We start from the raw sequence: 243,793 nt of genomic DNA, 5'->3' as shown, positions 1-243,793 counted from the left end.
ATCTTAATGCGCAAAGCCTATATAAAAAGCTGGATGAATTGAGATTCATATCTGAGGGTTCTGATATAGATGTTATATGTATTTCCGAAACCTGGTTTTCTTCATGTCACAAAAATGATTTGGTGCAACTAAATGGATATCAACTGTTCAGGGCTGATAGACGTGGTCATGGTGGCGGTGTTGCTATATATGTTAAAAGTAGTTTATCCTGTAAACTTTGCTGCAGTGCTAGTCCAAGTGATCTTGTCGAATATGTGTTCGTAGACGTGTTCTCTGTAAATAATGAAAGGCTTCTTATCGGCTGTGCATACAGACCTAATCGTGGAGTTGACTTCTCTGGCTTTATTGAATTTCTCGAGCCTCTACTTATAAGCTATGATAATATAATCATCGCTGGGGATTTCAACTCCAACCTTCTCGTCGACTCAACTCTAAAGCTAAGTATGGAGTCTCTTGGACTTTTTCCCACCAATTTAACTTCACCTACACACTTTACTGACTCAAATTCTTCTTTGCTGGATTTATTTTTTGTGAATGATCCCCTGAAATTGCTCCACTACGATCAATTGTCGGCATCTTGCTTTTCAAAACACGATCTAATATTTCTTAGTTACAACTTCCAAACGTCACACATACAATGTTCCTTTACATATCGTGATTTTAGAAGCATAGATTACAGTTCCCTTAATGCAGCGGTGGAGTCGGTTGAGTGGAGCTTGATTCGTACACTGACATCGGTCGATGATCAGGCATCATTCCTACAGAACCATATCATTAGGCTTTTCGACAACTATGTGCCAGTGAAACTCAAAGCTGCTACACACAATAATACCCCTTGGTTTAGTGCCAATCTAAAACACTTAATTCACCAGCGTAACCTTGCTTACTCACGATGGAAAAGATACAAAACCCTGGAGGCTCACAACTGCTTCAAAACAGCTAGGATCGCTGCAAACAAAGCCATTAGGTCAGCTAAGCAGAAATTTTATAATAACAAGTTTAGTGCTGCTTTGAGTTCGAAGGAAACCTGGAAGTCGATTAAACATATTGGTATCGGAAAATCCAAATGTGATATCTCTGTCCTCCCTGATGTAGACATTAATGAGATAAATATAAATTTTGTAAATCTGCCAATCTCAACTGACAATATATGTGCTGATAATCATTCTATTCGCGCTAATGTTGATTTTGGTCCTCTTGAGTTTGCTAGTGTCGATGAGTGTGATGTCGTTCAAGCCATTCTTTCAGTAAAGTCTAATGCTATGGGGTTCGATGGTATATGTCCGAAATTTTTAAAAATAATTCTTCCTAAAATCCTTCCTCACTTAACCTACTTGGTTAACTCTGTGCTGACGTCCTGTGTATTTCCCAAATGTTGGAAAGTTGCTAAGGTAATCCCAATCCCCAAGCAAAACAAGGAGTATAGACCTATAGCTATTCTGCCTTTCCTTTCCAAGGTCGTCGAACGAATTTTTCACTGCCAGATAAATACTTATGTGCAGAATAATAACCTTCTCACAGATTCCCAGTCTGGATTCAGGTCAAATCGTAGCTGTAAAACGGCGCTCCTATCGGTGATAGAGGATATTCGAGAACAAGTTGACAAAAATTTTACTGCTTTCCTGACTCTTCTCGACCATTCAAAAGCGTTTGACTCGGTCGACCACACCGTTCTCTGCAAGAAGCTGGACAACCTATTTAATTTCTCCAACTCTGCAACAGCCCTAATCAGATCGTATTTGGCCGACCGAACTCAGGCAGTAAGTGTTGGTAGCAGAAAGTCTGACTTCGTCAGTGTTTTAAGAGGAGTCCCACAAGGCTCAATCCTTGGTCCCCTGTTATTTGTTTTGTATATAAACGATTTGCCTGGTATTCTCAAGTATTGTAATATTCACATTTATGCTGACGACGTACAATTGTATATGTGCTGTCCTAGTGATCGTACCAGTTCATGTATTAATAACTTAAATTACGATTTGTGTCAAATTGGTACGTGGGCTTCTATGAACGGCTTATGTCTTAACCCTAAGAAGTCGAAATGTATAGTCATTCATAGAAGGTCACTAGATAAAAGTGGAATGGAAAATTTAATTTTAGACAACACTATTATAGAATACGTTGACACGGCAAAAAATCTAGGTATAGTTTTTAACAAAACCCTGACATGGAAAGATCACATCTTCCGCACAGTGGGAAAAGTGTATGGGATGCTTCGTACACTCTGGCTTACACAATATTTTACTCCGTTACATATTCGTCTACTAATAGCAAAAGCGTACTTAATACCTACGCTCCTTTATGGTTGTGAGGTTTACTCCAATTGTGACTATGTATGTAAGAGGAAACTTAATGTTGTGTATAACAACATTGCTAGATACGTCTATGGGTTGAAAAGACTTGACCACGTCTCTCAACATGCTTACAGGTTGCTAAACATTTCTTTCGATAACCTTATTAAACTTAAAACGCTCACTACGCTACATAAATTAATATATATGAAGGAACCTGACTATCTGTATTGGAGGCTAAATTTTCTCCAGTCGTCTAGATCTGTTCTCCTTACCCACTTCAGACATCGTATGCTAATATCTGATCGCCAGTTCTTCATTAATTCCATACGTCTTTGGAACTCGCTCCCTTCTAGACTTAGGCTTATAAGCAATGCTCTGCTCTTCAATAAAGAATTAACAAGTTTCTATAATAACCTAGACAATTAAAATACTGATTCCTTCTAAGCAAATGTACTCTATCATTCCTTTATTTATCTATTTACTATTTATTAAATATATTATTTGTTGTAACCTTTTCTTAGCCATAGTCATTAGCTTTAAGTTTCAAGATTAGATTGTTCCTATTTTATGCCTTTTACCGACTAGCACTGTAAAATAATTTTTGTCAAATTGTTGTGCTGGGATGAATTGCCTAATAAATACAAATACAAATACAAAATACAAATACAAAATTGCTGCGCATAATAGTACTATACGAATAATAAGGAAAGGAATTCGAATAAATGAAAGCGAATAAACGAATAAAAAATTCGAATAAATATTATTCGGATTATTTGAAATTAATAAATTCATTCGTTTATTCGAATAACGTTTATTCGATTATAATTCGAAAATAATCCCACCACTAGCTGCTACATATCCTACTTGCATGCCAACCTATTAAAACCGCACTGCGTTTTTTTAGCGCGCCCAAACAACCGGCATGTTTTGCCCTAACCCAAAAAAGCAAGCGTTGCGACAGTTTAACAATCCAACATAATATAAACGCACGCAAGTCATTTTCTGTCAAAAATGTCTCATGCACATACAACTTGTATGAGAGCAACCCAAATTGAATTTGCTGCGTGAAAACCTCACTCGATTTCCAATTTTTGTTCTGCGTGACATTTAGATTTGACGTTTGCACACATGATGCCGTTCCATCACTAGTCTATGCAGCAGATATCAAACTTATTATCATTCACAATTCCCTTAAGTTTAACCAATTGGCAAAGAATTTTTCATATATTTCATAAATTAGCTAATTGAATGCAAATAAACTTAACAAAATGAGTGATAGTGAGAATGAAATCATACGAGACATGCTTGAATGCGCCACCAAAGTTGATAAGTTAAAGGCCGAAAAAGTAGAAGCAAAGGATAAAAGAGGCGATGTTAAACTAGATGAGACGACTTTGTCAATGAAATGCAAAAATAAACCAACCACCCATAATGATGTCAATGAAATACCCATGCAAAACGTTATATTTGGTGATAAGAAAGGATTATTTAAAAATATGGAAGCAGCCGTGGGTAAGTTAAAGAAAGAGGGCGAAAGTGATGACGGTGAGGGCAAAGAAAGCCGTAAGCGTAAACCAGCTTGGGAGGATGAAGCCGACAATCATATCACTTTGGGCGATGTTAAAAAACTTCTGCCAAAACATTTGCGAAAAGATAAATCGTACAAAGATTATGTAGCAACGCGTTTTATACGCACATTGCCACAACCCAGTTGGGCATCATTGGAAAACAAGAAAAAAGAAGGCGACAGTGAAGATGAAGCACTTTTACAGACAGTGGGTTTTGTAGCAAAACCAAAGATCAATACTCTACCACAAAATCATATACAAATAAAACGTTTGAAAGATTTAAATCGCGCTACATACGCTGAAGGTTCTATAACAAGCATACAATTTATACCAAATAGCACAGCAACACTTGTAGCAGGCACAACGGGTGTTGCAACAATTTATAGCATTGATGGGTTTAAAAATGAAAAATTGCACAGTGTGAGATTTGAAAAATTTCCAATTTATTGCGCACGTTTGAAACCGTGTGGCACGAAGGTAAGAAAGTCTTATATGAGTTGGTTTTCGAAAAATCGCTTAGTTGGATGGCTAGTGTTTGCTTATAAGTTATTTAATGATGTTTTCACTGGCCGTGTTGTTGTTGTTGTTGCTGGCCGTGATCGCTGTTGATTTCAATTTCTAAAACCATAAACCAAAAATAATTTTTTAGTACCTTCCCTCGATAGATTGCCTTTCTCGATTCCTATAAATAAGTACTGGTTTCAAGTACAAGGCGGTATCGATATGATACGCTTGAGTTCAATATCGTCCTAACGCGGCTGCGATTCTACTGCGCACCGTTCCATAATTTAGGTTAGGTTAGGTTGAACTGGCCGTCCATGAGGACCTCACAAAGACTGATTGAGTCCGTAGTGTTACCAGAAGTTTGTTTTAACGACCAAACTGAAAAACCCTATCAAAAACCAGGACCTATGTTATAAAATAACTCCGTCCTCTTGGCAAATACTGGAAGCTTCCTAGGACTTAAGCCACTTGCTGCTTCTAGATCTGACAGCTGTATCACTCCTAATAGCTGGAGTCTTAGCCTGGCAAGTGCAGGGCACGAGCACAGAACGTGCTCGATCGTTTCCTCCTCCACTTCATACATCTGCTATCACTGACCAAGCCTAATTTAAAGGCATGTGACGCCAGAAGGCAGTGTCCAGTCAGAATACCCGTCATGAGTCTACAGTCCTCTCTCTAATGATAGAAACAACTGTGTTAGTCTAAGATTGTAAGACCTACACATAATCTTCGACACTTTACAGCGAGAACCCACGCCTTTCCCGCTTGGTCGATCATGTGCACCTCTCGCCTTCGCTTAATCTCGCCCAATCTAATTGGGACGTCTACGGAGCAAGCTTCAAGAGATGCGCCCTTTTTAGTTAGTTCGTCCGCTTTTTCATTCCCATATGCCTTGGGACCCAATATAGATGTATGCTTCTCCCTCTCCCGATTCCCTCCAGAGACTGCTTACACTCTAACACGCATTTAGATGCTGCGTTATGCGAGATTGTTGCCGTAATAATTCCATAATTTGCTTCAAGAAATCTCTTCCTCAGCAGTTGGAAAATGTATTAAATTTATGCTGAGATGAGCTGCTTTTGATACGAAATCCGTTATAGGGCTTTATTCAATAAATCTCGTAAAACATTTAAACTGAGCTTTGTAATTTTGGTACCTTAAAGTAAAAATGTATTCGTCATCAACTAATTGAACTTTATTTATTGCCCCGTATATTAAATTTGTGAAGCATATAATTATTATTATTTTTTATAGGCCATTTTTGGTTCTTCACAGCCCCAATATTACATATACGATTTGTTGTCTGCAAAGGAAATGCGCTATAGACTCCCACACGATATTACAGGTTTACCGAATTTTAAGGTGTCGCCATGCGGACGTTATTTTGCCTCAGCTGGACATTTTGGCAATGTGCATTTATTTGATGCTACATCGCAGGAACTTATACACACATTCAATCAGCAAGAAAATGCAGCATCCGTTTGCTTTACCGCTGACTCAAAAAATCTTATATGCAGTGCGCATTCTTCGAAGATTTATATTTTTTCACTGATCAAACAGCGTTTGGTGCATAGTTTCATCGATGATGGGTGTTTGAATGGCCGTGCAATGGATTTGTCACTGAATCAACGTCTGCTTGCAACTGGAAGTGCAGAAGGTGTAGTTAATGTTTATGATTTTCAGAAAGTACAATTGTCACCGACGCCAAAACCTGAAAAAACATTCTTAAATTTGCGTACAGCCATTACAGATGTGAAATTTAATCAAACAGCCGAAGTATTGGCAATGTGTTCGGCTGAAATACCGTCAGCGGTGAAATTGGCGCACTTTCCCAGCGCAACGGTGTTTTGTAATTTCCCCCTACCTGGTAGTGATATTGGTAAAATACGTGTGGCAGAATTTTCACCCAATGGCGGTTACCTAGCTTTAGGTAGTACACATAAAGCTGTTAAGTTGTTAAGACTTAAGCATTATAAATATTACTAATGTACTATTTGTTTTTATGAAAGAAAATTAAATAACAGTGAAACACATGTTTTTGATTTATAAAAATGTATGTATTTTAACAAATAATGAAAAGGAAATTTAAAATTTTCCACTATGTTACATCAATTAATTATAGTAAGCCGAACGAAAGGAACGCTCCGATTCTCGCTTAAATGATTCATGCATTTTTGTTATATCATCAAGTTTATTTGAAATGTTTGTTGTAGACGATTCAATCCATTGCAGCGAACTCATATGCGCATTTAATATTTTACCGATTTGTATTATTGGATCTGTGCTATCTTGTCCCTTGTTTGCCTCATTCAAATTATCGATGATTTCCTTGAGATCTTCAGACATTTGTTTCAACTGTGTATCCAAATTCTCAACTAATAAATACGTTTGACTGCGTTCTACATCAACTTGCGGTAATTTGAGGAATTCTTTCTGTAACGGTACAATGCTCTCCTCCAACTCTTTGTGCTGTGTTGCTATAAATTCCAATTCTTGTTCCAATGTTTGCTGGTCGGACTTGACTTTTTGTACGGCATCATTGAGTTCGAGAATTTTATGATTATTGCTAATTAAAATCTTATCCCAAGCATTTATTTGTGTCGCTTGATCTGCGAAAACCTTCTCTTGTTCTTCCAGTTCCAATGTCCATTTGTTTATATGTTCTTCCAATTGGTTATATGATAAGTGTGAAGCATTCGCCACAGAGGCGGAATCTGTAGTCTTTGTTGCTGTGCTGAGATTTGCGAAACCCCCACCACCAATGGCGGTGGTTGGTGCAGTTGATGCGCTACTTGTGCCGCCAAGTGTTGGCAGAGTAGACGCTGTTGTTTTTGTTGTGCCTAAAGAGAAGGTTGGTGCTGGTGCTGTAGCAGCCGTTGTAGCGGTATTGGGCACAGATGATTTAGATGTCCCACCAGCGCTGGCAGTTGGGGATGCGCCAAAACTAAAGCCTGTTGATGCAGTTGTTGCAACCGGAGCGGTGGGTGCAGTAGCACCGAAACCGAAACCTGTTGAAGCTGTCGTAGTAGCAACAGTAGCAGTAGCTGTAACGGTTGGTGCAACTGTTGCAGAGCTGGAGGTTGTTGCACCAAATGAAAATCCAGTAGTAGGGGTTGCGGATGTAGCAGTAGTTGCTGCTGTTGCGTTACCTGTGGTTGCAGCTGCTGCACCTAAGAAACCACCGCCAGCACCAAATCCTCCAATAGCCGGTGGTGCTGCCATTGACGGTGCCGTAGTATTTGGTGCACCGAATGTTAATGGTTTTGCTGTGCCTGCGTCACCACCACCTGTTGCGCCGAAGGAGAAAGATGCTGGCTTTGCTGACCCAGCAGCTGCTGTCCCTAGTCCAAACGAGAAGCCAGTGCTCGTTGCAGTAGTTGTTGTTGGCGGTTGGAAACTCATTGAAACTGTCGCTCACGGTTTGCTTTCTTTGTGAATGTAAGAATAATAATAAATGTACGTTATCACAACAAATTTTCAGCAGAATTTCACAAATATGAAAGACGGTAACAAAATTATGGCCATAAAAGAGGGAATTTTCAAGAATTTGTAAATTTTGACAGGTAAACTCATTAGCACAGGGTGATCGGGAATAGCAGAAAATTTTTGGTGAAATGTTTTGGCATGGCAGCACCAGTTTTAACAGAGCTCTTGTATTTACATAGGCAATATAACAGAGCTCTTGTATTTACATAGCCAATAATGTTAAAGTTCCTCGCTGTGTGGCAGCACTGCGTTTTCGAACTGTCAAAGGAAAAAATAAATATAAAAATAAAATATAAAAATTCGCAGACGAGCGTTTCTGGCCGATTTAAAGATTTACGCCAGAACAAATACGTCTTCATTGCTGTGTTTATACTCAGTTGAGCAGAGCTCACAGAGTGTATTAACTTTGATTGATTAACGGTTGGTTGTACAGGTATAAAGGAATAAAATCATCAGTATCGAAAAAAAAAATTGATTAGCCATGTCCGTCCGTCCGTCCGTTCGCCTGCCCGTTAACACGATTACTTGAGTAAATTTTGAGGTATCTTGATGAAATTTGGTATGTAGGTTCCTGGGCACTCATCTCAGATCGGTATTTAAAATGAACGATATCGGACTATAACCAAGCCCACTTTTTCGATATCGAAAATTTCGAAAAACCGAAAAAGTGCGATAATTCATTAACAAAGACGGATAAAGCGATGAAACTTGGTAGGCGATTTGAACTTATGACGCAGAATAGAACATTAGTAAAATTTTGGACAATGGGCGTGGCACCGCCCACTTTTAAAAGAAGGTAATTTAAAAGTTTTGCAAGCTGTAATTTGGCAGTCGTTGAAGATATCATGATGAAATTTGGTAGGAACGTTACTCATATTACTATATGTATGCTTAATAAAAATTAGCAAAATCGGAGAACGACCACGCCCACTTTTCAAAAAAATTTGTTTAAAGCCAAATTTCAACAAAAAAATTTAAAATCTTTACAGTACATAAGTAAATTGTGTCAACATTCTGCTCCAGTAATGATATGTTGCAATAAAATACTAAAATAAAAGAAAATTTCAAAATGGGCGTGGCTCCGCCCTTTTTCATTTAATTTGTCTAGGATACTTTCAATACCATAAGTCGAACAAAAATTTACCAATCTTTGTGAAATTTGGTAGGGGCTTAGATTCTAGGACGATAACGGTTTTATGTGAAAAAGGGCGAAATCGGTTGAAGCCACGCCCAGTTTTTATACACAGTCGACCGTCTGTCCTTCCGTTCGGCCGTTAACGCGATAACTTGAGCAAAAATCGATATATCTTTATTAAACTCAGTTAACGTATTTATCTGAACTCTGTATTGGTGTAAAGAATGGCCGAAATCCGACTATCACCACGCCCACTTTTTCGATATCGAAAGTTACGAAAAATGAAAAAAATGCCATAATTCTATACCAAATAAAAAAATGGATGAAACATGGTAATTGGATTAGTTGACGACGCAAAATATAACTTTAGAAAAAAACTTTGCAAAATGGGTGTGACACCTACCATATTAAGTAGAAGAAAATGAAAAAGTTCTGCAGGGCGAAATCAAAAGCCCTTGACAGGAATACTGTTTGCGGTATTACATATATAAACAAAATAGCGGTACCCGACAGATGGTGTTCTGGGTCATCCTGGTCCACATATTGGTAAATATCTCGAAAACGCCTTCACATATACAACTACCACCACGCTTTTTTAAAATACTCATTAACAGCTTTCATTTGATACCCATATCGTTCAAACAAATTCTAGAGTCACCCCTGGTCCACCTCTATGGCGATGTCTCGCCGAGTATGCTGAGTATGTAATGTTCGGTTACACCCGAACTTAGCCTTCCTTACTTGTTTTACTTTTTTCAACGCAACGACAAAGACTTGGTTTCCTCGGGAAATGGTGTCGTTATATTACGACCGTTAAAGAAAGGCCGCTATACTCACCGTTATCAGCGGCACTGTTTTTCTGTAAAGCTGCAATAGCTTATCCAGCAGGTTCCATCAATAATATATAGATTTTTTCACTTATTTTTCGTGTTTTTTGCTTATGTTTTTTTTTTTTATTTTTAAAAAGATTTTCAAATATAAGTTTGAAGTCTGAATTTTTGTCTGTTTTTGAAATATTTGGCAAAATATTCACAGCTTTGAGTATAGAGGTGGGAAAAAACGTTGATGAACGAGTTTGTACCGTCATGACGGCCGTAAATCCAATCTCTTTGGTTTCATAAATTATTCACAGCTCTACAGTGCACCCTATTATAGCGGTTTTTTTTTACACGCGTATACGTTTACGTTTCCGCGTAAAAAAACGCTTATCCTCGCTTAGATAATGCTTAGGAAAACCATCTAGCGGCATTGGTTAAACATGGTTGTATGTCTGTGTATAACATATAGCTGAATCACTTGCGTTGATTTGTGGATACACACAGATATGTGGATACACATAGATAATGCTTAGGAGAACCATCTAGCGGCATTGGTTAAACATGGTTGTATGTCTGTGTATAACATATAGCTGAATCACTTGCGTTGATTTGTGGATACACACAATTTTTAGAGGTGCAACATAGAATTAGTGTTGAGGTGAAACATAAGCTATCGTCCGGTGGCAAAATCCTGAGCCAGATAAATAATTTTGCATGTAAATGCAACAACAACGATTTGAGCCAGATAAATCCAGATAGAAGTCTGGTTCAATTTGTGAGCCAGATAATTTGTTAATTACTTCTTTTTAGGCTGGCAACATGGCCTTTAATATACCTACTTCTTCAAAAATAGATGTCGCTGCATAGCCTTTCGCCGTATGAGTTAAATGAAAAACAGCGGCGACATCTGCCTATCACATTTCACGTGTGCGAAAATTTCACGCCATCTGCTTCTCAAGTCTCTCAATGATCCAGAGCATTTCCGTGAGAATTGAGCGTGAGCCGGAGCTGTAAAACTCACTGAAAGACGGCAATAGACACATATTTCAGGAACATCTGTGTATAATGTGTATTAAAAATTAGTAGTACTAATTTTATGCGCAGTAATTTCAGAGGTCTATTAAGAGTTTGACGCTTAGCAGTCCATATAAAGTTTAAGCGTAAACGTATACGCTTAAGAAAAAACGGCTAATTATTATTAAGTAATTTCCGCTGATTCGTTATTTGTTTAGTCAGGTAACCTTAATTTGGACAGCTGATATTTGTGCTATGATTCTGCCTTTGTTAGAAAGAGATAGCTACTGATTTGACTACGAAAAGTTTGAAAATGAAAACTGCGAAATGACGGTGCTGCCACGCCGAAGTCTAGAACTGGAGTAAAACCCAATTCAATACATTTGAAGTAATTTTCGCAATGCCCAGAAAATCAATAAATTTTCTTGTATGATAATGAAACATTCTGATCTGATAACGCATTTTTAGTTTCAAATGCATTTAAATATATTAAATGATTTGAAAAATTGAATTGGCATAAAATATTTGATCTGTCCACGCTGGTCAACTGTCAATTGCTGTCATCTTTCTATGTTGCGCCACTAGGTGTGTATTTGTCGTCTCGTCTCGTCTGCTGCTGTTCGGTTCGGTTCAATTTGACGAGCAAAGTGAAAATTTTTATATTTTTTAATAATTAAAAAATTTGAATAATTTTCCTTAAAACCTTCAATTTGTTGAATGAAGGTGACTACGAGCTACAAATATTAGTATTTTCTATAAAGTTGACGTTTGATTTTGCTTGTGGGCTCGGGCAAACTGTCAATTGCTCTAAAGTAGAAACATAAAACAACAAAAAGCTAGAAGCAGAAGGCAGTCGAGCGAAAGAAAAACCAATAATTATTCGAAATTGGAATAATTTTAACTATAGGAATAGAATAGAAGTGTAAATATAAAATATATGTGGAGCGGTGCTAATTGGAAGTGAAGTTATAATTCCTACATAAAATACGATAATAAAAGAGTTCTGAAAACTTTTAACGGTTCCAAGGTAAAGTGTTGTAGTCATCAAAATGTCTGCTGATCGTGAGATTCCAGCAGAGGATAGCATCAAAGTAGTCTGTCGTTTTCGTCCGCTCAATGACAGCGAAGAAAAGGCCGGTTCTAAATTCATCGTCAAGTTCCCCAACACCGCTGAAGAAAATTGCATTTCTATTGCAGTAAGTAGGATATTTATTGTTTATTGCTTTATAATAACCATGCTTCTAACTACCCAAGCTCAAAATTAATGTTCGCGCATCACAAATATTTGAACTTTTGTTTGCAATAAACTTGTACATAGGCACCACTCCCCCACTTAGAAGGTGACGTCATTTTTGCCTGTACTTATCCATTCCCAATAGTTATACAGAAAAGTCGACAAACGCAAACATCTGAAGATGGGTTTGTTATTTAGGTATTGCCACCCCTTATAGTGAAATTTCATAACAATGGATTGGACTCGTTTGCCTTAATAATTATTTCCTATCTATTGGTTTCCAAGAAATTACGAACGGGTATGAGGAGCAGTAAAAAATGTAAATATGGCATATGCCCAATTTTGCTGAAGGTAGTGCATAACTGTTGACAATAAGTCATTATTTATGTGTGAACATTTCGTCAATGTCATTCTTAAGAAGGCTCATCTACGTCTTGTAGTAGGGCAGGATTGAAAACATGTTCCTTCCAACCTCCCATTGAGATGGCTCCAAGACTCGCCCGTTGGGACCACCAGTTCCCGTGTTGATCGGAATCTCATGCATTCCGACAACCCGAATTATTGAAATCCTATTATTATTAAAATATACTTATAATTTGTAATAATCTAACATTTAAGCTTAAAACGCCGTAATAATAAATAACAGCACTCTCTCTGGTTCCATTTCGTCGACGGAATATTTTTTACAGGTAAATTTAAGGCATATTGATGGCAGCTTACATATGAATGATTTGCAGTTGAACACCGCATCAAAATAATACAAATGATGGATGAAATGCCATTATGGATGCACTTGACCAACATTAGGTGTTTCTAACTGTAGTGAGTTATGGGTAAGAAGATATAAATGTTGAATAATCTTCGATGAAAGCGATCTCATACCTACTACCGCCCTAGAAAAGCGAAAATTTGACTGTTGTTCTTATATTAACGATAAGGTTTTGAGGACTGTTAACGATATTGATGGGCTTTTGCCGGATATAGATCCGGTATGTTCCGGTAACAAAGCACCATAAAGGTACTAGTTCGACCATATCGGGAACGTTTAATATGACCACATTAAACCTTCTAGCCCATACCGCCCCTCCACCCCCCAGTGCCATGAGGAACTTGGTGTCGCCAGAGCCTCGCCTGCTAAACATGTGTATGATATGTACATTCATATTTGGGTTGCGAAAGCTTTGAAGCAATAAAACTTGTATTGCGCTTATCAACCCCTCGAATCCTCGAAAATCCGACTCTGCAGCACTTTCGACTGTAACTCATTTATCCTGGTGCTGTAGAAGATAATTCTAGCAGCAGATCTAATACGAAATTGTACAAATCATGTTAAGAGCCTGCAAATGCTGGCGAATGCAAATCATATTGATATTGGAAGAATGTAAACGAAAGTTAGAATGTGATATAGATGAAATTATGAAATGGCTTAAAATGAATAGGCTCAAATTAAATGAACAGAAAACAAAAGTAATGGTGATAAATACAATTAGCGAAATAAATTTAGAGATAAATAATACTAGTATTGAGCAAGTAACCAATATGAAATACTTAGGTGTAATAATAGACAATGAGCTCAAATTTAACAATCACGTGGACTATTTGTGTAAAAAAGCTGCAAAAAAGATTTACTTCTTTAGAAGAATACGAAATAAATTAGACACTTTAACAGCAATAAAAATATACAATACAATCATAAAGCCACATTTTGAATACTGTTCCACAATTCTGTACACATCTTGTAACCAATCACAAATAGGAAGGATACAGAAATTACAAAACAAATGTATGAGATCAATAATAAAATGCCACAAATACACCCCAATAAGTCACATGCTTGAAACATTGAAATGGCTAAATATTGAGCAAAAACTGATGCTCAATACACTAATAATGATTTTTAAAATTAAACAGAACAGGGCGCCGATGTATTTAACAAGTTGCATTCAGTATGTTAGAGATACACACCAATATGCTGTGCGGAATGCGAATGACTTTCGACTAGGATTACAGCGGACTACTGCAGCCCAAAACACATTATTATATAAGGGCCTTAACATATTTAACTCGTTACCTGATTATATCAAACGAGAGAATAATATTATGAATTTTAAACGGCTATGTATAGATCTTATTCGAGGCTAAAATACTTTTTATTACTTTTTACTTTTTATTACTTAATATATATATATATCATACACGTCTGTGAATTGAAAATGAATTTGTGATATTTAAAATTTATTGTGAAATCAAAAAATATGTAAACATATTAATAATAAATATCAATCTATCTATCTATCTATCTATTATTGGCCTTTACAAATGCACCGTCTGGATTGACTAACGAGGTATAACATAGAGTTCCTAAATCCTGGGCTGACATTATTTTCAATGTTAATGCTGGGTCCGAAAAAGACCGAGCTCGTCACAATTACATATCTTCGTTGGAGAAGCATGCTAGTTTGCATTCGCCTGCACAAATTTATTTACAGGTACCTAACCTAACACTCTTCGCACGATATTTTCTAACCGAAAAGTTTTTCGCTTTTTCATAGGAGAAATACTCTCAGAGCAGGTTCGCTAACCCCTACTAACCCCAGCGGGTCAGGGGGGGGGGGTCAGAATATACCCGCGGTAGGTATACCTGTCGTAAGAGGCGACTAAAATACCAGATTCAAGGGGCTGTGTAGCGCAACCCTGCAGGTTGCCAGCGCAACATATAGCTTCTCCAAACCCAATTGTCAACCTCACCTATCCGCGGCGAATCCTGTTTCACTAACAGACGAGGCTCTGGCGACCCTAAGCTCCTTATGGAACTTGGGGTTGGGGAGGGAGGGGATGGCCTGAAGGTTTAATGTGGCCACATAAATCGTTCCCGAGATGGTCGGGCCAGCACCTTAATGGTGCTGTGGTACCGGAGCGTACCGGATCTGTATCCGGCAAAGGACCATCACATCGATAACACTCCCCAAAGCCTTCGGGGAGCAACCTTATCGCTACAACAACAACAACAACAACAACAACAACAGGTTTTAAATTTTTGGGATTTGTGCTTACCTACACCACTGAATACGCTTCATTTAACTTGCTGTGCACTTATGTATGTACAAATTTGAGCTACTACCAAACATTAAATTGAATTTTGGGTTTCCTCAAAACGAAACGGCGATCCATACCTGACTACTGAATTCGCCTTGGTACATACCTAGTATGTGAAAACGAAAACAAAACAAATTATAAATTAATTTCTTTATATCATATTACACTAATCGCTGCAACTCGTCGATGATAGACAGACTTTTCGGCTTTTATTTTTCTTTCATATGTTTTAAAGTTTGCACGTCGACTATTCACTCAGTGATGAGTATTACAAGGACCGGGTCTAACGTCCCCCAGCGGGTTAGAGGGCTTAGAATAATCCCGCGCAAGGCATGCCTGTAGTAAGAGGTGACTAAAATACCAAATTGATTCAAGGGGTTGTTGTTGTTGTTTTAGCAGTGCTTGTATGAAGCCAAAAAACACAAGCAGGTCCTCAGTGAGCTCCACAAACAGGCGTCGGACCTTTATGCCAGGAATTGCCCGGTGAATCCAGTACTCAAAGAACAGTACCCAAAACGAGGAAAGAGGAACGCATACTCCCCAGGGAAACGCGAGTCACTCTAGCTCAACTTCGTTCTGGATACTGTAACAGGCTAAACTCTTACCTATCCAGAATCAACCCCGACATACAAAATGTATGCCCCGCTTGTAATGTGTCCCCACATGACACCAACCATCTCTTTAATTGTAATGTGCAACCAACGCCTCTAACACCGCTTTCATTATGGTCCACCCCTGTTGAAACAGCAAGTTTCCTTGGACTCCCGTTAGAGGATATTGATGACAATTTGTGATCGGTCGCACCTCTTAGTTGGGGCGAAGCACTGCTACAACAATCAAGGGGCGGTGTAGCATAACCCTCTCAAGGGTTATCAGCCCAATTATATCTTCTCCAACGCAATTATCAACCTCACCTCCGTGGCGAATCATGAACAGCCGAGGTACTGGCGACCCCGAACTCCTCATGGATCTAGGGGGTGGGAGGGCGGTATGGCCTAGAAGGTCGCATGTGGTCATAACAAATCGTTCCCGAGATGGTCGGGCTTGGTACTGGAACGTACCAGATCTGCTCCGGCAAAGGACTATCAACTCGATAACACTCCCGAAGGCCGGGGAGTGTCCTTATCGCTACAACAATAGCAAACCACAAAAGATAGTGTTTTTGGGATACCTATCAATTTTTTCTGCCGACGTTCTGAAAACTAATTACTAATTAATTCCTGACCACTTGTTCTTTTTAAACCATATTTTTAGGAATGAAGTCTCTGTAAGCTCTGGGTTCGAATATCGGGAATTTTGGAATAAAGGCACATTGTTCAAACCCTTTATTCGTTTTTTTTCTTCTTTTGGAGCCTCTCACAGGCTGCTTCTATTCGACATTAGATTCCTTATACGCTTTATCAGTGTATAACCCATTTAGACAATACTTCTTTGTTTCGATTGAACGTGGTTTTTGGCGGTTAGGAACCATATATTCTAATAAGGCTGGAATGCATCATTTGTTTCCCGATTCCGTTTTATATCACTGCTTGTTGTAAAAAAAAAGTTAAAATTTATACATTAACTAAGGATGACTAAAACAAGCCGAATAAGGGAAAAGCGCAATCAAACAAAAGAAAGAAAATTCAAGATAAGAAGTAAAGGCGACCAAAACAAATTACACCACGCATAATACTGGACATATTTACCGTTTTTGTTGTGCCACTCTATTGTATAGAACGTCGTGTTAAACGTCAACGCTCCAGCAACTCACCCTCATACCATTTATCGGTGCTCATCGCACCAACTCACCCACCAGTGTATACGACGCGCGTGAGTCATGTTCATGCTTTGCGGAGCGACGATGACAATGGAGATAGCGATGACTGAATGCGGAATTTTCATACTTACATGTGTTGTAGTTAAGGTCGAGTGGTATGGGGAGGCATGATATGGTGGCAGCACATGCTACTGGACAACTCAGGCAGCAAATGTTGCATCGTATGAGTGCAGTACAAAAAAGAGCTTATACATGCAAATATTTACATAAGTATGTACATATGAGGCAACTTATTAATGTATGAACATATGTATATTTTTGTTCATTCCATCATTTATTGAAGTACCTTTTAAGAGCGCTAACGTCAATTTTCTTTCTTGTGAAGTACTTTTGCAATTCTAAATTAGAATTTATTTGAATAATTTTTTTAACCCCTATTGGCGTGTTTGCTGCAATATGAATGAGCTCCAGATGAGTTGAATTGAAGCGCGAAAAATGCTATCATATGCACATACATATCTACGGCAGTCGTGTACTTGCTAGAAATATACGCCGCCGCCGCCGATTAGGATCGTTTTTCGCACGCCGCCGCTGAATGTCAAAAATATCGGCGCGGCGGCGGCGGCGGCGTCCGGTGCGTTACTATGCTTTTTATTGTTGTTGTTGTTGTTGTAGCAGTGCTTCGCCCCACCTAACAGCCGCGACCGATCACAAATTGTCATCAATATCCTGTTGTTGTTGTTGTTGTTGTTGTAGCGATAAGGTTGCTTCCCGAAGGCTTTGGGGAGTGTTATCGATGTGATGGTCCTTTGCCGGATACAGATCCGGTACGCTCCGGTACCACAGCACCATTAAGGTGCTGGCCCGACTATCTCGGGAACGATTTATGTGGCCACATTAAACCTTCAGGCCATCCCCTCCCTCCCCAACCCAAAGTTCCATAAGGAGCTTAGGGTCGCCAGAGCCTCGTCTGTTAGTGAAACAGGATTCGCCGCGGATAGGTGAGGTTGACAATTGGGTTTGGAGAAGCTATATGTTGCGCTGGCAACCTGCAGGGTTGCGCTACACAGCACCTTGAATCTGGTATTTTAGTCGCCTCTTACGACAGGCATACCTACCGCGGGTATATTCTGACCCCCCCTAACCCGCTGGGGGATCATCAATATCCTCTAACGGGAGTCCAAGGAAACTTTCTGTTTCAACAGGGGTGGGCCATAATGAAAGGGGTGTTAGAGGCGTTGGTTCCACATTACAATTAAAGAGATGGTTGGTGTCATGTGGGGACACATTGCAAGCAGGGCATACATTTTGTATGTCGGGGTTGATTCTGGATAGGTAAGAGTTTAACCTGTTACAGTATCCAGAACGAAGTTGAGCAAGAGTGACACGCGTTTCCCTGGGGAGTATGCGTTCCTCTTCTGCGAGTTCTGGATATTTTTCTTCAAGTACTGGATTCACCGGGCAATTCCCGACATAAAGGTCCGACTCCTGTCTATGGAGTTCACCAAGGACCTGCTTGTGTTTTTCCGCTTCATACGGCTGGGTTCTCAGGTGCCGTATTTCCTCAAAATGCTTACGGAGATGACTCCTTAGGCCCCTAGGCGGTGCTGGTTCGTCAATCAGATGTCTGTTGGGATGCCCAGGTTTCTGGGTATTCAACAGAAACTGTTTGGTCAGCATCCCATTTCTCTCCCTGATGGGGAGTATTCTCGCCTCATTATGCAGATGGTGTTCTGGGGACATAAGAAGACAGCCCGTGGCGATTCTGAGAGCAGTATTTTGGCAGGCCTGTAGTTTCTTCCAGTGGGTGGTTTTTAGGCTTGGCGAGCATATGGGTGACGCGTAGCACGTAAACGGCTGACCAATTGCTTTGTATGTAGTAATGAGGTACTGCCAGCAAGGGATTTGAGGATTTTATTACGGCTCTGGATTTTCGGAACAACTGCGGCTGCGTGCTCACCAAAATGTAGATCCTGATCAAAAGTCACACCCAAGATTTTGGGGTGTAGGACAGTCGGTAGCGTAGTGCCATCGAAGTGTATGTTCAAAATGGTCGACATTTGGGACGTCCATGTTGTAAATAAGGTCGATTTAGATGGTGATAATGTCAGGTTTCGCGAGGCGAAAAAACTGGAGAGATCAGGTCTTGCAGTAACGTGCCATGGTTGACCGTATCAAAAGCTTAGGTCTAGCGCTACGAGTACTGTTCTATGGTGGGGGTTTTGATTTAAACCGCAATTTATCTGGGTGCTGATGGCATTTAGCGCGGTGGTGGTGCTATGGAGTTTTCTGAAGCCATGCTGATGACAGGCTAGCTGCAAATTTGCTTGGAAGTAGGGGAGCAAAATGGCTTCAAGCGTCTTTGCTACTGACGATAGGAGAGATATCGGACGATACGACTCTCCTATGTTAGCTGGTTTCCCAGGCTTTAGTAGCGGGACCACCTTGTCCATTTTCCATTTTTCGGGTATGACAAAGGTGGAAAGAGACAGGTTGAAGACATGCGCTAAGTATTTGAAACCCTCTTTCCCTAGGCTTTTAAGCATCGGCATGGCTATGTCGTCTGGGCCCACTGCTTTGGGTGGTTTAGCGTGACCAATGACATCTTCAACCTCTCTGGCGGTGATGGTAATTGGTGACGCGCTGAATTTATGTTTATGTGCGTGTCTGTTAGCCCTCCGCCTATCTTTGTCGACCGTAGATTGCATTACATATTGACGGCAGAAAGCGCTCGCGCATTTTTTCGAATCCGACAGCACTTTATCGCCGAAGGCGATGGAAACTTTGTCATTGTGCTTAGACGGATTCGATAGGGACTTTACGGTGGACCAAAGTTTACCTACACCGGCCGAGAGGTTACAACCTCTTAGGTGCTCCTCCCATTTCGCCCGTACCTATATTATGCAACAAGGCGAATGTGAAGTGCTGTGTTATATTTTGGTATTTTCCTCTTGTAAGTGTTAAAAATCGTTAAAAATGCGAGGTAGAGACTCAATAAGCGAATTTGTGTTCTAGTAATCACAAATAAAGTGAACAAAACTCCATAATTAACTATTTTATATTGAAAATAAATTTTTTCACATTTATACAAACTATAAACATAGATCATATACACGGATAAATAAACGGCAATAATGGGTGTGTGTGCAAAATGCAATTCCACAATAAGAGGGGAAAGTGGAATAGCATGTGAAGGAGTGTGTGGGAAAGTGTACCATGAAAGCCTACAATGCTCAGGAGTAGATAAATATAGCGCAAAAATTATTGGCGAAAAAAACAACATGATACGATTTATGTGTGACGAATGTATAACATACATACAAAACGTCGACCTGGTGCTACAAGATATGCAGATGAGTGTAAAAAAAAATAAAAAGGTTCTTTCCGCAGAGCGAATAAATATCGGGTGGGATAGATGTAAAGTCTTCGATGCTATTAGTGTACTAATGTGCTACAAATGCAAAGGATTTAATCATAAATCAGCCGACTGTAAAAACGAAGAAGCTTGCCACAAATGCCACGGAAAACACAACGATAAAACATGTGAAGAAAATCCAATTAACAAGTGTCTAAATTGCATAAAAGCGAACACAAACTTAAACCTAGCCTTAGACATAAATCATGATACATTTGACAGGAACTGTCACTGCTACAATAATAAACTAGAGATAAAAAAACAAAAATTAGGATATTAGCAACTAAATGAAGATGCAGAAAGCTCACAAAAAATATATAATGACAAATTCAAGAAACCCAAAAATAAACTAAAATGTATATATCTTAACACAAATAGTATCACAGCTAACAAAAATGAAGTTGAAATAATGATCGAGGAAGAAAATCCAGATATTGTACTTTGTGCAGAAACACATACTACGTAGGATGTATATGACTCGGAACTGGAGATTGCTGGGTTCAATCATATTAGATGCGACTCGCATAGTCGTCACACCGGTGGTGTCTTAACCTATATTCATAAGAAAATTGATTTCAAAGTTATATTCAATAGGAGCATAGGTAATAATATATGGTGTATTGTGTTTGAAACAATACGATGTATAACTAAGTGGAGGGTTTGTGCGTTATATCACTCACCAAACACCAGTGATGCCGAATTCATAAGACATATTAATGAGATGATGGATGATTGCTTTTCTGAAAGCGGCAACAATATCGTTATTGGCGACTTTAATATAAATGTCAATACACACACAACATACTCGAGACAGCTAATTAGGACATTCGAATCACTAGCAATGTATCAATTAATTAATTTTAATACAAGAATAACAGAAACAACGCAAACGAGAATAGATCTACTCTTTAGTAACAAAGCTGAAGTTGAAGTATCGAATTTGGATTCGCATAAAATATCGGATCATGAAACTATTTCATTCAAACTACCAATTCAAAAGAAGTACCAAATGAGAATCTTTGAAAACCGCGTGTGTTGGAATAACTATGCAAAAGACCACTTAGTAAATCTCCTTAGAACTTACAACTTAGCTGAACTAAACAACTGCGAAGTGAGCCTAAAGGTCCAAAGAATAAACAACATCCTTAATGACGTAATGGCCACTTTAACATATAAAAAGCGAGTTCAAGTTAAATTGATTAATAAATGGTACGACCATGAACTAACAGAGTTGAATAAGCTGAAGTATGAACAATTTAAAATAGCAGAGAGAACCAATATTTGGGATAACTATATTACAATAAAACGATATTACAAAAAAGCAGTTAAAATAAAAAAGAAAACATTTATGGAAAACAAAATCTCAAGAAATACTAATAACCAAAAGTTAATGTGGAAATGTCTAAAAGACGCCATAAATTTGAGTAGTGAGGTAGCACAAATTCAAAAAATTTCTATAAATGGTGCTCTTATTGAAGATGACTATGAAATAGCAACTGAATTAAACCGTTACTTTAATGAGAGCATAATCGGAATCAGAGATAGCATTGAAATCTTCGAAGCAGGTGGAAATCAAATGGAGATAAGCAGAAGCGTGTTTAAATTGAAGGAAATAGATGTTGAAGAAATTATGAGAGTTACAACGAAATTAAAAAACAAGTACGGAGGAAAAAAATTAGTAACGGAAGGTGTATTAAAAGACAGCATGGAGTACTTAGGATATACCTACACATGTGTAATTAATGAAAGTTTCCAATTTGGTGTATTTCCAGACTGCTGGAAGACCTCAGTAATTGTACCTGTGGAAAAAGTAAAGGGAACAATTAAACCAGAGGAGATACGACCCATAAATACCTTACCTAGCGATGAGAAAATAATAGAAACTGTAGTTAAGAACCAATTGCTGGATTACTTAAATAAAAACGAAATTATTATAAAGGAGCAGTCGGGGTTTAGATCAAAACACTCGTGTGAAACTGCACTTAACCTGGTAATTGCAGAATGGAAAGAAAGTAGAACGAAGAAACAATTTACAATTTCAGTTTTCCTCGACCTAAAAAGAGCTTTCGAAACAGTAGACAGAGATATTCTTATAAGAAAACTGTATAAAATTGGCATAAGAAACATAGCGCTTAACTGGTTCAAAAGTTACCTTAGTGGAAGAAAACAGAAAACTGTAATAAGAAATAAGATTTCCCCCGAAGTGGACATTGAAATAGGATTGCCACAGGGATCGGTGCTTGCAGCAATTCTTTTTATAATTTACATAAATGATATCAAAAACTGTATCAAATACTGCAAAATAAGATTATTCGCTGATGATGCACTTTTGACTATAAGCGGTAACACAATTGATGAGGCAGCCTCAAAAATACAATCGGACCTACAGGCAATATATAAGTGGTTGTGCCAAAATATGCTTAAAATAAACATAGAAAAGACAAAATGGATGATAATGGGGTCTAGAGTGACTCAAGATGATGTATCGCTAAAAATAGCAAATACCCCTATAGAAAGAGTAACCCGAATAAAATACCTGGGAATAATTATAGATGACAAATTAAAATTTGATGAACATCTTAAATACATCGAAGGGAAAATTTCCAAAAAATAGGGTTCATGTTTCGTTCATGCAGGCATATTAGTATGCAATACAAAATAATGGTCTATAGATCCATTATCGAGCCGCATTTTATTTACTGTCCTACAATCCTATTCGCATTAGCTGATTCGCAAAAATCCAGGCTACAAATTAAACAAAACAAAGTTATGCGTTTCATATTAAGAAAACGGTATGATACCCCAATTAAGGATTTACTAGACAGCTTAAACTGGCTTAGTGTAAAACAGAACATCACTTACTACACATTGAAGTTTATACACAACATAAAGTTGGGAAACTTGCCGAATTACCTAAGTGAACGTGTCAGACTAAACAGAGAGGTCCATAGCTATCAAACAAGACACAATAACAACTTTTACTTGCCGGTAGTGAGATCTGAATTCGATAAAAAAAGTATATACTACGAAGGAATTAGAGAATATAATGATCTGCCAATTGATATTAAAAACTGTAATAATACCAAAAAATTCAGAAAGTTATTATACAGCTACTGTAAAGCGCTACCTGTAAAGTAGTTAAATTTATTTAGTAAATATTTTATAGATTATTATATAGTTGAAGTCAAAGAAATTCAATGAATTGAAACAAATATGTAAACATTAAAAATACTTTGTACCTTATTAAATTATATAGATCTTCAAGATCGTAAATAAATAAATAAATAAATAAATAAAAAAATAAAATACTTGTGCTCATCCACAAGCAATCTGATGCGTTGTTTTATATCCCTTATTTGAGGGTCGCCTGGGTCGAGCTGTCTTATAAGGTCACGTTCTCTAGCTAAATTTGCGGCCTCCGCCGGGAAGTGGGGCCGAATTTCGAGAATTCTCCCGGCGGGAATGAAACGTGCCGAGGCGGATTCAATGACCTTGCGGAAAGTACGCTCCCTTGGCGGGCATCAGTCGGGATAGGGAGGGCAGCAAAGAGGTTGTCTGTAAAAGATTTGTATTCGTCTCACTTTCCTTTTTTAAAGTTTATGAAAATGCGTTTTTCTGTAACGATGAAGTCGGCGGTACGCTCGAACGAAATAAGTATAGGCCAGTTGACGCAGTTTACGAGTTCTGCGCTCACGATTGAGATATCCGGCGAACTGTGACAGCTTCCTACCATACGCGTAGGGGCGTCTCCGTTTATTGTGCAGAACGTCGTTTCTTCTATTTGATCCGCCAACATCTCACCCCTACTGTCCGCCCGCAAGTTTGAATGCCATAGATCGTGACGGGCATTAAAGTCGCCTAAGATAACGCGATTGTTGCCAGTGAGTAAGGCGGTAATATTAGGGCGGTATCCACTGGGGCAACAGGTGGCAGGAGGGATGTACATAGATGTTGATGATTTCTAGGTTTGCATCGCCTGACCGGACAGATAGGCCTTGACGTTCTAAGACATTGTCCCTGCGGTCGATGCCAGGATCAAATATATGATATTGCACAGAGTGGTGTATGATAAACGCGAGGCCGCCTCCATTTCCGCTCATGCGATCTTTTCTGTGGACATTGCTGTTGTGGCCCTGGGACTGGGCGTCCTTGGGCAAGCATTGGGGTTTGCGACCTGGCAACATGGCGCAATGAAACCCGTCGGGAGGTTACCGTCGCGGAGACCAGAACATCTAGGAAAGTGGCACCGCCCAAGGCAGGAGCTGCATTGGGCGGATGTCGCAAACATATATATTCTGTGCTGGCAAACGGTGCAAACGGGGTTAGGGACTAAGAGTCTGTTTCCCTGACCTACACGATTGCTGCCGGAAAAGAGGGGTGTAGTGCCACAGAAAATGTATTAAAATAAATTGTAGATGGCAACCCTCTTTAGAAATGTGCAAGATGCAACCATACATCAGATGCACTTGGCATCACTAAAATTGTTAGAATCGAGCAATTTGGAGAGTTTCTGATTGGTTGAAACTGCCGTTGTTCGACGCCATGATTTTATTTTTGACGCCATCATTAATTTCGTTGCTAAGCAACGTAAAGAAAAACTGCCGACCTACAGAGTTGCGTTAGCGGCAGTTTTTCAGTTTTTAGTATACCGGCACACGCATCAGACGCGAACTTAAAAATTAGAAAAAATTAGTGTTGGGAACTATCGAATGAATTCCACTATCGATAGTTAGTTACTGAATGATTTTAACTATCGAACGAATTTTTTCATTCATTCATTCATTCATTTGATTTGTTCTTTAGCTTGCCAGAAGCCAAAAGAACAATTTCTGGATTGTTTTAGTTACCCCTCGGGGTAGCTAAAGAACAAACCTATATAAGACAAAAAACGTCCTGTTCCAATGAAACGTGATCCAGATACGGCTAGAGATTTAACATGCAAATGCGACAACAATGTGAATCATATGGATCAATTTGTTGTTGCATTTGTATGTTAAATTTCTATACGTATCTGGATCACGCTACATTGGAACGTAACAAAAACGTTAAATATGACTAAAATGGTGTAAATTTTGCTTCAAGTAAATAATGAAAATATTCAATTTAAATGCCTTTGTTAAATGTTATGCAAAGCGCATGAATGATATGCAAATGACCTTGGTTCGCAACCCACTGAGTTTTTTGGTCTCCCCCAAACCTGTGGGGAGATTTTATGCCTCTACAACAACAACAACAGGAAAGAAGGTTACTTAAAATGGATTTTTATCTGTATTATTCAAATCTGTTTCAGAATCATTATTGATTGCCTTAACTTATACATAAGCTACTGTTTTTTTGTTTTTTTTTTTCAAAATTCAGGTCACGTTTAATTAATATAAAAATTGCACATTAAATTTCACTTATAAAAGAAACATAAAATAAATATTTCAAGCACTTAAATACTAAAAGTCGCTATAGTTGTTCTAGCTAAAATCGGATAGTGCATGAGGGCTATATTAAATTTTCGCCGCAGAGATGGCAACTGATTGTGTTATTAAACCCCTAAAAAAATTTATTGTAAAGTAAATAATACAAGTATGTACATCGAGTTGACATGAAAAATACCTTCAATGTTTAAATTGCTGTTCAAAAATATTATCATATCTAGTTTATCTCCTTTAAGTCGGTTTCTCCTGTCGTTAATTATTTGCCCTGCTTTCGAGAAAACTCGTTCTGACGGAACCGAGGTTGCGGGTATACATAAATATTTTTTCGAAAGCATATGTATATAGTTCCGGAAATGTTGACTGGCTACGATTCCAATAGTCTTCTAGATTATTTGAGCGATCAACAAAATTTTGCCTTAGATATTGCTCCAACTGAATATTTGCATTGACATTGGGCGCGTTTTGACAAATTGTTTTTGCTTCAGCAACTCTTTCATCGAGAAGGTCCCAGAGAGATACTTCGCTTTTATCGACCGATACTTCTCTTGGGGTGTTGGTAGAAACACTTGTGTTTTGTTGCCGTATTAGGGAAGTTACTTCTTCCACTAGCCATTTTGTTGTATTATTTGCATTAATTTCATTACCGAACGCAATTTTTTAAACCTTGGATCTAGGAATGTTGATTTGGCGCACATTTTGTCAGACTCCAACTGCCCTAATCGTCTCCAAACTACCTCTAACAATCTGCTCTTCAAACTTTCTGCCTCTACAGTTTTCATTTTGCGATTTCGTACTGCGTATTGAAGACCTCTGATTAGGGGCACTACCAGTGGCATCGTGGGATAATTTTCTCCTAACAATTCGGTTGTCATGGCCTCTACGGGCTTGAAAAGATTAGTGTAGTCCAACAATGTTTCCCATTCTGATGAATTGGGGAAATCAGGAGCATTTGGTAAAGAAGTTATTATGGCAGAGAGTGGTTCTTTTACCAAGCATATGCGCTCCATCATTATATGGGTGGAATTCCACCGGGTAGGGACATCTTGTTTTAACCTCAGTTCAGTACGCCCATTTGCTTTTGCATATTTTTTAATTTTCCGCTTGAGAACTATGGTTAAAGTAAGTGACTATGGCACGACACTTGGTTATGAGCACAGTAACTTGTGGAACAGCTTTGATGGCATCAATTACACATAAATTTAATGTGTGCGCTACACACGGGTGGTGGTGCTTCTGTAGCATTTCAATTATAGCCTTTTTAATATTAGCCCCGTTATCACTTACTACAGTAACTATTTTGTCAAAAATGGACCACTCATCAAATATTAACTTCAATTCTGTAGCTATATCTTGGGAGGTATGATTTCCTAGCATTTCCTTTGTTGATAAAACTGCAGAAATCATTTTGTTATCCCGAACGAAATAACTAGTAACTGACAAAAAAGATTTTTGACTATCAGAAGTCCACATATCAGTTGTAATTGAAATATGTGTTACAATGTTCAGCAAGTCATGCAGTTTCTTTCTTACTTCATTGTATTTAAAAGGTAGCATTGTATTTGATAAAACTTTTCTGTTTGGCAAGGAATATAATGGCTGAAGATTTTTTGTATATTCTACAAATCCTACATTGTCAACGATGGAAAGCGGCTGCAAGTCTTTTGTAATCATCTTTAAAAGAGATTCATCAATATTATTTTTTTCTTGCTCTGAGAGCTCAGAACGTGTTCTGGTAACAAATAATTTTGTTTGAACAGTCTTTCTCAAACATCCGCTATTGGAAATGTCGTCGGTAGGTACTGTTAACGAACTGCGCGCTGCACTCCCTGCAGTAGTTGACGAAAGAGAAGAGGAACTACGTTCCTCTTCTGAAATTACTGGCGTTATTTCTCCTGAAGTTAGGTTCCTATGTTCTGAGGAAGACGGATGCTTACGGCCTAGATGGTCATTTAAATTTGATGTGTTGCCAGAAAATTTAAAAATTTTGTTGCGTATATGGCATTTAACTTCATTGCCATTTTTGGTAAAAAACTTTCAAACGGAAGATCTCTTTAATTCAGGCCGCATTATAAATATCTACACAAATTAAATCGTTAAAATCACTTCCTCAGTTAAAAATATTTAATAATTACCACGCTTAAAACGTTTGTCGATTAGGTTGACGTATGCTAAATTTATTTTAATATCTTTTTAACACTGATATATGCACAGCAAAAATTTAAATAGAACGAACGATTCGAAGAAATAGTAATGAGCGAATCCTTCATACCAAATACTAGTAGTTCGATAAAATAGTAATGAACGAATCATTCATGCCTAAAACTAGTAATTCGAAAAAATAGTAATGAACGAATCATTCATACCTAAAACTAGTAACTCGAAAAAATAGTAGTGAACGAATCATTCATACCTAAAACTAGTAATTTAGTAATTCGAAAAAATAGTAATGAACGAATTTCAAATGACTATCGAATGAATGAAAATTAGTGAACTATCGAATAACTCGATAGTTTTCATTCGATAATTCCCAACACTAGAAAAAATAAAAAGTTACAAGTTGTAGTGGAAAGATAATTAAAAGAACAGTCGACAGAGAGCATAAAATACATAAATAACTAAAAGTTTGTTTTAAATAAAGTTGTACACAAAAGAACATAAAATACATAAATAACTAAAAGTTTATTTTAAATAAAGTTGTACACAAAGGAAACTAGTTTATAATGAAAAGGGTTTACTGATAGAACTAAATTGCGAATAAAAGGAAAAAACTAAGTGTTAAAAATTAAAACGATTTCATTTATTTAACAAAAGGAGAAGAAACTAAAAGACAATACAAGTTTAGCGTGCAAGTTTTGTGTGCACAGTATATATATATATAAGAGTGTCCAAGATGGACACTTTACATGGCGACCGTGGGCCGAAGCCCTGTAAAAACGGCGTGTGGCCGAAAGGAGGCAGCCTCCCAATATGCGTGGGTGTCCTAATTGAGAAAAAAAAGGAAGCCCAGCACAAAATTAAAAAAAAAAAATAATGAAAAAATGAAAAATTTACAAAAAAAATTACAAAAAATATAAAAGTTAAAAACCTATCTACAAAAAAAAAAACAAAAAAAAAAAATCTACAAAAAAAATTTTAAAAACATCAAAAATCTTCAAAAAAAACTACAAAAATTTAAAAAAAGACATGTACAAAAAAAATAGAAAAAAAATTAAAAATTCTTACAAAAAAAATATAAAACATTAAAAACTATTACAAAAAATATAAAAATTCGGAAAAATCTACAAAAAAAAATACAAATTTTCCAAAAACACTACAAAAAAAAAAAAAAAAACTAAAAAAAAATTATATTTAAAATCTAAAAAAAAAAAATTTAAAAACATTTAAAAATCTACAAAAAAAAAATACAGAAGTTTAAAAAAAAACATTTACACAAAATATATATAACTTAAAACCATTACAAAAGTTTAAAAATTTGGAAAATCTACAAAAAATACAAAAATTTCAAAAACCTTTTCAACAAATTAATATTTAAAATCATTACATTCCAAACCCATATTAAACGGAGAAAATTTACAAAAATTTAAAATCATTAAAAACCAAAAAAAAAAAATATATATAAAAATTAACAAAAAACCTACAAAATGAAATCAACAGAATTATTGTAGTGGTGGTGGATTTTTTTTTTGGCCGTGGCTAGTCGACGAAAAAGAGTGAAAACTTTTAAGAAACATATAACAAAATATTTAATTAAAGACAGAAGTAATAAGAAAATGCAAACGGTAATAATATAACAATTTAAAGGGCAGCAGAAATAACACAAAAACGGAAAAAAAGGAGAAAAACTGTAAAAACTAAAATTTTGAACTGTATAATAAATGCTAAACTGTACCAAAACTTTTGTGAAACGGCACTAGCCACGCCACTTGTAACGGCACTAGCCACGCCACCACCATAACGGAGCAACTTTGAGGACAAAGAGTGAAGCCATCAATCAGCGGCAGAGCAGCGAGCGCATCAGCAGAACTTCGAGCGCAGCAGCACAGCGACAAGCAGCGGCACAGTAAGCGGTACTCGGTATGGCGCACAGTGTGCGAAAATAACTGTCATTTATATAATAAATAATTTTCATACTTTCATATAACCTTTTTTTTCAATTTTCGACATCCAATACATTATTAAAATGTAAATACATTTCATATTATCCAACTTTTAGAAATTACTTATCTATATATAAAAAAAAAAAAATTTATAAATATATATATTTTTGCATTATATTCGAAAATTTTCTTTCATATATTGGTATATGCGTAAAACCGGTTAAAAACCAATAATTACAATTTTTCTTTAACGCGGTGCGTCCGTGTAAAAGTATGAAATACATTTTTTTAATCCCGGTGCGTCCGAGGACATTTATATTACAATTTTGAAAAGATGCGGTGCGCCCGTATCTATAAAAATAAAAACAAATCAAATTTGATAAAAGCGGTGCGTCCGTTTCAACCCTTATATAAAATTATTTGCCATTCTCCAATTTTTGCATTTAAATAATAAAAATTCAATTAAATATCTTAATTTTACCATACATTTCAAATTCGGAATTCCAACTTTCTGCAATAAGTATTCGCTAACCAACTGTATTATAAAATCTAAAAGCTTTCAAAAATACATACTTTCACAAATTCCTTATATTTTCATAAATTTCCTTTAAAAGTACTTTCATAATTTCCTTTTGAGCTCAACTTAAATCAGTTCTACAATCAAAATTCAGGTTTTCGTTAAATTATCGGATAATTCTTTCAGCTTTACCCTATCAAAACCCACTTGTCTTGCAATTCTGCATAACTTCTCTAATCAAGCATAACCCATTCTCGAATAATCCTCTCATTCAAATTTAACTTCCTTTATATTCAATTCGTATTCAATCTTCATAAACAAACACCACATATCTTGCAAAAAAAAAAAATTTTTTTAATATTTTGTCCATTCGTTTCAACACGTATGGACCTAAGAAGCGGAAAGGTTATTTCTAAAAATTCCAATCCAGATTCAAGTCCCGAAAATTCAGAGCAAAATTTAGATTCCAAAAACTTAGAGCAAGATATAGATTCCAATAACTCAGATTCTGATTCATCTTCGAGTTCATCGTCAACTAATACCTTAACAAGTGAACATAATTATAAATTATCCCTGAGTGCAGACTTTTTAGGATTTGCTGATCAGCCTGTAATTCCAAATTCTAGTTTTTCTATTATAACTCCGATTCTTAACGTTACAACCATGGCCACAATCGAGGAGAAAAAATCGTTTATTAGTACTTGTGCCTCGATTATGCGAGACAACTACAGTGGAGACCCGTTAGTACTTGGCTCATTTATAAATAAAGTTGAATTAATGGAAGTATTCTCTAACGAAAATTTAACTCCTACTTTTATTGCATTTTTAAAATCCAAGCTCGAAGGCAAAGCTCGCGAAGCACTACCAACGCATATAGAATCAGTCAGCCAAATTAAAGAAGCGCTATGTAGTGAAATTAGGCCAGACAAATCGAAAGTTGTCGCGGGAAAAATTGCAGCCTTAAGAGTAACCAATAAAAAATTTTCAGAATTTTCAAAGCAGGTAGAAGAGCTTTCTGACTCGTTAGAGCGCTGTCTAATCATTGAAGGTATAACAAAGGCAAAAGCCCATGAGATGGCGGTTGAACAAATCATTAGCGTTTGTAGATTAAATAGTAGGTCAGATATGGTGAAATCAATCCTTGCGTCAACAACCTTCAAAGATTCAAGGACGTAGTAGCGAAAATGATTATAGAGCGAGAACAGGAAGTTAAAGAACGGCAAGTGTTAGCGTTTCGGTCACATCCGATAAGATATAGTAATTTCCGTGGATATTCTAGAGGTAACAGTAATTTCAGATATAACAACAATAGTAATTTTCGATTTAACGGTAATGCAAATAGGCAACACACTAATACAAATTTCCGAAATAACAATTATAACAGAGGCAATAATCACAATTATAACAGAGGCAATAATCGCAATTATAATAGAGGCAATAGCAATTCCAACAATAACAACAATAATCGGTCCGGAAATAACAGAAATTCCAGTAATCAGGGTTCAAATTCTAGAAATTCAGCCAATGTTCGTTCTTTAAATGCCGAAGCCCCTCAGGCGCGAACACTGAGGGAGCAGGAGCAATTCGATTAAATACTTCTCAATCAATATATTGTCTAAATTTAAATTTATCCGACTTCGTCGAAGTCGCTTGTAGCGATTCTCATAAAATATGTTCCTTTCTAGTAGATTCACAGGCAGACATTTCACTAATAAAAATTTCCAGTTTGGCAAACGATGTAGAAGTAGACAATAGTAACGTAATAAATATAACAGGCGTAACAACAGACACGGTAACAACACTAGGAACAATTAATACAAGTATAATCGCATCAAATACATTTTTTCCTGATTTATGTTTGAAATATTCTGATATTTTTGCATTAAAAACCGACTTAATGACGCTTAATAATTTCTACGAACAAAAACTTAGATTAACTGACAAAACCCCTGTCTATATTAAAAATTACCGTTTGCCACACACAACGCGAAGAAATAAATAAACAAGTCGAAAACCTACTACAGAATGATTTAATCGAACCTAGTTTTGCAAATTATAACAGTCATTTAATTTTGGTACCGAAAAAAGATCCAACAGGCAAAAAGTCGTATCGTATGTGCGTAGATTTCAGAGCAGTCAATAAAAAGCTTATAGCCGACAAATTTCCACTAGCACGCGTTGATGACATACTCGACAATCTTGGCAGAGCCAAATACTTTTCAACTTTAGACCTTTTTTCGGGTTTTCACCAAATACCCCTTCACCCTAAATCTAGAGATGTAACTTCTTTCAGTACAGATCGAGGAGCTTTTCGTTGGAAAGTTTTACCTTTCGGGTTAAATATAGCACCAAACTCTTTTTCTCGTATGATGTCAATAGCATTTCAAGGCATTTCGCCAAATCAGGCTTTTATGTATATTGGCAACGTTATCGTCATTGGTTGTAGTGAGACACACCACCTTAAAAATTTAGAAAAAGTTTTCGAAACCTGTAGAAAGTTTAATTTAAAGCTGAATCCAAACAAGTGCAATTTCCTTCGTTCAGAAGTAACTTTTCTAGGCCATAAATGTACGTCCAAAGGTTTGCTGCCAGACGATTCAAAAATAGACGCTTTTAAAAGGTATACTAAGCCAAAAGACAAAAATGCGGTTAGGCGATTTGTCGCATTTGCGAATTATTACAGGCGATTTATACCGAATTTTGCGTCACTGGCAGCGCCTTTAAATCGTTTAAATAGGAAAAAAGTTGAATTTGTTTGGGACGAAGCGTGCGAAAACGCTTTCGAAAAACTAAAATTAGCATTAATGTCTCCTCAACTACTACAATACCCTGACTTCACAAAAGAATTTATAATTACAGTAGGTGCTTCTAAGAGTGGGTGTGGTGCTATATTAAGCCAAAAGCATGGTGATAACGATTTACCAATTTGTTTCGCGTCAAAATCTTTTAGTAAAGCAGAACAGAAAAAAGCAATTATCGAATTAGAACTCCTAGCAATACATTTCGCTATAAAGCATTTTCGTCCATATGTTTACGGTACAAACTTCACAGTAAAATCCGATCATAGACCACTAGTTTATCTTTTTAACATGAAAGACCCTTCGTCTAAACTTTCTAGAATTCGATTAGAACTGTCAGAATATAAATTTACAATTGAATATATAAAAAGAAAATCTAACGTTGTGGCTGATGCTCTTTCACGCATTAGTATAAACGAAATAAAAGAATCTACAATGCATGTTTTAGCAGTCCAAACGCGATCACAAACCAAACAAAAGGAATTACAAAATAAAGACGATAATTTTAATGATACTTTTTGCGAAACGCCTAAAGTACAAGTTTATGACAAATTTTCATACAATTTTTCAAAAAAGATACCGCGAATAAAGTCGACTATACAATTTAATAAGAATAATGAGATCTCCAATATACAAATTTATGCGCATTTAAAACATAAAAAACTAAATTTACTTAATTTTGTGAATGCTAACGGAAAAACAAATTTAGATGAGTTATTTTCGAGGCTTGAAAAAGCAGCCGGCAGTCACAATATTAAGCAGTTAGAATGGCCAAAAAATGATATATTTTTCAAAGAATTTTCAATTACAAATTTTAAAATCAGCGGTAATAAAATTTTAAAATCATTGCAAATAATACTAACAGACCCTGTAGAAACTGTAACAGAAACAGAGCAAAAACAAAAACTTATGACAATTTATCATGAGGACCCTTTGTTAGGCGGTCATTGCGGTACAAAACGATTATATTCCAAATTAAGAACAAAATACTATTGGAAAAAATATGACAAGAGACATTGCAAAATTTGTCAAAAATTGCAATAAATGCCTTTTAAATAAAGCAAAACCCAAAACAAAGGAAAATCTTGTTTTGACTCCAACCCCCTGCAAACCCTTTGACATAATAATTGTCGATACAATAGGTCCACTTCCGGAATCCAAATATGGTAACAAGTTCGCTGTTACGATGATTTGTGACTTTTCTAAATACCTGGTAGCAGTAGCTGTACCAGATAAATCAGCAAAAACTATTGCTTGCGCTATTTTTGAAACCTTTATATTAACATATAGTACAATGAAAGCTATTAGATCCGATTTAGGAACGGAATATAAAAACGACTTATTCTCTGAATTGACAAAACTTTTAAAGATTGATCATGATTTCTCAACAGCTTACCACCACGAAACTGTTGATGCTGTTGAAAGAAATCATAGAGTCTTTAACGAATACTTGCGTGCATATATAAACGAAACGCATTCAGATTGGAATACATATTTAAAATACTTAACATTTTTACACAATACTACAAGTAGTTCGGTTTTTGATAATAACTTTACTCCGTTTGAATTAATATTTGGCAGAAAAACTACAATGCCACATTAATTGCAAAAAGAGCAAATTGATTCGATCTATAACGTAGAAAATTACGCAAAAGAGCTTAAGTTTAGAATGCAAACATCGCATAAAATGGCAAAAAATTTGATTAATAAGCATAAGATTAGAAATAAATATTTATACGATAAAACGGCTAAGCCTTTAGAAATTAAAACTAATGATAGAGTTTTAGTAGAAACAGAACCTAGGAATAAACATAAAAATATATATCAAGGTCCCTACATAGTAAAGAATATTGATGGGCCAAATGTAACTATATGTGAGATAAGTAAAGAAAACGAAAAAATTGTACACAAAAATCGAGTACAAAAAATTACTTAATCTAATAGTCTATTAATAATCATATAAATATATCTTAAAAACCGCCAATGAAGGCTAAAAAATGTAACAAATAAATATACATTTAATTAGGTAGATTTTACAATAAGAAAAAAAAAAACCAGGTTTACTTCAAACATTAAATTCAATATTTTAAACTAACTTTTATATATTTCACTTTATTCAAAATATTCTTTTCATTTTTAATCATCTTTTTAGAAGTAGCACTGCGATGAACGAATGAGTCCCGGGTTAGAGCACCCTAATGCTAGCAAACTCCTTCGTTCATAACATTACAACAACATATTAAAGCCTAAAGAAGAATGTGGCAAGATTAATTATTAATCTTACCAAATTCTTCTTTTCTAAAGGGGGAAGATGTAGTGCCACAGTAAAATGTATTAAAATAAATTGTAGATGGCAACCCTCTTTAGAAATGTGCAAGATGCAACCATACATCAGATGCACTTGGCATCACTAAAATTGCTAGAGTCGAACAATTTGGAGAGTTTCTGATTGGTTGAAACTGCCGTTGTTCGACGCCATGATTTTATTTTTAACGCCATCATTAATTTCGTTGCTAAGCAACGTAAAGAAAAACTGCCGAGCTACAGAGTTGCGTTAGCGGCAGTTTCTCAGTTTTTAGTATACCGGCACACGCATCAGACGCGAACTTAAAAATTAGAAAAAATAAAAAGTTACAAGTTGTAGTGGAAAGATAATTAAAAGAACAGTCGACAGAGAACATAAAATACATAAATAACTAAAAGTTTAAATAAAGTTGTACACAAAAGAACATAAAATACATAAATAACTAAAAGTTTGTTTTAAATAAAGTTGTACACAAAGGAAACTAGTTTATAATTAAAAGGGTTTACTGATAGAACTAAATTGCGAATAAAAGGAAAAAACTAAGTGTTAAAAATTAAAAGTTTAGCGTAAGTGCGGTGTGTGTGTGTGCACAGTATATATATATATATAAGAGTGTCCAAAATGGGCACTTTACAGGGGGGGAGAAGACGGGGGCAGGGGCTGATGCTCAGCATTGCTACCGACTCTGCTACGAAGATAGTAGTTATGAGTGGTAGCAGCTGTTTGAGTTGTTGGCGCCGCGGGGCACAAGCAGCAGCGGGTACTAGTTGTGGCTTGCTGAGCAGCTGGGCTGCTGGAAGGTAGTGGGGGGGGGGGGGGGGGGCGCTAAGGCGTAGACTACGGGACGCCCTTGGACGTGAACAGCAAGGAGCCACAAAAAATTGATAAAAGTTACGTGGACGTCGGGTTTTGGATCAAGGCCAGAACAACCTGTCCGATGCAACCATCCCTTACACGAGACACACTGAACAGAGTATGACCGTCCTAAAAAGATTCTTTCCCGGCAGATGCAGCAAAACCATTTCTCAGTACCGGGGTCGGGAGACGGACCCGGATTGGATTCGATACCTTCCCGGAGCAAGAGAATATGGAACAGTCCCACTGCAAGGAGCTGCTGGGAGGATGACAATTTGTGGGAGGGACGCAACAAATTAAATGGGGTTACACTGAAATGACAGTCCTTGGTCGGGAAAAATCCCGAGTCGCTTCGGTACATAGAACCGACTGCCTTGGGAAGCGCAGTTTCTACTCGTTTAAGACTGTTTAGGCCATTTATTGTTCATGTCGAAAATTGGTCGGATATGGTCGAAAGTGGTATCAACGGATGCGCATCACTGCTAGTTATAATAATTATTATTATTATTTATTTATTACGGCCAGAAGCCTAATTCGTAAATTAGAATATATTACAGTTTTTTATCTTATAGCTAAGGTTTTACAATATCATATAATTTTGTTTTAAATACTGTTATTTGGTTGCAGCTTTTTATATCCATAGGCAGATCATTGTAACTTTTCAGACCTTTGTATAAAATGTTCTGTTGATTTTTTTTAATTTGACTAATTTTTTGTATGAGCTATTTATATTTTTATATTCATCCCACTCTCCAGTTTGTAACGCACGCGTGTACATATTGTATTTGTATTTATTCATTTGTGCCAATTCTCTGTCATACCACTTATTCATTAACTTGACATGCACTTCTTTCTCGTAGGTTAAACTTTCCATAGCCTGAATCATTATATTATTAATTAATTCAACTTTTACATCAATTGATGAGTTTATAGTAAAGTTGAAGTTAAATGATCTAAGGATGCTTATTGTTGTTGTTGTAGCGATTAGGTTACTCCCCGAAGGCTTTGGGGAGTGTTATCGATGTGATGGTCCTGTGTCGGATACAGATCCGATACGCTCCGGTAACACAGCACCATTAAGGTGCTGGCCCGACCATCTCGAGAACGATTTATATGGCCACATTGAACCTTCAGGCCATCCCTCCCTCCCCACCCCCAAGTTCCATGAGGAGCTTGGGGTCGCCAGAGCCTCGTCTGTTAGTGAAACGGGATTCGCCGCTCGAAGGTGAGGATGACAATTGGGTTGGAGAAGCTATATGTTGCGCTACACAACCCCTTGAACCCCCCTTATTAATATATCATTATTATATTTGTCCCAACCTGTGATTTTCTTGGTCAGTCTCATTTTGTATACTTTGGACGTTTTAATATTAAATTTTATAGTTTCATGATCAGATATTTTGTATTCCTGCAAATTATTACAGTGAATTTCATCCGAGTTTGAAAATAATAAATAAATTTTCGATTCACTTGTATCTGTGATACGCGTATTAAATTCTATTTTTTGGCTCATACCCATCACAGCAAATATCTCATTTAATTTAGTACTATATGTTTAAATGCAGTTCATGTTAATATTAAAATCACCGACTACTATATTATGGTTACTTTTTTCATATTTATCAATTAGAATTTCATTTAGGTATTCTACAAAAGCTGCATCGCTAGTGCTTGGCGAGTGGTACAGAACTCCAATCTGCCAGCTTTTATCAACCTTTTTCAGTTTTATTACAATGCACCATACGTTTACATTTGTGTTATCATTATAAATTACTTTAACATCAATTGTACTATGTATATAAACTAACACACCTCCTGTGTGCCTGCTATGGGAATCACATCTTATCATTTTATAGGTTGCTATTAAAATTCATTGTTCACAATATCTTTGGTAGTACATGTTTTAGAGCACAGTATGATGCCTGGTCTATGAACTTCCGCCAACACTTCCAACTCTGATTTGTTAGCTACTAGGCTATTTATGTTTAAATAGATGCAGTTAAAGTCATTATTGATGTTCTTTGTGGATCTTTTTTGGTACCTTGATACCCTAAGTTGCATAACATTAGCATGGTCCAGGTGAGCCAGTGGTCGGATTGTTAGTTGCTAATACCCTAGCCTTTGTTTTTTTATATTTAAGTGTTTTAAGTAGACAGGGCAATGTCTGCTATTGCACGCGCGATTGGTATCAAGCCCTAGGTTTAATTTTTCATTAGCTCTAATACAATTTATGCACATGTTTTTAGGTTGTTCCTTGCACTCCACAGGTTTATGTTTACCCAAGAATTTGCTACAAACATCTTCATTTTTGCATTCACTAGCTTTGTGGTTGTATCCTTTACATTTAAAACACATTGTTATATCAACACCGTCGTATATTTTGCACCTTTCCCATTCTATGTTCAGTTTATCTAATTTTAACGCTTCAGTAAATATTTCCACATCCACCTCAACTATTGCATCATAATAATTTTTGTGACTAATTTTAACATTATATTGCTTAATAATTTTTACTTCACCCTGTTCAAAGCATTTATTTTGTTTTCGTAGACATTCAGTTAATTCATCACAATTCTTTTCAAATTGCATACCTGTTATAAATAGTCTTGGGTTTATATTCACGAGGTATCTTTATCTCATATTCATTACTAATTTCTTTGTCCATTATTTCTTTTATTTTGTCTCTTTCATTTTCATCAACGCTATCGATCACCATAATACCATTATTATCAGCTTGAATGTCTGTTATCTTTAGTTCCTTAGGATTAATTTTATTGTTTAGATCTTTCTTGGTTTTTTGACACGTTTGTTTTACTTTCGGTTTAACAATAATAGGAGTACGTTTCTTTAATTCAGGCACTGTAGTATCTTTGCTTTTGTTTTCACCTTTTTTATACTCAGCGTTCTTTGAACACAGAGTATATTAACTTTGATTGGATAACGGTTGGTTGTACAGGTATAAAGGAATCGAGATAGATATAGACTTCCATATATCAAAATTATCAGTATCGAAAAAAACATTTGATTGGGCCATGTCCGTCCGCCCGTTGACACGATAACTTGAGTAAATATTGAGATATCTTCACCAAATTTGGTACACTAGCTTATCTGGACCCAGAATAGATTGGTATTGAAAATGAGCGAAATCGGATGATAACCACGCCCACTTTTTATATATATAAAATTTTGGAAAATACAAAAACCTGATAATTTAGTAAATAATACACCTAGCATGGTGAAATTTGACATGTGGACCGATAATTGAGACTTGATAAAAATTTGGAAAAATTGTTCAAAATGGGCGTGGCACCGCCCACTTATGATAAAATCAATTTTACAAATATTATTAATCATAAATCAAAAATCGTTAAACCTATCGTAACAAAATTCGGCAGAGAGGTTGCCTTTACTATAAGGAATGATTTGTGGAAAAATTAACGAAAGCGGTTAAGGACCACGCCCACTTTTATATAAAATATTTTAAAAAGGGTCGTTGAAGAATAAAATAAGCTATATCTTTGCAAAAAAGAGCTTTATATCAATGGTATCTCATTTCCCAAGTGGACTTATAACAATAAATAGGAAAAACTTCAAATTAAAAAAAAATGGGCGTGCCACCGCCCCTTTATGACTAAGCAATTTTCTATGTTTCGGGAGCCATAACTCGAAGAAAAATTCACGGATCGTAATAAAATTGGGTACACAAATTTTCCCTATGTCAGGAAATATTTCTAGGAAAAATGGACGAGATCGGTTAAAGACCACGCCCACTTTTATATAAAAGATTTTTGAAAGGGTCGTAGACGAAAATAATAACCTATATCATAGCGAATAAGAGCTTTGTGTCAATAGAATTTTACTTTCTAAATTGAATTATAACATTAAATTGGAAAACACTAAAATTTTTGAAAATGGGTGTGGCACCGCCCATTTTATGATTAAGCAATTTTTTGTTTCGGGAGCCATAACTCGAAGAAAAATTTACATATCGTAATGAAATTGTGTACACATATTTTCCTTATAGCAGACGATATTTCTAGTAAAAATGGACGGGATCGGTTAAAGGCCACGGCAACTTAGATATAAAACAAGTTTAAAATGGTCGTAGACTAGAATACTAAGCTATAACTTAACAAAAAATAGTTTTGAATCAATGATATTTCACTTATCAAGTTTTATTGTAAGAGGAAATGGGGAGACATTTTTAAACTGGCGGTGCCACGTGTTATGTAGAAAAGTAATTTATCTGAAATGAAATGTACAATTGAAGCTCACGCTGAGTATATAATGTTCAGTTACACCCGAACTTAGACACCTTTACTTGTTATTATTTTTCATTACTTCTGCGTATGACAGCCCTTTTTCGTTATTATTACTACTAATTTTCTTTATTTCGTTACATACCTTTTCATTGTCTTTACCAATTATTTCAGTTTTTAATATGAATTTGGAGCTTTTAGGCCGATTTAATTAAACAAAACAAGTTTATTTTTTTATTTCCGACGCGTTTCGACACATTTTCGTGTCTTCCTCAGGGAATCTATTTATTAAATACGAAAAACATATATTACAAATACAATAATTGGTATTAATGTTCAATATTAAATCACTTACATTGTTTAAACCAGTGGTTTTTGTCACATTTCTTTCAAAATATAAGTACACATATTAATAAAAAACAAATAAGAACAATAATTAAAAATCACACCGACATTTGCTACATTAAAATACCGTCTATTAACATTAAAAACAATATTGCACTTGTCACCTCCAGACATTCTTTGTTATTGACGTCGCATAGGCACAATTAATATTATCAACGTCCTCTTTAAAGTTAATCGTTGTTGGTAGTTTTTGTTGTATGCGCAGTCCCTCTAGTGTCATCCTTCTACGCGTTCTGTTTTCCACATCCAGTATTGTTGCGTTGTCGAAATCAGCTGTGTGTTTCTTTTCCGTAAGGTGTTGGGCCAGTGCTGTGTTGCTTTTGTTGTTTTTTGCATCTAGTTTATGTTCCTTTATTCTCGTTCCTAGTGATCTTTTTGTTGTGCCGATATAAACTTTGTTACATTTCTCTCCTTCGTTACCATGACATCGAATTTCGTAAACTACGTTATGTAGTTGCTCCTTTTCAATTTTGTCCTTTGTTTTTGTATATATGCTTTTTAATGTATGATTTGGTTTGTGTGCATAGCTTGTGTTACTGCTTGGTATGATTTTGTGTAATGTTTTGTTGTCTGTTAGGTGTGGTATGTATGTAACGCTAATGTATGTTTTTTTTGGTATTTTCGCTATTTGCTGTGTTCAGATTCTTGTGTTTGTTTTTGTTTATTGCTGTTTGTATTAAATTTTCTATTGTATTGACTGGATAACAATTTTTGCGTAATATGTTTATCACTTTCTCTCTGTTGTGACTTACGAACTCCTGGTCGCTCAAGGTGTAAATTTTCGATATAAAATTGATATGGTGTTCTTCTTTTGCGTCCATGGGTGGTTGGAATGATAGTTAATTAGTCTTGATGATGCTATGGATTTTGTGTACCAGTTAGTTGTTAGTTTGTTATTGGATTTGTATATTTCTATGTTCAGTTTTATTTTTCACTTCTTCTATCATTTCATATAAGCTTTTTATCTCACCATTTTTTTTTTCAAAAAGCTTTTGCGATCTTTCCATTGTTGCTACTCTTTGAGTATATCGACCCTCTACAGCTTCCATCAAAGCTTTTATTTCATTTTGGCTTTTCTTCATCACCTCTTCAAACTCATATTTATACTCATTTAATATTGTATTGTTTTTCTTCACACTCATTAATAAGAAACTAATTGCGAAATTTAACTCTTTCTAACTGTTCAAAAGTTATTTAAAAAAACAGGCGTTTTCGATGTCAGCATAACACGGACTTTGCATCACCCAATTCACCAAGTTATTAAAACAAAACACTAAAAGAAACGTTATATAATAAATTTATATGATAACTTTGCATATTTTTTCCAAAAAATAATGAACAATGAATTCAAATAAAATTACCCAAGGCGTTTCAAATTGTTTTCAAATTGTCCTCAAGTTGTTAAAAAAAGCAAAAAAAGTGCCGATTTTTAAAAAAAATTTATATTGCGATTGGCTGAAAGAATAAGCCAAATCAGTGATGCAAAATCCTTTAGTAGGTTCTAAGGGCATAAACACTCCTTTGAAATGATTTGTACCCCATACTTAAGTTGAGGATATGAAAATCATTTGGGCTTACATTCAAAAATCTGTTGTTTATTTGCGAAACTATACAATAGCGTCTGAAATGTTAATTTTAAGTTTCACACTTCATCCGTAAACACCCAAGTCTCCCGGTTTGACATAAAGTTGGCGGCCCTATCCAAAACTAGTGCCTTGGAGTGAATCACATTAATTATAGCCTATCAACCAAGTTTAAATATCACCTACACGTCACGGCTCTTTTTACAAATGTGAATACGTAGGCACATATATTTACCAGGTCAGGCTTTGTCCTTCGCAAGAACACTCATAGTGGTGAAGCAAAAGCTTTCCCAAGACAGTCGAACTAATGACCGTGTGTGCTACTACCCTAGCGTAGTGGACAGTCGAATAAGTCTGAAAACTGAAGCTACGCGGTCATCCATATTGAGCTCTTATACCATTGGGCCGGAAAACAGCAGTAAACATCTTTCAACTTAAAATCAGCCGACTTTCATTCTATAATATCGTTTTGATTTAACGAAGACTATTGAAATCAATGATGTGAACACAAACGTCTGCAAACTCTGGTCTACATTTAAAAAATTTTATCCAGGGTCCTTATACAATTTTAATTATGTAGATGGTCCGATGATTATACGATTTTCACCCATTACCCAATGACGGCATCCTTGGCTGAATTCCCCAACGTTTCAATTTATTTCTCTGGTCTAGCTCAGCAGCATAGCGCGAAAAAAGCATCCGTTGGAAAGTTTTCGGCGCTACACCTAGAACTTCTAGGAAAGTGACGTCGACGTACATATGAGTTAGAAGTCGCAGTCCTATAGCTTCTGTGCTTGCATATGGTGTGAGGGTCAGGAGGCGTGGTAGCGACTGGTGGTTGGGATTGCTACTGTTCGGAAATTGTAGCTCTAAAAAACTGGATACGCTCTGTTCCACGATGGTCATGAGTATTAATAGACCATTAATAGCAACCGTAAGTCGCCTTTGTGCGTGACCGCCAAGGAGCCACAAATGATTAAAAGAAATTGTGTTCGCGGCGATTATTAGGAGTTAAGCCTAGGTGAAACTACGCTTTGCACGGGATATGCAGACAAAATAGTGGCTATTTTATGTATCTATATTTCTTTTCAGCAGACGCAGCAGTACCAATTCCAAAGACCGGACCGGAACGAGGGACAATCCCTCCGCAAGGAGCTACTCCTGAAAATTTTTGAACAGTCTGCGAGATCTTGGGGCAAAAACCTCGGATCTTTCCTAAATGGCCAACACGTTGATTTCTTTAAATACATACAAACAAAACCTTTCCTAAATACTATTTTTTTAAATCGAAAAATCAAGCTTTTAAAGTAAGAACACCGGCGTACGCCGGCGCGCCGCCCACGCCGCCGCCGCCGATAAAGTGATCGGCGTAAACCTCTAGTACTTGCCTTTAATGAATGAGCAATTTTGGTATTTTTTTGTTTTTTATGGCGTTGAAAAAATGACGAAGCTGTTTCAACTTTTTATACTCAGTTGAGCAGAGCTCACAGAGTATATTAAGTTTGATTGGATAACGGTTGTTTGTATAGGTATAAAGGAATAGAGATAGATATAGACTTCCATATAGCAAAATCATCAGGATCGAAAAAAAATTTGATTGAGCCATGTCCGTCCGTCCGTTAACACGATAACTTCAGTAAAATTTGAGGTATCTTGATGAAATTTGGTATGTAGGTTCCTGAGCACTCATCTCATATCTTTAAAATGATATTTAAAATGAACGATATCGGACTATAACCACGCCCACTTTTTCGATATCGAAAATTTCGAAAAACCGAAAAAGTGCGATAATTCATTACCAAAGACAGATAAAGCAATGAAACTTGGTAGGTGGGTCGAACTTATGACGCAGAATAGAAGATTAGTAAAATTTTGGACAATGGGCGTGGCACCGCCCACTTTTAAAAGAAGGTAATTTAAAACTTTTGCAAGTTGTAATTTGGCAGGCGTTGAAGATATCATGATGAAATTTGGCAGGAGCGTTACTCTTATTACTATATGTACGCTTAATAAAAATTAGCAAAATCGGAGAAGACCACGCCCACTTAAAAAAAAATTTTTTTTTAAAGTAAAATTTTAACAAAAAATTTAATATCTTTACAATATATAAGCAAATTATGTCAAAATTCAACTGTAGTAATGATATGGTGCAACAAAATACAAAAATAAAAGAAAATTTCAAAATGGGCGTGGCTCCGCCCTTTTTCATTTAATTTGTCTAGGATACTTCTAATGTCATAAGTCGAACAAAAAATTACCAATCCTTTTGAAATTTGGTAGGGGCATAGATTTTATGACGTTAACTGTTTTCTATGAAAATGGTCGAAGCCACGCCCAGTTTTTATACACAGTCGTCCGTCTGTCCTCGCATGGCCCTTAACACGACAACTTGAGCAAAAATCGACATATCTTTGACATATCTTTACTGAACTTAGTTCACGTACTTATCTGAACGCACTTTATCTTGGTATAAAAAATGAACGAAATCCGCCTATGACCACGCCCACTTTTTCGATATCGAAAATTATGAAAAATGAAAAAAATGCCATAATTCTATACCAAATACGAAAAAAGAGATGAAACATGGTAATTGGATTGGTTTATTGACGCGAAATATAACTTTAGAAAAAAATTGGTAAAATGGTTGTGACACCTACCATATTATGCAGAAGAAAATGAAAAAGTTCTGTAGGGCGAAATAAAAAACCCTTGAAATCTTGGCAGGTATTACATATACAAATAAATTAGCGGTATCCAAAAGAGGATGTTCTGGGTCACCCTGGTCCACATTTTGGTCGATATCTGGAAAACGCCTTCACATATACACCTACCACCACTCCCTTTTAAAACTCTCATTAATACCTTTAATTTGATACCAATATCGTACAAACACATTCTAGAGTCACCCCTGGTCCACCTTTATGGCGATATCTTGAAAAGGCGTCCACCTATACAACTAAGCCCCAAGCCCTTTTAAAATACTCATTAACACCTTTCATTTGATACCCATATCGTACAAACATATTCTAGAGTCATCCCTGGTCCACCTTTATGGCGATATTATCGAAAAAGCGACCACCTATAGAACGAAGGCCCACTCCCTTTTAAAAATACTCATTAACACCTTTCATTTGATACCCATATCGTACAAACAAAGTCTAGAGTTACCTCTGGTCCACCTTTATTGCTATACCTCGAAAAGGCGTCCACCTATAGAACTAAGGCCCACTCCCTTTTAAAATACTCATTAACACCTTTCGTTTGATACCCATATTATTCAAACGCATTCTAGAGTCACCCCTGTTCCACCTTTATGGCGATATCTCGAAAAGGCGACCACCTATACAACTACCACCACTCGCTTTTAAAACCCTCATTAGTACCTTTCTTTTGATACCCATATTGTACAAACGCATTCTAGAGTCACCCCTGGTCCACCTTTGTGGCGATATCTCGAAACGGCGTCCACCTATGGAACTAAGGATCACTCCGTTTAAAATACTCATTAACACCTTTCTTTTGATACCCATATTGTATAAACAAATTCTAGGGTCACCCCTGGTCCAACTTTATGGCGATATCTCGAAACGGCGTCCACCTATGGAACTAAGGATCACTCCGTTTAAAATACTCATTAACACCTTTCTTTTGATACCCATATTGTATAAACAAATTCTAGGGTCACCCCTGGTCCACCTTTATGGCGATATCTCGAAACGGCGTCCACCTATGGAACTAAGGATTACTCCCTTTTAAAATACTCATTAACACCTTTCTTTTGATACCCATATCGTGCAAACAAATTCTAGAGTCAACCCTGATCCACCTTTATGGCGATATCTCGAAACGGCGTCCACCTATGGAACTAAGGATTACTCCCTTTTAAAATACTCATTAACACCTTTCTTTTGATACCCATATCGTGCAAACAAATTCTAGAGTCAACCCTGATCCACCTTTATGGTGATATTCCTAAATGGCGTCCACCTATAGAACTATGGCCCACTCCCTCATAAAGTACTCTTTAATACCTTTCATTTGATACACATGTCATACAAACACATTCCAAGATTACCCTCGGTTCATTTTCCTACATGGTTATTTTCCCTTATGTTGTCACCATAGCTCTCAACTGAGTATGTAATGTTCGGTTACACCCGAACTTAACCTTCTTTACTTGTTGTTTTTTGTTATGCATGGAAATCAAAATTTGGCAGGAAATTATACTGTTAACAGTATAAATACCGTAATATTTTATTGTTCGGGTATTTTTGATTTAAATAACAAATTTTGAAGCTATTTATGAGGCATTTGAATGAAAACTTGGCTTACAGAAGAAATAAAATAAAATATGCAAGGACACTTACAGTTTCGATAGGGTTAAACCAAAGTGACATATGTAGGTGCTATTCTTCTTCTTATTGTAGTGATAAAAACATTACCCGAAGATGTTGATAAATACTACCGATTATGATCGCCCTTTGCCGGATATTGATTCCGTACGTCCCAGAAATCAGCACCATTAAAGGAACGATTTTATATGACTACATCGAACCTTCTAGGTCTGTGGATTTTAGGTGCCCCTTTCGACAGGCACGTCTACCGCGAACTCCGAACGGCATTTGCAGGCAATTGAATTTTCGCTGATCTCTAGCTTAAGTTTAAGTTAGAGCTCTATGAAGTTGGCACCTACATACGCGAGTAATTAAAAAAACCAAATGTCATTCGTTTGTCCATCGTTTGTCCTGGAAAATTTTCGTTTGCCCACCTTTTGTTAAAATGTTATAACAAAAATATATTTTTTTTTTCGAAGAACCGCACATTTTTTTCGCTTTATACTAGGTTCAAACACACACCAAATTGGCAATTTATACTGTTTGGGCAATTTATTACGCGATTTGTCATATAATAAATTGTAATAATAAATTGCCAATTTAAAAAAAATTGCGTAATAAATTGTTTCAACCTGGAAATGCAACATTGTAAAGTGTGTTTATTGAGTATATTTAAACGTCACTTACGCATGGATGAGCTATATGGTTGGCTCATTTCATCAGCTGATTTTATGTCTTTCATTTCACTGGAGTAGGGACTGTCAAAAGAAGATGGCAAAATCAAAACGAAAACAAAGCACTGAACACATTTTCTTACAACACACAAAAATATCAAAGTTTTATGTTTTCATTCCATTCCATTCGCCTAATTTCAACACGCACTTTTTGACATTCTGAACAAAGGTATGTTGTTGCTGTAGAGATGAGCCAACCGGCTATCAAATTACTATTGTGTAAGCTAAATTGAGTTGTATGAACACCACTCAATTTAAATTGAAATTGCTTCAATTTATTTTTCTGTTTGAACATAGTATTATTGTGCTAAATCGTGTGTCCGTCGTTTGTCCATGTTTGTCCAGGAAAAAATTTCGTTTGTCCACCTTTTGTTAAAAAGTTATAACAAAAATATTTTATTTCGAAAATAAAGCGAAAAAAAAATATTTTGGGTTTTTCGAAAAAAAAAATTTTTGTTATAACTTTTTAACAAAAGGTGGATAAACGAAAATTTTTCCTGGAAAAACGTGGACAAACGATGGAAAACGGATGACATTTGGTTTTTTTAATTACTCACAAATGGAGATGCCAACCTCACACAGGATTTTTTTTTGAAATAACTTTTTAACAAAAGGTGGACAAAAGAAAATTTTTCCTGGACAAACGGTGGACAAAAGAATGAGATATGGTTTTTTTAATTACTCGCGCATGTAGGTGCCAACTTCACACTTTAAGCTAGCCCAACCCTCAATATTTTTTAAAAAACAAGAGTAAAAAATTTAACTAACCCGTATTAAATTACCATTAAATATTGTGCAATTTAGTACGGTTTCGATTTTTCATTGGGCCTGGAAGGGTTGGGCTAGCTTATTAAGAGACCTAACAAAATATGATCTATACAACTGATAAGAGGGTCAATATTCCCTAGAACAGTGAAACTTGGTGCGTTGATTACTAATCATATATATATTTGAGATTGTTCTGATTTTTCAGATATTTTGAGTTTTCAAAATTTGATCCGATTATTGTTCAGATCCATACATGAAAGTTATGAGGCCTTCGGCACAGGGAATCTGGTCCTTATTTGATTAAATTATTGTTCTTTGAACTCTATGCATTGTTTTAGGTTATTCTGCAAACCATTTTCGGCTCTTTTAAATAGTTTGTGAATCACATGGAAAATTTTTTGAGTTCTTTTGAAACCCTTGATTATAAAGGTGCCCTGGGTTTTCTTCTCGACCCGTGTGTTACTACTATAGACATATCTATGTATACATACACATAATAAAAGTAAAACACTTTCTTAATTGCTTTGTACAAATCTCTGCGTCTCTTTGTTCGCTGTGTTTCAAATTACCTCTTCCATACGATTTATTGAGCTGTAAAGTGTGTTAAACAGAATGCGGTCTGACCGATCAGCCGCCTTTCATGTTGGCGCACAGTTGCGCAGCTGTTTGCTTAGGTGTTTCAGTTAGTTAGTTTAATGGATTTTTGTACAAAATAAATGAATACAAGCGTATTGAGTGTGTTTACTTCTTTCACCGCTTGGGGATATGTTTGAACAAATATGGGCTAGCCAAACTAACCAACCATGAATATTATGAAAATGTTATACATAATGGTACTTCATATGCTTCCACAAAGAAGCAATTGCCAATTATGAAAATGGTAATTAACTCCAACGTCCATTGCAAGCCGACTCAAATTGTAAATACAAACATTCATCGCTTACTAACTCAACCTACGGTTTTAATTGTGTAATTTTGCTTTGCTTTCCTCTCCTAATACTAGGGTTGTTATTTCAGTTCTGCAATCTTACAATGCGGCAAGTATTGATAATACAAAAGTGCATTCTCCATAAAGGTCAATATACTCTTGGATGTTTTATAAACTATCCACTCTGTATTTAGTTACCTCAAATCTAATCGGATCTGTTTATAAAATAATTTATTATATAAATTGCTCAGAATTATATTTCATACTTCTAGCTCATTTGTTGTCATTACGCTTTACAACGTTTTTTGCCGAAATAAATTTCAAATCGCACTGTGTGAAAGTCTCCACTTTTTAAAAGAACTCAAGTTTTTCTTTGAATATATCATAGTCATTGTTTTAAAACCACAAGGGTGTTAATTTTGACATTGGTTCTTTGTGAACATCTAACAAAATTTCAATCCATTACCTGCTAAATTGAGAGATAAATGGCAGTTAACCCCAAGTACATGGTTTGCCTTAAATTGAAAGATTGCGCTCCACCTTTATAGTTTTAAATTCCAAAATTCTTTTACAAAAGCTATTGTTAAAGTTTTTTAGTCAAAATTCAACAAGACTATGTATTAAAGGAAAAATTGCCTTCTATTTTTTGGTCCATTTATATAAAGGTAGTCCATAAAACTTTTTATCATCTTTTTATTTTAAATTTTTTAGTACTGCCTACAAAAAGGCAATTGCAACTTTGATTAGTAATTTAAGTAATTCCTAAGTGAAAATTCTTATCTTTATTTATTTGTTGAAAATAGCAAGATTTAAGAGAATTAGTGGAATTTTAGCTGACAACACTGGCGAAAGCAACAGAATTCCACCTCGCATCATAACAAGAGAATTCCACCTCGTTTGTCAGCTACTTAATTTGCACAGCTGAAAATCGTGGTGAAAGTCGCATACGCCTGAAAGTCTAAAAGATTCGTGGTGAAAGTATGCAAGGGCGTGCATTGAGTTGGGCGTTCAACGAAGTGGAATTCTACAACGCCTGCAACAGTCAGGAGGCTAGCCATGAAGGAATGGCCTAATCTTCTAAATAGTTCGACTTGTGCGTTACGTAGCTCAAATTTTTTGATCAAATCAAGTCTCTAGATATCCAGGAAGTTATTTGAAAATCGATTGCACGATTCCCAATTTAGAACTGGTTTTCTCAATGTCCATGCGCCACCTAGCGGAATTTTTTTGATAAAATATTGCATTGTCACCGGGTTCAGACTTACGGCCCAAGTTTCATGTCTCTAGCTCATCGGGAAGTTACTCGAAAATCGATCGCAAGATTCCCCCCGTTTTTAAAGGATTTGCAGTTATCTTGACTAGCGCACCACCTAGCGGAACTTTGTTTTCTATAAGTTGTATTGTCACCAGGCCTCTAACTAAGTACCAAGTTTCAAGTCTCTAGGTAACGGGAAAGTTAGTTAAAAAAGGATTGAAAGATTCCTAAATTAAAATTTGTTTTCTTACTATCTCTATCCGCGTGCCACCTAGCGATTTTTTTATCAAATGTTGCATTGTCACCGGGTTCTGACCCACGGCCCAAGTTTCAAGTCTCTCAAGAAAGTTACTCAAAAATCGATCGCAAGATTTCCCTCGTTTTTCGGGGATTTGTAGTTATCTCACTTAGTGCGCCGCCTAGTGGAATTTTGTTTTCTGTAAATTGTATTGTCACCGGGTCCCGAACTATGTGCTAAGTTACAAGTCTCTAGGTAACCGCGAAGTTAGTTAAAAACGGATTGAAATATTCCTAAATTAAAATTAATTTTCCTAATATCTCGATCCATGCACCACATGCAGTTTTTTGATAAAATATTGCATTGGTACCGGGTTCTGACTTACGGCTCAAGTTTCATATCTCCAGCTCACCGGGAAGTTACGCAAAAATCGATTGCAAGATTCCCTGCGTTTTTTCAGGGATTTTCGTTTATCTCGATTCGTCTGCCACTTGGCGGCATTTTGTTTTCCACGAATTGTAAACTATGTGCTAGGTTTCAAGTCTCTGAATCACCGAGAAGTTAGTTAAAAGTCGATCAACGGGAAGTTACCGAAAAAGACTTTTCCGTGGGTCAAAAATTCGTATGGAAATGAGGGTCAAACATGAAAGCGACCTAATATAAAGGAAAAAAAAAAGTTCTTTTGGAACCATTGAGCACATAATTCTGTACATATCCCGTTTCGATTATGTCCCCTGCGGCTATAACCTCGTGCCCCCTTGCAGGGGCAAACTGTAGCTTATCTAGGAGTACATATATAGCGCAAAATTCGCACTTTAAAATTTTTTGCTTGGTCTAGTGATTATGAGTGGGGGCGGGGGCGGGGTGCTCTTACTGGATGTCCAGTTGGACCCCCATTTCGAGATTAAAAACAATACTTAAATTTTGAGCACAAAATTTTTCATTTTGGGAACAAATTAGCACATAATTCCTGGCGTATAAAATTTCGAATCGATTGTGGGGGTAGTCTAGCTTGACGGATCTGGCCTAGCTTGCTAAAGCGTCGCTCTTCTTCTGTTTGGAAAATCCCAAGTGTGGAGGTTCGAGTCGCGGTACATATTGAAATCAGTTTTTACTTATTTTTTGGTTTTTTAAATTTTTGTCTTAGCTAATTTTAAATTTTAGGAATAAATAATTATCTGTGCTTTTTTTTGAGAAAATAATTTTCATACTTTGCGGTAAAATTTAGATTTGTGACCTTGCCCGACCTAGCTCACAAATTAGTGACCGCTTATGTGAGTCTGCTGACACGAGACAGCTTACAAAATTGCAAATTGTCTCAAAACAGGCTTTCACCCCAATATTTCTCTAATCTCTCTAGAAACGGCTTACTGAATTCAGCAGTTAATATATATTTTTCTTTTGTACTTCTGTTTGTGGCTGAACTGCTAAACGCCTGGACCCATTTTAAGGAAATTGTCTGTGTGTGTGCATGGGGATTGGGTTGATTTTTATCCTTCTGAGAAGTGAACCAGGGGCGACGAACCCATTAAAAAATCGTATATATGGTGCGATTTGCTTGAAATGTAGAGGGTTCCCTTTCGACAAGCTTAATATTCGGGAGAGTGGACCAGGATGGTGCAATTTGTTTGAAACTTATTGTTTGTGCAGCATTTCGAATATGTTAAACAAATTTTAAAAATTATATATGCGTTAGTTTCGTAAAGTTTCGTAGATGGTTTGTAAGTGGGTTCCAGGGTGATCCCCGAATGTGTTTTTACAATATGGGTATCGAATAGGATACGTTAATTGGGGTTTTAACAAGGGTGGTGATTAAGAAGAGCAAAATAGAAAGGTAGAATTATACAAAAAGCCGTGAGGTAGAAGTGGTAAATGGTGACGGGGAGAAAGAGAAGGGTGAGCGGAAGAAAAATAGAGAGAAAGTGAGGGAGAGAAGAGAAAGTTGGACAAAATGGAATTTGATTGAAAACCATACAAAGGTAAAGAAATGTTTATGGAAGTTGTACGATTTTGTATAAAAGAAAACCGCTATTAACTAGATTTGAACAAGATTCACCTCTAAAACCCTGTTTATTGACCAAATATGTGGACGACCTATTTGCCATTGTCAATATTAATGCTGTGGAAGACATGCTTAAAACCTTAAATAGTTATGTAAGATCCATCAAATTTACATGCGAGGTGGAGAAAGATGGACAATTGCCATTTCTGGACACTTTAGTTATAAGAAAGTAAAACCAGCTCTCTTTTGATTGGTACAAGAAGCCCAAGGCGTCAGGCAGACTCATTAACTTCTACTCGAAACATAATAAATCGACGATAATCAACACAGCAAGAAACTTTATACGACGGGTTCTCTCCATCAGTGACGAAATATACCACAACAAAAATATAGAAATTATTAAAAAGATTCCTACATACAATTGCTTTCCGATATATTTAATAAATGGCTATATCCGAGATTTCTTTGCAAAAGCCAACATCAGAAAAACAATGAACGATAACAATAAAATATACAAAACCTCCACTTATATTTCCGGACTATCAAATAGAATAAAATATTCGAATATATATGACCATGAGCGAGTGCAATTGACATTTACATACAATAATACAATGCAAACAATTTTTAGTAATACCAGGGACAAAATAGAAAAATATGAGAAATCTGACGTAATATACAAGATTCCATGCAACGGTGACGGGTCCTTCGTATGCAATAAAGTATATGTGGGCACTACAAAATCTAAACAAGGACAAGTATTTCCGCGCATAAATCTAACATAAAAAACAGCGGCCAGCCTAATGACAACAAAACGGCTTTAACTCAACATTGCAGAGCCACCGGTCATTCTCCAAATTTAGAAAACGTAGCTATACTCCAAACAGAGAGAGGATATACAAAGAAATTTACATTAGAGATGCTGCATATCATTAATACTCTAAGAGATCAACGCATGAATTTTAAAGCGGATACAGAGAAGTGCGCCTCTGCCTACAGGAATTTAATAAGCAGCAATAACATTGGTCCGTGAGAGTTTGTCCGTTTCTACATTTCATCATGTTTGGCGTCGCCTACTTATAAATTAACGTTTTGTTGTTTGTGTAATATTTTGTTTACATTACTGTTTTTTAGTTCCTTAAACACTCTTCCTTTGTACTTATGTATATTTTTATACTCAGTTGAGCAGAGCTCACAGAGTATATTAACTTTGATTGGATAACCGTTGGTTGTACAGGTATAAAGGAATCAAGATAGATATAGACTTCCATATATCAAAATTATCAGGATCGAAAAAAATTTGATTGAGCCATGTCCGTCCGTTAACACGATAACTTGAGTAAATTTTGAGGTATCTTGATGAAATCTGGTATGTAGATTCCTGAGCACTCATCTCAGATCGCTATTTAAAATGAACAATAGCGGACTATAACCACGCCCACTTTTTCGATATCGAAAATTTCGAAAAACCGAAAAAGTGCGATAATTCATTACCAAAGATGGATAAAGCAAGAAACTTGGTAGGTGAGTTGAACTTATGACGCAGAATAGAAAATTAGTAAAACTTTGGACAATGGGCGTGGCACCGCCCACTTTTAAAAGAAGGTACTTTAAAACTTTTGCAATCTGTAATTTGACAGTCGTTGAAGATATCATGATGAAATTTGGCAGGAACGTTACTCCTATTACTATATGTATGCTTAATAAAAATTAACAAAATCGGAGAACGACCACGCCCACTTAAAAAAAAAAATTTTTTTAAAGTCAAATTTTAACAAAAAATTTAATATCTTCACCGTATATAAGTAAATTAGTTATGTCAACATTCAACTCCAGTAATGATATGGTGCATCAAAATACAAAAGTTAAAGAAAATTTCAAAATGGGCGTGCCTCCGCCCTTTTTCATTTAATTTGTCTAGGATACTTTTAATGCCATAAGTCGAAGAAAAATTTACCAATCCTTGTGAAATTTGGTAGGGGCTTATTATTATTATAATTTATGTGAAAAAGGGCGAAATCAGTTGAAGCACGCCCAGTTTTTATATACAGTCGACCGTCTATCCTTCCGCTCGGCCGTAGCAAAAATCGATATATCTTTACTAAACTCAGTTCACGTACTTATCTGAACTCACTTTGTATTGGTATTAAAAATGGCCGAAATCCAACTATGACCACGCCCACTTTTTCGATATCGAAAATGACCAAAAAACGAAAAAAATGCCATAATTCTATACCAAATACGAAAAAAGGGATGAAACATGGTACTTGGATTGGTTTATTGACGCAAAATATAACTTTAGAAAAAAACTTTGTAAAATGGGTGTGACACCTACCATATTAAGTAGAATGAAATGAAAAAGTTCTGCAGAGCGAAATAAAAAACCCTTGAAATCTTGGCAGGAATACTGTTCGTGGTATTATATATGTAAATAAATTACCGGTATCCAACAGATGATGTTCTGGGTCACCCTGGTCCACATTTTGGTCGATATCTGGAAAACGCCTTCACAAATACAACTACCACTACTCCCTTTTAAAAGCCTCATTAATACCTTTAATTTGATACCCATATAGTGCAAACACATTCTATAGTCACCCCTGGTCCACCTTTATGGCGATATCTCGAAAAGGCGTCCACCTATAGAACTAAGCGCCACGCCCTTTCAAAATACTCATTAACACCTTTCATTTGATACCCATATCGTACAAACATATTCTAGAGTCACCCTGGTCCACCTTTATGGCGATATTTCGAAAAGGCGACCACCTATAGAACTAAGGTCCACTCCCTTTTAAAATACTCATTAACACCTTTCGTTTGATACCCATATTGTACAAACGCATTCCAGAGTCACCCCTGGTCCACCTTTATGCCGATATCTCGAAAAGGCGACCACCTATACAACTACCACCAATCCCTTTTAAAACCCTCATTAATACCTTTGATTTGATACCCTTATCGTACAAGCACATTCTAGAGTCACCCCTGGTCCACCTTTATGGCGATATCTCGAAAAGGCATCCACCTATAGAACTAAGCCCCACGCCTTTTTAAAATACTCATTAACGCCTTTCGTTTGATACACATATTGTACAAACGCATTCTAGAGTCACCCCTGGTCCACCTTTATGCCGATATCTAGAAAAGGCGACCACCTATACAACTACCACCACTCCCTTTTAAAACCCTCATTAATACCTTTAATTTGATACCCATATCGTACAAACACATTCTAGAGTCACCCCTGGTCCACCTTTATGGCGATATCTCGAAAAGGCGTCCACCTATAGAACTAAACCCCACGCTCTTTTGAAATACTCATTAACACCTTTCGTTTGATACCCATATTGTACAAACGCATTCTAGAGTCACCCCTGGTCCACCCTTATGGAGATATCTCGAAAATGCGTCCACCTATAGAACTAAGGACCACTCCCTTTTAAAATGTTCATTAACCCCTTTCATTTGATACCCATATCTTACAAACAAATTCTAGGGTTACCCCTGGTCCACCTTTATGGCGATATCTCGAAACGGCGTGCACCTATGGAACTAAGGATCACTCCCTTTTAAAATACTCATTAACAAATTCTAGAATCAACCCTGATCCATCTTTATGGCGATATCCCTAAATGGCGTCCACCTATAGAACTATGGCCCACTCCCTCATAAAATACTCTTTAATACCTTTCATTTGATCTGGCCTAGAGCTTGACTATTATTTAAATATTAACCATGAAGGTCGATAAAACAACAACAACGATTTTAAGATAAATATAAAAAAATGGCAAAAAACCCCTTATCTGAACGATCGGTTGTATGGATATATATTATATATACCTCCGATCGAAATGATTTTTACAGGAAATCTTTTATGATATATTAGAATACATATCACCAAGTTTAACGTTTTTATATTTGAAATTAAGGGAGAAATTGCCAAAGATCTTTCTATCTGAACGATCGGTTGTATGGGATATATACTACATATAGCTCCGATCAAAGTGATTTTTTCAGAAAATCTTCTGTGATATATTAAAATATATATCACCGAGTTTCACGTTTATACTTTCTAAATTGCGGCAGGAATGACCAAAATAGTCTTATCTGAACGATCGCTTGTATGGGAGATATATGATATAGTGGTCCGATCCTACCGGATCCGACAAATGTCTAATATAATACAAAAATACATCCTTGTGCCAAATTTCATTGAAATATCTCAACATTTGAGGGACTAGTTTGTGTTCAAACAGACGGACGGACAGACAGACATGGCTATATCAACTCAGTTCGTCGCCCTGATCAATTCGGTATACTTAATGGTGAGTCTATCTTCTATATTTCTCAACGTTACAAACCAAAGTTAATATATCATTTCATGTTCATGAAAGGTATAAAAAGGGAAGAAGCATACAAATTCTTTTTAAAGCTGATCTCTTCTGTTCTGTTTATTTTTACATAAAACATTGTTCTTTAAATACAATTGAATTGTTAATTACTTAAATTTATTAATTAAATAGACTGCTATTGAAACAAGTCTTCCCTCATTTTCTCGCCAACAATTATTTTCTGGACGGTCTCGGTACTTTTTTCAGGATCGTATATTGGCATATCGTGCCGACGGTGACGCGGTTATAGGCTAGTTTTACGAATATGTGAAAGATGAACAGACGTTTGAATCCATACCAAATTAACGTTGTGTTGTTGCTCAGAATTTAGTGCACTGCTCCCAACTATGGTTTTGTGGCAGTATACAATAGACCATATTAGCAGTTTAGAAAAGGATACAACTTACATTTAAGTGTACCCTATTGTACTTTTTTGCATTTATTCATTAAAAATTGGGCCATTTTACACATATGTATAACCGAACAATTACAAGCATAAACACCTTGAATTTCTTATATTAGAGCAAATTGGTTTGTTTAACTAATTAAAAATTTCCACTATAATTATAAATTAAATAGACTTATTAGGCTCCTAGTACCTGGGCGACCGAGCTTTGCTCGGCAATCTTCGAGTATGCCGCATAACATACTTTGTTCTACATGTCATCAGTAATCAAACACTACTTTTTTATATGTACATATATTATATATTTTTACTTACCAATATTTGATTTCCTTAAAAATATATTTCGAAAACATATCAAACACTAACTAATATGCGGCCACCGTGGTGTGATGGTAGCGTGCTCCGCGTATCACACCGTATGCCCTGGGTTCAACTCCCGGGCAAAGCAACATCAAAATTTTAGAAATAAGATTTTTCAATTAGAAGAAAATTTTTCTAAGCGGGGTCGCCCCTCGGCAGTGTCTGGCAAGCGCTCCGATTGTATTTCTGCCATGAAAAGCTCTCAGTAAAAACTCATCTGCCTTGCAGATGCCGTTCGGAGTCGGCATAAAACATGTAGGTCCCGTCCGGCCAATTTGTAGGGAAAAATCAAGAGGAGCACGACGCAAATTGGAAGAGAAGCTCGGCCTTAGATCTCTTCGGAGGTTATCGCGCCTTACATTTATTTTTTTTTTTTATCAAACACTAACCGCAAAATGAACTGGAATGAAAAATTTGAAATGGGTAATTCCAGCCTAAGTATAAGGGATTCTTATGACATTTAGTGAAATCGAGAACTAAGATATTTAGGTCGAGTATCTTCATGCGCCGAATTATTAATTTCAAACATTTTATTTAGTTATACACTATGAAAGTCTCACAATTTTATTACATTCCAAAAACTTGCAAATTTCACGAATGACAACTATCAGTTAGTTTAATTAAATGTCAACTTACTTCCCTAAGCGCCATTTGTTGGTAAGTAGTTAAATGGTTAGATGTCGTTTTGCTATGGTGAGAAATCTTTCTAATAGTAATCTGTGAGAAAATGCAATTATTCATTTCATATTTGGTAAAAATATGCATTTAAATATACTTTGCTAGAAATTGCCACGGTGCCTTGATATTGCAGTTCAATTTTATTAGCGTGTGTGCAATTAAGAAAATTAAGTCGAATCATGTGTAGGATTTTTTACTAAGATTTTTAACTTTAATGTTCTCCTTTAAAGCTTTAATAGAATATGAGTAAGTAGAGTACTATTTCATCCAACTACCCCAACCCTAAATGGCAACCCTACTCAAAAATGTCCCTATTGTAATGCGGAGTGAAATGCCTTTCGTTTGATACCCGTATCGGCATATCTCATTCAATTTTTTTTAATTTAGAATAGGTGGCAACCCTAAATCGCAACCCTACTCAAAAATTTCCCTATTGTAATGCGGAGTGAAATACCTTTCGTTTGATACCCATATCGGCATATTTCATGCAATTTTTTTTAATTTCGAATAGGTGCAACCCTAAATGGCAACCCTACTCAAAAATGTCCCTATTGTATTGCGGAGTGAAATACCTTTCGTTTGATACCCATATCGTGATATCTCATGCAATTTTTTTTAATTTCGAATAGGTGACAACCTTAAATGGCAACCCTACTCAAAAATGTCCCTATTGTAGTGCGGAGTGAAATACCTTTCGTTTGATACCCATATCGGCATATCTCATGCATTTTTTTTTTTATTTCGAAAGGTGACAACCTAAATGGCAGCCCTACTCAAAAATGTCCCTATTGTAATGCGGAGTGAAATACCTTTCGTTTGATACCCATATCGGGATATCTCATGCAATTTTTTTTAATTTCGAATAGGTGACAACCCTAAATGGTAACCCTACTCAAAAATGTCCCTATTGTAATGCGGAGTGAAATACCTTTCGTTTGATACCCATATCGGGATATCTCATGCAACTTTTTTTAATTTCGAATAGGTGACAACCCTAAATGGCAACCCTACTCAAAAATGTCCCTATTGTAATGCGGAGTGAAATACCTTTCGTTTGATACCCATATCGGCATATCTCATGCAATTTTTTTTTAAATTTCGAATAGGTGGCAACCCTACTCAAAAATGTCCCTATTGTAATGCGGAGTGAAATACCTTTCGTTTGATACCCATATCGGCATATCTCATGCATTTTTTTTTAAATTTCGAATAGGTGACAACCTTGTGAAACATTCTGAGTGTCAACACCTAGGTAGAAAGTTTTAGAAGGTGATACATTATCTCTGTGCCAAATTTCATTTAAATCGTTGAGCCGTTCCCGAGATCGTTCAGCTATACAAACATACAAATATACAAATACTAGCAGACCAGGCAGATGTTGTTCTGCCCTAAATTTGGTCTATCTGCATACATTTAAATAAGCTTTTTCCGTCTAACTCTGCCCTACCTCTCTACACTTTTTTCTAATCTTTTCATTCGCTCCTCCCTCCGTCTTTTTCGCTTCATCTATCTCCATCTTCGTCTCATTCTATCTCTTTCTCAGTCTCCTTCTCTCTTTTCTCTTCTCTCAATTTTTCTCATTCTCCTTCATCTCTTATTGCCAGTCCCAGAGGGTGGTATGTTTTTTGTTCCAGTCCCATTCCGTGTCTCAGTCCCAGTCCCACTCCGAGTCTCAGTCTCAGTCCCAGTCCTAGTCCTAATCCCAGTCCCAGTCCGTCTCTGGTATACTTCCCGGAAAAAAGCATCGTAAATACTAATATAGGCAAATTTATATACGAAATTTCAGGCAAATCGAATAGGACATATGTAAATAGGTATGTGGGTGTTATTAATTCTTGTCTTTATTTCGGCTTCGCATGCATATTTATCAGTTTAGCCAGTTGATGCGACTAAATCGAATATCACAATGAACTTTAGAGCTCTCAGCAACAGCTTTTGTTTTGATATCCGTAATACACACACATTCTAGGGGTATCCGGGTCCATGTTTTGGCCTATATCTCGAGACCGTAGTCACCCATCGGTGTAAAGCGGTGTACTAAAGCATACATCAACAGCTTCAATTTGATACCCATAATATAATAAAATAATTAAAAAAAGTTTTTAAGTTAAACGGTTTTATTGAAAACAATACTTACATGAAAAAATAATAATACTAAAAGCTAGACAATAATTAGATAGGTCCTATTTACTAGTCATCACACACCCCATCAATCTAGGGCGTTGTTCAGACAATTAAATAAAAGCGTTGAGCGAGAGAAATTTCTAATAATGTGAGGCGTAGCATAACCTGATTAAGGTTCAGTTGGTCTTATATATGACTATCAATAGAAATTTGACGCGTCCAACGCTTTTATTTATTTGTCTGACCAACGCCCCAGATTGAAGAGGAGTGTGATGACTAGTACCTAGGACCTTCCTAATTATTTTCTAGCTTTTCGTATTATTATTATTTCATGTAAGTATTGTTTTCATTAAAACCGTTTAACTTAAAAATTTTTTTAAAATATTCTATTTTCAAGTTTTTAGTCTTTATTTAATTGCCTATTATTTCTCATTATATTTAGTTCATTTAGTGACTCATTATTACAAGGATTCTTTCCTGACAATTTGTTACAACCTAAGTCCTCAATACATAATCCTTCCAAAGCCTTTACTCGACTCTGCGCCACGTATGCTTGTCCCTCCTCCAACTCCAAAATATTTTGATGTCACTTCTACTGGACTGTATGCAATATTTGTTCCAAATATGAGCCAAATCGTACCACAAATGCGAATTTTGCGAATATCTCGATCCTTGCGCCACCTAGCGGCGATTTTTTTCTTATTATGGCATTGTCATCGGGTTCTGAACTATATTCCAAGTTTCAAGTTTGTAGCTTATCGGGAAGTTACTTAAATTTCAATTACAAGATTCGTTCACAACGGCCGTGCGGCCGTGCATGCGGCCTGCCTGTCAACTCAAGCTAAATAAAACCGTTTAAAAACACATTATAGGTGTATCCGGGTCCATGTTTTGGCCTATATCTCGAGACCGTAGTCACCCAGCGGTGTAAAGCGGTGTACTAAAGCATACACCAACGGCTTCAATTTGATACCCATAATGTAAAAACACTTTCTAGGTGTATCCGGGTCCACGTTTTGGCCTACATCACCCAGTGGCATAAAACTTACTCTGTACTAAAGCACACATCTACAGCTTCAATTTGATACCCATAATGTTAAAACACATCCTAGTGTTACCCTGATCCACGTTTTGGGCTATATCTCGAGACCCTAGCCTCCCAGTTGTATGAAAATTATCCTGTACTATAGCACTCATCAACAGTTTTCATTTGATATCCATATTGTATAAACACATTCTAGGGGTACCGGGGTCCACGTTTTGATCCAAGACCCTAGGCACGTAGCGAAAAAAAGGTAGACGTTGGCCGATTCTCAGACCTACCCAATATGCTCACAAAATTTCATGAGAATCGGTTCAGCCGTTTCGGAGGAGTTAAGCCTCTAACACCGTGACACAAGAATTTTATATATTAGACTAGCAGACCTGTCAGACGTTGTTCTGTCCTAAATTTGGTCTATCTGCATACATTTTAATAAGCTTTTTCCGTCTGGCCCTGCCCTCCCCCCTCTTCACTTTTTCTTAATCCTTTTATTCTCTCCTCCCTCCGTCTTTTTCGCTTCATCTATCTTTATCTTCGTCTTACTCTATCTCTTTGTCAGTCTCCTTCCCTCTTTTCTCTTCTCTGAAGTTTTTCCCATTCTTCTTCATCCCTTATTGCCAATCCCAGAGGGTGGTATGTATCTTGTTCCAGTCCCATTCCGAGTTCCATTCCCGCTCCGAGTCTCAGTCCTAGTCCTAATACCAATCCCAGCTCATCTCTGGTCTACTTCCCGGAAAAAAAGGATCGTAAATACTAATATAGGCACATTTATATATCAAATTTCAGGCAAATCGAATAGGACGTATGTAAATAGGTATGTGGGTATTATTAATTCATGTATTTATTTCGGCTTCGTATGCATATTTATCAGTTTTGCCAGGTTGATGCGACTAAATCGAATATCACAATGAAAATTACTTTAAAGCTCTCAGCAACAGCTTTCATTTGATATCCATATTACAGACACATTCTAGGGTTATCCGGGTTCAGGTTTTGGCCTATATTTCGAGACCCCAGTCACCCAGGGGTATAAAGATTACTCTGTACTAAAGCACACATCAACAGCTTCAATTTGATACCCATAATGTAAAACCACATCCTAGTGTTACCCTGGTCCACGTTTTGGCCTATATTTCGAGACCATAGTCACCAATAGGTATGAAAACTTCCCTGTACTAAAGCTCTCATCAACAGCTTTCATTTGTTATCCATATTCTATAAACACATTCTAGGAGCACCCGCGTCCACGTTTTGGCCTATATCTCGATCCCCTAGTTACCCAGGGGTATAAAGATTACTCTGTACTAAAGCACACTTCAGCAGCTTCAATTTGATACCCATAATGTAAAAACACATCCTAGTGTTAGCCTGATCCACGTTTTGGCCTATATCTCGAGACCCTAGTCACAAATACATAGGTATGAAAATTATCATGTACTAAAGCACTCATCAACAACTTTCATTTGTTATCCATGTTGTATTACCACTTTCTAGGGGTACCCGGGTCCACGTTTTGGCCTCAATCTCGAGACCCTAGTCACCAATAGGTATGAAAACTACCCTGTACTAAAGCACTCATCAACAACTTTCATTTGTTATCCATGTTGTATTACCACTTTCTAGGGGTACCCGGGTCCACGTTTTGGCCTCAATCTCGAGACCCTAGTCACCAATAGGTATGAAAACTACCCTGTACTAAAGCACTCATCAACAGCTTTCATTTGTTATCCATATTCTATAAACACATTCTAGGGGTACCCGCGTCCACGTTTTGGACTATATCTCGAGACCCTAGTCACCCACGGTTACGAAAAATACCCCGTATCAAAGTACTCGTAAACAGCTTCCATTTGATACCCATATTGGACAAACATATCCCAGGATTACCTAAGTCCACGTTTTGATCTCAAGACCCTAGCCAGAACGGGATAAAAAGTATCCTATGTCTGTCTCCTGGTTCTAAGCTACCCCTCCACTAATTTTCAGCCAAATCTGTTCATCCGTTCTTGAGTTATAAATAGTGTAACTAACACCACTTTCTTTTATATATATACATCACATTAGAAACTTCAAAAATAAAGGCATTTCTCCACTATTTAATGGATGTTATTATACATATAAACCTTCCTCTTCAATCACTATATCTACTAAAAAAAAGCGCATCAAAATCCGTTGCGTAGTTTTAAAGGTTTGAGCATTCAAAGGGACATAGGGACAGAAAAATCGACTGTGTTTTATACTACGTAGTGCTAGTGATACATGCAAAAATACCAAAAAAATAAACTTTTGTTTAAGAATTTTAAGGAAATGTTCAATATTTTTAACGAAAGAGTATTTTTCAAGAGATGTATGCATTCTTAACCATTTATTATTATTTGTGTATGTACATACATATGTATGTGAAGCTGATATGAAAATACATAGTACATACCTATAAACCTACGGCCGAAGTTAAATAACGCAGCGAATGCTATGTGTATATACGTATGTGTCGCATTATGTCTCACTCAAAAGTAATTTGCTCGCATAGTTGACACCGAACAATCACACACACGAATTTTTTGGTAAAAATGTTACTTTTGTTTAAACCATTTGGCTGATATAAGAAAGGAATCAAGTATTTTTTTGATGCAGAACGAAGGTAAATATTTCAAAGTTTTACTGAAAAGTAGAATTTTTCAAATCCATCCTTCCGTTTATGAGTTATAGCTGTGTAAACAAAAATTTTATGATTTTTTACTACATTTTGGCAATTTGCCACACCCCTATAATATATACCTTCAAATTGTATTAACTGTACCATCTAACGTAGCTAAGCTTTCAAATGCAAAAAACCGTTTTAAAATGGGAGCATTCTGTGTGAAGTTATGTGCATACATGGCATTTAGCGACTTTATTTTATAAGATTTAAGATATAGATATAGATACAAGAATTGCTCGTTTAAAGTTATAAGATAATGAAGAATGTATACGGAAATGTCAATATAAACGCTTAATAAGCTTTTTGTATCGAAAATTTCCACAAGCTATAATGGATCGAAGCGGCCGCCATGGTGTTATAGTAGCATGGTCCGCCTACCACACCGAGGGTCTTGGGTTCAACTCCCGGGCAGAGTAACAATCAAAAATTAAGAAAAAAGTTGTTTCAATTAGAAAGTGAAAACTCGTCTGCCGTGCAGATAACGTACGGAGTCGGCTTAAAAACATGTAGGTCTCGTCCCGCCAATTTGTAGGAAAAATTGAAAGAAGCACGGCCCAAATTGGAAGATAAGCTCGGCCTAAAATCTCTTCGGAGGTTATCGCGCCCTACATTTATTTATTTATTTAAAATGTACCGAGTGCAACCAACAAGATTATTGTATAGCTTTAATAAATTTTTTTTTTGTTACTTAGAATTCCTGAAATTTTGACTGGAAAATATTTGCTTTTTAATCACATGACTCAATTATATAGGTATAAATAGCGGCCACAAAATTAATCTCGATGTATTTTATTCTTAAAACGTGGTGCAAAAGTTCTAAAACTACAATGAATTCACGCAGTAATTTCGCGATCCTGTGTGTCGCTCTTAGGTGCCTTGTGTCCTATACGAATGCGCAATTTCGCGTTATAAATGGCGAAACTATTGAAATAGAGCGAAGCCCACATTCAGTAGCAATATTTCGTAATTCCGGTCATATTTGCTCTGGTTCCATAGTCACTATGTACTCGGTGGTTACAGCTGCACATTGCGTATTTGAAATACCAAAAAACGAATTCTTCGTTCTAGCTGGTGTAACCGATATACGTAAATTCAGCGAATCAAGTGGGCAACGACGCGATGTGCAGGATATTAAATATGATCCTGGTTATAATCCAGCCTCAACATATATGGATATAGCTGTAGTTAAAGTGAATCGATTTCAAGAGACTGTGACAGTAAAATCTATAAACCGTCGCCATTCCAAGTTAGTACCGGGCATGGCAATGCGATTTAGTGGATGGGGTTCGGTAACTGCAACTGTTACGGGTCCTAGTCCTCTTCTGCTATATACTCAAATGCGTATAATAGAAAAGTGTGAATGCCAAAATTATTATGCGAAGCTACAGCCACCAATGATTTTAGCAAACACAATCATTTGTGCTGTAAGTACTAGTGTAAGTGCTGACAGTTTTGGGGATTCTGGTGCAGGGGCCGTTTGGAATAACCTGCTTTATGCGGTGGTAAAAGGTGGTTGTAAGACACCCGGGACTCCGAGTTTATTTACAGACATAACAAATACACAAGTTCGAAAATTTTTAGACTTAAATATACAATGACGAGTGTTATTATAAATTGACTGTTGACTGGAATATCATCCTTACTCGACAGAACACCGAATTTCGAAACATTTCGTTATAGGTCGTTTTCGAAACATCAGTTGAGATATGGTGAAATTCCACAGGCACAGTCGAAATGGCCATGTTTTTAATTTTATCATGTACAAATATGTAAATTGTTATGATTGCGAATAAATAAAATAATAATAAAATAATGTTTGATTGTATGCAATGAAAGTGGTACCCATTTAAATGCCTTAAGTTGTGAGACGAAACTTTGATCACGCCTCTAAAGTTCCCTCGTGTATGAATAGATTATGAGATAAAACGAAAATTGCGGAATAATTACTTTCAGGCCCTGACAAATTCCGTGTAAAACATGTGATCCAACCAACTCCATGGAAGTCAACGTAATCGGTTACTGAAGTCATAGCAAAGCCTTAGTTGGTTTTCCGCCATACCCACAATCTATAAATTTTTGCGTTAGCGAATTTATTCACATGTTGGAGATTATATTTTTAGTATTGAAATTTTTTACTATTTTATGAAGTTATAAAATTTTTTAGGTTAAGGCACCAATAACCGATGCCAGTATACATAAGTAAGAATAATGTGTAAATGTAAAAATGTGTTTACGAATTGGGCGTTATGAATATGGCAATTTTTTAGGGCTTTAAAGAGCTGGTATTTTTCCAAAATAAGATTTTACTTTGGCAAAAGGTGTCTCTGGATGTCGCATTGATGGAACTGTTTTGAAAAGCGGAGCTACTATTTATTTATTTATTTACTAGAAGAACCGGCAGACGTTGTCCTGCCCTAAATTTGCGCTATCTGCATACATTTTAATAAGCTGTTTCCGTCTGACTCTGCCCTCCCCCCTCTTCACTTTTTCCTAATCCTTTTATTCAATCCTCCCTCCGTCTTTTTCGCTTCATCTATCTCAATCTTCGTCCCATTCTATCTCTTTCTCAATCTCCTCTATTTTCTCTTCTCTCAATTTCTTCTCATTCTTCTGCATCCCTTATTGCCTGTCCCAGAGGGTGGTATGTATTTTATTCCAGTACCAGTCCCAGTCCCACTCCGAGCCTCAGTCCCCGTCCTAGTCCTAATCCCAGTGCCAGTCCGTCTCTGGATAATATGTTACTCTGTACTAAAGCACTCATCAACAGCTTTCATTTGATATCCATATTGCATAACACTGTCTAGGCATTCACTGGCCCACGTTTTGGCCTATATCTCGAGACCTTAGTCACCCAGGGGTATGAAAATTACCCTCTACTAAAGCACACATCAACAGATTTCATTTGTTATCCATATTTTATAAACACGTTTCGGCCTATATCTCGAGACCCTGTACGTCGATCGCAACCAAACCTATGTAGTAACCACCGCGTGAGGTTTACGCAACTTGTGTGAAAGTTTGAGCAAAATCGACCGACGCATCTCTTCAAATACCGGCGACCAACTAACACACTTTTTAGCCTTTCTTTTTATATATTTGATAGTTAGTTGATTTTGAAATCCCAAATCGGTTTAGCCATTCTTGAGTTATGATTTTTTTTTAGAAAAAATTCAAAATTTGAAAAAAAAAATCATAACTCAAGAATGGCTAAACCAATTTGGGATTTCAAAATCAACTATCCATCATCTCTCCTTCCAAGTCAAGAGTGGTAAAGAAATTATCCGCGTATATAGTACGGCCAGAATCTAAATATTTTTCCAAAAGATCCTGCACTACGTTCTGCCCTTGGTTTATCTCCCGTTGTTGGTTTGGCAGTTTTCCAGAATATATCATTCCCTTCACAGGATAATACCTCTGTGAGTCGCATAACCACCATACTTTCAAATCATACTTAGCTGGCTTTGACGGAATATATTGTGCGAAGCGGGTGCGGCCTCTGTAAGGGAACAACTGCTCATCAACTGTTAGTGTTTCATGAGGAGTGTAAGCTGCTGCCAAGTTATGTTGCATCATTTGCTAAATATCGTCAATAGCCGCAGTTTTGCTGTTGATGACTCGCTGTTGTTGAGTATTTCCATTGTCGAATCGAATAAATTGCTTTATACATATGAAGCGATCGTACGACAACGCAGCTTTGTATATTGGGCAACGCGTCGCGCCCCATAATTCCATAGCTGGTTCATGGTTTGATCTTGTGAGTCCAGCATACAAAAGAATAGCTACAAAGGCGTCAAACTCCTTCACTGTCACTGGCTTCCACTCCTTTTTCTTCGTGGGATTCGTCAAATTCCATGCAGCTGTAACCTCCCTGCCTTTACGATTTGTTTCACGTAGCACTAAGTGTATTATTTCTTGTGTCATGATTGAACGCATTATTGTATAGGGGTCGTGTATATTTCCTGTTGGTCCTGGTTTCTTTCTTGTGAAGTCGACCACGTTATGATTACGAGTGCGTGATGTTGGTGGTGCTTTTTTACTCCATTGGGTGCCATCTTTACCAATATAGTAACTTTCATTCGTTTCCTGTCCATCATTTTCTTCCTCTTCATCATCGTCGTCATCAGTATCTTCATTTAGCTCGACGTATCCTTCAGTTTCGGCATCTGACTCTTCAGCAGGTTGGTATGTGCGATCTTCATCATCCTCAACTTCATAATTATCAATTGCAGCAATATCAATTTCTTCATCCATAAAATCAGCAAATCTACTATCAACTGCACGCCTTTCGAATTTATAAAATATGCCACTTATCTACGGCAAATTCGTGTGCACGAATTATTTTTCTAGCTGGCCTCTAAGGTGGTTTGCTGAGGGTGGCACGCTAACTTCACGTGAAGTTGGCGTGCCACCCTGTATATTCTAAAACATGGCCGCGGCAAATTTTTTTGTTGCACGGATAATTCACGGCAAATTTACGGCAAATTCACGTGCAAGAATTATTTTCCTAACTGGTGTCTGAGGTGGTTTTCGAAAAGTGGCACGCTAACTTCACATGAAGTTGGCGGTGCACCGTAAAAAAAAGTTAAATTTTATTTTTTCGAAATTATATAATATGCCACTTACCTACGGCAAATTTACGGCAAATTCGTGTGCAAGAATTATTTTCCTAGCTGGTCTCTAAGGTGGTTTTCTGAGGGTGGCACGCTAACTTCACGTGAAGTTGGCGTGCCACCCTGTATTTTCTAAAATATGACCACGGCAAATTTTTTTGTTTCACGGATAAATTACGGCAAATTCACGGCAATTTTCCCAATAGGTAATTTTTTTCCACGTAAAAGTTGTCTTGCCAACTTCAGAGAGGTAGAAACATCAGACTTTTTTAATTTTCAAAAAGATTTTTAAATCATCAGCATACATGAGATGACGACATTGCTTGAAAAAGCACTTACGTCATTGAAAAACATAATGAAAAAGAGTAGACCAAGGATGCTTCCCTAAGGCACGCCCGGTGTAGCCACATAAGGTGCTGACTGCACACCGTCAATAACGACGAAATTGACTCTATTGGATAAGTATGAACTTATCCATTGTAGAAATGAGGAATGAAATCCCCATCTTTCTAGCTTACCAAATAGTACGCAGTGCGATACTCTGTCAAAAGCTTTGGTTAAATCAGTATAAATACAATCAACGTGACAGCCATCCGTGAATGATGAAATGCAATAATTTGAAAATACAGTGAGATTAGACTCTATGGAACGTCCAGGAACAAAACCATGTTGACAAGAACTTAGATAACGATTAACCATGAATGATATTTTAGCCATAACAATTTTCTCAAACAATTTAAAACTTTGAAACTTCATTTTATTGCCACTCTTATGAATTGGTTGAATGTACGAAATTTCCCATTCATCCAAAAAACTGCCAGACTTTAGTGATAAATTAAATAAACTATTAAAAAACAAGTAAGGAAGGCTAAGTTCGGGTGTAACCGAACATTACATACTCAGCTGAGAGCTTTGGAGACAAAATAAGGGAAAATCACCATTTAGCAAAATGAACCTAGGGTGACCCTGGAATGTGTTTGTATGACATGTGTATCAAATGAAAAGTGTTAATGAGTATTTTAAAAGGGAGTGGGCCTTAGTTCTATAGGTGGACGCCTTTTCGAGATATCGAAATAAGGGTGGACCAGGGGTGACTCTAGAATGTGTTTGTATGATATGGGTATCAAATTAAAAGATTAATGAGGGTTTTAAAAGGCCCTCATTGTATATGTGAAGCCCTTAGTTGTATATGTGAAGGCGTTTTCGAGGCATCGACCAAAATGTGGACCAGGGTGACCGAGAACATCTTCTGTCGGGTACCGCTAATTTATTTATATATGTCATACCACGAAGAGTATTTCTACCAAGATTCCAAGGGCTTTTGATTTCGCCCTGCAAAACTTTTTCATTTTCTTCTACTTAATATGGTAGGTGTCACACCCATTTTACCAAGTTTTTTCTAAAGTTATATTTTGCGTCAATAAACCAATCCAATTACCGTGTTTCATCTCTTTTTTCATATTTGGTACAGAATTATGGCATTTTTTTCATTTTTCGTAATTTTCGATGTCGGAAAAGTGGGCGTGGTCATAGTCGGATTTCGGCCATATTTTATACCAAGATAAAGTGACTTCAGATAAGTACGTGAACTAAGTTTAGTTAAGAATAATCTTTTTTTGCGCAAGTTATCGTGTTAACGGCCGAGCGGAAGGACAGACGGTCGACTGTGTATAAAAACTAGGCGTGGCTTCAACCGATTTCGCCCATTTTCACAGAAAACAGTTATCATCATAGAATCTATGCACCTACCAAATTTCACAAGGATTGGTAAATTTTTGTTCGACTTATGGCCTTAAAAGTATTCTAAACGAATTAAATGAAAAAGGGCGGAGCCACGCCCATTTGGAAATTTTGTTTTATTTTTGTATTTTGTTCACCATATCATTACTGGAGTTGAATGTTGACATAATTTACTTATATACTGTAAAGATTTTAAATTTTTTGTTGAAATTTGGCTTTAAACAAATTTTTTTTGAAAGCGGGCGTGTTCGTCATCCGATTTTGCTAATTTTTATTTAGCATACATATAGTAATAGGAGTAACGTGCCTGCCAAACTTCATCATGATATCTTCAACGACTGCGAAATTACAGCTTGCAAAACTTTTAAATTACCTTCTTTTAAAAGTGGGCGGTGCCACGCCCATTGTCCAAAAGTTTACTAATTTTCTATTTTGCGTCAAGTTTTATCGCTTTGTCCGTCTTTGGTAATGAAATCGCACTTTTTCGAAATTTTCGAAGAAGTGGGCGTTGTTGTAGTCCGATTTCGTTCATTTTAAATATCTGAGATGAGCGCCCAGGAACCTACATACCAAATTTCATCAAGATACCTCAAAATTTACTCAAGTTATCGAGTTTACAGACGGACGGACGGACATGGCTAAATGAATTTCTTTTTTCACCCAGATCATTTTGATATATAGAAGTCTATATCTATCTCGATTAGTTTATGCCGTTACGGATACCGTTATGCGAACAAAGTTAATATTCTCTGTGAGCTCTGCTCAGCTGAGTATAAGAAAAAATACTTGGTGCGTGTTTTCTCCGAGGGGATGTAAGGCGTAACTTCGCTTCCAATTTACGTTGTGCTTCTTTTTAGTTTTTCCAATGAAATTTTTCATATAGATGCGTTTAACACAAGCTTATGCATTCCAGTAACATCGCCACAATCAACCAATATGTTGTGTTTTAAATATGAAGGAACTTCAGACTTGGCAATTGAAGTTTATTTCGCCTTGCCCATTCATATACAAAATCGCGAAGCACTGTTAAAAACATTCTCCCTATACAACAAAAATACTTTATAACATATTTTGTGTCGTATTCGTTTGTTATATTGCAGTTTTTAATTGCGAAAAATGTTAGAAAAGTTACCAAAGAGTGGGAAAAGTAATTTCACTTGCAAAGTGTGCCAGCACCGTTAGCCAAAGCAAATGCCAAATTCTGGTTGTTGTTGTTATTGTAGCGATAAAGAGGCCTTGGGGAGTGTTATCGATGTTGATGGTCCTTTGCCGGATGCAGATCCGGTACGTTCCGGTAACAAGCACAATGAAGATACAGCCCGACCATCTCGGGAAACGATTTGTTATGACCACATGCGACCTTCTAGGCCATTCCGCCCTCCCACCCCCTAGATCATTGAGGAGTTCGGGGCCGCCAGAGCCTCGGCAGTTAATAAAATAGGATTCTGCACAGATAGGTGAGGTTGACAATTGAGTTTGGAGAAGCTATATATTTACTAAAATATGAGAGGGGACGTAATAGCCTCGCGGCAGTCGGCCTAGAACCAGAAGATGCTGATCCGATCGAACCGGATTCATTTATTCTAAATTACAATCGATACTGCAACATTCCTCTTATCTTAGTGGCCTGATTTTTAGCGCAAAACAACAACAGTGAGTTAAAATTGTTTGTAACTATATTTAGAAAGCCATTGTTTTAACGATGTTTTTACCTAAATAAGGTGTAATACGACAGTTTTGGTGTTCTTGATGCAGGAATTGCAAAAATATTTCTAGAAAGTCTTCAGAAGCGCTGCACAGGCTAAAATCCTTGTTGGATATGTCGTGAAAACGAATAGTTTGTGAAGAGGGAGAAGGTCCCTAGGGACCTTTTTGCCTTTTCAAACTGAAATTACTCCTACTTCGGCCACTAAAGATACCCAAATGATGAATCTCTGTAATTAAATCCAGTAAAGGCCCATCGATATTATGTGAAAAAGTACTAAAACTACCATATTTTACTCCTGAAAAATGTAAATAACAACACTTTTTCGGGGACAACATTGGTGAAAATTTTTCAGATAGCCGAATGACAGAACAAAGAAGAATTTAGAGCGAGACAATCATTGTGAATTCATACAAGTGAAAAATCTTTCTATTCCTCCATTGCCATACGTACCTGTCAAATAATTGCTGACAGGGAGAACGGTTGTCGCGAATGGCCAGAGAATGGAAGAAAGGTTTGCTTTTTGCTCGCGGTTATTAAATTGAAGTGCCATGAATTGCCCATTTGTGTTTCAAATCAGCTTTCTTTATTGATTTCAAGGAAAGGCACAATATTCTAATTTTATACTACTAGCAATAAACCAGTTCTTAGAATTTTTTGTTTTTATCATCATCCCTAATGTCTTTGAGTTCAGATAGACGTACGAAAGAGTATAAAAGAAGTTGTACTTTCGTAAAACAAATCAGTCAAAGTTTAGACAGCGAAGAGTAAAATCGTGTGTGATAGAAAGAAAAATATAAATATTGCAGATGCAAGTAATTTGGACGTTGCTGAAATTGTTGTACGCCGTAGTAGACGTTACCAGCAAATGACTGCGGATGAAAGGCCTGCAGTTGATAGTAGATTTGCTGATTTTATGGATGAAGAAATTGATATTGCTGCAATTGATAATTATGAAGTTGAGAATGATGAAGATCGCACATACCAACCTGCTGAAGAGTCAGATGCCGAAACTGAAGGATACGTCGAGCTAAATGATGATACTGATGACGACGATGATGAAGAGGAAGAAAATGATGGACAGGAAACGAATGAAAGTTACTATATTGGTAAAGATGGCACCCAATGGAGTAAAAAAGCACCACCAACATCACGCACTCGTAATCATAACGTTGTCGACTTCACAAGAAAGAAACCAGGACCAACAGGAAATATACACGACCCCTATACAATAATGCGTTCAATCATGATACAAGAAATAATACACTTAGTGCTACGTGAAACAAATCGTAAAGGCAGGGAGGTTACAGCTGCATGGAATTTGGCGAATCCCACGAAGAAAAAGGAGTGGAAGCCAGTGACAGTGAAGGAGTTTGACGCCTTTGTAGCTATTCTTTTGTATGCTGGACTCACAAGATCAAACCATGAACCAGCTATGGAATTATGGGGCGCGACGCGTTGCCCAATATACAAAGCTGCGTTGTCGTACGATCGCTTCATATATATAAAGCAATTTATTCGATTCGACAATGGAAATACTCAACAACAGCGAGTCATCAACAGCAAAACTGCGGCTATTGACGATATTTAGCAAATGATGCAACATAACTTGGCAGCAGCTTACACTCCTCATGAAACACTAACAGTTGATGAGCAGTTGTTCCCTTACAGAGGCCGCACCCGCTTCGCACAATATATTCCGTCAAAGCCAGCTAAATATGATTTGAAATTATGGTGGTTATGCGACTCACAGAGGTATTATCCTGTGAAGGGAATGATATATTCTGGAAAACTGCCAAACCAACAACGGGAGATAAACCAAGGGCAGAACGTAGTGCAGGATCTTTTGGAAAAATATTTAGATTCTGGCCGTACTATATACGCGGATAATTTCTTTACCACTCTTGACTTGGAGCGTATTTTGATGAGGAGGAAGACCGCATATGTTGGTACAGTGCGCTACAATAAAACATTCATTCCACAGGAGTTCAAGAAGAACCCAAATCGTACCATCAATAGTACATTATTTGGGTTCTACGAAGGGGATATAGCGTTATGCTCATACGTGCCGAAAAAAATAAAGTGGTGAACGTGATCTCCACAATGCACTACACCTGCCGCGTTGACGAGCAAACCGAGAATCGGAAGCCCTATGCCATATTAGATTACAACGCCAACAAATACGGCGTTGATACCATGGATCAAATGCTAGGCACTTACAGCTGCAAAAGAGCAACACAACAATGGCCGTTGGCCATGTTTTATAATATGCTGGACGTCGCTGCATTGGTTGCTTTTACGATTTACAACGAAATGAAGCCTATAAAAAGGAGTGACAGGCGGCGGTCGTTCTTGTTACTGCTAACGAAATAATTGGCCACACCAAATATCGAAGAACGTGCCCTGACCAACCATATAACCTCATATCCAAGGATACGCAATGCAATGGAAGCATTCGATGTCAGGGTAAGAAAAACATCTTCAAATTCAAGAATAGAATATATATTTATTTGTTTTTTATTTTTCTTTTCATTTCAGGTATTACCAAGACCGATGGAAGGCAGTGCACCGTCGTTTGCGGCTAGGTCAAGTAGACCGTCATGTCGCCTTTGCCGTTCTGAGTACGGGCGGGAGCGGAAAACGCGGGCATACTGCTTCGGCTGCGGCAACGCTGTTTGCGGAGAACATAGCACACTTTTACATCGCTGCAACACTTGCGCACGGGGCGGGGGACAAGAAGTACACGCTCAGCAACAATAATTTTTAAACTTTTTTATAATAATCTTAAGAAAATTCAAGCAAAACAGAAAATTTAAAAATTGAAAAAATTATTTTTGTATGTAGAATTTAGTTATAAACAATAAAAAAAAAAAAAAAAAAATCAAAAAAAAATTGTTTATATGAAAAAAACATGATTTACAAAAAAAGGTCTGTAGGGACCTTTTCACACGCCCGTGAAGTTCAGAACTGTCACTCATCGGAGGGTTAACAAAGACATGTTTAAATATTTTGGAACAAATTTTACATACATATATAATGGAAACATCAACAATATGAACGTAATAGTTTAGCACGGCCTTACTTATGGAAGCCAACAACAAAGATACCCAAATGATGAATCTCTGTAATTAAATCAAGTAAAGGCCCATCGATATTATGTGAAAAAGTACTAAAACTACCATATTTTACTCCTGAAAAATGCAAAAAACATCACTTTTTCGGGGACAACATTGGTGAAAACTTTTCAGATAGCCGAATGACAGAACAAAGAAGAATTTAGAGCGAGACAATCATTGTGAATTCATACAAGTCAAAAATCTTTCTATTCCTCCATTGCCATACCTACCTGTCAAATAATTGCTGACAGGGAGAACGGTTGTCGCGAATGGCCAGAGAATGGAAGAAAGGTTTGTTTTTTGCTCGCGGTTATTAAATTGAAGTGCCTTGAATTGCCCATTTGTGTTTCAAATCAGCTTTTCTTTTAAATGTGTCTACAGAAAATCAGACTACTTATTATTATTTATTTCTAAAATCTAGCTAATAGATTTTAATGTGAGCAGCCAGGTAAGCGAACATTTTAAAATATGTAAATAATGTAATGTACCAGTCGTCTACAAAAATGTTTGAGAAAGACTATTGAGCAAATGATTTAAGTAATCAAACAGCGATTAAACAGGTGATCGAGGCTGTTTACTATTGCGAACGTTTTTATCAAACATTCGCCACATGTATGAATTCACAATGGAGACAATTGACGGCTTACTTCACCTGGTTATTCCACCATGGATATCAACATGACAACTATAAGTTGAATAATAACTAGAGAATGATGGATATAAACTTGAGAACTATATATTTCTCTTTTTTCGATTTTTGTTGGGCAGTACTCAGAATCGGGCCATAAGTACTTGATATGTAATTTCATATTTATAGAAGCTATAAAAAATATTCTGTTCCAGATGAGCTTAGGCTACCTCACTTGTTATTTATCATTAACACTTCGCTTAAATTTACATCTCGGAATCTGCTTCCTCATGTCACCTCTTTATTTGTTTTTCAGAATATAGAAGCATACAAATTTATGGAAACTATGTACACATCGTCACCTACGTGGTAAAAGCTGCTCACCAGAAAATTGAAAATTTTTCTTCCGCGTTCTACCATCTACCCGGTGTAAACAAAATGCTCAGCACCCTGGAAAAATGTGTAATAAGAGAATTAACTTAGTCTAGCTTCTGATATCTAAATATCATCCGCGAGTCATTATCGGCGAAAATAAACTAGTACCTTTTTATTATTTGAAAGGCCGGTGATAAAAATGTATTTATTTTAAAAGTAAATAAAAGCAAGTGCGGTAAAAAACAAGTAAGGGTGTCTAAGTTCGGGTGTAACCGAATATTATATACTCAGCGTGAGCTTCAATTGTACATTTCATTTCAGAAAAATTACTTTTCTACATAACACGTGGCAACGCCCGTTTAAAAAGAATGTCTCCCCATTTCCTCTTACAATAAAACTTGATAAGTGAAATATCATTGATTCAAACTATTTTTTGCTTAGTTATAGCTTATTTTCGTCTACGACCTTTTTAAAAATCTTTATATTAAAGTGGGCGTGGTCTTTAACTGATCTCGTCCATTTTTTCTAAAAATATTTCCTGCTATAGGGAAAATTTGTGTACCCAATTTTATTACGATCCGTTAATTTTTCTTCGAGTTATGGCTCCCGAAACATTGAAAATTGCTTAGTCATATAAGGGGCGGTGCCACGCCCATTTTTTAAAATTTGAAGTTTTTCGTATTTACTGTTATAAATCCACTTGGGAAATGAAATACCCTTGATATAAAGCTCTTTTTGCAAAGATATAGCTTATTTTATTCGTCCACGACCCTTTAAAAAATCGTTTATATAAAAGTGGGCGTGGTCCTTAACCGATTTCTTAAATTTTTCTTCCAAGCATTCCTTATAGTAAAGGCAACTTCTCTGCCGAATTTTGTTACAATAGGTTTAACGATTTTTGATTTATGATAAATAATATTTGTAAAATTGATTTTATCACAAGTGGGCGCGCTACTCCCATTTAAAATTTTTTTTTCAAATTTTTATCAAGAGTCTCAATATCAGTCCACATGTCAAATTTCACCATTCTAGGGGTATTATTTACTAAATAATCAGGTTTTTTGTATTTTCCAAAATGTTATATATATAAAAAGTGGGCGTGGTTATCACCCGATTTCGCTCATTTTTAATACCAATCTATTCTGGGTCCAGATAAGCTCGTGCACCAAATTTGGTGAAGATATCTCAATATTTACTCAAGTTATCGTGCTAACGGACGGACGGACATGGCTCAATCAAACTTTTTTTCGATACCGATGAGTTTGATATATGGAAGTCTATATCTATCTCGATTCCTTTATACCTGTACAATCAACCGTTATCCAATCAGAGTTAATATACTCTGTGTGCAAGGCACGCTGAGTATAATAAAAACGACAGTAATAACGGGACTTGTCTATTTTTCTCTTAAAACAAGGACATATCGCTTCACACAATGAAACGCGGACTAAACGTTTTTTTTTCATTAGAAGAAGACAATTAAAAGTGGAAACATCATGCTATCTTAGCTGAATAGCTGAATAGTTAATATGGATCTATATTTCATCTTTGCCCATGCGTAAACTTAGCGGGACATCGAAAAAAATTTAAAGGAAATGGAACTGTTTCGTATATTCTTGGATTATTTTTGGACTGTTTCGGCACTGTTTCTTGAACATTTCGGGTAGAATTATTTCGACACTATTTCCGGACCGTTTCGGAACAATTTCATTTTGGAACTATTTTAGGTATCATTTCGGAAGAATTCAGAATCATTTCGAAACTGTTTTGGGAGAATTTTTGGGACAGTTTAAACATCCTTTCGGACACACTTGCGGATTATTTTTGGAATAATTTTGAGACTATTTCCGAACAATGTCAGGACGGTTATGGGATCACTTGGGACTTATTTCTAGATTATTTCAGAACAAATTTGGAACAGTATAAGGATCACTTTGGGATTGTTTGTGGACAAATTTCGAGATAATTCCGGGATTGTTTTCGGACGCATCCCGCCCGTACTTGTACAAATTAAGGGAGTTTTCCTTACTTGTATATTTTGATTGAGGTAGGACCTGTTAATTAAATACTGAAAATAAAAATGAACAATTCATTACAATAGTACAAAAATATACTATACAGTTCCATCCCCTCCAAATTTTATCGAAGTTCGTAAATTTTTACGCATGTGCAATCTTAGCTCCACATTCGTTGATATGCAAGCGCATCCCTCCGCCCCTGTCCTTTGTAAACAAAAATGTTTCGTCGTTGTGACATCTTCAGTGTATTTTTTGGTATTTTCTATACATATATATGTATATTTTTTTTTTTTAATTTTTACACGGTCCAATTGTTCAGTACAAGTTCAACTCAGTTTGTCAGTTAAACTACGCTTAAACTTCTTCTGCAGTTTCTCAGTCTACTCTAACTGAAGTTTAAGCTGAGCTTAAGCGGCCGATCTGGCAGAGTTAAACTCCAGTTAACCTATCAGTTATTTGCGTTTTTCGAAATGGCATCGAATATACCCAACAAGCATTTGGGCTTGAGTACCATTAGAGCTCATATTGATAACTAGCATACTTCTAAACTCACAAGATTTGTTTCGAAACAGTGGCTCATCTCGAGAATCATACCGTACTCAGCAAAAGGGCGAAGTTTTTATAAAGCAAAAAATGCTATAACTTAAGTTGAAAAAATTTAATTAACAACATATGGTTCTCTAACTGGACTCAAATGTAAGATTCCATATTGCAGTATTTTCCGAAAATAAAATGAAATATATATAATTTAAAAAATAAATAAATGTGACGGTTTATGAATAATTAAATAATGATGTTGGATATCACCTCCGGAATTTTTTTCCCCTGTTTGTTGGGAAAACAAACTCCGAATCTACAAATTATCTAGATAATAAAAATACCAATATTGCCGCAGAAGAAAGCCTACCCCAAAGGCGGCTTTAAACAGTGACGGAAAAACTGCTCTGGAGTTTAAATTTGACTAGAATTTAAGCAAACTTAGTTTAGTTTAAGCTTAGATTAACCAACTACTGAAAAACCGAGCCTAAGAACTTTATTTATATACAAAAATCCACTGTCTTTCCATTAGTTAGCAGCATTTACCGCGGTGGCGACGATATATACAGAGTCTTTCATGAATGATTTTTAAAAATAGATTACTTGACGTTTTATCTACATATACATTTGCTTGTCTTTCTTTCTTGTTATATTTCTTTGAACGCACAGGTTTTTGTTATTCTTAGGAGTTTTCTTAACAACAACATAAATACTTGACACCGATTTTCTGTCAAACGCCAAAGGCATAAGTGCAAGTTATTTCCCGATCTTAGGGAAACTCATTAAGTGTGAAACGTGCAGCTTTTGCCGTTTTCCATTATTTGTTTTATTTAAAAATGCTCAATGGGGCTTTATTTTGAATAGGGTTATGGCGTATTTTTAAATTGAATAGGTGCGTTTGGTTATGTTAAATTCATGTGGTGAGCAAACTTGCTGAGATTGGTTTCTAAAGCTGGTTATTTACTTTTTTGGCTTGTTTCTTTCTATTGGGTTGGCGCGATACTTTGAACTTTGTATAAGATGATATATATAAACTTACATGCATATATTCATTTATGGATCTGCAATCTAATCTATATTGTAACGAATTTACTGCAAATCCTCTTATTTGCAACCCTCTGCTAAGTTCGTAACGCTAAACTGTTGAATAAATAACTCCAATATGTAATAATGCAAAATGGCCTTTATTCAAGTACTTCACAATAACACTTGTACTTTGCAACGAATAGCTTACTTAATAACCAAACTGATTGACAGCTCAAATGAAACTCTACTATTCAAAATAATACTGCTATAGCTCGCTAGATAGCGCTTAATCCAAATCTCAAATCAAACTGAATTACTTCTTACTCGCCTGCCCCGCTTTTATAGTTTACGCTGCATACTTCTAGGCTCTTCCATTTCCAGAACTTACCAACTATATTCGTGTGTGTATAGTTCTCATATAGTTCCTACTTGTTTACAATTGCCTATTTTTTAGCGCTTCTCAGATGTACATATGTGAGTTTGTAGTTTACAGTCTCCCGCACACATATAAGCATATAAGTAAATTCATCTGTGTGTGACATCTCATCTCTCGCTGCCTTGTATGTAAATGTTGCTCGTCGGAATGTGTACATATGTGTAGACGCAATTATTGATTCGTTTATGTAGATACATAATGATTGAATTATTGATGTGAATTCACGTCACTGCTTAGCATCGGCCTGGAGATGGCAGCACTCCTTAGTTTTGCTAATATTCGTAACAATATATTCTACCCAAACGAAATATATTTTGCATATTGTTTCTATAAAGATATGAATGATTCAGTATTTGAACTAAACACACACAATACCAGCTACGCACACTTACATATTTTTATTCACATACATATTTCTATTTAAATGTGCAATCATATTTATAACAATTAAATCAGCAATATAATAATGCGAAATTGCAAAGTGCAAAACGGGGCATAATTCCACTGCTACATACCGCGAAATGCATATTTGAAAAATATTGCATTAACTTAATTGCTAAAACTCAATTGTATGTAAACATGTAAATAATATTCTCTGAGTTTGATAAACGTAACATAAATTGCCAAGTTTCCTAAGATGGGTGAAAAACACCCAAAACAACCCCCGAACCAACTTCATGAATGACTCTCTCATTGGTCTAAAAAATTTTCGAAGTAAGTACATACATATTATGACAGACTAAAGAAAACTATACAATCTAAAGGAATTTATTTAATAATTTGGGAACAATTCAAACAACGTGACATCAGGACGGACAAGGCGACAGCTGTATCGATTATACGTTGTAAATCTCTTCAAAGCTTCTCCCGGGAGTGGGAGTCGAACCCGCACTCCTACGATAGTTGAGATGGTTATAAACGCATTCAGCTACGTCATGCCTTAGTTGTTGTAAAGTTTTTCCCAATTACCTTCTTTTTGCATATTTTAATCTTTTACACATTGCATACTTCGTATGCAATTATGTGTTAAAGCTATGCTTTGTACGGCGGTTTTCAAAGAAACTTTGGTTTTGTTGCTGTTTTTGTTCTATTTATAGAACTACAACGAATTAACCAATTTTGTCTGTTTGTATGATTTAATAATCGGGGATTGCCCGTATTGCTTTTTTTTTTAAATGTATGAAAACATTTATTTGAAGCAATTTTTTAATTTTTATAATTTATTTAATAATTTGGGAAAAATTCAAACAACGTGACATCAGGACGGACAAGGCGACAGCTGTTTCGATTATACCTTGTAAATCTCTTCAAAGCTTTTTCTCCCGGGAGTGGGAGTCGAACCCGCACTCCTACGATAGTTGAAAGTTGATAGTTGTAAAAGATTAAAATATGCAAAAGGAAGGTAATTGGGAAAAACTTTACAACAACTAAGGCATGACGTAGCTGAATGCGTTTATAACCATCTCAACTATTGTAGGAGTGCGGCTTCGACTCCCACTCCCGGGAAAAAAGGCTTTGAAGAGATTTACAAGGTATAATCGAAACAGCTGTCGCCTTGTCCGTCCTGATGTCACGTTGTTTGAATTTTTCCCAAATTATTAAATAAATTATAAAAATTAAAAAATTGCTTCAAATAAATGTTTTCATACATTTAAAAAAAAAGCAATACGGGCAATCCCCGATTATTAAATCATAATGTAAAGAAATGTTTTCCTTCGTTGGCGGAAAAATGGTTTAAATTTATATTAGTGGAATTTTCTGCACTCTTGCTTGCTTGTTTTATGCCCCTATTACCGTTTACAATTCTCTAACAACTTTTTGTGGCATTACCGTTTACAACGTTGTGTTGGTGTAGTTGTCAGTGACGTCAAAATCTTACAACTGATTACTAGTAGTTGCCTCATACAATTTTGCAGTTGTTTTGAAAATATGTAACGTTTTAGAAGACGGTTCACCACCTAATTTTTAACAAAAATTTTCAAAATTGGTATTAAAAAACACGTTTCGACCTCCGATTTAAGAAACCGAAAACAAAAATTAAAAATTTTATTTATATCATATCATTTCGGTTCAAATTTTCATGTGGTTGTTGTGTTTTGCCAGATTTTTTCTACACACTAATGCAGAAAGGCTTTGGACCTACCCAGGGTTATTTTGACAAATCGCGGCCAAAGGTCGCCAACGCAGAAAGATGGTCTGTGCAAAAAAAAACTGTGGATCGGGCCTCATATTTCAGAGCCTCTCGGGCCATTTTGCGGGTTTATGTAAATGGTTTTCGGCAGAAATAAAATTTTTAATTTCCGCTTTCGAATCCTAAAAACGGAGATCGAAACGCGTATTTCGATACCACCTTTGATAAGAGTTAGATGATGCACGGGCTCATAAAACGTTACCAAAAAAAAAAAATTTGAAGCCGGTAGTTAAACCTCTTTTAATCAAACAATAATCAACAATTTTGTACACATTTATAGAAAACCCGTTTAAACGAAGGATTACCTTGAATAACTTTTTGACTTTATGGAGCGCCACTCCGAAGTTGGACGGGGCTGACCGCAGTTCGGATGCAGCCGTGACTCCCATTGATACTAATCACTACTCCTGGGAATCCTGTTTTACAGTAAAATAAAATTTTTGCTATTTGGGTTTTATTTCACTTCGCACTAATATGCTCCTCAATAATATCTAAAACCAGTCCAACACGAAAATCATTTCCACAGAATTTTTGATAGCTGCCATCATAAAGGAATCTGAGTGTGGCGCATAATTTTAAAATAGGGGTACAGCCTTCCCTCGAAAGCGTTTGTGGAAATGGTCCTTAATTTTGTTTAGTAAGGAGCAAAATGCTTCCATTCAAATCTGCAAAATAACTTCATTTGAAGGTCATCATTTGTCACTTAAACAATTTCTTACTTGGTGCTAGGTAGTTCCAAGGGATTGGAATGATCACGCGAATGTTTTGCGTATTCGCGACATGTCAATCACGAACATTTTTGCCATTATAAAATAGATTTCATATAATATCCGTTTTGCTTTTAATAACAAAATCACTTTTGCAAATGCTAAAATGTCCGCCACAAATTGATCAGCTGTTCATTTATCTGTCAAATCATCACTTTCTGAAGTTGGCAACTCAATTCAACTTCAACTGAAATAAGTTGTAATTCGTAATACCAAACAGGAGTTGAGTTGTCTGCAAGTTGAGTTGTTTTAATTACAACCCAACTAAGTTGAGTTGTACACCATAAAGGGGCGTTAGTTAGGTTCAGTTATCGGTGAGAAAGTGACACGATATATTTTTATAATAATGATCTAATTTTAAAAGAAACTGCTCATTCATTATTTTGTATATCGTTCAATTATATCAATTATCTACAAACATTATTGTACAATTATCTACAAACATTATTGTATCTACAAACATTATTGTTACAATTTTAGAAAAAACTTCTATTGAATTTGTAAACTATGCGAAGCAATTTAGAAAACGTTCTTGAAAAAATCCGAAAATTCGGTTAATTTTTACGCAAATTTCGAAGTTTTTTTAAGTTTCTTAGTCTAATAAAGTTGAGTGTAACAAAGTACAAGTTATAGGTCCGTCAAAACTCTCCCTCTCCACCTTTTCCCGTACTTCTTTTCCGCTCAATCTATCCCTATCTATCTATCTTCTTCCAACTATCCCTTTCTTAGTATCTTTCTCCTTCCCTCTCTTCTCTTCTCTCTACTTCTTCGTAATCTTTTCCATCCCTTATGCCCAGTCCCAGTTCCAGTTTCAGTCCCAATGCTAATCCTAGTCCTAGTCCGAGGCCCATTCCTGCTCCCAATCTCTGTCCCAGTTCCAGTCCCAGACGGTCCCTAGTCCATTTCTCGAAAAAAGGGTAAATACTACGCTAGGTAAAAGGGCGACCTATATACCAAATTTCAGGCAAATCGAACTGTGAATAGAATTTTTTCGTATCGACCGGTCTATCGTCCAGGCCCTTTCAACGCCATGAATAGTAGTGCAGCAACTTTATCTTCAGCACTCCAGTTGTTCACTGCTGCGGTCTTCTCAAACTGAATCTTAAACACCTGGAAAGGAACAGAACCGTCAAAGGATGGTGTTTTTACCTTTGCATTGCTTGCTGAAACAGCTGGGCGATTTAGTTCTAACTGCTCCATACGACCTTTTAAATCATCTACTTCTGCCTGAAATTGAGCCATTTTTGCATCCTGCGCTTCCAGTTTTGATGATACCTGTTCCAAAATTTCTGCCGACATTTCAGATATACGTGCCTCTTGCGCTTCCAATTGAGATGCCATATATGTCTTTTGGTCTTCCAGTTGAGATGACACTTGCGACGTCATTTCTGAAATACGTGCCTCCTGTGATTCCAGTTGGGATGCCATATATGTCTTCTGTTCTTCGAGCTGTGTTTCCATCTTGGATGTTATTCGTTTCTCTTGGGATTCCATCTGTGATGACATATACGTTTTCTGTTCTTCTAGTTGAGATGACATTGTCGATGTTTGAGCAGATGTTGCAGCCAAAATCATGTTCAAGTCTGTGCTCGTAACTGTCTGCGATGTTTCGGTTTTCTCTTCAATTTTTGTTGTCTCCTCGCCATCAAGATGAAAGACATACTCTTCCACATCAATTCCTCCTGCTTTCATTGCCTCTGGTAGCCGTGCCTGAAGTTCGAGTTTAACGCCGCTTGTATTCAATCCACGGCTCTCCAACTCCTTTAGTTGCTGGATATTCAATTCACTGAACTTTGCCATGTCCTTGTTGTCTTCTGGATTTTATTCAACAATTTCTCTTCTGACACCAATTGTGACGAATTTACTTGCAAATCCTCTTATTTGCCCTTTTGCTAAGTTCGTATCGCTAAACTGTTGCATAAATAACTCCAATATTGAATAATGGAAAAATGGCCTTTATTAAAGCACTTCACAATAACACTTATACTTTGCAATTAGCTTGCTTAACAACCAAACTGATTGATAGTTCAAATGAAACTCTACTATTGCCCGCCAGATTGCGTGCTTAATCAATAACTGCTTGATAGTTCAACTCAAACTGAATCCCAGCGCCTCTACATTTGCTGCCTTTTATACTCTCTGATTTCAACGTTCGCATCTTCTAGGCGCTTCCATTTCCAGAATATTCTAGTCCATCAGCTCTCAAACTTCTCAGCTGTAACTACAATTGCACGATTTTATAGCTTCTCTCATTGCAAACTTTCAGGAGTATCTCAGATATATGCATGTGTTTGTGCATTGACTCTCCGCTGCTCGTATACATGGTACATATGTGTAGACGCAATTATTGTTTCGTTTATGTAGATACATAATAATTGAATTATTGATGTGAATTCACGTCACTGCTTAGCATCGGCCTAGAGAATGCAGCACCCCTTAGTTTTGCTAATATTCGTAACAATATTATGACAGAGGTCTTAAACTAAAGAAATGTTTTCCTTCGTTGGCGGAAAAATGGTTTTAATTTATATTAGTGGAATTTTCTGCACTCTTGCTTGCTTGTTATACCTTTCATGAAAATGAAATGGTATATTAATTTCGTCACGAAACCCAAAATTGTAAGTCCTTAAAGGAAAATAGATAGACCCACCATTAAGTATACCGAAATAATCAGAATGAAGAGCTGAGTTGATTTAGCCATGTCCGTCTGTCTGTCTGTCCGTCTGTCTGTTTGTATGCAAACTAGTCCCTCAATTTTTGAGATATCTTGATAAAATTTGGTGAGCAGGTGTATTTGAGTGTCCGATTAGACATATATCGGAACCGGCCGAATCGGACCACTATAGCATATATCCTCCATACAACCGATTTTTCAGAAAAAGAGGATTTTTGTAATATCTTACTCAATTTAACAGATTGAAGCTTCAAACTTCACCATATACTTTCGTATATTGCACATATTGTTGCTTGAAAAAATTGATGAAATCGGTCGTATATGTAGTATATATCCCCCACAACCGATTGTTGAGATAAGAAACTTTTCGTAATTACTGCCCTATTTTAAGAGCTAGAGGCTTCAAATTTCAACGAATGCTTACGTATATAGCATATATTGTTGTCTGAAAAAATCATACAGATCGGTGGTATATATAGTATATATATGGTGGTATTAGTATATATATATATAGTATATATATATATTTTCGCAATTTTAGCCCCATTTTAACAGCTAGAAGCTTCAAATTTCACCGAACGCTTACGTATATGACATATATTGTTGTCTGAAAAAATCATAGAGATCGGTTGTATATATAGTATATATCTTATACAACCGATTGTTCAGATAAGAAACTTTTCGCAATTTCTACCCCATTTTAACAGCTATAAGCTTCAAATTTCACCGATTGCTTACGTATATAGTATATATTGTTGTGTCAAAAAATCAGAGATCGGTGATATATATAATATATATATGACGGTATATATAGTATATATATATTTTTTTTTTGCGATTTCGGCCCCATTTTAGCAGCTAGAAGCTTCAAATTTCACCAAATACTTACGTGTATAGCATATATTGATGTCTGAAAAAATCATTGAGATCGGGTGTATACATAGTATATATCTCATACAACCGATTGTTCAGATAAGAAACTTTGCGCAATTTCTGCCCCGTTTTAACAGCTAGAAGCTTCACATTTTACCAAACGCTTACGTATATAGCATATATTGTTGTCTGAAAAAATCATAGAGATCGGCGGGACATATATTATATACCCCATATAAACTGTATTTTCTTGCCCCTTTTTTACGGCTAGAAGCTTCAAAATTCAAAACATTTCATCAAATAGTTACGTTTACGTCATATATTGTTGAAATACGTGATTCGTAGTTATAGTTTTTACACGCAGACCACAAAAAACTTGAAACTTGAATCCTCACACAAAGTACCTACCTATTTTTTATTTTATATTTATCTTAAAAATCGTTTAGGTATGTAGATCTGTTCACTAGATATTTCTTATCTTATACATCCGATTATTCGGAGATTACGAACGGGATAAAATTATTGTTCAGCCCCATTCATGAAAGGTATGAAGTCTTCGGCATAGCCGAAGACAGTTCCGTCCTTACTTGTTTTAGTTAGGTTCAGCTATCGGTGAGAAAGTGACACGATATATTTTTATAATAATGATCTAATTTTAAAAGAAACTGCTCATTCATTATTTTGTATATCGTTCAATTATATCAATTATCTACAAACATTATTGTACATACCTACAGCAGTGAACAAGGAAATAGCAGTGGCAATTGATCTCAAAACTTTTTACAATTTAAGAAAAAACTTCTATTGAATTTGTAAACTGTGCGAAACAATTTAGAAAACGTTCTTGAAAAAATCCGAAAATTCGGTTAATTTTTACGCAAATTTCGAACTTTTTTTAAGTTTCTGAATTTGTGTGAGTAAGCAATTTCTTAGTCTAATAAATTTGAGTGTAACAAAGTACAAGTTATAGGTCCGTCAAAACTCACCCTCTCCACCTTTTCTCATACTTCTTTTCCGCTCAATCTATCCCTATCTCTCTATCTTCGTCTAACTATCTCTTTCTCAGCATCTTTCCCATTCCCTCTCTTCTCTCTACTTCTTCGTATACTTTTCCATCCCTTATGCCCAGTCCAAGTTCCAGTTTCAGTCCCAATGCTAATCCTAGTCCTAGTCCAAGGCCCATTCCTGCTCCCAATCTCTGTCCCAGTTCCAGTCCCAGACGGTCTCTAGTCCATTTCTCGAAAAAAGGGTAAATACTACGCTAGGTAAACGGGCGACCTATATACCAAATTTCAGACAAATCGAACTGTGAATAGAATTTGTTCGTATCGACCGGTCTATCGTCCACTTCCTGCAATTTGATTAAAACCGCCAAAGTGCTTTCGGAGTCTATAAGCTGTATACAAACATACATCCTTTTTTTATAAACATGAAACTATGCGCTCTTCGTAAGGTATGTAGGTCATACATACCGAAAAAAACAGGAAACTCCAAATAAAAGTTCTAGTTTTCACAAAATTTTCTCGAATTTTCGAATTTTTATACCCACATACTTGTACACAGGGTATTATAACTTTGATTGGATAAAGGTCCAATTACTGATACTTAGCATAGACTTGACTTGACTTGGCGTACACTTGGTAACTTAGCCACGATTATACTCCACTTAGCGCACACAATCTGGCATCATAATCAATAAATGTCAATTTGTATGACAAAATGTCAAAATGAAATTGAAACAAACAAAAGGCATCTCAAAATGTAAACGTCACTTAGAACTTACATAGAAAATCAAAATTCAACAGACTTCTAAGTCAAGTGTTGCTAAGTTTTGAGTAATCAGTAACATGCAATGTTCATTTAACAGAATTGTAAGTGACAGTTCTCAAGTCAAGTCAAGTCTATGCTAAGTATCAGTAATGGGCCCTTAACGGTTGGTTGTACAGGTATAGTTGGTTGTACAGGAATCGCGATAGATATAGACTTCCATGTATCAAAATCATCAGTGCCAATTCATGATAGCCTCTGTATCCATTTTGCTTCTTTTGTAAGAAAATGAGTTCAGAATAGAACCTTATAACACTATTAACCAAACAAAGCAAACAGCAACAGCGTTTCAAGTTTGCACACAGATTGATTGATTGGATAACGGTTGGTTGTACAGGTATAAAGGAATTGAGATAGATCCCAGCCAGCATTTTTTGAAAATCTTGATCAAAAAATGTTTAAATATCATACCCCAAGATGATTAAAAACGTTCAAATTGAAAAGCATTTTCTGTTCGAAAATTAACGTATCGTCGGGAGAGAAATGACCATAAACGTGATTATTCTTGAATAATCATTTATGATTCCTATTTCGAAACGCTTTTTATACATATTTGATATCATTGTAAAATTGAGCTTTAATAGTTTTAGAGTAATATTTGACTGTTTTTCACAGTCATTTTCTGATCATATTCGTGAATATATTTCAATCGTTTTGGTTAAGATTTTTGAATCATTTTTGAATGCGATTTTGATGCATTTATTCTTCAAATATCATTCAAAATAGGACACTACATAATAATCTTATTTCATCAGGGGAATAAAGCATGCGAAAGTGAGCTATTCGAACCATAGCTAACTCGCAAACAAACTTGACCGATATACAACTGCGACTACAACATCCAACATCAGCATTATCGTCTGCATCTTAAAATACGAATACGATACGGGATGTTGAAGCCGTATCCAGGTATGTCAAGATAGTTTCACTTACCTGGGGTTCAAATAGCTCACAACCTATGTATTGTCCAATCATTATATATTTTCTGGGAAGCTGAGGGGGAGAAATGGTTGTTGAAATCTTCCTTCACGAGCAGCATTACATTATTTTTGTCTTGAAGAATATCTTTTGCATATATAATAAAATTTGTATATATTTTTTCTTAGTTTCATGATTGAAAAAATATTTGTATGTGAAAAAATAAAATTTTTAATGAAAAATAAAATGTCAACAAGTATAAAATTCATTATTCAGTCAACAAATATATTCATAAAAGATTCAGAAAGCTGAATGAAAAAATGATTATAATAAAAGTAAACACATTTGATTCAAATATGATTCCAAAATGTGATTGAAAAACTACTTATATTCAGTTTTTGATCATCAAAGGTAAGCATATTTGATTATTGTTTTTGTTGGTTTTTATGAAATATTAAAATTTAGTCATTAAAGGATTTCAAAAATGATTCCAAAAAGTGATCGGAAAATGCTTTTTAGTTTTTCATCATCAAAAGTATTCATATTTGATTATTTCTTTTGTTCAATTGTATGATAACTCATTATTTAGTCAGAAAGAGTAATCAAATTGTATGGATATGTAGGGAAATTCAAAATTGAATCACCTAAATCCTGAGTGGGATATAGACTTCCATATATCAAAATCATCAGTATCGAAAAAAAATTTGATTGAGCCATGTCCGTCTGTCCGCCCGTCCGTCTGTTAGCACGATAACTTGAGTAAATATTGAGATATCTTCACCAAATTTGGTATACTAGCTTATCTGGACCCAGTATTGAAAATGAGTGAAATCGGATGATAACCACGCCCACTTTTTATACATATAAAATTTTGAATTGTTTTTTATTTTACCCTAGAATGTTGAAATTTAAAATGTGGACTGATATTGAGACTCTTGATAAAAATTTTTTTTAAATGGGCGTGGCACCGCCCACTTGTGATAAAATCAATTTTACAAATATTATTAATCATAAATCCAAAACCGTTAAACCTATCGTACAAAAATTCGGCAGAGCGGTTGCCTTTACCATAAGGAATACTTTGAAGAGAAATTAACAAAATCGGTTAAGGACCACACCCACTTTTATATAAAAGATTTTTAAAAGGGTCGTCGACGAATAAAATAAGCTATATCTTTGCAAAAAAGAGCTTTATGTCAATGGTATTTCATTTCCCAAGTGGATTTATAACAATAAATAGGAAAAACTTTAAATTAAAAAAAAAAATGGGCGTTGTACCTCCAATTTTATGACTAAGCAATTTTCTTTGTTCGGGAGCCATAACTCAAGAAAAATTAACGGATCGTAATAAAATTGTGTACACACATTTTCCCTATAGCAGGAACTATTTCTAGGAAAAATGGACGGGATCGGTTAAAGACCACGCCAAATTAGATATAGAACAAGTTTGAAAGGGTCGTAGACTAGAAACGGGCGGGGCCACGTGTTATGTAAAAATGTAATTTATCTGAAATGAAATGTACAATTGAAGCTCACGCTGAGTATGTAATGTTCGGTTTCACCCGAACTTAGACTTTCTTACTTGTTTTATGTTTTTAAGATTGGTTTACATTGTTCTTAAATTATCGAGAATACGAAAAAGAAGAATTTAATTGACGAAATTTTATTTTTAAATACAAACAAATGCTGCGTTGTGTCTTATTCCAAAAAGACAACTGCGACATATTTAACTACAAACTAAATCCTAATTCTCTTAATCGTTGTCAAGAGATTAAAGATTTTGGTGTCATTTTTGACTCTAAACTCTCTTTTTCCAGTCGTATTGACTTCATTGTTGCAAAGTCCTTTGCAATGGTTGGGTTCATTAGACGAAACACCAGTGACTTTAAGGACCCTATGACGTTGAAAGCACTTTATATCTCCTTGGTTAAAAGTCGCCTTGAATATTGTTCAATAATCCTTTTTATGAATCTAGCTTCCATAAAATTGAGAGAGGTCAAAAAGTACGAAAATTGCGGATGCTTCACTGGTCAGACGGCCTCCCATCGTATACCAGCAGGCGCAAATTGCTTGGTATTCAGGCTTTGCACAACAGAAGAACTTTTATCTCACTCAAGCTTGCTTACAATGTAATAAATTTTAGCACGTCTTGCTCTGATTTATCTAATTTGTTGATTCCATATACTCCACTGCGTGATCTTTGGCATAATAGATTATTTATCGAAATAACTCATAAAACGAATTATGCTATCGTTACGAATATTAGCAAAACTAATGGGTGCTGCTATCTCTAAGCCGATGCTAAGCAGTGACGTGAATTCACACCAATAATTCAATCATTATGTATCTACATAAACGAAACAATAATTGCGTCTACACATATGTACCATGTACGTATACGAGCAGCGGAGAATCAGTGCACAAACACATGCATATATCTGATATACTCCTGAAAGTATGCAATGAGAGAAGCTATAAAATCGTGCAATTGTAGTTACAGCTGAGAAGTTTGAGAGCTGATGGCAACTAGTAGATTCTGGAAGCGCCTAGAAGATGCGAACGTTGAAATCAGAGAGTATAAAAGGCAGCAAATGTAGAGGCGCTGGAATTCAGTTTGATTTGAGCTATCAAACAGTTTCGATTAAGACACTATCTAGCGAGCCATAGCAGCATTATTTTGAAAGGCACTATCATTTGAGCTATAAATCAGTTTGGTTATTAAGCCAGCTAGTTGCAAAGTATAAGTGTTATTGTGAAGTACTTTAATAAAGGCCATTTTTCCATTATTCAATATTGGAGTTATTTATTCAACAGTTTAGTGATTCGAACTAAGCAGAAGGGCAAATAAGAGGATTTGCAAGTAAATTCGTTACACTATGAATAAACCTATAACTAGGACTATACATCTAGCAAATCGATTCAGTAATGTTCTTTATTTTAATAACAGCTTATATAAGTTTAAGCTTGAATTGTTTTCTATTTTTAACTAGTCTGTAAGAAAGCATGTACTTTTAAACTGAATGAATTAAATAAATAAATTAAATTAAATAAATAAAATTAAATTAAAAAAAAAAATTTATGATAAAATTTACACCCAGCTGAAAGGGTTGCCAATGGGATCACCGACCTCACCAGTGATTGCAGATATCGTGTTGGAAGAGTTGTTGGAGAATACAATGAAAAAGTTAACAAGAGTACCAAGATTAGTCACGAAGTACGTGGACGACCTATTCGCCATAATAAATGAAGATGAGGTACAAAACACACTTGACGCATTAAATTCCTATAACAAACATATAAAGTTCACAACGGAACTCGAAGACGACGGAAAATTGCCATATCTTGACTCAATTATTATTCGACGAGGCAACCAATTGAAGATAAAGTGGTATAAGAAACCCACATCTACAGGACGAATCATTAACTTTCATTCGAAACACCCAAAGACGATGATAATAAATACAGCAATGGGCTGTATACGACGTATGCTAAATATATCAGATGACGCTTACCACGAAGAGATCAAAGAAGAAGCAAAAGTATTATTAAAAAGTCAAGATTTTCCTGAAAATATTACAAATACCCTAATTAAAAGATATTCATCACAAGCTAGTCAACGGGAATCACAAAAACTTGAAATTTTCAAGTCATTATGTTATGTACCAAATTTATCAGAGCGCTTATTAAACTCGAATTGTTATAATAAAGAAAAAGTTAGAATAGCGCACAAGCCAATTAACACATTAAAAAATTTATTCAACAGAACAAAATCTAAGGTACCTCAGGCGGATAGAAGCAATGTGATATATAAAATACCATGTAATGGAAATGACATGGAATCATGCAATAATATATATGTGGGCACAACCAAAGCTAATTAAAAACTCGACTAGCCCAACATAAATCAGATTTTAAACATTGCCACGAAGCAACTCACCAAAAAACAGCACTTATGACACACTGTACGACGAAAAACCACTCTCCGAACTTTAACCAAACAACAATACTTCAGGAAGAGAAACAATATAATAAGAGATTGACTTTAGAAGTACTTCATATTTTAAACACACCGACTAACATACGAATGAATTACAAAACGGACATTGATAACTGCGCGAGCTACTACAAACTCTTGATAAACAATATGCGGACAGTGACTAGCTCCACGTTAAACAGCGAAGACGTGTAAAATAATGTATGTAGAGAAATGTTCATGTTTGTTCAATTTTTTATGTTAATTGTATTTTTATTTTATGTTTCTGTAATTTGTTTATAGTTCAAAGCCCTGAAGACCGTGTGTAACCGAAATATATTGGTAAACTAAAGAAAAAACAATTTTTGGTGTTTTAATACTTAAAATTGGACCTAAAGCCGGTTAAACAAATACCTTGTTAACAGAAAAAGGTCGCCAAAGGATTTCATTAAATTAAATAAATTAAATTTAATTTAATTTTAAAAACTGACACTGCTATTTTCGTGATCGCTGCTGCAATTTTTTGTGTGAAGATACATATGTACATAGATGAGTCAAATCACAATAAGTTGAACTAACTTTTCAATAACATATTTACCAAACAAACAAATGCCAAAAAAATACTGTAACCGCCTTGGTGTGGTGGTAGCGTTACACCGATTATCCTGGGTTCACGCCCGGGCAAAGCAACATCAAAATTTTAGAAACCAGGATTTTCAATTATAAGAACATTTTTATAAGCGGGGTCGCCCCTCGGCAGTGTTTGGCAAGCACTCCGAGTGTATTTCTGCATTGAAAAGCTCTCAGTGAAAACTCATCTGCCTTGCAGATGCCATTCGGAGTCGACATAAAACAAGTAGGTCCCGTCCCGCCAATTTGTAGAAAAAATTAAAAGGAGCACGACGCAAATTGGAAGAGAAGCTCGGCCTAAAATCTCTTCGGTTATCGCGCCTTACATTAATTTTTATTTATTTAAACTTTCTTTTTATTATCATTAATTGATATTGATGCCAGTTTCATATTTGTTTCTAAAAATCACATCTAGTACATATGTATAAGGTATATTTTTAGCTTTGTTGAACTCTACGCTTTTAGTGCCTAAATAATTTTGACCTAGAGTTATCATAAATTCTCCGTTATCGAGCAATTACTGTGATCAAAATTGCAATAAAGTTTTATTGTACCACTGCTCCACTTACAATCTGGATTCCAACACATTATGCCTGTACTTACATTATACATATATGCAAGAAATACACCACACCACTTCCAAACATTACGCTTGCACCTCCACTTACTCATCACCGTACCGTAATTAGAATTGTTTACTAAGTAGTATATAACTGACAATCTTTAGATTTGACATAAAAGATATACTTAACAGAAATATCAAACAGTGATTATTATGATCTTAACAGAAATATTTTGTTGATTAAACATTGTTTAATGTAAATTTCACAATTTCATTTCATTGTTCATTCTGCGTAGCTAGTTTGAAATATTTCCATAACATGCATTCTGCTTCTCCGTATTAACTTACCTCAATACTGATTTGTCTGCCTTAATCGCAGACAATTGATATGTTATTATACTCAGTTGAGCAGAGCTCACAGAGTATATTAACTTTGATTGGATAACGGTTGGTTGTACAGGTATAAAGGAATCGAGATAGATATAGACTTCCATATATCAAAATCACCAGGATCGAAAAAAAATTTGATTGAGCCATGTCCGTCCGTCCGTCCGTCCGTCTGTCCGTTAACACGATAACTTGAGTAAATTTTGAGGTATCTTGATGAAATTTGGTATGTAGGTTCCTGAGTAGTCATCTCAGATCGCTATTTAAAATGAACAATATCGGACTATAACTACGCCCACTTTTTCGATATCGAAAATTTCGAAAAACCGAAAAAGTGCGATTACTCATTACCAAAGACGAACAAAGCGATGAAACTTGGTAGGTGAGTGGAACTTATGACACAGAATAGAAAATTAGTAAAATTTTGGACAATGGGCGTGGCACCGCCCACTTTTAAAAGAAGGTAATTTAAAAGTTTTACAAGCTGTAATTTGGCAGTCGTTGAAGATATCATAATGAAATTTGGCAGGAACGTTACTCCTATTACTATATGTATGCTTAATAAAAATTAGCAAAATCGGAGAACGACCACGCCCACTTTTAAAAAAAAATTTTTTTTTAAGTCAAATTTCACATTCAACATTCAACTCCAGTATTGATATGGTGAAACAAAATGCAAAAATAAAAGAAAAGTTTCAAAATGGGCGTGGCTCCGACCTTTTTCATTTAATTTGTCTAGGATAATTTTAATGCCATAAGTCGAACAAAAATTTACCAATCCATGTGAAATTTGATAGGGGCTTAAATTCTGGGACGATAACTTATTTCTGTGAAAAAGGGCGAAATCAGTTGAAGCCACGCCCAGTTTTTATACACAGTCGACCGTTTGTCCCTCCGCTCGGTCGTTAACACGATAACTTGAGCAAAAATCGATATATCTTTACTAAACTCAGTTCACGTACTTACCTGAACTCACTTTGTATTGATACAAAAAATGGCCGAAATCGGACTATGACCACGCCCACTTTTTCGATATCGAAAATTACGAAAAACGAAAAACTGCCATAATTCTATACCAAATACGAAAAAAGGGATGAAACATGGTATTTGGATTAGTTTATTGACGCAAAATATAACTTTAGAAAAAAACTTTGTAAAATGGATGTGACACCTACCATATTAAGTAGAAGAAAATGAAAAAGTTCTGCAGGGCGAAATAAAAAACCCTTGAAATCTTGGCAGGAATACTGTTCGTGGTATTATATATATAAAAAAATTAGCGGTATCCAACAGATTATGTTCTGGGTTACCCTGGTCCACATTTCGGTCGATATCTGGAAAACGCCTTCACATATACAACTACCACCACTCCCTTTTAAAAGCCTCATTAATACCTTTAATTTGATACCCATATCGTACAAACACATTCTAGAGTCACCCCTGGTTCACCTTTATGGCGATATCTCGAAAAGGCGTCCACCTATAGAACTAAGCGCCACGCCCTTTCAAAATACTCATTAACACCTTTCATTTGATACCCATATCGTACAAACATATTCTAGAGTCACCCCTGGTCCACCTTTATGGCGATATTTCGAAAAAGCGACCACCTATAGAACTAAGGTCCACTCCCTTTTAAAATACTCATTAACACCTTTCGTTTGATACCCATATTGTACAAACGCATTCTAAAGTCACCCCTGGTTCACCTTTATGGCGATATCTCGAAAAGGCGACCACCTATACAACTACCACCACTCCCTTTTAAAACCTTCATTAATACCTTTAATTTGATACCCATATCGTACAAACAAATTCTAGGGTCACCCCTGGTCCACCTTTATGACGATATCTCGAAACGGCGTCCACCTATGGAAATAAGGATCACTCCCTTTTAAAATACTCATTAACTTTCAGTTGATACCCATATCGTACAAACAAATTCTAGAGTCAACCCTGATCCACCTTTATGGCGATATCCCTAAATGGCGTCCACCTATATAACTATGGCCCACTCCCTCTTAAAATACTCTTTAATACCTTTCATTTGATACACATGTCATACAAACACATTCCAGGGTTACCCTCGATTCATTTTCTTACATGGTTATTTTCCCTTATGTTGCCACCATAGCTCTCAACTGAGTATGTAATGCTAGGTTTCACCCGAACTTAACCTTCCTTACTTGTTTTTATTTATCTCTGACGAAATTTCCATTTGGAAAACGGCCAAATACCGAATGCGTTTTAAGTTTTCCCATGCAGAAAAATGTTTATTACATATTTATCCATTATCAGTACATATAAAAGTGCCCAAAGCTCAACAAAAAAAAAAAAAAACAAAAAAAAAAAAATGCAAACATTTTCCACTTATACGATAATCCCTTTGTAAAGCCCCACCAGGAAAAGAAGAACTACGAACTAATTAAGAGTTGATTTCCAATAAACCAACGTACACTACCGTACCGTTTTCCATTTGATAGAAGCTAACTACTTTTGTCTGGAAATGACGTACTTATCAACTAACAAATACCCAACAAATTTTTGTCGAAATATAAGATATTATATGTAAATGTTATACCAAAAAAAAAATATTCCCATCTGAAAAGTTTCACATTCAACTGAAAGCCAACAACATCCAATAAGTATACCGAAAAAATCAGGATGACGAGCTGAGTTGATTTAGCCATGTCCATGTGTCTGTCTGTCCGTCTGTTTGAACGTAAACAAGTTCCTCAATGTTTAAAATATCTTGATGAAATTTGGCGAGTGGCTACATTTGGGTGTCCTATTAGACCGCTGTCCGACCGATTCGGACCACTATAGCATATATCCCTCATACAACCTATTTTTCAGAAAATAGTTTTTTTTTGTCATATGTCCCTCAATTCATCAGATAGATGCTTAAAATTTCATCAGGGGCTTCCGTATATACCACGTATTGTTGTCCATAAGGAGGTGCCTATATGCCGCCATTTCTGAATTTGGTTTCCCCGCAAAACTTATACGGTTGGGCTAAATGACGTTGAGCAACACCATCAGCTCAGTCAGAATTGGGAAGGACCTCTCCGAGCTGTTTGAAACTAAACGAGGTTTCAGACAGGGTGACCCCCTATCGTGCGATTTCTTTAATTTGATGCTGGAAAAAATTATACTAGCTGCAGAACTTAACCGCACTGGAACAATATACTATAAAAGCGTGCAATTACTGGCATATGCTGATGACATTGATATCATCGGCCTAAACACCCGCGCTGTTAGTTCTGCTTACTCCAAACTGGAAAAAGAAGCCGTAAAGATGGGTTTGATGGTGAATGAGGACAAAACGATGTACCTGCTGTCATCGAGCAAAGAAACAGCGCATATGCGCCTCGGCAACCATGCTACTGTTGGCAGCCATAATTTGGAAATAGTAAAAGACTTCGTTTATTTGGGAACCAGCATCAACACTAGCAACAACATCAGCACTGAAATCCAGCGAAGAATCAATCTTGCCAATAAATGCTACTTTGGACTAGGTAGGCAATTGAAAAGTAAAGTCCTCTCTCGGCGAACGAAAATCATACTCTACAAGTCACTTATCGTACCCGTCCTGCTATATGGGACAGAAGCATGGACCATGACAACAGCAGATGAAGCGGCTTTGGGAGTGTTCGAGAGAAAAGTTCTTGGAAAGATTTTTGGACCTCTACGCGTTGGTGATGGTGAGTACCGTTTCGTATACAATCGTGGGAAAACGAAACCCTTTACAGACTTGTTGGCAGTGTTGCCGTGAGCCTAGAAAGAAATGTATCAGTTTACAAATAAAAAAAGGTACCAATCGCATAAACAACGACTAATTTTACCAGTTTTATTATAAACATAACTGCTTTCATTTATAAATTTCAAATTATGGAGGAATTTTCAAATTTCTTCAGCTCACATACATATATCGTTAAATCCACACTGCAAAAATTGTTGGAGCATGTGTTGCATGTGTGTTTAATTTACGGCGACCATTTTTCTATTTTTAAAACTTGCTTTATTTTTGATTTGAATCATGAAGGAACTTTTAAAATTACAACTGGAAATTCAGATCGAGTTGTGAATCACAAAAGCGACATTACATATTTGTGGCCAGTGCAAGCGAAGCCGCCGGTAAAGGCTAGTTTATCCTAAAATGCTTAATAATTTGAACATAATAAGGTCGGTGGCAGCTCTATTTTCTCTCTTTATCAATCTTATGTTTGTTTGTATATTATTCTCTTCCTGTGTTCTTCGCTCCACATACCTGCACTTGATCGTCCCTCACCTAGCACTTAAATGTGCAAAGCGTGCACGAGCCGTTTTGCCCATGCTGGCCTAGATTATCTGTTGTAGATTTATTGTAGATTGGGGCATGTGTAAACGTCGTCTTAGAGTTATTTCAGTTCGTCTTTTTTATACTCAGCTGAGCAGAGCTCACAGAGTATATTAACTTTGTTCACATAACGGTAATCCGTAACGGCATAAAGTAATCGAGATAGATATAGACTTCTATATATCAAAATGATCTGGGTGAAAAAGAAATTCATTTAGCCATTTCCGTCCGTCCGTCCGTCTGTAAACACGATAACTTGAGTAAATTTTGAGGTATCTTGATGAAATTTTGTATGTAGGTTCCTAGGCGCTCATCTCAGATCGCTATTTAAAATGAACGAAATCGGACTACAATCACGCCCACTTTTTCGATATCGAAAATTTCGAAAAACCGAAAAAGTGCGATAATTCATTACCAAAGACGGATAAAGCGATGAAACTTGGTAGGTGCGTTGACCTTATGACGCAAAATAGAAAATTAGAAAAATTTTGGACAATGGGCGTGAAGAAGGTAATTTAAAAGTTTTGCAAGCTGTAATTTGGCAGTCGTTGAAGATATCATGATGAAATTTGGTAGGCACGTTACTCCTATTACTATATGTGTGCTAAATAAAAATTAGCTAAATCGGATGACAAACACGCTCACTTAAAAAAAAATTTTTTTTAAAGTCAAATTTTAACAAAAAATTTAATATCTTTACAGTGTAAAAGTAAATTATGTCAACATTCGACTGCAGTAATGATATGGTGCAACAAAATACAAAGATAAAAGAAAATTTCAAAATGGGCGTAACTCCGCCCTTTTTCATTTAATTCGTCTAGAATACTTTTAATGCCATAAGTCGAACAAAAATTTACCAATCCTCGTGAAATTTGGTAGGGACATAGATTCTATGACGATAACTGTTTTCTGTAAAAATGGGCGAAATCGTTTGAAGCCACGCCCAGTTTTTATACACAGTCGACCGTCTGTCCTTCCGCTCGGCCGTTAACATGATAACTTGCGCAAAAACGATATATCTTAACTAAACTTAGTTCACGTACTTATCTGAAGTCACTTTATCTTGGTATAAAATATGGCCGAAATCCGACTATGACCACGCCCACTTTTCCGATATCGAAAATTACGAAAAATGAAAAAAATGCCATAATTCTATACCAAATACGAAAAAAGGGATGATACATGGTAATTGGATTGGTTTATTGACGCAAAATATAACTTTAGAAAAAACTTTGTAAAATGGGTGTGACACCTACCATATTAAGTAGAAGAAAATGAAAAAGTTCTGCAGGGCGAAATCAAAAGCCCTTGGAATCTTGGCAGGAATACTGTTCGTGGTATGACATATATAAATAAATTAGCGGTACCCGACAGAAGATGTTCTGGGTCACCCTGGTCCACATTTTAGTCGATATCTGGAAAACGTCTTCACATATACAACTAAGAGATACTCCCTTTTAAAACCCTCATTAACACCTTTCATTTGATACAAACACTTTCTAGAGTTACCCCTGGTCCACCTTTATCGCGATATCCCGAAATGGCGTCCACCTATAGAACTATGGCCCACTCCCTTTTAAAATACTCTTTAATACCTTCCATTTTATACCCATATGATACATTCCAGAGTTACCCTAGGTTCATTTTGCTAAATGGTGATTTTCCCTTATTTTGTCTCCAAAGCTCTCAGCTGAGTATGTAATGTTCTATTACACCCGAACTTAGCCTTCCTTACTTGTTTTTTTTAATTTCTCAATTACAGTGGTTGCCATGGTAACGCTGCATGACTATGGAACCAGTTAATATCACACTTTTTGGAGTTAATTAGAAGTGACTGCCTTTCCGCCATCCCGTATAATATTCAATTATTGGTAAGCTGTGTTTAGCGATTGAAATTTCTTTTCCGCAGGGGGATTTGTAGATTAAGTAGATTAACAAAGGTTTTTAAAAAAATAATTTAAACTACATTTTACTTAGGAGATATACAAAGATTTAGATATCGTTCCTACCCTCAATCCATTTTTTTAATTCCATGCACTCATTTACATACATGTATATTCAAGTACTTGTTAAGAAGTAGGCCATCAGGATGCATACGTTTGCTCCAAAAAAAAAAAAAAAAAACACAATCTACTTTGTGATAAACAAGAAACCATAGTACCATGTGCACATCGGAATTTGATGAAGCTTTTCGTTATCCCTTTTTATTGCACACATTCATGTTTTTACATTTGAATTCTCATCTGTATTGCAAAGTTTAATATGAAATATTTGAATCAAGTTAAAGACTTCTGCTGTAGAATTAAGAACTCATCTGTAGCACTTAAACCTACAGCAAAGGTCCTCGCAGCCTTCAGCCTGCTTTTTTAGGGGGCTGCAAAATGAGTAGGGAAGTGAATATGGAAAGCCTTGACTGGCTGAATAGTAATGAGTGATTGTCGCCGCAAACTATATCATGAGAGGCAAATCCGACGACACTACAAAGGGTTGTGCTAACTCTCGTCTTGTGGAAACTACTGAGTTACAAAAATAGTTCGGTGAAGAAAAATCTAAAAAAATTAGCGAAATGGTTGAGAAAATTTTGTGCAAATCATATTTACGTTAATGCATTATTTAATTGGCCCTTGATTTTAAAACACCAAAAGGATTCAAGTCATCCTCACCTGTTTATAACTTAAAATCATCTTCATCCATTCGTATCTGTCGCCAATAGGAAATACTAAGGATACTTAAATCGCTTTCCACTTGTTTCTTCCACAACTGCTGTGGGTTTTATTTCGTACTTGATGTTTTCGTAAAGCTGATAATGATGACCTTCGCATATCTTAGTCGGTACTCGCCTCCTCCAAGGCGTAGAGGTTCTTAAATATTTCGAAAAACTATTCTCTAGAATACTTCGCGCCTTTTGCGATGACAGCACCGATCGCCAAGCTCCAAACAGCACTCAAAAAACTTCGAATATTATGTTTTCCTTATTACATTTGAATGGCGATGGTGTAAGAATATATACCTATGTACGAATATCAGGGTCATTGCAGTCGTAGACCCGATTGAAATGGAAACGATCTCATATGTAGCTTTGATCTTCTTGTTTTTGTATTTTATGGACCGTTGGAAGCCTTGATTTTGAAGTAACGGCTACCTTTTTTTGCGAGAGGGCTGGTGCACTATAATTGCTGCCGTCGAGCAACCGTGTGTCCATAGACTAAAAAAACACAGTTTTGAAACCGTCGCCCACCCCGGTACCACTTTCGCATTACTTCAGGGTGGCGTTCCATATTTCTCATTTTTTAAGAGTCTACTGTTGTCTCTGCCTCCAGGTTCCTGCAATTTGTTCACTGCAGTCCAGCATTCCTTCCTGTTGCGTATTTGTTATACTACTTTCTCATGTAGGTTCCTCCCCAAAAACTTTATGCATGGTGAGTCTTTCCTCGTGAAAACGGGGGCACATCACGTGTTTTGCGTTTTCTAACTCCGTGGTACACCTTGGGTAAAGAGGATCTTCCTCTATCCTACGCTTCCATAAATACTCTTTGAAAATTAGTATCTGCGTGAAATGGTAGCTCAGTTCGCCGTGATCCCGCTTGTTCCATTGAGCTACGTCCCAAACTAACGTGAAGATCCAACACCCTTTACTCGAGGCCTCCCACCGTTCTTGCCAGTTAGCTATTTTTTGTGCGCGTCTTCAGATGGTCGCTCGATATTAGTGCTATACAGATTGGCCATTTCGCTTGCCAGTAAGTCCACTGAGATTTTCCGGGTTAGGACCAAGATCGCGTCGTCGCACACCGTCCAATAAGCACTTGCTATTCTTATAGCTGCAAGTCGGTACGCTGCTAATATATCTTTTTGATGGGTCCGTTTAGATCCGTACTACACTGGTGCTGCGTATAGTATTATCTAGCTGGATACTGACGGGTAGCTTCGCTCGGACCACCAGTGCTAGGCATTATTCGCATAAGTGCTCCATTAACTTTGGTAATTTTCTGTCCCACCGCTCTGATGTGCTCTTTGAAAGTTAACTTAGAGTCAACGTGCACTCTTAAGTATTTTAGAGAATCATTTGACCTGATTTCATGATCCCAACAGTTAAGACTCGCCGACCGTTTGGAGCTTACTAATACCACTTCTGGAACGGTTACCTAGAAAAATTCAAGAGCAAATAAGCCTAACACAATGACTTTCCAAATTTAGTTATGTTGAAAAAATTCTTGGACCGTGCTTATAAGAAACTTATGTTTAAGATTTCTTTTTACGGCATGGTGTTTTCCAAGAAAATGTTTTATTGTAACCGTAAAATCCCTTAATTCGGGGAGTCTACCCTTTGCTGGATATGAATTGTGTACGTACCAGTATGAGCACCCTAGGATACTATTTGGCCCATCGTGGGGGGAACGATTTTTGACCCCTAGAATCTCCGGATCCAGGCTTAACCCCCTGTGGCTTGATATGAAGTCTAAACAAATACAAAATGCAAATACTTAAAAACCCGTTATTGCAACATTAACATATTTTTTTTTTTAACTTTATTACAAAAGTAACAAAAACAATTTATGTACATCAATGTTTTATACCATTCTCTTTCTTCTATCTTCTACAGGGCAAAGTATACTTGTTCGATAAAGTCTTCAAACCAAATGCATCCCAAGAAAAAGTGTACAATGAGGCAGCCAAATCCATTGTTACAGATGTGTTGGCCGGTTACAACGGTACGATATTCGCTTATGGACAGACATCTTCTGGTAAAACACATACCATGGAAGGTGTTATCGGTGATTCCGGTAAACAAGGTATCATACCGCGCATCGTCAACGATATCTTCAATCACATTTACACAATGGAGATGAATCTCGAATTTCACATTAAGGTCTCATACTATGAAATCTATATGGATAAGATACGTGATTTGCTCGATGTGTCGAAAGTGAATCTAAGTGTGCACGAAGATAAGAATCGTGTGCCGTATGTAAAAGGCGCCACTGAGCGCTTCGTTTCGTCGCCCGAAGATGTGTTCGAAGTAATTGAGGAGGGAAAATCCAATCGGCACATTGCTGTGACAAGTAAGTGCAAATTTTGAATATTTTGTGTTTTCAATTGAAGTTTTTGTTGTGATTTGCTAATGCTTAAACGCAATATATTCAAATTTTATTGTGGGTGTGAGATGAAAGGTATTTGGAAAAAGTTTTAGCTCGGTCATAATTCTGTTGTACTTTTCACACTTTCCAACATTAAAATAAATAACAAATGTTAGTGAAGTGGAATGCAAAATGCTTTTTAGAATTTCAAAATGAGATGAGAAGAATTTGCGAGTATAACAACTGAAACATAATCTTAGCAAGCTTTGTCACCTAAGGGTGCATAAATGTTGGAGCCTCGATTCTAGCATAGATGCTCCATAGAGTTATGTAGTCAGCGAACGAACTATTTTAACGAAATAGTTTACTGGATGTTTAATGGTGATCAATGTCGTTTGATGTTCTCCGTGCTCCGATGATAGGAAATTCAGTAATTCCCTGATTTAGTTTGAATTGCCTATCTTTCGGAGGTGTGTACACATGTTTACCTTTGTGAATGATGTGAACAACCTAGTTTTCTTTGTGAACTAAACATTTTGTCCAATCATTTAACTGAACGAAATCGGCCAATTCTAATGATCAGTGGAGCTGTGAGTCAAGCTGCTATTCAAGTGAAGAGTATTTTTGATAGTGCGATGTTGGCATGAATTTTATCGCGATACTCGAGCTTCCCAACCTTAGGTCTAATTTTTTACCAGAATGCCCTTCACCACTCGGGATGGATAGGTAAAAACCTTAACATATATTTTTGGGTTCGGTTGCCATCAATAAATTAAAATCATTTTAATATTCTAGTTCAGTACAATATTAAAAGTTTAGCGAAGCCTTTCGCAAAATACTTTCCCCCTTAAGGCCCCCTTTTGGGCTATTTGAAAATTTAATTTGCAATATGGAAAAGTAAAATATTCGTCGCTATAGGGCGCTTTCCTACTATTTTTCGCATTTTATCGCGTCATTTTGTGGAAAATCGACGAATTTGTTGCAAAAATCGACTTATGTTTTACTTTTCCATATTGCAAAATAAATTTGTAAATAGCCCAAAATATTTTCTAACAAAAATAATAATAAAAATTGTGTTGTTAGTGTAGAAGTGAGAAAAACTGAATTAAGCATGAAAACAAATACCAGCAGGATGGCCTAGTGGTTAAAGGCTACTGCAGTTTCACCATGTGAATCACGGTTCGAATCCCGGTAAAACCTTTGATAACATTACAAAATTGCCTGATGATGATTACGTTGGCGGTTTTCGAAATGGGTCCATCGCAATATGCCAGTAAATGTTTCTTTCTTTTCAGTTTCTCTTAGAAAAATATAATAATTGAAATTCAATTATTATAAGCCGGTGTTAAGCTCATGAATTCTTAAATATAAGTATAAACTGAACACACCATTAAACAAACATACTTAGATAAAAATACATTCTAACAAAATTAGGGAGGCTCGAAATTCATTTCAGACCTATGGCCCCATGGACAATATTACTCAGTATGACCCATAGATTCGGAAACTGGATTTGCACCTGAAGTTTTTTCCCATACAATTTGACCCGCCCTAATGTACATTGCTCCGAGGAGATTTAGATGAACCTTTTTCTAAAATTTTCGATATGCTATCTTGGAAGGAGCTACAGATTTTCCAAAAGTGCGTCCCCTTTTACTGATACCAAAAATGGACCATCTCCACCTAGCATATTCCAGACAAGTACGGAGAAACTTCATAGCAAGCTATCGTCCCAGGTAAAATGTGTACGAAATGTGAATCCCTTTTATGATCTTAAGTTCAAACCTATGCAGCGGTGTTATTATATTTAACTTCAAGTTAGACTCCCATGACGGATGGCGCGCTGACGGAGCCCAAGTTGATCACTTATACATAAAATAACTAGCAGACCTGGCAGACATCGATTTGCCCTGCCTTTGGCTTATCTGCATGACTTTGAGGAGGTTTTTCTCTCTTACTCTCCCTTCCCTGTCTCTTCCGCGATCCGCATCTACCTTTTTTTCTTCTTTTTTTTTACTCCGGACTCTCTTTTTCTTTCTCTCTGCGTCTCTCTCCCTGTTTTTTTTTAATTTCCTCTCTATCTCTGTCTGCTTTTTCTATGCAGCCCCTTATTTTGCTCGCTATATATTAGAGTAGGGGAGTTACAAAAAATTGCTCCATAAACTCAATTTTTGCGCATAAGGCGGTCCTCCTTCCAGATTGTGGAAAAATAATTACCTCATAATCTAGCCAGGAATGTATGAGAATGCGACTGTATTCTAAACGTTATTTTCTAGAACTGGTCTTTCTCTGGTCCACTTCACGAAAAAAAACTTAACCGGAGCACTTTTGTGACTTTTAACAAAATCAGCTAAGTGTAGTCGGCGGATATAGTCTCAGTATGCTAGGTCAAATCGGCAGAGCTCTTATATATATGAGTTCGAGAGCGCTTTTCTCTCTAATTTAGTAGTCATCTCAATATTGGCGTGAATGCAAATATGGAATGAGTTCAAAGCAAGCTTTTGTAAAGTTCGGTAGTAACTCTAGGCTTCCTTCGAGAGAAACTAGAACCACATGACAACTTTTTCCCATCTGCGTAGTAAGCATTAGTGGGAGATTACTATTGTACTACTGTAAAGAAATTACAGTTATCTGAACTTCTGACCTAGGTAAAATTTTGCAAACATCCACATTTCTAAATGTTTTATAATAACTGAATGTTCCAATATATGTCCTTCTTCCATTCAGACATGAACGAGCATTCATCACGTTCACATTCAGTATTCTTAATCAACGTGAAACAAGAGAACTTGGAAAATCAAAAGAAGCTTTCAGGCAAACTTTATCTTGTTGATTTGGCTGGTTCCGAAAAAGTATCCAAAACTGGCGCTGAAGGTACTGTACTTGATGAAGCCAAAAACATCAACAAATCCCTGTCCGCCTTGGGTAATGTGATCTCCGCACTGGCAGACGGTAATAAAACGCACATACCGTATCGTGATTCAAAGTTGACTCGTATCTTGCAAGAATCTTTGGGTGGTAATGCACGCACCACAATTGTGATTTGTTGCTCGCCAGCTAGTTTTAATGAGGCTGAAACGAAATCGACTCTAGAGTTTGGTCGACGAGCCAAGACCGTCAAGAATGTGGTATGTGTCAATGAAGAGTTGACCGCTGAAGAATGGAAGCGACGATACGAAAAGGAGAAAGAGAAATGTGCACGTTACAAGGGTAAACTGGAAAGTTTAGAATTGGAGTTGGCACGTTGGCGTGCTGGTGAAACGGTTAATGCCGAGGAGCAAGTCAATGTCGACGATGTTATGGAAGCGAGTACACCCAACTTGGAAGCAGAGACACCGGCACCTGCTGCTGGTCCAGTGCCTGCTACACCTGCTGCCGGCCTGATGGTGGGCTCAATTAGCGGCGATGAGCGTGCACGTTTGGAAGCCGAACGCGAACGTCTTTATCAACAACTAGATGAGAAAGATGAAGAGATTAATCAGCAAAGCCAGTATGTAGAGAACTTGAAAGATCAAATTTTGGAACAAGAAGAACTGATTGCGAATGCGCGTCGTGAGTATGAGGCGCTACAATCGGAGATGGCACGCATACAACAAGAGAACGAATCCGCTAAGGAAGAAGTAAAAGAGGTGCTACAAGCGCTCGAAGAATTGGCTGTTAACTATGATCAGAAATCGCAAGAAATCGATACCAAAAACAAGGATATCGATTCACTCAATGAGGAATTGCAACAAAAGCAAACATTACTTAGTACGACTACATCGGAGTTGCAACAGCTAAAGGATATGTCATCACATCAAAAGAAGCGTATCAATGAAATGTTGACCAATCTTTTGCGCGATCTTGCTGAAGTGGGACAAGCGTTGGCTACAAGTGACTCTGGCGTCGATATGAAGATGAACACTGTCACCGGTACTGGCGATGCAACCAAAGTAGAGGAAGATTTCACCATGGCGCGCCTTTACATAAGTAAAATGAAGACAGAAGCGAAGAATATGGCACAACGTTGTGTCAATATGGAAACGCAGCAAGTCGACTCTAACAAAAAATTGTCTGAATATGAAAAGGACTTAGGCGAATACCGCCTATTGATCTCGCAACATGAGGCACGTATGAAATCTTTACAGGAATCAATGCGTGAGGCGGAAAATAAGAAGCGCACACTTGAGGAACAAATTGATTCGTTGCGTGAGGAATGCGCCAAATTGAAGGCAGCCGAGCATGTTTCTGCTGTGAATGCTGAAGAGAAGCAAAAGGCAGAGGAATTACGTTCAATGTTTGACTCGCAAATGGATGAATTGCGTGAAGCGCACACCAAACAAGTGTCCGAATTGCGTGACGAGATATTAGCTAAGCAGCATGAAATGAACGAAATGAAAGATGTTCATCAGAAACTCATTTTGGCACATCAACAAATGACCGCGGACTATGAGAAATTGAAGCAAGAAGAAGCGGATAAATCAAACAAGTTGCAGGATATCATCTTGACCAACGAACGGCGCGAGCAGGCACGCAAGGACTTGAAGGGTCTGGAAGATACCGTAGCAAAAGAATTGCAGACGTTGCACAATCTCAGGAAACTCTTCGTACAAGATTTGCAGGTAAGTGTTAATGTTTTTATATATGAGACTAAGAGTACTTTGGCTGATAAAATCGCACAACGGAAGTGGATTCCAAACCAGTATGAAAAATGTAGGCCCATAGAAAGGCATTTCAATGTATTTAGGTCAGAAAGGTCAGCCTCCAGCAATGTCGTTGCAGGAATTTCTGGTAATGTTGTCGTGGTCCCTCACTTGGAAATCCACACCTAGTAATTTCAATAATATTTAGGAGGTAAGAATTTGGCTGGAAGGTATGCTTTTCTTAAGATGCAGTTATAATCCACTAATGAAATCGTACCCATGGTAGTCGTGGCAGGAGTATAGAATAGCCAACAACTGAATATACATTAGAGCAGTTTTTCTTGGTGGATTGTTGTTGGCTATGGCGTACGATGCTGTTTTTATGTAACAGCAGAAACATCCCCCTAGAGAGATTTTTATCGTAGGGTATCTTTAGGTCTAAGATTTGTCTGTCGTATTAAATTATATTGAATCGACCGTGGAATATTGTGTCGCTCCGGTACTTAGTACGAATCGGTGAATTAAATGTGCTTTTACTGAAATGACAGCCCTTGGGCGCGAAAAAACGCCGAGACACTCCAGTACATAGAACCGGCCATCTTAGGACAGGGAAATTTGTCTCTGCTGGGTGGTTGATTAATTCGCGCAGATAAATCTCTACAGGCATCACAAAAGGAGGCTAATATTCACAGAAGTGGCAAAAAAAACGTAACCGTAATAATCCTCGAATTCTCTGGGGAGTGTTTGTGCGGATAGAACAACACTGAAGTGCAAAGGAAATATGACTATTGAGCGATGCTAGTCTGGTGGATTGGGGAAGGTGATATCGAACTTCTGGATTCGGTTTGCGTCAAAAGTTTTCGACAAGTTTAGCGCAGGCATACCTACCGCGGGGAAATTCTAGATTTCTTAATCCGTTGGGGGCAGTTGAAGCGTTGGATTGTGAGGACTGGGCGGGAATAAAGACATATGAAAATAAAGAAATATGAATTCTGGTTCTGTGAACGTTAATGTTAAAAAAAGTGTCCATACATTTGAATAAGTTTTTGTTTGAATTTTTTTTTATACTCAGCTGAGCAGAGCTCAGATACATATAGAGATAGATATAAACTTCTATATATCAAAATGATCTGGGCGAAAAAAGAAATTCATTTAGCCATGTCCGTCCGTCCGTCTGTTCGTAAACACGGTAACTTCTTAATCAAATTTGGTAGGTAGGTTCCTAGGTACTCATCTCAGATCGCTATTTAAATTGAACGAAATCGGATACCCACTTTTTCGATATCGAAAATTTCGAAAAACCGAAAAAGTGCGATAATTCATTACCAAAGATGGATAAAGCGATGAAACTTGGTAGGTGGGTTGACCTTATGACGCAGAATAGAAAATTAGCAAAATTTTGGACATTGGGCGTGGTACCGCCCAATTTTTAAAAGAAGGTAATTTAAAAGTTTTGCAAGCTGTAATTTGGCAGTCGTTGAGGATATCAGGATGAAATTTGGCAGGCACGTTACTCCTATTAGTATATGTGTGCTAAATAAAAATTAGCGAATTTGGATGACGAACGTGCCCACTTTAAAAAAATTTTTTTTTAAGTCAAATTTTAACAAAAAATTTTAATATCTTCACAGTATAAAAGTAAATTATGTCAACATTCGACTCCAGTAATGATATGGTGCAACAAAATACAAAGATAAAAGAAAATTTCAAAATGGGCGTTCATTTAATTTGTCTCGAATACTTTTAATGCCATAAGTCGAACAAAAACTTACCCATCCGTGTGAAATTTGGTAAGGGCGTAGCTTCTATGACGATAACTGTTTTCTGTGAAATTGGGTGAAATTGGTTGAAGCCACGCCCAGTTTTTATACATAGTCGACCGTCTGTCCTTCCGCTCGGCCGTTAACACGATAACTTGAGCAAAAATCGATATATCTTTACTAAACCTAGTTCACGTACTTATCTGACCTTACTTTATCTTGGTATTAAAAATGGGCGAAATCCGACTATGACCACGCCCACTTTTTGGATATCGAAAATTTCGAAAAATTAAAAAAATGCCATAATTCTATACCAAATACGAAAAAAAGGATGAAACATGCCGAGGTGATTGCATTGGTTTTTTGACGCACAATATAACTTTAGCAAAACTTTGTAAAATGGGTGTGAAGTAGAAGAAAATGAAAAAATTCTGCAGGGCGAAATCAAAAGCCCTTGGAATCATGACAGGAATACTGTTCCTGGTATTACATATATGTATAAATAAATTAGCGGTACCCGACAGATGATGTTCTTGGCCACCCTGGTCCACATTTTGGTCGATATCTCGAAAACGTCTTCACATATACCACTAAGGGCCACTCCGTTTTAAAATACTCATTAACACCTTTCATTTGATACCCAAATCGTACAAACACATTCTAGAGTCACCCCTGGCCCACCTTTATCGCGATATCCCGAAATGGCGTCCACTTATAGAACTATGGCCCACTCCCTTTTAAAATACTCTTTAATACCTTCCATTTGATACCCATGTCATACAAACATTTTCCAGGGCTACCCTAGGCTAATTTTCCTACATGGTTATTTCCCCTTATTTTGTCTCCAAAGCTCTCAGCTGAGTACGTAATGTTCGGTTACACCCGAACTTAGCCTTCCTTACTTGTTTCTTTTCACCTTTTCTCAGACCAAGATTGCCCCCTGGTTTTAGTCGCAAAAAATTCCTAAGATCTGCACGGAAAATGCTAACTGTTTGAGCTTAGCTTGTGAAATCCTCTAGAACTCGGTTATTTAAAAAAGATTTACACTCCTTTAATCGACCTGGGAGGAACCTTAGACGAATCGACGCCATATCAACTGCACAACGACTAGATTATGACGACCACACTTGTATTTCTTACTTAAACATTTATTTATCTTCTCTTTTAAGGCTCGTATCAAGAAGACCGTTATAAACGAAGACAACGAAGAAGATGGTTGCTCATTAGCACAAAAACAGAAAATTTCCTTCCTCGAAAATAACCTCGATCAACTGACAAAGGTGCATAAACAATTGGTACGCGACAATGCCGACTTACGCTGTGAGCTGCCGAAATTGGAGAAACGTCTACGCACTACAATGGAACGTGTCAAGGCGTTAGAGTCTGCGCTCAAAGAGGCGAAAGAAGGTGCGATGCGTGATCGTAAACGTTATCAATACGAAGTGGATCGCATTAAGGAAGCGGTACGACAAAAACATCTTGGACGTCGCGGTCCACAAGCACAAATTGCCAAACCCATACGCGCTGGACAAGGTAATATTTCCATACGAGGTGGCGGCGCCGGCAGTGCAATGGGTGGTCAATTACCACAAGCAAGTGCTGTTAACTCATAAAGCGTGCAAAACAAAAAGTTTGTGGAACGCTACAACAATAACTTAAAGTAGTAAAGTATATATGTATGCTTTTAAAGAAACAAAAAAACAAAAGAAAACTAAATATTTGCAGTTTTCCAATGATTGATGCAAGCAAGAAAGTGTGCGATTTGAATTTAAGGCTGGAGTTGAGGAAATGAGGAAGATGATCGGTGTGTATTTTAATCATTCGTAGTGGTGCAGTAGCCGAACACAACGACGAAACAAAAGTAGTAGGGTGTGGCATGCAGTGAGACGACGAAAAGATTAGAAATATTTAAATGCATTGTTATTAAGGCAGTGATGAGAAGAAATGCTTAGCAAGTACATACATATATAGGAATGGCAAAGCAAATAAAAAATGATTTAATATTTCTATTTAGAGAAAAAATAATAATTATTTATTTCACATGAAACACATAATAATTAATTGTAATGCAACAAAAAACTAATGATATAAAATATAATTTTAAAACATACAGAATATGAACAAAGAAATTTATTGAAAAAAAGAACAAAAAAATTTATAAAATACATACAATATATTTGTGAAAAATGATAAGATTGTATAAAAATCACTTTTGGTTGCTGCAAAAAAGGTATGATTTTGTTTTTGTTTTATTGCATAATATTTGGTATATTTGCTTTAAAAATTGATTTACTTAATTTTTCAGAGTTGCGTGCAAACGATATTTATGTTAAAAATTTAGATAATGGTTAACGATAACGTACTCAGCTGCGCTAAAATGTTAAACGTTTAGTACCACAAGCGTTTCCCTAATTTTTCTTCGTTGTGGAATATTAAGATTTCATGTCGGTTCCCTTCATCAACCCACTTTATATATCTGGAGCCGTATAACGTTTTACGATCCATGATCGAAACTCATTTTTCGAATCACAAAAGCTCTGAAATGGTTAGGTAGGTAGGTAGGTTAAACTGGCCGGTCCATGAGGACCTCACATAGACTGATTGAGTCCGTAGTGTTACCAGAAGTTTGTTTTAACGACCAAACTGAAAAACCCTATCAAAAACCAGGACCTATGTTATAAAATAACTCCGTCCTCTTGGCAAATACTAGAAGTTTCCTAGGACTTAAGTCACTTGCTGCTTCTAGATCTGACAGCTGTATCACTCCTAATAGCTGGAGTCTTAGCCTGGCAAGTGCAGGGCAAGAGCACAGAACGTGCTCGATCGTTTTCTCCTCCAACCCGCACTTCCTACATCTGCTATCACTGACCAAGCCTAATTTAAAGGCATGTGACGCCAGAAGGCAGTGTCCAGTCAGAATACCCGTCATGGGTCTACAGTCTCTCTTTTTAATGATAGAGCAACTGTGTTAGTCTAAGATTGTAAGACCTACACATAATCTTCGACACTACAGCCCCGCGCTTGAACCCACGCCTTTCCCGCTTGGTCGATCATGTGCACCTCTCGCATTCGCTTAATCTCGCCCAATCTAATTGGGACATCTACGGAGCAAGCTTCAAGGCATGCGCCCTTTTTAGTTAGTTCGTCCGCTTTTTCATTCCCATTTATTCCCATATGCCCTGGGACCCAATATAGATGTATACTTCTCCCTGTCCCGATTCTCTCCAGAGACTGCTTACACTCTAACACGCATTTAGATGCTGTGCTATGCGAGATTATTGCCTTAATTGCTGCTTGACTGTCAATATAAAAGTTAACACGGTTGCAGCTTAAGCTATTCTCTTCCAGGGTTTCTACTGCTTTGGTAACGGCTAATATTTCCGCTTGGAAAATGCTACAGTAATCCGGCAGCCTGTAGGATCTGCTTATTTCCGGATCAGCGCAGTATACCGCATACCCTACTCCTTCCACTACTTTGGAACTATCGGTGTACACATGTATCGCCTCGTCCGCCATTTGCGCACCCTTGCGCCAACCGTCCACCTCTATTGTGGCCTTAAGATCTCCCTCGAAGCGCAGATAGGGAATCATGTAGTCTGTTCGTCTTGTGATTAATGACGCTATACTACTATGGCCATATGGTCGGCGCTCAAGCTGCCCCGAAGCACCGAGCATGGTTGCGGTCGTTAACGCTTTGTTCTTTGCTACCAGGTCTACAGTTGGGATGTGCAGAATGGCATACAGTGCAGCCGTTGGGGTTGTTTTCAGGGCTCCCGTAATGCTAAGCATCGATAGTCTGCATACCCCCTCTAATTTTTTGAGGTATGTTGTTTTTTGTGTGGCTTTCCACCAAACAAGAACTCCATAGTATAGAATAGGGCTTACAATCGCTGTAAAAACCCAATGAGAAAGAGGGGGCGATATGTCCCACGTACACCCCAGCATTTTTACATGCATAGAGTGCCTTTGAGGCCTTCTTGACCCTCTCCTCCACGTTGAGCTTCCATGACAGCTTACTGTCTAGGATGATTCCTAGATATTTTGTGCAAGGTTTCTCCTGTAAGGTCACCCCCTAACTTAGGCCTGGTCCAATTTGGATCTTGTACCTCTTTGTAAACAAGACCATATCCGTCTTCTCCGCATTGACTTTCAACCCGACATTAGATGCCCAGGTATGAATATTCCGAAGCGCCCGATCCATCAAAGAACTAATCGTTGGAAGGCACTTTCCACTTATGACAATTGCAACGTCATCTGCGGAAGCCGTAAGTTTTACGGGTCCCTCATCGAATTGCCTGAGCAGTTGGTTGATGACCAGCGTCCACAGCAGAGGTGATAGCACCCCTCCCTGCGGCGTGCCCCTGTCCACTGATTTCGTGGCCTCGTACAATCCCCATTGTGATGTAATCTTTCTACAATTTAACATGCAGCCGATCCATCTGATTAAGGCAGGGCGTACTTTAATGTAATTAAGACCATCCATAATCGCACATTTTGCAACATTATTGAAAGCCCTGACAATGTCCAAGAAGACTCCTAGAGCATACTCCTTATATTCCAGGGATTTCTCTATGCTTATTACCACCCTATGCAATGCGGTGTCTACCGACTTGCCTTTGGCGTACGCATGCTGTGTTGTGGAGAGTAGCTTTTCATCCACGTTGGACTTTATGTACACATCCATCAGCCTCTCAAAGGTTTTGAGCAGAAATGGTGTTAAGCTAATGGGTCTATAGTCTTTGGGATACAGGTGACCGATCTTCCCCGCCTTTGGTAGAAAAGCTACACGAGCAGTTCTCCAAGAGTGCGGTACATGATTCAGTCTTATGCACCCATCGAATATTATTTTAAGCCATTCAACGACCGCCCTACTTGAGACTTGTAGCATGGCCGGGAATATACCATCTGGGCCCGGCGATTTAAACTTAGAAAACGTCTTCACTGCCCACTCGATCTTGGTATCGGTTACCAAGCCCGGCACTACTAGCTCCGTGATCGAAGTGTGAGTGATGTCTGCTGGCTCTTCTAAACCGTCTCCCGATGGGAAATGTGTATCGAGAAGCACCTCAAGGGATTCCTCACTATTACGTGACCATTCCCCGTTCTCTTTCTTTATTAGTCCCTGGACTAGGTTTCCCTTTGCTAGGACTTTTTTCAACCGTGTTGTTTCACTGGAGCACTCTATGTCCGTACAGAAACTTTTCCATGAGTTTCTCTTCGCCCTGGTAATTTCACGCTTGTAGATCCTCAGTAGATCCCTGTACTCGTCTCGACACGCTTCGCTTTCCGCCATCTTTGCGAGCTTAAACATTTCTTTTACCTGTCTTCTTAGGAGACTCAGCTCTTTGCTCCACCATGGCGGCTTTGCTTTTCCTCTGAATCTTCTTAGAGGTCAAGCTTTGTTATACGCAGTCATAAGCGTCCTTGTTAGGAATTCATTCGACTCCTCCAGTTCCTCTACATTAGCAACCTCTTTGGGTTGTCCCAGTTTTGTTTCTAAAGTACTCGTTAGATCTATATAAATTTTTATAAATAGTCTGACAGTTGCTTAGCTATCGTTTGAGTGAAAATAGTTTTCAGTCACTGATCGTAAAACGGACTCGGCTTATTCAATCCACTTTTGCCTAGAGCTATGAATGGCATAGGGAAAAGAATTAGATATTTTTTTGTTTTTCTTCAAGATAATTTGTAGGACGATTTCAAAACTATTTCGACTAATTACGTGCTAGGCTTCTCAAAAGAAATTCTGCGTCCATATGGCTTTATACAATCCGTGATCAAAATCAATTTTTTAAATCGCAATAGCTCTGAAATGGGCAATAGGATTAGGGGAATATGTGGAATGGTGACTACTAATGCTCATTAGATCCATAACCGACCATTTTGAACATCCACGTCGTTGGCACTACGCTACCGACAGTCCTACACCCCAAAATCTTGGATGTGACGTTTGATCAGGATCTACATTTTGGTGAGCACGCAGCCGCAATTGTACCGAAAATCCAGAGCCGTAATAAAATCCTCAAATCTCTTGCTGGCATTACTTGGGGAAAAGACAAAGAAACGCTCATTACCACTTACAAAGCAATTGGCCAGCCGATTGTATGCTACGCGTCCCCTATATGGTCGCCAAGCCTAAAAACTACTCACTGGAAGAAGCTACAGGCCTGCCAAAATACTGCTCTCAGAATGGCCACGGGATGTCTTCTTATGTCCCCAGAACACCATCTACATAATGAGGCGAGAATACTCCTCATCAGGGAAGAAATGAGATGCTAACCAAACAGTTCCTGTTAAATACCCAGAAACCTGGGCATCCCAACAGACATCTGATTGATGAGCCAACACCGCCCAGGGGCTTAAGGAGTCATCTCCGTAAGCATTATGAGGAAATACGGCACCTGAGAACTCAGCCGCATGAAACCAAAAAACACAAGCATGTCCTCAGTGAACTCCACAAACAGGCGTCGGACCTTTATGCTAGGAATTCCTCGGTGAATCCAGTACTCAAAGAACAATGCCCAAAACTTGCTGAAGATGAACGCACACTCCCCAGGGAAACGCGAGTCACTCTAGCTCAACTTCGATCTGGATACTGTAACAGGTTAAACTCTTACCTATTCAGAATCAACCCCGACATACAAAATGTATGCCCTGCTTGCAATGTGTCCCCACATGACACCAACCATCTCTTTAATTATAATGTGGAACCAACGCCTCTAACACCCCTTTCATTATGGTCCACCCCTGTTGAAACAGAAATTTAGAGGATATTGATGACAATTTGTGATCGGTCGCACCTATTGGATGGGGCGAAGCACTGCTACAACAACAACAACAACAGATCCATAACTTATTATTGTTTTTACGAATCTTTTGGCAGTTTATGTTTTATCGTTTGAGTGAAATTACTTTTCGATACGTAATCGTATAACACGTTACGGACCCTGGTATAGGGCGTTTTTCATTCATTCGTTTGCTGATATAGTGAGATATTCCACTTCAGCAAATCATTTGGAAGAAATATCACTCTACCAATAGTCGTGCATTATGGATCTTATCAGTACTCGTAACAAGTATTTAACATATATGTATATTTCCTTAATCCGATTCCCCATATCAGAGCTATTTCGATTTAAAATCACGGACGGTGTAACACGATACGGTCGAAAACGCTCTATCTCGGACCAATTTTAATAGCATCCTATATCTTCAAACAAATTATGAAATAGGGCATTTTTCAAAAGTTTTCAAAACGGTTTGCACTCAGAAGTCTGTTTCTGGATTTCTCATTGATTACTTAAGAAATATCTTCAGGATTCTTGTTCGAAACAATTCCTGAAGAATAATTTAGAAATATACTTGAAAATGATTCAGAAATAATTTAAAGATCACCCCGAAATTAGTCCCAATGTGGTTGTCTTGGCCGGGCCACAGCTCAGGGATGGTGCCGGTCAAGATATAGTGCAGGAAAGAAGAAAAGTTTGATATTAGAATTTTAATTAAAAAATCACGAAGTAGTCATAAGTAATCCTAGGCCATTCCGAGAATTTTCTGGTATAGTCGCAAAGTAACTACAAAAATAGTGGTTCCAAAATTAAATCAAATGGTACGATCTTTTTCCTAATTTGTCTCATTTTATTGGCAAATCAAGGTTTGTGCGTGATTGCGCCCAACAGTACGATTCAGACCATTCGAAAACGTTGTGTATTTGCTTGAAGTGTTTGCGTTTTTAGTTTTTTTTTTTGCATAATTTGTTCCCAGTAGCTCAAGCCTAAAAAAGTTCAGCTTATACTTTTCTAAAAGATTCCGGTGTGCTGAGTCGGGATCTGATTTCATCATACCGTTGGTGATTAACGCCTTGCGAGCTGAATTTGCTGCACCAAATCACTGGCTTGTTTCAATTTGTTTGGAATTTTTTTTATAAAACTATTAACGTAAAAGGAGGCCCGACACGTCCAAAAATATCGGAACGGGTGTCAAAAGACGCGTTTTGGACCCAGAATCGTGAATCCGAAAACTGATAATAAAAATTTTAAAAATATTTTTATTTGCCTTCAAATATTATAATTTATTAAATGATAATAAAAAAAATTTATTAAATGATAATAAAAATTTTGCTTGTGATGAGATATTTGCACAAGAAATCTGAAGGCCGCCAACGCAGAATGGTGTTCTGCGCAAAAACTTTATGAATCACTCCCCTGGTTTCGGGGGGACCCGGGGTCATTTTTCAGTTTTTCGTTAATACCTTTTGAATAACTCAATATTTTCCTCTTTCCGTTTTCGGATTCGCGATGCTGGGGCCAAACGCGCCTTTTGACACCCCTTCCGATATTTGGAGGTGTATTAAGAGTGTCATGCTCTCGTATAGAATTACCAGATTTTCAATAACTTATATTTTAACAACTATTTTGAGGTTTTTAATTGTTTCCTCTAATATATTTTAATACTAACTATTCAAATAAAGTTTTTTTTCTAATATATGTATTTTAAAGAATGAAGCTAAAATTCGCAGAGCAAAAGCATAATTTTGCCAAGCGCAAAATTCTAAGCAATGTATTTCGCTCTGGAATGTAGTGTTAAATTAAATTTGTGCCTTTCAAAACATGCTCGACTATAGCTAGATTTTCATTTCGATTTTTGGTTTTTATTGATTCAATAAAATGTATGCTTGTAAATATGTATAAGGAATTTTTAAATTTTTACATTATTTATGGCAACTAAAAGTGGAAGCGTCATCGTACGACTCATTAAGCAGAACTCTCAGATAATATTATTGGTCATTTGTCATTCAAGAAAGATGCTCAAGCATATAAACAAAAAATGTATACTTTTTAAATAGTGTAATTGTTTCCACTTAATAAAAGGTAAAAACTTTACGATAAGTAACGCATTAGTTTTGCTTGAAACGTTTTTGAAAATAAGGCTACATACAAGTAAATGGATAATAAAGCTTACTCAAAAAACCGCTAATTTTAAAATTGTAAATATGACAAAGCTCCACTTTAACCATATTTTCATTTACCTTAATTTGAAAAAAAAATTTCCCCAATTATTATATTTCGATTTTGGTTTCCGAGGTGCCAAGGCTTAAAACATATAGGGTTTCTTGTTCTCCTGCCAGGATCCATCGTCGATGAGCGTTTTCAGCGAACACAATTTGTATTGATATTGAAATGAATTTTGGGAAATTCCTGATAATTATACACCTTCTGCTAACGTTGGAATCGCTGAACTGTCGAATAAATAACTCCAATTGCAAAATGGTCTTTATTTAGACTACTTTGGGAGTAGTACTTCACAATCACAATTATACTTCACTGATAGCGTGTTTAAATCAAACTGATTACTGATTCCCCAGCTTGCGCTGCTTTTATACTCTTGGTTGCCTCGTTCGCCCATTTCTCCTTAGGTCTAGATGTTTCACGAACATGCCTTCTAGAACAGTTGTATCTCATGCTTGGTTATTTAGCTATATACATGTATATCTGTAGTTTATGTTTTTCTTCTAGCCATATGCGTGTGTATGTGTGAGTAATAACTTCTGTTCGTAGCTGCCGGCTACATGTTATATGTATGTGAAACAATCTCTCTGATTCAAGCAGCTGGGTATGTGTATCCAATATTCTTCGTTGCCTTGTACATAAGTGTGGCTGCTTGCTTCAATGTGTACATGTACATAAGAGTGGCTGCTTGCTTTTTTTGTTACTGTGCTTATTTACTAACAGCATAGTGATGCTAATATGTTGCAAACATATTTCCGTCAGTTGACTTATAGAAAAACTGATTTTATGAACGAAGAGTTGAGCCAACTGCCAAATGAAATAATTTTTTTAAACTTCTAGGAATGGACTTCCTCACTTCACTATAATATAAAGAGAGAAAGTTGTATTCGTAACTGACACTTTAAAATGTCAAAACAACGCCATACAACCGAATAAACAAGGTGAGTGAACGTGCGAAAAAAATTTACACTCAGAAATTTGACGTAAAATCCGAACCGATGAACGTTGCGTTCAGAAAGTTATCACTCAAAGATTGATGAACAGTGGGGTTTGCGGAAAGCGCCCAATGTTTGGTTGGGAGATCACTTAGGGAATCAGTCTTTGAACTAAATAAGAAAACAAAATTTTTTAGCAAGATTCGACTTTATTCATCAAGTTTCCTTCAAGAGCGACACACTCAGTTGAGCGCTTCTCTAACATTTCAATACCTTCTTTTTTAATACGATTTGTCCAGGCCCTCAAAATACGCATAAGTTTCGGTATTCGCTTCTTCATCTGACCACAATTTTTTCTACGAAGCTTATTTTGGAATAGATAATAGTTGCTAAAGGCATGATCTGTAGGATACGGTGGAGGGGGCAGGAATTCGAACTTCAGTTAAAACAATTTTTCAAGTCCACACGGTGGATTGTCTTAGTAAAAAATTAAACGCGGCACCCATTGGGAAAACATTTTTTGTATATTTCGTGGAGTAATTGCCTCATTTGGACGACCAGAGCGTGGTATATCATCAGTGTTTGTACGAGAGAGTTCATCAACAGCAAATACTTCAATTTAGCGGAGCAGGCTCGTCATAAAACTTTTCAACCCATTGCTGAGCTTGTACGTTATTTTTTCATATCAAAAAGCAATGATAAATTAACACGAAATTGCCTCGAATCCAAGTTTTGAAAAATTACATAAGTTGTTTCACTTAAATCGCTGTAACTTGTGAACAAAAGGAAATTACACGAAGTTTGGACAGGTGACGTTTGAAGGTTCTCATACTTTATATATAACAGGCACTCCCGGTCGCAAAGTTCCTGGGCCAGATACAAAATTTTGCATTTAAATGTAAAAACGATTCGAGCCAGATAAATCCAGATAAAAGTCTGGTTCAATTTGTGAGCCTTTAATAACCCTAACCCCACTTTTTCAAAAATAGCTGTCGCTGCTTGACCTTTAGCAACAGAACAGCGACATCTGCCTTTTCACAACTAATTTGTACAAAAATATCACGAACCCTGTTTCTGAAGTCTCCTAGTGATCCAAAGCATTCACGTGAGAATTGAGCATTATACGGATCTCTTTTATGTGTATGCTAATGACTATCCTACTAAACTTTTTGTATTTCACACAATCGCCCTGTTGCAAATTCGTCATGGCTGGGAAATACTGTGTGAGTTGCCCCATGTTGGGCGCCACCTACATCTCGTACATACGTTTTTGAGGGTGCAAGACTTGGATGCTTTGCAAAAGATTCAATCTGTGTGTTACAAATCTAAAGTAGGATTTCATACGAAGAACAATAAAAAAAGAAAGTGTATTGAAAAAAAAAAAACGTGAAAATATCCATGTATTAAGAACCAAATATGTGACGATTTATTAGTATTAATAAGATCCTAAGCCTTCTGTCGAATATTTTCGGACCAACTCCTCTGTCAGCCTGAAAGTACCAGTGCATACCTCTCGAGGCTACGGTGGACGAGAGCACGGGGAAGACGGGGATGCCGACATATTTATTAAACAAGTTTCCGTTCGCCATAGTAGATATAATTAGGCTACCCGATCAGTTCATAGTCCTTTAAGCGCAGTTTGTTGTACTGAGAGACGGTTTCCCAATCGGCAGCTCTCTCGAATGCCGCGGCTGAACATAACACTGCTGAACATAATGGCTGCATTTGGTATGAATTTCCCTATAATTGTGGAGGCGAAATCTCAAGCTTGCAAGGACTTGTAGGGACTGAGATACTGAATTGAGATAGAAGAAGTTCTGGTAAGTTAACGAATTGTTCATATTGCACGCCTTTATGCAGCGAAAGGCCTAGAAAAGCTGTCCTTTGAAATGCTCACGAAGTATATACTTGAACATGCTTACTATATGGAGCCTCATTTTGTTACATAGGCAGCAGATGATAAATCTGACACCCTAATTGGTGGCAATGGAGCCTACGATCCAATGATGACTTAGTGATAATGACGGTATCCTGCTGCAAAAATAATATAACACTCAGAAAGTAAAAGTTACCCTCCGAGCTAATAAAGCATGAGTTAGTAAAGAGCATTAATGAGTATATCATTGCAGTTTGGAATCTGGACAACAGCCTATTGTTGAATTACGGAAAGCGGACCTGTATTAAGTGATGGAAAAAGCGAGTTTTACGGTGCACAAGGGCTAGTTATAATTACGAAATTGTGAATAAACTTGGAATATATGAGAACCAGCGTCCGGCGAAATAAAAAATTTAACCAATATTCGTGCAAGTCGAAGATTGTCAATATATTCGAATGTCTATTGATAGTCATATATGTATAAGACCAACTGAACTTTAATCAGGTTATGTTACGCCTCACATTTTTCGAAATTTCACGCGCCCAATGCTTTTATTTAATTGTCTGATCAACGCCCTAGATTGATGAGGAGTGTGATGGCTAGTACCTAGGACCTACCTAAATATTTTCTAGCTTTTAGTATTACTATTACTTCATGTAGGTATTGTTTTCAATAAAACCGTTTAACTTAAATTTTTTTTTTTAATTATTTTTTACTTGTGGTTTTGTGGAAATTTTCGCTTGTGTTCCAGAATAAATCTTAAGCCCATGTTATATAAAACTACCTGTTCAGCGTTTAAATTGAATGTCGAGAAGCTCGCGAGCTTTACGAGATTTTCGAGATCGGAGAACCTCGGAAGAAGCCGATAGTTGCGAGAAATTTATTCTTGAACAAACTCTAGCAAAAAAAGATTTTAATCTTTATAGAGAGTTTATGAGGGAACAAAGGCAGAATAAATGTAATGCAGCATGAAAAATAAACATTTTACTGTAAGAACAAAAATGTATTAAAAAAATTATAAACAATGGAAAAAAAAAATTTTTATTAAAAAAAAATAATAAAAAAGTAAAATAAAATAGTGAAACTAATTAAAAAGACAGACAATTGAATATTTTCATTCAAAATATTAAAAAAGATACATAATTAAAGATCAATTGAAAAAAAAAATAAATAAATAAATATATAATAAATTCGTTATAAGTAAAAAACACAATTACTGAAAAAAAATTTGGCGCTCCGCTTTAATATTTGCAAATTCAGCATTGGATTATAATCGTAAGTTCTGTACATTCAATTCTAAACATTTAATTAATATATAAATTACAAACTTAAATGAGAAATGCGTAATTTGTAGCATCTAATTTCAAGTGTATGTATGAATTAAGGAAAACTTGTAAGAAACAAATTATGCCAGCAACGTTAAAAAGTAATGTGCTTTGAAACAAATCTACGCAACGCTACGTTGAATTTATCTATTCGTCAATATTTAGACAAATGAGGACATTAACGGGACGAAAAGCTTTTCATCAGTTGTCTCGCCAATGTGTGCACAAGATTTTTTCGCGAAATTAAATTATTACAGTAAAGGAAAAAGTTTGAAAAAATATTGATATGTGTTTAGGAATGATTACAATGCTTATAAAGATTGAATAATATGTTCGTATGTATGTATGTGCTTACATACATAAATTAATTTTAAAAAGGCTAAAACTAAATAAAAAAATTTATAGCATACATATTTATATCGTTTTTACTTGTCCACCAGAGAACAGCAAAAATCGAACACAACACCGTTCGATTACATTCGGCAACATGATCGTGTTCAATGATCCAACTTGCGTAAACGAACATAATCGACATTGATTTAAAATCAACCAACTTATTGCATAAGTGAATATAATCAATTCAGGCGTTTGCTCGTTTGCCTCAACAGCGATTACATTCATCGGAATGAAAAAGCAAATATGAAAACTCCATGCGTCTGAATATTTGCATGATTCTTCTGCCCTTATAGCTCCGACACATAAGCACTTTTTTTTTGGTTTGAATCTTTCAATTCCAAAAGATGGCAAGAGGACCCTTAATTTGCCTCTTAAATCGCCAGGTTAACAAACGTATAAGGGTAATATACTTGCAACATTTAGACGTGCCTAAGCAACTGCCACATGTCACAAGGTAAAAACCCGTAGCGCAAGGATGTTTTCTTGTAAATGTTAAGTTTTAATATATGGCTTGTTGCTATGTGCTTTTTCAAGATTTGTAATTCCTCGTGAATAATATTTCTGTGTCAGTATTACTGTGTTTGCTCTGTTCATGAATTTTTATATACATTTATATAGTAGCTTTAAGTTACAGCTTACTATTTTCTCTCCCATCCAGCTATTGCAATATGTAGTGATTATTTTTTTGTATATATATAGATTGTAAACAAAGTATTACAAAGATTAACGTCACTTATGATTTCACCATGTGAATAATCCATGTGTATGTCTCCATAATTTCAATGTGTATATCATCTCTTATTTGTGGTTACTCATGTACTGATGTATCCAAAAATTATGTTGAAATAGATTTAATTTTAGTCAAGTTTTGTAGCTCCGTATGTCATGCCACCATATGTGTTAATTAATCCAATTAGTTCCAAATGTGATGATTTGTTTTATTTATGTAAATTTCTAAATGTTCATTTCCTACAATAACAAACATGCCAAGTGGTACCCCCAACATGCCCAAGCCATTAGCAGTAGACATCCTCCAATTGTTATAGAAATATTAATGTGACAAATTGTTGTGCTAAATCATCCAGCTAGTGCAATTTGTGGTAACATGTTTATTTATGTAGATTTTTAATAATTGAAGCCTTAAAGTCCTCCCGATATTGCCATGTGGTGTCTTATTTTCCCATTTCATATATTTAATATTTTTTCCATGTGTGCGTCTATTCCAATTTCAACTATCCGTGCTTTGTAAAATGGTATTTAAAATGTCCCACGCCAGGTTATTTTCAATTTATTTTCAATTAGGTTCGGTTTTTTCATGGCACCACGCCAAGTTATATTCAATTTGTCTTTAGTTGTTAATTATCCATTAAATTATGGTAATTATTTTTCAATTTTATTATTTTTGTAAAAGGATTTCCTTCGTATTTAATGTTAAATTTTATAGAAATTATATTCACTCTAGTCATGTGTACATGACTGTACATTAAAATATGAGGATATTTTCTATCCCGTTATTTGTCCTCGGTGCAGTTATATGTATTTTTGTAATTTTTATATACGGTATTCTCTATCCCGTTACATGTCTCGTTTATTGCACTTTGATGATGGTATCATAAAAGTTATATATATGTGTAAAACGAAAGTTTTACTTATATGCTTTTATTTCTTTTAAATTTCTTTATATGTTACATAAATTTATTAACATATTAATGTTAAATTTGATTATGCCCGATAGCAATTATATGTATATTTTTGCACAAAGTGCATATTTTTATTTTAATGTTTTTTTAGGATTTTTGCCCGATAGGAAATAAATCTTTCTTTGCACAATTTGCACATTTTTACGATGAACTGATAACGCGCACAATTTGTAAGTATTTTTAATTTAATTTAATTGTCATTTCGACTTCCGCACTATCTGCCATTTTATTTTCAAACCGCGTGAGTATAGTCCCTTAATAACACACGGTTGAGTTGTGATAAGCACTTTTTCATATAGATGAGTTTAACACAAGCTTATGCATTATGAGTAGATTGCACGTATTTTTATGGAGAACGGTAGATTGAGCGACACTGGCGACATCTGATATTGAAAAGTAACCACATCTCCCAAATTTTGTTCAAAGCAAATCATAAGAAGAAGAATTTCACATTTGCTTTGGATAAGGGTGTTGGCACACTTTGCACGTGAAATTATTTTTTCCACTGGTTGGTAAAATTCCTAACATATTTTGCAATTGAAAACTGCAATATAACAATCGAATACGACACAAAATATGTTAGCAAGTATTTTTGTTGTATAGGGAGAATGTTTACAACAGTGCTTCGCGAAATTTTGTATGTGAATGGGCAAGGCATAATAAACTTCAAATGCTAGGTCTGAAGTTCCTTCATATTTACAAACGCAACATCTTGGTTGATTGTGGCGATGTTATTGGAATGCATAAGCTTGTGTTAGACGCATCTATATGAAAAATGTCATTGTACCGCGGCCTTTACGTCTCGGCGACAAGCTACATATAAACATGCATATAAACATTGCTTACGATTCTGTTTGTTTGCCGAACTAAACGATACTAATTCTCGTGCTTTGATTTTATTCTCCGCTTGCCTTCGTTTGATCAATGCAATCGTACGCAAAACTTGTTCAGTCATTCGATCGCAATCATACTAACGGAGTCTAGTAAAGACAGATGCTGAGTTTATTCAATTATGAGTTTATTCGCATGATTGAATGTGAATGCAAGTTTTAGTGTTTGATTAAATCAAGAAAAGTATGATTTTTGCAGTTCTCTGTTGTCCACTATAACAACACAAAGGTAAAGTAACAATGCGGCACTCATTTAAAGTATCGCTCTTCAAATATCGGGTACTCGATAAAGTCGTAATAAAAACGTTCGACATGTAAACTATCGGATCCAATATCACAAAAAGTGTATACCAAACAACAACCTTTTTGGAAATTGGATTGATCCATGGCTACTGGACATGAGGATCTGCATCATGTGTATCGTCCTCATTAAAGACGCCCCATACACACGGGCGACCGCCGTGATGTGATAGTAGCGTGCTTCGCCTACCACACCGAAGATTCTTGGTTCACGCCCCAGGCAAAGCAACATTAAAATCATTGTGGATAAGTATGGTACACAATGAGCGTGATGCTCTGTCATAAGATGTAAAACACATACTTTCTTCGTCCTTTCGCATGACAAGATCTAACCAGCGAAGCTTTAAGACTCTTATTCGCTGAACGATCTTCTTACATATCTGCGTAAAGCTCATACAGCTCTTCATTATACCTCCAGACAGGACCATAAATGTGAAATAAATATTATTAACAGTTTTTTTAGCAAAAAATTCTAAAGAACTTGTAAATAAAACACAAATATGTATTGAGAAGGTTCCAGTGTATTTCACCTTAGTTTTGTTTGTTTTCTGTATAACATTTTATAATTACATATAATAATTTTATATCTTATACTATCTTATCTTATTTTACATTGATTAGTTAGTTGGTATAAAATAAATTTTATTTTTCACTCGGCTCGAATTCGAGCTTAAGACCCATAACAATAAGTTTTATGATGATTACTGTTTTTAATTTTTCTATAATTAAAAAATTATTATTTAAGTTTTAATGGAAGATATAAAATTTTCAGCCAACTGTATATACATAGCTGCTTAACCTAAAAATCGTGACATTTTCATAAAAAATAAAGCGTAGAAAATTTCAAGCACATTCCACAAATAAAAAGTCTCTTACAATTTTTGTTGTTATATCGGCCTACTGATTTTAAGATCGCGGGTTCGAATCGAGCTCAAGGCCTAACAATAATTTTTTATCATTATTATTGTTATGATAAATTTTATCTTAATTGAAAAAATTTTTTAAATTAGAATAGAAGAAAGAAAAAATTTAGACAACTGCCAAAGCTCGTTGTATAGATCCATTTCGGGAACTGCTAAATTCCTTCATCGGCAACGTTTAGGCGCCGCTGCTATAACCATTCAGCCATCTCTTAGTTAAAACGTATCCAAAACAATAAATAAAATATGCAAAAAGTTAATAAATTCAGGAACTCAAATATGTATAGGTTATGGATATGGCGAGAAGCCAAAAACCAATCGGTTGGCTATGGTATGGTTATGCTAGGGCGTTATGTTACGGCATAATCATTGACCAATTACATTGATTTCCATAAGGTTGGTTGGATCAGCTGTTTTATATGGATATGGATACGTCAACTTTGCCAGGGCTTTTAGGCGTACTTTTTGAAAAATTATACAATAATTTTTCAATTGTACTGCTGTTCATAGCAAAAATGCAGTAAAGTGAAGAAAGTGAAATCAGAAAAATATGAAATGCTAGTTTTAGTTTTTACCCAAATAAATAATTTTATTTGGTACACAACAAAAATTAATGAATATGTGCTTTTAAATGACTTTGAGGAGAGCCATTACCATGTGCTTCTGGTACACCATTCTTTTCGGAGCCTGAAACCCGCGAACTGCCTTCATGTCTTGTAAATCTTAAAGCAGTAAATTGAAATTTACTGCGTTTTTATTCTTTTTCATATCAGAGTTTGACTTATATGCTTTTAAATCATTCTTGCAGTAAAATTTTATTATTATGTTATTTTAATGTTAAATTATAACATTTCTATGTATAACCAATTTTCAGAGAATAAAAGCAGTAATATTTATATTTTACTGCTTTTTTGTCTTGGAAATTTGACTTACTGCGTTTTTGGTTAGAAAATTTAAAATGTTCGATATTTATAGTCTTTTTATCTTCAAGTTTGAACTTTGTATGATAAATATTTAAGTTAATTGGTAAATTGGTGTCTGAGAAATATATTGGCTTCAAAATATTTTAAAAGGCAGTAAGTGAACTTCACTGATCTTTTGCTATGAACGGCAGTATAGAAAAATTAAAAAAACAACAATTGTTATAAAAATTATTTAGGCGACACACAGTCTCCTATTCGCCGCATGTGATATGCTTCAATCAAATTTTATATGGAAAACCATGAAAACAACAAAAATCCCAAAAATTTTACATAAATACGACACTCTTGTGAATTGCCCAATTGTTATAGGTCTTGAGTTCCAATTCGAGCCAAAAAGCCTTTATCAATAGGCCAATAAGAAAACCAAAACTTTTATGTTTCACTTTATTTGATTTTATTTTAATTGCTTTGTTGTTTTCGAAAGCTGAAGTTGCTTCTTCCGAATTTATAACTGAAATATTTTATTCTTTTTAAAATTAAATCATTGACAAAATGGCAAAGCGGTAAATATCAAGAATTGGGTTTTATAATTCTTAATAATAAATAAAATTACATTAAAGCTATTCATGAAAGCTTGGAAAGCTCTCAACCCTGTGTATATGAAATATTGTTTCATGGTTCAATCAGAAGAGGTTTGCTCGGCTAGCAAATTTTTTGACAATTGCAGTCATTTTGCTCCCAAATCGAATTGACATCCGTAACTGTGTTGTTTCTTTGCGATTTTTCGAAAAATATTAGTAGTAGAAATAGGACGCAATCAGTTTACAAATACCCGATAAGTACTGAACTGAATAGTTCCTTAGAACAATTCCTTTAATTTTATGATGAATTTTAATAATTTTATGAAAAGTACGGACACCAAGGAATCGTGCACTTTCGTAAACTTATGAATATACGAAGCCTAAACCAATTTAAAATTCATCGTTCAACGTCAAAAACTCGACTAGTAAATCTATTCACGTAAAAATGTAATTAGTAAATAATGAAGCTGCCGTAACGAAATGCACTCATTGAGCATGTTGGGAACATTCGTCTCCATTTAAGGAATTGTGCAATCCTCAAACAAATTCTGACCAAAGACCAAACCAACATAACTCTTAATCAATTCACGAAATATTTAGTAGAAAATTAGTTATTTCCCCCAAAACCTGTTGGTATTAACAAATTTATTAATAACTACTAATATACTACTAAAGGAGGTACTTTTCTACTAAAATTTTTGCTGAATGGGATTGAATTATTCCCCGTTATCCTTAAATTTGGAAGTGTTAAAGGCCTGTCATCATTGGAGAACAAACCTCTTGTAATTGAATCATGATTGCCTTATTAAAGTAAAAAAAAGATTTGAATTGCATCAAATGAAATAAATTTAAATTTTTACTTTTGAATTGCCGTGAAGCAAATTACATTTTTCGAAACAGTTTTCACTTTTTTGTTTTATTCCTTGAGTACAGATGTTTTTTGTTAACTTTTCTATTTATTCTGTTCTTATAAGTACTTCTCGTTAACCAAGTATTGTTTTGTTTCCTTCCTTCATACGAAAATCTGGGGACAAATCGAAACAGCCGTGATCGTATGACTTGTCATGTAAAAATATGGTTTTTGGATTATAACATACGTGATCGTACTCGTGATTCATACTAGGAATGATTATATACATACGTGAACGACTAATTGAATGTATTCGCTGATTTTTTTTAGGTGTTTTTACAACCAATTCGACCTATTTTTTATCTATTATGACTTAATATGTTCCAACGTACTTCTGGTTCTAAGAGAATAATCTATTCTAAATAAATTGTATGTTATAATCCCATTTAACTTATATGACTGACGTATCATGATACGTAAGAAATATCATATTCGATCCGTATAATACGATTCGGCTCCTGTTACTAAATAAATAACGACTTCAGAGCTTATTTGTTTCAAAGATTTCGCGTTTCAAATACTTCACTCCTTTTTCACACCTGCCTACTGCAATGATGTGAGGTGGCTCTCCAACGTAAGCATCACTAAACTGTTTGGACCATTTAAAAACTTGGTTCAACGAAATCGTCTAATTGATCAAAAATGTGGGTGCTAATTGTATAGGAAGTATGCTGTAAGGTCCTGCGTGAAAAGGCAATGTATATACATATTTTGGGCTTGAGTGACACTAAGAGACTGACGCCTTAAGACCTCTCTTCGTACGATGCGTAAGACATAAAATATGAAAACTTAATTGTAGAAGAGATATCGTTTATGAGAGATGACTGCATTGCGGAATGCCGGAGAAGCCATCAGTAACAGTTCATTTTTCAAAACAACTCGTTGAGTCCTATCATGTAGATAGGAAGAAATCCAGCTGGTAAAACCTGGTTGAAGCCAAGTATATCAAGTTTATGAATAAGTCAGGAGTGACATACTTCCCTTACCAAAATCCATGTTGGCAGGTCGAAATCAATTACGAGATATAAAATGTAAGCTGATTAGTAACGATAGCTTCAAATAATTTTGGAATAGCGGCCAGCTTTATTTTGCGTCGATAATTTTCTATTGAAATCCTCCTGCACTCTTATGTATCAAATCAAAAAGAGCTATATGTGATTAGTATATTTTCAAGAAAACTTGTCGGAGTCTTAACGGGACCGTAGTTAGATGACTTGGCCCAACTAATTGTGAGATTAGCGTATTAATCTCTTCTGAATAGTTAGATTTGAAAAATTGTGCAAACAAATTAGCAATATTGCGATTATCGCTAAATGAAGTCGTGATTTTCTATTGCCGATGGAACCCCATTTACTTTTCGTTTAGAACTCAAGAAAACATAAAATGATTTTGGATTGGGGATAATATTCTGTTTCATCTTAGAGATGTAAGCCTTGTAACACTTTTTATTTAACTCAATTGGCGTAAAAAAACTGCAATTAATATACCATTTTTTAAGTATAAAAGCAATGTTAAAAGAAAAAGGAAGTAATAAAAGAAAGGTGGTGCTACACCCATTTAAACAAATGTTGATACTTAGCTCGACTATAGAGTTAAGTGACCCTTAAACAACTGGAGTCCCTGCTATCACATTATTACCCGATATTAAGTATAATAAGACTCAATAATGAAATCGACGATATTAAGTTAATACATAAAGGCAAGAATCAATACTAAAGCAATTTTTACTTTTCTTTTTAAGGAATCCGAATATTAGTAGATTAAAGCTTATCGTCCTTCCAACTCATGCGAGCGACAATATTTATGGCTAAACTACTGAATGACAGAGTTCTTAAGGAATGCAATCACCGCTGAATGCAATCCATGCTTTCCCATTTCTGTACGAATAATTTTAGATTGCAGCCTTTATTTATTAATTTTTTTAAGTTTATTACTCTTCTTTGTTAGTCCAGACTAATTATTCATTTTTGTTTTTCTCATGTGTAAAACTATTAAAAGAAGATCGTTTCTAGTAAACTGAGCAGGAAACACTTTCACAGCAATATCAGCAAATGTTGCTTATTAGGGCGGGTCATATTGTATGGGGAAAAATGGGGAAAAAACTTCAGGTGCACATCTAGTGTCTGAATCTATGGGTCATACTGAGTAATATTGTCCATGGGACCATAGGTCTGAAATGAATTTCGAGCTTCCCTAATTTTGTTAGAAAATTTTATATCCCAATCCTAATAGCGGCTCACAAATAAAATACATGAAAATAAATGTCAAATTCGGATTCGGATTGGGATATAAAATTTTCTAACAAAATTAGGGAGGCTCGTAATTTATTTCAGACCTATGTTCACATGTACAATATTACTCAGTATGACCCATAAATTCAGAAACTGGATGTGCCTTTTCAACAATAAATTTGACCCGCTGTACTGCTTATGATAAAAAAATTCTGTGCATATACTGAGGCTAATACTCAAGACTGATACTTAGATAGATAATTAATTGAGGATCGCACTGCCACCATTGGTCTATTGTGCCCATCTTCTTCACAGCCGACATCCCTCATTAACTCTAGCAGTTCACCTGGCTTGAGGGATTTAATGTGGGAATGCTCTGGCCATGGTGAGCCCATAAACTTAGCCCTGTGTCTTGAGATTGCGCTGATTGATCACAAAATCGGCATGTGTTCTTCGATATGTGGCTGTTCAGTCTACAACATCCTGCAAGAATAGCTGTTAGGATTCTTAAGTTATATTTCGAGTGGCCTATTAATGCGCTATATCGAGATGTGCTGCAACCCCCTAACAGTAACTTAGAATGTCTCAGACCTGGCATATTGCGCCAGTATTCTTCTCTCTTTTCCTTCTCTTCTAGTAATAAATGACTCCTAAATTCCTGCGGGCCTACTGGCAGGTACGGCTCGGGTCGATGGGTCGTGTCGTTGCTGCCTCTCTGTCCAGGCTGCCCGCCTGCTCAATACACTCAACTCCCCTGTGGCCTGAAATCCATGCCAACAGTAGAACTTTGTGTACTCCTAGTTGATTTAGCTTTTCAACGCACTCAAGGACCAGTGCTGACTTTATTTTGGCGGCATGGCTTTCACTGAGTATGGCGATTGTTTCATTGGAGTATTCGCGCTGGAGGTTCAGGTCAGCGCACTGGCTTATGGCGAATACTTCCGCTTGAAAAATGCTCGGGTATGCCACCGGAGGTACTGATATTTTGGTTTTGGGTCCGAAGACTCCGGGTCCAATCCCCTCTGGCGTCTGCGAGTCATCGGTGTACCATCTCATACTTGGTTGAACTTGAAGATTATTATTATTATTTTATTATATTTACATTTTTTTCTAAGAAACCATATGTATGTGAATACAATTTAAAAGCATTCTGGAATAACAAAATTCAAAAACATTCCGCAAGTGAATAATAATATTGAAAAGCAAAAGAAATGCAAAGTACTGGAGAAATGCATTCCTCCGACTATTGCAGTCCATGGAATAAAAAAGGAATAACTAGTCCATAATGCAAAAATGACTAAAATTTTTTAATTATTATTTCGTACTAACAAAAAAGTTTTGCAGTCCTCTGGGGCTGCAATCAAATGAATAATTATTCTAAATAGAATGCATTCCTTAACAACTCTGCTAAATGAAGTGATTCCAAAATCATTTTTTTTTTTTAAAGAAAATACTAACGTTCCTTCATCAGCTTCTTGTTTTGAGGCAATGTAGAACCAATTTGGAATTAAACGAACCTTTCCAGTGTTTGTGCCAAGATTATAGATCTCGTTTAACCCGTTTGATATCAAGGAATCTCTTTGTAGTATAAAGAAGAATCCCATATACTATCTTGCAAGACTACAGAACCGGATGGAGTGCCAAATATAGCCCTTAAATTAGCCATAAGGTCTAGAACATCGGTATTTACGGATCTCTTCAACGCCTGTTTCCAATAAGGCGTCTTTCCCCGCTCATGGAAACGTCAAAAGACTGGTTCTTTTGCTGAAACCTGGTAAGATGCCCGACCAGCCATCTTCATACAGGCCACTTTGTATGTTGGATTCAATAGGAAAGATTCTCGAACGTATTATTAGTAAGCGTCTGCAGCAGACCCTGGAGGCTTGTCAAATAGTAGTTTGGATTTCGAAAATCGGGAAGGAAGCTCTGTGCACTGATTACTTTGGATATAAGAAATGCTTTTAACACCGCGAACTTCATGCAGATAATCACAGCGCTACGAAACTTTGGCACACCTGCTCAGAGTAATTGAAAGCTATTTAAGCGACAGAATACTCATTTTTGATATGGATGAGGGACCAAGAAAGCACAACATCACGGGCGGTGTCCCTCAGAGATCTGTTCTAGGTCAAACGCTATGGAACGCGATGTATGACGGTGTGTTACAAATCGACCTTCCTGGAGGCACGGAAATTGTCGGCTATTCAGATGATATTGTTGTAGTAGCAGTGGCCAAGAAACTAGATATGCTCCAAGCATAATGTAATGACGCCGTGGGAAGAATAAAGGAATGGCTGACGAACATGGGGCTGGAGATGGCTAGCAATAAGACAAGTTGTTTTATTGAGCTTAAAGCGGACTGTGGATGAGTTAGTCCTAACCATAGGAGATTATCAAATAAATTCAAAAATATCTAGGAGTAAACAATGACTCGAAATTAACTTTTAAGGAGCACTTCAGGGCGGTGGGGGAGGAAGTTTCTAGAGTTAGTGGAGCGCTAACGCGAATAATGCCCAACATCGGCGGCCCAGGCGAAGCTACCCGTCAGCTATTATCTAACGTAAGCAGCTCTATAATATTATATGCAGCACCAGTGTAGCACGCATCTAAAGTGGTCCACCAAAAAGATATACTAGCAGCCTATCTCAGGTGAAATGGCTGATGTGAGCGCAAGGTCACAAAAAATAGTGAGGTGGGTGGCAAGACGGTGAGAAGAATCGAGAAAAGAACGCTGGACCTTCGTGTTGTTTTTGGAGATGAGCTTCCTTAGGAATTTAGTTCCCCGAATATGCAGACAAATAGATTGTTGGACTGCTGTGAGCAAGATGGCCTTTATAGTTATAACGCTATTGATGCATGCTGAAAGGGAGCGCGGAGAAATGCGCATGCGAATTAGTCGCGACTGCAATCCTGACCTCAAGACTTAAGTTTTTTAAGTTTACTAAATATTGTGTTTATTATGTAACGCTGTCCAAATGCACAAGATTCCGGTCAACACAGTAACTGATGGAAAGGATGTGTTTCCAGTCTTCATCTACTCCAACTCCACAGTTACTCGTAGTATTCGGTTGAAGTATAATATGTTTGTCATTGTTGTTGGAATAAGATATCGGGTAAAAGTCTAGAACAGGGGTCGACTGCTAATACGCGTCCAAAAATATCGGGGGAAAATACTATAGAACCCACCCCCGGTTTCGGAGGACGGGGTTATTTTTCGGTTTTTCCTTAATATCTTATTTTCCGGCTTTGGATTATTAATACTGATGTGAAAACGCGTCATTTAACACCTCTCACGCTATTTATGAACGCGTATTAGCAGTCGACCCCTGTTCTAGACTTTTGCCAAATATCGGTCTAAAGCGACACTATCCAGGGACACTAAGCGCAAAGTTGGAAAGCACTCGTTTTCAATACCATTTATCATAGTACAACAAAATAAAAAAAAAATTTTTACGAATAAATTAAACGACTTGTTTTGTATTTTCAAATGAACGACTTGAAGTAAAAAGTGGGTTTATCTTTGAAGCCTTAAAAAATTTATTCAAATACAAATTTTGTCTTTGAAGCACGTAAAGACGGTGGAAAATTCTATTTGACATAGGCCTAAATCTATCACGGCAAAATACCTCCAGGCAAACTTTTGTTTTGTTTTCATGTGACTACAGGGGTTCTCTTTCCCACAAAGCGAATTTCGGCGGTTATTTTGTGGTTCGGCGGTACTGTGTTTCAACTTCTAAAAATCTTTACCTTGAAGGAAAATGCTCTACAAAATTTCCGAATTTAGGTTTTTTGTGTTTTATCTTAATTTTGCTTTATGCTATACGAAAAAACAAGCGGACGACTAGCCACTACCTAAGAAAAACTACTAATGTTTAGTTAATAGCAGGGCAGAGCGGAAACTTCGGGATCACCGCGTTATCACCACAAGATTCTTGTTGCTTCTCTTATAAAAAATTAATTAGCTTTTAGGTCATTCAAAATTTTTTTAGGAAAATAAAGTACAATTTATAATTTGCAAAGCCAATACATAACATAATCCACCATTATAATTATAACATAAAATTAAGAAATATTGTATGACCTCGAAAAAGCGCTGTGGTGAATTGAATTCAATAATTTGAAATAATATACTTAACCTTTTTTTTTTAATAAATGTTTGTCAATTGATAAAATATTAGAATTATTTAAATTAAGTCCCAAAATTTGAAACCAGTACAATTTAATCATTTGGGATATTCGCGTAGTCTTGGGTTATCAGATTAGTAGCAAAACGAAATACACCGGAGAACTAATCTTTGATAACCAGGCTGTCCACTTTTAAACAATCGACAGTAATGACGTAACTTTTAACTTATCCTATAACTTTAAACATACGTCAATAATTTACGAGTATTTTTACTGAATCAAACTCTTAAATTATTTCATAATTTCAACTTATAAAAAAACGTGCAACTTATGCGAAATAAGCAAAAAATACAAAATTTCTTGTGCAATACTGACTTCAAATATAACTCAGAGCTTGTTTGATTTAGAACATATACGTGATACATAGATTCATTGGTCATTAAAAAAAATGTATAATCTATTGTAAAAATACAAAATATGAATAATCTTAGATTCGTCAAGTCAATAAAGCATACTAATTACTTAAATTCTAATTATTGTTTAGAATATGAAATTGTATGCATACCTACATCTTTCTCTTTAACTGCTTATGTACAATATATGGGGCAAGAACGTCCGCCATGATTATGTATATGCGTGCGGAAGGGAGCAGCTAAACACCATTCATACCAGATTTTCTGTTTTGTAACGCAACGCCAAAAATGTATTTCAATCGTTTGACCCTTCTTTATATCCATTGGCTCCTGTGAAATTCAAAAAAAAGTTATAATATTAATAAATTTGAGTTCTAACAACGAATAATGCAAACAAATAAAAAAATACCGTAAATGGAAAGTACATTGGAAACCAGGAAAACATGCCTGGCGTATGCGTTTGCGGATTAATACTCAAAGTAATATCCTTATAGAGTACAGTATCAAAATAGCCTGCGATGCCTGTCAACACACAATCCATTTCAACTTCAAAACGTAAAGCTTTATAACGACTATTATTGATAGGGTCTTGCGGATTAGGATGTACAAATTCAAATAGCGACTGCGGCAAACCAATATTAAAAATATTTTTGAGTAGCACAACAAAACCGCTTTCAGCATGCGTATGATAGGTAGCCTGTTTTTGACGTCCGAATGTCTCATGACGCAAAACTTGACGTACACCATTTAATAGTTTCGAAGACATTATTGGATTTATATATGAGGTAGATTTGCATGGAATGCTAATGCCATCGGGTTTTAATAGTTTTTGTGCACAGTCCAAGCACTCGGGTGAAAGTTCATTGTCGCCAAATGAACCAAGAAGTTCGGATACTAGAATATCGGCTGGTTCAGGTGGTGAGAAGTCACGCATATCTTTGGAAAAAATTAGTACATCTGAAAGGATAGAAGTTAATTGACGTCCCAGCTTTGAAAAATATATTAAACAGTCTAACAGTTTTCATAAATAGCGTTCGGCATACAATTTTCTAAAGATCTTTGATGCGCCATGACTTTGCTCTAATAACTCAGGTTTTCAAGATATTCAAGTTCAATGGCGAAAGAAATATAATTTGTTTTCTGGTTCCCGCAACAGTTGTTTTCTATTTGCTTTTCGGATGAGAAAGAAACAAATGGCGTCTTAGGTCGTCAGATTACAGAAAATCTTTCAATCCCCCTTTTTTCAAATGTCGATTGCTAATAGAAGACTTTTTCGATTGAGCCGTGTAAATTTAGTTTTTTTTTAATTGATTAAGATGTCTTTAAAATTAGAGTGTACAAATCTCTACCGAAGTTCCTTTTTGTTTTCGTTCATCACAATAAGCTGTAAATGGCTTAACGACATCCTTTACCATAACCAATATCTCGAAAACCTCATGTGGCTTTTTTGAATATCAGTGAACTTAAGTGTCTTAGAAAAGTATAAGCGGATACCAAGATCTTAATCTGCTAACACGTGTACCTTTAGTGCTCCATAACTTTTTGGCAATCGCATTTAGTGTACGTATAGCATTGGGATTTTTCTCTATAATATAAACGCGTACTTTTCGTCCAGTGTTTTCGGCAGCATTTAAAGCAGATCGCACAAGAGGACCACGGCCGGCACCCAATACCATTATAACCGTCTGTAGGTGACAATAGTTAAAAGAAATTACAAATAAAGATCAAGAAAAATGTTCTTACCAGTTCCTGTTTCTTGTCTTTATCGGCTACACGATCCAAAAGCGCTTGTTCAATAGCTTCCTGATATAACCTATACTTCGCAGGATCCTTTTCAAAAACTTCGTAAGTATAACAGTCCAAGTTGTCATATAGGGGTTGCAGTGGTTCCTCAAGTACGTCTTCAAACCTGTTTTTTTTTTTTTTTTTGGAGAAAAGCTGATAAGCTGATAATTCAATGACTACATTAGCTCTGCCAGCCACTTACGCTTGCAGCTCATGAAAGTCACCGTGTATTTCTTGGAAGCGTAGCATATACTCTGCGTAGAGCTTGATGCCATTATCATTCACGTCCGATGATATAATAATATTTAGTCGCGCGCGCATAAAATACGATAAAATCTCTTGCCATGCCTTTGGCAGCACTGGATAGTTTTGACGATTACAGATGAACATTGTAGAGGGTATAATTATAGCCTCGACTGGTTCTCCCATCCAACGACGCACAACATCCAGCGTTGGGCATTCGCCTTCGCTTAGCTCGAGTACCACCTTGATTTTTGGATTAAAATCGGCAGCCCAACGAAAACTATTCCACCACTGCCACGTATCTTGTTGTTCCAAACGTTCTAAAGCTTCATCGTCAATATCTCTCCGCCAGGTGGATTGTGCCACCTTTGAATTGTATAGTGGTACTTGTACGAGTAGCAACCCTACATACACATATATATAAAGGTACACATCACCACAGTTAGTTTTGAGGTGCTCCAATTGAAAGAACTCTAAGTAAATAATGAAGCATCATTACCTTTGACATTACTCGATGCAATGCGCGCCAAATTGAGATTTTTACAAGATTTCAATTGCAGCATTGTGTAGCCACCGTATTGTAAATGTTCTGCCCATGATATATCACGTTTCAGTACTTCTTCGGCAGTGCGTCGCACCACAACATCCTCTGCATCACAATCAATGGTATCCGATAGAATACTTATTACCTTTCCATTCCAGCAGTCCGACGGAAAGATCAAATCGGCATAGGTAAATTCTGCTTGTCGATCACACATTGGCGCTGCTTGAAATTCCGTTGGGATATCCGCGGCATTTATTGGGGTTGCTATGACAGAAAATCCATTTTGTTGTGCTTTATCCATGAGACGCGGTAGGCTTTCGTTGCCTTCTTGTAGTAAGCAAATGTAAGGCATTGTGAATTTTCGCTTTTTCAGGTTATTATTTTATTTTTGAAATTGTTTTCGCATACAAGTAACAAATGTTTCAATTGTTTAAACTCCACCCACGTTTGCCGGCTGTTTTATAATCCATTCAAGGAAATTTTGTTAAAAACAACAACTATATTGACGTGGTACGACGAGAGAGCGTAAATGAGTACGGACACGCAAGGTTGCAATGCCATACTAAACATAAGGGACCGTTTCCATGGACTAACCAGCTGCCGTAAAAATGCTTTGGAAAACCGTTTGACTATAAGGGCCCTTCCTTTTGCATGGAGATGGAAGCAGCCAAAAAATTTGACGGTAACATTTTAGAACAGGTGTGGACTGTGGAGTTCAAAAATATCAAGAGATGTGTCAAACAACGGGTCTTGGCATCATTATTAACAGTCTGAAGGCGAAAAATATAAAATTTGAGTGTTTCAAAAGATATTAACGAAAAACCGACCCCGGGGCCCTCCAAAACCGGGGTGATATTCAAAGTATTTTGACATTTCTCGATATTTTTGGACGCGTATTAGCAGTCGACCCCTGTTCTTAGACTTTTAACATTTTGACATTTTATGACGCTTGTTCGTCTCACGTAAAATGCACATAGAATATTGAATTTTAATTAATTTTAATAAATGTCACCCGAAATGTCATCTTTTCAGAGTTGCGTAATTTGTCAGCGCACGAAAATCGTTGTTTGAAAAATCGTATGTGCCGGGTCTATTCGTTGGTACCTTAAGTTAGTTGCAGCATGAAAGATAGCTCATAGGAAATTATGTCAAAAAGCTGTACTTTTCGTTCTTAAAACCTGTTTACATAAATAGATTTCTGAATCAATTTTAGAAAATCGAATGGTGTAATAGGGCGTGAAATATTTGCATGCAACACATTTGCTAGCCAGCCTATCTTTGAATCCATTTTTATAAAATTAGGAGACTCATATATAACATCCTTTTCTAAAACTATAATGTTTGTGAACAAAGTTGTATGTATATATTAATGCAGCTGGCACATACAAATTTTTTATTCAATTTCTAGAGGGCTTTGACCCCTGCTCGCTACTCTCGCCAACCCCACCCCATCTTCCGAAAGCTTCGCTATCTCCAGTGGTTCCCCCACAATATTGGTTGAATTATTTGAAGAACACCATCTCTTTTTACCCTTTTGGCTCTTTCAAACATAGCTTCGCCATTGTCATATATGTAAATTTGTCTAAATTGGGGGTATTTACCATTGTGTTCCAGCGATGTAGTTGCTTTTAAGTGAGCTTCGCCTAATATACTCATTGCATAGACCCCTTTTTTCAAGTCTACATTTTGAGCATTGAAGGAAACAAAGGCGAATAAATTGTTGTACACTCTAATATTTGCTCGGCAATATTTATTTATTTCATTGCTTTCGTACAACAATTTCTTTAGTATTTCGGGGTACTCGTCGTTATTTGGTACACAATTTTACCCTGGTGACAACATGAATGTTTGGAACGCGACATTTCATTTTTGAACGTAACAGCGTCACAATATTTGCATTCTGTTTCTAAATCTCCCATATTCAAATATTCAATCTTTGACTCCGCATCATATAACCCTAACATCAATTCCCTGATAGACAGCTATCAGTAATTTGAGGCATCAGTTGACAGATATGGCTGATGGAAATTTACATCACAGCGTAAAGCAAAGTTTCTATCAGGTTGTTAGAAGCGACATGACAAACCTGATGTAAACATTTTGTATACGTGTATGCACACACATACATACCATGGTTTTCCAGAGGAATAAAAGGAAAAATTTATGCGAGTGTATTAGTGATGTTAAAAATTCTGTTAATGTGTTGGAGTTTCCGTCAGCTCTGTCCAGCAGGAGTTGCTTTTCTTTGCTTTTGCCATACGGTAATTTTCTCATGATGATTTACGCTTCTCAGCTTTCCTCTCCTCATATTTTTGTGCACGACTTTTCAAAATTTTTGATTTGTTTTTCTTATAGAATTTCACATCGAAATGTAATATTTTCACGTTGTCTTTCTCAACAAACCTTTTCATAGCATTGCGACGTTGAATACATTTTCTATCCGCCAACTCAGCTTAAGTTAAATTAACTTCTTTCTATAACTTAAAAAAAAAAAAAACAGTACATATTACAGAAAGATCACACCACTGAAATAAAATATACCCGGAAAAGAAGAAAAAAACGTTTTTATATAATAGAAGAACTATGTTTCCAGAGATTTGTGTACGTGTTTTTATTGGTTATCTGAATTCATTCTTACCCTGCAAAAATTGTTGGATTACGTGTTCCATTTTCTTCATGTTGGAGTACTCTAACAATACTCCTTTGCAATTCGGACCACCATCAGCCGATCATTGCTCGTTTTTTAACGACCGTGATCACGTCACGATGACGATCGAACAGAGTTGCCAAAAAAAATATTGCATACAAATAACTGATAATAAAATTTTACTTCGGCAACTCTGATAAAAAGCAACCGCGCACTGCTTTTATGTATACATACTATATAGTACAGGGAAATATTAGTTTCTTTATTCACGCAAATGCTAAATAACATAAGAATATTCGGAGTATAAAATATACAAGTTGTATTGCCCCTCTTCATTTACTTTCATTTTAAATTAAATTCACTTCGATAATTCTTTCCGACATAATTCCTCTTTATACTTTGGCATATGATTCTCTGTGGGTGCTCCATGGAGTACTACAGTGAAAGTACTTTGGAAAGTACTCTCACGTACGTACTCTATAGAATACTCACAAACAAAGCGAGAGTGGGATCACCTACTCCTCTCCTAGGACATCGCAATGTTAATTGGAGCACATTTTTTGTATGAATACAGATTAGTTTTGGAACACTCCTATACTCCTAAAGGAGTATTGCTTACACTATTTATGGAGTACTCGCGTTTTTTGAACGGTAATTTAAAATATTTTCTCAGTGTAGGAAGAGAAGTAAACGTAGAAAATATTCTATGTTTTTTAGACCAAATATACAACGCTTAGGGCACGCCCGACTTACACAAACAATATCCCTTCGATCTGCTCTTGCATTTACCCGCAGAACTTATATTTAAAACGTATATTTTATGCTTTCAAAAAGTGCCACGCACAAAGAGTAAATGCCACTCCTAACGAGATTCTTACCACTCAGCACCCTAATGATAAAAAAAAATAATAAATGTAAGGCGCGATAACCTCCGAAGATATCTAAGGCCGAGCTTCTCTCCCAATTTGCGTCGTGCTCCTTTTGATTTTCCCTACAAATTGGCCGGACGGGATCTACATGTTTTATGCCGACTCCGAACGGCATCTGCAAGGCAGATGAGTTTTCACTGAGAGCTTTTAATGTTTCGGTTTTTCGTTAATATCGGTTGAACGAGTTAATATTTTTATTTTCCGCCTTCGGATTATTAATACTGATGTCAAGACGCGTTGTTTGACACCTCTCTCGATATTTTTGGTAGCGTATTAGCAGTCGACCCCTCAACTAGACTATATCCGAAAAATTTTCTTCTAATTGAAAAACCTTATTTCTAAAATTTTGATGTTGCTTTGCCCGGGGTGTGAACCAAGGCCATACGGTGTGGTAGGCGAAGCACGCTACCATCACACCACGGTGGCACCCTAATAATAGCTTACCACATTACTTCCGTACGGGAGAGGTGTGGTAAACTTCCTTTTGTCGAACAACGAAAACGTCAATTTATCAGCTGTTAGCTCTTAATGGAATTATTTTTCTTTTATTCCAATTGCAACATTTTATAGATAGTTTGTTGATAAACATTATTCCTATCACAAAGGTAATGCAAGTGGGCGTTCTATGATGGCGTCCCATCGTGATATATTTTCCAAACATTTACCAAACGTGAAGTTGGCCACACGTATCGATGCTGAAGGACGAGAAGTACAGGTAAGTGATTAATAATTAACTTTGTAGTACAATAATGCAATGAATGATTGAGGAAGTATTAAACATATATGTTATATGTTCTTAGGTTGAGCGACGCGAAGATGTCGACGCAACGGCAAAGGAACAGGAGACCTTCGATATGTTAGTGGCTGCCGGCTATTACCGGGCGCGCATCAAAGGTTTGTCATCCTTCGATAAAGTGGTCGGTGGTATGACTTGGTGTATAGAATGCTGTGATTATGATGTTGATGTGGACTTATTGTTCCATGAAAACCTAACGATTGGACAAAAAATGTGAGCACTAAATTGATTTTATAATTTGTTATATTTTAAAAATTTTCAAATAATATCTATAAAGTTTACTAACAATAATATCTTTTTGTCCTTTATTCTCTACACAGTTCTCTTGTTGAAAAAATCGTATCAGTGTTGCCACAAATGAAGTGCCCTTTTCAAATAGAACCACATCAAATACAGGGTTTAGAGTTTCTTAGCATACATCCGGTTATACAGTGGCTAGTTAAGAAATCGGTATGTAATGAATAATGTCTGTTCAACGAGCCATATATATTCATCAAATTAAAACTAAAATATTTTAGGTTGAGAATCGTACAGAACGTGCGCAACGCCTGAAAAAATTTGCTATCGGCCAATTTCACAATCACTACCAATACAAAACGGATAAAGAGCATTTGACGAAAATACGAAATGCTTCAACGCATATTAAACGCATTCAAGTATGTTTTATATTTTAGTTTTTATCAATAAGTATACCTTCTTACATATCATCCATGTTGCAAAACAACCCAAATACCACTAAAAGGCAACCGTAAGATTTTTAGCCTGTGCTTCTGACATATAGCTCTATTTCAAAATAATCATAGGCATGGGGGGTTCGAAAAGGCACCGGCAGTATATATAAACATGATTCCAACTACGAAACAAATGTAGACTGAAGAAAACTGTATTAAAAATAACTTTGTTTTGCCAAGCCGGACTAGCTGAATCTCATTTAAATATAAGCCGCAAAAAAAAAAAAAAAAAACAAGTAAATAAGGGACGGCAGAGATAATTCGTACAACTACTGGAACGTATAAAAAACTGAATAGTGTGGGAGCTTGACGTGAGGATTAAAATCTTCTTTTAAATATGTCCCTACTATAATCTTCCACAAAATTTTTTTGCGCCTGCTTCTAGCCAGACTTAGTTTTTGGGATCCATACCTCCCGAAAAGTTATTTTTAACAAAAAATCTGGTGTTGTTGTTGTTGTTGTAGCGATAAGGTTTCTCCCCGAAGGCTGGTCCTTTGCCGGATACAGATCCGGTACGCTCCGGTAACACAGCACCATTAAGATGCTAGCCCGACCATCTCGGGAACGATTTATATGGCACAAGGGGTTGTGTAGCGCAACCCTTTCAGGTTGCCAGCGCAATATATAGCTTCTCCAAACCCAATTGTCAACCTCAACTATCCATGGCGAATCCTGTTTCATTAACAGCCGATGCTCTGGCGACCCCGAACTCCTCATGGATCTAGGGAGTGGGAGTGTGGTCATAACAAATCGTTCCCGAGATGGTCGGGCTTGGTACCGGAACTGCATCCGGCAAAGGACCATCAACATCCATAACACTCCCCAAGGCCTTCGGGGAGTGGCCTTATCGCTGCAACAACACCAACAACAACATACGGATCCTGTTATTCTATTATTATTATTGCGATGTAAGAAATTATTATTCAGAGAGGCATTTTTGAGTGCTGGATAGACAGCGCTGCGTCTGATATTCATCCGCATCTGTATTCAGACGATAAAAACTAAATATAGTAAACTCACACATTTTATTGTATTGATATCACTTGAATAAATGAAGGTATCAAAACATCGGCATAGCCGAATACAGTCCGTACCTCACTAGGTTCATTGTTAAATATTTATAATACACTGTTATAAATTCATTGCACAGGAACTCTACAATCCCTCGCGGATCTACCAACGCAAGGATACTGGTAGTGAGGACGAAAAGACTCGTGTACGCATGACTTTGCTAGAATATGGTAATACGGTGGCGGCTAGTGCAAGCGCGAATAGTGATGGCCATGTTGCCAATCGAGCGGATGTAGGGGAAAATGAGGTACGAAAATATTTTAACTACTCAGCGAAGTAGTTTCATTATCACATGCACCTCATATATGTATACGATATAGCTTCAGTTGTTTTTTTTAATTTGTGTTATTCTACAATTTTGCTCATATGATCATTTAACTGACGGCCACTGACTGTACACTTGATGTTGTTTCGTTTGCTTTTCGTTTATTGTGCATATTTTTGATTTTGCAGTTTCATGTGCAGCAATTGCTTCAAAATCTTTCTTTAGCCAATGAGGTAAAAAATTTGTCTGTACAATGTAAATTTTATTTCTTTATCTTTAAGCTAAAGTCTTATTTTTTTCCTCACCTCTTCTTTAGAATATGACTTCTTCACCTACGCACCGGCTTGATGCCAACGAACGGACCGCTATGCATAAACATTATACAGAATTGCAACAAGAAATGGAAACAGATGGTAAGCAATTATCTGAGCATAGTCAAATAAAAATGTTGGAAGCATCGAAAATTGCTTTAGAACGCAAAGTACAACGTCACCTCAAAGAAAATGAGGAAATTGAAGTGGAACTGCAAAAACAGCAGCAACAATTGCAAGCTCTTGTAGAGCAAAAGCAACAATTGGAAATGGAAATTGAACAGTACAAAGCGATCCAATCAAAAGCTGATCCAGAGTAAGTTAAATTGGTAGATAAGTTAAGGTATAATTAGATAATGTATACTTTTAATATAACAGGATTGTAGCTAAAGTGCAAGATATGCTGAAACAACATGATCAATTAAAGAAGGAAGAGACGGAGTTTAAAGAGTTCTGTCGACAAGACTTGGCTAATTTACAAAAGGAGATTGAGTAAGTTTAAACAACGATTATATGTAAGTCACAGTATCTATTACAAACAACAGATATATTGAGAAAAATCTGAAATCTGAGTAATACGCCGCTTCCACGACAGTCGGATCCAGTCACTAAATCAACATTCTATGTCCTAAATCATCTCCTGTAAATTAAATACGGTAACTAAATCCGTTTGTACCTGAAACGGCAAAACCTCGCAAGTACGGTTTATTTTACCGATAAAGACGGTCGTTTGCCTGATATAGATAGGTAGGTAGGTGAAATGGCTGCGACCCTGGTCGCCCAAGTAGCTATTTAAAGCCGTTTTGATGCTATGTAACTCGTCTAAAACCTACGGACTCTGAGGTCTTCTAGAAACGGGGTTCCAAGGAACCTTAGTCGGGCTCTAGCTAGAGCCGGACATTTACACATCAAGTGCTCTACTGTCTCCCTGGCATTTGGATCTTTGCAGCTTCTGGAGTAGTCCTTATACAGAATGCCCATCTTTTCCGCATGCGTACCTACTGCCCAATGACCGGTGCAGAATTCTACCAGTTTGCGTGTGTTGGCCCTGGATTTCTTCAGAAGACTTCTCGTTCTCTTTCCATCATAGTTTAGCCAAATGGTTTTTGATATTGCACAGGTCGTGATGTTATTCCACTTTGTGCTTTCTTCAAGTAGAACCTTTGGATATTCCCCTTGGCCACTGCTATGCCTACTTCGACACTGGTTGTTTCCTCGCTCATCTCCGATGAGCCCCTGCGTGCCAGCTCGTCGGCCTTCTCGTTACCCTCTATCCCCCTATGACCCGGAACCCAGATAACGCATAGTTCTGGAATGGTGGTTAACTGGGATATGAGTCGCTTACAAGCCCAGACTTATTTTGAGTTAATGTGTGGCGAGGAAAGCGCTTTTATCGCTGCTTGGCCCTCCAGTGTTTTGCAGGCTTGCCAATCACTAGGATTTCTGCTTGAAACATGCTGCAGTGCGATGGGAGTCTGAATGATGCAGACAAATCTGGGGAATCAGAGTATACTCCGGCCCCCACTCCCGATTCCATCTTGGAGCCGTCAGTGTAGATTTGGATGTCGTCGACCCTTATGCCCAGGTTTCTCTTCCACTCGGTACTACATGTACCATCCGGAAGTATCTTTAGGATACTACTATGCCCTTGCTGAGTATCCTGATATAATTCCTGTACATCCTGGTTCTAGCTGGAACTAGATCGACTGCACAGAAACGATTTGTTTGACTTCTCGAAACTTCTGGTAATTTTACCATTCTTAGCTCTTCTACGAAATAGTACTAACCGCACCACCACTTCAAACAAATCTAAATTTATTAGTGGGATATATCAGAAATCGAATTAACCACAGTCTTTGTGGGCACGGAAAAAATCCACTGCTAAGTACGAATTCTTCCTCCACCTGGTTGCCACATTTCCGCTGCTAATTTCAGATGCTGATATGAATACCTTTTGCCCTGGAGCGTCATTTATATTCACTAAATATGATCACATATGCGGAAAACTCATCCTTTGTTTTCCTTCGATACATGCTGTAGGCTCTTAATAAATACTTGAAGATCTATCTAATCTTTCGCAACGATCTATCTGGTATCGGGTCGGTATGGATCGCAAAAAACATATTGTTTGCCTTCCTAATAAAGAAGTTGATAAGCGCGATATAAAGCTTTATAGCTTTGGAGTTTCCGCAACCCAATTGTCAACCTCACCTACGCGAGCGAAATCCTGTTACAAATATGAATGCATACACATATTTAACAGGCGAGGCTCTGGCGGCCCCAAGTTCCTCATGGAACCGATACCGTCGTTTGCTTATGAGCATATGTATACAAATAAATTAATGCACAGAGACCAGAAACCCCTAGAACACCCTTTGTAATATTAACCAGAGAGCTGTGAACTTGTCAAAGCGATACTGTAGAGTTTAACCTACAAGAGTTTAATCTGCAAATCGGCCAACGGAAGAAGGACCCATTGCTTAACATTTCTTAGGGAACGGGAGATTTGCAGATGCCCAAGCCCCTGTTTCTTCTAGGAGGTCTCTAACTAATATCATTATACATACTTATCTAGCCCAGATGAAGTTAAAAACTTTATCTATCATACTTGTTAATAAAACTTTTTTATCTTCCAATAATTTAGTGAGCTAGAGGCCTTTAACGCACAAACGCCTGAAGAGCAGGAAGCTGCCGTATCAAAAGAGAAAGCACAGATACAAGAGCTGAAACTGCAGATAGCGAAAAAAAACCGTGGTATTGTGGCCATACAACGGCGTTTGGATGCCATACCCGATCGTACAGAGCTAACGCAATATCAACGACGATTTCATGAGCTGTATAATGAAAGTATGTTTTTAATAAAAATGCTAAAATATTTGTTTTAAAAATTTGATATATTCTTTTAGTGAGTGCTAAACATATCGAAACCAAACAGTACTATACACTCTTCAATACGCTTAACGATAAGAAGCGTTATCTCGAAAAAGAACTATCTCTTCTCAATTCCATATGCGAAGCATTCAACGAAGGAATGACGAGTGCGCATGGACGTCAAGAGTTTATTAAACAATTTGAAGCGATTGTTGCTGGTGTAAAGCAAACCGAACAAAAGGTGCGTCAAAAGTACAACGAAGAATGTGCAAGACGTGATGCATTGAATGCAGAATTGCAAGCGCTGTTAGAGCTGCAACGTCAATATGCGGCAGCTGTTAAACAGCTGACAAAGGAGTGCCAGCGTTGTGAGCAATTGCAGCAGCATTTAAAGTCAATTCGGCAAAAATAGTTTAAGAGAATTTAGTTAAGCAACAAATTAGAAAGTATTTATATTAAATTAAATTTAAAAATTTGCTTTCTTAGAATTCAATTATATGATTGTTTTTTTTTTTTTTAGTTCAATGTACTCCAAAATGCCACATTAAGTGGCTTACTGCACTTGGTTGCTTAAAATTTTTACATATACACTACGTATAGAGTATATCAGATAGATTATTTGCTGAACTACAATGCAAAAAGTTAACGTATATATTATATAAAGACTTTAAGAAATATATAATTTTAATTCCATTTTGCTACATACTCATAGGTAAGGGTACGCTAATTTAGAAAAAAGCTACTTAACTAATTTATAGATAAATAATGAATGAGTATGAAAGTGTTTATACACTTACCTAAATATTAAATATTATAGCGAAAAGAAATTAACATCACTTGTTTGTTTTGATGGTCACTTTAATGACGGAATTTGGCTATGAAGGTAAGTAAGAGAAATAACAGATTTGTAAGAACTGCAAAGGATTAATTTTCATAAGCTGCAAAAAATCAGAAGTGGGATATAGTGTTTTCTATCGTCTTGCAACAGCCCCAAATACTTGTACCGTGATGCGTGTTTTCCTAATGGCCAAAAGCCAGTATCCTTTTCATCATCTCACCACTCTTAAGGCGACCCGCTTCATATTCCGCTTTTGGACAAAGCATTCGGATATTTTAGTTATTTTTGCAAAATTGTTCGTTCATGAGTAAAATGTGAACATACTAATATTCATTGAGAGTAAGGTCACCTCCAAGATTAGCAATCCGAAATCATACCTATGCATTTTGGGGCAATTTTCGTAGTCGCTGATGCAGGTTGTTGTAGTTGTTGCAGCGATAAGGACATTCCCCCAAGGTACTTGGGAGTGTTATCGATGTTGATGGTCCTTTGTCGGATATAGATCCGGTACGTTCCGGTAACAAGCAGCATTAACAAACTCAGTCTCTAACGTTAGAGAACTTTTATGTAGGCACGTTTGATAAAGATCTCGAATCGTGAAAATTCTTAGAAAACTTCACAAGTAAAATGAATAGAGAGATTTTGAAAATTCAATCCACATTGAGACGTGATTAGAGAAATACATAAGAGTTCGATTGGAGAACTAGACTTTTTTTCGATTCGATAATTAAGTTCCATTTTGTTTGAAACCGCTATGTTTCTCCAGTGTTTCTCGAGTCGTCTTCTAGAATTAGAGATTCGAGAACAGGGGTTGTTATCCAGTCTTCCTTTAATGGTTAAATATATTCAAATTAAACCTTTTAGGTCATCCTGCCCCCCACCCTCATAGAACTAGAGTTAGCGAGAGCCTCGCCTACTAAATATGTGTATGATACATTCATATTTGTAGCAGGATTCACCTCGCCTTAGGTTGACAATTGGGCTGGAAAGCTCTGAATCGCCGCTTGAATCCCTGATGTGACGCTGCACTGTTCGGTTTCAAGGGATTCTTGACAACTATATGCCTATATCAAATCGCTCCGGATATAACCTCTGTGAAACAGATATATCTAAGGAAAAAAGCTTTACAGAGATTAGGTTCATACAGTCGTTACATACGCACTTAGAATCACCGGGAGTCTAAGCTGCAAAAAACATGCATACAAACGTTTGGACGAAGAAAAAACCATTTGAAGTATTATAAAGAAAGATGCTTTGACATAATCAATTCCGAAAAATTAAAACATTGTCAAAATTAATCGTTAAATACATACATATATACGCCGTTTTTTTTATACATTTTTAATCCATATCTACTTGAATGAATCCTTATTCGCCGAGATTACCCTCGCGCAAGTTTTTTAAATTTCATTTCAAATTATCTGAAATTGGAAGTCCCGGAGGCACAATAAGGACCAAGAAGTCAATGTCTCCTAATATTGCACCATTCAATTCGCTAAGTTTTCTGGTTCAAATTCATTTTGCTCTATAGAATATTTCGGTATATGTGCTATCTTAGATGAAAGTGTTGGACCCATAAGCTTGAATGAATATTGGAAAATACATGTAATTTAATCCTGGGATTCTATTAGTTTAATAAACAAGAAACACAAGGCATGATATACATACCTCCTAGGAGATTAAGGCAGAGGTTCTCTTTCCAATTTGCGGCATCCTTATATTTACTTTTTCTTACAAACTGGCAGAATAGGAGCTACATGTTTTTACGTCAATTCCGAACGGGAGCTGCAAGCAGATACATTTTCATGGAAGAAATACCCTCGGAGTGTGTGCCAAACAACTGCCGAAGGGTCCCCCCCCCCCCCCCCCCCCCCCCGCTTAGAAAAATTGTTTATAAATGAAAAAAAAACCTTTCTAAGGATTTGTAATGTTGCTCCTCCCATGCCTTGAATCCAGGACCTTCGTTGTAGAAGGCGAGCACGCTACCACTACACCACGGTGGCCTCCAACTATGTTGCAATCTTGTAAGGATGTCAGACTATTTATTTCACCCTAAATTCAGTTATTTATTCACTCGTTTGCGGACTTCTCACACATAAATGTATCCATATTTTCGTGAAGGTTTTCGCCCATTCCACATTCATGAATAACAATTATTCTTTACAAGATTGTGGCTACTTTATCATTTACCATCTCCCTGGAGACCATTAAATGACAGACAAAATTAACTAAATGAAAAGTGAAATCCTACCAAACACTATGTTGCCAATTATTTATAAATGCATTTGTATGGGTGTGTAAGTAAACGCTCTATCCTTTAGATTTCATTGACACTTTCGCCAGAGGAACACACGATACTCGCTTCAAATGGTACTTGAATTGCTCTAGTGGCAGCAATTCAATTGCATTAATTAATTAATACCAAATGGCGAATTATTATAAAAAGCGAAATAATGATGGGTGGGGTGTCAGTAAATAAATACGATCTCGCACCACAAGGAACCAATTAAAAGTACAATATAAATTGCGTTATTTGTCTATGCATAAAACTCCCAATTAACAATCACCAATCGAAGTAATTTGCGCGAATGGGTTCAATGTACGGCAAAACGAAGTGAGACAGAGTCCTTGTTGTTTATTTGCTCCGCATAGGGCGAAGAGGAAGGGTGCAGTATTGCTTATTTTATTTTGGCTATTCCATGAGATATTTTGATAGTTGTAAAATGGTCTCTTGCCTTCCGTTTCACATTTGAACGGACCATTTTCCAACCTCAGGCCATAGTAGTTGGGATTTTAAACAGAGCTAGCTATCAGGTGATGCCGCAACCTATTCCAAGCAAACAATTTCCATATATCCCGTGCATGCCTCAACTCAAAGTTTTGTATTTCGAAGAGACTTGGAAGATGTTATTTATTGCTCAGTACTTTATGCCGGTCGGTGGTAGATTCCCACCCGGGCGTCCAATTTATTAACAGTTCTTTTTGCGATAGTTATAAATATTTAAATCACTAGTAATATCTACATCAAAGGAAAAATCAACCAACCAACGCAACTCCTCATGTTAATAGGAAGTTGCTGTTGATGTCTTGTACTTCTTTGATGGTTGGCTGACCAAGATTGTCAGCATTTACTTTTCAATTTTAAATTTTTCTTACTAACTAGCCGACTTAAGCTGAAAGCTGGCGGTGGATATACTGTACTTGCCAATTAAACCCATTCCATGCCGTCGCAGAGAGTCATCAGGAAAAGTAGAAGACATGAACACGTGGAGCTAGCCAGTGTTCGATTGGGTTTGCGTGTTTTTACCAAGCACTTGTTCCTTGATCACCGATTTATTCAGTTGCTATTCTGATTAAAACTCCAATGAACCCTGTAAGATCTTACTAGCAGCAGTGTTGAAGAATGTTGAAGGAGCTATGTCGCCTACCTTGAGTTCGTGCTTGTCCCAAACTCCCTACCTAGGGGGGGGGGGTGTTGAAAAGCTCGCAGGGGGAAAGACGGTGGTTCTCTCAGAACCGCCAGTACAAGCTACCGGAACACTGTACTCTTCTTAGCGGAAATTGCAGCCTATGCTAATAAGGCTAGAGAATTTAGCTCAACAGAGGTGCGATCGAGGATGAACTAGGAATGACAGACCTCAATATTTATTGTCCTGTGTGCGAAGGAATAGCAATGTCATGTTACCTGTGAACCCGAAGGCTACAAATTGAACCGGAGGTGAATTTTTTTGTTGTAGCGATAAAGACATTCTCCGAAGAATTTGACGAGTGCTATCGATGTTGTTGTTCCTTTTCCGGAAATAGATCCGGTACTTTCCATTAACAAGCACCTTTAAGGTACTGGCCAGATGATCTCGGGAACGATTTAATATGACTACATTAAACCTTCTAGAACATGTTATCCAGCTGCAGTTGAATTGCAGATGATGAGTTTTTATTGGGATAAGGTTTACTCGAATCTATCGAAAATTTATCCACGGCCGAGATAAGTTTTATTAAAAACTGTATCAAGCTACGCTGAGACTTTCAGTTATATCAAATCATCGTTAATTTATGTTTTCACATGCCGCCCACGTATGAATCCTCCCATGAAGGTTACCAACTAAACCAACCCAACGTTACTGTTAATATAAGGCGGGTACTCTAGATATAATCTGCACTGTTGTGCCCATTGATTGCGGTCGAGCTTGCTACTTATACATGTGTGCCAATGGCTTGAGAAGTAGCCAGCCTTCCATATCTGACTGGAATTGTTGCCCTAAAAATATCACCATTCATAATCAGCTTTTATCTATATAAAAAAACTTAAATATAAATCATATATTTTAATAATTCGTACGTATGTATACCGTTATAAAATATGTAACTACGTCGCATACCAAAACCTCACGCATTCAATTCAAGCTCTAACATTACCTCAGCACATGAAAGCATTGTTAATGCAGCCACATGTAATTTGGTATTCACGCACCACGCCATTATGTCAAAACGTTTTGTCATAAAAAAATGAATGAATGGACGATGGACGCGTGTACGTAAGTCATAGTAATGCTATTAAAATCCTTCTACATACAGACTCCTACAGAGGCAGATAAAAACGAACACACACAAATGCGTACAAAGGCACTAAATGTAAATATGTTTAACATAAACGAAGTGGCCAGCAGCAACAGGTTGTTTTTACTGTTTTAAATGCTATGAAGTCTTTACTTCTCTCACTCACATTATAGTAGCTCCTTCTCTCCCTCTCTCTCTATTTGTATACTCCAAAATACTTTATTTGCTCACTTGATTTAACATTTATTGTTATTTTCAAATTTATGACTGTGGTTTATTTACGCTCAGCGTATGTGAAAAGCTTTTTCGGCTGCCATGCGCATTTACGAGAGTTCGACATGTCGTATGAGTAACATTTCAAGCTTTCTTATCAAATGTGTAAAGATGAATGAATTACTATACAGATGTGGTTATTCAGATTTGTTATTGCAGCTATCCAAATTTAACAACTACAATTGCAATGATAGATAGCAGATATTTAAATAAAAATGAGAAACTATCAAGTAAGAAAGCAATTGCAAATGTATCAGAGCATTATATAGCCAGTAGTGGTCTCTGAGTGTTACCAACACAGCTGCCAAGACGCGTCGTTTTCACAAAGATTATATCTAAATCAATCTATAATTGAGGAGTTGAATTTATTTTATAAGCTTAATATTGCTATTTTTGTTCTCTAACTTTTTAATATTTTAAGAAAAAACAATATTATTTGCTTAATACTAACTTTTCTTTTATATTCCGTTAATTTTTTTTGACTAAGCCAAGTACGGATTATACCATTATTACGATTATTTTGAATATATTTGATATTGATGGTCTTAATATACAGCATCCGAAATTATATACATATCTTCATTGGGATCCATTTTTAAACGGTTTTATTTAGCTTGACTCTGTGTAGCGGCCGGCCGGTCGGGCGACACGAATTTTGTAATTACAATTTAAGTAACTTCCCGATAAGCTACAAGCTTCAAACTTGGAATTTAGTTCAGAACCCGATGACAATGCAATAACAAGAAAAAACTCCGATAGGTGGCGCATAGATCGAAATATTTCAAAAAATCGTATCTGTGGTCCGATTTGTTTCATATTTAGAACAAAAATTACATACAGTCCGGTAGAGTGGAGTTCGAGGAGGGACAAGAATACGTGGCGCCGAGTCGAGGAAAGTCTTTGGAAGAATTATGTATTGAGGACTAAGATTGAAACAAATTGTCAGGAAAGATTCCGTGTAATACTGAGTCAATAAATGAACTAAATAGAATGAGAAATAATAGGCAATTAAATAAAGACTAAAAACTTGAAAATAAAACAATTAAAAAAAAATGTTTTAAGCTAAACGGTTTTATTGAAAACGATATTTACATTAAGTAATAATAATACTTAAAGCTAGAAAATAATTACGTAGGTCCCAGGTACTAGTCATCACACTCTTCATCAATCTAGGGCGTTGATCAGACAATGAAATAAAAGCATTGGGCGCGTGGAATTTCTAAAAATGTGAGGCGTAGCATAACCTGATTAAGGTTCAGTTGGACTTACTTATGACTATCAATAGGAATTTGACGCGTCCATCGCTTTTATTTAATTGCCTAGATTGATGAGGAGTGTAATGACTAGTACCTAGGACCTACCTAATTATTTCCTAGCTTTTAGTATTATTATTACTTAATATTGGTGGCCACCGTGGTGTGATGGTAGTGTGCTCCGCCTACCACACCGTATGCCTTGGGTACGCACCCCGGGCAAAGCAACACAAAACTATAGAAATAAGGTTTTTCAAATAGCAGACAATTTTCTAAGCGGGGTCGCCCCTCGGCAGTGTTTGGCAAGCGCTCCGAGTGTATTTATGCCATGAAAAGCTCTCAGTGAAAACTCATCTGCCTTGCAGATGCCGTTCGGAGTCGGCATAAAACATGTAGGTCCCGTCCGGCCAATTTGTAGGGGAAATAAAGAGGAGCACGACGCAAATTGGAAGATAAGCTCGGCCTTAGATCTCTTCGGAGGTTATCGCGCCTTACATTTATTTTTTTTTTTAATATAAGTATTGTTTTCAATAAAACCGTTTAAATTAAAATTTTTTTAAAATTATTTTATTTCGTTTTAAGATATACATAAGTCAGAATTACTGCTAATCAAAGCAAACTATAAAAATCCAATGTTACTAATGGTGTTTTCTTTTCTACGCGAAAATGTCGCCTTCACGCCAACCCCTCAAAAATTTGTGTTATGTTGTAAAATCAGCTTAGCCTCAATAGAGGGCATCATTATCTTTTCTCAAAAAACCTACCCCTAAAAATGGCCAAAAATGCAACATTACTTGCTCTCGCTGCCATTGCCGGTGCAGAAAACAGCCCTGTCAACAGTGTTGACAGATTCACGACGTCGTCGTCATTTTGACGATTTTCATCTGGAATGACGCTTGGACGATTTTGTAATGAAAAATGACGATTTAAGCCTGCCTACTATGTAAGATTTATTTTAAATATTCAAACACCAAGAAATAGATCCAATAATGTTGATTTTAGATGGACACTACAGTAATATATATTGAAGTGGTGATGATATCATTGCCTCCGCATTCCACTCATAAAATGCAACCGCTAGACAGAGCATTCATGAGCCCACTCAAGACTTATTACAGTAACGAATCAAAGCGTTTTATGAGAGAAAATGGACGAAAAGTTACTCAATTCGATTTAGTCGTTCTCTTTTCCAAAGAGTATTATAAGGTTCAGACTGGCCAGGTTGCAGTTAACGGTTTTAGATGTACTGATATACCCATTCGATAGAAATATTATTACTGATGCAGACTATATTGCTGCACATGATATGTATGAGTACGTAACTGCCGACAACTCTGAAGTTTCCGAGCAAAATAATGCAACTTCGGATACTGGGCGCACTCTAATTTCACCGACATCTAATACAAATCGAGTGACTTCTCCAGAACTTGTGCCATCAACCAGTAAAGGAGTCGTTTCACCATGGCAGGTTTTACCATTGCCAAAGATTAGAAAGCCAGTTGCTACCGGATGAGAAAGAAAGTCAAAAGCGACAGTATTAACAAAATCACCATATAAGAATCAGTTGGATGAAAGCATTCGGAAGATCCGGGAAAAAAGTGAAGTCAAAAATTAAAATAGAAAAGGAACCTTCAAAAACCCAGCAGCGAAAGCTAGAAAAGCTGAGTGTGAAGAATCAACCAGTGACTCCGAAGTAAGCGTCATCTAAGCAAAATCGAACCAAGGGGATTTTGTTGAAATGCCTCCAGACGGAGCAATTTTCTCCTTTTGTGAAAAGTTATGCAAGGACGAAAGAAATATATCACAATGGAGTGCTTGTTTGCAGTGCCACACGGTTTGGGCTCCTAACGTCTGCATTCCCAAAAAAAATCCAATTTTTATTTGCGAGTCTTGCATAAATTGAAGTTTTTAAGCAACTTATTCATTTTTAATATCAACGAGCCAAGGAGGCATTTTATTTTATCTTTTGAGAAGCTATTTATCTTTTATTAATAAAATTGGTAAATTTTAAAATAAGTTATATATATTTTTTTTTATATGGCAACGCTGCCTGTCAATTAGCTGATGAATCATACGAAGCTGAAGCGAATGCTATATATGTACGTATGTGTTGCATCATGCCTCACTCAAAAGCAATTTGCGATCACAGTTGACAGTGAACAACCACACGAACTGCATTTTTTTTGTAAAAATTGTTACAATTTTTGTTCTTTTCAAGTCATGCAGCGTGGCACTGAACATTTTAAGTGGTGGTGCGCAAAGGCTTCGGGGGGCGCCGCAGTCTTGTTCATCGCCCATCTCCTCTAGAGGAGCTTTGGTAGCGGCGTCTGTACTTGCTGCCTCTATTAGTAACCCTCTCGGTAGGCAGTTTGCTACCAGGGGAGCTGCTAGCATGTGGGAGCAGTCCGCCCGCTTGTCTCTGGCTACGCCGACGGCGTTCACCCAAAGGAAGGACCGGACACCTCCCTCGCAGATTCGCAGTAGGCATAGGGAGGTGGCTATACGCATCCTGAAAAGGTTGGTGAACGTCACTAACTTACTCTCCATGGCGTTGCCTGGGGACGTTGAGGAGTTAGGGGCTGAAATTGAGTGGGCGAAATCCATCGTCCCTGATTTTAAGAAGTCTGCTCCGGTGAAGGAACAAGCCTCCGGTACGCGCAATCGTTCGATGAAGGTTGTTCAGAATGCTGCTAAGAGGTTTCGAGACAAAGGCCCCTCCTTCGCTAAAAGTAGCATCCTTGTGGGTGATATTGAATCTAATCCTGAAAGAGAGCAGCTCCTCAAGGAAAAATGGGACTGGATAAGTACCGAAATGGCCAGGTTTTCAGTCGCCGAAGTACGGAAGAATCCTGAACCTCCACTTGCTTGCTTAATGATTACTGCATACGAAGGGGAGATAGAAACAGTCAATTATTTTCTGTGCGATTGTCCCGCACTTTGGAAAAAGAGGAAGAAATCTCTGGGATCTCCCTTCATTGATGATCTTTGTGATCTGGTTAAGTTGGAACCTAAGAAAGTCCTGACGTTTGCTGTATCGACCTGTTGGTTTGAGTAGGGGGGAGATCCACGTGGTATCACAATAGGACCTGTTTGGGCTTAAGTGCATTTGTGCTCGCAACGGTGGCTACTTTAACCTAAGTGAAGTTGTTGTGCTGGATTTTGAAAATTAACTTTAATTGCTCTTGAGTGTTGTGATAATAAAGCGAAATGTTTTAAGCAATCCATCAATTCTATATTGTAGTTTTATCAGTATATGTATGTTTCATAATGAAGTCGTCGATGACACGTCGATAACAAATCGACAGCCCTACGATAACTAATTGGAAGCATTCCTATACGAAATCGATAAGTTTTGCATAGCTGATAAAATATCGATAAACTTTCGATAAAAATAGGTAGCTCATTGTTAACTTTTCTAATAAGTAGACAATTTATAAAAATTCGATAACTCGATAGCAAACCGTTAACGCCTCGATAACTACAACTACAACCTCGACAGCACCCCTGTGCAAACCGCAAGTATCCCAGGACTCCCGTTAGGGGATATTGATGAAAATTGGTGAGTGTTCACGCCTATTTTATGGGGCGAAGCACTGCTACAGCAATAATGCAAACTTCGATAACAAATTAACAACACTCCTTCCAGTTGCGGCTACTTTGTTCAACAACACTACCTTCTGTATTCCCCCTTACAGCATAATTACTATCCCCATACACTACGCCTACACTTACCACACGCTTAAATTCTGTATTTCCCCAAATAGTATACCAGTTCCAAAGGCTACGCTTATGCTTACACTAACCTTAGGCTTATACATGTACATACTGGACTGCCCATACTGTGAGCAAAGATTTTTTTACAAAGAAAAACAATAAAATTTAATTAAATCCTATCGTGGGTAAAGCTCCATCTGTTACTTGCAACCACACGGCGTATGAGTAACTTTTTATCTACAAGCTTTTACGACTGATTTTGAATTTTATGTTGTTTTAATTGTATTTTGTTATTCTTGTTTTTATTATTGTAATTCGTTTTGCTATTATTTGAATTGTTTTTATAACTAATCATACGGACACGTGTTTTTACATATATAAATACATATGTATATATGTACATACATACACACAAACGCATCTAACAAAGAGTCCTCGGCACAGCCATGTTTTCGTTAATTCATTCTCGCCATCCATGAATGAGATGCTCAACGGATGCGCCATTTTACTCTGCTGCTCTGTTACAGTGGCTGCGACGTCACTGTACAGCAGCATTTAAGTGCTCATCAACGCATGGAGTGTGTTCGCAAAGATTATTCCGTTGTTAGTCGGGTTGTGTAACATACGTGGTCGCGCGTGTTGTTTCATGTACATTTATGGTTTAAATCGACAAACAAAAGGATGTTTGAAATTATATCAAACGGTATATTAAGTGTAGTGCGGTTGATGGTGCATATCCTTATAAGAGAATAATTAAAAATTTGGTGTAAAATGTGTTTATCGTTAGTGACGATATTTCTGTAAATTCAAAAATTGGTGGCAGAAGTGGAAGAATAGTAATTGAATTAATAAAGTTAGAGATTGTATTGCGAGATATTGTTTCCTCGCTTTTGGTAACGGAAATTGTGGAAAAAGTGTGTAATTTCGTTTGCCATTATCACTTGGGTGTGGTGTGACGTATTGCCGTTTTGCTAAAGCTAACCCCTAAAAGTGCTGCAGGCGCCCAATTACCCTCTACTCTTCGCGCTTCCCTCTCTACACTACACATAATCGTTCGCATATTACAAATTGCCCTTTGGCATGAATGCTGATGATGCGCGCGAGACTCATTATATTTGAATATGAGCAAGACAATTGCAAAATTATACTGCTTACCGTTAAATTTGCTCGTTTGCCCGTCGGTGTGTGAATCAAACGCGTTTGGCGAATTTATGTACATTTAACTTGTGTCGCGACAAAAATTCAAATTTTAACGCTATTAAAATCGTACTTGAAATGTGTAAAAATGAACTAAAAAAAATATTCTAATAAAAAATGAATTTGTATGAAAATTTGTAAAGCAAAGAAGTTTGATTTGCATTAATTACAGCTCTTTATGCAATTTCAGTTGAGTTGGCGCTTATTGTGATTGTTGTGATTATAAGCAAAGATTTCGTTATTGTTCTAGTGGCTAATGGTCGAGTCAAGTTGAATTGTAATTATCAAATGCTAAGTTAAACAATTAAGCTAAAGAAGAATGTACACAAAGTGTTAATGCATACATTTCTATGTAAATGATGCTAACGTTCTCAAATATAAAAAATCCATAACAAAGAGTATCAAAATAAAAGTGCAATAAAAATAAAGTGCAGTGTGTATAAATGAGATTTTTTTTTTTTAATTTGCAAACTTTCCACTTAGTGCTGGTTGAGAGTAATTAAAATTCACTAAAATCTGCTTATACTTCTCAAATATTAATGCAAGCACGCGAAAATTTATTTTAATTATAAAAATGCTAGAAGTGCATGAAAAATCCTTTGCGGGTAAAAGCTCTTCGGCGAATTTCAGCGAGCTCAATTTGATTTGCGTGGTGAAAGTACTAAAAGGTTTGTACAAGTGATTTATAATAAACGTATAAAGTGGAATTTATTATTATATAATATTATATTAATCTTCGGTTACCACTTTTTCATATTGTAGTTTAACGTATTAATTTACGTTTATGCATAAAACTTTGAAAAATCCACTAATATTTAATATACTAAAATGTTGTTTTTGGAAAAGCTATATTACCTAGTCGTTCCTACTCTTCTCTTCCGCTTTCTTTTTTACTTCTTTAATATTAGTTTCGCTTTTGAAGTTTTTCCGCCAAAATCTATACAAAATTGTAGACTTCATTTTTGAGTAGCTTCCTGGAAAGCTAGAGTCTTTAAACTTCGAACAAACATCGCAATTCGGTGACCATTTAACGTGAGTGAAAATAAAATTAAAGAAAAAAAACTTTTTAAAAATAAGCTTTTATTATTGGTTAATAAAATTACCTAAAAAGTAAAAAATAAATTGACTGTAAGGAAATATAACACTTTATAAGTTCAAACATTTAACGATAATTAGGCTTCTTCGTCTACGACAAAAAAATTTCATATTGTACATAATTATATATTTTTAACATTAAAACTTTAAAACTAAATTTTTAAAGCTTACAGTTTATATCACAGTCCTAAAATAAAAAAAAATTAGAACAATTAGGACTGTGATATAAACTGCAAGACTTAATAATTTAGGTGTACAGTTTTAATGCTAAAAATATGTAATTATGTACAATATGGAATTTTTTTGTCGCAGACAAAGAAACCTAATTATCGCTAAAGGTTACAATGAACTTATAAAGTGTTATATTTCTTTACAGTCAATTTATTTTTTACTTTTAAGGTAATTTTATTAACCAATAATAAAAGCTTATTTTTAAAAAAGTTTTTTTTTCTTTAATTTTATTTTTTACTTTTTAGTTAGCTTTATTAACCAATAATAAAAGCTTATTTCTAAAAAAAGTTTTTTTCTTTAATTTTATTTCTTAAATTTAATTTAAATATCAATTTTTTTAAATTTTTAGTAGGGTAAAATATTGTTTAAATTAGTTATGTAAACTTTACTTAGTTATTTGTAACGTTTCTCATCCTATCCATTTCTTTTAATGCATCAACATTACAAGGTTTCGTCGAAGTCAACTTTGAACAGTCAAGTTCTTCGATTCGAAGACCTGCTAAAGACCTAACTCGGCTTAAAGCCACATAAGCTTGACCAGCAGGAAATAATTTGCAGCCTAGATAAATAACAGCTTGATCTAGAGTAGTTCCCTGCATTTTGTGCACAAATGAAGCCCACGACAAGACAATCGGGAGCATTCTTCTTTCAGCTGTGCCGTGATTAAATTTAGAAGGAAACTGAACTGATTTAGGCTGTATTATGTGAACGCCATCGTTACCAAACCGATGGTATATGGTATAGTTGAGCACGTCTGTAATATGGCCATATAATTTCAGTGATGTGACCTATTGCTCCATTTACAAGTCCCTTAGCAACGTCAACGTTAGATCTCAACATAACTTTAGCACTAACAAATATTTCTAGTTCTTTTGGAAGACCTCCTGTTTTGTTAATGTCTGAGTGTATTATATTATTAACATCAATCTGATCTTTGTTTTTTGTTCCATCAATTAATTGATCTTGCTAATAATCAGTTATCAGCTCAGTGAAAGAAATCGTGCTTTTGAAACGATACGTTGAGCCAACTGTCAACAACCAATCGATAAAAACATTGAGTGAATAGAGCGGAAAATTTGTATGCTCACTAATTTGTCGTAAAGTTGCAACTGTGCGTTCCAAGAAGTTATCACTAATCAAGTTCGCCAGCAGTTGTGCTTTTGGAATGCGCCCCATGCTTTGTTCAACTCATCCAAATGAATTTGTGTATATGTGCATACACATGTTCACGTGTTCTTGCAACAACATATATACATATGAATATACAGATTTTCGATAAAACATATCGTATGTCTTTGCCAAAAGTGGCTTCACTTCGGATATCAGTATCTTCGGTTGTCAGATCTTTCGCGTTCAACGCTAACGCGGTGTCAGGATGAAAAAGACTCTCAACCAAATTACTGATACGAATCGCTACGTTTAAATAACCTTGACTGAGTATGAGTACACGATTTTTTATATCATGATGCGAATATATTGGGGCATATTCATAATCGAAATAAAATGTGACTAAATTAGTTGAAGCATTTTTGACACAGAGCACATATAAAATTGTGTCAAACAGTGCTAACTAACTTAAAATCATATTTTATTGTCGTGTTCAGTTTAAAACTACTTATTGCAGATCGCTGCTCTGTGGGTTATATCTGTAAAACAAAATCAAGTGCGCAGAAAAGTATGCAACATTGGGGAATAACAGCCTAACTCCTAAGTTCGTCGTATCGCAAACAAAGCGAAGTTACCTCGTCCTTGAGCCGCTGTAGGTTATTCACCATCCCTCTAACCAAAAGACTTAGTCTTTTATTCTCTTGTGAACACAAATCATTACCGCTAACACTTTTATCGATTAATTTATCAAATTCTCGCATATTGGATTGTTATCGGAGTTATACGTGTGTGCAAAATTGCAGCTAAATCGGACACCGGGAAGTGTATAAAATTTAACGTGCAAGATTTGATTACAAACAACGGCCAAGTGAAAGTAAATAAAAGCTTATAAAAAACCTTTGCTAGGTGGTTCAAACATCGTGCTTAATCTAAAAAAGGTCCGAACCTGGAAATTTTGCTTTCGAGTTTTAAGAAACTTCGCGATAACTCAGAGATCTGACACTTTGAACGAAGATTCGGGCTTTATTATGTTGTAATATTTAGGATAAAAGAGTTTTATAGATGGGACAGGGATGAAAATATTTAGAGCTTTTTAGAAAATCTATTGAGGGGCGGCCCCGCTTAGAAAAATTTTAGATTCTTGAAGCTAAAAACTTACTTCTGAGTCAGATGGCAATGCAACAGGAGGCAAACAGTTTTTCGCTACGTGGTGTAGAGATCAAGAAAATTCAAGAATCTTCCGAACTTGGAAATCCTTCTTTCGAATTCTAAGGAACTTTCCGATAATCAAGTGACCTAAGTCTCTAAACATAGCTTCCGGCTTTATTACGTTGTAATATTTAGGATAAAAAGGGTTTCTAGATGGCACAGATTTAGACATATTAAAAAGTCTATTTACAATATGTGAAATCCTCCGAACGCTATGGAGTAACTTCTTCTATAGCTAGATTCTAGAAACTAAAAACATATTTCTAAGACAGATGACAATGCAACAGGAGGGAAACAATTTTTTTGGTACGCGGTCCAGGGATCGTGAACGGGGATTCCGAACTGGGAAACCTTTCTTACGAGCTTCAAGGAACTTCCCGATAACCAAGTGACCTAATACTTTGCACAAAGCTTCGGGCTGTATTTTGTTGTTATATTCAGGATAAAAAAGTTTTCACAAGTTTTGTTGCTATATCGGCCAATTGATTTGTAAGATCGTGGGTTCGAATTGGGCTCAAGGGCTACCAATAATTATTTTATCTTATTATTGTTATGATACAAGTCGAATGTCCACATCGTTTCTGCAACAGATGTCGCAGCGCTGGGAAAATCAGTTAGCAAGAAACAAGGATAGAAGTAGAAATAGTGAAGACAAACAAACAAGCGCTGTGATAGCTGAACGGTTATAGCGGCGGCGCCTCAACGTCTATTCTCCAATGATGACAGAGCTTTAACACTTCCAAGTTTAAAAATCTGAACGGGTTGCTTTTAATTCAATCCCCGTCAGCGAAAATTTTAGTAGAAAAGTACCTTTAGTAGTATATTAGTATATATTGATAATAAATTTGTAAATACCAACAGGTTTTGGGGGAAATAATTCATTTTCTACTAAATATTTCGTGAATTGATAAATAGCTATGTTGGTTTGATCATAATTTCAGAATTTGTTTGAAGAATGCCGTAATTCAGAATTTTTTTCAAAAACACTATCTCAAAATTTTCTTCAAAAACTCCTATCTGAGCATAATAGGGAGTAATTAGTTTTTTATTCTGAAATTTCGGAAAGCTCTTTCCGTTTATGTATTCATGGAAGTGTTTCTGATAAACCGTTAACTTAGAATATTTAGAATACGTTCGTTTGATACTACCTCATCAGGTCCGAATATCCCAAATAAGTATGTACATAATATTCCAAATATAAAACGGTTCCACAAATTATTAAATGCAGATGAATGTTCCGAATATACGGAATGGATAAGCTAACACGCTCAATGAGTACATTTTTCGTTATGGCATCTCCATTATTTACTAATTACATTTTTATACGAATCGATTTACTGTTAAAATTTTTGACGTCGAACGATGAATTTTGAATTGTTTTATGTTTCGTATATTCATAGGTTTGCGAAAGTGCACGATTCCTTGGTGTCCGCACTTTTAATAGAATTGTTTTTGCCTATGTTCAGCCACACTTATAGATCATGGCATAGTTAATAAAGCCATCATAAAATTTAAAAAATTTTTTAAGGAATTATGCAGTTAAGTACTTATCAGGTATTTGTAAACTGATTGCTTCCTATTTCTACTATTAATATTTTTCGAAAAATTTCAAAGAAACAACACAGTTAAAGGATGTGAATTAAATTTGGGAGCAAAATGACTGCAATTGTCAAAAGATTTGTAATCCGAGCAAACTTCTTGTGATTGAATCATGGGTTGAAGCATGATAAAGCTATATAAAGGTGAAACCAAGGCGATTCTGAATTCGCCTTGGGTAAAAGCATTCTCTCCTTTCAACCATAATGGTTTTTTGATTTTTGGAAAAGTTTTAAAATCATGACTCAATTACAAGAGTTTTGATTGGATGACAAATTGTTTGACAATTGCAGCCATTTTGCTCCCTGGTGTCACAAACTATAGGGGAACAGCCAAACTTTGTGCTATTCCAAAACTATTTGAATCAATTGTCACAAAAAAACTGCCTTTTACAGTATCTTCAGCAGTAGGTCTGTCACAACATGACTTTTGCAAGGGTAAGTCCACTGTGTCTAACTTGCTGGAGTTCACAACCCTCGTATCCAATAACTTTATATTGATTTCAGTAAAGCGTTTGATAAAGCTTCCCATTCCTTACTCCTACTAAAATTCGATCGATTGATTTTCCCATCACGGCTTCTTTCTTGGGTTTCTTCGTACTTGGAAGGAAGAAAGCGAACCGTTGTGTTTAACAATTGCTTGTCTGAATTCATCAAGGTATCTTCTGGAGCTCCCCAGGGCAGTCAAATTTGTCCAGTGTTGTTCCTGCTCTTCATTAATGACCTCCCAAATGTTTTGAAGGACTGCATGTCGCTGATGTACGCTGGTGATGTCAAACTGGTTATGCCCATTCGCTCACCTGAAGATAGGGCACTTCTTCAATCGGATTTGAATAACCTAGTGGAGTGGTGTGTTGTAAACGTCATGTCACTAAACTTACCGAAGTGAAAGTTTATGTGTTTTAAGAGGAAATCTTTTAAATCCCATCAGTACTTGATAGGCGATTATATCATTAAGCAAGTCACAAACTTTACTGATATTGGCGTTATGATGGACCCTAAACTGGACTTCAAATTACATATCGAACCCTGTGTGAATAGGGCTAGAGGGACTTTGGCTTTCGTAAAAAGGTGGTCAAAGGAATTCAGTGACCCCTATGTAACTAAAACTCTTTTTTTTTATTGTTAGTAATACCTATATTGGAATATGCTTCCATTATCTGGAACCCGCGTTATCAGATTCATAGCGAAAAATTGGAATCGGTCCGAAAGCAATTTTTGCTTTTTGCTTTAAATCATTTGCCCTGAGATCCATCAAGGAAACTACCGCCCTACTACAGCCGTTTAAAACTGTTACAGCTGCCTTCACTATAGAACCGTTGGGAGATGCTTGGCGTTTTATTCATGGTAAAACTATTAAGAGGGATGATAAACAGTCCTCTTCTGCTTGGCGAAGTGTTGCTTAATGTTCCTTTTAGGCCCTCTCGGTATTTCCAACCGCTATATTTAATTACCTGTAGATCGAATTTTCAAATGCATGAACCTCTTCGTTGTCTGTGTCAAGATTTCAATAATCACTGCAATAATATTGATACTTGTGACACACTTTGCAGTATAAAAAAATATATAATCACTGCCTTGAACTCATAACTTATTCAAAATTAACATGTTAAACTAAATCTTTTACAAGCTCCAGTTACTTTGGGTGGGTGGCTTGGAATTACGCCCCTTCTAACCTCCCACGCATCGCAGCCCTACTCACTGTGTGTGTGTACATCAGCTGCTCCAAATCCCGTCCATTCCGACAGCACTAATAATCAATAGTTACGTTGGGCGGGTGGCTTGGAATCACGTCCTTCCAACCTCCCACGCATCGCAGCCCTACTCACTTGTGTATTCCGACAGCACTAATAATCAGTAGCTACGTTGGGCGGGTGGCTTGAAATCACGTCCTTTCCAACCTCCCACGCATCGCAGCCCTACTCATTGTATTTATGCTTCTGTTCTGTAATCCGTAATAATATTTAGTCTGATTAATTTTAAAATTTGTAGACTAATAAATAAATAAATAAATAAATCGTTTGCTGTGTTGTTTATTTGCGATTTTTCCAAAAATATTAATAGTAGAAATAGGAAGCAATCAGCTTACAAATACCCTATAAGTACTGAACTGCATAATTCCTTAGGACCCTTTTTTTAATTTTATGATGAATTTATTAACTATGCAATGATCTATAAATGTGGCTGAACATAGGCAATTCTATTAAAATAACGGACACCAAGGAATCGTGTTCTTTCGTAAACCTAAGGATATACGAATCCTAAACAAATTCAAAATTCATCCTTCAACGTCAGAAACTCGACTAGTAAATCTTTTCACATAAAAATACCATTAGTAAATAATGAATATGCCACAACGACATGTACTCATTGAGCGTGTGAACTTATTCATTACGTATGTTCGGAACATTTGTCTAAATTTAAGAATTTGTGGAATAGTTTTATATTTGGAATATTGTGTATATACTTATTTAGAACATTCGAACCGCGTGTTACGAATAATAGAAATTATTCAATTATTCTAAATTAAACGCAAAAGAGCTTTCCGAAATTTCAGAATAAAAAAGTAAATACTCCGTGTGTAGCAGAACCGTACAAAATCTTAACTCTTCTGTCAAAATTAAGGCCTGCATATAAAGTTCTAAGACAATAAGCCATTACTTTCATATTTTGTTTGTCAGTTCATTGCGGCTGCTGAGTAGAGTAACATTCTATGTCGGCTGCCAGTTCGAAATCGTCCTATCTCAAAATATTTAAAAAAAATTTCCCTATTCAGGTTTTGTCACAAAAACGCCCTATATTAGTATTAGATTGAAGAACGCCTTATCCCAGAATGCTTTTCAATAACACCCTCTTATCCCAAAATGCGTTGAACTTATGATCAGATTCGGAGTTTTCGAAACAAATTTTGAGATAGTGTATTTTTGAACAAAATTCTGACGCACGGCATTCTTCAAACAAATTCTGACATAATGACCAAACCAACATAAATCTTTATTAATTCACGACATATTTAGTATAAAAAAATTATTTCCCCCAAAACCTTTTGCCATTTACAACTTTATTATTAAAACTACTAATATTATACTAAAGGTACTTTTCAACTACAATTTTCGCTGAAGGGGATTGAACTTTTCTCGGTTTTTCCTTACTGCGTAAAGCTAATATGCCCAGATTTTTAAATTTGAAAGTATCAAAGCTCTGTAATCATTGAAGAACAAACCTATAGTGATGCCTTCAACCTATGAAAAAATGTTACTCGAATTTCTAGGAAAAGATTATTTTATTTTTTAAAACAGGAACACAAACACGGTACTTAACATTTGAAAGCTTTTTGAATTTTATTTATTGGAAAAACTATAAAAACTTCGCTTTTCAAATAATAAATAAAATTCTAGAAAAATTTAAAAAGCCGAAAATATATGAACTTTAGTTAAACAACATAATTATATAAAGATAATACCCCATTTGCATAGCACCAAAGTATTAAATTTTGTTTGCAAAAGGGATAAAACAGAAAAACACTTTTTTACCTTTATTGCGAAGTGATAAAAATTAAGTCCGACTATATTTAATTATAGGTTCATGATAGACCTTTGTTGGAACTTGCCCATACATACACTGAAAGAAAAGACTAGTAAAATCAACCGAAATACGGGTCCGTTCATCCGAAATGTCTGTCAATTTTTATCCATCGCAACAAGATGTTGAATCGACTGCGCACAAATCGTTGATTCGTAATTGACCGTTTTTTTTTTCTCATAAAAAACTTCAATCAATTCTGCAATCATCCCCACTAATCCCGGGGTGGGCCGAGAATTTTTTTTTTTTTATTTAATTGAAAAAAAAAACTTAAAAATTTTTTGGTATTTTTTCCGAAAAGTGCATTTAAAAACATATTTAAAAAAAAAAAATGATCCCAAGCGGTAAATTTTTGAAAAAGTTATAGCATTTTGAAAAAACACCGTTTTCCAACTCAAAATAAGTTTTAAATATTTTGAAAAAAAACGGTGTTTTTTTTTTAAATATGTTTTTAAATGTACTTTTCGGAAAATATACAAAAAAAATTTTAAAGTTTTTTTCAATTAAATAAAAAAAAAAAAAAAAATTCTCGCCTACTTCGGGATTAGTGGGGATGATTGCAGAATTGAGTGAAGTTTTTTATGAGAAAACAAAAAAAAAAAAAAAAAAAAGGCGAAATTCGAAAAATCTCGAAAAACTGAAAAATTACAAACGAAAAAACTTTAAAAATTTTTTTGAATTTTTTCCGAAAAGTACATTTAAAAACAAATTAAAAAAAAAAAGATCCCAAACGGTGAATTTTTGAAAAAGTTGTAGCATTTTGAAAACAAAAACGGTGTTTTCTTAAAAATTCATAACTTTTTTTGAGTTGCATGAAAAAATTTGAAAAACTTCTGAAAAACGTCTTTCGTAAGCTAGAAAAAACAAGAAAAACTTTCAGCCAAAATTGGTCCGAAAGGGATGGAATACCCCATATATATCATAAATAATTATCACATAATTTAAGGTTATCGTACTTTTACATTTCGTGTTGCAGTATGATTCGCTTTCATATATTAATATGAGCACAAATAAATTCGGAGACTAAGCTGACAACAACATGAAATATGAAAATTAATAGATATTCTGTGGCCTACAGAGTATTCCTATCAATAACAGCCGGTGGGTGGCTCCTATTTAGCTGAAAAAGTCGCATGGATGAAAATTACGTTTATTCGCATTTCGTCCTTGTGAACCGCTTGGTATTCGGAAATAAAACCACGTTTGGATTTACAGACTCGGGCCTCTTATCGTGTCCAAACTAGCCGTAAAATATGTCGAAATTAAACAGTTTTTTAGAACCTTAGGACCAAACTCGTTTTCTTTACGGAGGTAACTTAGCAGAAGTGTGCGTTCAATCCTCGACAGTTCTTGCAATACCTGACATATGAAAACTTTGACTTTTAATCTCTCGTTGATGCTGCAAACAATTATCTGTAATATACCAAAAATGTTTAATAAATAAGCTATAAAAGTGTAAAGCTTCTCTTAATGAGCTAATAAAGTTTTATTGATATGAAGTTAACACATTGTTTGCATAAAATAACCGTCAACCAACTTATCATATTTCAACTCAAACAAAATTGTTTGCGCAGTTCAACTCATATGCTCCCTCAATGCGTTTACATACAAACACACATATGTCGAAATTTTACCGACTTTATGTTATAAATAAAGTGTCAATAGATATCAAATTACCATTTGTTATTTAATCGCATAACAGTATATGACATTGATGTTAAGACCGTACGTCACCTGGAAATTTATATTGTGGGTGTTCACGCTTACGGGCTTATGTGCATATAAAAGTAGTTTATTTGTAAACAATTAAGAATTAACTAAAATATGTATAACTAGCAAATAAAGAGTAATCTGCTTGCAACGCCTTCGTACAACAGTCGTCAGCTGTTAAAAAGAATGTGCTAAGTCAACTGTCAATAATATCAATCTGAATTACTAGTCATTTCTTTGTGCGCGCATTTTATTTATATATTTAATTCATTCAGTTTAAAAGTACATGCTTTGTTGTTGTTGTATTAATGATACAGACACTCCCCGAAGGATTTGGGGAGTGTTGCCGATGTTGATGGTGAAAAACAAAAACTCACTACGCCACTGCTCGTACCCACTGGCTGGAAATGTGTGCGCCTATAAGCTCAAAATGTGATGCACTGCACAACAAAGTTAACAACATTCATACATTTGTATGTATTTGTTTTAATTGTAGCAGCAAAATCAACCGTTGAGAAATGGAGACCCATGCCGCTGTAAAGGGAAGGAAAAGTCGGAAAGATTGTGTACACAAAGAGAAATCATTGAGGCACACATTCATAGTCCATTCTATCGGCTTTGTGGCACAGTGGAAAATCTAAGTAATTTTGTCCCTAAATGAAATATCCAGACTCAGAGTCCTTGGTAAAGAATCCTTCCAGAACTTGAGAGACTGTAGAAAAATTTCAGTGGTTTTTTATGCAGTCTTAAACATCGGCAGACAAAGTGATGAATTCACAACTTGTCCTCTTGAAGCTTGAAAGCTTTTTTGAAGGTACCTTGGCGCTGTGCGCCATTGTGGAAGGATTACTGGAAAAGCAAATTGAGCTCTGCTGACGTTCTTAAGGATTCTCTCTGCCGATTCTTTTACATCAAAGATGTAGCTTGTACCTCTTCTTTACGAAAAAGGTCGTACGGACTTTGAGACCTTACAGTTATGCCGGTTGGAGCAATTTCGTTGCCATAGTAGTACTTTTTTTTATTTTTCTCAGGCGGCAGCCGGGTTGGTGGTCGTTTAGAGCTGCAGCCCCATTTACATGCATTTCAGGAGCTAGACACTTCTGTATGATATCCGATTTTATTAAGTTGAATTTTGATGACTTACGGCTGTCAACACAGATAGCTACAATAAGTTCCGCAATAGTACTGTTCTAAAGAGTTTCAACTGCTTTATTAATAGCGTAGACCGCCAACTGGAAGAGAGTCAGGAAATAAATAAGGCTGATTAACCCGCCCTTACTACTAGATCTGACAGCTGTATCACTCCTTATAAAAAGCTTCTAGTATTTGCCAATAGGACGGACTTATTTTATAATATGGATCCTGGATTTTATAGGAATTTTCAGTGTGGTCATTAGACAAACTTCTGGTAACACTTGGATCTGTTGTGCAAAATTGTCGCTTTGCATGACTGTCTCCCATTTTCTCTTTTTCTTAAAAAGGAAGCACCCTAATGTACACATAACAAAATAGTTGCACATAACAATAAGTTGCTATCGAGAGCTCTGTATGTAGTTAGCGCTACTTCAATTGAGCGACGAGCATGTTATGGCCGAGACACAATGAAGTTGTTCATATAGATGCGTTCAACGCAATCTAATGCCTTCCAGTAACATCGCCACAATCGTGCAAAATGTTGCATTTGTAAATATGAAGGAACTTCCGACTTGGCAATTGAAGTTTATTTCGCCTTGGAAATTCACATACAAAATTTTGCGAATCACTGTTATAAACATTCTACCTGTACAACGAATGGGTATCAAATGAAAGGTGTTAATGAGTATTTAAAAAGGGAGTGGGCCTTAGTTCTATAGGTGGATGCCTTTTCGAGATATCGCCATAAAGGTGGGCCAGGGGTGACTCTAGAATTTTTTTGTACGATATGGGTATCAAATGAAAGGTGTTAATGAGTATTTTAAAAAGGAGTGGGCCTTAGTTCTATATGTGGACGCCATTTCGAGATATCGCCATAAAGATGGACCAGGGGTGACTCTAGAATTTGTTTGTACGATATGAGTATCAAATGAAAGGTGTTAATGAGTATTTTAAAAGGGCGTGGGCCTTAGTTCTATAGGTGGACGCCTTTTCGAGATATCGCCATAAAGGTGGACCAGGGGTGACTCTAGAATTTGTTTGTACTATATGGGTATCAAATGAAAGGTGTTAATGAGTATTTTAAAAGGGCGTGGGCCTTAGTTCTATAGGTGGACACCTTTTCGAGATATCGCCATAAAGGTGGACCAGGGGTGACTCTAGAATTTGTTTGTACGATATGGGTATCAAGCATTTTAAGAGGGAGGGGGCATTAGGTCTATAGGTGGACGCCTTTTAGAAATATCGCCATTAGGGTGGGCCAGGGGTGACTCTAGAATGTGTTTGTACGATATGGGTATCAAATGAAACGTGGTAATGAGTATTTTAAAAGGGAGTAATCCTTAGTTCTATAGGTGGACGCCTTTTTTCGAGATGTCGCCATAAAGGTGAACCAAGGGTGACTCTAAAATGTTTGTACGATATGGGTATCAAATGAAAGGTGTTACTGAGCATTTTAAGAGGGAGTGGGCATTAGGTCTATAGGTGGGCGCCTTTTCGAGATATCGCGTTAGGGTGGGCCAGGGGTGACTCTAGAATGTGTTTGTACGATATGGGTATCAAACGAAACGTGTTACTGAGCATTTTAAGAGGGAGTGGGCATTAGGTCTATAGGTGGGCGCCTTTTCGAGATATCGTCATTAGGGTGGGCCAGGGGAGACTCTAGAATGTTTGTACGATATTGGTATCAAACGAAAGGTGTTACTGAGCATTTTAAGAGGGAGTGAGCATTAGGTCTATAGGTGGACGCCTTTTCGAGATATCGCCATTAGGGTGGGCCAGGGGTGACTCTAGAATGTGTTTGTACGATATGGATATCAAATTAAACTTATTAATGAGGGTTTTAAAAGCGAGTGGCCCTTAGATGTATATGTGAAGGCGTTTTCGCGATATCGACCAAAATGTGGACCACGGTGATCCAGAAAATCATCTGTCGGGTACTGCTAATTTATTTATATATGCATTACCACGGACAGTATTCCTGCCAAGATTCCAAGGGCTGTTGATTTCGCCTTGTAGAACTTTTTCATTTTCTTCTACTTAATATGGTAGGTGTCACACCCATTTTACAAAGTTTTTTCTAAAGTTATATTATGCGTCAATAAACCAATCCAATTACCATGTTTCGTCCCTTTTTTCGTATTTGGTATAGAATTATGGCATTTTTTTCATTTTTCGTAATTTTCGATATCGATAAAGTGGGCGTGGTTATAGTCGGATTTCGGCCATTTTTTATACCAAGATAAAGTGAGTTCAGGTAAGTACGTGGACTAAGTTTAATAAAGATATATCGGTTTTTGCTCAAGTTATCGTGTTAACGGCCGAGCGGAAGGACAGACGGTGGACTGTGTATAAAAACTGGGCGTGGCTTCCACCGATTTCGCCCATTTTCACAGAAAACAGTTACCGTCATAGAATCTATGCCCCTACCAAATTTAAGAAGGATTGGGAAATTTTTGTTCGACTTATGGCAGTAAAAGTATTCTAGACAAACTAAATGAAAATGGGCGGAGCCACGCCCATTTTGAAATTTTCTTTTATTTTTGTATTTTGTTGCAATATATCATTACTGGAGTTTAATTTGGACTTAATTTACTTATATACAGTAAAGATATTAAATTTTTTGTTAAAATTTGACTTTAAAAAATTTTTTTTTAAAAAGTGGGCGTGTTCTTCATCCGATTTTGCGAATTTTTATTTAACACATATATAGTAATAGTAGTAACGTTCCTGCCAAATTTCATCATAATATCTTCAACGACTGCCAAATTACAGCTTGCAAAACTTTTAAATTACCTTCTTGTAAAAGTGGGCGGTGCCCCGCCCGTTGTCCAAAATGTTACTAATTTTCTATTCTGCGTCATAGCGTCAACCCATCTACCAAGTTTCATCGGTTTATCCGCCTTTGGAAATGAATTATCGCATTTTTTCCGTTTTTCGAAATTTTCGATATCGAAAAAGTGGGCGTGGTTATAGTCCGATATCGTTCATTTTAAATAGAGATCTGAGATGAGTGCCCAGAAATCTACATACCAAATTTCATAAAGATACCTCAAAATTTACTCAAGTTATGGTGTTAACGGGCAGACGGACGGACGGACATGGCTCAATCAAATTTTTTTTCGATCCTTATGATTTTAATATATGGAAGTCTATATCTATCTCGATTCCTTTATACCTGTACAACCAACCGTTATCCAATCAAAGTTAATATACTCTGTGAGCTCTGCTCAACTTAGTACAAAAATAAACAATAGCTATCATAAAAATTATTGTTCTAACCTTGACCTCGAATCGAACGTGGAATCCTTAAAAAAATAAAATCTCCAAAATGTGAAGAAACTTGCCAATGCAAAAATGTATAGATTATGGATATGGCTATAGTATCGTTACGACTAAGACGTTATTCTATGGCTTTAATAACCAATTACAATTATTTCCATAAGATTGGTAGTTGTTTCGCAACTTTCTCTCTATCTCATTATTTATTCATACATGATAGAGTTTTACAGTCGTGAACAAAATTTGGTCGCACAACTAAAGGCTTTTACATGGGTCACACTTTTACTGCATACAATCAAACATATTTATTTACTTGTAGTCATTAAAATTTATTTGCGCTTCATACAATAACATAAAATATTCCTAATTCGAATACTGCGTGGAATATCACCATATCTCAACTGCTGTTTATAAAACGCCCAATTTCAATATAATTCAAAATTCGGCATTCAGCGAGTTAGGGTGATATACCACTCAACAGTCAATTTATAACATCACCCCTCAATTACTTAATATCTTGGATGATATAAAATCATAAACTGTTGGATTTGTTATATTTGTAAATAGATTCGGACTATCGTCGCGCTCACAACCAGACGTGACTACTGCACAAAGTTTTCCATGCACAAGACCCCCTGCTCCAGCATCTCCATGACACGGATCACTTCCAGTACTTTCACCACACATAAATGTTTCTGCTAAAAATGGCCGTCGATATTCACTCGCATAAATATACTCGCACTCCGTTCTGGCCATTATAGGCACTTTAGTAGTTTTGAGATGATCACTAGGTTTAGTACTTTCTGAACTTATCGAACCCCATCCACTTATTTCCAGATCTAAGCCCTGTTCTAATGTAGATTCACAAAGAGGTATTGATTTTACTGTACGAGTCTGATGAAAAGGTTCACTCAATTTAACTACAGCGACATCCATATGTCCTGTTACAGGATTAAAGCCACAATAATGTATTCTACGTATCTTGCTTTTTTGCCCACATCCTGTTTTTTCTTCGCTTATATGGGTTATACCAGCCCGAACGAATAATTTCGTCTTATATAGATCCTCTAATCGATGCGCAACAGTTACCACGGAGTTCTCATTAACTAGGGAACCAGTGCAAACGTAATCTATTTCATCCTCGATTTGATAAAAAAATGCTACTGTATGTGCGGTCTGCTCTATATTTATATCCCCGCCACCTCTAATGCGAAACTGCGCATTAGTATATTTCAAGTGGCAAATAAGCACGAGCGACAGAATCGCGAAATGAATGCTTGAAGTCATCTTAGTTAAAGATCTTTTGCACTACTTTTTAAGTATAAACTACTACGTGATACATTTTGACGGCGCTATTTATACCTAACTGAGCCGTGTGAATAAAAAACAAGCAAACATTTTTTCTTATAGATTTCAGATATACAAAGAAAATCTTTTTTTTTTTAATTAGTTGAACAAAAAGATTCTAGAGAAATGAAATGACTTCGGCTTTAACAAAACAGTTGCTTTACTTTTTCAAAAAAAAATTTCCTAGTAAATGTTTGTTTATTTGTGTATTCGCAGATTTGAATTGTGTTATTAATTTGATATTCGTACAATGGTCGTCTTAATGAATAAATACAGAAAAGTACAAAGGGTCCACTTAATTAGTTTTATCTGTTTCCAAACTGCTAATTTGTTCTATTGTTTACTGCTACTGTCTACGACACCATAGTTGGGAGCATTGCACTAAACTTTGACTAACAACACTGCTCCAATATAAGTGGGCTAACATAATCCAGATCTTGTGTTAAGTGTTGAAGAGCAGTTAATTTGTTATGAATTGAAACTTTTGTTCATCTTTTACATGTTAATTAAACTAGTCTGTAGTCACGGCCCAGGTCACACGAAGAAAATATAACATACAATTATTGCGATATACCAAGATATGATCTTGAAAGCAGTATCGAGACCGTCCAGAAAACAATTTTTAAATAGTCCCAACAAATCGCGAAAAATTCGCCATCGCGCGGACAAGTACACAGTGATAAACAGAAGAAAGGCTATACTGGATTTATTTAAAAGTCCATTTATAAATGAATAAATACAAGGCGCGATAACCTCCAAAGAGATTTAAGGCCGAGCTTCTTTTTTAATTTGCATCGTGCTCCTTTCATTTTTTCCTAAAAATTGACGCGACGGGACCTTCATGTTTTACGCCGACTCCGAATGTCATCTGCAAAGCAGATGCATTTTACGAAGAAGCTTTTCATGGCAGATATACAATCGAGGTGTTTTCCAAATCACTGCCGAGGTGAAAATCTGAGCTACGTGACAATAGGCTGATGAAATTGTCATGTTTCTTGCCCATCTACTCTCCGGCTGTGGTGCGCAATATAGAAGCAGGTATAAGATAGCTTACTAACATAGCCTTACTTAGTTCAGGGTCCTGTAGCTTCTTCCGTGCTAACATACAAAAAAAAACAGAAAACTTTCTGTTAAACTCAATGAAACTTGATGGTATATCTGCAATTTTGTATCCCTCGGTGAACCTGGTAGTTACACAGGCATAAGCACGAAGCACGCAGTCATTTTCTCCTTGTACGGCGAATCCCAAAGCCTGTAAGTCCATTGGTTCAACCGATACTTCTTTGCTAATTATAAAACATCTGCAACGTGCTTAAATAGCTGAACCCGGAATTCAAGTGGAGTCTTATCGACTGAAATAACCCCTTTCTAGAGTAATACGGTCACGGGAGGCGGCTCTGTTCGCTTACAACAGCACTATAGCAACATGGCATATTTCTATCTAATACTTAAATGAATGATGAACCTTCGCAGAGATTTTCCGGATTTTTATTTTCTTCTTAAAACTCGGAGGGATTCGGCGTGAATTCTGACGGCATCTGCAGATAAATTTTGGCAGAGCTTCACATGACATAAATACACTCGGACGATACTCCAAACCACTGGAACATTACTCCCATACCACGGAGCCGCAGTAGCGTTGAACGAAAAGTTTTGGTTTAATTGAATACTGCAGTAAATTAGAGAGAACCGATCAAGAGATGCAACTTGTTGGTGTTACTGCGTCGCATCTCTTTATCATCTATCTGTTTGTCGTATAAAATCAATTTAAGTTATATGTCTTGGTCTAATGATTGTTCTGCTTAGCTTCAAATATTAAATCTGACATCGATATGCTAGTTGTCAGCACATTATTTTCATACGGTTTAAAACAATATAGCCCTCAACCAAATAAGAATGGTAGGTTCTTAGATCTAGTTTTTGGATCTGCTGATTTAAAGATATCATACCTTGAGTGTCCATTTCCAATTTTGGAAAATAGTTTTCACCATAGTGCTTTGGCTATAAATTTTAATTTTTATGATTTTTTTAAAAAACCCGCCGAATCTACATTGGAATATAATTATTTCAAGGCCGATTGTGTGGCGATAAACGAGTTCTTCGTAGCTACTGATTGGACCTTTCTTAACTTCCCAGGAAACCCGGAAGCCTCCCATGAAATTTTTAGTAGGAGGCTTTTACTAGCCCTTTCGAGTTTCGTACCACTAAAAAGTAAGGTGTTATTCAATAGGCCACTCTGGTTTAATCTAAAACTAAATAATCTTAAAAATAGAAAAAAATAAAGCTTTTAAAAAACATAGGAAGAGCTGTAAAGAATTTGATCGACTTAGCTATATAAGACTTAAAAAGCAATTCGATTGCCTCAATAACTGTCTATTTAAGCAATATATGCTCAAACTCGAATCAAAACTAAAGTCAAAGCCGTCCAGTTTTTGGTCGGTTATTAACTCCAAAAGAAAAACCAATGGCTTTCCAACGACCATGGAGTATGATTGCGAAGAATCCAGTAATCTATAGGATGCCTGCAACTTATTTGCTAAATCATTCCAAAAAGTTTACTCAAAGTTTACCTCTTCATCTAAGCCTATATTTCATTCTGGGTACCAATGCCAAATTTCTAAATTCGTTGTTGCCACAGATGATGTTCTTCTGTCAATCTCTAAATTGACAAGTATTGCAAAATCAGATACTGAGGGGTTTTCTCCGATATTTTTCAAAATATGCGCAAATTCCATTGCAGAATCCTTAGCTCATCTCTTTCAAAATTGCTTCAACAGCGGCATTTTTTTGGACTCGTGGAAATTATGCTCCATAAATCCCATATTTAAGTCTGGTAACCGCAATGACATTTGCAACTACAGACCGATTGTTAAACAGGGTACTCTGGCAAAAATATTCGACCACGTACTTCAACGTAAATTGTCCGATTACGTAGGCAAGGCTATAGTGGAGTGTCAGCATGGATTTTTCCCAGGTAGGTCTACTTCTACAAGTTTAGCTTTAGTTACTAATCAAATTGTGGGTGCTTTAGAGAACTCTGGGCAACTTGACGTCATATACACTGACCCCTCGAAAGCATTCGACAAGGTTGATCATACTATCCTAGTACACAAGCTAGCCAAGTATGGAATCAATGGAAACTTGTTGAAATTCTTCACGAGTTTTCTATCGAACAGAAAGCTCTATGTGGCAATTGGAGCCGACAAGTCATCTCTACATATAAACGCTTGGTCAGGTATTCTGCAGGGTACCCATTGTGGCCCTCTATTATTATTAATTTTCATAAATGATTCGACCCAGCAATTCAAATTCGCAAAATATTTGATGTTTGCGGACGATGTCAAACTATTTCTGACGATCCGTAATAGCTCTGACTGAACTAACTTGCAATCTGATCTGGACTCTTTTGCCGGTTGGTGCGCAGACAATAATTTATTTTTAAATACAAACAAATGCTGCGTTGTGTCTTATTCCAAAAAGACAACTGCGACATATTTTAACTACAAACTAAATGATAAATCTCTTAATCGTTGTCAAGATATTAAAGATTTGTGTGTCATTTTTGGCTCCAAACCCTCTTTTTCCAGTCATATTGACTGCATTGTTGCAAAGTCCTTTGCAATGGTTGGGTTCATTAGACGAAACACCAGTGACTGTAAGGACCCTATGACGTTGAAGGCACTTTATATCTTCTTGGTCAGAAGTCGCCTTGAATATTGTTCAATAATATGGAATCTTTTTATGAATCTAACTCCTATAAAATTGAAAGAGTTCAAAACGTGTTTACTAAAATTGTTTTACGGATGCTTCACTGGCCAGGCGGTCTCCCATCGTATACCAGCAGGCGCAAATTGCTTGGTCTTCAGGCCTTGCACGACAGAAGAACTTGTATCTCACTAATGCTTGCCTACAATGTAATAAACTTGAGCATAAATTGCTCCGATTTATCTAATTTGTTCATTCCATATATTCCACTGCGTGATTTTCGGCATAATAGATTATTCATTGAAATAACTCATAAAACGAATTATGCTATGAATGAACCTATAACTAGGACTATACATCTAGCAAATCGATTCAGAAATGTTCTTAATTTTAATAACAGCATATATAAGTTTAAGCTTGAATTGTTTTCTATTTTGAACTAGTCTGTAAGAAAACATGTACTTTTAGACTGAATGGATTAAATAAATAAATAAAATAAATAAATAAATAAAATACAAATTTTCGAGGCTACTTCCAGCTCCATTATGTTTAATGGTGCGCAGGTATGGGGGGTTAACGAATTCGACCAAGTTGAGAAACTTCTTAGATTATTCATAAATACACATGTTGCATCTGGAAACAGGGGGGGTGGGGGGGGGGGCAGCCCCTGTATTTACATATGCTTCGCCTACACATGCTCAATATCGCTCGTTACTTTAGTCTATAACATGACAGACTTCTCGCTCCTAGAACGTTTAGCTGAGTATAATACAAATAGGTTCCTTGAAATTGCTCTGAAGTCTGTTATCCATGAGCTTTACCCGGCCCTAGTGCCGTTGGAAATTTCGTATTCCACTGATGATTACAGTGCACATGCAGCCAGTCTGATTCTCCGGGAACGTGGTTGTTTGCTGAATCTAAGCGGAAGAACCTTTGAAAACATATCGTCTCCATTTTGCGCAGTATGTAACTTGCAGGAGCCAGAAGACGTTTTTCATTTTATTGGTACATGTCCGATATATAACACCATTAGTTCCCTTTACTTTGGTGAAAGAACGCTAGATTTGGCCAAGGAGTTGCCAGTTTAAATGGATTCAACTTCGAGTCTGTGGCCAAGTTTATCGCGGATAATTTTAAAATTAGGGACTTATTATTAAATGAATTTTCGTAGCTCGTTAGCATTTTATTTAACACGTGGTGCAACACGCAACATACCCTCCTATTGTCGCTAGTATCTATTTTACTTTATTTATTCAAGTGCTTCGATGTACGCAATAGCATAAGTCATACTCTGTATCTGATTATTTGGTAAAAACACTTTTTTTAATTAGTTGAACAAACAGATTTTGCTGTATTTGTATAAAAAATTCGAGGTCTTTATGCATATACCAGCGAAATGAAATGAGATCAGCTTTAACAATATATTTTGTACTACTTTTTCAACAGGAAATTTTCAAGTAACTCTTTGTTTATATATGTATGTAGTCGCAGTGTTGAATTGTGTTATTAACTTGAAATGTGTACAACAACTTTATTTTTTAACGAATAAATAGAAGAAAAAAAAACACAGTGGGTACACTTAATTAGCTTTATCTCTTTCCAAATTGCTATTGTTTACTGCTAAAAAACCATAGTTGGGAGCATTGCACTAAACTTTGACTAACAATACTGCTCGAATTTAAGTGGGCTAACATAATCAAGATCTTGTGATAAGTGTTAAAGAGAAGCTAATTTGATATGAATTGAAACTTTTGTTCACCTTTTACAAATTCATTAAACTAGCCTTTATTACGATATACCAAGATATGATAAACAGAAGAAAGGATATACTGGATTTCTTAAAAAGTAAATTTATAAATGAATAAATACAAGGAGCGATAACCTCCTAAAAGATTTAAGGCCGAGCATCTTTTCTAATTTGCTCCGTGCTCCTTTCAGTTCTTCCTAAAAACTGGCGCGATGGGCCTTCATGTTTTACGCCGACTTCGAATGTCATCTGCAAGGCAGATGAGTTTTCACTAAAACGCTTTTCATCGCAGATATACAATCGGAGTGTTTTCCAAATCACTGCCGAGGGGTAACCTCGCTTAGAAAATCTGAGCTACGTGACAGTAGGTTGATGCAATTGTTATGTTTCTTGCCCATCTACTCTCCGGCTGTGGCAGCGCAATATAGAAACAGGCATAAGTTAGCTTTCTAACATAGCCTTACTTTATTCAGGGTCCTGTAGCTTCTCCGGGCTTACGTAAATAAAACAACAGGAAAATCTTTGTTAAACTCAACTAAACTTGATGATAAGTCGGTAATTATGTATCCCTTGGCGCAACAGGCAGTTACACAGGCAGAAAGACGAATGAAGCAGTCCTTTCCTCTCTTCTACGTTGAATATGGAAGACCAAAGCCTGCAAGTCCAGTTCATTCGATACTTCTTTGCTGATTATAAAACATTAGCAATATGCTTAAATAGCTGAACAAGCAGAGTCTTATCGACTGAAATAACGGGAGGCGGCACTGCTCGCTTACTACAGCACTATAGCCGCATGGCATATTTCTATCTAATACTTAAATTAATAATGAACCTTCGCAGATATTTTCCGGATTTTCAATTTCCTCTTAAAATTCGGAGGGAATCGGCGTGAATTCTGAGGGCATCTGCAGATAAATTTTAGCAGAGCTTCACGTGACAGGAATACACTCGAAGGATAGTCCAAACCACTGGAAGATTACTTCCTTACCACAGAGCCGCAGTAGCGTTGACCGAAAAGTTTTAGTTTAATTCAGTAATGCAGTAAATTATAGACAACCGATCAAGAGATGAAAATTTTTGGTGTTACTGCAACGCATTTCTTTATCATCTGTCTGTTTGTCGCAGAAAATAAAAATTTCCGAGGCTGCTTCCAGCTCCAATATGTTTAATGGCGCGCAGGTATGCAACATCAAACTTCCAGATGTGGCTGCCATAAAAAGCATACGCACAGGGTACAGTGGCACGAAGTCGGCACTTATAAGCCTTACAGCGGATGATGCCAAGGCGGTTCTTAATACGCAAAGAATCCGGGTAGGATGGGTTTCCTGCCGAATTAGAGAGCTCAAGCAAGAGAAACGCTGTTATAGGTGCTGGGGCTACGGGCATATAGCTCAGAGATGTAAGGAGAGTGTAGATAGGTCTAGCCTATGCAGGAAATGCGGCCAGGAAGGTCATAAGGCTGCAAGTTGCGAAAACGCACCGAAATGCACGCTATGTGGGGGACAACATTCAGCAGGCAGTTTTAGATGCCCACAACGAGAGGGCAGCAAAATGACTGTCTCATGAGGGTATTGCAGCTCAATTTAAATCATTGCGAGGCAGCCCAAGAGCTATTATCCCAAACAGTCTATGAAGGAGGATATGACATAGTGGTACTCTCTGAACAATACAAAAATCGCCAGGAGCAGGGTTGGCTCTCAGATTCAGCAGGGAAAGCCTCAATTTGGGCACCAGGGAAATTTCTGCCACAGGAAATTATGACGCCAAGGGTAGCAGGATTCACGTGGGCAAAAATCAACGGTATATACGTCTTCAGTTGCTATGCCCCTCCGAGCATGACCATCGCCGAGTTCGAAGATATGATATACGGGATCACCATTGAAGCACGAGGTAAACACCCGCTTTTAGTGTGTGGAGACTTCAATGCATGGTCATCTGTGTGGGGAAGTAGACGAACCAACGAAAGAGGAAGAGTTCTTCTCGAAAGCCTTACTTCTTTGAGGCTAGAACTCCTAAATGAACCAGGGATATATACCTTCGATACAGGTACCAGACGATCCATTATAGATCTCACCTTCGCTAGCAGCGAAATAGCAAGACGAGCAAAATGGTCCATAAGCAACGTCTACACACACAGCGACCATAAAGCTATTAGCGTAGAGCTGCTCGAAACACCACGAACGGTAGCAGCAAGACATCGACAAAGTAGGAAATGGAAACAGCACCTTTTCGACCCACAAATATTTGACACTATCTGGAAGGACGCCGTAGTACGAGAATCGCACGCGGAAGACCAGTCGGTTCAAATCACTAAGTTGCTATGTATGGCATGTGATGCTGCCATGCCCAGAAGTCGCGGAAAAGCACAGCGCACTCCGGTATATTGGTGGAATGACGAAATTGCGGAAGAGCGTAGAAAATGTCACAAAGCACGAAGAATAGCGCAGAGGGCACGCTCATCACCACGATATGCGGAGGTACACAGCACCTATGTCGCACGAAGAAAGGCACTTAAAAATGCCATAAAAAAGAGCAAGAAGTTATGCTTTAGTGAACTGCTGGATAATGTCGACCTAGATCCTTGGGGATCAGCCTACAGAACTGTGATGGCCAAAGTTAAAGGACCGATATCACAGCAACCTACGTGCCCGATAATGATGAATATTATTGTTGAAACACTTTTCCCGGCGCAAGATCGCTGGGTTTATCCAAGCGAGGATATAGAAAGTACGGAAATTCCGCAAATTATAGAGCAAGAGGTGCTGGACGCTGCAAAAAGAGTTGCTGATAACAAATCCCCAGGACCCGACGAAGTACCAAACATAGCTCTTAAAGCCGCGATTACAACTAGGGCTACATTATTTACTGATCTTTTTAATGCCTGTATGCAATAAGGCGTGTTCCCTCGCCCGTGGAAACGACAAAGACTTGTCCTATTGCTGAAACGTGGTAAACAGCCGGACCAACCATCCTCATATAGGCCACTTTGTATGCTGGATTCCCTAGGGAAGATTTTCGAGCGTATAATTAGTGACCGTCTACAGCTGACTCTAGAAAGACCAGGTGGCTTATCGAATAGTCAATATGGATTTCGCAAATCAAGATCCACCGTAGATGCAAACAGTCGTCAATATAGCTAGAGAAGCTATCTCTGGAGGCCAAAATAAAAGGAGGTTCTGTGCACTGATTATGTTGGACATCAAGAATGCTTTTAACACTGCGAACTGGATGCAGATAATGGCAGCGCTGCAAAGCTTCGGCACTCCAGCTTACCTACGCAGAATAATAGGTAGCTATCTTAAAGACAGAGTACTTCTTTTTGACACGGATCAAGGAGCAAAAGAGTACAAAATCACAGGAGGCGTCCCACAGGGATCTATTCTCGGTCCAGCGCTTTGGAATGTAATGTATGACGGGGTGCTAAAGATTGATTTACCAGAAAACACGCACATTGTGGGATATGCTGATGATATTGCAGTGGTGGTAGTGGCCAAGAAACTGGACCTGCTTCAAGCATTATGTAATGACGCCGTAGCAAAAATAAAGGAATGGCTGACCAATACGGGACTGGAGTTGGCTAGCCAAAAGACGGAAGTGGTATTAGTAAGCTCCAAACGGTCGGCGAACGGGTTAGTCTTAACTGTCGGGGATCACCAAATCACCTCAAAAGATTCCTTAAAATACTTAGGAGTGCACATTGACTCTAAGTTAACTTTCAAAGAGCACTTCAGAGCGGTGGGGGAGAAAATTACCAAAGTTAATGGATCACTTATGCGAATAATGCCTAACATTGGTGGTCCGAGCGAAGTTACACGTCAGCTATTGTCCACAGTAACCAGCTTAATAATACTATACGCAGCACCAGTGTGGTATGGATCTAAACAGACCCATCAAAAATATATATTAGCAGCGAACCGACTTGCTTCTTTAAGAATAGCAAGTGCTTATCGGACGGTGTCCGACGACGCGATCCTGGTTCTAACCCGGAAAATCCCAGTGGACTTACTGGCAAGCGAAATGGCCGATCTGTATAACACTAATATCGAGCGACCATCTGAAGAAGACAAGAAAAGAGCAAGGACACAAACAATAGCTAAGTGGCAAGAACGGTGGGAGGCCTCGAGTAAAGGGCGTTGGACTTTCACACTAGTTTGGAACGTAGCTCAATGGAATGAGCGGAAGCACGGCGAACTGAACTACCATCTCACGCAGGTAATGAGTGGACATGGCGGTTTCAAAGAGTATTTATGGAAGCGTAGGATAGAGGAAGATCCTCATTGCCCAATGTGTACCACGGAGTTAGAAAACGCAGAACACGTCATGTTCCACTGCCCCCGTTTCCACGAAGAAAGACTCACCTTGCATGGAGTCTTTGGGGAGGAACCTACCACGAGGAATTTAGTATCACATATGTGCAACAGGAAAGAGTGCTGGACTGCAGTGAGCAAAATGGCATTTATAGTAATGACACGCCTGATGGATGCTGAGAAGGAGCGCAGAGAAATGCGCATGCGAAGCAGTGGCGATTAAATGAACACTCAGAGCAAATAGCGGGAACCTGGACGCAGGGACAACAGTAGGCTCTTAAAAAATGAGAAATATGGAACGCCACCCTGAAGTAATGCGAAAGTGGTGCCGGGGTGGGCGACGGTTCCAGAACGGGGCTGTTTTTTAGTCTACGGACACACGGTTGCGGCGACGGCAGCAATTATGGTGCATTAGGCATTTTTCAGCCTCCCCGCAAAAAAAAAAAAAAAAAAAGGTATGGGGGGTTAACGAATTCGACCAAGTTGAGAAACTTCTTAGATTATTCATAAAGAAACTTACCTTCATTCCCTCTAATACGCCAAACCACATGTTGCATCTGGGAACAGGCTTGCAGCCCCTGTATTTATATACGCTTCGCCTGTACATGTTCTATATCGCTGGGCAGAGAAGACTGCCAAACTGTGAATTTTTTGGATAAATACTTGGAAAGAACTTGCTGACACGGTCAATCTACCTTTCATTATGCAATTGCCATCAGCTAATACACAGACCTTCACTTCCTCGCTCTTAGAAGACTTAGCTATTATTATTATTATTTATTTATTATTACGGCTGGTTAGGCCTAAAACTTAAACTACTAAACACAATTCATTTTTACAATCACTTAGCTCCATTGAATATGCTGTCGGAATGTCATGTGATGCCGATCAGCATATTTACTAGTGTGACAAACACAAACGTACAAGTCTGGGAGCCACTCTTTCAAGGGAGGTTGGAAAGGACGCGTTTCTAATCCTCCAGTGCTCCCAGCATAAGGAAACAAAATTTGGAGCATATATTTTTATTTTAAATTGGTATTTTAAGTGATCGAATTAGTCTCCGATCTACACAGTTAAACATGTATTTGGATGTTGGAAATAACGTGTATGCAATCACCCCTCAACTTTGTTTAGTAATGACGTTGTCGGATGGCATGTAAAGTCCGATCAGCACAGGTCAACATATAATGGGAGGTTGAAAGGACGTATTTCCAATCCTCTCTGTTCCACCTTTTGTTTAGCCTTATTTTCGTTACTTAATTATTTACCTAATTGTTTATTGTTGCGGCTTATTAATTTGAAGGTTGGAAAGAACGTGTTTCCAATCCTGTCCCCAATCACGCTACCCATCAACGCAGCAACTGTCGGTCTGAGACTGCGATTTCGAGGTTTCGACCCCAATCTCTCGTTTCTGACATAATTTGTGTAAGGCAATCCAGACCCCCACTTTCTGCTACTTTACTTTACTCTCATTTTGAATTCACGACAAAGTAGCCAATGAACACCGAGTCAAGAAAATATAAAATTATTCAAAGGTTTTTCAAATATTTTTCAGTCGAATTTTATTGTACAAAGAAAACGGAATAAATTAGTTTTTTTTCGATTGCGTTCAAATTAATGCGAAGAACATTTTTCTTTTCTTAATGGTCATCCTTACAAATTCAGAAGCGGATAAATCCATACGGGCAAATTAAAACGTATCTTACGGAAATAATTTGATTTAGTTGTTAAACGTAAATATATGACTAAGTAATCAAAATGCCTCTTGTTAATTTTAACGTATTCAAAAGAAATTTTGAACGAAAAAGGTTTGACGCTGAAGGCCTTAAAAATGAGCTAGTTTTGCGTTTGTGCGAAGCTGTTGGGTCGGATAGTATCGAGATCGCTAGTGCAAATATACAGGACCAAATTAATGAATTACGGGGCATGTTTAGGTCGTTGATGCATCAATTGCAATCCAATCAAAATGTAGCTACAAGGACTACGTGTAGTGATCAAGAGCGGGTAACATCTTCTGGTGGTAGTTCCAATGCAACGTCTGGGCGTAGGGGCTACTCAGTGAAGGAAATCGCCGAAACTATTCCGGAATTTGATCCAACAAACGAATCGTCGGTATCTGTTGAACAGTTCGTAGAACGCGTAAATAGTGCGGTCAAAACTTATCAATGGGGGAAAAATGTTTTTTATTAGCGGTATATATTCGACTCAAAGGTGCAACAAAGCTCTGGCTTGACTCCACTGAAAAATTGTATTCAAGTTGGAGTGAATTATGTGAAGAGTTTATAGTTAAGTCTAATAGTCGAAAGAAAAAAACATTGCGAATTCTTTGCACATCTATTTTTAATTTTTTTTTGTAGATTTAGTTATCCCTACTTATAAAATAGGAAGTATGTACGTACCAGTTCGGACGAGATATTTGAACCTTTAAAGCTGATCTACAAACGGCAAAACCAATTGCCATGTACAGGGAACAAACACGTAGCCATAAAAACACACAAAAATAAACGCGCAAGGTCACCAAGAGCACACCAAAAGCAAAAAGGCGAAGATCACTGACTTCAAACTGCCACAACCTACATCACCAGTCACCAAGGCATAAAAACAGGTACATACAAAGCAATCCTAATGCAAGTATAACCACACAGGAACGCTACACAAAACAACCCCATTTGGTAGCATCTACGCCAATACCTGAATGTAATATAAATACTGCACAACTGATCACAAACCAGAACGATCAACGACACTTAAGATGGCAGCACAACAATCATCAACTATTCACCCTGTCCGAAAATCAACAACACAAAGCAGTTTTTGTAATTGATATTAGAGAAAAATTGTAAGTTTACAAACGGCGATGGTTACTAGGACATGTTTCTGAATTTCACTTCTTCATCAGCTAGCTTTTCGGGAGCTGAGCGTTGAACTCGAATCTCCAACATTCAGCTTAGTTATAACCGTACCAAGAACGAAGTTTTTTGACATTTGGGTTGAACATTCGAAGGAAACAAGATATAAAGAATTATTGAGTTTTGTTGTACTTAAGTACGATTTAAGCGAAGCAGCCGAGTATTCGATAAAAAGTTTACGCTTACAAATATCGGCATATTCGTCGAAGCTGGATCAAAATTGGAACACTTCTGGAAGGCATAAGGAGCGATTTTTGAATAAAAACTCGGAGTGGCTTTCGGGTCCAGACTTCACGTTTACAATAACGGTGGATTCAAAGTTGCCATCAGACCAACCAACCACTTCTTCAGGTAACCCCGGCCCAGGAAGACGAAAGAAGGACTTTGTTTGCTGCAGTGAAAAAAACAAACAACGTCGAGTGGATGCCCTCTTGCAATCTAGAAGTCCTGGTGAGTTACTTTATGTGACAGAAGTATCAACGCGTATGTCCGGCAACAGAAATGTTGCTAACATCATAAAAAAATCACGGGAAACCACTCAAAAATCCGGCAAAAAGATGACATGTGAGCCAGATGCAAGATGCTTGAGCAATCTAGAAGCTTTAGCATACTACGTATATAGCAAGTCGACGACTCATGGGTACAAAACGACTCGGGAGTGGAGCATCAAGGCAGGCCTATAAGGTTTATCCATCATTTCATAGTCTAAGAAAAGCTAAGGCAGAATGCTATCCAAATGAAATTGATGTGGGTGAAACACGTGCGGAAATTAAAGTCCAGTCCGTATTAGATAAAACTGTTGAGCGTTTATTTTTAGCAAATCAAGAAGTTTTTGTTAGTTTACTACCTACAAACTTGACGTATACTTTAATCAGCAAGTGGGGTTGCGATGGAAGCTCTGACCATAGCACATATAAGCAAAAGTTTACGTGCAGTTCTGACACTGATGAGTTTTTCTTTATATTTTCTTTCGTTCCTCTTCAATTACAGGATGAAAAAGTAACATTGTTTGGCAGAATCTTCGAACTTCTTCTGCTATGTATTTTATTGTTTTTGAAACGAACAAAGTTTTAGAGGAGATAAATGCGTTGTTGCCAACAAAGTACATGCTTGAAGAATACGAAGTTTCCGTAAATCACATTATGCTTCTAACAATGATTAACGGAAAAGTTTGCAATGCTTTGACTGAAACTTCTTCCGCACAAAAGTGTTATATTTGTGGTGCCACTCCAAAATATATGAATAATGTGTTACGGGACTTTACGCCTAACCGAGATAATCTTGGTTTTGGTTTGTCTACTCTCCATGCATGGATAAGATGTTTCGAATGCTTGCTTCACATAAGTTATCGCCTCGAAGTAAAAAAATGGCAGCTTAGGAATGAGGCAGATAAAGAGAATGTAAAGCTACGTTCCAACGAAATCCAGAATAAATTTAAAAGTGTACCTGGATTCATAGTAGATAAACCAAAACCAGGTCTCGGCAATACCAATGACGGCAACACTGCTCGTAGGTTTTTCGAAAGTTCTGAGGCTAGTGATGAGATTACGGGATTGGATGTAACGCTCATCAAAAGATTCGACACTCTCCTTCGCGCATTAGCATCTGGGTACAATATAAATATCCAAAGATTTGAAAAATTCGCGGTCGATACTAAACAATTATACAGAGATCTCTATCCATGGTTTAATATGCCTGTTACAGTTCATAAAATCTTAGTGCATAGTACTGATATTATAAAATCAGCAATGTTACCTATTGGTCAACTTTCTGAGGAAGCACAGGCAGCCCGTAACAAAGGTTTGAGACGATTCAGGGAAGATGACACACAAAAGCAGTCGCGTGAAGCCACGAATAGAGATCTTATGAATATGTTGCTTATAACATCGGATCCTTTAATTAACAGTTTTAGGGAGATACCTAAAAAAAAATGTAAAAGTCTGACTTCAGAAGTCTTAAATTTACTGTCCCCCGATAATGTTGAGGAGTCAGTAAATACCCCAGTTGTTTCAAGCTTTCACAGTAGTGATGCTCATGACTATTACACAAGTGACTCATGAATGAAAGTGAGGATAGCGAATAATAACATAATTATGAAAGATAACCTACCCTATAACTTTTTGTTGGATCAGATTTTATTTTATTTAAATCTATTGTCTTTTCTACTTTGTATGATAATTTACTTTTAAGTTTTTGTAATAAGTAATTTTCACATAATTAATTTAATTATTTACATTGTTATTATTATTATTGTAATTCACTTTTACATTCCTGACTGGTACTATAAAATTATTTTGTAAAAATTGTAGTGCCAGGATAAATACTCAAATAAATACAAAATATGTATGTACATATGTACAGTCACTAACATAAATAATTAGACACCCCTTTTTGGACAATTCTTACAATTTTCGCTTTCGAAAATTTATTTTAACTAATTTCCCATAAGAAAAGGTGTCACGATCTATAACAAAAACTAAATTATTTTAAAAAATGTTTGAAAAATTCGACGAATTTTCATAAAAAATTTAAATTTTTTTTTCCAAATTTTTAGAATTTTTTAGAGAATTGAGATTTGTAGTCCATTCTATTTAAGTACAACAAAGTAATATTCTTAAGTCCTTCAAATTTTTTTTGATCTATGTCACTTATTCACATGAGTTACTGTATATGAAATAAGCAAATAAAATAAAAATAAAATAAAATAAAAAAAGAGCATATGGCTGAAAAAATGACGTAGTTGTAATAAATGACTGCATATGAAACGGAAATTCTCATAAAATAATTTTGTCCAGCTAGCTTGTTCTACACGAAACACTGTGCGTTGATTGGTTATTTGGAATGCAACTCCAGGAAAACTCAATCAAAGAATTGGTAGAAAAGTTACAACAAGGCGATCTTATGGTAAGCAAAGAATTTGTTTTAAATCATGGTAGATTATTCAAAAAAGTAAAGGGGAAGAATCTTTGGGTGGTGCCAAAAGCTTTGCGCTGGCAAATTGTTAACAGTGCACATGATAAAGCAGGACACCTCGGATTGGAGAAAACGATTGCACGAATAAATCAGCATATGTGGTTTGCGCGCATGCGCAATTTTGTTAAGTCGTACTTGAAATCATGCATTGATTTTACGTACAATAAAGTACCTGGGGGGTAAAAAGGAAGGCGAACTTCATATTGGAGAAATAGAAGTTATACCATTTCGAACTGTACACGTAGATCACCTAGGTCCGTTTCCGAAAAGTTCAAAGCGCAATGAACATATTCTCGTCATTATCGAAGATTTCACACGTTTCACTATTGTGCGCGCAGTCAAGAGTACAGCAACTAAACACGTTATCGAGATATTTAATGAATTAAGTAGTTACGTAGGGATGCCAGGTAGAATCATTTCAGATCGCGAAACGGCATTTACGTCCAAGGATTTTAAGAATTTTTGTAAAGAAAATGACATCCAACAAATTTGTAACGCTGTTCGAACACCAAGGGCAAATAGATTGGTGGAGAGATGTAACAAAACAATACTTTCGATGTTACTGCCTTCGGTTAACAGTGATAAGAAATGGGACGATGCATTAAGAGCAATTCAATGAACTATCAACAGCATGCGCAATAAAACAACATCGAGGTCACCTCAGCAGTTATTATTCAATTTTAAACCACGCGATATTTTGAAAAATAAAATAGTACTTGTGCTACAAAATGATAAATCAACGAATGAGAATTTGATAAGCGATCGTGAAGAAGCAGCTGAACGTGTACAGAAGGAACGTTTTAAAAGCAAACAACGCTACGACAAAAACCATAAAACCCCGAAAGTATATAACGTCGACGATTTGGTAGTGGTTGCATACGAGCCACCTAGTTCTGGCAATTCGCACAAACTTGAACCGCGGTACAAGAGTCCATTCCAAATATCATGAATTCTTGGTAATGGTCGGTATGTCGTACAAGACATACCTGGTGCTCAACGAACTCGAAAGCATTACTCTTCAGTTTACTCAAGTGACAAAATTAAACCATGGTGCGCGCTTCCCGATATTTTTGATGATGATTTAGATAATATCGCCGACGAGGATACTAATAATTTACTGGTCACGAATCGAGGTCGATCCAAAGCTGCAGGTATGGCCGAGTTGTAAGGCAATCCAGAAAATCACTTTGTGCTACTTTACTTTACTCTCACTTTTGAATTCACGACAAAGTAGCCAAAGAACGCCGAGCCAAGAAAATATAAAATTATTAAAATGTTTTTCAAATATTTTTCAGTCGAATTTTATTGTACAAAGAAAACGGAATAAATTAGTATTTTTCGATTGCGTTCAAATTAATGCGAAGAACATTTTTCTTTACTTAACGGCCATCCTTACATTTGTGTATGAATTTTTTCCTGTCGGGCGATCCATTTTCGGTTCATCATTCGGCAGGTTAAGGCTTAGCTGGTTGTGCATACTCCATCATGTGTCCGTACATGAAAAATCCAAAAAAAAATTAGGACATTAAAACTGGTTTACCTTAGCGGGAGAGATTTGCAGTGGTCTAGTGAAATTTTCTTGAATGTTTTCAAATTATTACTATTTTTTATATGATTTGGAAGTTCGTTAAAACTTTTTAAGCCTTTATGAAATATATTTTGCTTGTCCAGTTCTGCTTTGAAGAGAGGAAATCTAAAATTATTGTTTCCTCTGACAACGTAAGAGTGGGTTTCATTAACATAAATTAGTTCATCGCTCAAGTACTTAGGCAATATTCCAGTCTTCATACTAAACACACATTTCATATTGTCATAAAATATAAGCTGTCTTACACTGAGCCATTTAAGTGTTTCGATCATAGTTTTTATTGGAGTGTCGTATGGCAGCTTAAGGATAAATCTCATAGCTTTATTTTGCATAACCTGTTATTTATCTAGTTGATTACCACTAGCAACAAAAAATATTGTTGGACAGTATATAAAGTGCAGCTCAATTATGGATTTGTAGACGTTCAATTTATATTTTTTACTCATATATTTACATGATCTCTTCCAGAATCCAATTTTAGCAACTAAAATTAATTGTGATCTGTCATCTATTTCACAATGGGCTACTGTTAATTGTCTTTGTTTGAATGCTGTTAAGTCATATGTGTTGCCTATAAGTAGCAGTGTAGTGCATGTAGAAGATTTCCCAAAGATGAATAGTGGTAACGCTGATTTAGTATTACTGAAAAGGTTAAAAATTTGGGATTTGTTGAAAACTGTACGATGACTTGCTCAGACCATATAAACAAAGTTGTGAGCAAAGTGTATATCGTTCTATGTAGATTGCAATTGACAGCTTCATTTACGCCTCTTGAGACGAGAAAGAAACTGACACTTCAACTAATTCTACCCACATTACCTATTCTGAGCTTGTATATAGCAAGCTAGATTCTGCTTCGTCGCACAAAATTGATGTTGCGTTTAACAATGTTACGCGTTACGTCTACGGACTCAAGAGATATGATCACATCACTGCATGGAAGACCAAATTCTGGGGTGTACTATTTCCAACTATCTTGCTATTAGAAATTGTACGTTCATGTATAAGCTTTTAGAATATAAAGCTCCGGAATACCTTAAGTTAAATTAATACTAACAAGATCCAGAAGGCATCAAATTCTGATAATCCCTAAATATAAATACTTGTCCTTTTCACGGCTTTTCTTCGTTAATGCTGCTAGGCTCTGGAATTCAATTCCAGAAGATGTCAAAGCTGTTATGGGTAGATGTAACTACAGAAGGGTAATTCACAATTATTTTATTTCTACAGTGTGAATGTGATTGCGATCTGACTTGCTCTATGCATATTTCATTCCTTTTTTTTCCTCTTGCTAAATTCTTCAAAATTCTAACTTTAAAATTACAAATAAAATATTAATATTAAATCAGTTTTGAATTTAAAATACTACGTTTATGTTGTAAGTTACTTGCGAATTGTAATAACCTAAGTTTTAACATTTTTTTTGAATTTCCACTTTTTTATTGTACTTTAAAAGACTCAGTCTTACATGTACACCCACACATTCTAAATAAATATGATAAAATATTCCACTCTATATTCAATGTGATCATTAAACTTCAACTTGCTGTCAATCTGTTCCCCTAAATACTTAACATTTGTAATTCCTCAATTTTTGTATTCATAATTTCTAGATCAATTTTCGACGAAATCTTTATTAATCGTTCTGGATATGATCATAAAGTTTGTTTTGTTAACATTACATTTTAGCTTATTACTGCAAAGCGACCTGTATAGTGAATTTAGATCTTCTTGCATTTTACTCTAAGCTACCGTTAAGTCTGATTAACTTATTTCTAGTAGGGCATCATCTGCAAACAACCTTATTTTGCTGTATTTCAATGCTAAGGATATATCATAAATATAAATGTTAAATAGGACTGGAGCCAATACCGAGTCTTGAGGCAGTCCTATTTCTACAACGACCTCCTCCGAGACCGCCGATTCTAGCTGAGTATAATACAAATTGGTTCCTTGAAATGGCTCGGAAGTCTACTACCCACGAACTTTACCCGGCCCTAGTGCCGTTGGAGATTTCGTATTTCACTGATGATTACAGTGCATATGCAGGCAGTCTGATTCTCCGGGAACGTGGTTGTTTGCTGAATCTAAGCGGAAGAACCTTTGAAAACATATCGTCTCCATTTTGCACAGTATGTAACTTGGAGGAGCCAGAATACGTTTTTATACTCAGTTGAGCAGAGCTCACAGAGTATATTAAGTTTGATTTGATCACGGTTGGTTGTACATATATAAAGGAATCGAGATAGATATAGACTTCCATATATCAAAATAATCAGGATCCAAAAAAAATTTGATTGAGCCATGTCCGTCCGTCCGTCCGTCCGTTAACACGATAACTTGAGTAAATTTTGAGGTATCTTGATGAAATTTGGTATGTAGGTTCCTGAGCACTCATCTCAGATCGCTATTTAAAATGAACGATATCGGACTATAACCACGCCCACTTTTTCGATATCGAAAATTTCGAAAAACCGAAAAAATGCGATAATTCATTGCCAAAGGCGGTAAAGCGATGAAACTTGGTAGATGGGTTGAGGTTATGACGCAAAATAGAAAACTAGTAAGATTTTGGACAATGGGCGTGGCGCAGCCCACTTTTACAAGAAGGTAATTTAAAAGTTTTGCAAGCTGTAATTTGGCAGTCGTTAAAGATATCGTGATGAAATTTGGCAGGAACGTTACTACTGTTACTATATATGTGCTAAATAAAAATTAGCAAAATTGGATGAAGAAGACGCCCACTTTTTAAAAAAAAATTTTTTTAAATTCAAATTTTAACAAAAAATTTAATATCTTTACTGTATATAAGTAAATTAAGTCAAAATTCAACTCCAGTAATGATATTATGCAACAAAATACAAAAATAAAAGAAAATTTCAAAATGGGCGTGGCTCCGCCCATTTTCATTTAGTTTTTCTAGGATACTTTTAATGCCATAAGTCGAACAAATATTTACCAATCCTTCTCAAATTTGGTAGGGGCATAGATTCTATGACGGTAACTGTTCTCTGTGAAAATGGGCGAAATCGGTGGAAGTCACGCCCAGTTTTTATACACAGTCCACCGTCTGTCCTTCCGCTCGGCCGTTAACACAATAACTTGAGCAAACACCGATATATCTTTACTAAACTTAGCCCACGTACTTATCTGAGCTCACTTTATCTTGGTATAAAAAATGGCCGAAATCCGACCATAACCACGCCCACTTTATCGATATCGAAAATTACGAAAAATGAAAAAAATGCCATAATTCTATACCAAATACGAAAAAAGGGATGAAACATGGTAACTGGATTGGTTTATTGACGCAAAATATAACTTTGGAAAAAACTTTGTAAAATGGGTGTGACACCTACCATATTAAGTGGAAGAAAATGAAAAAGTTTTACAAGGCGAAATCAACAGCCCTTGGAATCTTGGAAGGAATACTGTTAGTGGTATTACATATATAAATAAATTAGCAGTACCCGACAGATGATTTTCTGGATCACCTGGTCCACATTTTGGTCGATATCGCGAGAACGCCTTCACATATACATCTAAGGGCCACTCGCTTTTAAAACCCTCATTAATACCTTTAATTTGATATCCATATCGTACAAACACATTCTAGAGTCACCTCTGTCCCACCCTAATGGCGATATATCGAAAAGGCGTCCACCTATAGACCTAATGCCCACTCCCTCTAAAATGCTCAGTAACACCTTTCGTTTGATACCCATATCGTACAAACATTCTATAGTCACCCCTGGCCTAATGACCTAATGTCCACTCCCTCTTAAAATGCTGAGTAACACCTTTCGTTTGATACCCATATCGTACAAACATTCTAGAGTCACCCCTGGGCCACCCTAATGGCGATATCTCGAACAGGCGTCCACCTATAGACCTAATGCCCACTCCCTCTTAAAATGCTCAGTAACACCTTTCGTTTGATACCCATATCGTACAAACATTCTATAGTCACCCCTGGCCCACCCTAATGGCGATATCTCGAAAAGGCGTCCACCTATAGACCTAATGCCCACTCCTTCTTAAAATGCTCAGTAACACCTTTCGTTTGATACCCATATCGTACAAACATTCTAGAGTCACCCTTGGTCCACCTTTATGGCGATATCTCGAAAAGGCGTCCACCTATAGAACTAAGGATTACTCCCTTTTAAAATACTCATTACCACCTTTCATTTGATACCCATATCGTACAAACCCATTCTAGAGTCACCCTGGCCCACCCTAATGGCGATATCTCGAAAAGGCGTCCACCTATAGACCTAATGCCCACTCCCTCTTAAAATGCTCAGTAACACCTTTCGTTTGATATCCATATCGTACAAACATTCTAGAGTCACCCCTGGCCCACCCTAATGGCGATATCTCGAAAAGGCGTCTACCTATAGACCTAATGCCCACTCCCTCTTAAAATGCTCAGTAACACCTTTCGTTTGATACCCATATCGTACAAACATTCTAGAGTCACCCCTGGCCCACCCTAATGGCGATATCTCGAAAAGGCGTCCACCTATAGACCTAATGCCCAGTCCCTCTTAAAATGCTCAGTAACACCTTTCGTTTGATACCCATATCGTACAAACATTCTAGAGTCACCCCTGGCCCACCCTAATGGCGATATCTCGAAAAGGCGTCCACCTATAGACCTAATGCCCACTCCCTCTTAAAATGCTCAGTAACACCTTTCGTTTGATACCCATATCGTACAAACATTCTAAAGTCACCCCTGGCCTACCCTAATGGCGATATCTCGAAAAGGCGTCCACCTATAGACCTAATGCCCACTCCCTCTTAAAATGCTCAGTAACACCTTTCGTTTGATACCCATATCGTTCAAACACATTCTAGAGTCACCCCTGGCCCACCCTAATGACGATATCTCGAAAAGGCGTCCACCTATAGACCTCATGCCCACTCCCTCTTAAAATGCTCAGTAACACCTTTCGTTTGATACCCATATCGTACAAACATTCTAGAGTCACCCTTGGTCCACCTTTATGGCGATATCTCGAAAAGGCGTCCACCTATAGAACTAAGGATTACTCCCTTTTAAAATACTCATCCATCTTTCATTTGATACCCATATCATACAAACACATTCTAGAGTCACCCCTGGCCCACCCTAATGGCGACATTTCGAAAAGGCGTCCACCTATAGACCTAATGCCCAATCCCTCTTAAAATGCTCAGTAACACCTTTCATTTGATTCCCATATCGTACAACTAGAGACACCCCTGGTCCACATTTATGGCGATATCTCGAAACGGCGTCCACCTAGGGAACTAAGGACCACTCCTTTTCAAAATACTCATTAACAGCTTTCATTTGATACCCATATCGTACAAACATATTCTAGAGTCACCCCTGGTCCACCTTTATGGCGATTTCTCGAAAAGGCGTTCACCTAAAGAACTAAAGCACATTCCTTTTCAAAATACTCATTACCACCTTTCATTTGATACCCATATCGTACAAACACATTCTAGAGTAACCCCTGGCCAACCTTAATGGCGATATCTCGAAAAGGCGTCCACCGATAGACCTAAGGCCCACTCCCTCTTAAAATGCTCAGTAACACCTTTCATTTGATACCCATATCGTACAAACAAATTCTAGAGTCAGCCCTGGTCCACCTTTATGGCGATATCCCTAAATGGCGTCCATCCATAGAACTATGGCCTACTCTCTCTTAAAATACTCTTTAATACCTTCCATTTGATACACATGTCATACAACCACATTCCAGGGTTACCCTAGGTTCATTTTCCTACATGGTGATTTTCCTTATTTTGTCTCCATAGCTCTCAACTGAGTATGTAATGTTCGGTTACACCCGAAATTAGCCTTCCTTACTTGTTCACTTTATTGGTACATGTCCGATATATAACACCATTAGTTCCCTTTACTTTGGTGAAAGAAAGTTAGATTTGGTAAGGAGTTGCCAGTTTAAATGGATTCAACGTGGCCAAGTTTATCGCGGATAATTTTAAAATTAGGGACTTATTATTAAATGAATTTTCGTAGCTCGTTAGCATTTTATTTAACACGTGGTGCGACACACAACATACCCTCCTATTGTCGCTAGTATCAACTTTACTTTATTTATTCAAGTGTTTCGATGTACGCAATAGCATAAGTCATACTCTGTATCTGATTATTTGGTAAAAACACTTTTTTTAATTAGTTGAACAAACAGATTTTGCTGTATTTGTATAAAAAATTCGAGGTCTTTATGCATATACCAGCGAAATGAAATGAGATCAGCTTTGACAATATATTTTGTACTACTTTTTCAACAGAAATTTTCAAGTAACTCTTTGTTTATATATGTATGTAGTCGCAGTGTTGAATTGTGTTATTAACTTGAAATGTGTACAATAACGGGTTCGAATCGAGCTCAAGGCCTAACAATAATTTTTTATCATTATTATTGTTATGATAAATTTTTTCTTAATTTAAAAATTTTTTAAACTAGAATAGAAGAAAGAAAAAATTTAGACAACTGCCAAAGCTCGTTGTATAGATCCATTTCGGGAACTACTAAATTCCTTCATCGGCAATGTTTAGGCGCCGCTGCTATACATCCCAGAGCACGGGGAAAAAAGTGTCAATAAAATATGACACTATGGCAGCATTGCTATCAAACAAATCCAATTTTCACATCCATTCTGCAACAGATGTCGCAGTGTTGTGAATATCAATTGGCACGAACCAGAATAGAAGTAGGATTAATGAAGACAAACAAAAAACCGCTGTGATAGCTGAATGGTTATAGCAGCGGCGCCTAAACGTTGCCGATGAAGGAATTTAGCAGTTCCCGAAATGGATCTATACAACGAGCTTTGGCAGTTGTCTAAATTTTTTCTTTCTTCTATTCTAATTTAAAAATTTTTTCAATTAAGAAAAAATTTATCATAACAATAATAATGATAAAAAATTATTGTTAGGCCTTGAGCTCGATTCGAACCCGCGATCTTAAAATCAGTAGGCCGATATAACAACAAAAATTGTGTACAATAACTTTATTTTTTAACGAATAAATAGAAGAAAAAAAAAACAATGGGTACACTTAATTAGCTTTATCTGTTTCCAAACTGCTAATTTCTTCTATTGTTTACTGCTACAAAACCATAGTTGGGAGCATTGCCCTAAACTTTGACTAAAAATACAGCTCGAATTTAAGTGGGCTAACATAATGAAGATCTTGTGATAAGTGTTAAAGAGAAGCTAATTTGATATGAATTGAAAAGTTTGTTCATCTTTTACATATTCATTAAACTAGCCTTTACCCACGGCCCAGGTCACATGAAGAAAATATAACATAAAATTTTTGCGATATACCAAGATATGATTTGAAAACAGTACCGAGGCCGTCCAGAAAACCATTTTTAAATAGCCCCAACGAATTGCGAAATATTCGTCATCGCAACGGCAAGTACACAGTTATAAACAGAAGAAAGGCTATACTGGATTTATTAAAAAGTCCATTTTTAAATTAATAAATACAAGCAGTGGCGTAGCTACCTTGGGTGGCACCCGGTGCGGAAGTTGATGGTGTCACCCCATCGAAAGTAGAAAGCAATAAATTGTACTAGTATCGCCTGTGGTCGAAATTCGACCAAAGTGTTTTTTTTGAACTTAGTCTATGCATCAAGTGTTGGAAATATAGCAAACTGGTCTAACTTACTTAACTTTTTCTTTATAATTTTGAATTTGATCTAAGGCTTTGTACTTTTTGATTGTATTTTCTTAAATTTTCTACAAACTTTTCACACGTAATTATAACGTTTTGGTATGGAGCTCCTTAAACCAAAATATAAAAATTATGTAAAATCAAATGAATTTGACATAGAATTTGGTGAAATTACTTGAAATTGAATTGAAAAATAGGTCTTTTCACACCCGGAAGGTCCCCGTTGGCGCGCTACCGAAGTTAGTTTTGGGAGCTCGGTTCCCCAGTAGGCCTATATCACCAATATTCATATATCGCCCATTTATTTCAATAGTGTCATAATGCAAAAAACATGAACTTTTAGTTAAAAACGAAGAAATTTGCTAAAGGAATTTAGCCTATTTCACGCCACCCGTTTAATTTTGTATAAATACATATCTAATATGTGTTTTTTGGTACGCTACAAATTATTTTGGAACAATTTTTGAGGATTTTGGTAGAGGCTATTATAGGTAAGTGGCAACAATGGGAAACCATATTTGTATGTGAAACATTTGTGCTTTCGTATTTAGCGGGGATACATAAAATTTGAAATTCACATTAGAACACTTAGATAATTGTTCCCAAAGACGGCACGCATGTGCACAAAAGTTTAGGTCTTTGAAATTCGCATTAGAACACTTAGATAATCGTTCCCAAAGATGGCGCGCTTGTGCACAAAAATGAATTACGATATTTGTATGAATTATTCGAATTTACAAAAAACTTTTTCTATTAATTATAAACAAATAGAGTAATACTTGCTAACAAAAATAGGCCTATGCACTGCGGCTGATCAATACGAATCGATTCATACAACTTTTATATGATTATACGCATGCTAAGTATGCGAAATAGCCTGTCAGTTGATTGCATGGAAATTTTGTTAGCGCATTAATATATAGATATGAATAGAGGTCATGGATGATTTATTATTTTTAATATTGAAGAAATAACAAGACACAATAATAATTAAGACAGAAAAGGATTGTTATACACTTAAAATTTCTTCCTTCTAGCTTTGACAGCTGCGAACTCAGAAATTACTTCACCGAAATTTGTATTTTGTATTGCCTTGTATTCGATGGCTAATATACCAAGATTGCTAAGCCGCGATTGGATCACTGTTGCCCGCAAATAGTTTTTTATTAACTTTAGTTTACTGAAACTTCCTTACCTGAAGCTACGGACACGCAAACCGTCATGAACAATTTCAGTGCAATCATAAGATTTGGAAGAGATTCTGTAAAATCCCATTTTTATTCTTGATAGAACATTAATGACTTCATTCTGTATATCTGGTGACAAATATGATAATTTTGAAGTTTTATCTTCCTCCAATTTCATCGTATGTTCTTTCAACACTACATCATACTTTGACAATAGTTTTACTAATTCCAAAAAATTGCCTTTATTTTTAGAGTCTTCTCCTTCATCATTTCTACGAAACGCCAAGTTTTGTTTAGCCAGAAATAAAGCTATATCCAGTAATCTAGTCAAAAGATGCTTCCACTTCTGTTTTTCTATATCCATCAATTGCAAAGCTGCATCATCTATTGTTTTATTCAATTTTAGTCTCATTTCTAAAGTTTTCCATTTCTCAAGAGTTTCAAGATATTCATTTGAACAGTCGTAGTCAGCTATTTTCTGATTTAAATTCCACCACTTTTGAAATTCAGTCGTAAATGTTCCCTCATTGGTGTTATTGGCTAGATCAAATATACGAAAGCATAAACAGTACAGGTTATTAGAGCTGATGGAATAAACCAGCTATGACCGTAGGATTTTTTCACCATTAGGCATAATTTTATAAAACCAATCTTTTGAGAGATAACGAGCGTCATCTTTTATTTTGGTTCCGTGTATAGAAACAGTAGCAAATAGTCCTTCTTTGTTTTGGAAATATTCATCCCCTTTTTTATTATTTCAATGCGAACATTATAAGGAACAGGAATACTCCATTCTGACACATCATTTAATTGAGGAAATGGTTCTCTGGTTGCAACAATAATACTGCTACTATTATTTTCAACATCTTCTTCGTTTGTGTTAATTAATTCTATACTGTAATTGTTGCTTCTTGAAGATGAGCTGATATTATCTAAATCATCTCTTGCATTTCTATCAAGGTGAAAATCAATTTCTTTTGATGAACTTGGGCTGCCATCAGTTTTTGTAACGTACTTAAAAACCGATCCAGACATACTCTGAGCAACATCCAATATAGCCTGTTTGGCTTTCCTTTGCTGAAATCCACTTTTTCTTTTGGATGTATGCACTCCCCGGGGCATTTTTCAATTGATGTTTGTTTCTTACTCTAAAACAAAAGGCCAGTTGTTATGGTCTCTAATGTGAGAGTATTTTCTCATAAACTAGTTAAGCAATATGAAATTCAATTATAAAAAATTATCCCAAAACTTATAATATAAAATTATCTTACCTGTAAAATATTCGATATGAATCAATCAATATTTTTAATCTTCACAAAACAGCATTTAGGTTTCTAAAATATATTTTTTTCTTTTTATTATCTATCACTACAGAATAATACACGTTTAACAATTTACGCCAACCAAACACAACACACTTCACGAAGCAATGAGAAATGTTGCAACTTAGACGTCAAAGATCGCGAGTATGGGACGGGGAATCCCCCACGACAGCGTCAGATTCTTTTGCGGGAATCCCAGAATTATACATAGAGCTGACCTAGTGCTATTGGGGTGATCCTACAAAAAGAAATTTATGTGCTTGCGATTTTTTTGTTTGTACATTGTTCTTGAAGTGGAGAGACCGGGTGGGTTGTGATGTGTGCAAATATTATATCTGAGTTGTAACTATTTATTTTTGCCTGTACTGTAGCATTTTCCTTCTCTGTACTGCCAATTTAATTATGTTTCCTTAAATGTCCGAACATATAAAGTAATACGACTATCACTACGTGAGCTGTGAGAGCGTCTTTTTTTAAAACGGGCGAGGCGAACAGTTTTTTGGCGAGACTCGAGGATTTTTGTTCGAGAGGTTGTTCGAGTTAGATGAAAATTCAGAAGTATTTTTGTAAAAACGGAAATTTCTAAATGTACAATTAAAAGAAAACACTATTCGTTTGTGTAACTGATGACACCTTATATGAAGTCGATTAACTTCTATAAATCGTAAAAGAAAAGTGCAATAAAGAATAGTGAAATTTTAGGCTATTATTGCAACAGCATTTTGAGGTTGCTCCGCTGAATTAATTAGTGGCTCCCAATCAGCTAAATTTTAACGGCATCATATTGTTGCCTGGTTTGCGCTGACTGATGCGAGATTGTACTGGAAGAGGATTGGCGACAAATTAAGTTCCACTAAAAGTGATAGTCTAGTTCGGCTCACCAGTAATCTTTTTCATAACCTTTATGCAACATGTTACGCCTACCAGAGCAATATATAAATTTCCGCTCATTGGCATACTGTGGAAGCCGCTTTGATCAGGGATCCAACAAAACTCACCGGCGATACAAATTTGGGACATACGTGTCAATCTCGGCATTTGGAACGAGTTTTTTTTCCTGAAATCATTTCATAATTTATATGCATGTGCATAATTTAACATACAAATTTTTTTCATAAACTTATTAATTTTTTTTATAAAATGAAAGCGCATTGCGTAGTATGTTTAAAACCTAGTACAAAACTCACCTCTAAATTAGAGGTCGTTCTTACATTCATTCGTAAATTCATTCATAATTGTACCTAAATGTTTAAATATGTAAAGTGTCTAACGAGCGGATTGTAAAAGCGGGAATATATATCTACTCATTATCTACCATTGGCGAATTTCCATCGAGGACCAGGTGTTTGCGCAAACAACGGGCCATCATCGCGGATTAAACAAGGTACGTATTACAGTGAATTTATAATTGGTGATTGTATGCGCACATGCATGTACCCCAGACACATTTATTTGACAGTGCTATAAATGATTTTATTCTCGCTTGGCGTTCGTAAAGTAACTTTTGTTTATGATTTGGGTTTGCGATTTCGGGTAAACCTAAATTTTGAATTATTTAAATGTTCGAAGAACTTAGACTAGAGATAGTATAAACAAATTTCTCTTGGTATAAATAAAACTATTTCGTATGTTACGATATTGAATTCCAAAAATATACAATGAATAAAGTGTAAAGAGGTATAATATATGATTCCAGGCGTTGATTGTTTATTATGTTGGGAAGGGAGAGGTGTTATACTCTCATCACAAGGTAGGGTTGGGAGAGAACGGAGATTAACAACGCCTAATTCTCCAAAAATGTGTTCCATTTCGTTTCGTTTGTGGTAGCTCGTGTTTTGCTACCTTCTCCAGTCCACGTATGAAACCAAAAACCTCAATTAGTCTGTCCCAGCTTCTGTTAACCTACATTGTCCGTGAATGTTCAGATGTGTGTAATTTTGCTGTAGTCCAGGTTAGGATTCTATACTAGACGCCTAATAAAGTGCATGAAATGTTTATGTAATTATGCAGTGCTATTGTTTTATACAGAAATCCACCCCAGCCGAAGAGCTTAGGCCAGGTCCAACTAGCATGCACGCCCGTATAGCATGCACTGCCGCTGTAACATCTAGAGAACCGACATGGTATATTATAGGGTGTCACCCCAAAAAAGGTGACACCCGGTGCGGACCGCCCCCGCCGCCCCCCTTTGCTACGCCCTTGAATACAAGGCGCGGTAAGCTCCGAAGAGATTTAAGGTCGAGCTTTTTTTCTAATTTGCACCGTGCTCCTTTCAGATTTTTCTAAAAATTGGCGCGACGGTACCTTCATGTTTTACGCCGACTCCGAATGTCATCTGCAAGGTAGATGAGTTTTTACGAAGAAGCTTTTCATGGCAAATATACAGTCGGGGTGTTTTCCAAATCACTGCCGTGGGGCAAATCTGAGCTACGTGACAGTAGGTTGATGAAATTGTTATGTTTCTTGTCCATCTACTCTCCGGCTGTGGCAGCGAAATATAGAAACCGGCATAAGATAGCTTGCTAACATAGCCTTACTTAATTCAGAGTCCTGTAGCTTCTCCGGTGCTAACGTAAAAAAACCAACAGAAAAATCTTTGTTAAACTCAACTAAACTTGATGATAAGTCGGTAATTAAGTATCCCTTGGTGCAGCAGGCAGTTACACAGGCATAAAGACGAATGAAGCAGTCCTTTACTCTCTTCTACGATGAATATGGAAGACCAAAGCCTGCAAGTACATTGGTTCATTCGATACTTCTTTGCTGATTGTAAAATATTTAAGCAATATTCTTAAATAGCTGAACAAGTAGAGTCTTATCGACTGAAATAACCCATTTCTAGAGTAATACGGTCACGGGAGGCGGCACTACTCTATTGCTACAGCACTATAGCCGCATGTCATATTTCTATCTAATACTTAAATTAATAATGAACCTTCGCAGATATTTTCCGGATTTTCAATTTACTCTTAAAATTCGGAGGGATTCGGCGTGAATTCTGACGGCATCTGCAGATAATTTTGGCAGAGCTTCACATGACAGAAATACACTCGGACGATACTCCAAACAAATGGAACATTACTCCCTTACCACAGAGCCTCAGTAGCGTTGACCGAAAAGTTTTACTTTAATTCAATACTGCAGTAAATATCAAGGGATAAACTTTTTGGTGTTACTGCACGCATTTCTTTATCATCTATTTGTTTGTCGCAGAAAATAAAAATTTCCGAGGCTGCTTCAATCACCAATATGTTTAATGGCGCGCAGGTATGGGGGATTAACGAATTCGACCAAGTTGAGAAACTTCTTAGATTATTCATAAAGAAACTTACCTTTATTCCCTCTAATACGCCAAACCACATGTTGCATCTGGGAACAGGCTTGCAGCCCCTGTATTTATATACGCTTCGCCTTCACATGCTCTATATCGCTCGGCAGAGAAGACTGCCAAACTGTGAATTTTTTGGATAAATACTTGGAAAGAACTTGCTGACACGGTCAATCTACCTTTCATTATGCAATTGCCATCAGCTAATACACAGACCTTCACTTCCTCGCTCTTAGAAGACTTAGCTATTATTATTATTATTTATTTATTATTACGGCTGGTTAGGCCTAAAACTTAAACTACTAAACCCAATTCATTTTTACAATCACTTAGATCCATTGAATATGCTGTCGGAATACCATGTGATGCCGATCAGCATATTTACTAGCGTGACAAACGTACAAGTCTGGGAGCCACTCTTTCAAAGGAGGTTGGAAAGGACGTGCTTCCAATCCTCCAGTGCTCCCAGCATAAGGCAACAAAATTTGGAACATATATTTTTATTTTAAATTGGTATTTAAGTGATCGAATTAGTCTCCGATCTACACAGTTAAACATGTATTTGGATGTTGGATATAACGTGTATGCAATCACCCCTCAACTTTGTTTAGTACTGACGCTGTCGGATGGCATGAAAAGTCCGATCAGCACAGGTTAACATATAATGGGAGGTTGAAAGGACGTATTTCCAATCCTCCCTGTTCCACCTTTTTTTTAGCCTTATTTTCGTTACTTAATTATTTATCTAATTGTTTATTATTGCGGCTCATTAGTTTGAAGTTTGGAAAGAACGTGTTTCCAATACTATTCCGAATCACGATGCCCATCAACGCAGCAACTGTCGGTCTGAGATTGCGATTTCGAGGTTTCTTCCCCAATCTCTCGTTTCTGACATGATTTGTGTATGAATTTATGCATACCCCATCATGTGTCCGTACATGAAAAATCCAAAAAAAAATTAGGACATTAAAACTAGTTTACATTAGCGGTAGAGGTTTGCAGTGGTCTAGTAAACTTTTCTTGAATGTTTTAAAATTATTACTATTTTTTATATGATTTGGAAGTTCGTTAAAACTTTTTAAGCCTTTATGAAATATATTTTGCTTGTCCAGTTCTGTTTTCAAGAGAGGAAGTCTAAAATTATTGTTTCCTCTGACAACGAAAGAGTGGGTTTCATTAGCATAAATTAGTTCATCACTCAAGTACTCAGGCAATATACCAGTCTTCATACAAAACACAAATTTTTTACTGTGATAAAATATAAGCTGTCGTACACTGGCGCCAATTCCGAGTCTGTGGCAGTCCTATTTCTACAACGGCCTCCTCCGAGACCGCCGATTCTAGCTGAGTATAATACAAATTGGTTCCTTGATATGGCTCGGAAGTCTACTACCCACGAACTTTACCCGGCCCTAGTGCCGTTGGAGATTTCGTATTTCACTGATGATTACAGTGCATATGCAGCCAGTCTGATTCTCCGGGAACGTGGTTGTTTGCTGAATCTAAGCAGAAGAACCTTAGAAAACATATCGTCTCCATTTTGCACAGTATGCAACTTGCGGGAGCCAGAAGACCTTTTTCATTTTATTGGTACATGTCCGATATACTTTGGTGAAAGAACGTTAAATTTGGCCAAGGAGTTGCCAGTTTAAATGGATTTAACTTCGAGTCTGTGGCCAAGTTTATCGCGGATAACTTTAAAATTAGGGACTTATTGTTAAATGAAATTTCGTAGCTCGTTAGCATTTTATTTAACACGTGGTGCAACACGCAACATACCCTCCTATTGTCGCTAGTATCTATTTTACTTTATTTATTCAAGTGCTTCGATGTACGCAATAGCATAAGTCATACTCTGTATCTGATTATTTGGTAAAAACACTTTTTTTAATTAGTTGAACAAACAGATTTTGCTATATTTGTATAAAAAATTCGAGGTCTTTATGCATATACCAGCGAAATGAAATGAGATCAGCTTTGACAATATATTTTGTACTAATTTTTCAAGTCACTCTTTGTTTATATAAATATGTATGTAGTCGCAGTGTTGAATTGTGTTATTAACTTGAAATATGTACAATAACTTTATTTTTTAACGAATAAATAGAAGAAAAAAAAAAACAATGGGTACACTTAATTAGCTTTAACTGTTTCCAAATTGCTAATTTCTTCTATTGTTTACTGCTACAAAATCATAGTTGGGGGCATTGCACTAAACTTTGACTAACAACACTGCTCGAATTAAAGTGGGCTAACATATTCAAGATCTTGTGTTAAGTGTTAAAGACATATATGTAATACTCCTATATTGCTACAAAAACTTAGGTACATTCCCAAACATCAGAGTGCCGATATATTGCTTCCTAAAGGTTTTTGTTTTTGTATTCAATAATCGAGTGTACCTTAATTGAAATTTTTTCTTGTCACACTTATGTTGCTACAATGAAAACATTTTTTTAGGCTGTCTTGTTTTGATTTCGAATTCAAAACGCATGGCGAACATTTTCTATTAGCAATATAGGAGTATTACATATATGGTTAAAGAGAAGCTAACTTGTTGTGAATTGAAACTTTTGTTCACCTTTTACATATTCGTTAATCTAGCCTTTATCCACGGCACAGTTCACACGAAGAAAATACAACATAAAATTTTTACGATATACCAAGATATGATAAACAGAAGAAAGGATATACTGGATTTCTTAAAAGTCAATTTTTAAATGAATAAATACAAGGCCCGATAACCTCCTAAAAGATTTAAGGACGAGCATCTTTTCCTATGTGCTCCGTGCTCCTTTCAGTTTTCCAAAAAACTGGCGCGATGGACCTTCATGTTTTACGCCGACTTCGAATGCCATCCGCAAGGCAGATGAGTTTTCACTAAAAGGCTTTTCATCGCAGATATACAATCGGAGTGTTTCCCAAATCACTGGCGAGGGTAACCTCGCTTAGGAAATCTGAGCTACGTGACAGTAGGTTGATGAAATTGTTATGATTCTTGCCCATCTACTCTCCGGCTGTGGCAACGCAATATAGAAACAGTGTAGCATTATGCGTCATGCCCACTTATGCAATACATTTGCGGCATTATGCATCATGAACTTCTATGCCAATGCATTTTTATGAACCGACCACACGCATAATCATATTACAATCATATTACAATATTATGCGACATAAATGACATTGACCCGACACAGCGGGAAGCCAACATCAATTGAATGCCGAATACGAAACCCTTGTCAGTTCACACCTTAACATTTTTGCTCAGTCACTCACCCCGGTCAATACACTTGCCGATCGTCAATGTTAGTTTGTCACCAAAATATTCACACACAACTAATTTACATTGTTTAGTTTGTTAATGTGAATCACCCAAATATTCATACACAAACATTTTACATGGTTTACATAAATAGAAATCTGCTGACTTTGCATACTATTTATTACAAATGTACATATTTTTAGTTTGTTAGTATTAGAATAAATATGAATGTGTAGGTTAAGAAATTATGTATAAAAGAGAAAGAATTTCTTTAATAAAATTAATTATTGTCAGACATTGAAGCTGAAACCTTTTGTCTTATTAATTTTGAACATTTCATGGCGATCCTGCCAGCTTGGTCAAGAATTAGCAAAACTGCTGAAGACCTTGCAGGAGGAAAATCCTGGATATAAACTAAGCAGGATTCGCCTTCGAATATTTCATGGCGATCCTGCCAGCTTGATCAGAAATCAGCAAAACTGCTAAAGATCTTCCTGGAGGAAAAGATTCTGCCAGTTTTATCTGCAATAAGCATAAGATTTGCTGACCAAGCAAATATCGCTTAAAAGGTTTAGCTGCTCAGAGACCCTGCCCAGGAAATTTTAAAAACAAAGTATAAAAGTTAATAATCTTACCATCCGGGCAAAAGTTGAATTTTAAAGGATCCTGAAATAATAAGCAAATACAAACGATTACAACTGCTATTGCAGCACAAACACAATAAAACCAAATCAAATATCAGCATGGGGGCAATGTTATCAACAAAATAACGAAGAAACAAATGCAGAAGGCAAATAACATTGAGGAACTAAATTAAGCCACAGCAGTGACAAAGGATGAATTAAGCATAAGGCGAAGTGGAATAAACGGATTTAAATGACACATTTTAAACAGCAATATTCTGAAGGACCAATTGACAGCATGGCGGAGAGCAGTACTTATAAGTATATTTAGAAATAAATTGAGCAGCCTTTACGGACGCTAAACTATGAGCAAAAACGAAGGTTTTTGCTTAGGATTTTTTTTTAAAGTAGGAATCGAAAAATAAATAAAATGTAAAACGCTCTTTTTCAAAGAAAATTTCATGAAAAAAAGGAGTAGGAATAAAATTAAAATGTATTATTTAAACAAGAAAATTTTAAATATTAAATGCTAAAGAAATTTTTCAACACTATCTATGAGAATGACATAGAAATTAATATTTTGTAAATTAACAAAAAAAAAAATAATAATAATAATAAAAATGCTAAAAAATTTTTTAGTTAAAGAAATTTTTCCAGTTAAGAATAAAAATTTTCTTATACGTTAATAAAGTTAACTAGATAACAAGTAAAATGGAATGTTTAGGACATTTTTTTAAAACAGTCAGTTAACTTCCTATAGTTTTACCTATCCCTTTGGAGAAAGCCCATAGGACATTTTATAAATTTGTTTTTAATGGAAAGGGACTTTCCAGATTTCACCCTCCAATGGTGGGACGAAAATACATTACACACTAGGGACCTAAAAAAGGAATTAGAAGGCTTAAAGAAATTGTGTTCCCTAACAATAGAAGATATAATAAATCCCACAACCAAGGTAGAAGAAATAATGAGAATGATTAGGAGAGTGTTCCCCGAAGATCCTAAATGTTAAGCCATAGTAGCACCTAATTATTATACTCAGTTGAGCAGAGCTCACAGAGTATATTAAGTTTGATTGGATAACGGTTGGTTGTACATATATAAAGGAATCGAGATAGATATAGACTTCCATATATCAAAATAATCAGGATCGAAAAAAAATTTGATTGAGCCATGTCCGTCCGTCCGTCCGTCCGTCCGTCCGTCCTTTAACACGATAACTTGAGTAAATTTTGAGGTATCTTGATGAAATTTGGTATGTAGGTTCCTGAGCACTCATCTCAGATCGCTATTTAAAATGAACGGTATCGGACTATAACCACGCCCACTTTTTCGATATCGAAAATTTCGAAAAACCAAAAAAGTGCGATAATTCATTACAAAAGACAGATAAAGCGACGAAACTTGGTAGATGAGTTCAACTTATGACGCAGAAGAGACGATTAGTAAAATTTTGGACAATGGGCGTGGCACTGCCCACTTTTAAAAGAAGGTAGTTTAAAAGTTTGCAAGCTGTAATTTGACAGTCGTTGAAGATATCATAATGAAATTTGGCAGGAACGTTACTCCTATTACTATATGTACGCTTAATAAAAATTAGCAAAATAGGAGAAGGACCACGCCCACTTAAAAAAAATGTTTTAAAGTAAAATTTTAACAAAAAATTTAATATCTTTACAGTATATAAGTAAATTATGTCAACATTCAACTCCAGTAATGATATGGTGCAACAAAATACAAAAATAAAAGAAAATTTCAAAATGGGCGTGGCTCCGCCCTTTTTCATTTAATTTGTCTAGGATACTTTTAACGCCATAAGTCGAACAAAAATTAACCGTTCCTTTTAAAATTTGGTAGGGGCATAGATTTTATGATGTTAACTGTTTTCTGCGAAAACCGGCGAAATCGGTTGATGCCACGCCCAGTTTTTATACACAGACGTTCGTCTGTCCTTCCGCATGGCCGTTAACACGATAACTTGAGCAAAAATCGACATATCTTTAATGAACTTAGTTCACGTACTTACTTCAACTCACTTTATCTTGGTATGAAAAATGAACGAAATCCGACAATGACCACGCCCACTTTTTCGATATCGAAAATTACGAAAAATGAAAAAAATGCCATAATTCTATACCAAATACGAAAAAAGGGATAAAACATGGTGAGGTAATTGGATTGGTTTATTGGCGCGAAATATAACTTTAGAAAAAACTTTATAAAATGGTTGTGACACCTACCATATTAAGTAGAAGAAAAAGTTCTGCAGGGCGAAATAAAAAATCCTTAAAATCTTGACAGGTATTACATATATAAATAAATTAGCGGTATCCAACAGATGATGTTCTAGGTCACCCTGGTCCACATTTTGGTCGATATCTGGAAAACGCCTTCACATATACAACTACCACCACTCCCTTTTAAAACTCTCATTAATGCCTTTCGTTTGATACCCATATCGTACAAACATTCTAGAGTCACCCTTGGTCCACCTTTATGGCGGTATCTCGAAAAGGCGTCCACCTATAGACCTAATGCCCACTCCCTCTTAAAATGCTCAGTAAGACCTTTCGTTTGATACCCATATCGTACAAACATTCTAGAGTCACCCCTGGCCCACCCTAATGGCGATATCTCGAAAAGGCTTCCACCTATAGACCTAATGCCCACTCCCTCTTAAAATGCTCAGTAACACCTTTCGTTTGATACCCATATCGTAAAAAACATTCTAGAGTCAACCCTGGCCCACCCTAATGCCGATATCTCGAAAAGGCGTCCACCTATAGACCTAATGCCCACTCCCTCTTAAAATGCTCAGTAACACCTTTTATTTGATTCCCATATCGTACAAACACATTCTAGAGACACCCCTGGTCCACCTTTATGGCGATATCTCGAAACGGCGTCCACCTATGGAACTAAGGATCACTCCTTTTCAAAATACTCATTAACAGCTTTCATTTGATACCCATATCGTACAAACATATTCTAGAGTCACCCCTGGTCCACCTTTATGGCGATTTCTCGAAAAGGCGTTCACCTATAGAACTAAAGCCCATTCCCTTTTAAAATACTCATTACCACCTTTCATTTGATACCCATATCGTACAAACACATTCTAGGGTCACCCCTGGTCCACCCCAATGGCGATATCTCGAAAAGGCGTCCACCGATAGACCTAATTCCCACTCCCTCTTAAAATGCTCAGTAACACTTTTCGTTTGATACCCATATCGTACAAACATTCTAGAGTCACCCCTGGCCCACCCTAATGGCGATATATCGAAAAGGCGTCCACCTATAGACCTAATGCCCACTCCCTCTTAAAATGCTCAGTAACACCTTTTATTTGATTCCCATATCGCACAAACTCATTCTAGAGACACCCCTGGCCCACCTTTATGGCGATATCTCGAAACGGCGTCCACCTATGGAACTAAGGATCACTCCTTTTCAAAATACTCATTAACAGCTTTCATTTGATACCCATATCGTACAAACATATTCTAGAGTCACCCCTGGTCCACCTTTATGGCGATTTCTCGAAAAGGCGTTCACCTATAGAACTAAGGCCCACTCCCTCTTAAAATGCTCAGTAACACCTTTCATTTGATACCCATATTGTACAAACAAATTCTAGAGTCAGCCCTGGTCCACCTTTATGGCGATATCCCTAAATGGCGTCCATCCATAGAACTATGGCCTACTCTCTCTTAAAATACTCTTTAATACCTTCCATTTGATACACATGTCATACAACCACATTCCAGGGTTACCCTAGTTTCATTTTCCTACATGGTGATTTTCCTTATTTTGTCTCCATAGCTCTCAACTGAGTATGTAATGTTCGGTTACACCCGAACTTAGCCTTCCTTACTTGTTTCTTATAGATTTCAGATATACAAAGAAAATATATTTTTTTTAATTAGTTGAACAAAAAGATTCTAGGGAAATGAAATGACTTCGGCTTTAACAAAACACACTTAATTAGTTTTATCTGTTTCCAAACTGCTAATTTGTTCTGTTGTTTACTGCTACAAAACCATAGTTGGGAGCATTGCACTAAACTTTGATTAACAACACTGCTCCAATTTAAGTGGGCTAACATAATCAAGATCTTGTGTTAAGTGTTCAAGAGAAGTTAATTTGTTATGAATTGAAACTTTTGTTCATCTTTTACATATTCATTAAACTAGCCTTTACCCACGGCCCAGTTCACACGAAGAAAATATAACATAAAATTATTACGATATACCAAGATATGATAAACAGAAGAAAGGATATACTGGATTTCTTAAAAAGTAAATTTATAAATGAATAAATACAAGGCGCGAGAACCTCCGAAGAGATTTAAGGCCGAGCTTCTTTTTCAGTTTTTCCTAAAAATTGGCGCGACGGGACCTTCATGTTTTACGCCGACTACGAATGTAATCTGCAAGGCAGATGAGTTTTTACGAAGAAGCTTTTCATGGCAGATATGCAATCGGGGTGTTTTCCAAATCACTGCCGAGGGGAAAATATGAGCTACGTGAGAATAGGCTGATGAAATTGTTATGTTTCTTGCAAATCTACTCTCCGGCTGTGGCAGCGCAATATAGAAGCAGGTATAAGATAGCTTGCTAACATGGCCTTACTTAATTCAGGGTCCTGTAGCTTCTCCCGTGTTAACGTAAAAAAAAAAAAACAGAAAACTTTTTGTTAAACTCAATGAAACTTGATGGTATATCTATAATAATTATTAACACAATTATTGAGTATCTCTCGGTGAACCAGGCAGTTACACAGGCATAAGCACGAAGCACGCAGTCATTTTCTCTCTTGTACGGTGAATCCCAAAGCCTGTAAGTCCATTGGTTCAATCGATACATCTTTGCTGATTATAAAACATCTGCAACGTGCTTAAATAGTTGAACCCGGAATTCAAGTCGACACAAATAACCTCTTTCTAGAGTAACACGGTCACGGGAGGCGGCACTTTGGTGAAAGAACGTTAAATTTGGCCAAGGAGTTGCCAGTTTAAATGGATTTAACTTCGAGTCTGTGGCCAAGTTTATCGCGGATAACTTTAAAATTAGGGACTGATTGTTAAATGAATTTTCGTAGCTCGTTAACATTTTATTTAACACGTGGGGCGACACACAATGTACCCTGCTATTGTCGCTAGTATCAACTTTACTTTATTTATTCAAGTGTTTCGATGTACGCAATAGCATAAGTCATATTCTGTACCTGATTTTTTGGTAAAACCACTTTTTTTTTAATTAGTTGAACAAACAGATTTTGCTCTATTTCTATAAAAAAATCGAGGTATTTATGCATATTCCAGCTAAATGAAATGAGATCAGCCTTGACAATATATTTTGTACTATTTTTTCAACAGAAAATTTTCAAGTAACTCTTTGTTTATATATGTATATATTCGCAGAGTTGAATTTTGTTATTATTTTGAAATGTGTACAATAACTTGTTACGTACGGGTTTTGGGTTGACGCGCCTACTGCCTATCTTCGCGAAGAACTCTTCGCCTTCAGCCCCTCATCTTTCCATGCCCGGTCTGCCGCGGGGTACGCTTGCTCACGCACGAGCTAGCTTGCCTGAATGTGGGTTCTTGTGGCACCGCGGAATGACCGCACAACACTCAGAACTCCCGTTTGCATGCTTAACTTACCATGACTCCTCCGAAGTCTGCAGCTGCCGATGGTGTTATTTGGCCTGCCCTCTTATTCCCTCCCTTCCTTGGTCGGCAGTGGCCTTATGGTTGCCGGCCCCAATGTTCAACCTACAATTGTCTACCCCCTCATGTCACCCGTCCGTCCCGTCCCTGTCCGTCCGTCTGACCACATCACCTCCGAAATCAAATACCACCAACCTAAATTGATTAGCAATTCATTGTAAATTTATTGACAAATTAATTCACATGTTCGTATTCACACCAACGTGTGGTCCTTATTTACTATGTATTTATTACATACTATATGAGCCTTGCGATCGGCCCTCGTAACCCTATAAAGCTACAGTGCTTTTGTTAATAAAATGTGAAAAGAAAGAATTATGCAAAATTCGAAGCTACTCAAACGTGTCGCCTAATCACATCTTTTTGGCCCAGTTTGGCCCGACGATTGAAATTATCAAGGCTTAAAAGAAGTTGCCCAACGTGGCCAAGGAGAAGCGGTTTGTGAAACCGCAGGGTACTGAGCGTGTAATCCACGCCTGGGTTTTGGCAGCCTACCTCTTCCTTTTACTTTAGGTGTGCCCCTGCACACTTGTTCACACGCATGAAACCGTGCGACTCACAAACATTACTATGATGAATTTAGTCAAACTATTATTGAAATTTCTCTCCTTGAAGAGGAGAGGGAAACAAAAGGCATGCGCACTTTAATGTGCAGACAAAATTGTATAATGTACGATGAAGGTTCAATGTATTGGCAATCTGCAAGCTGTTTGCGGTGACCTCGCAATTATTTATGCACTCCAATGTGTTGTGATGCTTCGGGAGCAACAGCTGTGGCAAAGATCTATGCAGCTCCACACCGATCTGTGATGGTTTCCATGCAAAAAAACTTCAAGACACTCTCACCTGGTATATTTGCTAGGAATCTGCCCCGGCACTTCTCGTTTGTGTCGTGGGCACCGGGTAGTGACTTGCCTGCTGGCGATTTATCTATCCAAGGGTGCGTTTTTTAGTAAGTAGCGGATTGGTTAGGTGTCCAGTGCACTGAATATGCTGTGTCCAAAAAAAATTGCAACTATTACAATTCGCTGCCGGCGGCGCCCATACTTGTTTGTGCCAATCAGCTTTAATAGCTTAATGCTGCCCGTCGTGTTGGCATACCAAAGTGGCTTCTTATTTAGAGCACGCGATGAAACTTGCAAATTGACTTTTGTTGCTTTTTTTTCCTTTTTTTTTATTAGTTTGTGATCTAATTTTTGATCACGTCCAACTCCTTGAGTAATCAGCGGAAAAAGGACAGAATTTTCGCGAAGCTCATGGCAGCTATTGCCTTATTTGCAGAAATGTCAAAAACAGCTGCATTATCTTTAACATGTTTGCAGCCAGTGTTAACAGAAAGGTCGTTGAAATAAACAGGGTGGCCGCAAAAAACTCTAATTTTTAACGAATAAATAGAAAAAAAAAACAATGGGTACACTTAATTGGTTTTATCTGTTTCCAAACTGCTAATTTGTTCTATTGTTCACTGCTAAGACACCATAGTTGGGACCATTGCACTAAACTTTGACTAACAACACTGCTCCAATTTAAGTGGGCTGACATATTCAAGATCTTGTGTTAGGTGTTAAAGAGAAGCTATCTTTTTATGAATTGAAACTTTTGTTCATCTTTTACATATTCGTTAATCTAGCCTTTACCCACGGCCCAGTTCACACGAAGAAAATACAACATAAAATTATTACGATATACCAAGATATGACATTGAAAACAGTACCAAGACCGTCCAGAAAACAATTTTTAAATAGTCCCAATAAATCGCGAAATATAAATATCAAAAGTCAATTTATAAATGAATAAATACAAGGCGTGATAACCTCCTAAAATATTCTTTTCTAATTTGCTCCGTGCTCCCTTCAGTTTTTCCTAAAAACTGGCGCGATGGACCTTCATGTTTTACGCCGACTTCGAATGTCATCTGCAAGGCAGATGAGTTTTCACTAAAAAGCTTTTCTTCGCTGATATACAATCGGAGTGTTTTCCGAATCATTGCCGAGGGGTAACCTCGCTTAGAAAATCTGAGCTAAGTGACAGCAGGTTGATGAAATTGTTATGTTTCTTGCCCATCTACTCTCCGGCTGTGGCAGCGCAATATAGAAACAGGCATAAGATAGCTTGCTAACATAGCCTTACTTAATTCAGGGTCCTGTAATTTCTTCGGTGCCAACGTAAAAAAAAACAACAGAAAAATCTTTGTTAAACTCAACTAAACATGATGATAAGTCGGTAATTATGAATCCCTTGGTGCAACAGGCAGTTACACAGGCATAAAGACGAATGAAGCAGTCCTTTACTCTCTTCTACGTTGAATATGGAAGACCAAAGCCTGCAAGTACATTGGTTCATTCGATACTTCTTTGCTGATTATAAAATATTTAAGCAATATGCTTAAATAGCTGAACCTGGAATTCAAGTAGAATCTTATCGACTGAAATAACCCATTTATAGAGTAATACGGTGACGGGAGGCGACTCTGTTCGCTGGCTACAGCGCGATAGCCGCATGGCATCTATTTAAATACTAAAAGGAATGGTGAAACTTCGAACTGATTTTCCGCATTTCTAATTTTCTCATACAGTTCGGGAGGACCTACAGTTTTACGCCGAATCCTAACGGCATGTACGAATGAATTTTGCCAGAGCTTCACATGACAAAAATACACTCGGACGATACTCAATACTACCGTTAGCACGATAACTTGCGCAGAACCGGCAAGTTTAGCCTAACGTAACCTTACCCACCGTTGCTTTGAGTACAGACCAGCGTGGAAGTCAGCAGCGTTTGAAATATAGTCATTGTTAGATGTTAAGTCAGTATTGACGCCTCTCTTCTTTTGTGCTAAAGACTTACAGGATTTCTCTTACTATCAGTGGCCATGGGAGAGTGGACAACATCATATACATAGCAAGCTTGCGATTGAAGTTGCACTGACGAACCTACCCCTGAGCATAGAATAATCCATGCTTTTATAGAGATTTAAGTATGAAGATCACCCGTAGGGGTTTCTTAGCTTTTGGAACATTCTTGTTTTGTAAACAATTTGAAAATATGCCAAGTGGGTTATGAATATGTTAAAAGCTGCTTGCAGCATTGTAGATATCACCTATAAGGTTCGGGAGATTTGTAGGGGTCATGTAATTTAGTAGCCTTGTCGTGGTCTACGATGTTTGTGACATCGGTTTTTGGAGAGGAAGAACCCTAATCCATCATAGACGCTCGCCGTATCTGTGCAGTGCGTCTCCATTAATCCCTCAAGGATTTCTCTATGTTGCTTTGCAAAGTATTGTGGAGCAGTAGCTTAGAACCAGAAGACATACATACATAGGATACTTTTTACTACCATTCTGGCTAGGGTCTTGAGATCAAAACGTGGACATGGGTAATCCTGGGATGTGTTTGCACAAAATGGGTATTAAATGGAAACTGTTTATGAGTACTTTGATACGGGGCATTTTTCGTACCCCTGAGTGACTAGGGTCTCGACATGTAGGCGAAAACGTGGACCGGGGCACCCCTAGAATGTGTTTATGGATAGCAAATGGAAGCTGTTGATGAGTGCTTTATAACAGGGTAGTTTTCGTATTGGTGACTAGGGTTTTTCAGCCTGGAACGCAGCATAGTCGAAAGAAGGCGTTATATTCAATCGAATGATGGAATATGTATGATATCACCAAATTGGGTGAAGCCCGTACAAATAGTTCCATCGAAAGGTGGCACAACGTCATTCGAAGTGCGTTTGGGATACCCCATAACGTATTTATTTGCATAAATAAAATAAAAAACGAACAGACAATAATAGAAACAAAACTGCAGCAATTTTCAGCTGGAGGCGAGCCATATCGGAAACGCAAGAAAAAATATAAAGACTTCATTTTTATAATGCTGTAAATTCAAAAGATCGCGGGTTCGAATCGAGCCCAAGGTCTAACAATAATTATTTTATCATTATTATAGTTATGATACATTTTTTCTAAATTGAAACAACAAAACATTGTTAATACATCCCAGAACACGGGGAAAAAGTGTCAATAAACATGACACTATGGCATATTTGCCATAAAACAAGTCCAATTTTCACATCAATTCTGCAACAGATGTCGCAGTGCTGTGAATATCAATAGGCAAGAAACAGGATAGTAGTAGAAATAATGAAGATAAACAAACAACCGCTGTGTTGGCTGAATGGTTATAGCAGCGGCGCCGAAACGTTGCCGATGAAGGAATTTAGCAGTTCCCGTAACGGATCGATACAACGGGCTTTGGCAGTTGTCTAAATTTTTTTCTTTCTTCTATTCTAATTTAAAATTTTTTCAATTAAGAAAAGTGTATCATAACAATAATAATGATAAAATAATTATTGTTAGACCTTGAGCTCGATTCGAACCCGCGATCTTACAAATCAGCAGGCCAATATAACAACAAAAATTGTAAATTTATTTGAAAAAGATAAACGCAAAGAAAATAAATTCATTACATGCTTGCTATTGCACACAATTCAAAATTTTAGATTGTACTACTTTTTCTTTATACATAATTCCTTCCAAATAAATAAAGGTTTTTGAATTTTGAGAAAAATTTAATATTTTTTCTGTCGTCTAATTACTTTCTGAATTTTGACTTCTGAAATTTGACTTCTGAAACTTAACTTCTGAAATTAAACTTCTGTGATTTGACTTCTGAGTTTTGACCTCTGAACTTTGTCTTTCCGAAAAAAGGGTTCTGACTAATATATTCTGAAAAGATGTGTTTCTGAATTTTTGCTTTCTGAATTTATGGGGGGCACCGTGGGCCATAGTTCTATAGGTGGATGCCTTTTCGAGATATCGCAATAAAGGTGGACCAGGAGTGACTCTATAATGTGTTTGTACGATATGGTTATCAAATTAAAGGTATCAATGATGATTTTAAAGGGAGTGACCTTTAGTTGTATATGTGAAAGCGTTTTCGAGATATCGACCAAAATATGGATGAGGGTAACCCAGAACATCATTTGTCGGGTACCGCTAATTTATTTATATATGTAATACCACGAGCAGTATTCCAGCCATGACTCCAAGGACTTTTGATTTCGCCCTGCAGAACTTTTTCATTTTCTTCTACTTAATATAATATGTGCCACACCCATTTTACAAAGTTTTTCCTAAAGTTATATTTTGAATCAAAAAACCAATCCAATCACCATATTTCATCCCTTTTCTCGTATTTGGAATGTAATTATGGCATTTTTCGAAATTTTCGATATCGAAAAAGTGGGCGTGGTCATTTCGGATACCAAGATAAAGTGAGCTCAGATAAGTACCTGAACTAAGTTTAGTAAAGATATATCGATTTTTGCTCAAGTTATCTTGTTAGCGGCCGAGTGGAAGGACAGACGGTCGACTGTGTATAAAAACTGGGCGTGGCTTCAACCGATTCCTCCCATTTTCACAGAAAACAGTTATCGTTATAGAAGCTATGCCCTTACCAAATTTAACAAGGATTAGTAAATTTTTGTTCGACTTATGGCATTAAAAGTATTCTAGACGAATTTAATTGAAAAGGGCGGAGCCACGCCCATTTTGAAATTTTCTCTTATTTTTATATTTTGTTGCACCATATCATTACTGGAGTTGAATGTTGAAATAATTTACTTGTATACTGTAAAGATATTCAATTTTTTGTTAAAATTTGACTTTTAAAATGTCAAATGCAATAAATAAATTGATTGAAGTTTTTTATGAGAAAACAAAAAAAAAAAAAACAAAAAAAAAAAAAATGGCGAAATTCGAAAAATCTCGAAAAACTGAAAAATTACAAACGAAAAAAACTTTAAAATTTTTTTTTTATTTTTTTCCGAAAAGTACATTTAAAAACAAATTAAAAAAAAAAAAAAGATCCCAAACGGTCAATTTTTGAAAAAGTTGTAGCATTTTGAAAACAAAAACGGTGTTTTCTTAAAAATTCATAACTTTTTTTGAGTTGCATGAAAAAATTTGAAAAACTTCTGAAAAACGTCTTTCGTAAGCTAGAAAAAACAAGAAAAACTTTCAGCCAAAATTGGTCCGAAAGGGATGGAATACCCCATATATATCATAAATAATTATCACATAATTTAAGGTTATCGTACTTTTACATTTCGTGTTGCAGTATGATTCGCTTTCATATATTAATATGAGCACAAATAAATTCGGAGACTAAGCTGACAACAACATGAAATATGAAAATTAATAGATATTCTGTGGCCTACAGAGTATTCCTATCAATAACAGCCGGTGGGTGGCTCCTACTTAGCTGAAAAAGTCGCATGGATGAAAATTACGTTTATTCGCATTTCGTCCTTGTGAACCGCTTGGTATTCGGAAATAAAACCACGTTTGGATTTACAGACTCGGGCCTCTTATCGTGTCCAAACTAGCCGTAAAATATGTCGAAATTCCACAGTTTTTTAGAACCTTAGGACCAAACTCGTTTTCTTTACGGAGGTAACTTAGCAGAAGTGTGCGTTCAATCCTCGACAGTTCTTGCAATACCTGACATATGAAAACTTTGACTTTTAATCTCTCGTTGATGCTGCAAACAATTATCTGTAATATACCAAAAATGTTTAATAAATAAGCTATAAAAGTGTAAAGCTTCTCTTAATGAGCTAATAAAGTTCTATGCATATGAAGTTAACACATTGTTTGCATAAAATAACCGTCAACCAACTTATCATATTTCAACTCAAACAAAATTGTTTGCGCAGTTTAACTCATATGCTCCCTTAATGCGCTTACATACAAACACACATATGTCGAAATTTTACCGAATTTATGTTATAAATAAAATGTCAATAGATATCAAATTACTATTTGAAATTTATTATCACATAAATGGACGCATAACAGTATATGACATTGATGTTAAGACCGTACGTCAACTGGAAATTTATATTGTGGGTGTTCACGCTTACGGGCTTATGTGCATATAAAAGTAGTTTATTTGTAAACAATTAAGAATTAACTAAATTATGTATAAATAGTAAATAAAGAGTAATCTGCTTGCAACGCATTCGTTTTAATTCATTAAGTTTAAAAGTACATGCTTTGTTGTTGTTGTTGTTGTATTAACGATACAGACACTGCCCGAAGGATTCGGAGAGTGTTGCCGATGTTGATGGTGAAAAAACCAAAAACTCACTACGCCACTGCTCGTACCCACTGGCTGGAAATGTGTGCGCTTATAAGCTCAAAATGTAAATCAACCGTTGAGTAATGGAGACGCATGTCGCTGTAAAGGTAAGGAAAAGTGGGAAAGATTGTGTACACAAAGAGAAATCATTGAGGCACACATTCATAGTCCATTCTATCGGCTTTGTGGCACAGTGGAAAATCTAAGTAATTTTGTCCCAAAATGAAATATCCAGATTCAGAGTCCTTGGTAAAGAATCCTTCTAGAACTTGGGAGACTATAGAAAAATTTCAGTGGTTTTTTATGCAGTCTCAAACATGTGGATTCACCACTTGTCCTCTTGAAGCTTGAAAGCTTTTTTGAAGGTACCTTGGCGCTGTGCGCCATTGTGGAAGGATTGCTGGAAAAGCAAAGTGAGCTCTGCTGATGTTCTTAAGGATTCTCTCTGCAGATTTTTTTTACCTTTAAGATGTAGCTTGTACCTCTTTTTTACGAACAAGGTAATACGGATCTTGAAACCTTACAGTTATACCGGTTGGAGCAATTTCGTTGCCATAGTAGTAAATTTCTTTATTTTTCTCAGGCGGCAGCCGGGTTGGTGGTCGTTTAGAGCTGTAGCCCCATTTACATTTCAGAACATTTACATTACATTTGCATTTCAGACACTTCTATATGAGTTAAATTTTGATGCCCTACGGCTGTCAACACATATAGCTACAATAAGTTCCGCAATAGTACTGTTCTAAAGAGTTGCAACTACTTTATCAATAGCGTAGACCGCCACCTGGAAGATAGTGCAAAAGTCAGGAAATAAATAAGGCTGATTAACCCGTCGTTGCTTCTAGATCTGACAGCTGTATCACTCATTATAAAAAGCTTCTAGTATTTGCCAATAGAATGGACTTATTTTATAACATGGATTCTGGTTTTTATAGGAGTTTTCAGTGTGGTCATTAGACAAACTTCTGGTAACATTTGGATCTGTTGTGCGAAATTGTCGCTTTGCATGATTGTCTCCCATTTTCTCTTTTTCTTAAAAAGGAAGCACCCTAATGTACACATAACAAAATATAAGTTCCTATCGAGAGCTCTGTATATAGTTAGCGCTACTTCAATTGAGCGACGAGAATGTTATGGCCGAGACACAATGAAGTTGTTCATATCGATGCGTTCAACGCAATCTAATGCATTCCAGTAACATCGCCACAATCATGCAAGATATTGCGTTTGTAAATATGAAGGAACTTCAGACTTGGCAATTGAAGTTTATTTCGTCTTGGAAATTCACATACAAAATTTTGCGCATCATTATTATAAACGTTCTATCTGTACAATATATATACTTACCAACATACATATTTTTTTCCTATTCATTTGTTATATTGCAGTTTTTAACTGTGAAAAATGTTAGAAAAGTTACCAACGAGTGGAAAAAATAATTTCACTGTGCCAGCACGCTCAACCAAAGCCAATGTCAAATTCTTCTTCCTATGCCTTGCTTGCAACAAAATTTGCAAGTTGGCTACTCTTTCATGTAAGATGGCGTCAGTAGCGCTCCATCTACCGTTCTCCATAAAATTACGTGCACTCAACTCATAATACATAAGATTGACTTAAACGCATTTATATGAAAAACTGCTTATGTGACGGGGCTTTAAAGCGTATTGATGATGAATGCTTAGCAACCTTGAAATGGATCTATATGCGCAGCTATGGCAGGTGTCTCAAAAATTTTCAGTGCTCTATTCCAAAAACAAAAAGCAAATTTTCAATTATAGAAAAAAAAATAAAATAAACAATAGCTATCATAAAAATTATTGTTCTAACCTTGAACTCGAATCAAGCGTGGAATCCTTAGAAAAATAAAATCTCCAAAATGCGAATAAACTTGCCAATGCAAAAATGTATAGATTATGGATATGGCGTAAAACAATATGGTTGGCTATAGTATCGTTACGACTAAGGCGATATTCTATGGCTTCAATAACCGATTACAATTATTTCCATAAGATTGGTAGTTATTTCGCAACTTTCTTTCTATCTCATGATTTATTCATACATGAGAGAACTTTACAGTCGTGAACAAAATTTGGTCGCACAACTAAAGGCTTTTACATGGGTCACACTTTTACTGCATACAATCAAACATATTTATTTACTCGCAGTCACTAAAATTTATTTGCGCATCATAAAATAACATAAAATATTCCTATTTCGACTACTGCGTGGAATAACACCATATCTCAACTGCTGTTTATAAAACGCCCAATTTCAAAATAATTCGAAATTCGGCATTCAGCGAGTTAGGGTGATATACCACCCAACAATCAATTTATAACAGCACCCCTCAATTACTTAACATCTTGGATGTTATAAATTCATAAACAGTTGGATTTGTTATATTTGTAAATAGATTCGGGCTATCGTCGCACTCACAACCAGCCGTGACTATAGCACAAAGTTTTTCATGCACAAGGCCCCCTGCTCCAGCATCTCCATGACACGGATCACTTCCAGTACATCCACCACACATCAATGTTTCTGCTAAAAATGGCCGTTGATATTCACTCGCATAAATATACTCGCACTCCGTTCTGGCCATTATAGGCACTTTAGTAGATTTGAGATGATTACTAGGTTCAGTACTATCTGAACTTATCGAACCCCATCCACTTATTTCCAGATTTAAGCCCTGTTGTAATGTAGTTTCACAAAGAGGTATTGATTTTACTGTAGGAGTCTCATGAAAAGGTGCAAGCAATTTAACTACAGCGACATCCATATGTCCTGTTTCAGGATTAAAGCTACAATAATGTATTTTACGTATCTTGCTTTTTTGCCCACTTCCTGTTTTTTCTTCGCTTATATGGGTTATACCAGCCCGAACGAATAATTTCGTCTCATATAGATCCTCTAATCGATGCGCAACAGTTACCACGGAGTTCTCATTAACTAGGGAACCAGTGCAAATGTACTCTATTTGGTTCTTGTTTTGATAAAAAAATGCTACCGTATGTGCGGTCCGCTCTATATTTATATCCTCGCCACCTCTAATGCGAAACTGCGCATTAGGATATTTCAAGTGGCAAATAAGCACGATCGACAGAATCGCGAAGTGAATGCTTGAAGTCATCTTAGTTAAAAACCTTTTGCATTACTTTCTAAGTATAAACTACTACGTGATAAATTTTGAGGGTGCTATTTATACCTAACTGAGCCGTATGAATAAAAAAACAAGCAAACATATTTTCTTATAGATTTCAGATATACAAAGAAAATCTTTTTATACTCAGTTGAGCAGAGCTTTCATTGGATAACGGTTGGTTGTACAGGTATAAAGGAATCGAGATAGATATAGACTTCCATATATCAAAATCGTCAGTATCGAAAAAAAATTTGATTGAGCCATGTCCGTCCGTCCGTCCGTTAACACGATAACTTGAGTAAATTTTGAGGTATTTTGATGAAATTTGGTATGTAGGTTCCCGGGAACTCATCTCAGATCGCTATTTAAAATGAACGATATCGGACTATAACCACGCCCACTTTTTCGATATCGAAAATTTCGAAAAGTCGAAAAAGTGCGATAATTCATTACCAAAGACGGATAAAGTGATGAAACTTGGTAGATGGTTGAACTTATGACGCAGAATAGAAAATAAGTAAAATTTTGGACAAGGGGCGTGGCACCGCCCACTTTTAAAAGAAGGTAATTTAAAAGTTTTGCAAGCTGTTATTTGGCAGTCGTTGAAGATATCATGATGAAATTTGGCAGGAACGTTACTCCTATTACTATACCACACCAACTTTAAAAAAAAATTTTTTTTTAAGTGAAATTTTTACAAAAAATTTAATATCTTTACAGTATATAAGTAAATTATGTCAACATTCAACTCCAGTAATGATATGGTGCAACAAAATACAAAAACAAGAGAAAATTTCAAAATGGGCGTGGCTCCGCCCTTTTTCATTTGATTTGTCTAGGATACATTTAATGCCATAAGTCGAACAAATATTTACCAATCCTTGTGCAATTTGGTAGGCGCTTAGATTCTAGGACAATAATTGTTTTCTGTAAAAAGGGCGAAATCGGTTGAAGCCACGCCCAGTTTTTATACACAGTAGATCGTCTGTTCTTCCGCTCGGCCGATAACACGATAACTTGAGCAAAGATCGATATATCTTTACTAAACTCAGTTCACATAATTATCTGAACTAACTTTGTATTGGTATAAAAAATGGCCGAAATCCGACTATGACCACGCCCACTTTTTCGATATCGAAAATTTCGAAAAATGAAAAAAATGCCACAATTCTGTACCAAATACGAAAAAATGATGAAACATGGTAATTGGATTGGTTTATTGACGGAAAATATATAACTTTAGAAAAAAACATTGTAAAATGGGTGTGACACCTACCATATTAAGTAGAAGAAAATGAAAAAGTTCTGCAGGGCGAAATCAAAAGCCCTTGGAATCATGGCAGGAATACTGTTCGTGATATTACATATATAAATAAATTAGCGGTACCCGACAGATGATGTTCTGGATCACCCTGCTCCACATTTTGGTCGAAATCTCGAAAACGCCTTCACATATACAACTACCGCCACTCCTTTTTAAAATTCTTATTAATACCTTTAATTTGACATCCATATTGTACAAACAAATTATAGAGTCACCCCTGGTCCACCTTTATGGTGATATATCGAAAAGGCGTCCACCTATAGAACTAAGGCCCACTCCCTTTTAAAACACTCATTATCACCTTTCGTTTGATACCCTTAATGTACAAACGCATTCTAGAGTCAACCCTGGTCCACCTTTATAACGATATCCCGAAAAGACGTCCACTTATAGAACTAAGGTCCACTCCCTTTTTAAAATACTCATTAACACCTTTCATTTGATACCCATATCGTAAACAAATTCTAAAGTCACCCCTGGTCCACCTTTATGACGATATCTCGAAAAGGCGTCCACCCATAGAACTAAGGCCCACTCCCTTTTTAAAATACTCATTAACACCTTTCATTTGATACCCATATCGTAAACAAATTCTAAAGTCACCCCTGGTCCACCTTTATGGCGATATCTCGAAAAGGCGTCCACCCATAGAACTAAGGCCCACTCCCTTTTAAAATACTCATTAACACCTTTCATTTGATACCCATATCGTACAAACGCATTCTAGAGTCACCCCTGGTCCACCTTTATGGCGAGATCTGGAAAGGCACCCATAGAACTAAGGCCCACTCCCTTTTAAAATACTCATTAACACCTTTCATTTTATACCCATATCGTACAAACAAATTCTAGAGTCACCTCTGGTCCACCTTTATGGCAATATCTCGAAAAGACGTCCACCCATAGAACTAAGGCCCACTCCTTTTTAAAATACTCATTAATACCTTTCATTTTATACCCATATCGTACAAACAAATTCTAGAGTCACCCCTGGTCCACCTTTATGGCGATATCTCGAAAAGCCCTCCGCCTATAGAACTAATGATTCCCTTTTAATATACTCATTAACACCTTTGATTTTATACCCATATCGTACAAACAAATTCTAGAGTCACCCCTGGTCCACCTTTATGGCGATATCTAGAAAAGTCGTCCGCCTATAGAACTAAGGACTTTCTTTTAAAATACTCATTAACACCTTTCATTTCATACCCATATCGTACAAACAAATTATAGAGTCACCCCTGGTCAACCTTTATGGCGATATCTCGAAAAGCCGTCCGCCTATAGAACTAATGACTCCCTTTTAATATACTCATTAACACCTTGCACTTTATACCCATATCGTACAAACAAATTCTAGAGTCACCCCTGTTCCACCGTTATAACGATATCCCGAAAAGGTGTCCACCTAAAGAACTAAGGCCCACTCCCTTTTAAAATACTCATTAACACCTTTCATTTGATATCCATATCGTACAAACAAATTCTAGATTTACCCCTGGTCCACCTTTATGGCAATATCTCGAAAAGCCGTCCGCCTATAGAACTGAGGCCAACGCCCTTTTAAAAAACTCATTAACACATTTCTTTTAATACCCATATCGTACAAACAAATTCTGGAGTCACCCCTGGTCCCCGTTTATGGCGATATCACGAAAAGGCGTCCACCTATAGAACTAATGCCCACGCCCTTTTAAAATATTCATTAACACCTTTCATTTGATACCCATATCGTACAAACAACACATTCCAGGGTTACCCTAGGTTAATTTTCCTATATAGTGATTTTCCCTTATTTTGTCTCCATAGCTCTCAACTGAGTATGTAATGTTCGGTTACACCCGAACTTAGCCTTCCTTACTTGTTTTTTTTTCAATTAGTTGAACAAAAAGATTCTAGAGAAATGAGATGACTTCGGCTTTAACAAAACACTTGCTTTACTTTTTCAAAAAAAAATTTCCTAGTAAATGTTTGTTTATTTGTGTATTCGCAGATTTGAATTGTGTTATTAATTAGATATTCGTACAATCGCCGTCTTAATGAATAAATAAAGAAAAATACAAAGGGTCCACTTAATTAGTTTTATCTGTTTCCAAACTACTAATTTGTTGTATTGTTTACTGCTACAAAACCATAGTTGTGAGCGTTGCACTAAACTTTGACTAACAACACTGCTCGTATTAAAGTTGCCTAACATATTCAAGATCTTGTGTTAAGTGTTAAAGAGAAGCTAACTTGTTATGAATTGAAACTTTTGTTCACCTTTTACATATTCGCTAATCTAGCCTTTACCCACGGCCCAGTTCACACGAAGCAAATACAACATAAAATTTTTACGATATACCAAGATATGATAAACAGAAGAAAGGATATACTGGATTTCTTAGAAAGTCAATTTTTAAATAAATAAATACAAAGCCCGATAACCTCCTAAAAGATTTAAGGCCGAGCATCTTTTCCTATTTGCTCCGTGCTCCCTTTAGTTTTTCCTAAAAACTGGCGCGATGGATCTTCATGTTTTACGCCGACTTCGAATGTGATCTGCAAGGCAGATGAGTTTTCACTAAAAAGCTTTTCATCGCAGATATAAAATCGGAGTGTTTTCCAAATCACTGCCGAGGGGTAAGCTCGCTTAGAAAATCTGAGCTAAGTGACAGTAGGTTGATGAAATTGTTATGTTTCTTGCCCATCTATTCTCCGGCTGTGGCAGCGCAATATAGAAACAGGCATAAGATAGCTTGCTAACATAGCCTTATTTAATTCAGGGTCCTGTACCTTCTTCGGTGCCAACGTAAAAAAAAACAACAGAGAAATCTTTGTTAAACTCAACTAAATGCGATGATAAGTCGGTAAATATGTATCCCCCGGTGCAACAGGCAGTTACACAGGCATAAAGACGAATGAAGCAGTCCTTTCCTCTCTTCTGCGTTGAATATGGAAGACCAAAGCCTGCAAGTCCATTGGTTCATTCGATACTTTTTTACTGATTATAAAATATTTAAGCAATATTCTTAAATAGCTGAACAAGTAGAGTCTTATCGACTGAAATAACCTCTTTCTACAGTAATACGGTCACGGGAGGCGGTACTGCTCGCTTGCTACAGCACTATAGCCGCATGGCGTATTTCCATCTAATACTTAAATTAATATTGAAGCTTCGTAGATATTTTCCGGATTTTCAATTTACTCTTAAAATTCGGAGGGATTCGGCGTGAATTCTGACGGCATCTGCAGATAATTTTGGCAGAGCTTCACATGACAGAAATACACTCGAACGATAGTCCAAACCACTGGAACATTACTCCTATACCATGGAGCCGCAGTAGCGTTGAACGAAAAGTTTTGGTTTAATTCAACACTGCACTAAATTAGAGAGAACCGATCAAGATATGCAACTTGTTGGTGTTACTGCATCGCATTTCTTTATCATCTATCTGTTTGTCGTATAAAATAAAAATTTTCGAGGCTACTTCCAGCTCCATTATGTTTGATGGTGCGCAGGTATGGGGGGTTAACGAATTCGACCAAGTTGAGAAACTTCTTAGATTATTCATAATGAAACTGATCCTCCATCCCTATGATACGCCAAACTACATGTTGCATCTGGAAACAGGGGGGGGGGGGGGGGGGCAGCCCCTGTATTTACATACGCTTCGCCTACACATGCTCGCTTTCGCTCGTTACTTTAGTCAACCACATGACAAACTTCTCGCTCTTAGAACGCTTAGCTGAGTATAATAAAAATTTGTTCCTTGAAATTGCTCGGAACTCTGTTACCCATGACCTTTACCCGGCACTAGTACCGTTGGAGATTACAGTGCACATGCAGGCAGTCTGATTCTCCGTGCACGGGGAGGTTTGCTGAATCGAAACAGAAGAACCTTTAAAAATATATCGTCTCCATTTTGCACAGTATGTACCTTGCAGGAGCCAGAAGACATTTTTCATTTTATTGGTACATGTCCGATATACTTTGGTGAAAGAACGGATGATTTGGCCAAGGTAGTTGCCCGTTTAAATGAATTTACCTTAGAGTCTGTGGCCAAATTTCTCGCAGATAACTTTAAAATTAGGGAATTATTAAATGAATTTTCGTAGCTCGTTAGTATTTTATTTAACACGTGGTGCGACACACAATGTACCCTGCTATTGTCGCTAGTATCAACTTTACTTTATTTATTCAAGTGTTTCGATGTACGCAATAGCATAAGTCATACTCTGCATCTGATTTTTTGGTAAAACCACTTTTTTTAATTAGTTGAACAAACAGATTCTGATCTATTTCTATAAAAAATTCTAGGTATTTATGCATATTCCAGCTAAATGAAATGAGATCAGCCTTGATAATATATTTTGTACTACTTTTTCAACAGAAAATTTTCAAGTAGCTCTTTGTTTATATATGTATACTAGCAGACCCGGCAGACGTTGTTCTGCCCTAAATTTAGCTTATCTCCATACATTTTAACAAGCTTTTTCCGTCTAACTCTGCCCTCCCCCTCTTCACTTTTTCCTAATCCTTTTACTCACCCCACCCTCCGTCTTTTTCGCTTCATATATCTCCATCTTCGTCTCATTCTATCTCTCCTCAGTCTTCTTCTCTCTTTTCTCTTCTCTCAAGTTCTTCTCATTCTTCTTCATCCCTTATTGCCTGTCCCAGAGGGTGGTATGTACTTTGTTCCAGTCCTAGTCCCAGTCCCACTCCGAGTCTCAGTCCCAGTCCCAATCCGAGTCCCGGTCCCGGTCCTATTCCTAATCCCAGTCCCAGTCCGTCTCTGGTCTACCTCCCGGAAAAAATGATCGTAAATACTAATATAGGCAAATTTATAAACCACATTTCAGGCAAATCGATCAGGACGTATGTAAATAGGTATGTGGGTATTATTAATTCATGTTTTACCAGGTTGATGCGACTAAATTGAATATCACAATTAAAATTACTTTAGAGCTCTCAACAACAACTTTCATTTGATATCCAATTCACCCATATATTCTAGGGGTACCCGGGTCCACGTTTCGGCCTATATCTCGAGACCCTGTTCGTCGATCGCAACCAAACCTATGTAGTAACTACCCGCGTGAGGTATACGCAACTTGTGTGAAAGTTTGAACAAAATCGACCGACGCATCTCTTCAAACACCGGCGACCAACTAACACACATTTTAGCCTTTCTTTTTATATATGTGACCCGGCCTATGAAAAGGTGGCTTATGACACATATATAGATTCTTATTTTTCACACTTCACTATAATATTAAAACGAAATGCAGATTTTCGTTGCTTTTGAAATTCGGTTTAAAAATTTCACATGGAACAACTAAGACTATCCTGAATCAAAAAAAAATGTCATATTACCTCTAAATCGCGGGCCCCCTCAGAAACCCCGGGCCCGTGGCTAATCCGCAATAAAATATTTGTTTGCAATAAAATAATATTGCGACTATAAACTGAGATATAACCTATCCTATATTTCAAGTTAGATCAAACGGGGGTGTAACGGGGTGCAAAACAAATTCAAAATCGGTTCAGTAGTTTAGGAGTCCATCGCGGACAAACAATGTGACACGTGATCTTTATATAAATAAAGATATTCGCAGAGTTGAATTTTGTTATTAATTTGAAATGTGTACAATAACTCTAATTTTTAACGAATAAATAGAAAAAGAAAAACAATGGGTACACTTAATTAGTTTTATCTGTTTCCAAACTGCTAATTTGTTCTATTGTTTACTGCTACAACACCATAGTTGTGAGCATTGCAATAAACTTTGACTAACAACACTGCTCGAATTAAAGTGGGCTAACATATTCAAGACCTTGTGTTAAGCGTTAAAGAGAAGCTAACTTGTTATGAATTGAAACTTTTGTTCATCTTTTACATATTCGTTAATCTAGCTTTTACCCACGGCCCAGTTCACACGAAGAAAATACAACATAAAATTATTACGATATACCAAGATATGACATTGAAAACAGTACCAAGACCGTCCAGAAAACAATTTTTAAATAGTCCCAATAAATCGCGAAATATTCGCAGTCGCGATGATAAGCACACAGTGATAAACAGAAGAGGGGTTATCCTGGATTTCCTAAAAAGTCAATTTATAAATGAATAAATACAAGGCGTGATAACCTCCTAAAAGATTCTTTTCTAATTTGCTCCGTGCTCCCTTCAGTTTTTCCTAAAAACTGGCGCGATGGACCTTCATGTTTTACGCCGACTTCGAATGTCATCTGCAAGGCAGATGAGTTTTCACTAAAAAGCTTTTCTTCGCTGATATACAATCGGAGTGTTTTCCGAATCATTGCCGGGGGTAACCTCGCTTAGAAAATCTGAGCTAAGTGACAGCAGGTTGATGAAATTGTTATGTTTCTTGCCCATCTACTCTCCGGCTGTGGCAGCGCAATATAGAAACAGGCATAAGATAGCTTGCTAACATAGCCTTACTTAATTCAGGGTCCTGTAATTTCTTCGGTGCCAACGTAAAAAAAAACAACAGAAAAATCTTTGTTAAACTCAACTAAACGTGATGATAAGTCGGTAATTATGAATCCCTTGGTGCAACAGGCAGTTACACAGGCATAAAGACGAATGAAGCAGTCCTTTACTCTCTTCTACGTTGAATATGGAAGACCAAAGCCTGCAAGTACATTGGTTCATTCGATACTTCTTTGCTGATTATAAAATATTTAAGCAATATGCTTAAATAGCTGAACCCGGAATTCAAGTAGAGTCTTATCGACTGAAATAACCCATTTATAGAGTAATACGGTCACGGGAGGCGACTCTGTTCGCTGGCTACAGCGCGATAGCCGCATGGCATCTATTTAACTAATTCTAAAAGGAATGGTGAAATTTCGAACTGACAAAACATGACAAAAATACACTCGGACGATACTCAATACTACCGTTAGCACGATAACTTGTACAGAACCGGCAAGTTTAGCCTAACGTAACCTTACCCACCGTTGCGTTGAGTACAGACGAGAGTGGAAGTCAGCAGCGTTTGAAGTATAGTCATTGTTAGATGTTAAGTCAGTCAGACACCCCTCTTCTTTTGTGCTAAAAACTTACAGGATTTCTCTTACTATCAGTGGCCATTGGAGAGTGGACAACATCATATACATAGCAAGCTTGCGCTTGAAGTTGCACTGACGAACCTACCCCAGAGAATAGACTAATCCATGCTTCTATAGAGATTTAAGTACGAAGATCACCCGTAGGGTTTTCTTGGCTTTTGGGACATTCTTGTTTTGTAGACAATTTGAAAATATGCCAAGTGGGGTATGAATTTGTTAAAAGCTGCTTGCAGCATGGTAGATATCACCTATAAGGTTCGAGAGATTTGTAGGGGTCATGTAATTTGGTAGCCTTGTCGTGGTCTACAATGTATGTGACACCGGTTTTTGGAGAGAAAGAGCCCTAATCCATCATAGACGTTCGCAGTATCTGTGCAGAGCATCTCCATTAATCCCTCAAGGGTTTCTTTATGTTGCTTTGCAAAGTATTGTGGAGCAGTAGCTTAAAACCAGAAGACATACATACATAGAATACATTTTATCACATTATGGCTAGGGTCTTGAGATCAAAACGTGGACCTGGGTAATACTGGGATGTGTTTGTACAATATGGGTATTAAATGGAAGCTGTTTATTAGTACTTTGATACGGGGCATTTTTCGTACCCCTGGGTGACTAGGGTCTCGATATATCGGCGAAAACGTGGACCGGGGTACCCCTAGGATGTGTTTATAGAATGTGGATATCAAATGGAAGCTGTTGATGAATGCTTTAGTACAGGGTAGTTTTCATACCTATTGGTGACTAGGGTTTTGAGATATAGGTCAAAACGTGGACCCGGGTACCCATAGAATGTGTTCACAGAATATGTAATCAAATGAAAGCTGTTGATGAGTGCTTTAGAACAGGGTAGTTTTCATACCTATTGGTGACTAGGGTCTCGAGATATAGGCCAAAACGTATATCAGGGTAAAACTAGAATGTGTGTGTAATATGGATATCAAATAGGGTTGCCAGATTTTTTTTCCGGTTCCCGGAACAAACCTCAAATTAGAGCCAAATTCCCGGGAGTTTTAAAAATTTCCCGGGACATTTGAAAAATAAGAAACACCTATATATTTGTATGGGTTGCTCATTCGGCGAAATAATTTTTAGATAGAATTAAACTTGTTAAACTCATTTATTTATTCAAAGTTCGATTCGAGCTCAAGGCCGGAACAATAATTTTTTCTAATTATAATTATTGTTATTTTTTAATTTTTCTATAATTGACAAAATGTATTTTATTTTTGGAATAGTAGGTGGAAAATTTTTCAAACAACCTGCCATAGCTGCACAGATAGATAATATTAATCTATATTAATTTTCTATTTTGTGTCATAAGGTTAAGGGTGCGTGCATGTCAGAGATGCGATTAGCGATAAAAGCGTTGATAAGAGCGAATCGTAGAAAATTAATGCATGTATTTTAATAGAAGTGTGCATGTCGGAGCAGCGCGCTAACTCACTCTTCGCTCGCTATCATCGATAAGAGCGTAGAAATTGTAGGTCAGCAATTTCTTCGCTATTATCGATGATGGACACAGAAGATTTTATAAGTGCAGTATTTTTAAAACCTGCAATTTGGAATCGAAAAGATCCAAATCACCACAACAGGTTGATTTTGGATAAATTGTGGCAACAGATATCCAAACAATTAAATACAACAAGTAAATGCAATAATATGTTTTCATGTTTTTTATTGCAAAATTGTTGCTTAAAATATCAATTTAACTGATTTAATTAATAACTGAATTTGTTAATTTTTCTCCAAAAAAATTATTCGTACGTACCTTATTGTAAGCATCTATTGCTCCTCTTGCAAGATTGGCCTGTTGTGCCAGTTTTTCCAATTATGCTGCAGTCGATCCGAAATTTGAGACAGAATATTATCGAATGTATCGCTTGTCATTCTCATATATTCGAAAAATTTTTTTGGATCCTGTCCCAAACTACTATAGAGATGATGAAATTCTCCTAGTTTTAGTCTTGCTTGATTTATAGGATGCGTCGAAAACTGACGTTTTTCCCTTAAAGTATTATGCAGATGATAATATGCAGTAGTAGGTGTCAGCAACAACATATTTGCTTCCTCTGAATTACTCGTTATTATAAATATTATAGCTGTTCACTTTTCAAAACTTAAAGTGCAAATGCAACTAACGCTCTTATCGCAGCTCTGTTATATATACCACACAAAACTAAAGCTCGACGCTATGCTCTTGTCGCTGCTCTGATCGACGCTCTTATCGATTATCGCATCTCTGACATGCACGCACCCTAACGCACCTAACAAGTTTCATCGCTTTATCTGTTTTTGGAAATGCATTATCAAACTTTTTCGGTTTTTCGAAATTTTCGATATTTAAAAAGTGGGCGTGGTTGTCGCCGATTTCGTTCATTTTAAATAGCGATCTGAGATGAGTGCGGAACAGTATGTACGCTTTATCAAGATACATCAAAATTTACTCAAGTTATCGTGTTTACGGACGGACATGGCTAAATGAATTTCTTTTTTCGCCCAGATCATTTTGATATATAGAAGTCTATATCTATCTCGATTAGTTTATGCCGTTACAGGGTACCGTTATGCGAACAAAATTAATATACTCTTTGAGCTCTGCTCAGCTGAGTATAAAAAGTAAGTGGACGAATAATCATAAATATTCATGGTGCTATAATAATGGCAAACACTGTATATTTGCAGATTTTCTTTCCACCCTGACAGTACAGTCTGAACTAAGGAAAAACAGTTTTTATCGGCTTCGACTATAGCGTCTTTTTTTCAGGAACGCTCTGAAACTTCAAATTCCGTTGAAGTAGAATCATTTTTGAAATTAAATTTATAAAATTTAATTATTTTGAAGCAAACTGGTCTCAGTGCTATTAAGCTTTGTTGGCTTATGAGGAAAATAGTCAAGTATTTCCAGAAAGCATTACATTTTTGGAAATGAAAAAAAAAAAACCTAAGAAAAGTGAAATCTTTTCCGCGTGGCATTCTTAAAAAGATTGTTGACACAACGAAATAAAAAAAAAAAATAATAAATGTAAGGCGGGATAACCTCCAAAGAGATCTAAGGACGAGCTTCTCTTCCAATTTGCGTCGTGCTCCTCTTGATTTTCCCTACAAATTGGCCGGACTGGACCTACATGTTTTATGCCGACTCCGAACGGCATCTGCGAGGCAGATGAGTTTTCACTGAGAGCTTTTCATGGCAGAAATACACCCGGAGCGTTTGCCAAACACTGCCGAGGGGCGACCCCGCTTAGAAAAATTTTCTTCTAATTGAAAAACCTTTTTTCTAAAATTTTGATGTTGCTTTGCCCGGGGTGCGAACCCAGGGCATACGGTTTGATAGGCGGAGCACGCTACCATCACACCACGGTGGCCGCAACACAACGAAATATGATGCACTAAAATTTGATGGTTTGAATTTCCAGGAAACCTTGCAGGAGTATGTTTTGCTTGAAATTTGGTATTTAGATAGGTTATTGCCTAGAGAGTGAGAGAAGCGAGTTAGAGAGGCAGACTGTAGGATAGTGAACGATACAGCAGTAGGGTAAAGTGAAATACTCATGAAATTCGATGTCTAAACATGCAGGTGCACATCTAGAAAACTAATGTTATTAATATCATAAGGGGTCGCCCAGGCGCTATACCTTACCCACAATTTCGATAACTTTACCAAAAATATATAATTTCGAGTTATTTGAGAAGAGCTTTTTATCGATAACAACACATACCGATAAGTTATTCACCCTCATTGTCATTGTCGTCGTCGTCACTGAACGACGACGACTCACGACGATGTGTTAAATTCGGTATTGCAGTCGTAGTTTTCGATAACTATTGACGACTATCGACACATGTTTGGTATTGGTTAAGTAAATTTGTTGTCGCCGTCACCCTCACACGACGCCATTTTTGTCGACGCTGCTTTTACTGACGACAGAAGGAAAATTTATAAATAAAATATTTTTTTTTTTAATTAATTTAATATACAAACATGTAATATGCATTGTTTTTTAGATATTCAAAATGAAAATAAAGAGTGCGCACCAATATCGAGGTTCTTGTAGCTGAGCTAGAAAAATCGGAGTTATTCTTGAATTTTTTTTTATTTTTATTTATTCTTGATTTTGTTTTTATCTATTGAGTCTAATCTCATCTTTATTATTTTCGTCACTAGAGCTCGAACTACTGCAATAATAAAACATTTTTGTAAAATCTTGAAATGAAATATTTAAACAAATCGCGAAAAAAGATATAGAAATAGTAAAAAAAATCGAATAGCTGATCCAGAAATGGCAGAGATGGTATATTTTCCTTTCGTTTTATCGACTAGTCCAAAACTTCAAGAATAACACGATCTTAATATAATTTTTTACAGTGCAAAATGCAAACATAATATCCTATATAGTAATAAGTGCTCTGACCATCGTTATGAGTGTCCTTTTCATAATAATACAGTATGTGGCCCTAACTCAGGCATGCTTAACCAACGAACCGATATCATTTCGTTACCGTTAATTTGACGTTCTTAACGTTAATAAACGAAACGAAATTACTTTGACAATTATCGTAACGAAATGATATCGGTTCGTTGGTTAAGCATGCCTGCCCTAACTGCTTTGAAATTGAAAAAGTGAATAATTTCAAATACCTAGGGGTCACAATTGACTGTAATCTAAACTGGAATGAACAAATCGCAATTCTAAGAAAATACTTACTTTCATCCAATCGTATACTTTACCGCCTCAGATAATACGTTTCAAACCATACACTGAAAACAGTTTATTATGGTACATTTCATTCAAAATTAGAATATGGAATAAGTTGCTGGGGTGGTGCTCACTCCAATAAAATCAATCAATTAACTGTACTGCAAAAAAGTGTGGTAAGAAAAATTTTTAATTGTCCACGTCGGACTCACTCCTTTGACTTATTTAGAAGGTCAAATATATTCCCAGTTCGGCATTTGTTCTATTACAAAGTTTTAAAATTTTTTTACATGAGAGGTAGCTATTTGCAAAATCCATAGCAGACTTGTGTCTTTGCCAGTCTTTCGAACAACATTGTTTAGAAATTCCTACACTGTCTTATCCTGCAAAATTTTTAATTCCCTTCCAGAAAACATACGAGATATTAGATCCAGATCTGTGTTTTTAAACAAATAAAAACTTGGCTTCTTGTGTTTGATACAAACCAGATAAAAATTTTGATGCTCACGTTGTATAATACAGCTACATACGTATGGCTTTACTTTTATCTAAGCATTGTATAGTTTTGAATTATCTTCTTTCTCTTTTCATATGAGGAACTCTGTCAACTTAGCTTTTATCTTTTTTCTATTTTTGAAATATTTTATTGTCATTTTAAATAGAACTTTTTATATAAATCTTGTATTCTTTTTTGTTCACCCCACTACCACTATTTATATAATTGACTGTGTTAAAACATGATGTGACATACAACACTATTTTTATTATATAAAATAAAGATATCACTAACTATTCCCTATAAGTAATGATATTGTAGAGAACTAAAATTAAGCTATCGATATATGTACATATACTTATGAGAATAATGAAATAAATAATAATAAATAAATAATAATAATAATTATTAGGGTTATTCCGGTCAATTTTAATAAATTTTAATATTTTGCTTTTAGGCTATTTGACCTATTGTGCTTAGCTAAAATTGTTGTTTTGTGACACTTTATTGTTGTTGATGTAAATAATTTCAAAAATTGTGACCAAAAAACTAATGTAATTATTTCTTATGTTTTATTGTTGAAAATAAATAGACTTCGCCCCTGAAGAAGCTAGGACGGCTAGCGAAACGTAGGGCCGCAACAGTGGAATAATTACCATCTTTTTATTTCTTACTTGAACCCACAATAGGTCAAATAGCCTAAAAACAAAATATTAAAATAATAATTATTATTATTATTTGCAAAGTCAGAGCAATGCCCGTATACTAGGTAATACCTTAAAACCAATGAAACGAATGCATTTGAAATCACCAAGTTTTCAGGTGACGCTGGGTACCCTCTAGAACCTTGGCTTCTTAATCCATACAGAACTTCAGAAAGTGGATCAACTGAGGCAAAATTTAATGAAGTACACATGCGTTGTCGAAATATAATCGAAAGAACAAATGGCGTTCATAAAAACCGATGGAGGTGTCTTTTAACTGTAAGAGAGTTGTAATATTCTCCTCCAAAGGCAATACAAATAATTTACGTTGGCGCAGCTTTACATAACATTGGCATTCATTACAAAAGTGAAGCAAATTTTCCAACTGATAACGGATATTTGAACGAGACTTCTACATTAGAAAATCAACATATTGGCGATGTAAACAGTAGTAAACAGCACCTATTTGGTCGCAGGTCAGCATATTCGTACAGAAATCCCAAGACCTCTTTAAATAAAACATTTTACTCCAAATTCATTCAGTATTTTTATTTAAAAGTATTAAGGTCCCTTTGTTATCTAACTTATTTCTAGTAAAAATCAAACAAAAATACTTAATTTCATGAAACTT

The 243,793-nt window shown here is 36.6% G+C and overlaps 6 protein-coding genes and 1 pseudogene across 10 annotated transcripts; 4 read left to right on the top strand and 3 right to left on the bottom strand.

Annotated features, from left to right (window-relative positions):
- Positions 1–3,405: 3,405 nt before the first annotated feature.
- wcd (U3 small nucleolar RNA-associated protein 18 homolog wicked) lies at positions 3,406–6,415 on the top strand. The gene is made up of 2 exons (XM_067776130.1): positions 3,406–4,336; positions 5,618–6,415. The coding sequence occupies exons 1-2, from the start codon at positions 3,560–3,562 to the stop codon at positions 6,347–6,349; spliced, it is 1,509 nt and encodes a 502-aa protein (XP_067632231.1). The 5' UTR covers positions 3,406–3,559; the 3' UTR covers positions 6,350–6,415.
- Nup62 (Nucleoporin 62kD) lies at positions 6,399–7,914 on the bottom strand. Its single transcript, XM_067776131.1, has one exon. The coding sequence runs from the start codon at positions 7,763–7,765 to the stop codon at positions 6,476–6,478; it is 1,290 nt and encodes a 429-aa protein (XP_067632232.1). The 5' UTR covers positions 7,766–7,914; the 3' UTR covers positions 6,399–6,475.
- Positions 7,915–11,412: 3,498 nt separating this feature from the next.
- Positions 11,413–122,626, top strand: Khc (kinesin heavy chain). Of its 2 annotated transcripts, XR_010951329.1 has the most exons (5): positions 11,413–12,012; positions 104,462–104,921; positions 107,664–109,537; positions 112,488–112,986; positions 113,044–122,626. XR_010951329.1 is itself a non-coding variant. In XM_067776128.1 (4 exons), exons 1-4 carry the CDS (start codon positions 11,866–11,868, stop codon positions 112,929–112,931), a joined length of 2,925 nt encoding a protein of 974 aa, XP_067632229.1. In that variant the 5' UTR covers positions 11,413–11,865; the 3' UTR covers positions 112,932–122,626. The 2 variants fall into 2 exon arrangements, 1 of the variants encoding a protein (XP_067632229.1); XM_067776128.1 differs by having other exon boundaries at positions 112,488–122,626.
- Positions 71,389–77,690, top strand: LOC137247122 (uncharacterized). Its single transcript, XM_067778196.1, has 2 exons — positions 71,389–75,050; positions 75,123–77,690. Exon 1 carries the CDS (start codon positions 73,453–73,455, stop codon positions 74,173–74,175), a length of 723 nt encoding a protein of 240 aa, XP_067634297.1. The 5' UTR covers positions 71,389–73,452; the 3' UTR covers positions 74,176–75,050; positions 75,123–77,690.
- A 7,485-nt stretch (positions 122,627–130,111) lies between the features above and the next one.
- Positions 130,112–140,905, bottom strand: csul (protein arginine N-methyltransferase 5). 3 transcript variants are annotated; one of them, XM_067776127.1, is made up of 7 exons: positions 140,380–140,905; positions 139,840–140,284; positions 139,596–139,761; positions 139,375–139,537; positions 138,262–138,809; positions 138,005–138,182; positions 130,112–131,197 (listed from the first exon to the last, which is right to left on the bottom strand). In XM_067776127.1, exons 1-6 carry the CDS (start codon positions 140,774–140,776, stop codon positions 138,027–138,029), a joined length of 1,875 nt encoding a protein of 624 aa, XP_067632228.1. In that variant the 5' UTR covers positions 140,777–140,905; the 3' UTR covers positions 130,112–131,197; positions 138,005–138,026. The 3 variants fall into 3 exon arrangements, with proteins under 3 accessions (XP_067632228.1, XP_067632227.1, XP_067632226.1); XM_067776126.1 differs by having other exon boundaries at positions 138,009–138,182; XM_067776125.1 differs by having other exon boundaries at positions 130,112–138,182.
- A 3,578-nt stretch (positions 140,906–144,483) lies between these two features.
- fidipidine (coiled-coil domain-containing protein 93) lies at positions 144,484–150,866 on the top strand. Of its 2 annotated transcripts, XM_067778193.1 has the most exons (10): positions 144,484–144,715; positions 144,801–145,009; positions 145,117–145,246; positions 145,315–145,452; positions 146,678–146,845; positions 147,052–147,096; positions 147,180–147,490; positions 147,553–147,666; positions 149,819–150,021; positions 150,081–150,866. In XM_067778193.1, the coding sequence occupies exons 1-10, from the start codon at positions 144,626–144,628 to the stop codon at positions 150,455–150,457; spliced, it is 1,785 nt and encodes a 594-aa protein (XP_067634294.1). In that variant the 5' UTR covers positions 144,484–144,625; the 3' UTR covers positions 150,458–150,866. The 2 variants fall into 2 exon arrangements, with proteins under 2 accessions (XP_067634294.1, XP_067634295.1); XM_067778194.1 differs by lacking the exon at positions 147,052–147,096.
- Positions 150,867–204,295: 53,429 nt separating this feature from the next.
- Positions 204,296–205,413, bottom strand: LOC137246138 (uncharacterized; annotated as a pseudogene).
- Positions 205,414–243,793: the final 38,380 nt, after the last annotated feature.

The sequence above is a fragment of the Eurosta solidaginis genome, chromosome 3 (assembly GCF_040869045.1).
Source record: "Eurosta solidaginis isolate ZX-2024a chromosome 3, ASM4086904v1, whole genome shotgun sequence".
Lineage (NCBI taxonomy): Eukaryota > Metazoa > Arthropoda > Insecta > Diptera > Tephritidae > Eurosta > Eurosta solidaginis.
The sequence above is the reverse complement of the archived record's forward strand: the minus strand, read 5'-3'. Positions and strand labels throughout refer to the sequence as shown.

Excerpts from the sequence above, each read along its gene's own strand:
- wcd (XM_067776130.1), top strand. The coding sequence starts at position 3,560 with ATGAGTGATAGTGAGAATGAAATCATACGAGACATGCTTGAATGCGCC. Across the intron at positions 4,337-5,617 it reads TGAAACCGTGTGGCACGAAG|GCCATTTTTGGTTCTTCACA; the intron begins GTAAGAAAGTCT and ends TATTTTTTATAG.
- Nup62 (XM_067776131.1), bottom strand. The coding sequence starts at position 7,765 with ATGAGTTTCCAACCGCCAACAACAACTACTGCAACGAGCACTGGCTTC.
- Khc (XM_067776128.1), top strand. The coding sequence starts at position 11,866 with ATGTCTGCTGATCGTGAGATTCCAGCAGAGGATAGCATCAAAGTAGTC. Across the intron at positions 12,013-104,461 it reads AAAATTGCATTTCTATTGCA|GGCAAAGTATACTTGTTCGA; the intron begins GTAAGTAGGATA and ends TATCTTCTACAG. Across the intron at positions 104,922-107,663 it reads TCGGCACATTGCTGTGACAA|ACATGAACGAGCATTCATCA; the intron begins GTAAGTGCAAAT and ends TCTTCCATTCAG.
- LOC137247122 (XM_067778196.1), top strand. The coding sequence starts at position 73,453 with ATGACTGCGGATGAAAGGCCTGCAGTTGATAGTAGATTTGCTGATTTT.
- csul (XM_067776125.1), bottom strand. The coding sequence starts at position 140,776 with ATGCCTTACATTTGCTTACTACAAGAAGGCAACGAAAGCCTACCGCGT. Across the intron at positions 140,285-140,379 it reads TGCATCGAGTAATGTCAAAG|GGTTGCTACTCGTACAAGTA; the intron begins GTAATGATGCTT and ends ATGTGTATGTAG. Across the intron at positions 139,538-139,595 it reads AAGACAAGAAACAGGAACTG|ACGGTTATAATGGTATTGGG; the intron begins GTAAGAACATTT and ends TGTCACCTACAG.
- fidipidine (XM_067778193.1), top strand. The coding sequence starts at position 144,626 with ATGATGGCGTCCCATCGTGATATATTTTCCAAACATTTACCAAACGTG. Across the intron at positions 145,453-146,677 it reads CGCATATTAAACGCATTCAA|GAACTCTACAATCCCTCGCG; the intron begins GTATGTTTTATA and ends TTCATTGCACAG. Across the intron at positions 146,846-147,051 it reads CGGATGTAGGGGAAAATGAG|TTTCATGTGCAGCAATTGCT; the intron begins GTACGAAAATAT and ends TTGATTTTGCAG.